Source organism: Protopterus annectens, chromosome 1.part0 (assembly GCF_019279795.1).
Source record: "Protopterus annectens isolate FY-2018-M chromosome 1.part0, PAN1.0, whole genome shotgun sequence".
Classification (NCBI taxonomy): Eukaryota; Metazoa; Chordata; order Ceratodontiformes; family Protopteridae; genus Protopterus; species Protopterus annectens.
The window spans coordinates 1,609,964,625-1,610,252,982 of NC_056725.1; positions in this window are offsets into that span (position 1 = coordinate 1,609,964,625).

A 288,358-nucleotide genomic window follows, 5' to 3' on the forward strand; every position below is an offset into this window, starting at 1 on the left:
CACTCTTCAAGAGAAACCTTGACAAGTGGATGGGAAACAGAAAGTTTACCCTGGGGATCACTTCAGTGGCTCTGCTGGACAGAGGCACAAGGAACTAATCTAAGAGGGAGGCGAAAGCCAACACATTCTGTCTAGGCTTATAAATGCCTTCGGGCAGATAGCCTAGAACCTACCTATGAACCTATTAACTAAACAAATGTAACATTTAGACTAGGTGAAAATTGGTCCAGATGGAGACGAATTGCTGCAGACAACCAAATGATGTCTATAACAAAAAAAAAACATGACTATAGAATTGGGAGGTAGAGGTACCATCATTCATGCAATCTTCTTTAGTCAATGCAAAACTATGTTTAGAATTGTTTATAATGACTGTAATATATTTAGTTATGTTTGTAATAGAAAGGGAGAAAATAAAATAATAACAGCAAACATTCATTTCTATAATCATTAAATATGAATTGTTCAGAATTAAAATAGTGCAAAAAGTTAAGTTACTTTAAAAGCACATCTCTAAAATCTGACACAAAAGTGCAGTCTTAGGAATATAAAAAAAATTCTCATCTATATGTTTAAATTATACGAGTTAAGGGCAATGTTTATATTTATTTGCTATCCCTTTCTAGTTTATTTAAAGTGTATGCAGTTCTTGGCTATAAATATAACATAGAAGACCAACAAGCTCATGTGGCCAGGTGCAGTGTAATGGCAAGCTGATAAGTGGCAAGTAGGACACAGGGAATACTGATAACCCATCTAACAGTAGGTGTACACACCCACCTAACAGTAGGTGTACACACCCATCTAACAGTAGGTGTATGCACCCACCTAACAGTAGGTGTACACGGCCTCCTAGCATTAGAGGTACACCTGCCTTTTTACTTGTCTGAACTGACAGCTTCATCAGTCAGCTCTTACTTTAAACAGCAGTCTAAATATCTCTTATCAGGAGTGAAATGTTAAAATCAGCAGAAGGAATGCAAATGGCTTTTGAGAAGTAAAACTGGCATAGTGAAAAAGTAATAAAGAAGTGAGGTTAACTATATAAGTGCTTTGGGGTGCTTCGGGATTATCTACACCCTGGTGATGCATTTACTTGTAGCTGTCTAGTAATATGTTGAAGAAAAACAGTAGTTGTTGGAATACTTGAAAATATGGGATCATTCAGTAATTCTAATGTGTTGGGCATCATTAGGGTGTCTGTACCAATATTTGGCATTTTTTCTGGAATTTTCTGTCATTCTCCAAAATTTAGAAAATAGAGAAAAGATAGAAAAATAACCCCTTGTGTGCAGGCTGCATGCTGTGAAGCTCTGGTGAATTTTGTTAGATATAGGACACTTCCTGCTCAGTTTCAAAGGCCTTAATAAGGAGTAATAAAGACAAATCCAAGATTAAAGTCTCAGAAGTGAAGATGAAGCATTGGAATGCAGCTTCTTTTAGATAAAGGATTTGTGTTGTAATCTTTGCTCCAGCTAAATTATTGTTATCTGTACTCAATATTTTGGTGACATAAGGTTACTTTTTTAACAAGTTGGACTACTCTGTACAAAATATGCACACATGAATTTGAAATTTGTGAATCTGAATGATTTCATTTTACATAATTAGTTCAATATATTGCTTTAGGATGTGTCCAGGTATTGACTGAATTTGGGTTATTAAGAGTTTTGATTTGACTTACTTATAACAAATTAACTAACATACATTTAGTTCAGTTTTCCAGCATGCCCACTTACACTTTTCTGGGCTAAAGTTATTCCCTACTTTTTATGATGTATATTCCTACCTTGTTTACCATATTTTCCTATTTCCTTCCTGACATCCAGTTACTCATCCAGTTTGCTTTTTTTTCCACGCTGCCTGGAAGCTGTCCCCGAGCTTTTAAAACATGACCACATTAACCAGCCATGTCCTCATCACTAATTTGTACTGTGGCAGTATTACATTCCTAGGTATGGAGTCTACTTCACTTGTTACATAGCCCAACCTTCTGTTAACTTTTTTTTCACCTCTGCCCCTGATCACATATTCCCAGCACTTATCACCATAACTATATCATTCTCTGTCTGTGCTCTGTTCTGTTATAATGTACAAAGTGGTTTATGTTGATTCACATTCTATATTTGGATGTAAATATTTTATAAAATGTTTCAGAGATGACATCTCGGACACACAACTAAACACAACTTATTTCACAAAAATATTTTCCTTTACCTCTGCTGCCCTTGACCTACATTTTATTGTCCGTTTCTTTAATCAGTGACCTCCTCAGAAATCTGCTCCTTTCACTCTGGCCAGTGGTAGCTACTATGACATACCAAGCTGGATGCTTTGAAAAATTGGGATGGATTTTGTCCACACCCCAACTTCCGCCATCATGACACTGATTTTGGTAAGACTCACAGGCTCTTCTAGCAACAAATTTATGTGAGAGGGAAATTGTTGTCTTCCAAAAGCATAATTACAGCCTCTGTTGTAATTGTTTCTGTGCCTCTCCCCAGGAAACGTTTGAACCCTCATGTGAGCAGTAGTACCATGTGACACATATGAGCAGTAGTACCGTGTGACAAATATGAGCAGTAGTACCATGTGACACATATGAGCAGTAGTAACATGTGACACTGTTCATCTTCCCTTTAGCTTGGGATCAGGGAGAAGATCCATAATATCACAGATGTCAGACTATCTGGCATCTGACTTAGATCCTCCAGCAGTCGCAGTCTTTTTTTTTTTCTCTTCCCTCCATTGATCTAGTATTCAAGTTCTCCTCACCTTTCCCGACCACTTCAGGTTTCTACTGCACTGCTAGTATTCGGTAATATCTCCCCTTCATGTTCACAGAAACAAGAGGATCATTTACCCACAATGAACAGTCAGCCTGTGTTTTTGGTGTTCTTGATGACAGTCTTCCAATGTTAGTATTTAATGCTGTTTTCATTAATGAACAGAGGATCAAGGAATTCATTCAGAATATCTGTAGTTTCACCTTTTCCCTACTTCCATGCTTTTACATTCCTCTCTTGTATTGTTGTTCCTGTGCTTTTTCTTTCCACCAGGGAGGTGACGCAGCTCTTCCTTTCTTCTTTGAGTCCATTTGCCAAGTCCTTACCCTGGTAGTACTTTCCAGCCTGGCGATATTTTCCACTGCACTACTCTTATCTGTTACTCTTGCTCCTCCAGATTCATATACAACTTGCTTATAGATTTAACATTAACCTTGATTCTTCTCCTGAACCACAGCGATTTGTATTTATTTGAATTCATTTACCAAGGTAGGGTGCTGATAAACAAATGACTTCAGCCCAGCCATGCTTTAAGATAAGACAAAAGGCATCATTAACATATCCAAACAGTAATATTTGAAAGATAACACGACTGTGAAGTCAGCTTGTTACAGAATAAAGAAGAAGAAAAAAAAACATTAGGCAGGGGGGTCCAAGCAGACTAGGTAAAGCTAAGAGTGTAGCAGTAGGAATTGGAGGAAGACCTGTTTTTCTTCTGTTTAGTACCTCCACCCCTCCATGTTAAATAATTACTGAATTTCCATGGAATATTTTATTTTCTGTCCTCTTTTCCTAGCGTTAGACCTTGCTATTTCAGCTGTTTTATAATAAATGTACCCCCTATAATTCTGCAGTGTTATTTTCTATATCTATTCCAACTTCACCCTTAATGTATGTGACATCAGTGCATGCTTACTGCTAGGGAGGGTTTCAGTAGTGAAAATTATGTTATTTACAGCACAGATGCTACCACATACTATCACCCCTTCTTGCTTCAGCCTAGATGCTAGGATACTCCTTTCTGTTTCAAGCATTAATGTTACTGTTCAACTGCATCTGCTATCTCCTATACTTAATTAGCTCATCTTCCTTTTCACTGCATTTAAGAGTTTGTTGCTAGTGTTTAACCACCAATGCCCTGTCCACTAACTCTGATGGCCAAAAAGCTGCTCTTTGATTGTTACTTAACATTCATTCTCTCACATATACTGCTTTCTGCACTTCAAACCCACTGTTCTCATATCCTTTTCAAAGATTCAGTGCCTACGTCCAACATGATGGTGCAGTGGTGCAGCGTTAATGTTGTCACATCACAGCAAGAGGTTCTCCTGTTCGATTCTTGGCTGTGATACCTTCTGTGTGGAGTCTGCATGTCCTCGCTGCATTCATGTGGCTTTCCTCTGGGTACTCCAGTTTCCTCCAACGTTACAAATCCATGAGTCTGGAGCATTTCTGCCTGGGCCTCCAGTGAAAATTGGCTTTGTTCCAATTCGGACTTTCTCAGTAAACAAATGTAAAATAAATAAAATAAGAATAACAATTAGAGCCATCTTTGTTGCTTGCCCATAAGTCACTCATCCCAATTTTATATACTTTCTTGTCACTAAGATAACATTGTAGCTTGGATTGTGTTAATTTTCCCGAATTAGGTTGACATTGTAGCTTGGATCGTGTTCATTTTCCTGAATTAAGTTGACATTGTAACTTGGATCGTGTTCATTTTCCTGAATTAAGTTGACATTGTAACTTGGATCGTGTTCATTTTCCTGAATTAAGTTGACATTGTAACTTGGATCATGTTCATTTTCCTGAATTAAGTTGACATTGTAACTTGGATCGTGTTCATTTTCCTGAATTAAGTTGACATTGTAACTTGGAACTTGTTCATTTTCTTGCATTGTTAAGTTGCACTTTTCGTCTTTGTTATTCTTGTTGATAACTATTTTCTCTTTCCTTCCCTTGTTGTCTGTTTTCCTTATCCTTTTGATGTATCCTTTGCTAAATCTGTGTGTTTATGAGTACCCAGTACAATAAGGATAACAGTCATGAATTAATGCCAAGCATTGCAGTTATAAATTAATTATTATTCAAAATTGGATGCTAGTAAATAGAAAATTATTTACAAACTGTGTCTGATTTGTGCTTTTATCCACCTTGCAAATGTATTAGTGCATTGAATGAAGCTGTTGCGCATATCAATTGAGAGGTGCTCAGCTTGATGGAAAGCATGGGTGTTTCCAGATATGCTAATCCTGCTGTGAGGATCATCACTGGTAAAACAGCTGTTGTCATGGTCCCTCCCTCACACAAACCACAGATGTTATGCAAAAGGTGGGCGCACTAACAATTGCCACTTTTTTGCACATCCCCATGCCCCTAGTCTGCCAACTTTGTTAGCAGCAAAGCCTGGGTCAGCTAGTGCAAAATTCAGATTGTTATCCCCCTTTGTCAATCAGTAGATGCAATGCATAGTTTCTTAAAGTGAGTGAAAACTTTACTCAAATTCACTTTCTTCTAGCATTCAAAAGTGTATTCAAAAATGCTGGATTATTCAGCATGAAAAGCGTTTGCTATCATAATTATGAAATTCTGTATCTTAATGCATTGTCTTTGTTTGTCTTTTAGTATTATTGCATATTTGCTAAATATATTGTTATCTTTCATCTGAATTAGTATTGTTTCACTGCATGTTCTTTTTTAAGTTGTGTTACAAAAAGACATTCAGAAAGCGTGCATCATATTGCAGCTGTTACTGATATGAAAAGTCACAATATTTTCTGACGGTGGCCAAGCCAGGAGTTTTTCTTTTGCTCTACTCTTCGATAATCTCGCTTACTATAGCGGATGACTGGTAATGATTTCTCCACATAACTCTGATCGTTTTGACTAGGACCCTGTAACTTTTTATTTTCTTTTCTCATTAATTTTAATTGCTTTCTTCATTTAATGTATACAATTATTGCAGATTGGTGGCTTTTGCTGGATTGTTTATTGTATTAAAACAGACTTTTATTTCTTTCTGTGAAATCAGACCCCTTCTCTTTATTTCATTGAATATTAATCTGTTCTTTTTCCTATATTTTTAACTGTGTGGCATATTATGTATTATAGGGTAACTGTGCTCATATTTTATATTCTTGGGTCTTGTGTCTTGTGTTATAGCTGGACATTAATCAAGATGGACAAATACTATTTCTTGGTTACTGATCTGTTTGCTTTCAATACTGTACCAGGGATTGTTTCACACTGATTTGTTTAATATTTTATTGTATGACTGCAAAATTTACACATTTGTGATTACGACGTACTGAAACAGTATAAGGGAACCCTTTAGTAATCATTATAGTTTAAAATGATTGACATTTTACTTGGTTGATGAACTGCCATGTGCTAATAGCACTGTGGGTGAGGATGTGCTTTTTATGATTCAATGTGATATCAATGGACTACAGAAGTAATGAGCAAATTTTTCATTGCACAGTATTTTTGCATGAGTCTTATATACTTATTAATTTGTTACCCAAATGACTGGATGAGTGATTCACTGGATAAATAATCAAATTAAATTATCCAGATTATGGACAACATCATCAACTAAAAGAGAAATTATCAACTTACAAGATAAATATTATAAGCATGAATTATAAATCACCAGCGGTTTAGTTTATTTATATTATCATATGTAATCACCTATATTTTGGGTTTGAGGTTAATTTTAAGTCTTATACCTGAGCATAATGTTAATAAGAACAGTTGCAAACTCACAGAGCATTAGGGAGACTATTTCAAACCTGAGGAGAAAGGACATAAACATATCCATATTGAAAATGGACACAATTTTAGTTCTGCTTTGACTTAATGTATCATCTAAAATTACATAGCTTCATAGGTTCATAAGTGTGTACTAGGCTAATGGCCCTGGGCCTTTACAAGCCTAGCCATAGGATGACGATTAGATGAGTGCTTTTTAAATACCATATGCTCTAAAGAAAAACAGAAACTTATATCTGTTCACCTATTCCATGAGAAGCATTGCTATTATCTCCAGAATCTCAAGTAAGCGAGGAAAAAAATGAACTGGCTATACAACACTCCACACTAGTGATAACAGTAATAACTAATATCACATAATAGTGCTAAAGGAAGTGACAAGTATTTATTTAATAAACATTTAAAAAATGGCCTCATTGCAGTTGAAGAATAATCCATCTCAGAAAGAATCTTTCTACTTGAAATTATGCCCTCTTTGGTCTCTCTTATTTTGTTTACTTGATATATAATGTACCACAAATAACCATGCTATCCTGCATCTGTAATTAATATCAAGTTAAAGTTGCCTACTTCCTTTAAGATGTAGAAGATTTAAAAGTATAAACTTACTTGAATAAATTAAGTAAAAGCACAAGTTATGGAAAGGGACCAACCTTGACTCTTAACTAAGAATGACATTGAAGATAATAAGAAACATTTCACCCAATTAATTATTTTTTCATTTTTTAATCATCTTTATTGAATTTTCACTTATGATATAGGCAATCATACATTTATATAAATGAAAACAAACCATATTGACATAATCTTGGTTGAAACATTATACATCACATATAATCTTCTGTTCAGTCATTGACTAAGAAACACTGCATAACTTATTAAATTCCTGCCTTCCCTTAAAACTCATTCCTCTTCCAAAACATTATTCTGCATGTATTGTTCCAATTCCCTTTACATCTATGTAATTTGCTCCTACCTTTTTTCAAAGATCCCACTTCAAGTTTTTGTATCTCTGTTTACTATATTTACTACTTCAAATATGGTTGCTTTAGACTTTGATTTCCATTTTCTAGTAATTGCTTTTTTTTTTTTGTCAGCCACTGGAATTAAAGGCCTAGGCAACTGAGAGTGAATATTCAGCTCGTAAAATCATTTTCTTAATTTGCTCACCCTGTATTTCTGGCAGAGTAGTCTGTAGGAAGTTTTTAAAGTCTGCCAACTTATTACACTTGAAAAAAAATATGTTCTCAATTTTCTCATTCTCCCCCATTGCACCTCCAACACTTGCAATCTACCTGAGGAAAAATTGTTTGGACTCTGCTTGGAGTATAAACATACCTATGCATGCACTATGAAGGAGAAATCCCTAATGTTCTATACTGTGCTGCATATTTGGGAGCCATAATTACTTATCCAGTCTCTCTTCCCAAGCTTTTTTAAACTCCTCTGATTGATTCCATTATTTATCATGCAATACTTTATGTGCCAGACACATTATTCCATTTTTCTAACAGTAGCTCATGGTCTAGATTCAGCTAAAACTCTATCAGTACTGGTCTTTCACTTAGGATTCCCCATTCCCTGATCATTTCTCTTTGCCTATACTCATACATCAATCCTAGATAGGTAAGGTAGTTTCTACATCCAGTCTAAATGTATTCTTGGTCTCTTCACATTCTGTTACCTCTCCCTCAATAATTATTTGGTTCCTTTGACAGTTTTCTCCAGTAAAATCATACCCCCCCTCTTGCCAATTCTCTGTACCCTTAATTGCAGTCAGTATTATTGGCAGTCTCTTTCTCTGTTCCTGTCGTGGCTTAGTTCTTAGAATTAGTTTCTGCCTCTTTATGAATATAATATTCTATATGGATACTGGTATCCTTATTGAGGACATACATAAAATCCTACTCTCCAATTATTTCTTGAGCTTCCACCCTGTTTCATCTTCATCTCTTTCTACTTTGAATTTTATCTTTCTGCTTGAGCTATGTATAGAAGTCTTAAATGTGTAGCTCTAAAATATCCTTTCAAATAAGGTAATCCGAAACCACCTTTTTATATTGGAAGGATCAGCTTACCCCCTTGAGTCTTGCTCTCTTCCATTCCCAGGTAAAATGATTCAACTCTATGTATCGCCATCCACACCATTTCTTCGGTTCATTAAAATATGCCTGATTTGTGTATAAAACTAAAGGAACTAAAAACAGTTTCACTGCTTATATCTTGCTAGCCCTATTTATAAACAAGAGCTTCCAGTTCCTCAGTTTTTCTATTATCTTTTGTTTAGTCTCTTCCCAAATCAAATTAATTCTTAAAAAAAAATATGAAGAATGCAAAATGTAGCTAAAGCATAAGGTAGCAAAAGGAAACAATTTGTTTCTAGAAGATATTAGACTTTTCTGGAAATCGTAAAAGTCAGTTGTGCATCCACATGTGATAATAATCCTTATGGCTTTTATTTAGCATGGTCACCATTCTAGCGCCCACTATAGGTATCAGCACTACAGTGGAGCACACCTCTACAGTCACCCCATGATGACCTACCTTCTGCTCCTCACTTCCATTCCTCAGAGCCTACTTAATGCACAGAATCAACTAAAGCTATGGTATTCAAACAAGGTGTGTTAAAAACTCACTTAATTTAAGGCAGCACGAGCAGTGGGAATCAACATGATAATTGATAAAGTAGAAAACAATCACAACTACAAGGCTGTTGATTTCCACTGTCCATTTCACTATGTAAAAAAATAGAATGAAGGATATCTTGAAACAAGTCTCAGATTCAATTATTTAATTAGAAGTAATTAGAAAAGCAAGTGTACTACCTGTATCAGCTTAGCCAAAAGCTAAAATGAAACAGCAAAGTGTACACCACCCTGCTTACCAAATATGGATGGCTACAATGTCACTCCCTTTTGGGTCAGCATCATCCTGTAAAGGTATGGTGACTGATCAGGCTGGTTAAGATTTCTAGAATGGATGTAAGTGCTGTAGCTCTGTCTGAAGTACAAGGATCCCAGGAACACTATCCAGATCATTTTAAAAATAAAGTGAATTGTTGACAGAGAAACTCATCAATGTGATCTATATCTCTCATACAACAAAAGAGCTGAAAGAGAACACTGTCCCTACATCCTTTATGGTAGCACACTAGCTTTTCTAATCACATCAAGCCTTTTGGTAAGAGTATATGTTCTTACCATTTCCATTATATCACTTATCAGCCGCATTGCCATATTGCCAAGGAATCATCCAAGAGAGCCCTGATAGCACCATATTCTCCACAATGCAGAACATTATTTTATCTGCAATGAATTGGAACTCAGTAAATATTTTATTAATTTGGAGGTGAGATGGCAGCGAAAATGAGGTGCACACATGCTGTGAAAATGTTTGATGATCTACCAAGTTACACCAGTGCCCTAATATAATCATAGTGAAAGTTTTTGAAATGAAACAGATACAAAAAGTCAACTAACACATATGCCATAACAATTTGGCCAGTGCAATGAAAACTGAGATGGGGAAAATTGAAGGTGCAGGTTCAACTTTGCAGGTACATCAGTGATATCTGGGTAATACATCTACAGACAAAAAGCAAGTTAATCAATTTCAAATTGAGTTGCATTCACTTAAGGAAACAGTTATTAAACAATAGGCATTAACTCCACAGTTTCCCTATGCTAATGCTTTACTGATAGTTCTATACCAGGACTCATGGTTAGGTCCTATCATATTAGACAGTAGCAAAAAAGATTCAGCAGTATGCCCTGTGAATGCATGACACATAATGCAAAATGATAATCACAAAAGATGAATTTGTTATTATGGGCCTGAAGAAACACCAAAGCTTGTTAAAATTATCCACAAGGCACCTTCAACAATATACAGCCTCAGCAAAGTGTTAGACCAGTGCCATAGGCAGGGTGAAGCTGAGGGAATGGATGCTGGGAGTGCCAGAATGCAAAGAGATCCAGTCAGTGTATAGTACCTTCAAACTGCTTAATGACACCTTGTAAAATGTCAAACTGTTTTAATGTAGATTACAAGTAGTCTATAATCAGATGTTGTCAATATGTGATCACATAATGGCAGCTTATAAACTGTCAAACATTTTATCACGTAGATTACAAATTGTCCGTAACCACTATCAATGACTTAATGACAGAATTCAGAGTATCATACTTTATTTATTCAATGTATCAATAAGTTATTAATAATGTGTTGGTACCTTTAAAAGGTTTGACAATTTACAGGCTGTCATTAAGAGAGTGTGACAACATGGGGACCCAAATACATGTGTTTTCTGTGTAGCAAACTCCCGTGTTACAGCTGTGTGTCAGTCTAATGGTCTCAGTGCAGTGTAACTGATGATAGACACTCTAGGTTGTGAATTCTAGCATGCTAGCTCATGCAGTTGTATGCTGTTACTGGAGGTCACTTGAAGATCTTCTGAAAAAACACTGTCATATACTTCTAGGAAAGACTCTCTTCTGGTAAACTAAGAAAATGGGCACCAACAACCATTAAAATGGCATGACAGATGCAACGCATAATATTTGGCTAATGCAACACCAACCACAGGGATGACTAGTATATATTGAGCCTCACAGCAAAGTCTAGAACAGTCACACTGGCAGAGATGTCAGAGGATGCCAAATCTAGGGTTAGTGATCAGAAGGGCAAGAAGTCTGATAAAAAAGACAACTTTCTGCAACCAAATGATCATTACATGACATGATAATATGTGATGTGCACATCTTCATTCATGTTGTACTGTTAAGAATAAGTTCTACATGTGAGTATATTACATACAAGTAAGCATTCCAAATCATGTAGGACCCCTAATACCTGGTGTTGAAGTTACACAACTTAATGTGTCGTCTCCTTACTATTAATTTTATGGACAGATGCTTGAATTTCTCAAATACTGTAGAACCCCTACTCTGGGCAGTCCAGCTGATAAGAGTAAAGCTCATCATTGATTTTATCTGGTTATCAACTAAATGTTTTCAGTAAAATGTTGAAGGTCACTAACCTCTTTTTAGTCTAACTTTTTTATAAATGTTAACTGGTATCCTAAACAGACTGTTGAGGGCCTTCTCAATCAAAAGCTCAACAGCTAGGTCAAAATAGTAAATGTAAATTTAGAATATATATAGACAACGAATATTATATATCTGTCTATCTATCCATCCATATATATATATATATATATATATATATATATATATATATATATATGGATCACCTTTAAATCCTCGAAATCTCATTTCACCGACACACTAATAACCGACACCAAAAGACCGACAACAAAAAACGCCGACAACGCAAAACACCGAAAACCATTACAGCAGCACACTACACGTAAACAACACAGTACACTACATAACATATGCACTATCCCTAACCCAAACCCTAACCCTAAGGTCCGACACTACCGCACACTTACCCTACCTGCACCCTAACCCTAACTCACTTACCCACCCGTAACCCCAAGATCCGACACTACCGCACACTCACCCTACCTGCACCCTAACCCTAACTCACTTAACCCACCCCTAAACCCACAGTCCCTCACTATCGCACACACACCCTACCTGCACCCTAACCCTAACTCACTTAACCCACCCCTAAACCCACAGTCCCTCACTATCGCACACACACCCTACCTGCACCCTAACCCTAACTCACTTAACCCACCCCTAAACCCACAGTCCCTCACTATCGCACACTTACCTGTCCGCTCCCTAACACTAAATCCCTCACTCAATCGCACACTTACCGAGTCCGTCGGGTTCTCACCTTGTTGGTCATCTGCGTTGTCGGTGTTTTTGTCCCGTCGGATTCCGTGTCGGCGGAACGCATTGTCGGGCATCTAAAGGTGACCCATATATATATATATATATATATATATATATATATATATAGATAGCGAGACAGAGAGATGTATGTGTGTGTGTGTGTGTGTGTGTGTGTGTGTGTATGTGTGTGTGTGTATACATATATATATATATATATATATATATATATATATATATATATATATATATATATATATAGATATAGATATAGATATAAGATATGTAGTTAGCCATAAAATTTCAGAGGGGAAAAGTAAACAGAGAAGGCTTTGAAGAAAAAAAAACATGGCTAGAAACATTGCAAATTCTACCCAGATTGTACGTAGAGGTATATACATCCACCTCTGTTTTGTCAGAGAAGTGCACAAAATGTTTTGTAGTGCATGGAGCACCTCTATTACGCGTCATATTCTGGATGCAAACAGATGGTTGACAGATGTGCAAGACTGATGATCCCCAGGTAGTGGAATATCCATTTCCCCATCGATAGTCCGATCTCATTGTTAGTATACATAATTAGCAAAGGGTGTGGTGGTGCTGGGGGGCTTGGCCCCCTGCAAAAAACATAAGTGCTTTTTTTCATTGCTTTACATTTTGATTCTTTTGGTTTAATGTTATTCTTTTTATCATTTTTATTTTCTGCATTTCTACATCAATATTTTGAATACAGTTATACATACATACAAAATACTTTCTTTTCCCTCACACTTCCATCATTTTTACTGTTCCGGTCCTCATGCCTTGTCAGCATCAGGGTACCAGCCACTTCATGCTCCCCACCTGAACTTATTACAGTAATTGCTGGGCTCAGTCACAGATCTATGGCAATGGTGCATATCTGAGATTCCTTCTGGAGGTGGGGTATTACTTGGCCTACCCATCCCCTCTCCCCTTTGAGACAGTGTGGCATGCTCCCCAGGTTTGCATGCAGTGCTTGCTATTGAAGTAACACCCTACCTCATTAATAGCTCATCCAAACCCACTTCCATCTGCTGAACACACATCCTCTAATAATGTCCCTGGCCTCCACCAGGGATCATATTCAAGAGATGCCATGTATCACACCCAACCTTCCCTACTACTCTGCCAGTCACCCAAGCAGCTAATTGAACTCTGGTCACCTGGGTCATAGTTAGGGTTTTCTCCCTATACACCACTGGAGGGGCACATTCATACATACATTATTTTACAGATCTGTGAACATTTTACTATGATATTCATCAAGGCTCAGTAATGACTAACCCAATGTAAGGTTTGAGATGTTGCCTCAATATTAAGTTAATAAATTCACTGCCGTTAATAGCTAACAATGTAAAATAGCTATACAAACACATCAAATAAAAGTGTTTTTCTGGTATCTCATTTATGCCATCACTACCAGTCTTGATAGTCAGTGTATTAATCCTTTCCTGTGTCTTCAGAGTAGGAAAGGCTGAAGAAAAGACTAGGAACAAGTGAGCAGGACTATTTTGTAGGGAAGCAGAGACAATCTAATCTTGCTGTGATTTTTCTTGGATTTTTAAACAGAAAATAGAACAACGTCAAAGGCAGCATATGATTTTAATGTAGATGCTTAACTATTTGGTTGATATGACAAGGCGACTTATTTTATCAAAGTTACAATTTATAGATGTACTTCATATAACAAAATCAACCTAAGTTAGAAGACACAAAAGTACTTAAAGTAAAACCCTAAATAGCATTCTAACACATATCAGGTATTAATTACATTAACTCATACAGAGCTTCATAGATAAGGAGTTAATGTTAACAACTTTGGGATCAATATCATAGCAGTTTATTTTTCGATATATTCTTTTCTGTTTCAGGACATGCCACTCTATTACTGGGGCTCACTTACGTAACCATAGGTTAGCATTGTCCCCTCAGAGCAAGAGGTTCTCCCATTCGATTCTCGGCTGGAGTGCCTTCTCTGTGGAGTCTGTATGTCCTCCCCGCGGTTGAGTGATGTTAAAAGACATTTACGTAGGTGTGTGCATGAATGGGTGTGCCTTCATTGAAGGTTGGGTGTCGGACTGACAACTCTGCACCATAAAAATCCACTGCCAATCATTAGTGGACCGGAGTTCAGCTGTGGCGACCCCTAACCGGGAAAGACTTAAGACTTATGTAACAATACAGAAGTCTAGGACAAGTCTATATTAAAGGTGTTTGTGCTAAGTATTGGCCTTTAAAGAAACTAGGAATCATCCAAAAGGTAAATGTTTTTCATATGTAAAGATTTAGAAACTTTGCAAATGTAAAATGTGGTGCAAAGCTGATTATTGACAGGTGATGATGCCTTGGTATAAATATATTTTGACTTATTTCCCACTTTTTCAAGAATTCTGATGGGAAAAAAGTTACATAGGTCAAACTATATCTGTTCATTATGGTCATTTTTTGTCTTAGGAAGGTGTCTACTACAGGTTCTTGCATTCAAATAGCTCATAACACATATGCTTACTGCCACGTGCTCTAAAAAAGTAGGTTCTTAAACTCCCACCAGCCCAGCCTTCACTTTTTTTAGCCCTTTCCATACTGGACCCTAGAAATCTAAATAACCATACCAGATCTCCAAAACTCACATCCATTTCCCCCAAAAAATGCTCACTCCCTTACCTTAAACCTCCATTCTACCTCCCTAACCCTAAATTCCCCATACACTCCCTAACCTAAAACTCAAACCCCACTCACTAAATTGAAGTTTCCCAATAGTTCCCTAACCCTAAAATTCCCCTCCTGCTCCATAAAACTAAATCTCCCTTCCCGCTCACTAACCTAAATCTCCCTTCCTGTTCACTATCCTGAAAATTCCCTTCCCGGTCCCTAATCCTAAAAACTCTCTCTCACCTCCCCTCCATCTACATCCCTTACAGTTGACTTCTCAAACTCATATTTACATTTGATTGCAAGTGATAGCCCATATCAGTTACAAGGTGCAAGCCCCCCCGCACCCCCCACACTCCCCTACTTAAATATACCAACACAGAGACCACACTTTAGTGCAGAAAAGGGAAATCATCCCATTCTGCGCATACAGAACCATTGCCTTTCACCTTCAAACTTTTCAAAGTTTGATCATATGGTGTCGACCATATGACATTCGAACGTTGAAACATTCAGCAATTTAATAGGGACCCGAGAAAAAGCAATACAATTTATGGTCAACACTGATATCATGTCAAGCTTAGCATGTCGAATGGGTTTATTCCTGTCTATAATTTTTTACCAGATTGCGCTGTTTTTGAAGTAGGTTAACTATTCTTATCTTTCTTACCGTTGCATAACATAGTTGATTATGACTGCCTCACTGCTCGCAACCTGTCTACTATCTGTTTGAAACATGGATGCCAAGAAATCCACCTGGGGAGCAATTCCTCATCGAGAACGTAAATTAATAAGTTACCATTTGAGATCTAATCATAACCCTTTGTAGTGCATGGAGATTTAGCTGCTGGATATTCTACTTGTTAATGAAAAATAAAATAAAAATTGTGAAGTGTTGTGCTAACTTTGAAAGCTGGTAAAGCAGTGAGGAAGTGGTTTACAACCGTATGTATTCACTATCCAAGGGAAGCAGTTTGTTCCAAAAAAGATTTTAAGTGGCTGTAATCCAGTAGATAGCAAGCAGAATTGGAGGTGAAATTAAGCTAGTTCATGTTCTGCTGCTGTTGTTTACTGGCCACCTTTGTCAGGTTTTAGTTCCAGATGTGATCGTAACAGCATGTTGGGGGGGGGGGCTTAACAATTATGAAGCACCCTTCTAAGCATTGTTGAGACTGGATCTCACATTAGAGTGGCACTGAACTAGGCTGTCAATAACTGCCTGAGGCTTTACTTCTAAACTGCTTTTATGGTCCCCCATTGTAACTAATGACCAATGCAAAATTGCAATTGTATAACATACTCCTATAAATTAACATCTTGGCATGATATTTTACATTTTCTTGATTTAGCGAACCAGTTTTCTAAGAGTATTAGATTAAGTATTAACGTTTTTGTTTGCATATACATAATATTTTTCTACTCAGCATGGGAGTTGTGTGCCAGATCATGGAGTAGCACCAGGCACTAGAGAAGCCAGCTAAGGCTCTGCACATGAGTACAGTATTTAATTTATAAGAGCAAAGGCAGAGTGGTCTAAAGAAAACATAAGTGGGAAAGTACTATGCAGAAGGCTCCACGGAGTAAGCAATTACTACCATAAACACAATATTATTATTTTTTTTAATTTTCCCCATATTTTTATTTGATGTTTGTTACCATTAAAATGATAGATTTGTACCTGCTTAAGGAGCAGATTTATCAAGTTATTTTATTACTTTATTCTAGACTTATATATTGTATTGGTTTTGTATATGAAGTAGTTGTTCTTCTTACTATTATTGTTGGTGGTGATTTTATAACAGTCCGTGCATGCTCTGTAAAGGGGAATAATTCCCCTCTCGTCTTTCACTCACAATGATTCACACTGCTGCTTCATGTTATGTGTTTCAGTTAGAATGCATTTACACACTTATGAATGGGCATTTGAATTTATGTATGTGTGTGTGTTTATGACTGATACAAATATGATCAAGAATAGGATTGTGTTGAGAGTGTTGATACAGGGTGTGGAAGTTAGTGTATTTTTCTCCAAAGTTTAACCACTAATTGTCATTGCCTTGTTGCACCAACACAGAATGTTTATTGTTTGCTTCACCATTACTGTAACTGTTGTTACTATTGGTACTGCTGTGACAAGATCCTCGTTCCTTTTTTAGTAGAAAGTCTCACCAAACAAAAATCACTGTGACCCTTTCATAACAGCAACAATGATACAACATATGTTCTTTTTTCTTTATTTATTGAAGCAGAATTTGCATGCACATGGTAATATCAGTCATTTAGCATTCCTCTGATGTAGCAATGCTATCAAATGTTTCAGAGATCACTGTACTTTTTAATTTTAACAGTGAGTGTCAGGCCTGTAGGGCTACAAGAAATTTTATCATGGTCAGACTTTACACCTGATTGTCTACATGATACAATCCATGTTATAATATAAAAGAAATGCCAGTAGTGTGCATGTTATCCCAAATTTAATAAAATGTAGTATGCTCCTTACATACTCAGGAGGTAGAAGAACACATATTACTTGCCATGTTTGCTTGCTGTTCTGTATTCCACTTACTGTACAATACAGGTATAGCATTTTCTGGGAAAAGTGATGTTTTTGGTTCTGGTAATGAATACTGTTGCATTCAGAGGCATGAGCATGGTAGTAATAATTATTATACTCATTTTATTTACTGCAGGATCAAAATAGAAATTAAATTACACAAGGAGAATTTTCTACAAAACTATTTGTGATGGCATGCTTCCTGCTAACTAACTTTATAGTCTGTTGAATATTGCTTGAGATAATAGCTACAACCCACTTTCGGTTACTACATGCATTCTAACTGTATAGTAATACGCTTTTGTCTCATAGCCAGGAATTACCCATGTAGCCATCTTTTAATCAGAACAGCAGATTTATTTATGAGCTGCTCAGCATTACTTCTCATTATCAATGCTGTTAATTACCATAGTGATGCATAGAAAGGCACCCCTCCATATACCCTACTGCATGCGTGACTCAGAACTAAGCAGACACACCCCTCCATATACCCTACTGCATGCGTGACTCAGAACTAAGCAGGCATTTCCCTTGCATTTTGCTGCCTACTGTCAAGCTGTAGAGCATATTATGGCACTAAATCCGGCAGCTTAAATGCTGATGGATGTTAAACTCATTCTCAGATATGTGAAGATGTGACAATAAATTCTCCATTCCAATTCTGATTCCAGAGGCTATTACTAAATGTGTTAAATTCATTGCTAAAGTGAGTTCAAGTTTATATTACAGATAAAGTGTGTTATTTTGCTAGTCATTGCAAACTGTCCTAATTGTTGCAAAAATCTGCATATTTGAAAGAGTACTTTCACCAATTAAAAGGCTGCATTGCCACTGAGGTAATGCAGTAGTTATCCAGATATATACCTTATAGTACACAGTTTCAAGTCTCCCAACAACTTTAACACTTCCACATATTCACTGCTGTTTAATTTTTCCAAATATTTTGGGATTCTAATATGATGATGTGAATGTACTCCATTTGTAAGTCAAAGTATGATTAAAGATCATGAAATTACAATTGTTTCAATTGCTGTTGTTAGCCAAAAGTGCTCATCACAGCACCAATAATCTGCCTAGAATATAGAGTTACATGTATTGGTAGCAGAACTGTAAATACTTTTTTATTAGACCCATTTCTCGTGCTACTATTGGAACTGTTATGGTATCTTCATTCCATGCTGATCTTATTTCTGCCTTCAAACTCTCATATTTTATTACTTTGTATCTCTCTGTACATGAGACACTGTGCTTGCTAAGTGTAGCACTCTCCATGATCACTGCTACTTTTGTCTTTTTTCATACACTACTATATCTGGGTCACCTTGCATTTATTTTTTGAATTACTGGTAATGGGTGATCCCACACGATGTGCACTTCACCGTTCTCTATAATGCTTTGAGGTTCATGCTTTCAGTACTTCACAGCTACGTCTATATTGTAGTGCTTGCACAGTCGCCTCTGCAACAATTTTGCCACATTAGTGTGCCTTTCAGTATACACGCCCTCTGCTATGACTGTTTCACAACCTGCAACAAAGTGTGCGACAATTTGCAATTATTTTTACATTACCTACATTTGTCTGTTTCACCTACATGTTCACTCAGATTCATAAAATAATTTGCGTGTATTCCACTGTCCTGGGCTGGCATTATTAAACTTTCATCCTTTGCTTTCAATTCACCTCTTATTATCTGCTCCAATGTCAAACACAGATAAACATGAGGTTATTCCAGGAGATCTCTATATTTGCCACTATAAGGCTTTTCTATATTTCATGCATTTATAGATTAGTACTAGGTTAACTGCACTTGTGGGTCATTTAAAACCAATTACCCCATTTGAGAATCTAACCCTGCACCTTGTGTTTGTATGGTAAACACCTTAACTATTATGCCAACCTCCCAATTCCTTCCTTCTTATTTGATCTTTATCCTTATAGTCTTTCTTTTGTTTTTGGCACATTCATTTGCTGTCTGATTTTTGTCTATTTCTGGTTTGATTTCCATTTCTGCTTGCCACCTTAATGTTTCTACTAAACTAAGCAGCAAGATCATCTTAGACTTCCTCTTCTCGTATTTTAAAATGTTCTATATGTTTGGATCTGATGAGGTCAGCAGATATGTATGCAGTTCCATGACTGCAGATCTATACATGTAAATAATTTCAAGTAGGCCTATTTCTCCTCCAGAGCTTGGAATACATACTCTTGCCATATACTGAATTTATGTATCATTTGAAAAGTGAGAGGTATTTTTCTTGTTTTTCTGTCCAGTTGATCCAATACCATTTGGGACCAATCAATCTTCCCAAAACTGTAAGTTAAAACATGAAGAGCAAATTGAATTATAGCATGGACTTTATTCCTAGATGCCAGGACTGTTTTCAGTATTAGCTTTAATCTTCTGAAGTATTCCATACTGATTTTTATTCACATCCATTTGTGTTTTTTTTTTTTTGGACAGTCATTCATCAATGCCCAAATATGTATGCACTCGTTCCTGTTAAAGTTCCTTTATATCACATTACTGCCCAAAATTGATATTTTCTTGGTTCTGCAACTTTTCTGCTTTACATGTTGCTTTTGCAAATTTATCAAGACCAAATTTCATTCTGATATCATCTGAGAAAGTTTTAACCACACTTCTCATCAGATGAACTATACTGTTTTAAGTCACCCTAAAATGTAGATGAGAGGTCTTTAAGCAAGTTTGTTCTCTAGCAGCCAAATTATAACCAAGACCTAATCTGTTAAGTAAAGAGGTTAAAGCGTTAAAGGCAAGAAAAAACAACAGTGGTGACAAATAATCCCCTGGAATATCCCCCTCTAAATTGCTATTTCTGAAATAATAATTTGGCCTTTGTCATGGCTTAATTGCAAAGTGGTTTGCCACTGTTTCATGGTGACTTTAATGTAATTGATCAATGTAGGATGTTTCTTGTACATCTGTAAGCACCCCTTTATCCATGAATGGGGGTGCTGTAAAATGCCTTTTGTGATCTATTCACGCCATTCTCCCTTTCTTCCTCTTTTTACAATTCTCCATCATGGCTTTGTTTAGCAACAGATGATTGTTTTCTTCATTATGACTTACTTTGCCCTTTTGTTCTGTTGCCATGAGTTGTTTTTTTTTTTCTAAATGACTGTTTGCATCAGTTTCACAATATTGTTTGTACATTGTCGGAAGGCAAGTTATTGGCCTATAGTTTCTAGGATGGCTTACAGATTCAGTCGTAAGGAGAAGTATCATTTGTCTTCTTGTTAACCAAGTTGGTGTCTATTTCGGATGTGCATACAAATAATTCTTACTGAGAACTAAATCTTTATGTAAAGATGTTAGCACTTTTAGCCATGAGTTAGGTACTGCATCTTGGCTTGGAGTTTTTTATTTAGGAACTTTTCTTAATTTTGTTTCAATTTCTATTTCCATTACCTCATCTCATTTCATATCCACCACATTTCAACTCCTTTTTATTTTTTAATGTTTCTATCCATCTTGCAACTTTGTTATATTGCATTTTCATAAATATTTCTCCAAAATGTGTCTGTCTGTTCTTTTTTTGGTGGCATTTCTATTTGCTTTGCATTGCTCCCAGTTCTGTATAAAGCTTTTTTGGGTCATCAGCAAATTGCTTATTTTGTAGTTTTTTTCTTTAAATGTATCTGCATATCTTCCATATTTTTCTGCCTGTGCTAATATCTTTGCTGTATTATTTGCAACAGTATATGATTGATCCTAGTCTGTTCTGATACTATGCATCACTTTTAACACGCCCATCTTTCTAAGTATTTTTGTTGTTCAGTTTCCTCTTCTATATTCTTCTAACACAGACAGTTATTATCTTTTAATTGCTTTATAATTTTCTCTAAGTGCTTACGTGGTGGCATTTGACTTTACCCCTCACTTTTCCTTATTATTCTGTGTTTTTGCAGTAAGACTTTACCTGTTATTAATTTAGCTGTACAGTAATATATCCTATTTACTTCTATTGTACCACATGCATTTCTTTTAAGAGTATCGATTACTGTGTCCATCTGTTTTATCAGACTTCTAACAATTTAGGTAATATTCCTATTATGCATACTGTTGCAATCAGGTGTCTATGACTGCATAATCAGTGATTTTAATTTATTATGGGACATATTATAAGTGCTCACGTGCTAGCAGCTTGTGACACACCAGCTCACTGCCACTTGCTCGAAGAGACTAGAGCTCTAATCGATACTAGTTTGATATTACTTAACTACTTAGCCCTTTTAATGTCCAACCCTATGGAACTGTATAGCCCTACCAGAGCCCCAACTCTAACCCCAAAACAGCCACCCCTTTCCTAACTTGAGTTCTCACTTACTTTAAAACTCCACTCCCCTCCCAAAACCTAAAATCCATGATTGTGCCATAAACCTACAACTCAAATCAACCACCCTAATCCTAAAGTCACAGATTTCTTCTTAGTTCCAAAATGTTCCACTCCCTAGCCCTAAAACTCCTTTCCCGTTCTTGCAACCTAAATACCTCTCCAGCCCTCTGCCCTAATCTACACTCCCACTCCCTCCCCACAGCCGATCCACTTACCTCACTTGATCACATATAATGCATTCGGGTAAGGTGTGGCAACTGCTGCCCAAACCCGTATGTGAGTTTGAGTTACAAGATGCTTGAGTCTCTGGTTTCAAGACCGTGAGCTTTACACATTTTGGACATGAGGGCCATCTTAAAGCTTTATTATTATGTAAAACCGAATAATTTAAGTACAGGAAATTCTGCAAATTAAATTCCTAATATTTCTTTCTGAAGACCAGTGAGACTGAGATTTAAAGAAAACAACTTGTTATTAATCATTTCCTCTGCATGGTAACGCTGGAAAGTTACAACTCTTGCCTCCTACATACCTAGAAAATTGCATCCTGAATTTTCTGATGGAATTAGCTTAAAAAGCATATCTCATCCAAATAGTAATATATAAAGAACAATAAATGTTATCAAAAAAGAAAAAAACATAAAACTCTTCAACAGAATTTCAGGTTTTTACAAAATATATTCCAGATATTAAACTCAGTTTTAAGTTTCAATATAATACCATAAAATTATTACGTTCTTACTTCTGTAGACTTTCAGAGTTAACTTTAGTATTTCAGTAACTGCTGAACCTACAAATAACATCAGTGCTTTCTTCATACAGCTCTGCAATTTCATGTAAAGGTACATATTTCTTTTCACGGTGTTTGTTTTCCAGACATTGAAAGAACTGCAAAAATGATGCTTTTAGCAGAATTCAGCTTACAATTAAAGCACATTAATACCTCAGTTGGCAGCTGGCAGACTGCATGTATCAAAGGTTGTTTTCTCTAACATCATTTAACAATTAATGGGTACAGTGTAAATGTTTCTAAATCACTTCTTTTTTTTGCATTGTGGATGCAAGAGTTAGGGATGGATTCTGAAACAATTTATGCTCAACACGAGCTGCTGTCCAGAACTATAACTGTAGATAACATTGTCATAATTCTAAATAATTCTAAATGAAGGATTGTGCATAAACCTACATTGTGGACAGATTCACTACTCTGCATTGCATGCAAATCTTTGTAGACATAACTCATAAGAAAAAGACATATAAACTGATAGTGCATGCCTGCTAAGTCAGAAATACCCTTGTAAAAATTCATACTGATGCAACTAGCATTAGTGACACTATGTTTGTGTTAGTTGAAAACCAGACAGTAATGACTGGTAGCACAGATGATCCACTGTATGAAATTAGTACCGCTGAATGTAAAAGTGTCTTCTTTCAGCTGCTAAACACAGACTGTAAGAGATTTCCTCTAGGTCTACTGGTTACTAAAGTATTAATCACAGTTGTTTCTATAATTCTTAGGTTCATAAGTTCATAAGTATATACTAGGCCAATGACCACCACCAGGGCCTTTATAAGCCTAGCCATGCAATCATAATCAATTGTGTCCCTATGTAGTATACTTTCCATTCAGTTCACAGTTGTTCAGGCTTATCAAAATTGAGGCTTTACCCCACACCCAGGCTCCAAACAAATTTGAGATGCACATATAATGTAAGAAGTCTCAGCCACTCTTTTCTCCTCCTCCAAACCCCCTCAAAAAAAAAGACTTCACTGCACATACCATGCCTTGTCTGTTCTTGCACCTAAACAATGGGAAACTCTTCCCTCCTACAGCAAAGACTATTACTCACATTCCTTCATACCTCACAACTAAAAGCCCGTATCAAGTAACAGGGTAAATGCAACTGTTCTCCCTCCCGGTACATGATCTAAACACCTCCAACTTTTTCTGATTCAACTTCCTTAGCTCTCTGTTCTTCTCCACAATGCCATTGCATACTGACTGCAAATGAAATTGCTCATACCAAGTAACTTACTTGAATTTATTCTGTCATATTTTTAAGTTTTCATTCTACTAGGCTGAGACTGAATTTGGTCTCTTGGGTTCAGTGCTCTGTCCTGGTTAGCAAATTCAAAATAAAACAAATAAAATGTCTCTTAAAAATGTGGTGGTCACTCTGTATTTTGTCATTTTTTTATAATACGTGACCAAACAAATGCTAATGTCTAGTACATATACTAAACAATAATAAAATGTAACTGTCATTTTATTTTTCTTCTTCTTTTTGCCTTGTGTGTGCTATGATTATGAAGAAATTTATGAATTGCTTGGTTTTAAATATGTTGTAGAATATAAGCTATTAACTGTATATTTTGTAAAAACACAAGGAGTGATATCTCCACATTCACTCCTGGCACTCAAAAAGTTTCATTACCATGTTTTTCCTAGCCTGCCCCTTCACAGAATGCCAAAAATACCCCACTTGGGTTGGGTAATGACAGAGAAAAGAGAACAGAGATCTGTAAAAAATGAAGAAGCACGGGTGTATTGATGACATTTTCTTTATAAGTGCGATGCTAAACATGCACTGTGTAAGTAATGCTTGTATTCAAATGTGGACATTCAGTTTCCATAAAGAGTATGCCATAGATGAAGGGATTCTAAAACACATCTTAGGCAATAGCTACTGTGTTAAGTGATGTTACTTCTCTTTCCAATGGAGCAAGAAGAGGTACACCAAGAAGAAGATGTAAGGGGTAGTGCTTACCCACCTCCATTTAGTTATTTATTATTAATTGTTTCTTGAAAACAGTACTAAGGACAGACAGCACTAGAAGCATATTTTTTCATCATCCAATGACAAAAGTATCATGATCAATGAATCTTATAAATATCTGCATTGTTTGCTTTTTACAACTTAAACTTTGCAAAACAAAATGTGACAATATCCATTCTGAGCAGACTACCTGACTACTTACAATCACCAGTTTATAACATTCTGAAATAAATAACCGACCTGGTAGCATATTCATTCAAGCAATCAAAATCTGCTTTAAAAGTGGCTATGTACAGGTCCCAGTTAGGTTATGCAAACTATATTATAGTTCTTAGCCCAAGTGCTATCTTTACAAATACTATAAAGGGGAAAATGAAGAGATGTTCTCACTGTTGCACCATATGGTTGTTTATGTGAGGGGTGTTTCTCTGTACATCTATCTGTCTATCTAGCTATATGGTTATACTACCCTAGATCAAACAAGCACAATGTGGACATCTTGTCAACATTATTTGGTTGACAGAAACAGATGTTTGACATGTGCAAAAAGGGAATAATCACTTTCCCCAGAGATTTTGCAGTTTTGGAGTTAGTATATATAATAATCAGTAGAATTTGCTCCCCTCACCCCCACTCCCACAGAAACACTTGCTGTTGTTTTAGTCTGCTCTGGGGTAATCCTTGGAACATGAGAAATGCATGTCAATGTTTCATGTTTTGACATTTCACGTCAGTATTCTGGGCACTGAAGTTATGTTTACTCATTCAAGGGTAATACAGCCTTATATGTATATCTTTTAAACTCCAATAGCTGATACCTCAGAATGCTGAAATGCTGCTAACAATTCTTTCTCCTTACAATGCACGTAGCTAGCATCCTTCAGGTCTTAAATTTGATCTGCCGCTATGGCATTAATTGAAAAATCTTTTTAGCATCGTTTGTAATAGTTTGTATCCTTTCCTTATACTTACCATCCAGGGTCACAGGTGGTCCTGTGGCAGGGTACATGTAAAGCTGAATTGACTCAAGCCTGATTTTCTTTCTTTCTTTCTTTCTTTTTTAATTAGAAAAATGCTTATATTCTAAAAAGTTGCTCAAGACTTTTGTTGTAGACACTTATCCTGCTTGGTAGAACATGGTTGATAAAAATCCCTTTTAAAAGTGAATATTTTCCAGTCAGAAAAAAATCTTCAATATTATGTTTTCTTACAAGAAACTCACTGTGAGAGCTATTTCTGTTTTGGCAGCCATCAAAATTACTTCCACATTGTTATTAGAACATGAAATGAGGAAAGAAAGATCTTGTCACTAATCTCAAGAGTGGTAGACAATTCTCACTGATCTCATTGTGAGACTTCTTTTTCTGCCAAATAACACAACCCTTCTCTAGTTGTAAAAGCCCACATGGGCTCTTACTATGCAGAGTGAATATAACCCAACCATGAAATGTGGTTTTATATAAATCAGCTGGCAGTGTTTTCACCCTGTAGGCTATGGAAGTGGACATTAGACAAAATGTCCTTCTGACACTGTTAAAACAATCAAGGTCTGATGAAGAACATGAAAGAATGGCTACCAGGTAGGCATACATTTTTGTACAGAGATGTTGGGAGTCTGTAAGAGTGTTACAGCTGACAAGCATTATCTTCAGAGGGGAGCTAAATGTGCTGCTATACTCCATAACGTTCAGGTCCAGCACCCTCCCAAAGATGTTGATAAAAGACTTTGTTCAAAATTATTTCTCCTCTGTGCCTGATGGCCATCATGTCCCCCCCGCCCCATTAGTCCTCACCAATTGCTCCACTCCTGACAGCTCACAGAGATCCATGATGTGAAATGAGTAGGAAAGGGATGCCCTCATTCAGGCAGGCACTGCCACGAGAGTGCCTTATGCTTTCATCGGCATCTGGCAGAGACAGAATTTTGAATGGCCAAACCCAATCCCCTAGGTGGGGAAGAATGAAATGTTTCATAATGAAGGTCAGCTGTGCCCTCAATTTATGATTGCATGCTCCTGCACTCTCACCATGAAATGTGCTACTAGTTGGTGGCCTGATGATTCTAAAGTCCATCACAGTTCACCCTCTACATTACTGTCCTTCCTTCAAGGGACAGTGACAGTGTATGCAACTGGCTCCTCCTCTTCCACCCTTCCTCCTTCCAAGGACAGGCACACCTATCATTCCTTCTAGAGCTGTTAAGCCCCTCAGCAATTATGCAAAAATAAACATTTGGTTTGCTGGTTAAAATGGTATTAAGGTCATTTTCATAACATTTGAAGGGAATAAAAATGGGTATCTGAAGCAAACAATGAAGTAGTAGTTGAATATGTGAATGGTGATTTGGATCTTAATGAGCTCCATTTTAGGGTTGTGAGTAATTTCACATGAAGAGATGATGTTTCTGAAAAATACAGATACTCCCCCACAGTTACCCAAGGGCCCCCTGGTATAGAGGGAGTGCAGTCACTGCACTGAAACCATACTTCAGTAACTACAGAAATATGAATGTGTTCTGAGTTGCAGGAAGGCCTTGAGCTCTGTCTTCTTTCTGTTATGACTCCTATAATTAGGTAGTGTCCCATGATGTTGTCCAAATTTGAGTTTGAGTTTGTTATGTAGGAATGCCCAGTAATAAGGCTTTGCCTAAAAAAGGGACTATGCTGTCTGTACTAGCTTTAGCCATTATGCAGAAGCTGTTGTATGAGAGAGGTAAGTCATGCATGGCAAAACAACAAGTCTTATTTAACATTCAAGGCTAACTAATACTAGAGCCTATTAGAACGACACCATATTTTTAGCCAGTTGTTCAACCAATTATCTTATCTTGTTATGTAAGCATCATTCTTGGTGAAGGAAAGACACTACTCCAAACAACTCTCTGCTGGCAATCTACTTTGTCTGACACTTCAAGGAATGGTAGCTATACATTTTCATGAACATGTTTGACTGTGGGCCATGTGGGGCCATTATTGCTAAGTTTGTGCAGTTTTGGACTCCCAGGATGTATGAAAAGCAGATGATATCATTAAAGCACATATGTTGCTAGCTCTCTCCTATGGTGTCTTACAGAATCATATTATGTTCCAAACAAATTGAACTAATATGTTGAAGAAGCAGAAATCTCTGGAATATTTAGGATGCCCACAGTTGGTATCTGAAGGGTCCCTAAAGCTATAATAAGCTGCTTTCTCCATAGTGGTATTCCGTAGGGCCATCTAGTTGCTAAGTGTAGTCACTGTGGCCAGTGTTAATATATATGGCTACATTTTCAGTGTCCAAATCTATTAGCCTCTTCCTCCAAAGGAGCATATGCTGATGGTGGCAATGACTTGATCACTGGTTTATGACAGCCATACTGAAACCAGAAAGTTTGATCTAACCCCAATACAATATTGGACATGGACAAACCCACCATATTGTAGAAAATGTGTTCAGAATGCTCAAAGCCTGTTTCTACAGCCTTGACATGCCTAGGGCAGCATTCCAGTGTCATCACTCTACACATTGCAGGATGTCCTTAGCATGCTGCCCGCAACATAATATGGTGATGAGGACACATTCTGGGCAGGATGAAAATATTGGCATTGTCAGTCCACACAGAAAATTTGTCACTACAGAAGGAACATCATTACTCACATCGACTAAGAGTGAGGTAGAACAGCAGCAAATGACTGCAATGCAACCTTCCCCCAGATACTGATGAGCACAGTACATGGTCATGCAAGTAATGTGGCAAAGTCTAGTATAGGCATATGAGCCCTGACAAGCAAATATTGGCAATGCAGTGTCATAAGGAATGAACACAATACATGCAGGGTTAATATTAAGCTGTGCTAAACTGAACACGGTCAATCCTTGTTGTATAGCAGGCATTCCATATTAAGGAGAGAGGGATGAGTGTGCCACAGTCATCATCATGTGCACAGGTTGATGCGGACATAATTGTACATTTCTAGCAACACAAAATATGTGGCGGGCATATTACAGGAGATGTAGAAAGGTTGTAAAAGGTAAAGGGTGCTGCATGTTAAAGACAATATTGTGCTGCAACCGGGTGGAGATACCACTATAAGAAGATGACCGATGGCCATCATCCTTGCCTGTTACATTAGGACTGGGTGGTCCCCTGTGGCTGGAATGATGTGCAACTGTGAAACCTTGACCTAGCTGTAATACACTCAAATGGTGTCCTACCAACAGAGGCCATGTGCTGTGGCTACAAAGAATGAGAAGTGGCTGAGTGTTCTGTACTTCTTGATGCAGGTAATGCCTATGTGCTCTATGAATCCTCAAACACACACAAACACACACACACACACACACACACACACACACACACACACACACACACACACACACACACACACACACATATGCACATGGACATTGCCAGTACATTTCTTGATCTCAATATGGACAACACCACAAGTTTGGGCTGTGATTGTTGCAAAGGAAAACCTCTCTGTGGAGGTGGAAATGTCATTTCTAAATATCAACTCAGACTGTATCCCTGGACTTAATGAGTTCAGAGATGCCATGCAATAAATCAATCAACCCCTTGATGGACAGAGTAGCAGCAGAATGTGCTTTGGTTAAAGCCTAGCACATTAATCCCATGTGCTGCCCCAATGTCAGGGTCTACATCAGATGAGTAATGGTGTTAAGTACTCATTCAAGCCTGCCCTCTGATGGGTAAGTCCCCTTTAGATTCAGTGTGCTTATCTGCTGCTGAAACTGCAGAAGGAGAATTGATTGTGTTTGGACCCACCTAGAACCCTCCCCCACTGGGAGAGCTGCTCAGATTGTACCACCTTATATTCAGAGATTGAGAGTGTGAGATCAAGCATTTACCATGTATGTGGATAGATGTTTAACCATGATGGATATAGACAGTTACACTGTATCATTAGAGTGGGAGTTAAGTATCTGGGTCTTTTTATCAGTTGCCCCTGCATGATTGCCAACATCAGCCTGTTGTCCTGCCTCAGCCTATACAGATATTAGTGTAATGATGCTCTGACCTGTGAGTATACTACAAATGTTACACAGGTGTGAGAATGAGTTCCTGTGTTAAAACTGTGCCCTTTGGAATGGACATTAAGGTTGTCCATACAATATGCAATAACAATACCAGCCTTCCTCTGCAGTTATTCTGATTTGGCAGAATACCTAATGTTCCTATAACAAAATGCAGACAATATGAGCTCTGGTCAGCCTATAGTCTGACTGTACAGTGCTGGGGTAAAAAAATATGCTTAACATTGTACCAACCTAGTACGACACTTACTGAGGCCCATGATGGTGGTTGTATATTCAGGCCAGTACTCATTCCTCCAGGAATATTCCCAGGACTATTGTCCTACTGAATGAACACCAAATACTCCTCTAGCTCTGTTACCCTGCCACGTTAGTGTCTCTCCTAAGGATGTCCTCTCAGCTGCTATGGAATGTACATTTGCCTTGGACTAGCAGGTCAGTAATACACTTATTACACTGATGTAATGGGCAATCTTTATGGCATGGACCACTATCTGACACAAATCCTCATTTCATCATCAACCCCCTTTTTCACAATTTTTGTCTTGTAATCAGGGTGTTTTATCAATTGTTGCCATCTCTCTCGATTCAGTGCCACTCTCCTACATTCTTTGACACTTATGCCTGATTGTCACAGGTCTTTTCTCACACATTCCCCCCATCTCTTTTCTGTAAAGCCTTGTTTCCTCTTGCCTTCTTCTTGTCTGTCCCAAATCTTCTTCACTAGATTGTCTTCTTTTCTGCAGATGTGCCCAAACCTCCATTATAGGTTCATAAAAGTTACTAGGCTAGTAGCCCTAGAACCTTTACAAGTCTAGCCATGTTAATCCCAAGTATCCTCATTTGTTATTTTAGTAGTTCACAGAATAAATTTATGAAAAGAGAGAGTCTGTGATCAACACTGGCTACCTCTATCCATGAGGGACATGGGTGCCACCCCAGTGGCAAAATTGCAGTCTCCTATCAAGTTGTCTAGGTTGCATTTGAATAGGTTTAGTGAGGAACTTTGTATATGTGAATAAGAAGTATATTCCAAAGAAACAAGTCTCTGGGAAAAATATATGTCTCTCCATCATGTTCTGTTAATGTCACAGGCTAGGTTGAGATCTTTATAGTAAGTGACTCTTGTGCCATTTGACTTGCGGATGTGCAACATTTCATTAGAACAGGGTCAGAGTTTGTCCTATAGGCCAGGCACAAGTCACCTCTCAGCAGTCTATAAGATACAGAGTCAAGTGACAGGGTTTTCTGCCTGTCCATGTAGATCATGGTTTGGAGCACTTATATTTTCTTAGTGAGAAACCTCTGAGGTCACTCCAGCGGCTGCAGGTGTCTTTTGAGGTACATGCAAAAGGGTGCATTATACTCTATTAGTGGTCTGATGAGGGTCTAGTACAGTGGAGGTATAACATCTCTTGACCTGGATGCTATGCTCTTGCTTATAAGGTGTGCTACATAGAAGAATTTCCATACCACTGTGGCAACTTGGTGGTCAAAGTTCAGATTGCTGTCAATCTGCATTCGCAAGTCTCACACCACTGGGTTATAACTCAACGGGCTGCTGTCAGTATTGTAATTTGTTGGGAATTCTGTTTTGGCAAAGGGAATAATAATGCATTTTTTGCATTTAGTTTTAGACCATGGCTTTGACATCAGTCATTCATTTGTGTTAGCCCTTCTTGTAAGATAAACACAATGAGAGCTATACCAAGAAGAGTAAACACCAAGTAGCCCAAGTAAAAAGAATGTCGAACAACAGTGGCCCAAGTAAAAAGAATATCGAACAACAGTGGCCCAAGTAAAAAGAATATCAATGTTGTTTGACCTTCTTGTAATATGTTGACATCATTGGAGGACTCAATGATTTCTCCCAGTTTGCAATCATCAGTGACCTTGGTGAGCCAGAGGCTGTCTACTTCACCCTGGACTTCTGAGAAATAGATGCCAAACAGTAAGGGCCCAGCACAGACCACTTATGTACTCCATTGGTGATGGGTCTACTGGTGGAGATGGAGTCACCAATTTTGACACAATGTGTTTTGTCAGTGAGCCAATTAGCTACCCATCTAGTAACATAATGGTTAATCCCCAGCTGGGAGACTTTCTCAATGATGCCAGATTGTGGAATTGTTTTGAAAGACTTGGCAAGGTCTAGGCTGTGGATGACATTCTCAAAGAATTCTGCCAGGTTTAATATCCATGATCTACCCTCAACAAAGCCAAACTGGGACGGATCCAGTGTTTGGAGATCGCCTATGTCTTTGTTGATAAGGTCCATGAAAATTCTTTCCATGGGTTTGCAGATGAGGCTAGTTAGACTTATGGGTCTTTAGTTACCATGGCACTTTGTGCAGGGGAATTACTGCTGCTGTTCTTCATTCTGCAGGAACATAGCCAGTTCACAATCTATGATTAAACAGAATGCCAAGTGGGTCCACTAGGTCTTATTTATTTTTTTATTTATTTTATATTTATTTATTTATTTATTTGCATTTTGTTTACAGGAAAAGTCTACTGGACCATAGAGATCCTATTTTCATTCAGATTATTTAGTAAACAACCTAGGATATTATCTAGTCCAGTTGAGACTGTGTTTTTGGCCTCTGTGGGCATAAAGTTGACCTGTTCTCTAGAAATACTAGGCAGAGGACTGGTGTCAGGTATACTTTGGGATATGGTAGGTAGGGACAGAGAGTGAAGTTTGCACTGAATTTGTCAGCTAGCAGGTTGGCGATATCTTCCAGTGTAGTATGAGTGATTCCATCTACACCCATGACCTGTTCTGCAATTGGAGCTACTTTGGCTTCTGCTCTGATATCCTCTTTCTTCATCTGTCCCTCACTATATGTCCAGCCATCATTCTCAGGCACTTCATCTCCCTTGTCTATGGCTTCCTCAACAGCTCTGCCTTTACTGCCCATGTTTCGTACCATATAGTGGTATTGGTTACACCAATGTTTTGTATATCCTTCATTACAGATTTATTGGCATTCTTCTATCATACGATAGTCCTGACACTCTGTACCAATTGGCTGTAGCCCTTCTGAATCTAAGAACCAAAAACAAGGTGTAGGCACTCGAAACCAAAGAGTAATGTGAAAAAAGTGCCCAGGTCCGCTTGTAGGTAACCACACAGTTTTATTGCACAGAAAAACCAGTCACTTAATAAAGTGATACAATAGCAGCAGAATCTCAACCAGATAGCAGCGATATTTCGAACAAGATAGCAGCAAACCTCAAACTCAATAAACGTTCTTGAATACACTTAGCAAACTGCGTTTTCGTCAACAAAGACTTCATCAGACAACATAAAAACCTCATAAACACATTTAAATACTCCATTAAAGTGATTAAGAACTACTTGATTGGATGAATTTCATTTCAAACGCACCTATTATTTCAATACTTCGTATAATTCATTAATATTCATGACTGTGTCATAAAGTGCTACATGCTTTATTAAAAACTCCTATGTTAAAAACCAAAATTTGTCTTAAAAACTGTTCCTAAATAAATACTTGTTACAAATTCATATACCACATAAAGTTGGAAAGTTAAAAAAACTATTTATAAAAACTGTATTTTAAAAATAAACCACTTTTAACACTTGTTAAATAAAAAGTATATATCTGTACGTAGAATTAGAAAAAGCAGGAGGTCCACAGTGTTCATATGCCCTCAAGTGTTCACAGTTGGAATTACATTATAATTTATTGGCCCTTATTTTTAGTAGGGGTGTTATTGTTAAGAACTCATTTATTCCTGGAATATTGTTGGAATCCAGGTAAACCTGCCACCATAATTCTCTATTTTCGAGGATTTCTTCCCATAATCCTCCCCTACTGTCAGGTTTAACCTGGTCCAACACAAAAAATACATATTTAGCTCCAGTACATACAATGCTATGTTTGTATAATGCATTGGTACCTTTAGCTTTGGAGATGTCATAATAATGTTCATAAATTCTACGTTTCAGACATCTCTCAGTCTTTCCTACATAAAAAGACTGGCAAATTTGACAAGTAGCTATGTACACTACCCCCCTACTTTCACAATTATAATGGGCCTTACTTATAATTCTTTTTTTCCTACTATCAATGAATATCTCCGACCTATCAACAATATGTGGGCACTGATGACATCTACCACACTTATATGTCCCAAATCTCTTATATATACCTTCCTTTTCTTTTTTCTTATTTCTTTCAAGTATATTCCCTATATTAGGTGGATTTTTGAATACTATCTTGGGTGTCATTTAGTTATCTCATCAATGTCCGTTATAGAACTAAATTTATTCCATTCTTTTCTAAAGATGTCCCATAATTTTGCATTGGAATTGTTGTATTCCAACACTAAACTTCTCTTGTAATTAACTTGGTTATTCTCATTACTATTACCTTCTGCAAGTTGCCCAAAACCCATTTTAGTTTCGTTGCCCCTACCCAATATAGGTTTGAATCTATCCAGTCTTCCATCCTCTACTTCTTTTCTTGATTTACTTATAAATTCTTCTGGATAACCACGTTCCCTGAACATTTTATGTAACAATGTACATTCTTCCTGAAAGTCTATGTCATTGGAAGTCATTCGGGAACCTCGTACAAATTGTCCTTTGACTATGTTCTTTTTACTGTGGTATGGGTGGGCACTATTGAAATGTAAGTAAGAATTAACATAGGTTTCCTTCCTATACACCTTACTCTCAAATTTGCCTAATTTTTTATATAATTCAATGTCCAAATACTTCAAACATTCTCTGCTGATAGTATAGGTGAACCTCAAATATTTGGTGGTACAATTGATGTATTCCATAAATTCCAGGAATTGTGCCTCACTCCCTATCCAAAAAAGGACAATATCGTCTAAGAACCTATGGTACAATGTCCATAGTTCTTTGTACTCTGATTGATGATGAACTGCTCTTCCCATTTTGACAGTACGATGTTGGCAAATGTGGGGGCACACGCGGCCCCCATAGATACCCCCGCCTTCTGTTGATAATATTCCCCGCCAAACATAATAAAGTTATATTTTAACACAGTGTCCATAAGAATCACACTTGCTACTTTGTCATTGTGACTCAAATCAACATCTTCAAACACTGTGTTAAAATATAACTTTATTATGTTTGGCGGGGAATATTATCAACAGAAGGCGGGGGTATCTATGGGGGCCGCGTGTGCCCCCACATTTGCCAACATCGTACTGTCAAAATGGGAAGAGCAGTTCATCATCAACTGTGAGTACAAAGAACTATGGACATTGTACCATAGGTTCTTAGACGATATTGTCCTTTTTTGGATAGGGAGTGAGGCACAATTCCTGGAATTTATGGAATACATCAATTGTACCACCAAATATTTGAGGTTCACCTATACTATCAGCAGAGAATGTTTGAAGTATTTGGACATTGAATTATATAAAAAATTAGGCAAATTTGAGAGTAAGGTGTATAGGAAGGAAACCTATGTTAATTCTTACTTACATTTCAATAGTGCCCACCCATACCACAGTAAAAAGAACATAGTCAAAGGACAATTTGTACGAGGTTCCCGAATGACTTCCAATGACATAGACTTTCAGGAAGAATGTACATTGTTACATAAAAAGTTCAGGGAACGTGGTTATCCAGAAGAATTTATAAGTAAATCAAGAAAAGAAGTAGAGGATGGAAGACTGGATAGATTCAAACCTATATTGGGTAGGGGCAACGAAACTAAAATGGGTTTTGGGCAACTTGCAGAAGGTAATAGTAATGAGAATAACCAAGTTAATTACAAGAGAAGTTTAGTGTTGGAATACAACAATTCCAATGCAAAATTATGGGACATCTTTAGAAAAGAATGGAATAAATTTAGTTCTATAACGGACATTGATGAGATAACTAAAATGACACCCAAGATAGTATTCAAAAATCCACCTAATATAGGGAATATACTTGAAAGAAATAAGAAAAAAGAAAAGGAAGGTATATATAAGAGATTTGGGACATATAAGTGTGGTAGATGTCATCAGTGCCCACATATTGTTGATAGGTCGGAGATATTCATTGATAGTAGGAAAAAAAGAATTATAAGTAAGGCCCATTATAATTGTGAAAGTAGGGGGGTAGTGTACATAGCTACTTGTCAAATTTGCCAGTCTTTTTATGCAGGAAAGACTGAGAGATGTCTGAAACGTAGAATTTATGAACATTATTATGACATCTCCAAAGCTAAAGGTACCAATGCATTATACAAACATAGCATTGTATGTACTGGAGCTAAATATGTATTTTTTGTGTTGGACCAGGTTAAACCTGACAGTAGGGGAGGATTATGGGAAGAAATCCTCGAAAATAGAGAATTATGGTGGCAGGTTTACCTGGATTCCAACAATATTCCAGGAATAAATGAGTTCTTAACAATAACACCCCTACTAAAAATAAGGGCCAATAAATTATAATGTAATTCCAACTGTGAACACTTGAGGGCATATGAACACTGTGGACCTCCTGCTTTTTCTAATTCTACGTACAGATATATACTTTTTATTTAACAAGTGTTAAAAGTGGTTTATTTTTAAAATACAGTTTTTATAAATAGTTTTTTTAACTTTCCAACTTTATGTGGTATATGAATTTGTAACAAGTATTTATTTAGGAACAGTTTTTAAGACAAATTTTGGTTTTTAACATAGGAGTTTTTAATAAAGCATGTAGCACTTTATGACACAGTCATGAATATTAATGAATTATACGAAGTATTGAAATAATAGGTGCGTTTGAAATGAAATTCATCCAATCAAGTAGTTCTTAATCACTTTAATGGAGTATTTAAATGTGTTTATGAGGTTTTTATGTTGTCTGATGAAGTCTTTGTTGACGAAAACGCAGTTTGCTAAGTGTATTCAAGAGCGTTTATTGAGTTTGAGGTTTGCTGCTATCTTGTTCGAAATATCGCTGCTATCTGGTTGAGATCCTTCTGAATCTAACTTTGACCTCCTCATTTAGCCTTCTCTTTTTCTCACTTACTCCTCCCAAATACTTGAAGATGTTAACCTGTTCTAGTATTTTGCTTTTGATTTGATGTGCCTGACACATTTTATCCCACTAAGGCTTGTTAATGCTCATCTTCCCAACAGACATAATTTCTGTGTCACAAATGCCTACAGAACATCACTTTCACTGGGTCTGAAACTGTCAACACTCTGCTACTGACTTCACCCAAAAGACAGGCATACATGCACTGAGACTGTATACATTTGGGACTAGTAAGATGACAGGTACAAAAAACAGATTCCATAATTATACTATAGTCACAAGGACAGCTATGGGGGATTATGCCATGCAACAAATAGGGACAGATAGGCGGTTTCCCTACAGCAGGTGTACTTGCCACATACTGGCACATATGTACTTACCACAGGCCATATCCTCTTGATTTGAATCTGCAAACATACATAAGGTAAGCCAGTCATCCTGTCTTCCACCATTAGATGACAACTTCTTAAACACTGTTGATATTGCCCTAGCTAGTATGGTTGGAGAACTGCATGTGGACAATCATAGGACTGGCTCACTCACCACCACAGGCCACCACATAGATTAGCAAATGCAAAAAGAAACAAGTGAAAACAAAAACCAGAAGACAAAATTACCCTGTACTTGTGAACGCCAAGGGAATTCTTGTATAGTCCACACTTGTAAATTCTCCACACTCAAATGGCTGCTGTAGACAAAGTCCAGGATGAAATCAGTTATGTTGGGATGGTTTAATGGTTCTGAAGTTTTGTTGATTTTGTTTTAAATTCATTCATAGATTCATCTTACTAGTTGTTAGGGCACTATACCTTTAACTAATTGAAGCACAGAATTGTAACCTAGCAACGGCACCTTTTTGGCGCCAAAATCAGTATTTAAACCTTGGTTTTTGTTAGAATCTGTTTGTCTGAAGAAGTCCCACTATTAGTGGGACGAAAAGCGCTTCACAGTATTGGTTCAATAAAGCTTTTGGAGAAATCTTCTTTACTACTTGATTCATATGGATATTTTGTCGCATACGACCTCTTTGTGGATATTTATTTAGCATCTAACATAACTGATTTCATCCTGGACTTTGTCTACAGCAGCCATTTGAGTGTGGAGAATTTACAAGTGTGGACTATAACACATAGATTAGACAGACATCATTACAATGACCTCTGTCACAGGACACGTGGTGATCACTGTGCATGGGAAACAGAAGTTAGACAATATCGCTCTGAATACTAGAGCTGGTGCACAGCACTACACGTAGTTGTTTCTCCTTTTTTGCATTTGGGACAGTTCCTGCATCTTGCAGATACTCATCAAGGTCAGTTTAGGAACTGTTTGCATGATGCATTGCAGATCTTTACTCCCAGATGTTAGTGGTTGTAGCACTTAAAGCAATATGACAAGTATATTTGATGCTGGTTTCTTTGGGGAATCTGTTTTGAGATGGGATTTTGCTGCACTATCTCTCAAAGAATGCATACAGCTTGGGGTGTCTCCATGAGTAACTGCAGTGACTGTGCCATATACTTTGCAGGTATAGCATCATATATGCAGATGAGATACACTTGTCTGCTGGTTCTCACAATGCCTAGGGGGCAGATATATATATGGAAGTTGTATCTTTCATTATACTTGCCACAGTTCTCTAATGTGCTTTTTCTCTTTCAACATAACCAGATGTGATATCAATCATGGTCACTTACAATAGTAATAGAATACAATTAGTTCTGGTCACTGCTGCAAATGTGAGTTATAAATAAATTGAATCCAATTTCAAGATACTTAATTTATGGCAACCTTCCCATTCCGTATCGTCATTGCTGGTCCAGGTGTTTATCTGGCATCTCCATTGCTGATGCTGTTGCTGTATAACATGGAGGCAAGGAAGCTAGGTGTACTGCTGTGGAGTCCTGTCCCTTCACCAGCAGGTAGTATGGCTCTTTGTCTGATGTGTCCCAGCCACAACTGTAGCTGGTGATGAAGGCTGCAGGGAAAAGACAGCAATTGTCAGGTATATGGTCCTCATCAGGAGCTTACTGGATTGAACAGCAAAACCCTATCATCTGACTAACAAGAGAATATGTGCCCCATGCACATAGTTACTCTGATCCATAATGGCCTGATGGATTCCCACAAAGTTCCTCTGATCTGAGTGCAGGTGACACACTCATGGTCATTCTCTACCCCATCTCCATCCATGTGTGCCTTTCATCCTTTCTATTTAGGATGAAAGAAAAACAATCTATCCCCCACCAGAATAAGAAAGCAAACAAACAAACAAACAAACAAATAAATAAAGTAAATAAAAGCAGTGTCATTCTACTTCCATCCTAACAAACACACTCATATAATGTTGTTGTATGTGACAATTATACATAAATTTAATGATACTTGCTGCCTCCCCAATTTTCCTACTTTCCTCTACATCTCTTTCCTTTCCTTTTAAGCACCAGTACCAGTGGCACTGCAGTTGCAAATGTCTATTACTGTACAGCTTTCTACAGAACTTTGTGCCATCCTTGATAAGGGGTGAAATAAAAAGTGCAGCCTACATAATACATCCACAGATTTGTCACTGAGTTCTCTTTCTTTGTTCTCGTGAGATCACGCACTGAAGCCGCTCTATGGATGGTGTCTTGCACGTCTCAGTATGAGTTTCACTGTAGCGATGGGTGTTGAGCCAGGCTTGTTGTGTCTTGCACGTCTCAGTATGAGTTTCACTGTAGCGATGGGTGTTGAGCCAGGCTTGTTGTGTCTTGCACGTCTCAGTATGAGTTTCACTGTAGCGATGGGTGTTGAGCCAGGCTTGTTGTGTCTTGCACGTCTCAGTATGAGTTTCACTGTAGCGATGGGTGTTGAGCCAGGCTTGTTGTGTCTTGCACGTCTCAGTATGAGTTTCACTGTAGCGATGGGTGTTGAGCCAGGCTTGTTTGCTGTCCATTTATTTACACAGAAGCTTCATCAGTTGCACAAGAGCAGTCCATGTGCCTATGAACGTTATTTGCTTTGCCTTGCAGCGAGATTTCGCTATACAGCACTTGTTCAGTAGGGCAGTGTATCTCCCTGTATATATCCATACCTTATTATTTGCATAGTTAATATTCAGGGAAAGAAATTTGTATTAGATCTTGATATTTCTAAAAATGCAATGATGTTTTTCATAAAATGCCCCACTGCAACCTAAAAGGGTAATAGTTTCATTTACAAAATATAACAAAAGAATCTTCTCAAGTACTCTGACAGTGTTATTCCCATGCATATCTGTATTTGATCTGTATTCTTATTTTATACTACTTTCCATATCTGATGGATACATTTCCTAATTGTTCATGCTTCTTAAACAATATGTCTGGAATAGATGATATACCCACAATGATGCTGAAGTGTGAAATATTTTATTTTACAAGATTAGTTTTTGTTTCTGCTGGAATGTTTTTATTCACTCATGACCCCTTTGCAGTAATATTGCTTATTTATTTAATTTGACACAGCCACACTGTTTAAAGGGTGACCTTAATAATACTACAAAAGTAATTACTAATGCCATCAGAGGAAATAATCTTTTTTTGTTTCTAAGCATGTATATTAAACAAATGTCAGTGTTAAGAGGTTTCATACTTGTTAACTAAGCTTTTAGAATCAGTTGTGTTTTAGATATGTAGTTTATGAGTTGCACAAATCATTTTCTAGAAGTCATTTTTATTTTAGATGATTAGTGTTCAACCCAAACTATGGTACCTCTAGGGCTTTTATAGTTTTTAACATAAAGGTAAAATATTGTACAGGCTTTGACATTAGTGTCCTTAGGGAGCAAGTTTCTTGAAGTCTTTAATCCAAAATAATGTTTTATAGAAGGTCTGATGTATATCTCTGTCTTATAAAAACTCAGGTTTTATACTTTTCAAGCATTAATTATGTGGTCATCCCCAGACCTTAAGTGACATGATATAGCCTTTCATCTGTTATATCTATTTCAAATTCTTATTTCAGTGTTCTTCCTCCTCTCACAAAAGCATGTAGTATATTCTTTTCAGTCACTGATAAGTTTGTTCTGATCAGCTCACTTTTGCTGTCAGTCTCATTTTATTAGGCTGCTTCCATGAAGTCAATTATCACAGTCTTTGAAAGGAGTCATCGCTATGGTCTCTGTCTGACAGAAGTTCTGCCATATACCCAGGTATTGTAGCTCTCCAAGATTAAGCATATGGGAGAGGGAAGCTGCTGTAGTATAGCCAAATCATCTATAAGCTCATAATGTCATAGTACTGTCACATACAGTGACTGGCAAACCATAGAATTCTAGAATCTCCCCTCACCACAGTTATGATGACAGCTCTGTTATTAACTCCAGCGTACAACCTTCAGTGTGATTCATTATGATATAAGTGCCAGCAGTGTACATTGCAGCCCTGCACCATCTGTTAAGCTCACACACATAAATGCATATACATAAACATACACACACACACACACACACACACACACACACACACACACACACACACACACACACACTAATCACAAGCTCTATCATATTCTAGAGAATTTACAGCATTTGACTTTATAAACATAACAATTGCAGAAGATTGTCTGATAAAAAGATCATTAAAAAAATAGATCACAGGCTTGTCATCAATGACACTCGTCACAATAAAATATATTGAGCTCTCCAGATAGGATATTATCAGCTTTATTAAAGTGTTACTTGTAAAATGTGGTCTAACTTATTGCAAAACAAATGTATGTCACAGTCCAAATAGCATTCGACTTAGTCACCTTCAGGATTCTTAGAATGGCTTCTGACAAAAGTGGTCAAGTGAAGAATATGGCACCGATTTATAGATCAGCTGTTACTGTTGGATGGTATTCCAAGGTTGCAAGGAGTGGTGCATCTCAATAATATTATTCCAGGAAGTGACACGCCTCCTAAAGATTTCATGTGTAGCACTGCAGAAAACATTCTTGGGAACATGAAGATGTGCAAAAGTTGCATTATATAAACCCTTTTTGCTTAACACTAGAAATAGAATATCATTTAATTATTCATAGACCAGAGTTTATGCAAGTCTTTTGGCAGCAATATCTGGCTTCATCAGGATAATTGAAAAATGCAGTTATTCCATTAAGCTACATGAGATGTGAAACACACACACACACGCGCACACACACACGCACGCACGCACGCACGCACGCACACACACACACACACACACACACACACACACACACACCATTCCTTCACTGAAGAGTTCCACAGACTGCTGTAAGCTTATTATTGCACACTGCTGCCTGCACTGTAATGATTCTCTTAAGTAAGTCATTCACTTTATTTTAATGTGGCAAAAGCACATGAGCTGCATGGTGCACCACAAACTACAGAATGTATCTTAATTTTTCTCAGCTTTTGTTGTGTAAAAAAAAGAGTACTTTATTTGTGATGATGCAGTTAACTGTATGTTTGTAATACACTGCAGTAAAATATCAGTGGCTTAATGAGGTTTTCTTAACTATGTGATGAGACACCTATATTGGTAATTGTTCTGTATTACTAATTAAATTCTGTGATACTTGTAAATTGAACTCCATGTGCCATGTAAATATGACTCATTTTGACTACAATGATCTTGACACGTGTATTTCACATGCAGAGATGGTCTCCTCTATTTAAACACTTCACAACTGAAGAAGTAGCATATATAATTAAGAGTAGTCCTAAAATTAGGCCAGAATACAGGAAATGTACGTAATCTGATTTTATTCATATGGAAACCTTTACACTGCCTTAAAGGTTTGAATTAATAATGTCCTTGACAGAAGATCAGTAATAACATTTTAGGATAATAGGAATCAGAACCAATGCACCAAAAATAAAAACAAAAGGGCAATGCTGTATATAAATAGTCACATTTGGAACAGAAGCAAGAGTGGTGAGAAGCTACATGCATTATGCATTACCACGCCTCATGTTTCCTTTTGTGAGCATGAAATCACTTTTACAATGACAGCAAGCCAAGCTGCATTTCCAGGCAGTAAAGGCCTATGTGTTTAACTTCAGTTTAAAACTAGATTAAATTATATACTTGCAGTATGAAGTGATGCTTCCTTTAGCAAGAACAAAAAATAAAGGGATGCCCTTTCCTATATATGTAAAGCATTGCTAGACTAGATCCCCAGATTTGCCTATTTGCATATTGTTCATTTTATCTCTGTTTCTCTTTTGTCATCCATATGCACTGTTTTCAATATCTAGTAACCACATTGTGCACTGGGAGAGTAGGTCCAGTGTGATTAGGAATAGACCATACCAGAGCTAAACCACCTACATCCAACTGCCTAAGAAGAGTAGATGCTACTGAGGGCACATAGCCATATATGTAAATTCAGTAGTGAAACTAAATTCTGGAACTTGTGGTGCAACAGTGTAGAAATTACTATCTATCCAAATCCAACCAAATGAACAATCATTCAAGGAATATAATGCAGCATCCACAGAACTGAATCTGTTAGGATGGATGCTGGGCAAGGCTTTGTTTATGCATTTTCAGAAAAAAAAAATCATGCTTGCAATATATCTGCATTGTATCTACTGTGAAAGAAAGGCCATGATCTCTTGTGAATAGGTTTTGAGTATTTTTTGTGTCAAAGCAAATATCCTGTGCTGACAGCCTCTCCGGAAAACAAATGCACAATTGTTTGTTTGTTTGTGTCTTTCGGCTTTTCCCGGTTAGGGGTCGCCACAGCAGAACTCTGGTCCGCTAATGATTGGCAGTAGATTTTTACATGCTGGCTTGCCGGGCCTAACGCACAACATTCAACGAAGGAACGTCCATTCATGCAGAAGATGCTCTAACTGAGAATCGAACGGGCACTGAATTAATATGAAGGATTCCAAACTACTGAAATAGACCAAGTTAAGTTCTATGAACATAGACTTTGGTAGCTTGTGTTGCAATCTCAGAAAACTAAGAGTAAGTGAAACTTTCACTTAGATTTAAGTTCAATAAAGTAAAATACAAGCAAAAATCAGAATGTTCACTAGTCAACAGAAGGGAAGGAGATGCTGCTACAATGGAGTCATGTCATAAGAACAGAGTGGTGTATGCAAAAGTGACACTACAAGATCTTATCATTCTTAACAGTTTATATATTCCCGCTCTGGTACAATATGTCTGTTAAAAAGTTGAGGATAGCTATGTAAAAATTGTTTACTACATGCATATGCAACTGTTATCTTATCGGGCATCGTGTAAAAGTCTGCTTGGAAAAGGGAGTATTTGAATGTTAAAACAAGCAGGTTGCAACTTCCTGAAATTGACTTTTCACCAAATTGGGACTCTCAACATTTCTCATTGATTGTATAGTAAAGTGACAGAAAACAGAGAAGACGAGATTGACTTTTCCTGTCTGATTTTGTGCAGATGTAAGGTAGGTATATTTAGACAATGTGATTGGAGGGTGTACGCCTAATTCAAGGAGTGCAAGGGAGCAGCACCCTACTAGACCCCCCCAAAAAAGAACTGGTTTTGTGTATGGCGTGATTTCTGGAATGTCTCTGTTTTGAGTGTACAACCTGTTAAATCATGATCCCAGACGGCCTGATAGGTCATGTTTCATGCTATTTAGAGGGCAGCCTAGGATATTGTTGAGGCCCCTAGATGCAATGTTCTTGGACTTAGGGAGAGCATTGAGGACATTTTCCCTGGTGATGGTGGGGAGAGTTATATTTGAATGTATTTCCTGAATGAAGGCTGGGCGGAGGGGTTATAGAAGGGTAAAGTTACAGCTGAATTTTTCAGCCAGTTGGTTTCCTATATTTTATGGCTCAGTATAGACTGGTCCATTAAAAATAACCTCTGCACATGCTTGTGTATTGCCTTTGAGGTTGCAGATATAGCTAAAGAATGCCTTGTGGTTGCCCTTGGCGTATGAGGCCAAATTTGGCTTTGGTATACTTTATTTGCCCTCTGGGTTGTTTGTTTAGGTTAATGACAGTGCTTTATCCTGCTGGTCCTACACCTCCTGCTGATTGGTGCTGTGATTCTACCAGAGTGCTTGTTGTTTTGAATTAGTTCTATACTTATTCCTGGTGGGTACAGCTGCCTCTATGCAGCTTTTAACAGGCTTGTACAGGATTTCTTTGAAGAGTTCTGTGTAGGCAACAATGTTTTCAGGGTTTAGAGGAACTTGACATTTTGCCAGGTTTTATTTATTTATTTACTTATTGTTTATTGACATTTGTTTACTGGAAAGTCCAACTGGACACGTGCATTTTTTTCAGTGGAGGCCCCGGGAGAAAGGTTCTCAGGTATCATATTTGATGCATTCAGTATTTACAGTAACAAATTTGATAATGCAGTTTCAGTGACTACATAGCATAATAGTCAGTATAATAAATGTGCATTAATGTTCACAAATATTAAATTTATGAACCTTGTACTGAGACTTTACAGATAGAAAAGTGGTGTATACGATAGGTAGGAATAATTTAAGAAATACAATAGACTGAGGTGTTATAGGAATTAAGCAAGTCTGAGTATTAACAGAGAAGTAGGGATGGAATAGTAATTTGGTTGTGCTAATTAGATGTAGTTATAGTAATTTAGGAAGTACAGTAAAGTGAGGTATACGAAGAGAATAAGTAAGTTAAGTGATATTAGTGCTTTAAAAGGAGGAATAAGAAAGGCAATGACAAGTGTTAGAGAGCTATGTCTCAGAGAAGGAGCAGGGACAAAGCCAGGAGGAAGAGCGGAAGTCTTTTATAAATGGTTTGAAAACATGAAGGTGTGATATGGACCTGCTTGGTACAGAACTTTATTCCAAATTCAAGGCACACTGTTGGAATAGAGACTGACCACAGCAGACCTTTGTGGTTTGCAGATGATAAGCAGATTATTATGTCGCCAAAGTGGAAGATTTGTATTGGAGTTAAGGTCTAACTGCTGGAAAGGCAGATGGAGTATGGTTGATTTTATGGATTAAGGTGAACTGAGTATAAGGTTATCCTTAGGGTAGTTCCTGAACCTTCCAGTGTTAGCTGAGGTTCCAGGTTTTCTTTTTACTTCAAAGGAGACTGTTCTGTAGTCTGACCTCACCAGAGAGGACATTACACAAGGGGTATGCTCTGCCATGTTAGTTCATAGGTTCATAGGTTCATAGGTAGGTACTTGGCTATCTGCCCAAGGGCATTTATAAGCCTAGCCAGAGTGTGTCAGCTTTTGCCACCCCATTGATTAATTAACTGATCCTCTGTCAAGCAGAGCCAATGAAGTGATCCCCAGGGGTGTATTTTCTGTTACCAATCCACTCGTCAAGGTTTCTCTTGAAGAGTGTTAGTGAAGGGCTCTGCCTAATGTAGTTAGGAATTTTGTTCCAAAGCATGGGGAGTCTCTGTGACAGGAATCTATCCCTTCAGCATGTTCTATTTATTGTTGTGGTGAGGTTTAGCTCACTAGAGCGCATGGTTCAAAGTGACTTGGATTTCTTTAGGTGGAGCATGTCCATCAATTTTGAGTTGGACATTGCTTTGTAAGTCAGGCAGAGATCACCTCTGAGTAAGCGACATGCCACTTGAGTACAGCCAGAGTTTTTTCAGTCGGGCTGCATAGGACATATGTTTTAGGCCAGTAATCCTCTTGGTGAGGTACTTTTTTGGTCTTTCCAGCTGTTGGAAGTGTCTTGTGAGGTACATCCCAAATGGAGCATTGTACTCTATGATGGGTCTGATGAGTGACGAGTAGACGGGCACTATAACCTCTTTATTTCTAGATGCAAACCTTTAGTAATTAGATGGGCCACATAGAAGGATTTGCTAACTACTTTGGCAATATGATTGTCAAAGGAGAGATTACTATCTACCTGGGTGCCCAGATCTCTTATTACTTCTTCTGTATTAAGGGGGCTGCCACCTATGCGGTAATTCATGGGTATTTTATTTTTCCCAAACGGGATGATTATGCATTTTTTGGCATTTAGCTTGAGGCCATGACTTTGATACCTGGTGTCCATCTCAGTAAGGCCCTTTTGGAGGATGTCCATGTCAGCCGGAGAGTCAATTATGGCTCCCAGTTTGCAGTCATCGGCGAACTTGGTTAGCCATAGTCCTCCTGCATTTGCTTGTACTTCTGAGAAGTATATGCCGAACAGTAGGGGTCCCAGGACTGAGCCTTACAAGACTCCACTTGTGACTGGTTTAGAGTCAGACCTGGAGCCCGCTGTTCTTACTGTGTGAGTTCTATCTGTAAGTCAGGTGGCAACCCATCACGTGACGTAGGGGTTTATGTTCAGGCTGTTGAGTTTTTCTGTAATACCCGAGTGGGGAATGGTGTCAAAAGCCTTGGCAAGGTCAAGGTAGGCTGTGTGACCCACCTTTCCCTTGTCTATGACCTTGGTGACTGTCTCGAAGAAGTCACCCAGGTTTAATGGGCATGATCTGCCTCTAACAAAGCTGAACTGGGTTGGGTCAAGTGTTTGTAGGTTCCCAATGTATTTGTTAATGAGTTCCATGATGATGCGCTCCATAGCCTTGCAGACCAGGCTAGTCAGGCTTATAGGGCGATAGTTACCAGGGTCAGTTGTGGCCCTTCCTTTGGGGAGTGGAATAACTGTAGCTGTGCGCCATTCTATGGGCATATAGCCTGTGGAGAGGCTGAGGTTGAACAGCGTGTTTAGGTGGGGGGGTAAGTTCATTCTGTAGTTCTTGTAAGGTGCAGCCTGGGACACCATCTGGCCCCATTGACACTGTTTTTGTCTTTTGAAAGGGCTGTTTTCACCTGTGTGTCTGTGACTTCCAGGACACTACACTTCTCTGGTATTGTTGTGGGCCCTTTTGTGGGTGAGAGGGGGGTGAAGTTTGCACTGAATCTATCTGCCAAGACATTGGCAATATCACTAGGTTCAGTATATTTTGTGCTAGTTTGCACCAGTTCAGTGCATATCTGCGAGTTGCCACTTAGATTCTTAACATAGCTAAAGAAGGCTTTGTGGTTATCTTTTGACTCCTTGGCTGTTTTCCTTTCGAAGTTAGCCTTGGATGATTTTATGAGGGGCCTTAGTTTCTTACTTATACTGATCAGGGATGTCTTTCCTTCTTGGGATTTGCCTTTTTTCTGAACTAGTTTCCTCCTTCTATTGTATAGCTTGTTTATGGCAGGGGTCCACCAGACTGGTTTCCTTCTCTTAGAGGAGTGAGTCTTGGTTTTGCTAGGGATGGCACGATCCATGCATCCTTGTAGGTGCTCACAGAGTGCATTTGTAAAGGTTTCTGCATCTTGGGCAGTGTTATGCTTTAGCGTGGGGACTGTGAAACTTACCGCCTCTGTCTTAAGTAAGGTGAAGTTTGCTTTAGAAAAGTTTTTTTACTGTGGTTTTCTTAGTTGGGGGTGGTGGTGGGGTGTAGACATCCAGAGTAATTAGTTTATGATCTGATCTAACCAGTGACGAGTTGACCTCCGGTGTGGAACACCTGTTTCCTATGTTGGTGATGACCAGGTCCGATATGTTTTCACCTCTGGTAGGGGAGTTTACCAGCTGATCCAGGGCATTTGAGTTGATGAATTCCAGGAAGCGCTGGGCCTGGGAGTTTGTACTCCAGTAGTTTTCCCAGTTAATGGTAGGGTAATTGAAACCACCCATTATAAGAGTGTTCGGTAGGACCTTCATGTTTTCCAGTGTCTCCAAAAAGGTGGAGTGGTGGTCCTGGGTCATGGAGGTTAATCTGTAACAGGCCATAATTTGCATTGCAGATTTGCCTGATGTTGGTCTCACATGGATGATCTCAGAGGTATCATGCTGCGCCACTAACCTGGAGGTGTAGGTATCCTTGATGAATATGGATACATCCCCTCCTTTTGTGTTTTGGTCCGTGTTCTGTGGCCGAAACGTGTGGTATGAGAAGTAGCCCAGTAGTGCTGGGGGGCTGTCTGGAGCCTTGAACCAGGTTTCAGTTACTGTACAGATGTTGATGTTCTCCATACTGAGGAGTGCTTTGAGCATGTGCATTTTGAGATTTAAACTCCTGGTGTTGAGTAGCATAACCCTCAGTTTTTTGTTAATTGTGCTATTTACAGAGGTGGGTTTGACTTTTGAAACTTGCCTAAAAAACGCACTATGGGGGCAGCAATAGCCTTGGCCAGTATTCGAAAGCCTAAGTGTGACAGGTGCAAGCCGTCTCTTGTGAAGCAATGTGGCTTGTCGAGCATATCGTCCCAGGCTGACAGACACTGGATCCCCTTTGAATGACACCAGAAGCTTAGCCAATTGTTTAAACTGATCATTTTTTCTTTAAACTGAGGTATCATTCTTGGTGAGGGCAGGATGCTACTCAGGGTCAGGGTCATACCAGCCTGGGCTACATGATCAGAGAGCTCTTCCATGTCTATTTTCATGTAGTCCAGGGCGGTACATCTCAAGTAATTCACACCAACATGAACAATGACAGAGTCATATTTGTACTTGTTCTGGAGTGACCTGAGTGCTTGTGTTATGTGGCGGATTCTGGCTCCCGACAGGCAGCTAACAATAACCTTCTGCTTTACTGCTTTAGTGAGGACCAGCTGCAGTATGTTTGTAGCCCTGGTCAGTGTATTAAAAATCTGGACCAGGGAGTTTGTATTTACAAAATCCAGGAATCTATGCTTGCAGGTTTGGAGGCATATAAGATTCTCAGTTAATAGTGGGCTAATTAAAGTCACCCATGATTATGGTATTGGGTTGGATAGTGAGTGTTTCCAGTAAAGCTTAAATATGTGGTATGAGTTCCTTGGGTCATAGGGGGAACTGTAGTTTGCAAGGAAATGGTACAGGATTTTGCTGATGGTGGTTTGAACATATAGAAAACCAAGTCCATCATCTTGTTTGACCAACCTTGATATTTTTATTTATTTATTTTTTTTTTTTTTTTATATAAATGGAGACTACTCTACTTTTAGACCCTGTCTTTGTAGCAGCTAGTCTAAATGTGTTTAAGTCATTATAACCTTGCACTGCCAAGGTAATCATAGCTAGCAGTTTTAAGGCAAGCCTCAGTGACATACAGAATTTAGCATTATCTAGAGTGAAGAGAGCTTGTAGGGAGTGAAGATTCTGGTTTAGACTCCTAGCATTGAGCAATAACACCTTCAGATTTTCTTGGTTTTGATTTGCTATGTCAGATATATTTTAAGTTTGGCAAGGCACTATGGGAAGGACAATGTCTTAGCTAATATTCAAAAGTCTAGACAGGAGAAGTGCAGATCATGTATGTCAGAGTAATGTGGTCTTTTGACCATATTCTTTCATGCTGACAAATACTGCAGTAATTCATTCAGAATATCTTTCGAGTTCCTTCAAAATCTAGTAGTGAAAACTGCAACTGAACATTCAATTATTCACATAAAGATTCTTTTAGGTATTTTGGTACCTCTGTCAATGGCCACCTATCTCATCACAGAGCCATATTACTGTCACCATCTTCTAACAAGTTGACTTGTTTCCTTCATTTTGTTGATATAAGTGAATGGATCACTTTGTCAGCCTACCAGCACATATATTTTCAAATAAGGACATAGGTTATTCTGGTATAAAGTAAATTATGGCAGGAAAGGAGGCACAAGAAGTTTGAGTACCCTCTCCAATAAAATATGCTTGTGAATCAACAGAGCAAGTCATGACTCTCTTACTAATGTCATATATGTTGTTCCATCTTTAAGCCATCAAAATGCACATTGTGCTTCAATTTCACCCATCACCTGTTTTATGCATTACTCCTCTCTACTTATCATATATAGAAATATTGACCGTCAGTATGTATCTTCTTATCTTCTGGATCTGGTCAGGATATTTAGAGCTTTAATTTCATATCTGTCATAAAGTATGGAATGCCTAACCAATCTGTTATCAACTGCCTGAAGGTATCTTCATCAACAGCTTAGTATTTTCTTCTCAATTTGCCTTCTTGATGTATATCAGTACTATTTTATGAAATAAAATGCATTTTAATTACAAAATAAATGAGAATATAAAAGAAATGAAGTATAACCTACTACTTTCTGGTTTTCCTGTGTCACAGAATATAACGCAACAGAGGAGCTTTTTAAAATTAACAGCTATCTGTGATGGATTTGTGATAAGGACAGATGAAACCCTGAGTGCTAACTGGATGAGACACTTTTAACTAACAGCCCAGTCAACGGACTAGCAAAACAGGAAAAAGTGCAATCTTGAGGTAAAAGCCTGGTCCCTCTATCAGTGGGGATGGGTTATCCTTGCTACATTCATTGCTTCATCTCAGTAATGATTAGGAGTCATGGCAAACTTGTGCTAACCAGTAAATGTGTCTGTGGGGATCTGTGATGTATACGTGACTGCAGATGTGGGGCATACCTCTTCAAATGCCCTGCCGGTTGACCATAACTGATCCCATAGTCAGGTATACTGAGAAATTAAGGTGTAACTCTCTCAAGTCTAACAGCTGACCTCTGTAGGGTACTTGGCACATATTTTTCCATCTCTGTTAGCTGTATAATTGCTAAAGCCTTAGCGGCATAAGTTTATTTTCCTATCTGAAGAGACAAGAACCAAATAGTCAAGAGATTTGTTGGAGTATCCCCCATGAAAGTGAATACAAGGAGAAATGTGTACCCAGATATGAGGTGTATCTGAATTCAGTAGTTCCTCGCCATTGTCAAGCCATCTTGCCTAAAAAGTAGTTGTATTAAAATAAATCAATAAATGCATAAATACATTACATGCTTGCATACATGCACGGATGCATACATATATATATATATATATATATATATATATATATATATATATATACACATACATAAAGTAATTGTCTACCCAAAGCTGACTTTGTTCCATCAGCGGATACAAACTCCATTAAATTTTAAACTCCCCAAGTGCAGGAGAGATTAAAGCAGTCCTACTCCACGTTTCCTCTAACACATTGACTGATGGTGATGTTTCTTAAGATAAGAGACCAAAACACAGTTCATTTACTGTCTGAAATCCCCGACACAAGGAAAATTGATCTACAATTCTCATAAAAATGTAAGCCTCCTTCTTAAACAATTCCAATGATTTATTAGATTGTGGAACAGTCTGAGATTATGTATCAGTTTATAGTTATTAGTGTCTAAGAGAATCCATTTCATACAAAAGGCAGTCTATTTACAGATGTTCTTCCTTTTCATACAGTCATGCTGTCTTTACACTACCTGTATATTAATTTGATTACTGTGTTTCCTGCATTTCTGCAATTTGATTTAGTATAAGGATAGAAAATTAACACACTTAAATCAATTTTGTTAAGTATGCTGAGTTCTCACATCAGTACCAGATGTCTAAACCGTTGTCCAATTCTCTTGTACTATACTTATGCAATACTTTGGCAACATAAAAAAAAAAGTCAGCTATGTGATATTCATCAATAAATATATAAAAATGACTAAAAGTCAGTTGACTTATTACTCTGCTATCTCTATGTATCTCAAGAAAATGTGCATGTCATTAAAGTGACCTTTCTTCTATAGACTCTGTATTCTGCTTTCTAACACTTCTATTGTTTACCAAAAGTACCTTGGAGAGAGGGAGGGAAATTACATTGGTACCGCTTTAACTAAAGTTAGGATTCTTAGCCTACTGTAGGTAGTTGCTTGTGAGAGCTGAACTTTCCTTTAATTCTTCTTATGTTTCAGCCTCTCATTTCTTAACACTGGTATATCTAAAGGATTAGATTTAACATGAATATAGAAGTAAGCTGTGCATTATTCTGTCTTGGTGCACAGCACCAGTTTCAGCGTTTTTTTTTTCACAAGTAACCTGTTATTCTGCATTGAGGCTTTACAAGTATGTTCGGGTCTTTAAACTTCTTTTTCCCTATACTAATACAATACAGCTCTGGATATGGAAAACAGACACAAAATGTCTATGTGCAATAGAATTCTTAAGATTTTATATCTGCAGTTTGGAATTCTGCTCTTATACTTTGGAGTCATGAGAACAAATATTTTTGTTTATATGGTTTCATATTTGATTGATACTTATATCTTTTTTGAAAAGATAATTTTTTCTTTCTCTAAATAATACTTTATGCAAAGACAGCAATATGAATTTTGTTTTCTTGATAACATTTCTGTGAATCTTCCCTTCTGAAGATGCTTCTGGAAGATGTCACAGCTGGCAAATGTTCATCATCCCATTACTTTTCAAGACAACAGATAGTGTTTAGAGATCTTTGTAATTATTTTTTCCCCAGGATAAAGAGATACATTTGGTGAGGAACTTAAAAAGAGAAACTGTAAAAGGAGAAAGACACCAACTTTCATGACAAATAATTTAACAGCCATTGTTCCACTAGGAAAGAATAAGAAAGATTTGGCCTGCAACTGTCTCTTCTGTTGGAGATACAGAACACATGTACTATAATGCCAGAATACACAGAATTTCAAGATTTGTGAACCTGTATCCATCAATAAAATTGAAGTACCTCTCTTTTGTCTTTGAGTAGCATTATAATGTCTTTTAGTCTGCTTGGAGGTGGGTGTACAACTAAACTCTCTGAGTAAGAATACCAAGCATTAGAAATTGTCATTTAACTGTATGCATGACAATAAAAGTCTAAATATCCACAGCTTCAGGGACCCTTTTCTAACTTAATGATATCTGAATTTTCCCTATCAAACATCAAATGAACACTGAGCTTATAAATTAACATTGACCAGCCATTGAGTCATTCCATTTGTATTTTAATTGCTAATATGCAGTTATTAATGTTATTAAAAATCTCTTAACTTTAAACTTCTTCGCAAACTCATTCATGTTTTCTCTAGTTCCTTTCTCATTCCTCTTTCCTACAAAATCTGAAGCACAACAACGATTAGGAAAAAATGGTAGTATAATTATCACCACAAAAAATATGTCAGCAAAGTGAAACTATGCAGTATCCTTAGTCAACAGGTAGCAGAAGGCTGTAGGTTCAATTCCCACGCCAGGTATAATGGAATGATGACACTGCAGTGTGCCATAAGGAAGCAGCTTTACTCCTGAGTCTGTCATCCTTTGGATGAGATGCTAAACTGAGGCCCCATTTGCTTGACTTGGTGTTAGCTCATATGGATGTAAATATTGAAAAGAGTAGGGGTCATTAATTTAACACAGCATAATTTTTATTTACATATTTACAAAATGTACATATATATATATATATATATATATATATATATATATACAGGCACATATAAAAATATTGTTTACTATGTAACATTTTTATAACATCTTCATTGTTATTCTTCTATAATGCGTCCCTATTTATACATCCACAACCATAATCTAGTTTCTAGAACTCTGTCAAATTCCATTGCCCATTTCACAAAGTTTCAGTCAAACTTTCATTCCAAATAACCCATATTACATAAAATAAATTATCATCTCACGTATTTTTTTTGTTGTTCTTATAATACCTATACATAATAATATTCATCTCTAAATTGTTTATGTCATTAATATTCTCAAAAATTTTTCAGCACACATTTTTGAGTGTTTCACCACTCTTTTACTTTAAAAAAAATGATCTGCTGTCTCTTCCTCCAAACAAAATAAACACAATCTTCAAACTTTCTTTTTATATGGTGTATTTCCCTTTACTCCTAACTTATTTATTATTGGAAATCCTGACATTCTATTATCTTGGTACAACACTTTTTCCTTACTTTAATGGCTTTAATCACTTCCCATGGATTTACATAATACTATTGTTCCATCGTATTATTATACCACACCCTTCTGTCTTTCTCTATGCCATCAATTTTTATTTTACGTTAGCATTTTTCTTGATAATTTTTTATTTGCTTCATTTACATATTCTTTTTTTCTTTGCCTTATTCTCATCTGTCTGAACTTGTACTTATATTTACACATTATCAAAGTTAATTTCCCATTCTCTACTTAATGCTCTCTACACATTTAAAGAAGCAGAATAAACAACTGGATTGAGTCACTTCAATCACCTTCTTTTTTACTCATATATAACACACTGCATTTTCCGGGGTTTAACCTTGAAACAAATATGAAAGAAAATGCCAGCTGCATAGTTCATCTTCATATTTTTCTGAGATCACATAAACATTTGACATAAGTCCTATTTTCCCATTAATACAGAAGTCAACAGCTAAACCTTTTTCCTGAATGCTTATCTATGCGCAATTTATAGAAGACGTCTTTCATTTTGTCTGTCGAACTCCCCTATTGCATCATAACTACATAATGTTCCTCAAATGTTATCCCTAGCAAAGCTGCTTTAATCATAGAAAAATACACCACTCCAATTTTTGCCACATTGCCACACCAAGCCTTTCATTTCATTTTTATTCCCATTTCCTTTAAATATCCATTCAGGCAAAGTAACACTTCTCTCACCCATATTTTGTTTTAAGAAATTTCACCTATATAATCTGCATATGTCAAAACTACCAGACTCACCAAGTCCTTTTACATCACATATCTATCTTTTTATAATTTATTATATTTATGAATTCCACAATAGTTTGGTATTATCCCTGTATTAAGTACACCATGTACTTTAACTATAGGCCAGGGACAGCAGCTGCCCCCCACCCCCATTCACAAGCTAGCATTTCTTGTAAGCTTTAACTATAAACAACTTTAATATACCATCACATACCCTTTTTAGTAGTTGTTCCTGACTCCCAGCTAAGCCAAGCACACTAATGTGAATATACGTACAAATACACAGCACAAGGTTTCTGCATTGGCTAAACAGCACATTGTAGGCAATAGGGACATTGTTTTTGTTCTGTAAGGTCCTGCATATATTCAAAAGAAAAAAAAACTAACATGCGAGGTATTTTTTCTCCAAACAGACATACCTAAACCAGTCTGTGGATTGAGTGATTGTTTTTTGTTTGACTCACTGCTACCCAAGGCCAGCCCCTGCTCTCATTAGTCATTACACTTTACAACCCCCCCTCTCACCCTCATCCAATATGGTCTCAGCAAAGGTGATGTAAACCTCCCCCACCTTCTCCTCCAATATGGTCTCAGCAAAGGTGATTTAAACCTGTGGTGCCATCTTGGATTAACAAAGCAACTGCCTGTACCCATCTGGCCTTCAGTATACCTGGATGTAAGTGCTTAATCTTTCCGAAAAAACAGTTGCAAAGTTATTATAATATATAAATTCCCTTACCTTCTGCATAAAACAATAAGTGTTACGGTTGAACTTAAGTGCTCAAAGTTTCTGCGGCACTGACAGTTCCCAGTAGGCCTCTCCCAACTACATTTTAAGATGTAAGTTGAATCTGCTATTTTTAGATAATTCAGACAGATTACTTACTATTTTCCCTCAAAGAAAAGGGGAACCTTATTGTTTCTGTAACCTCGCAATCTGGTAGGGCCCCACTTTGTCCACCTCGCTTTTCTCAGCTCACTCCGCTCCCCGACCCTGCTCCCATTTCCCACCCACCCCCTCTATACCTACATTTATTCTAAGCCCTCATCACCTGACCATACCACCTGACCTCCACCTACACCAATCACTCAGTCAACATCAACTTCAATTAATACACAACTCCCACTTCCACACATCACATATTTGAAAGACATACCTCCACACTTCACCCATCCTCCTAAAGAACCACATAAACTCATTCACCTCAATCACCTAGCTACCGTCTCCATAACATCTCTACCATACAATCATGCTAACAACACTATCATTCCTATCATTAGCACTCATATCACTAGCTTTTATCACATCCATACAAACAAACCTCTACACAATAATACATATCATATAACACGCATTTCCACACCCTCACAAACTCAAGCAAACTTCTTCATCAGCCCTACAATTCTAAATCTTAATATCACACCTTACTCGCACAACATTACAATACCAAGATATAACTCTAGAAAAAACTCACATAGATCCAACTCACAAATAACAAATATTATAAAGCACATACTATCATCCATAAAGAAAATACTAACCTCTGGTGATATACACCCTAATCCAGACCCTCTCAAAACCAAACAGACATCTGACCTGCTGATTCTTAATATCAACATAAGAAGTATCACCAACAAGATATCTGAACTGCACGCATTTAAAGCCCACTACACTCCTGACATACTAACAATCACAGAAACATGGCTAAGCCCTAGCATCCAAAATGAAGACTTCCTCCCCCCAGGTTATAATACCGTAACATTAGATAGAATAGGCAGAAAAGGAGGTGGGGTAGCCATACTCTTTAAGAACACACTGAACCTCCAACTCCTCCAGACCACACCACCCAAATTTCTAAATGCTAAAACCCTGTTTACTGTCCTCTCCATAAATAAAACTAAGAAAATCATTTTTCTTTGCTGTTATATACCCCCAGGTAACAACTCTCTTATTATAGAAAAATCCTACACTGGACAAAAGATAACCTACCACAAGAAACTATCCTATTAGGTGACCTAAATACTGACTGGACAGCTTGTGATTCCAACAACCCCACTAACAATATTAATCTACATGGGTTATCTCAACTGACTGAAGAGCCCATTAGAATAGACAAAAAATTCGAAAAAAAAAATCAGTTCTTGATTGGACCCTGATCAACTACCCCAAACAAAACAACCAGGTAGGTTGCCTTTCAGATGGTCTCAGTGACCACCTCCCCACATTCCTACTAAGCAAACACTCCAACCTCCCCAAACCCATTGTTTACAAACTAATACAGGATGACCGCAACCTTACCCCACATTATCTCAATACTGTTCTCAGCTACTGTAACTGGGAACCACTACAAACCCTAGGATTAGACCAGGCAGTTGACTACTTTAATACTACTTTTATTAACGTTATTAACAAACTTCCTCCCAGTAGGAAAATTAGAGTGAAAGCTAACTATGCTCCTTGGCTAAGTAGGGACACTAGAGCCCTACTAAAATCCAGAGAAAAAGCTTGAAAAATCTGGAAAAGAGAAAACACCACCAGTTCCAAGCAAAACTACCAGCAGCTTAGGAATCAGGCCAAGGCTCAAACTAAACAAAATAAACAAAACTCCTTCCTCAGTGCCCAAAACAAATACTCAAAAAATCCACAAACATTCTGGAATTCTATTAACTCCTTACTAAAACCAGGCAAAACCACTACTCCAACTCCAAACTTTATAAATAGTAATTTAGACATAGCCACTCAATTTAACCATCACTTCACAAAATCCATCCTGGCTGTATCCAGCCAGCTAACCAATCATAGTCCATCACATACCCAAACAAATCAACCAGAAAAGACTCCCTGCTTTACTCTATCACCTGTACCCACCTCTACAATTAAGAAACTCCTTCTAAAATTTACACCCACCCTTGCAGCCGATAACTTACCTGCTACCTTCATAAAAATGGCCTCTGACTCTCTATCTTACCTCATCTGCATCCTAATCAACAGCTCCATACAGGAATCCTATATTCCCAAACTCTGGAAAGTATCTTATATTATTCCTCTTCATAAAGGGAGTAACTCCTATAAACTTCTCAAACTACTGACCCATTGCCTTCTTATGCTCCCTATCTAAGATTCTAGAGAAATGCATCCATTTGCAAGTCATGAAATTCCTGAACACACATCAGCTCATCTCTGCCACACAACATGGCTTCTGCCCTCACAGCACAACCACTGCTCTTCTTTCATTCTCTAATCTAGTTAACCTTCACAGGAATGACAACAAATACACATCAACCATTTTCTTGGACCTCTAAAAGGCATTTGACATGGTCTCTCACTCCATTCTGCTAGATTCTCTAGCCTCACTATCTTTCACCTCATCTACCATAGCCTGGTTCAGAAGCTACCTATATGACAGGCAACAATCTGTCCAATGGCAAGGAGCACTACCCCCCCCCCTACATCCAACTACCATAGGAGTCCCATAAGGCTCTATACTGGGCCCACTTCTCTTTTCTGTTTTCACAAACAATCTGAATAGCTCTACCCAGCATGGCACACTTATTCAATATGCAGATGATTCAACCCTGATCTGCACTGCCTCATCTCCCACCATTCTACAGCAACTTACCCAGAAAACCTTTAACTCTGTAGAAAAATGGATCTCAGGTATCCAACTAATCCTAAACCCCAATAAAATAAAACTACTACTATTTTACCCTAACAAACCAAAAGCTCTCCTCTCCTTTTCCATCACCTCTAAAAACGGCACTACTATCTCCCCTTCTAACCACACCAAACTTCTTGGTATTGAAATTGACAACAATCTTCACTTTGATATCCACATCTCACAAACCATCAAATTGGTTCACAAAAATGGGTGCACTATATAGGCACAAATACTTTCTCTCACACCAAGCAAGAGTCACCCTTGCCCAGAGTCACCTTCTGTCCACACTACTATACACAGCATCTATTTTCACCCATATTAGAAGAACTGACCTAAACATGCTAGAATCCTGTTACAATTAGATAGCCAAGTTTGCTACAACTCCAGTTACAGAACACATCACTGTGTTGCACTAAAAGAACTAAAATGGCTAGAGTTACCACAACTACTTAACTACCACCAGCTAGTTACTGCATATAACATCCTTAAGTACCCTGAAAAAAAATCTATATTCAATCTTCTTACCCATTACACTGCAAATCAGCATCTCCAATCTAGTGACAAATCTCTCCTCTGCATCTTCAGGGCAAACAATACTGCAATCAAAGCACTCTTTTCCCACACTGTTACTAAAAATTGGAATCTCCTCCCCCATTCTCTGACCACTGCCTCTACCACCCCATAATTCAAAAACTCCCTCAAATCACATCTACTGAACACCTGGTCATGTCCTTGTAGTACTTAACCTTTACTCTCCCATCTCCCCCGTTTTTTTTTCTAACTTCCAAACTACTCACTTTAACCCTCTACAGTATTAAACCCAACTAATAACTCTGGCTATTAGTTGCTACTTTTCATAACGGGCGGTTGCTCCTCTTTTTGTCACAATCATTATACTCCTGCACATTAAATGGAATTCCTGACTGTTTCTCCTGGAAAATGTCTTTTTCCAATTTATTTTATATATTTTCAGTGTTTGTCTGGCAAAATGTCTAACTCCATGTTGTATTATTTAAATGACCTTTGTATAACACTGTATAAATTTGCTTCTCTTGTCGGAGCTTTTCTCCCCGGGCCTCCGCTGTAAACGGACCTGGTCCAGTTGGAATTTCCCGGTTAACAAATGCAAAATAAATAAAAATGAATAAATAAATAAACACGCTCTCCTAACTCTATTACCTGTTCCATACATCAACATAACATTCCACAAAACATAATGTCATACTGTATTAAACGTCTTGTTAATATCACCTACTATGGGTTTCACATCCTCCTTTTTAATATCATTCACAAATTCTCTCAGAAACAATAACAATTCTTGACATCTGTACAATAACAATTCTTGACATCTCTACCCTTTTATATCATATATAATTTTCCCTAATATCCCTCATGCTTTCTTCCATTTCCCGCTGTATTGGTCTCATAAACTATTGTAAACTATTGTAATGTAGTGTGATGGAGCTCCAATTTTATTTCATTCTTCTCATCTTTCTTCCGTATAAATATTCCAGTACATAACTCTTTATGAACAAACCCTTCTTTCATACATTACAGTACTTTTGCCAAATGCTGTTTTTGCCAATCCATTAATTTCTTCTACATTACAAACCATACACTACCTGGGCCTTATACGGAATCAACATTTACTTTCCTAAGTACATTATCCGATTGACTAATAGTAATTTCTATTTCAAATTCTTCTAAGTCATCCTGTTTTTTTTTAACTTTTCATTTTCTTTTATTTTCCTTCTTTTTATTCTTATACATATTTCACAAACATTGTACTGCAGCACTTATACCCTTTACTCTCTTTATTGTTGTGTTCTTTACTCCTCTCCTTTTATATTTTCCATTTTCCTCATAATACTAATATTGTCCTTTACGTTTCTACCCAAATATGCAGACACCTCCTCCCTTTTCCTTTGTAAATATCTCTGCCTAAACATTAATTCCTTATGTTTTCTAAACTTCTTTTAAATATGTATTTTTCTATATCGTAATACGCTCTTGTATTGTTCTCTAAATATTCTGCTATATCTCTATACATTTTCTTATACTTTGTTTTTGCTTCCTTTATTGCATCATCTTGCCATTGAAAGAAAACACTTTTTATATTTCTTTCTAAATTCAATCTACCACCCAGAACAGTTTTTATAGAATTCTTTCATAATTAGTTGATCCTTCTATAAGTGCAATAATTTCCCATCTGCAATTTAATCCCCCCAATTTATCATTTATTCTTTTTATTTCTTTTCTATTTTAATATACTCCTTTTCTTCTAGCATCACCATCCATATTACTAAATGGTCTGAAAAACCTGTCACAACTGTATCACCATCTGCTACCTCAAATAATACAAAATATTCAATTTTAGATCCAAGTACCCCTTCTAAAAGTTCATTCAGTATTATTCCACACAGCTGATTTACCAAATGTTATCACTTTCTGTAATTTTTACATCCTTCACTTTCTTTTTACATTTTCCATTTAAATCACAATAAAAGTGCCCTGCAATTATGATTTTCATGTTAACTACCACAAAATCTAACATTTGTTAAAATAGATTCTCTTTTTCCTTGCTAGTTATGTATGCCTATTATGCGATAATTGTAAACATGTTTTCTCGCCATACATCTACAACAGTTATCCTTCCCGTCTTTATCAGTCTTACAGCAAATATTCTAAATGCTTTTTACATAACACAACCACTCCAGAATAATGTTCCTTTCCTAAGATCCATAATATATTTCCAACCCACAATTTTTCTATTTTCAGTCATTTCATTTATCAGGAATCTTATATTGTCTAAAAGAATAACATCCACATGGCATTTAGCAAACCATTCCAATATCCCTTTCCTTCTTTCAGTGTTAACAATAGTGTTCATATTTACTCAGTCAAACCCTAAAATTGTTGCTTTTCCTTCTTTTTAGGTTTAGGGCAAATAGATTAAAAGTTTCATTTTCTTTTTATCACTCTTTCCCAAACTAAATATTTGTTCTTGAGTTTATGTACGAATAAACCTTGATCCTCAGAATAAGATTTTTCATGGCTTGAACTTCAAAAATAAACATTAGTGTGAAACCCTTCTCCTGACTGCTCTTCCTGTATGCACTCTCTCTCCTCATTTTTCCTTTCCATGTTTTTTCTTCTTTACCTAGATCACCTTCTCCACCAGCCTTCTTTTGTCCTTTCTCATGTATACTTTCTTTTCCTTTCCCATTTGTTTTCATTATTTACAATTTGTTCTTGATAATCCATGAAAAAGTGTCCCTTTTCTTTACACAACTTTTATTCAGACACACATTCTTGCTGTATGTCCTTTCTTCCCACAGTGGTTACATTGTACCTTGACACAATCATTCATTACATAAGAAAAGTCCCCACAAATGAAACATGTCTATAGTTTTCCCTTCTCCAAGCTGCTGTTTTCCTTAGGCCTCTTCCTTGCTGCTGTAGGAGCTTTCTGACTATCAGCTTAAAAGAGCAAGATAATTTCCCTAATGCCCTTGCCAAATGTCCCCTAGTAGTAGTATAAATACCACCTACAATCTCACCTGAAAAGAGGCTCCTAACATACTGGGACTAACTTGATCAACAAAAGATAAATAAAATACTTATTTGCAGAGGAATATGGAAGGAGTTATATATAGCTGCAAAATAACAAAATAAATCATTGATATATATACTTGTAGCACACAGCAAAATGTTCAGGATCTGAAATGCATTAATGAATCTGTTATCTAATTTAGTTTGTATTGTGCCTAGAAAGCACTGTTGCATTGTGAGCAGCATTGTTTATTGCACTGGTAACACTGGACATAAGTAGTAGCATTTCCCTGGTCTCCCTTAAAGTGATGAAGTATGTTGGAATGTGACCAGAGAATCTGAAAGAGTACTATACATTCAGACATTGTACCTCATTTCCTAACAAAGGATATCAGGTTTAAAGTTGGATATGTGATCTACTGGATGACCCAGTACACACAAGTGTTGAGTGATGACATTATCTTTTCACAGGAATGTATAATCTTTCTGCTAAAGATAGGTTGGAAAAAAAAAACAAGAACAATATGGAGAAATTCATAGCATTAAAATTATATGGTGAGATTTAATTTAGGTACAATGAGCTGACAGGTATTTGTTGGCACCCACTTCCTTAGAGCTTAATAACGTTGTTAATACAGACTGTCTAAAAATGTAGAAGTTAAAAGTCATCCATGATAAAACTGATGATCTGCAGGAATACAGTTTGTTTTTTTTGTGTGTCCTTCATAATAAATGACCCACTGAGTTGCAGTATGAGCTAAGACTACTAAAATGTATGCAGTCCTGCCCCAATGAATATTAATTTTGTGAGCACCAGTGAAAATGCACAAAGGATTGATTGATTGACATTAGAATTTGAGGCTAAGTGATATATGAAATGCTTTCTGTGTCTTGTAAAAAAATGAATTAACTGATTAACTTAAAGGTCACTGAGTGTCTACTGGCTGCAGCTATGAGTTTGTGAGTGAAAATACAAGTTTTAGTCAGCATGTTTCAGGGAGGAGGGAGGTATTCTGTGTTATGCACTTATATAGTGTATGTGTTCCAGGGTAGTGTACTGACCCTGATTCTGAAGCACTTGCTGGCTTTTAATCTGAGAACCCTAGACTGTGTGTATGTCCTTGTGTTAGATGCAAAATCAGTGAATATAATATGCATAAAACACACACACACACACACACACACACACACACACACACACACACACAAAGTCCAAAATATGCTTTAGTTTCACAACTATATACAGCATGCCCCCATCTATTTCCCCCAGGTCACCCACCATAGGTTATATTCACTGATTTTGTTTTGGTCCTTAACTTTGAATCCCTTTTCCTTTAATCTGGTTGTCACTCTCTGTGTGGGCGCGCCATGTAGAGGCATTGCTCAAGTGCCAGCCCTCCTTGCTACAGCTCGCACATTGACAGAACCAAAACAAGCTCTACCTTTTATAACTCTCATGTATATCCAGCTTTCTTCACCTATAATGATGTTCCCTTCCTGATGCTTTGCAACAAGAGAACAGGAAGTCCAGCAATTAGCACAGGAGATTAAGGCAATAAGCCATTAACAAGCCACATCCTGTAGTAATTGGATTGGCTCCTTCAGCCTCCAAAATCTTCAGATGCTTAATAAGAGTGACATGGAAGACAGAAAAGGGTAGTTGTGCTAAAACCTAGACCACATGGAGGTCTGTTGCATGCAATTAGAACAGCCATGCAGGATAGTTCAAATATTGGTCACGTACCATCAATGATTATAATCCATAGTGGTTTAAACTCTGGGGAATGCAGTGAAACCAAAAATAACTTGATCTTTTATGTTTTTTTGTTGCAAACTATGAGGACTGGAAGTCTGGTAGCCATCGAATAACAGTGCAATGCATAGTCTTAAGCATGCCACTCTGCTCCCACTCCTTATAAAGTCACTCAAGAAAATTCTAGTCTCTTACTAGCTGATTAACTAGCACCGTGCAACGAGCAACATTTGCTCTTTAATAACATTTGAGCAAGTTTTGCTTTCAGAAAAGATGAACTTCTTATTAGAACAGCCTACCTATCTATTACATTTATTGTTTTTTTTTTTTAATAAAGCAAACGTGTTATTGAAGTGACTATATTTGTACTGCTTTTCTGACAATTCTTCATTTGTTATCTGAACCATAACCATAGGAGGTTTGGGCTTCCTCAACCTGCAACAATAAGTATATTTAATAAGTATAGTTATGCTAACTACAAACCACCTCCATAAAACCAGTTTTGTTTGGAAGCTTGTTTTCTTATATTGTTTCATCTCCTTGAAAATGTATGTTTTACAAATGCTAGTTAAATTCTAATGTTTTTGTATCATTCTTCAACTAAAACAAGTCCATAAATCTTGTCCCCCTCTTTTATCAACTAATTTTTTGTGGAGGGATTCCAATATACAGTAGCTGTTGATATTGAAACATGTCTTTCTGAATAAGGCAGAGTCTGTTGCATGCATATCCTTAAGATAGGGTTATTTATAGTAAAAATAATAATTGAATAATTAATAATGGTGGCAAAATTCTTGATATCCTTTGCTGCAAAGTCATATGACAATATGCTACAGAACTGTATTCCAAGGCCATAAGCAATTGTTCCTAACGTTTAAATTTCTACTACACTTTATTTATTTATTTCTCCCTGACAATATTAGTGACCATTCCCTAACCTTTATATCTAGACAAAAGACTTCAATTCCCAGCCATATTAACCTTAGAACCACAAGAAACAAGAAAAATCTGAATGAACTTAATTTTCAGGCTGAACTTAAAACGTGCAATTGGTCACCCCTAAAGACCTTACCTCTTGATGAAACAGTCTCATACTTCAATAACAAATTCTTACAAATTCTGAAACACCATGCTCCCTCTTGAACTATTAGAATAAGAAACAAACCTGCTCTTTGGCTTACTAAGGAGACTAGACAAAAAATGAGACTGAGAAATAAATCCTGGCCCAAATGAAGAAATACTAAAAACCCTAATGATCATCTAAATTTTAAACAACTTCGAAATTCTGCAAAAAAATCAATATTCTTGGATAAAATAAACTATTACCTTAAGTTCCAACAGACCCAACATCAAAACCCACAAAAAGTCTGGTCAGGATTAAATACATTGCTCCATCCTGGAAAGTCCAAAACACCTACTCCTTTCAACTTGTCGCAAAACTCTCCCACCCAGATTGCTGATATTTTTAACAATTTTTTTCTCTGAAACAGTTACCTCTTTAGCTAATACCCTACCCCCATACCATCAGTTATCTCAAATGACTCACCCCTCCCAACAAACCTGCCACACACACTACATTTCCAACCAGTGCCAACATCACTCATATGTACCTTACTCTTCAAACTTAAACCTTATACCCCATCAGCTGACCTCCTTCCAGCTGAATATCTGCAAATAGCAGCTGGAGTTCTTGCCTACCCTATTTCTTTATTAATTAACAAAACAGTCACTGAATGCTCCATCCCATATCTTTGGAAAGTCTATACCTCTCCATAAGGGTGGTAACTCAAACGAACTCTCAAACTTCCACCCCATAGCCCTACTTTCCCCACTTGCAAAAATTATGGACAGATGTATTCACAGACAAATACTTGACTACCTCCTCCAAAATCACCTACTAGTAGACTCCAACATGGCTTTAGGCCATTCCATAGTACGATAACAGCACTCTTATCCTTTACTGACTCCATTAATAAAAACCATAACAATAACATACTGTCCTCAGCCCTCTTTATTGACCTCTCAAAGGCATTTGACATGATTAATCATAAACTACTGTTAGAAACACTTAATTCTCTCTCATTTGACACCCAAGCTGTCAAGTGGTTTAAGTCCTATTTAGAGAATAGACAGCAAGCAGTTCTTTGGAATAATAAACTATCCCCTCAGCTCCATATCTCCCTCAGTGTCCCACAGGGCTCCATTCTGGGACCTCTCCTATTTACCATTTTTATTAACAATCTGGAAACCTCCATTCCACAAGCCTCTTGTATACAATATGCTGACGACTCAACATTAATATGTAGTGCTTCCTCACCTGCAGAGCTCCAAATTAAGACTCAAACAGTATTCAACTTAGTTGAAAAATGGTTTCATCAACGCTGTCTCCTCCTTAACCCCCCCAAAAAAAACTATTATTATTTACTCCCACCCTTAAGTCCTCCTCTATTAACTTTACAGTAACATCCAACAATGGTACTACAATAGCTCCCAATATGACAACCAAACTTCTAGGGGTTACGATTGATCATAATCTTACCTTTGAAACACATATTAACCTAAATGTTAAATCAGTTAATAGAAAACTAGGTTCCCTTTACAGACTTAAACCCTTTCTCACAGCCTCAACTAAATCCACTATTGCCCAAACTCACCTACTCTCAACCCTTCTCTATGCTTCCCCAATTTACTCAAACCTCTCCAAAAGCAATATCCATGAATTAGTAACATCCTATAATAACATAGCCACATTTGCTACTGGTTCTTCATTTTGAACGCATCACTGCCAGAATCTTAAACTATTAGGTTGGCTAGAATTACAAAATCAGATTCTGTTACAACAACTTACCATCACTCATATTATTCGACATCATCCCTCAAATACTCCCATACTCTGTAACCTTGTTAGCCCTTATAAAAACCTTACCACCCTACGATCTGCCAATAGGGTATTAGTATCTACCCTAAAATCCAATAATAAGTCTGGGGAGTGCTTGTTCACTAACTCTATTGGTAATTTATGGAACAAGCTTCCTACTGAACTAACATCCATTTCAACTACACCACTGTTTAAAAAGCACCTAAGAATCCTCCTAACTTCTCAATGGCTATGCCCTTGCTTGAACCCAGACTAACAGTATTCACTGTTTCCAGTTCCACCTCTGCTGCCTATGTAGCCTTTGTTTCTTACTTCCTATGAATCTACCGAAGAAACTCACTTCCCATGAACCAATGAGAAAAAAAAAAAAAAAAAAAATGTTGTTTTGGGAATGTAGTTTTACAAAAGTTTTTATAGCTATGTTAAGTATAAATCTTTTCATTAACTTTTTTTCTGGAGTTACTAATGTAAATTTCAAAATTTGTTTTGTTCTGTATGTAATCACTCTGTTATGATTTTAATCTCTTGGAGCTTTTCTCCCCGGGCCTCTGCTGAAAATGGACATATATCCAGATGGACTTTCCTGGTCAACAAATGTAAAATAAAAATAAATAAAATAAATTTCTCACTTCATCATATTTGACTTTTTTTGTTACTGTTATTCATCTACATCATTTCTCTTGTCATTTAAAAAGTTTTCATACAGTTATTTCTTTGCTAACAGATGGTCCCAATTTTATTTTAACTAGTAGCCTCAGAACACCATGTGATAGCTCTCATGTTGCATGTATTTTCATATGCAATGCATGAAAAACAGAAACAGATGGACACTGAAGAATGTTCTGCAGGCAGGTGAACAGATCCATAACTGCTCTGCATTTCTGTGTGTTTGTGTTTTCTGCTCAGACATTGTACATCCTCTGACTATTTAATTGGCAGTAAGTGTTCCAGGCCACTGCTGCTGCTTTCAAATATAACAATTCTGTTGGCCTCCTGCCTCAGATGGAGAGTCCAATTACTATACTGTAGTAGCCATTATAATTAAAACATTCTGACTGAAGTGTCAAGCAGTTAGTGTGAGCCCAATACACAGTAGCATATTGTTTGAAATTTCAGTAAAAGCACCAGAATGATCAACCTTGCCTGCAGCTACAGAAATAACACGAAAGGTCTAAAAATATTCAGCAGTGGCTTTAGCTCAACTGCATGCTAAGTTTTAAGAGTTACATATACATGTAAAAATGCGTGTGTGTGTGTGTGTGTGTGTGTGTGTGTGTGTGTGTGTGTGTGTGTGTGTGTGTGTGTGTGTGCGTGCGCGCTTTTATGTATGTGCCTGTGTGCGTGTGTGTGTGTGTGTGTGTGTGTGTGTGTGTGTGTGTGTGTGTGTGTGTGTGTGTGTGTGTGTGTGCGTGTATTGTTTGCATACTGAGATGGTCTGGCAGCCTGTTCAAGACTGCTTTCACTGTCTTGTGGCCACTGAGATAAGATCTGTCTTCATGTAACCCTGAAAGGGATTAAGCAGGTTATCATCCTATAAATGGATGAATGAATGGCACTACTCTTACTGCTCTTCTAAATGTCAAAAGACAGAAGTTCTAGGTCAGCTTTCTCATCTCCATTCTTTACCCAACATCATCTTAAGAGAAGAGCATAGATGTGAGAATATTGCCATGAACTGGCATCATTCAGAGGGGCTTGGGGGCTTAACCCCCCCCCCCTAAAATGTTATGTGCATGCACTCATTCTTCATCTGCAATGAATGCAAATACTTCAGATGTGTAAACTGTGTGTTGACGAATGGGCTTCAATACTTATTGAAGTAGTTGTCAATGTTTAACAAAGGATGTGATTATCATTTAACTCTCTTCCATGTTTTCTCTTTCATTTTCTCTAACAAACGTATAAATAGTACAAAACTCTCACATAGATTATTACCATTTTTCTATTTAATGTTTGATTATTTTTTGTGTGTGTCTATACCAGAAAAAAATGTTCTATGCAATTTCCTTTTTTCTTGAAGAATGATTAGAAAACATTTGCATGTCTATAGTTAAGCTGGGCTCTTGGTATTATCTCATTAGGAGTTCCGGAATTCCTATAAAAATGTCTGAATGATCTGCATGAAGAATAGAAAACTGCTGGATTTCTGTCACTTTAAATGTCCTCTTTGACAGATTACATCCTGGCAGTGTACATAAAATGATTTAAAAAAACGGATGTGCCTGTGTAAGTCAAACAGTACATTTAATGTACATGCATAAATAATATCCACAAACCATAAAATAACACAAGCAGGGTTCTGCATGTAGGATGTAGTAAAATCAGTGTATTCAAAGTGAAGAGCTTCTGAGAATAAATAGTCTAGTCTTAGATGGGTAAAAAGGTTTTTTAGATAGCCTTTCTCTCTAGTTTCCTGTTTCTTCTTTCTTTTAACTGCAGTTTTATCAAACTCTGCTACAGTTGTCTTTCTGTCTCAGAAATCAGTATTTTACAAATCTCATTAGATTTTCATGTGAATTCTATTCTTTTGTTTTATGTTCTTGTCTGTTCTTCTTACATGCTGTAATTGTTCCTTAGACTCTAATTCCTCATAGGCTGCGGTGACTTATTATAATATATATGCTGATACACTGGGACAGCCTCCCTCCTATAAAAATGATTGATCTAAAGTGTGGGATGCTAGGATGTATTCTGCAGCTGATACATCTGCACCCCTACATGTATCACCAATACAATGAGTTGAGCTTCCTCTTCTCTCTTGGGACAGGTGACCTAGCATCAGCCATTCATTTCTCTAATTTTCCATGATGCCCAGCCCATCTCCTCTGCTGCTAGTCAAATCTGGGTCATCTGGGATACTGTCAAGATTTTATCCCTCAGCATCATGAGACCGGAGTCAGCCATAAATCTTCTGAGTCTCTGAAGTTCCGTACTGCCATTCACAAGTCCGGAAATCTGATAACACTGACTCACAGTAAGGAAAATGATTTCTGCCTCCTGCTAACCATTTCTTAGCCTTCATTAAAGCAATGCAGTGTAAACAGATCTGCACTGGAAAGAAAGGGTTAATTATAGAGCATAGTAAAGATCAACAATGCAATTTTTTGAGAATCACTGGAAAACAGTGAATGATAGTCTGACAAGGCCATACTTTTCAGTTGTCCACATTTTAGCAGAATGTCCAGATTTTTGCCTTATATTTTTGATGTGTTCCTCAAAAAAAAGTGTAGTTTGCTGCCAAATCACTGGGATGATTTAATGACTGAAAACACTAAATAATTGTATACTTTTGAGTTTCAGACTTTAAATCCTTCAGAAAATGCATGTTAACACAAGCCCTGTTATTCTAGCAAATTTCTAAGTTTATAAGAGCAATATTTAAAATCTGCACCTATTTTTGAGCCATTGCTCCGATTATGTCAGACTCTGTCCAGATTTCTTGCACTAAGAGGTTGAGAGCTATGGAAAAGGGACCCTAAAAGTAACCTGTGAAAAATGTCAGTATAGGTCTTGTATTTTGTTAGGCGTCACCACAGCAGAACTCCGGTCTGCTAATGATTGGCAGTGGATTTTTATGGTGCCAAGTTGCCAGCCCGATGCCCAACCTTCAAACAAGGCACACCCATTCACACACCCACCTACCTGCATGTCTTTTAACATCACTTGGCCACAGGGAGGACATGCAGACTCCACACAGAAGGTGCTCCAGCTGAGAATCGAACAGGAGAACCTCTTACTGTGAGGTGACAACGCTAACCGCTGCACCACCTTGGCCTACAAAAAATGTCATTATAGGTAATGACATTGTATTTGCTTGTTTGTCTGTCTGTCTACTTGTTTTGCTTGTTAAGTGGGTAAGCCCACAGGATACAAGTATCCCCTTTTAAGAGCAATATGACAGCAATCTTTGTTCAGGTGTTTGATAAGTCCTATAGTTTCAGAGAAAATTGAGTGAACCAAACCCATGGCTACAAAATAAAGCCTTGCAGACTCAACATTGTGCTAAGTTGCCAGATCATCTGTAGCATACAACAGCATAGTAGATCAGTGGTAAAACGTATGCATCACAAATCTATGGTCTTGTGATATACCTGATCTCTGATCATTTTCTTTGTAGAATTTGCACATTCTCTCTCATGCATGTGCACATTTTATTTATTTCTTACCATTTTTCTTTATATAAAACAAGCTGGTCAGAATGACTATTCAGAAAAGTGCATATGCATGGCATACTTTCCATTGACCCTGTTACCTAGGCTATGACAGAAAAATGGCTTTAATGAGTCAACTTACTTGCAGAGTTATTCAACAAATAAATAAATGGCAATGCATGTTATTGTACACATGTATACTTTTCTGTGCTGTACTAGCTGAGTGATTTGTTTTACTGTTGCATCCCCACAAAATGCTCATAACTGACAGCACACATCCTCCAAGCTGCATATATGCATAAACATTTGAAATTCTCTGTACTATTAATTTGCTGTGCATTTGTCCCTCTAACTAAACTTGTTAATTAACCAACAACTGCCAGGAAGTTGCATTTGCATAACTGAATCATACTGCTCAGCAGGGCACACACATATAAGTATCTTTAAAAATGTATGCAGTGCCTTCAGTGATGTAACATTCATGTCTGACTAAATGCTACTGGGCTATCAATTCAAAATAGTTATCCTATGAGGTTTCACTGTACAATTAAAAATAGTGTGAATTTTTATGAAAGGAGTAGTATCTGTCAGAATGATTGAAATGATAGGTTTTTAGATATGTATGCCTTACTTACCAGTATCTAGGAACTGTGTTGCTCAAGTGCAACAGAAAATAATTATGACAGAGAGTATGTGCATGTGTGTGTGTTTATATATATATCTCTTCTTTTTCTTTCGGCTTTTCCCGGTTAGGGGTCGCAACAGTGGATCACCTGTCCGCTCATGATTGGCAGTGGAGTTTTACAGTGTCGAGTTGCCAGCCCAGTGCCCAGCCTTCCACTGAAGGCACACGCATGCACACATTCACACTTAGGGCCAATTTGGAGTGTCCAATCCACCTACAGCATGTCTTTGGGATGTGGGAGGAAACTGGAGCACCCGGAGGAAACCCACGCGACCACAGGGAGGACATGCAGACTCCGCACAGAAGACACCCCAGCCGAGGATCGAACAAGAGACCCTCTTGCTGTGAGGTGACAAAAGTGTTTCACCTATGTATATATATATATATATATATATATATATATATATAGGTGAAACACTTAACACTTATAATGTATACCGACCTTTAAGCTTCTTTTAATAAACTTATTTTTGCTATATGGTCTTCCTCATTATTTTATTTTGTCAAAGATATGAACATGAAGAAACAACAATTTTCTGTAACATTATTGTTCATAGCTGCTAAATTAGTTGATGTTCCTTCATAAATGATCGCTGCAATATCCTTAGCTATATGAGTTACATCCTGCCTGGGTTCCAATGCCATGGACTCCTTCCACAGATATGCCCAGGCTGCTGGCTGCATATGCTCCACAGGGAGAAAACTAGTAGCATGAGAGCCAAATGTTGCAATAGTTTTTTTGCTGCTCTTAGACAGTGCTCCTCTTATTGACTTCAGAGGATCGGCAGTCAGTTAGCAGTCTATCTATTATTGTGCAGATAAGTTCTCATTATGGAAAACCTTATGTGATATGCAAAACATTCTGTTTTTCTAAGAAAATATTTTTTTTATTGCCAGTTGGTCTGACTGATGTGTGTTTACCTTTTAGTTTTTGCTTTTTTTTGTCTGTGCTTATTGCAAGTTATTTTTGTGAGGAAACTTGTGTTTTTCTAGCTGAATTTACTGTATTTTATTAGAAATGAGTATGTTTTGGGACTCTGTGTGTGTATTGCATATGAACATTGCTGTTGACTACTTACCTGTCAAGAAATCACTCCAGCTGTGCTAGTCAGGAATCAGGCTTCTTTTTGGCAGTACCATGGGGATTACCAGTACTATGGGTCTATCTTCCTCCAGACTCAAGAAAAAAAAAACTTAGAAAGATTCTTGCAACATGGCTTGCTCGGTCACAGGTTGGTGACTTTGTTATGACCATTACTAGTTTCTCAAGCCATTTACTTTTTTCTCTGGATCTGTGTGGTGTAGCCACTTCAGTCACCTTGGTAGGGGTAAGGGGTGGGTCATCCACATTCTCTGTGGATGTTCAGATACCCTTATTGGGCATGAGAGAGCAGGATCAGGACAGACCCTCATGAACACAAATTGAATGAAAAGGGTCTTCGAGGAATTGATTCAGTTGTGGGGAACTCTTTGCATAGATCTGTTTGTTTCCTTTCAAAACAGACAACTAAATAAATACTGCTCCAGTATTCATTGCAAGCAGGCCGGGAAAACAGATGCTTCTTCAGTATCACAAAGTTCATCACACAGTGCATATAATCACACAAGATAGGAGGGGGATGATATATCCCATCTAAAAAACTTCAACTGACAGCCTAAAGGATTCAGTTTTGATACCTTTAAGGTATTTTTTTTTTCTGAGGGTGTGCAACAGAAGTTAAAGGAGATAAAGAAGCCTGTTACTAGGAAATTCTGTATAGAAAAAGGGAAGACACTTTTCATTTGATGTCACATTAGCTACCAGGACCCAGTCAAGGTTGCTGCACTACTTTGTAGTGATAGTTGTGTGATTTATTAGCCACGGGCCTACCTTACTTCGCTGTCAATGTTCCTCTTTTAGTAATTTCATCATGCCTGTACATGGATTGTCCCCTTTCTTCTCTGACTTTGGTCAAGTTCCTCTTGAAAGGGGGGTTTACATTTAAGACCACCTAGAAACAAGCTGCACCTACTTGTGATCATAATATTGTGCTGGGAAAGTTAACTCTGTCTCCTTTTGAAAATGCTCATCAGGCTGATTTATGGATCATTACTTGGAAGACTGTTTCACTAATTGCTTTGGCATCTGCAAGAAGGGTTTCTGAGTTGTAAGTTCTTATGCTGGGTCAGCCTTGTTTGGCATTCCATTATAAGAAAAAAATACTTCATTCATTTCAGAGTTTACTTTGAATCAAGCCATCAGTCTCTTTATCTTCTTTCTAGAGATCATAAACCAGGGAAAAAAGATTCTTCATACTCTGGATGTGCAGAGACAACTTGGGTATTATCTTGACAGAACTAAATCCTTTTGGAAAGGTGAACAGCTGCTGATTTCCTATGAAGGGAAGGAAAAAGGACATCCTGAGATAAAACAGACTGTTTCAAGATGGTTCACCCTTGCTATTTGTTGTGACTATCGCCACCATATTAGGACACTTCCAGGTAGGATTAAGGCTCATGGATTTAAATACTTCACTTGTTTTTTTTAAAAGGGGTGGATTCTAGAACTATTCCAGAGACAGATACTTGGTCCCCTCTGCATACTTTCACAAAGCACTATAAACTAGATTTATTTTCTAGGCCTAGAAACAGCTTTGCTAGCACCTCACTCCAGGGACTCCTGGGCCCTTGTCCTTCCTCTTTCCTGTCTCTAAGCTATAGCAATCTAGCCATTTGTAGCTAAAACTAATGCAGCTGGGATTATGAATAAACATAGCACAGTTGTGTAAGTTAACTTGCCATAAGGCCAGATTTCAATTAAATAACTGCTGCAATACCCACTCCCTCTCTCCAACCCCCCCGCCCATTTTTAGGTTTATATAAGGTAATGATTTGTATACCTATGCCTCACTTTACCTTTTTCATCTAGGCTATATCGTCCTTTATTTTATTTGGGAAGAAAGTATTGAAGCTTTTGGAACCCAGGCTACTGGGTTTCTCCGTGAGATGCTCATGCAGTCAGCAGCCTGGGTGCATGTGTGGAGGGAGCCCAAAGTTTTGGAAGACTGGCCAGTTGTTACATCCTAGGCAAGATATAATCCATAAAGCTAAAGCTACTCATGTAGGTCTGTTCACCTCCTTTCAAAACATGTACTGTTATGGTAAGTTTACTTACACAACTAATCTTTCTTTGGAGTAAGTGTTGTGCTGTCAGGCAGAGCACATCTGAAGACTGAAGAATCTTACGGCATCAGCCTTCTATCTTTGGTACAAAGATAATATAAATGGTAAATGCAACAAATTTATGTATGTTACGTTAAAGTTAATTCACTGTAATATTGATAACCATTCTAGAACACTCATAAACATGTTTATATTCCTTTTATAAAGGTGCAACTAGGCAATCACCATACGTCTTGCTAGCAACAGTGTTCATTCAGAAAAAAATCATCATCTGTCTCCTTGAATTTGAATGCCATCTTTTGCACTTATGCTCTTTTCCTAATTTGAAACAAAGTAACACATGTAACAGCAAAGCAGCTACTATTAAAAAGTTTTAATTCTACCACTAAGCATTTTCATCTATAACAGAGTGCATCAGAATAAATAAAAACATAATTGCTCAGCACAAAAACAACAAACTACTGGCTCTCACTCAGCCAATGCCTCATCCCAAAACATTGATCGATAAACCAATAATAAACCAAATAAAAGATAATAACTTTATTATAACTGAGCACTTTCATCCTACAAAGTATTAAGACTTAATCAGAGTATAAAATCAGTTAAACAGCAATCAACTATTTAAAGCCATCCAATAAAACAATAAAGATTCTAATTGGATGGCTAATAACCCAATTAACCCACTAATTTATGCCCTTATCAGCTCTAAAACTATTATGACATATTTACAACTACCATAAAAACAGAATTGCTGATTAACATTTTAAATAGTGTCAAGTTACCAATCTGATCTCCAAACTAATTCCAATAAAGTAATGGGTCCTTAAAATTAAACGGTGTCATAAAAGTCAACTTAAAAATGCGATTAACACTAAAAATGCAAATGAGTAATATAAAGTGAAAATATAAATATATAACCACATCCCAAAAATTAAATAATCATCTTTAACAATACTACACTTTCTAATAGCAGCGTTTTTTGCCATTACATGTGATACTTTGATTTAGTTTTTTTTGTTCCTGTTTGCATTTGGTATCTATTTTCCTAGTTCATAAACACAGTCCCCAGAAGCAGAAACATTGCACACATTATGTTCTATAACAATATAATAACAGCTATGAATGAAAATGTGTGCTATGATGTAACATATAAATTTAACATCAGCATTTGATAGGGTCATACACAAAACACTGATCAATAAATTAGCATAATTAGGTGTTGATGTACTCTTGATAAGATAGACAGCTGCATGGCTTACAAATAGGAAGTGGCAAGTATCATATAGCAATTAGACAGGTGGAATTCTTGTTTACATTCACGGTGTCCCACAGACTATAACCAAGACCCATACTTGTTTAGATTGTATCTTTCAGTTGTATCTTTTTCATCTGACATGTTTTATAGTCTGTACGCACATGGCTTGAAATTAGGTAAACTGATTACATGTGTTACAGATAAGGCATGTCTGCAAAAGAACTTAACTAAAGTGACCATTTGGGCACAGGAGAATAATATGCTGATAAATGCATCAAAAATCATTGTGAGTTGATTTTATTAATGTATTTACATAGCCAAAGAAATAAATACTGAGAAACCCTGAGATATTTCCCCAAAAATGTGAAATATTTCCAAACTTATTAGTTTCAATACACGTTACTTTATTACTTCCACTCGGAATTAAGTCACATGAATCTTTCCTTTTGATTCTAACATTTTGAACTACAGCCACATATGTCTGTTTTTGTTTTCTGAACTAAGCCGAGTATATTTCATGTATAATATAGGCTTCCAAGATGTATTTTTGTTAATTCACATGCATATTTTGATATATCTAAAAGTGAAAAAAACAAGTGCCAAGTGGCCGTCAGTCAATCAAAATTAAAAATATTTGAAGTCAGTCCATTTTTTTTAACACTGAACTTTATGTCTGTGTTACTTCATGTGTACCCATTAGTATTAAAAAATGGGCAATCTGATTGGTCAGTCCAACCAATGTGCCCATAGTAAATCGTGCATTTACCAAAAAAAGACCACCTGCTGAAGTACCATCGAGCAGCAAGACTGTCTATAGGTATGCGCTGAGAGCAAAATATAAGAAAAAGCAGGTATGTTCTGCAAATCTAAACAAACAGAAACCTAGCTGATTTTCCTTACATTTTTACACTGTTCTTCATAAAAAAAATGTTTTTTAATGTTAAAAAATAAACAGCAATGGAGAGTCTCTTTTCTCTTTTGCATCTCCTGCACTGCAAGTATGGGGACTTTAAGTCTTATATGCATGCACAGTACTTCAGTATAGAGAAAACAATATGGAAGAAGATTGAAGTGCCCTTATACAAATACATTATTTAAGGAAGGTAAGCAATTTGTTTGTTAAATAATGTAATTGTATAATAGCAATAATCCACTCCAACATGTGGATATAGCAGGATTTACCCACATTTGACTTTGTTTAATCACTCAGGCTTTGCCCAAGTGATCAAACCACACCATCTGTGGGGAAATCCTTATATCCCCAAGCATAGCCATGCATTATTGCTGAAATATTAAATTATTGCTTGCATCTGCAGCAATCATGAATCAAACATAGTAAGAATGCTGGCATGATATTAAAACAAAAATTGAAACAGCTGGAAAAACTTAAGTTCTGAGCATTATTAAATATCTTATAAGCGAAGTTAATCACCGTGTGTTGTCTAGGTGAAATCCAGTCTCCTTTGATATTTATAAAATGTGCTCACCCTACACCTATTCTATTCTTTCACTCCTAATTTCTGTTTTTCTTTATCTGATTTTAATTTCAGCTCGTTGTATACCCTTTTCTTTTCTTTAAAAATATGTTATCACTTTAGGTCTACCTTTTCAAGCTGTCAGCTTTTTTTTTGGCTCCACATAATCATATAAAATCTTTAGACGACACTCCCCCACAGAGTGCAAATTGAAGTCTCCACAGGTGCATGTCTACATTTCAGCAAAGAATTTTAATGCTGCTTAAGCAGATTTTCTGACTTGATCTACACTTTTGCCATTAAGATAGCTAAAACATTCTAAGTGATAATGTGTTTATCCTGGGATGTTTAATGAGGCAAAGACTTGTTCATTACCTTTTAGATAATATGAAGACTTGGAGACTCAGAGGTTATATCACATGAGTTAAAGCAATATCTCACGAGCATATTATAGGGAACATGGTCCCAAGATGTATGTATACCACACAGCTGTCTGCTTAATGACTATGTACTAATGTACTATATACTGTTGTATTTTTTCTGCACAAGTTCAGTACTAGTACATTTTCCTTTGCTCAGTAATATGAAAAGCCAAGATATAACAAATGTGGTCAAACACAATTTGCCAATACGGCAAAACATCATAATGTTATAATAATATGATATCATGTAAGACTACAATGAAAGGCATCAAAGAAAAGTATTTCCTGTAGTGCTATCTGATCATCACATTAAAACCTTTCTGATATTGTAACCCAAAATGAAAGCAGGTACATTATGTCATTTTTACACGAGATCAGCTACCCTATGTAACCTCCATGTAGGAGCCTTTTTGTTCCAAGTTCACCATACACAGAGGTTATACAGCCATGGGAAATGGAAATACTTTCTATTCCGACAAATTAACAATTGCCCTTTCCCAATAATTGTGCAAATTCAGTGCACAATTAACAGGTAAAGACAGAATGGTGTGTACAGGCCCTCAAAGTCTATCTGAAAAGAGTTAATCTCATGCAACCAGTCATTTTGTTGTTGTTGTCTTCAGTGTTCTGTGATTTAGTTTGTTCATTCTATTTGATTTTTTAATACTTTATTGTCTCATGTTTTGTATCAGAAGTGTAATTGCTTGAGTAGATGTGAGCTGTTGTGCATGCTTCCCATAATTTTAGCTATCGTGACATACACACACACGTTTTTAATTATTCATACCGACAATTTAGCGACTTTATGTTCCTCAGTCTGTTAATTTTCAAGTTGCCTTTTAACTTTACACTATCTTTCCTGTTGTTGATAAAGTGACTCATCAGAATTTGTATAAAACAGCATTGACTGATTATTTCTGAACCAACAGAAACATTTCATATAAAACAGAATACATGAAACAGGATCAACGCACAGCATCATTGGCGGTTGTTTTTACATTCTTGCAGGTTATACAGTTGCATTACCCATCCTGTGAACTTGATGTCCACAGAAATAGCTAAAATATTGCAAATATCCTTTTTGCAGTCCATACTCACTTGACACAGAGTAAACACACTACAAAAGACATGACATAATCACATGACTGAAGCATACATGTACCTTATGCTAAAGATAACTGAGTATGCAGATTAACCAGATAAATATATTGTTACAGTAACAGGATAATATCACAGTCATGGCTGCCTTTAACATATTACCAATATGCAGGACTACATTAAACTATAATTTATAACATTTTTCAAGGAAGGCAGTGAATAATAACATCTTGGTTTGCTCCTTAATGAAGTTGTTGTGGCTTTTTTCCTGTTTTTCATTATGTAAAATGGAGGCCAGTGATGCTATCAGCCCAACACGTTGTAGTCTGAGACTTTCCTGTCAGTGTCACTGAAATGTACTTGTATTAATTCTTGTAACCACCTCAAGACTTTTATTCCTTTTGCTGAATTTTTGTTATTCTTGATGACATTATCATATCAATATGCTCTTCTAGTGAATGATGCTTCTTTCCTGTTCCCTTGAATTTCTATACAATGCTTTCATTATTGCCTCATTTGGATGACATACATCTGAGGGGTATGCAGCCCTCTAGAGAGGGAATTATTAAAGTGTGCTTGTTTTATGAAATAATCTCTAAAGATTTCAGCAATGTTTGTTTTATATGTGCTAGATCATAACACAGGTATCTATGAGAATTGTTTAAAATTCTGTATAAAGATCTTAAGTCTGCCCTGCTAAAGTTTCCAGCATTTCCAGCCATTCATGTCAGAGGATGTAAACTCTTCGTCAGGTTTTTCTTTCCTTTCGAAAGGCAATAAGGATCCAAGACAGACATGGGTAAAGACTATTCACTTTTTGTAATCCCTTTAGAGCCATTGACTTTGTACCTCATATGATAATTTATCAAACTTTTATTTTCAGTCACAAAAATATCCAGTCTATATCTAACAGTGATACTAAACAGAAGACAGAAAAGCTTGTTACTACTACATTTCCTGAAATTGATGTACTTATTTTGAAGTTTGAATATGGCACATCAAACGCAGCCCTCCGGGACTTTAGCACAATGATTAATAAATGCATCTTGGTATTTTCATTAATCTTTGTTTTTTAATTTTATAAAATTCTATAGCATTCCTGAAATACTTTTCTACTATCTCTTAAACAGATAAACACTGTAATGGCAAAATCTCTTTACAGGGAAATACCAGGCTAACTGCCCAGAAAGGCCATTTTAAGCTTAGTCAAGAATCAGAATCAAACCCTGCATGCTGGGTAAATAAGGTGAAGACTTTAACCATTATGCCGAACCCTCCAATGTGAATACTGTTAGCAGCTACTGATAGGGAAAATGACAAGCTCTTAGCTTTTTAAATGAACTAGATAAATATTTAAAAATCGTTCCTGTTTTTGGTCTTTGTCTCCATCCTGTTTTGGCTTGCTCCCTGATTCTTGAACAACGAAGTTCAGAGGTATGCATGCATAAAACTGTCTTACCCACATGAAAATACTTTTTAGAGATAATATTAAAGCTAGAGTGCACATGCATCTCAATGCTTGTGTGTAGACACTCATATGTTAATTAGGGTTTACTGAGTCATATGAAAGTTACATATTTTTACTTAAATTGGTGTGTGTGTATGTATATGTGTGTGTGTGTGTGTGTGTGTGTGTGTGTGTGTGTGTGTGTGTGTGTGTGTGTGTGTGTGTGTGTGTGTGTGTGTGTGTGTGTGTGTGTGTGTGTGTGTGTGTGTGTACGCGCAAATGGGCACATAATCATGTATACAGTATGTGTGCATGTCTGTGTGAGTGTGTACGTGTGTGTGTGTGTGTGTGTGTGTGTGTGTGTGTGTGTGTGTGTGTGTGTGTGTGTGTGTGTGTGTGTGTGTGTGTGTGTGTACACGTGCGTGTGTGCGTGTGTTTGTGAGTGTGTGCGCACGTGTGTGTGTGTGTGTGTGTGTGTGTGTGTGTGTGTGTGTGTGTGTGTGTGTGTGTGTGTGTGTGTGTAAATGTGCATACATAGACATGAGCTGTTGTGGTGAAATCTGTTGTGTTTTTAAACAAAGCAGCATGGAAAATATGACAGCATATGTTGTTATACATGGTGGCAGTGATTTATGGAAATTAATTAGCTTCTGGTAGTAACCCTCACTAAAATATTAACATGTACTGATGAACAACCAATCATTGTTCTTATTGAAAAAGTAAGTTTTCAAATGATTAAAACTGCCATGTATTCAAGTAAATAGGTATCTCAGTGGCATGGAATATGTTCTCTTTAGGAAACTACCTGTGAGTTTTTCCTGATTTAACATAAGTGCAACATGGTTTACATGATGATATGCGATGGCTGTTATCTATATCCATGAAGTAAATAATGTATAAGCAAGACATCTATGTAAGAGATGTCCTCCATTCTTTGGTGATATATATATATATATATATATATATATATATATATATGCTTTGAACCATGGGAGCCGGAACCATAGAGCAAGGGGAGTGATCACCCCACACACACACACACACACACACACACACACACACACACACACACACACACACTTTTACAGGAAAAATTATACCAGAAAAATGGAGTTTTTCTTTAAAGAGGACTCAAAATGTAGATTCCCATGCATGCATCACACACGTTAATGTGGATTTAAACACAAGTGTGCATGGAAGTAACTAGCTTGGCCATTCCTTTCTGAGTGGTGATCGGTAAGGAGATGATGTTTCTTATCATATGCTAATTGGTAAGGAGGTGATTCCTATTGCTCTGTGTGTATTTGTGTTGGCACACATTACTGATGCGAAGTAACTAGCTTAGCTGTTCTTTCTTATCATATCCAGTGTTCATCATGCTTGTGTGTGTGTGTGTGTGTGTGTGTGTGTGTGTGTGTGTGTGTGTGTGTGTGTGTGTGTGTGTGCGCGCGTGCATGTGTGCGTGTGTGTGTGTGTGTGTGTATATGATTCTCATTAGGGAGATGATTCTTATCATATTGCTCTGTGTGTCTTTGTGTGTCAGTTCATAGGAAGTAACTAACTAGCGCCAAAACCAATGCAGCAGTGTTCAAATCAGCATACATCAGACTGCTCGCATGACAGAATATGCAAGACAAAGTAGCACTACTAGATGTTGGTTAGTGAATGTAAAGGGCGATTTGTCAGCTCCGTGAAACAGGACTAACCAGGATTAAATTACCAACTTATTCAGTTGAATAGTACCTTAAAATAAATTTAGAAGAGCTTGATATCCCCAGACATCCTTTTAGGTTAGCTACAACTTAGCCAGTGAAATACAGCAAACTATATTCCAGAAGCTGTTAAGAGGCTCTCAGACCTGAAGTTACTGAGTGATGCTCATTGGCAACTTGTTGCTTTAATTCTCTGTGCTAAACTGATAGACAGGATTGATTCATAATAGCCACAAGTTCTCTTATATAGTAATTGACAGCCTCAGGAAAGGCAGAGAGACTCAGCAGTAAGAAGCCATATGATGTGGACATGTTTAATACAAATACTCACCTTACCATCTGTTATGGTACTTTTTTTCTGCAGTTTTGATTTGTGGCTTTACTGGTAGCAGTAAAGCAGTGCATGACGTCAGAGGATTGCTGTTCAAGATGCTGACTAGATCTGGTTTGATTGCTTCTGCCTTCATTTGCCTCATCTGTGACCCTGTTCAAATCACTTGCCCAGCCAGTACTCTTCTGTTGCCACTGAAGAGTTACTTTTGCTATTACCATTCCTTAGCTGTTAGCAATATAGTAAGCAATGTACTTAGTCACGTGATTCCTCACCTAAGTCTTCTCAACATCCTGTCTGTTTAGCATGGTGTGTACATTTCATGATTTAGAAGCTCACAGGGACACATTCTGAGCCCCTGACCATGGCAGATGTCAAGTCTGTGACCTTTTTTATCTGTACTCACCTCCATCGGAAGAACATTAGAGTTGATGTGCATTTTTCTACACAGTTTTCCATAAGTAAGGTGGTACTTAACTCCGTTTTGCATGCCTACAAGTCTATTACGTGGCCTTGAATTAGTCTGATCAATTGCTTGTCTTTTCCTGAGGAAGAACCAATAGTGGAGAAGATTGTGCATCTTAGAGTTGAGTAGGGTCTTGGTACACTATGCATACCATTCTGTTTAAGTAGTCTGACCAATTGTTTATGCCATTTTATGAACAGAAAACTAGGTAGGGTTATAGTGAAGCACTCTATTCATGAGATTGTTAATTGTGTTATCTTTTTCTACAACATAGGAAGAAGAATTTGTCCTAAGGTCAGAGGTTAGATCAGCAGCTAATGCAGCTACCTTTTCTCATAGGAGTTTCTGCTTTGGCTGCACTTGAAGCTGTGACTTTGTCCTTAGTCCACACTTCATGAAATTTTGCAACCAGAATGGCTATTCATAAACACACAACTGTTTTTGTTTTAGTCATTTCACAAGCTATCTTTTGATCTTTCATTATGGAATGAGAAGCTCTCTGATACTTTTTTGCATATATGCCAAGCAGAGTAGTTGTGTGGAGGAATTTAGCCCAATCAATATGTAAGTTGAGGCCAAACCTATTAATAATTGTCATATAGTTTTATTAAAATAAAAGTCCTTTACAGTTTCAAACTGAATTCTATGCCAGTGATGTGGTGCAATATTTTACTAGCATTTTTCTAAGACTTTTTTTTTTCTTTCTAGTTCTCACTGTGACTGCCAGCCATCATATGGCACACTCATTCTCCAGTGAGGCTGGAGAAGGTCATGGCAGTACTCAGAAATTTTGCTGGTGTGACCCTAACCCTACTTGTGGCAGCTGGTATGTAGCTGCATACACAAGGACATGGTGTGTGCTTTCTGTATGACCATGCATGTTCCTGCATACTGTATGAAGGCTACCACACAAATGTGGCTTAGCACAGCCAAATACATCCTTGGAGCATATGCTGCTAGCAGTGCACCTCTTCTCCAGTAGGTGTCAGCATTACAGTCAGGCAGACAGCATCCCTCTTTCCCCAAGATGAGGCAGCTAGCACCAAGTGCTACTGTCACACTTCATCCTCTGACTATTTCAGCTGTCAAGCTGCTAATCAATCTGGGGTCACCTGGGTTGTAGAATTCCTACAACATGAAGCTAGGCTTATTTTTACAGCATTTTTGTATGCAAGGTGGCATATCTGTTTGGCACGCATACTTTATTTTTATCTAAGAACAGCTTGAAATAGATGGAAGCTGTTACTTTCTGATTGCTTGGAAGAGTGCAGTGTATAGTCTCAGTATCCTACAGAGTGCTTAGAGGTGACGTGTCTATCATACAAGGCATCCTCCGACCTAATACAGATGGACCTATTGAACATCAGCAAGTCAAATGGCATCAGACATACTCAGTCCAGGTATCTAAATTGAATGTTGGGGAGAGATGGATATATATCACAGAGACTACCACTGCTCCAGAACAAACTATCCATTCAAGTAAAACAAAGCTCATCCTTGTCCATATTCAAATGCAACCTGGATCTAAGGATGAATAATAGAAAACATGCTCCAGGCAATCCTTGTGCCACTAATGGATAGAGGCAGTTAATAAATACTGCTTCCCTTACATGGGTCACCTCAAATTATCTATGGTATGATCACAGTTATTCTCACTAGGGCTAATGTACAATTATCAGCCATGGGATAGGTAAGACCAATCAGGAAATGTTAATTCAAGCACCAAAAGGGAATTGGCTAAGCTTAAAATGTCATCCAAATGAACCTATGTTGTGGTAGTAAATGATTTTAAAAATTTGCCCTTTTTAGATCACTAAGTACCCCTCTCAACCTCAGCCACCCACCCCAGTCTTCAACAACTACCAGCAAGTATGCTTTGAACAGAGAATCACTTTGAAAATGCACATGGTTGTGAATCAAGTCAAACAAATATACTTGAAAACTGCAAAGATCAAAACTTTCCTGTACATAGTTGAAAGTGTGACTCCAATTTGTAAACATATCTAGTAAATAAAGTACTTTGCTGCTATCTGACAACACTTGTAGGGATTCAGTTTGTCACTCATTAGATATATGAAGAACCCCACTCAGTCCTACATCTTAGCATTTTATAAGTATTCTTACCTTGCAGAAGTTCTGCAGCTTTAATTCAAATCAGTACTTAGCACAAGCTGAGTGTTCTTACCTGTTTTTGAGAATAGCTGCTATTTTCAGAAGTATTGAATCCAATTTATAAAAAAATATGGTGATGCCTTTCTTCAGGTTGAGGCTGATCTCTTTCTTGGAAAGTTATGCAGTACATAAATAAGCCTAATAGTACAAAATAATTCTTATTTTTTAAAAAGTCTTTTACTTAACAGTACTATAACTAACTGGATTTAGGATGTGTATAGTGAGTTCACAGTTATGAGTTAGCTGTAAGAACGACCACCTAAAAAACTCATGACAAATTTATTAACATTTATTTTAACCTGTAAATGACTGCTTATGATGTATCACAGTACTAAAAGTGTGTGTAAAGTATTATTTGCCAATATCCAGAAGTACAAAGATCTGAAATGCCTCACAGTACTTCAAGCAATCTCAATGCTATATACTTTTGTCTAAAAATTCTGATTTGCAAAACTGTAAACAGTTATTTGTGTTTTGAATGACATACTTGCTTTGTTATTTAATGCTTTTCAAACTATTCAGTAATGGAACACATTCCTATTTGTTTCAACTAACGATATTTTTCTCCGAGCACATTTCAGATAAATGCTGGTACATATCTTGAAATGAGGTCTGACATTACTTAGGTAACAACACAGAATGCATATTAAGCTAAGCCTTACCTAACTCAAAGGTCACCAATTTTGATTATTTCATTTCCTGTATGGGTAAAAAATAATTCATTATTAATGCATGTCTTTATTCATGTAGTTTACTAGACATGGTGTGCATTTAACTGACGTTTCTCTATTCCGCAGCAATGCTAGATCACATTCTTTGCATGGATATAATTCCATGGCCATTCTTTCCATATAAAACTAATTCCTAATAGCACACACTAAGCAATTTCTATAATTCTTAATTGTCACTCCTAGGTCTTAAATAGCCCATTGCCAGAAAAATGCTGCCCTCTAAAATTTGATGAATGCCTTGAGGCACTATAATCTTTTTATTTTACCTGTCTAATTTCCTGTTGGCAGTACATTTAAAGCTCCTTCAGCTTTTCTGTATATGTTATCCAGTGCACATGCAGTTCCATTTTCATTGTATTTCCTTTCGTGACTTTTCTGTCAAACTGTAGTCAAAAACTATTTTAAACAGACTTTCCATTTTTGATCATGGAAGTATCTTAAAAAATATATACATGCATCCTCATGCTACTGTATTTATTTATTTATTTATTTATTTACTGAAGTCATTATATGATTATATTTAACATTTTCAACGGTCTTTTAAATGGTTCATTTGACATCTGTGGTTCAGTGCCTGGGCCTTACTGGAAACTTCAACTTTTACAGAAAACAACAAACTGCTGTCTGTTTATGAATATAACATCAAACAAGGTTCACAGACTTGACAGTTACTATTCCAAATTGGAAAAACTCCCTCCTCTGCCTCAACAAGTAAATTAGATCACTAGTGAAAACCTCGAAACCCAATTATGAGTTGAAACTGGATGCCAAAACAAAGGGAAACCATAAGTCTTTCTTCAGTTACATTAGGATCCTCCATGGCAAAGCCCAAGTTTGTTGTGAACTAGTACTTAATGGTACCACTTACACTGATCCTGCTGATTTGGCCAACCAGCTGGCTGATAGGTTCAGCACAAATGTCACCCCCTTATTGCCCCCAAAGGCCCAGTCGACATCCCAATACTTGTCCCACACCTCTCATCGCTGTAGATCAAGTATTAAAGGCCATATCCAAGACAAAGAACACAGCATCCATGGGACCTGATAGTATCCCAGGCTGTATTCTGCACCATCTCCAGCAAGAGCTAGCTTCGCCATTGAGCACCCTATTCAACCACAGCCTAACTACAGGCTTCATTCCAGCAGAGTGGAGAACTGCAATTGTCATCTCTTTGCACAAAGGTGGTGCTACTACTGACCCAGGAAACTATTGCCCCATCAGCTTGACAAGTCTGATCTGTAAAGTCATGGAGCATATTATTATGGATCTCATAAACAAGGACATAGGCAATCACCAAGCACTCAGCTCCATCTGACTCGGATTTGTCAGGGGCAGATTTTGCCTATTGAACCCAATTTACTTCTTTGACACTGTCACCAAGGCCCTGGATGAGGAAAAGTCAGTACATAATGCTAACCTTGACCTGGCCTAGGGCTTTGTCACAATCCTCCACTCGGGCATCATCAAAAAGCTAATACAACTTGGTGTTAATCCCTATCTCATCAGATGGGTGGCCAACTGGCTCACAGATAGGACCCACAAGGTCAAAATAGATGCTGCCACCACTGACAGCAGACCTGTCACTAGTGGTGTCCCCCAGGGATCTGTCCTGGGACCTCTACTGTTTAGTATATACTTCTCAGAGGTCCAGGCAAAGACAAAGAGCCTATGGCTGACCAAGTTTATGGATGACTGTAAATTGGGTGCTGTCATTGACTCCCCAGTTGATATTAACATACTGCAAGAGGGTCTCACAGCTACAAATAACTGGTGCCAAAGTCATGGCCTTAAGTTAAATGAAAAAAAATGTATTATCGTACCATTCTGCAAAAACATGGCCCCTACCAATTACCACATCAATGGCAACCTCCTAAGCACACAACCTGTGGTGAGAGACCTGGGTACTCAGGTTGACAACAATCTCATATTCGACCATCATGTGGGGGCTGTGTTCAGAAAAGCCTTTTACTTGGTTCATCTCATAAGTAAAAGGATTGCATCCAGAAAAAAGGAGGTTATTACCTCTCTGTACTCCTCCCTTATTAGATCTATGATTGAGTATAATGCTCAGTTTGGTATGTACCTCTCCAAACACCTGCAACAACTGGAAAGGCCACAGAAATACCTCAAAAAGAGAATCCATGGCCTGCAACATCCTATGCGGACAGGCGTAAATCACTATCACTCTACTTGGTATTATACAGAGTGCTCAGAGGTGATCTGTGTCTCGCCTACAAGGCAGTATAGGACCCTGCTCTACTACAGAAGCTCCAAATCCGTAAGTCTAACTCCTCGTGCATTACCCGCTCAGTACGCCTAAATCTAATATGCAACATCAAAAAAACCTGCTGGAGAGACAGGTTTGTCTCCCAGTGGCTGCCCCATCCCTGGAATACACTTCCCATACATGTCAAACAGAGTACCTCACTGGCCCTCTTCAAGCAACTTTGATGACTGGATGGGAAACCATAAATTGGTCCCAGGGGTTCCACCATTTTCCCTCATTGACAGGACATTTTCTGAAGAGATGAGAGAAAAAAAAGTATTAAAGTATATATGAAAGAAAAGAAAGAATGTTGGCAAAAAGCTAAATTCTTTATATGTAATTATGGATCTATATTGCATTATGATTAAATACCTTATAAGGCTAACAACAGAGATTCATTAGTAGAATGATCACATAAATGTTTAGGATATATAAAATCATTTATTTTATTGTAAATATGCCAATTAATTCTGTTTCAAAGCAAATTTTTGTGTCTGTGCTTTTAAGAAGGCTATGTAACTGTCACATTCTAAAGAAAAGACAGGCACATTTTCATCTTTATCTGGAATCATTACAAATGAATTGATGTTAAGCATTTATTTATTAAAATATATATGCCCTTGAAGACCTTGTGACCAAGTCCAGAATTTTGTTTGATTTACTGAATTACTGAACTCTGGTAACACTGAACTTTGGAATAGTCATATGTGTCTAATCTAACAAGTGACTTCTCCATCCATTTTGAACAACATCTGAAAAAGCACAAGTGTTGGTATACAGATAAAAAGGCTATATGTATTACACAATCTGGACTACAATATATGTGAAGCAGCAGAACTGTCTTGATTGTCATTATTTGGTAAATCCAGTATGAGTTTGAAGACTCAGATTAACAATAACTTAGTGTCGCCTAGAAATGAAAACATTTCAAAATTAGCATATTTCTAATCTTTTTATTCTCTTTGGCTTGAGTATGAAATTGTCAGTGTGATGCATATATGCATCAAACCTTTAATCATCTTCTTAAAATGCAGTTACTGAGGTAAACAGAGACGTTATTTTCATAACTTCAATTACATAAACTTCACAGCTGTTTCTAAATTATTGCTTCATGCATATACATACACATACACACATTTAAGTATATAAACTTCATATTTGCTTCAAAATTATTGGATTGTGTGGGTCTGCATTTCAGCACGTGTGTGTGTGTGTGTGTGTGTGTGTGTGTGTGTGTGTGTGTGTGTGTGTGTGTGTGTGTGTGTGTGTGTGTGTGTGTGTGTGTGTGTGTGTGTGTGTGTGTGTGTGTGTGTGTGTGTGTGTGTGTGTGTGTGTGTATACACCCCCCCACACACACACACACACACACACACATGCATATCTGGTGGTTATAGTTCTATGGTTTTAGTTTCATTTGATATTCTCATTACTTGTTTTGAGGTTAGTTTTGATCATATGGATCATTTTCTTTTTATCTTTTATTTTCCGAATGTATAGTTTAAATATAATTAAGACCCCTGGGGCTGCACTATGATCTTGTCTCACACTGTCATAAAGCTCATTATACAATCTTCTCTTGTTGCTATGATCTAAGGTTTAGTGCTTTCCTTGTCAAAGAATAATACTTCATCAGTAATGTACAAATAGATAACAACAAAAAAAATTGCTGCATGTTTACACACACACACACACACACACACACACACACACACACACACACACACACACACACAAGTAAATACATATGAAGAACAGTTTTCCAAACCAACTGCTTCTTTCCATTTGCACACTTTAGAGTCAAGGTACATTGTGTCAACTGACATTTTTTTCTGACAACTAAGCAATACAATTGAGGTTCGCAGCTGGTGAGAGACCTTTAGAGGTCAGCCAGAATGCCCTTTGTTCTTCTGCTGCAGATATTTTATATTTCCATTCTAGCAGTGTACTTATGACTGTACAATGACACCAGGGTTAGTACTGAAAGAAAAAAAAAAAAACATTACAAGTCATAGAACACAAATGGTGAAAGAACAAACTTAAAGAGAAAATAGGTTTTAGAATATTCTGCCTACCCCCATAGCCCAGTCTGTTTTATTGAGTATATTACTGAGGTTGTACCTACCGACACTGTGATATTCTGTGGTATTTTAAACATCTGCATCTTATAAATCACGTTTACAGTACGGGTATTACTTACAATTTCCTAATATGTCCAGTCAGATGTTTTAAATACTATGCACCTTACCTCAGGAATTATGAAACTTGCATTGCAAAGTTCTATGTGCAAATATAATAGACATTTTATAAACTTCACACAACAGATTTTTAACACAATATCTTCTATCCTTACTTCATGAATTATATAACTGCCTTTATGTGGTTTATCTGAAAGTCTTTCATAAACATTGAATTACTCAATTGTTTAATTTTAAAAAATGTATACTTCATATCTAAACAAACACATGCATTTTTTTCAAAGGTCATAGGCCACGAGTGACGGGACTATTTTACATTAAAATACAATACACATGCATAATTATTTTGTTAATTATATTTAACCTGCAAGTTAATATCTAAAAATATACTGCAGTCCATGTCTTATCCTGACTAGCATATTCAAGTTTTTGATTTAAACAGATGTTGCCATCCCCCTGTCCTGTTTGTAAGATATGGATATAGATGAACAATGTATGTCCCCAATATATTTTATCGCCTATGTATGGTGCTAATACTAGAAAACTCTGGTATCAGTTCACAGTTTAGGTAACAGAGAATTGTGAAAAAACATTTACTGTTTGAAATATCAGTATTGATCAAACTTGTTAAGATCAGTTCAGTTGCTTCCTGAAGTAGGGACTTCAGCTTATGTCCTTTGACTCCTCTTAGAAGTTGAAAGTACAATGACACTGCTTGTTGGCTGGTTTCATCTTGTAAAAAAAGGACCATATCTGAATAGAAGTTATTCGATTAATGGGGTTCATTCAGTGATGTGGTGGTATATTTAATTGATATATACAGATAAAAAAGGAAAACAAGGGCAACTGCATCATGGAGAATAGGGACAGGTCAAGATGAGTGCCAACCTACTCCCTAGGAAGGAAGAATCAGTTTACCGTTCAACAAATACCTTTCACTTATTCCACTGAAAATTCCAAGCTACCCAGAAGATTGAAGAGTCAAGAAAAAATTCAGCGCATTGCTGCCTCTATAGAAAATTACTGTTCACGCTTGTGGGTTACTTTTTCTCTTATGAGATCATGGAAACCATGACAGAAATAAGAGCAACAGCAACAAATAAATATAGAACCTTATAGCATCACCAAGCAGGAAGGAAGAACAAAGCATATATGACCAATTAGCATTTCAACACTCTCTTCAAATGTATAGCTACAAATGAGCCACACATATGCTCTGCAAAGCCTAGGTGACCCGCAAATTGCAGATTATCAACAACAGAAGCAAAGACTTACAACAGAACTTGTCATATTCAATACAGAATATTTAAAAGCAATGTTTTAAAAACACCAGCTATGACATAGCACATTGTTTAGATTTTAATGAAATTCCAAAACCAGGATTGTTAACAAGAACAGAGGTAAATATTTAAGAAATGAAAATATATTTGAAAGTGCAATTCTTCAAGTGTTGGACTTTTGCAAACATTGTTATTTCTTCTGCTGAGTTGCTGGAAATATTTCAATGACAGAAATGGAGAAATCATTGAAAAAATAAAAGACAAATAAAAAGCACTGCTGGTTACTGATATAACTTTGCAGGTTGTGCACATCTGAAACTGCCTATTGAGATACGTTCTTTTCTTTAAATCTTTTGAAAATTAGATAAGGTGAGAGTAATCATTTGCAAAAAAGATGTTTACAGTACCCACTTAAATTAATAGCTTTATATTTAGTGGTTAAAGGCCAGTCCACTCATAAAATATAATATTTTAATCTGCAAAGAAAAGTCAGACTTATTATATAGAAATATCATTTAAGCTGTTGTAATTATACTACAGGTAGAATATTTTGATCATTTTTTCCTGTTTTATTTTAGTAATGTGGACCAGTATTACTGTGTACTTATATCTTTTATTTTTTTGTTTATTCGCCAATATGAAGTAATATGACTTTGAATGCATCCAAGCACATGTCTGGGCAATCCTTAAATATGTCTATCCCTGCTTCCAGGATTTGGTCATGAAAATTGCCTGCAAATATAAGAAATGTGCTTTTCCTTCCTTACCTTGTTTGGCCTTCCAAATTTGTCTGCAAGTCCTTCACCTTATAGGCCAGGGATTCTTCTATTATGGCAAAAGGCCTGATGATAAGGATTCCTTGCCCGTGTTTTATATCCCTTTTTGTTCTTCAGTCACTAGTTAACTCCTGATTAATATATAAAATTTAGTAATTTTATAAAGTCTGTATCCACCTTTGAAGTAATAGTGCAAATATCCTGAACTCCAGTACCTCTGTCATAAATGACCATTTTACAGAATCAAATGACTTTTTGATATCAAAGAACACTAATCCAAGAATCAAATCAAAGAAAGCAATTTTTGTAATACCACATTGCTAAGTAACAGTAACACTACTATTAAATTTAAGTACCAGAGTCTATTAGCTGTTCAGCTGGCCTTTTCTTCAAAAGTACAGACAATAAAAGTACTTTTAAGTTTAAAAAACAGAATCTGATAGCTGTTCGGCTGCCTCTTTTTTTCAAACTAACACACAGTAAGAGAACAGTGTACCCAGTAGAAAAACAGACATTACATAAAAGGACTTTTAACAATAATAAAATCAGTCCTTTAAAAACTGAAACAAATGATGTTAACATTGACTGTGCTGAAAATCATTGTACATACAATGAAGTGTTGAACATGGAAGTAACTGTTGACTGTACTAATGACCTTATATAAGGTACAAGTTCTGATATCACAGCATTTACTGATCCTGTATGCCATTTTCATCAAGTGTCTCAAGGGAAGAGAAAAGGGAAGGGGAGGGAAAGAGGCAAGAAAACTTAGTAAGTAGTTATGCTGTGTTAAAACCTAAGTAACTTTACTTTAAACGAGTACCATATTAGTTGTTATTGTTGTCTTTCGGCTTTTCCCGGTTAGGGGTCACCACAGCGGAACTCCGGTCCGCTAATGATTGGCAGCAGATTTTCACGAACGCCGAGGTACCAGCTCGATGTTCAACCTTCAACGAAGGCATGCCCATTTATGCATGTCTTTCAAACTCCCACCCAACCGCGGGGAGGACATGCAGACTCCACACAGAAGGCACTCCCCGCGCTCCAGCCGAGAATGGAATGGGAGAACCTCTTGCTGTGAGGCAACAACGCTACCGCTGCACCATCGTATTTCAGAGTCTGACCAACTGTCTAGAGGCCAGTGAGCTGGCTTGGTTGCACAGTAAGTGAAGAAGACACTACAGCAGAAGATGGATGCCATACATAGGGTTACCACATTTTGAAATACCCAAAGTGGGAGTACCATATTAGTATAGTTAGAAAAGGTTTTACTTTTATACCTTCTAATAGAGCGAACATTACAGCAATTTTGAAAGATCTAAAATTGTATGTTAGAAGGTTTAATTTGATTTTTTTATATTACATTATGTTAAACAGTTTAGTGAACTTTCTGTTAATTGCATTAGGAAAAGAACGACTCATAATCCTGTACTGCATCACATATTGCAAGTTTTTTTCAGAAACATGTGAACAAGAAATTAAAGAAATTGTTGATGCCCTTTTACAAAAATGTGTTATAACCTGAGTAAAGAAGAAAGACAAGCATTAGTAGAACTTAGAAGAAATGTTAGTTTATGTATTTTGAGGGCAGACAAAGGTTGCGGTACAGTATTAATGGATATAAATGACTATTGTAAAAACATAGAAGAAATATTAAGTGATGAAAATTATTATGAAATTGTATCAGTCATTGTAATTAATGAAAATTTTATAAACATTGATTTACAGCTATTGGATCTTGTGCATCAGAGACAAATAAATATTATGCTATATGAATACATGAAAGTTGACTTCACAAAGATAGCAAAAATGTTTGGGATTCCTAAAGTGCACAAAGGTCTTACAGATTAGGCATCATTAACATTTAGGCCAATTATAGCTGCCGAAGTCAGTAAAACAGAAGCTATTGCAATTTTTTTTTTTGGATTCAGTATTAAACCCTGTTGCACAGAATTCAATTTTTTTAAAGGATTCATGGACACTTTTAGATTTGCTAAAACAATATACTTTTACAGGTGATGAGAATTTCATGATCACATTATATGTTTCACTTTACAGTAGTATTTTACAAAATACAGCTATTGACTATCTCAGAAATCATTTATGCAATTTTACTCGAAGCACAAATGATTTTATTAACTTAATTTGTGCACTAACAGAATTATTTTTGGAGAACAATGTGTTTGAATTTAATAGCAAATATTAACAGCAAAAACAAGGTGTAGCAATGAATGCCAGGATCGCACCATCCTTTGCCAAGCTGGTATTAATCTGGTGGAGGATACAGTAGTATGTACACATGCTTTATATCATAAAATTGCAAGTTGTTACTGACTTAAACAGCAGTACAAATTTTTTAACTTTCATCGAAAGTGAACATGGTAAAGCAGATAACTTCCTGGATGTTGAGTTACAAATGAATGTGGAAGAAAGAAAGTTTAGTAGGAGTATAATACATAGGAAAACAATTTATAAATAACTTTTTACATGCCAAAAGCCAACATTCATATTTTATGAAAAGAAATGTTCTTAAATTACAGTTTGCACATTTGAGAGTAGTCACAAAATGTTTTCCTTCAAAGAAGTCCACCCCCATTCTTTCTGCACTTGTCACATTGGTATACAATTCTAAGTCTTTATTGTCTACAAAGATACCATGCCCAAATTAACTGCCATTGAAGTTGACAAAAATTCCTTCCATATTCTGATATCTTTCTTGACCCAGCTTTGGAGATTTACTCCATGCCATAGCTCTCAACCTTCCAAAATGAGGAACGCCATCTCTCATAATGTGGAACAAATGGACAAAATGCAGAACACTTAGTAAAAGTTTATTAACAATTTGCTCTATAAAGCTTGCAGACTGATCAAAATGTATTAAATTTATAGTTATAAAAAGTTCTTTTGATGAATTAATATGATAAAGTACTATTTACCATAGATATAACAGAAAAAAAATTCTGAACACTGAATGTATGACAGACCCTTTTGATGTGGAACTGTGAAGAATGTGATTTTTTTAAGACCCAAAATGAGGACCATTCCTCATAATGAGGTACATCTGAAAGGTATCCTCCATGACGTTTCTCTTTCTTACCTTTCAGGAGTGATGTTGAATGCCTGATGAAAGTCCTGCCTGGAACTATTACCAAGCAAGCAGAATATAACAGCCCCAGCCATCACCTGTTTCCCCTACCCTACATTATTCTATGGTCAACATACGTTTTTTTTTTTTTCATTTTAGTGTTTATAACTTGCACTCTTTGTAATGGAAGCCTGAGACTGAATGTCTACCTGCAGTTCCAGAAATGCAATTCCATGGGTGGCCCCTCCTGTTTATCTAAAGCTAAGGTATTTACTTGCACCTGGCATGATTGCTGTAGTGATAATTCTCTTTTGCACACTTATTTTGCATTCATACACTCTCAAAAAAATAATCTCTCCTACCTTCATCTGTGCTTTCTTATATCAATGCTAAAGCTATGTTGAATATTTTCAAAAATAACGCACACCACTGCACAATCAATTATCATGGCTTTATCACAATAGTATGTCCCCTCTAACCACATGCCTAACAATGCAAGTCATGTTGTCACACTAGCAGCGGTCAAAAGACTGACTCTACAACTGATTTTGCAAGTCATAGATGAAAGGTTGCATGATGGCTTTAATTTTACCATCAGGGGAAAAATATTGTACCCAGACAGCCCTCCTTTCTGTGCTGTTTCTGAGCAATTTTCCTATTGGATAAGAAAAGTGATGAATCCGCTAAAAATACCTTTGTCTTTTTTTGAGCATAAACCCATTTTAAGTGATAGGAAGGGAGACTCTCAGGATGGTCTTGTTAGACTTCCAACTGCTAACTTCATGTCCAAGAAGTTACCCAAGACGGCTTCCCTTAACCTGACTGATTTTTCACTTTTGTAGAATATTCCCATAATTGACAGTTTGTAATCCCTGCCTAGTGCTCATCAAGGCCTCTGCTGTCTGTCAGGCTTTGTTTCTAGGTACATATTCTACAATTCCCACTTAACTGTTGTTGGCACAGCATGGCCTGTACTAATCAGGTTTTGGAAAATTTCCCCCTTTGAAGTTCTGCTAGCGACCCTGACCCCCCCACCACTATATAACAACCCCAGCATCTTCTTGAATACTTGTTTTTCTGCCCACTGTTGCAGCTGATGATATTATTTCTGCCCACGTTCTGTTTGAAGTCCCTCCTTGCTGGTAAACTTGTATAGGCTGAAAAACCTGTGTATCACTGCAGCAGATTTTTACAACAAATCGTTCCAATAATAATGCAAATGCCAGCTGTACGGCAGTAGTATCATCAGCAACAACACCACATTACAAATGGCAGAGCAACAAATCATGTAAACTGTTATGTAAGGGGTGGAATTTTGTTCCTGCCCAAAGAGAAGACAAACGTGAGACTATTAACAGCCTCAGAGACTATGTACTGAAGTCAAATCTAAAACTGTTATTTAAGTCTGACACTCAGAGTTCCAATGCTCTTCACAAACTGAGCATATTTAATCCACCATTTAGAACTGAGTTGGAAATGTTTTTGACTGTGACAGTGCTACACATTATAGAAATGTTAAAAAAACAAGCCTGTTAACAAATATTACAACTTGTCTAAGAGAGAAAGGGACGTTTAGAGTCTTGTTAATAATAGAAATATTATCATTACAAAAGTTGACAAAAGCAATGCTTAAGTAATGTTAGATAGGTCTATGTATGACACAGAGATGTTAGAGTTGTTATCAGATGTAAACCACTATAAACCAGTGACTTATGGGGAAGTTAAAAATCTTATTCTCATATAGATTTATTTAGTGAAAACTGGTATAGTAGTGGAAGAATCACTGAAGAAATAAGAAAATTTCTTAGAGTAGAAAATCCGAAAATCAGCAAAACCTTTGGATTACCCAAAATACATAAGAATTTAGATAATGTTTCATTTAGGTTGATTGTTGCTAGCAATAGAATCAAAACTGAAGAGCTAGCCAAGTGACAAACACTTACACAAAGTGTTAGAAACAAATAGCTGTTACATAAAAGATACTTTTGATTTTCTATCAAAAATAGAAAGTTTAGAAGTGAATGAAAATGACATGTCAATGAAATGTCAAGAATCTCAATGGCGACACTCAGATCTGCTCAGAGCTACAGCACAATGGCCCTAAATATACCGAACCAACCGATATTACCAACATCTTGGCAGATATGTTCAGTGCAAACTTCATCCTCCCTCACCCCCCAAAGTGCCCATCACTATACAGGAAGAATGCAATGCCCCTGTAATCATGGGTGCAGAAGTAATTACCGCACTCTCCAAAGCCAAGAACACAGCATCCATGGGACCTGACAACATCCCAGGCTGCATTCTGCACAAACTACAGAATGCACCCCACCTAAGTACCATGTTCAATCATGCCCTCACTTCAGGCTTTGTGCCTACTGAATGGCACACAGTGACAGTTATCCCACTCGACAAAGGGGATGCCACCACGGACCCCGTGAACTACCTCCCCATTAGCTTGATGAACTTGGTCTGGAAGGTCATGGAACATATCATATTGGAACTTATAAACAAGGGCATAGATAACCTCCAAACTCTGGACCCCATTCAGTTTGGGTTTGTAAACCTGATTGACTTCTTTGAAGCAGTCACCAGAGCCATGGACGAGGGTAAGGTGGTGCACACAGCCTATCTTGACCTTGCTAAAGCTTTCGATACCATCCCTCACTCTGGAATTATAGATAAACTCACTAGACTGGGCAAAAATCCCTATGTCACAAGATGGGTGGCAACTGTCTCATTGACAGAACCCACACAGTGAAAGTAGCCGACTCCAAATCCAATGTCAGACCAGTGACATTTGGAGTACACACAGGGCTCATTCCTGGGTCCTCTCTTTTTTGGCATCTACTTCTCAGAAGTCCAGGCAAATGCAGCAGGTCTTTGGCTAATGAAGTTCACAGATGACTGCAAACTATGTGCCATAATAGAATCGCCTAATGATGTGGACATTCTACAAAGGAGCCTCACTTAGACTGATGCTTGGTGTCAAAGTCATGGCCTCAAGCTCAATGACAAGAAATGCATTGTCATCCCCTTTGGGAAAAACACTGTACCCATGAACTGCCACATAGGCAATAGCCTACTAAACACCAAAAGTGTGATAAGAGACCTTGGGACACAGGTGGGCAATAGTCTCTCCTGTGATAATCACATCATCACAGTAGTCAGGAAATCCTTCTCTGTAGCACACCTCAACACAAAGGGGTTCACCTGCAGAAAAAATAGGTCATTGTTCCTCTCTACTCATTCCTCATCAGACCCATTATAGATTACAATGGCCTGTTTGGTATGTACCTTGCAAGACATCCACAACAACTAGAAAGACCACAGAAATACCTCACTAAGAGGATTACCAGCCTCAAACAGATGCCATATGCAGACCGTCTCAAAAAACTCCAGCTTTACTCCATTGCATATCGCCTACTCAGAGGCGATCTCTGCCTAACATACAAAGCTATGTCAATCCCAGATCTGTTGGACATGCTACACTTAAAGAAACCCAATCCCTCCAAGCCACATGCTCCAGGGACCTAAACCTTGCCAACACAATAAACGGAACATGTTGGAGGGATAGATTCCTATCCCAGAGACTTCCTATACTCTGGAACAAGGTATCCATCTATGTCAAGCAAAGTTCCTCATTAGCCTCTTCAAGAAAAATCTTGATGAGTGGATAGGAAATACACCCCAGGAATCACTTCTGTGGGTCTGCTCGACAGTGGCACAGGAAAATAACCTTCTTGGGTGGTGAAAGCCAGGGAACTTTTTTGGCTAGGCTTATATAGGCCCCAGGGACAACAGGCTATTATCTACCTATGAACCTATACACCTATGACATCTTGGTAACACTGGACATCAGATCTTTATACACAGTCATTCCCAATGAGGAATGTATGGTTGTAGTGAGAGGAGAACTTATCAGTTCAAAGATTTTCATGACAAATCCTGTATATTTACTTATGGAAGCAATTGATATTATTTTAAGTTACAACTATTTTGAATTTAATAACAAAATGTGCTGTCAGACTAATGGAGTGCCCATGGGTTTAGCCTTGGCCCCAGTTATGCAAACATTTTTTTATGCATGGCTGGGGGAGAGCAAACATCTTTGCATATACATGCAGAACATTCTCATATATAAATGTTTTACTGATGACGTTTTTGGGTTGGAGAGGAAGTGTTGAAGCACTAAATGACTTCCATAGGTACAGTAATAGTGTCGGTTTGTTTTCAGAGTACAGTAAGAATACAGTGACACTAGTATTAATTTCCATGATGTGATGGCAATTAAAGAAAATTGGGGGTCTTATTAGTAAAATCTATAAGAAAGAAATTCAAAATAATGCTTATTTAGACTATTCAAACATGCACCCCAAGAAAATTAAAGCCAACAAAGTAAAAGGGCAGTTAATGAGAGCAAATAAGCTTACTATAAAAGAAGTTTTTTTACAACAAGGTGCTAGTTTATGCAACAGATTTATAAACAGAGGACATCCAGTAGAAATGGTAGAAGGGACATTTTTGGAAGTATACAACTATAGAAAACAAGGTAGTAATGAGAAAGAAAGTGCAAAAAAAGAATTGTAACATGTCAATGCAAGAGGCCAATAGTGTTGATGCATGGGAAATCCAAACCATAATAAAAAGGAAATGTTATATTATAAATAGCAATTCTGAACTCGTTAAAGCTATCGGCAAAACTCCCACATTTATACAGAAAAGAGGGAAAGGTTTTAAAAATGATTTCCAGGGAAATCTGTCTGTACCTGAAATAGGGAACATGAAGATGCTGTGTAGAGGAATATTTAGATGACATTATTGCAACTTTTGCAATTATTTGCATCTTGATGTTTAAGAAATAACTATCAATGATATTATTGTCAGAATTATCGATATGTATACTTGCAAGTCTAAGTTTGTTGTTTATCTAGCTGTGTGTATGCCCTGCTTGTCATTTTATATAGGACGAACAACAAGAGAGTTATATAAGAGAATCTATGAACATAAATACGCTATCCGAGCTAGAAATGACAAAAATGCTTCAAGCAAGCACTGCAATTCAAATAAATGCAAAGTGGACTTCAAATTTATTGTGTTAGGCCATGTTGCTAGATATGATAGTACATTCGATGCTGAAGAAGAATTGGGGTGGAAAGAGTATCAATGGCAGGTGAGGCGGAATGCTTGTTATCCACCTGGGTTAAGTAATATAGAATATTTTATAGCCTATTTGAAAAGAAAAGGCTTAAAGCATTGAGAAAATAGTTAATGGAGTCAAGTGATTATGTGTTATATAAAGAGTTTGTAGTGTTGATCGGATTCAGTCTGAAGATGTTTCAAGAAAGAAACAGTTATTTTTATAGTTGTAAACAGTTTTATTAAAAGTTTCCTTGGTATTCCTACAAGCTGTTTTGTTTTATCGGAATTTTGAAATAATAGCTTTACAGTTTTGTTGGTTATAAATTAATATCATACTATTATTTCCTTTTTTTCTAAGTCTTCTATATTTATTTTCCATAATAGCATATAATCTGGTGTTATTTAACTTCTTCATTCATAACCTTTTCCTTTTTCCTATCTTCAATTTAACTCAAAATATCCTATACTTAACTTCGAAGATTTGTGTAATCAAGTTATTTTTCCTATCTTGTTCCGTTGCAACACCCTGTATAAGAGCAAAGATGTTATGCACACTGTAAGATGCTTTAATTCTTATTCTCCTGTTTTCTTCTTCCATGTATAGAATCCTCATTCTTACTGGGCTCAGTCTTGATCCCGAAATGACTCTAAACTTCTTTTTCATATGGACATAAATATCCTATATGGCCTAACCTACCTAAAATGATGGAATCACTCAAATGCGCTGAAACCTACATTTTCCAGAAAGTACCTATCCCTTTTATTTTTTTCTATCACTGCATCCCAGTGTTTTTTATCCACTTCTTCCACTTTACCAAGCACTGTTCCACCTAACTCATTTTTTGATCAGAAAAGCAAATATCTTCCATTTATTTATTTCACATGTTGCATTGTGTTTCTCTTTATTCAATAGTAATCGTATTTTCTTTTAAGTATCATTCAATAATATCTCTGTTTTTCGTCCAGCTCTAATTTATTTCAATAAATATAACATCTTCAGCATATGATAAAAAAATTGGAATCCTAACACAATTGCATAATCTAAATGCCCCTCAACAAATATACCATTTAAAAACATGCAGCACCTTTCATCATTAAAGAAAATGTCTTACTTATGTCTCTCACCCACCATTAACTTGTCACCATGTAGCATGTGATCTACAATATCTTTTGCCACAATTAATAATTCATGACTTCTTCTACCATTCAGTCCATACATATTGGATAACATTACTTCATACATAACGTTCTCAAAGCTTAGCTGTAATATTTTTATTAATATTTTATATTCTGCTTTATTCAGTTTAACCAACATCCATTCTTTATTTTATTTACTCTTCCTTTTCCATATAAACATGATAATACTTTTTCATATACTACTTTCCTGCACTCCATTCTCAACCAATTCTTTCAATATTTCAGAAAAATCATTCTCTATTGCTCAACAAATGTTTGATATACATCATAACCTATACAATCATTCCTCTATTAAAATAAAGTACATAATCTAATTAATCTGTTGTAATTTTACTTTACAAATTTTCAATTCCTTCTACAAAAAAAATAAATCATCACATTGATTATATTACTACCTTCAGCACTGCCTTCTCTATAAAAATCCTTGACATAAACATTCATAATATCCATAATGTCTTTTTGATTGTACATTTCCCCATCCCATTTTTCAATGACCTTGTCATATAATTGTCATGCAGTACCGTTTTCCATGTATGGAAATACCTCTTCCTTCCTTCCCATAACAAAAGATTTTTGTTTATACAGTATTTCCTCAACTTTAATTTTATTCTTTTCATAAATCTCCCTTTCTTTACAGAAAAAAATCACTTTTAATTTTCTTCCAAACTATTCAACATAATTTCTCTAATCTTTTCATACTATTTCCTGTTCTATCCTTAGTCGCAATTCCACCCATATAAAAATGTTTCTGTTCTTTTCTTTAAATATAAACCAACACTCTATCCAGTACTTACAAAAGCTCTCATAGTATAATGCTCCTTCCCAAACTGTCCATTTTCCTGATTCAGTTGATCTGACTGCAACATTGTCCCTTTATCCATTTTCATTCATTTGAAATGTCATAATTTTCTCTAACTTTAATTCAAATACACAAAATATCCAAAAACCCTTTAAAGATTAACATCACTGTCTTTTTCAGTAAGATGTTCAGATATCAAAAATGATTTATCTTTGTTTTCAGTAATCATCTTGTATATATAGAACATATTGCATTACATAATCTTAAGCCACCCCCTTCACTGCCTCCTACATTTTTAGCACCATGATTGACTTTGTTTTTATTATTGCTAAAATTACAGCTAAGATCTCTCATTATAATAAAGCACATATTAACTATAACATAATATATATATTTTTTTTTCAAATAACTATTCCATTTCATTAATGTACATGGATATAACCCAATTAGGCTGAATACATTGTTTTCCCAATCTGATATCTACCATGGTTATTCTTCCAGCATAAACACTGTCTAATGTTTTTAGTCTCCCTTAAACAAAAGTGTTACTCCTACACATTTTTCACATAATAAACTCCTTACAATTGTGTGTCCCTATAATATTTCAGCTTGTATTCTGTCTCTAAGAGGTACAAACATTGAGTCCTGTAAGCAGATAATATCGGCATATACACCTGTTCACCTTTCTAATATTGATAATCTTCTGATCTTATTCACAAGACTTTTGGCATTAAGCAAGACAACTCTAACATCATTCATTATTTTTTTTTAAGTTTTAGGGGAATATTTCTAATCTTTTATTCCCTTGCTCTTATCCTTTTCCTATAGCTGCAGGCTAAGGCTCTTGCCATACCTGTAGTGCATTTTTTCGGCAGCGTCTCAAGGACAAAATTCCCCGACATAAAAACTCCATCTAAAAACAACCTTAAAGTCATGTTGCTAAATGCTAGGAGCCTTAGCATGAAACTGCACTCACTGGAAGCAGTCCTCACCTTGGAAGACACAGACATTTGTGCACTCACTGAGACCTGGTTCAAGGCTGTGGAGGGCACCACAGCCATGCCAGGTTTCACCTCCTTCCACACATTCAGACCACAAATTGAAAGCATGAAAACTAAAGGATGTGGTGTATCAACATTCATTAAAGATAAATACACCTTCAGACTGGTTAAACAGTATGATTTCTTGGAGATACTTCCGGTGCAATTAACTGTAGGTAGGACGCCTGTTCAAGTCATTGCCAGCTACTGGTCCCCCTCTATGAAACATGACACCCACATTGCCCATCTGGATCTACTTGAGTCTATCAAGATACATACAAACACCATGGTTTTGGGCAACTTTAAATACCCAGCCATTGACTGGGTAAATTTCTTGCGCTCAAACTCACTTGCCCAAAGGTTCCTTGACTTTGTTATCTCCAATATCCTGGAGGGAAACATCCTGAATCTGGTGCTTACCAATATGGGGGAACCACTGTAGCACCCCCACTGTCATTCCTTCCCTGGTGAGATCTGACCACAAATCAATCTCATTCAAAGTAACTATCACAACTGACCCTCGCCCTAGCAGCAACTTAACAAAGATACTTCTCTAAAGCAGATTATAACCACTTGCAGGTTGGTATAAGTAGCTTCACTGCACCTGACCTCTCAGATGTAAGTGGCAACTATGCTGAGTTCCACATCAGTGCTTTATACAAACACATGTATAACTGCATTGACTCAGCCGTACCTGATAGGCGCAAAACAAACTCATTAAGGAAGAGCAATCCTGCCTGGTGGACAACTGGCATTAAGAGGCTTTACAATAAGAGGAAGAGATTGCTGTCTAAGATTAAGAGGGAGTGAGACCTAAACTGCAAATACTCCCTCCTCGGCTTAAACAAGCAAATAAGACTTCTTGTGAAGTCTCCCAAAGCAAACTACAATCCCAAATTAGCTTCTTCAACTAAGGACAGCCATAAGGTGTTCTTTAGTTACATCTGTGATGACCATGCCCTGGCCCAGCAATCAAGGAGCCTCAATCCTCACTATTAACACCAGGGAAGTCATTTCCTAAAAGAGGAAAGGATAACTAATACACACAGTAAAGTACAATTTCCCTTAAGTGCACACAGAGATCATAGTCAGTCTGGGGCTGGTTGCTCCCTTGCTCACCAGGTCCCCAATGAGACTCCCTACTGGCACAGCTATAGGGTCCAGGTCTCAGCCTAGCTGGGCATGCTAAAACCTCCAGTACCCTCTTTGTCCAACCAGTGCTTTGTGTCCCTGCCCAAGTAGCTGACACAGCACACACACACTTTGAGAAAAGATTATACAACCATACAGACCCTCCTAGGAAAAGGCTGGCACAGGTTCTCCAGCTGTGCCCCTATTACCCAGATCATATGGTATAATTCCTGCCACCACCCAGCTAATATTATCAGCTACTAAAAGGCCCTTAAAATGGTGTCCAATTATTACTATGCAATATTATAATCCAATGGTAGTATGACTAACAGTCAATGCTTAATTTGGAGTGACTTAGACAGTAAAATCTGTAAATATGTAATGTACTTTAGAGGTTAAATTATCTCTACATAAACCAGCCACAGGTAAAGGTTTTAAAATATTTAATAATAAATAATTAAAACACAAGACAAAACTACTATAGTACAATACTACTGAAGTTCAGAGCTCACACAGAAATTTAAAACCGTATCGTAGGAAAGATCTAATTTCAAAGAAAAATACTTAGTCTAACTTTCTTCTAAGTTTAACGATTCCTAAGAGAAATCACAGTGCTATTATTTTACTTACATAGATAAAGAGCAAGCAGTGCTGGGTTAGATGTCCAAGATCAAAATGCTTACAGTCTCTCCCTGAACAATAGTTTTTAAACACTAACTAACAGCTCTGCTGAGGCCCTCCCAAATTACATCATTTTAACACTTAGGTTTTCTCAGGTCACAAAATGCATTATTTAGCAAGCTAACACCTGCTCAGGAAACTACAACAATACAAGGCATTTCACATAAACACTCTAGCAGAAACCAGAGCAATAAAACACCTTCCATATGTAAATTCTGGCCCTTAACTTTAACCTTAAAACAATGGGCATGAAACCTTCATCCAGATCCACTGGAGCTGACTTGTAAACATCAAAGAGATTCATAAGAGGTTTTCAGCTTCAAAATACACATTTGAAATGCTTGGCTTGGTTTTCCTTACAGCAGATGGCAATGTTGCAACAATCTTGAAGTTCACATTTTACAGTGTTTTCTTTCATTTAAAACACAAGCCTGTGTTTTACATTTATTTATCCAGTTGATAGAATTATGTATCAAATTATATTTGACTAGGCTGGCAGCCTTCTCCTATCTTCCTCCAATCTTCACAACATCCGTAACCTAAAAGGAAAGGCTCAGATTTATGCCGATCTGGTAGTTAATGATACCACATATACTGAACCTGTGGACATAGCTAACCTGTAAGTTGACAGTTTCTGTGAGAACTTCACTCCCCTGTCCCCACCACATGTACCCCATGGCATCCTTACCACCTGTCCCTACCCTGTATCTCTAAAGAACAGGTCATAAACACCCTCTCTAAGTCCAAAAACACAGCATCTATGGGACTCCCACTAACCCCAGGAGCTATACACCTATTAGACTGACTAACCTTTTATGCAAGGCTATGGAGCGAATCATCATGGACCTTATCAATAAAGATATAGGTAATCTTGAAACACTTGACCCTACTCAGTTTGGATTTGTCAAAGGGAGATTATTCCTGTTAAACTTGGTGGACTTCTTTGAGGCAATCACCAAGGCCCTGGATGAGGAGAACTCTGTACACGCAGTCTACCTAGTCTTAGTCAAGACTTTTGACACTATCTCCTGCTCAGGCATCATTTACAAACTTACCCAGCTAGCTATCAACCCTTATAACATTAGACGGGTTGCTAACTGACACACCGATAGAACCCATATAGTCAAAATTGGGAATCCACCTCCAACAGCAGACCTTTAACCTGTGGTGTTCCACAAGGATCAGTCCCAGGACCTCTACTGTTTGGAATCTATTTCTCTGAAATACAAGCAAAAACTAAAGGTCTATGGATGACAAAGTTTGCTGATGACTGCAAACTGGTAGCGGTCATAAAATCCCCAAATTATGTCAGCATCCTACAAGAGGGTCTTACGCAAACAAATGATTGGTGCCAATGTCCTGATCTTAAACTCAATGCAAAACAATGTGTTATCATCCCTTTCAGTAAGATAGATGTGCCTGCTAACTACCACTTCAATAGCAGTACCCTAAGTACTCACTCAGTGGTGAGAGACCTAGCCACACAGGTTGACAGAAACCTTACCTATGATCACCATATCTCCACAGTGGTAAGAAGGGCATTCTATATTGCTCATCTCATAAGTAAGGGCATTGCCTCCAGAAAAAAAGAAGCTGTAACCTCCCTGTACTCTTCCCTCATCAGGCCAATAATTGAGTACAACATCCCTTTTGGTATGTACCTTTCCAAGCACCTGCAGCAATTGGAGAGACCACAAAGGTTCCTCAGAAGGAAAATTCAAGGTCTTCAGCATCTGTCCTGTGTGGATCATCTGAAATCACTGTCACTTTAATTTGTTTCAACAGACTACTCAGAGGCAATCTCTGCCTTGCATATTAGGCAATCTCTGACCCTGTTTTATTGGAAATGCTACATATCTACAAGACAAATGTTACATGGGTTACTTGCTCTAAGGATGTCAACCTGGTATGTGACATTAATAGAACCTACAGGAGGGACATATTTGCCTCCCAGAGGTTACCACACATTTGCAACAAACTCCCACTTCCTGTCAAACAGAGCACCTCATTGGTCCTCTTCAGATGCAGTCTGGAAAATTGGATGGGTAACCATAAATTCAACTGGGGAGGGTTCCACCTGTGTCCCTCTTGGGCAGGGGCAATAGGTGCTGATCATGGAAATAAGGTTAGAAACTGGCTAGGCTTGTATGGGCCATAGGGCCATTTGCCTAGTAACTTCCTATGATCCTGTTATCCTATGATCCTAAAGTATTTTTCTGCTCTGGTCAAACCATTCCCTCTACTTCTCCTTACTTCTGATCACTTAATAGTTGACCAAGCATATTATATATCTCAGATTCATCTTCATGTATGCCTGCATGTACACCACTTACTTGAAATACATTAAACTCACATTCTTCATACACATCCTCCTTCTTAGCCTTCCTTATTTGTTCTATAAGTATATTATTCTGTTTCTTGATAACGTCTACAATTTAACTTGTACTGTTGCACTTTTTTTGTGCACAGGCAAACCAAAAATAGCCTTCATCTTCACACACACTGCATTCCTTTCCATATTTTTTTCTTTGTATCACCCGTCTCTCCACATTGTATATTTGTACCCTTTTATAGTTTTGAATTAAATGTACTACACACCCACAAAAATTAAAAAAAAAGATGTTTGGCCTTGGTACTTCAAAGTACCACTCAAAACTTCTACAAATATCACACTAGGTAAATGCTGAAAAACATCTGTCTTTTACATTTAACACAAAATCCATTTCCAAACCACTGTTCCATACGTGTCACTCATCTGTCGGTTTCTTGTTTTTTTCAGTTTTGTCACAATATTTAGGTAAACATTTATTTAATTCTTCCTGTTCAGTAACATCAATTCTGAATTGCACAAACATATCCTTTTTTAAATCCAGTTGTTGACCCATAAAAATATTACTGTTGCATGTATAAATGTATATGATTTAGTAAGTTATGCAGCAAAAATTCAGTTAATATAATGTCACAGAAGGCTTCTTTACTTATATGAATAAAAGACCTTACACCTCTTATAGAAAATCCCAATTGCATGACTAAATTGCCCAAAACAATGTACAGTGTCTACAACACCATTTCTAGTTCTTAGTCTCATCATGTTACTTTTTTTAAAGAAAACTGTGTAACCTTTTTCTTGCATCTTGTTACAGTTGACCACTTCTGAAAAAGTTTTACTTGTATCCTGAAATCATTTTTCTCTGTCATTAACTTTATAAAAAAGTGTTCTTTTTCTTCCTCATCCTCAGTAAACACACATCTGCCATCTCCTCCTGTGATACAGCAGACTCGTCTCCTGTTTCCTGCTTTTCAAGCAACTCCAATAAAGCGTCATTCTGTATTCCACCATCCTCCACCTCTGTTATCACAATGCTTCTCTGCACAGAATCGGTCAGAGCTGCAGCTAAATGTGACTTATTTGTATCATCCACTATGACAGAATCAGCTTCTGATATTTCCACAGCATCATCCGCTGCCCTATCCACCATTATTTCCACTGTTCAGCATCCTTCTCCATACTTCTAAATGATGTCTAAAGGCCATGCCTCATAATCTTACTGCTGCTAGCCTCCATTTTAGTGCACAAGAGACCTAACATGTGACAGTTTTCTGGTGCCATTTGGTGTTCCGAACGAGAAGAGGAAGATCTCTGATGCTATGGCCAAACTTCTTCTAGTGCTATAGTTTAAACTGAAAAGAAAGCTGTTATACTTTCGTGACTGTGTTTTTATACATCTCTTCCAGAGAATAATTTCATTATTAGTTATGCTTTATAATGACCTGTTTGCATACATTCTCTTTTAGTAACACTCTGAGCATCCAACTGCTCCGGAGTATGCGGAATGCTCCACATTTAACGACATGCAAAGCCACTGCTCCACTGTTCTGCATTGAACAGCTGTGGCTCTGCTACACACATTCTGATTGGTACTGAAGCAGAAATCCTTCAGAAAGATCCATTTATCACAAGCATACTTGCTGGTAACCTTTTACTTGTGACATGATCAGCCACAGAAACACAACCAAAGTACACATTCTAAAAAGCTGTCAATGTGAAAAACAGCAAAAGGTGTAAAGATTATAAAAATATGCATATATTGAAACTTCTGCATCTTGCATGAAAAATTTGAGCAACTCAAAAGTAATATCTTAAAAAGCTGTTTGACTGAGAACTCCTAATAATGCATGTCATATGCCCATACTGTACTTGAAGTGACAAATTTTGGAGAAGAACTTGTGGACAGTTAAAGGAGAAATACCTTTATGTTCATTACTACATGCACAAAAAAATCTAGACAAAAAAGGGATAGAGTGCCATCTTATAAACATCTGATGACAATACACTTCTCTTGTTTTATTTATGTCCCAGCTTGCACAGATTACCTATGATACTTCCATCCATTCAACCACAAATTTCTCCTGAATGACAGAAGTTTGCTAATCAAAAACATGCGAGACGTCTGCGGTAAATAGACAATTCTCCAAAACTTAAGAAGAGGTAGTCTACTCAAGCCTTCAGGATTTACAGGAAACCATGCATAACATACAAAGTGTACTCCAAAGACATTGTTCCCTTAAGACCTACTCCAAAAACTGCCCCTAGAGGTTTAACAGAGGAGCTCCATGACCTTTTTAAGCATGGCTTGGACAACTGGATGGCAATCATAAATACATATCAAGTCTACCACTCTATTCCTTATGGAAAGGGGCCAAAGCTATGGTGGAGTCTGGTATTAATTCATGTCTTGGTAAATGGGTGGGATTGCTGGCTAGGCTGCAAATGGTCTATTGAATCAACAATCTACTATGAACCTATGGATCTATGAATCAATTGCTGGGGAAGGCAAACATCCATAAAAACAGGATATTCCTTTCCAGCCCCTAGTGAAATCACTGTTGTGGGCCAGAAAAGCCCTAAAGTCTGTAAACTATCTACCAACCCTTTAACAAAGAGGGGTGCGTGGGGTTCCTTACTGACTATATAGAAAATGAGACTCTGATCTAGCTGCTCTTAACCTTATAAAGATCCCTTCTTTAACTTTCCCAGCTACCCTGTTCATCCCACTCCTACTTACCCAATTCATATCCTGTCTCCCCACTTTCCTGACCTTCTTGATTCCTGCTCAGCCCACTACCAACTGCTTCTGGCCTTGTTATCCCGTAGACCTTCAGCTATTGCATTAGAATGGAAATAGACTCAATATGGTGCCCTATAAGTGGAAGAGTTGTATAGACCAGCTCCTTTGGTGTCTACTGTGGTGCACAGTAGGAGAACCCAGATCACAGACAGAGTGCCATGGCAGGGCTAGCCACTTGATCTGTAAAATATGGCTCTAAGTGATTTGATCATGTTGACTGTCACCAAATGGGCATGGGTATGTGCCAATGATAAGTGGGTTGAGGAACCGGACTACTCCGACTTAGACCATGGACTCATCCTAACAGTGGGCAGGCTGTATGTGCCTCAATTGGCCAGTGTATGCTGGCCATAAACCCCAATGGTGTGTGTCCAGTTGTCCAGCAAGGTAGGAACTGGGAATTTGAGCTAGGCTGTTCAGTGGTATATTGGCTGGCTAGAATAGCAGATTATAAAATAAAGGTTTCGGATCTGAGAAGTGTCTTATTGAATTTTACAGATGTTCTACCATGCTCCATGGCAATGGCATGTTTAACGCAGTGCGAAAATAGGGCGTTCCACATTCTGACCATTTGTCACACATTGTTAGGCTCTGTGTTCCACACTGGCCTCTTAAGAGGTTGAGACCTATGGCAGATAGTGCGGACTTGTTAGTTCATTAGAGACCCAGGGACATACTTCTCAAGTGTACCTCATTACGAGGAACGTACCTCATTTGGGGTCTTAAAAAGTTCATGTTCCTCGAAGTTCCACAATGAAAGGGTCTGTAACACATTCACTGTTAGGAATTTTTTAAGTGACATCCGTGGTAAATAGAAATAAATCATATTAATTTACTAAAATATCTTCTTTATAAAGTAAGTTTTATTCTTTGCAAAATCAGCATATTTTAACCATACTATGACCTTCCTAGCTGAAGTTGTTAGTAAGCCATTAGTATGTGTTCCACATTTTGCCCATTTGTTCCACATTATGAGGGCTAGTGTTCCTTATTTTGGAGATGGAAGGTTGAGAGCTATGGTAACACTTTATGATTTTTATTTGTTTTGGTCAAGATATGAAATATCTACAACATTCTGTATAATAGCTAACATACTTTAACTAAACTGTACAGATTCAAAGAAGTTATCTACTTGTATTGATACCAGTATGTTTTGTCATGAAGGACCTAATAGGTTCATAGGTAGCTACTAGGCTATTGGTCCTAGGGCCTATATAAGCCTAGCCAAAAATGTACCCTGGCTTTCGCCACCAAAGAAAATTATTTTCCTGTGCCCCTGTCGAGCAGAGCCACAGAAGTGATCTCTGGGATGAATTTCCTATTTCCCATCCAATCATCAAGATTTTTCTTGAAGAGTGCTAATGAGGAGCTCTGTTTGACATAGATGGGTAGTCTGTTCCAGAGTATGGGAAGTCTCTGGGACAGGAATCTATCCCTCCAGCATGTTCTGGTTATTGTGGTGACAAGGTTTAGGTCCCTAGAGCATGTAGCTCGGAGGGATTGGGATTTCTTTAAGTGGAGCATGTCCAATAGCTCTGGGTTTGACATAGCTTTGTATGTTAGGCAGAGATCACCTCTGAGTAGGCGATATGCGATGGAGTAAAGCTGGAGTTTTTTGAGATGGTCTGTGTAGGGCATCTGTTTGAGGCCAGTAATCCTCTCTGTGAGGTATTTCTGTGGCCTTTCCAGTTGTTGTAGATGTCTTGTGAGGTACATACCAAAAGGGGCTTTGTACTCTATAATGGGTCTAATGAGTGATGAGTAGAGGGGAACAATGACCTCTTTTTTTCTAGATGAGAAACCTTTTGTGATGAGGTGAGCCATGTAGAAGGATTTCCTGACCACTGTGGCGATGTGATTATCAAAGGAGTGACTACTGTCCACCTGTGTCCCAAAATCTCTTATCACATTTTTGGTGTTAAGTAGACTACCAGCTATGTGGTAGTTCATGGGTACAGAGTTTTTACCAAAGGGGATGACAATACACTTTTTGGCATTGAGCTTCAGGCCATGGCTTTGACACCAGGCATCTGTCTCAGTGAGGTCCTTTTGTAGTATGTCCACATCATTAGGAGTTTTGATTATGGCTCCTAGTTTGCAGTCATCTAAAAACTTTGTTAGCCAAAGACCTTTTGTGTTAGCCTGTACTTCAGAGAAGTAGATACCGAAAAGGAGAGGACCCAGGACTGAACCCTGTGGTACTCCGCTTGTCACTGGTCTGAAGTCAGATTTGGCATCTGTTACTTTCACAGTGTGGGTTCTGTCCGTAAGCCAGTTGTCAACCCATCTTGTGACATAGGGATTTATACCTAGTTTAGTGAGCTTATCTATAATTCCAGAGTGGGGGATGGTGTCGAAAGCCTTGGCGAGATCTAGATAAGCTGTGTGAACCACCTTACCCTCATCTATGGCTTTGGTGACTGCTTCAAAAAAGTCAATCAGGTTTAGGAGACATGATCTGCCTTTTACAAATCTGAACTGTATAGGGTCCAGAGTTTGGAGATTACCAATGTCTTTGTTTATGAGTTCCATGATGATACGTTCCATGGCCTTGCAGACCAGACTCGTCAGGCTAATGGGGTGGTAGTTCCCGGTGTCCGTCGTGGCTCCCCCTTTATGGAGTGGGATAACCATCGTGGTGCACCATTCAGTGGGCACAAAGCCTGTGGTGAGGATATTGTTGAACATGGTACTTAGGTAGGGTGCCAGTTCATTCTGTAGTTCATGTAGAACGCAGCCTAGATTTTGTCAGGTCCCATGGATGTTGTGTTCTTGGCTTTGGAGAGTGTGTTTTTTACCTGTGCAGCCATGATTACAGGAACTTTGCATTCTTCCGGTATAGAGATGGGCCCTCTAGGGGGTGAGAGGGGAGTAAAGTTAGCACTGAACCTATCTGTCAGGATGTTGGCAATATCAGTTGGTTCTGTATATTTAGTCCCATTGTGCTGCAACTCAGAGGAGATCTGAGTGTTGCCATTGAGATTCTTGACATAGCTATAGAATGCTTTGTGGTTGTCTTTAGAGTCAGTGGCAATTTTGTTTTCGTAACTTGCTATGGAGTAATTTATGAGGGATGTCAACTTCTTACTGAGGTTGACCAGGGAGTTCCTCCAGTCATGGGATTTTACTCTTTTTTGCAACAGTTTCTTTCTTCTGTTGTAGAGTTTGTTTATGGCAGAGGACCACCAGATTGGCTTCCTTTTTTTGGAGGATAGCATCTTGGTTCTATTAGGGATAGCATGATCCATGCACTCGTGTCAGTGCTTATAAAGTGCATTTGTGTAGGATTCAGCAGTCATACCTGTATTGTCCATCTGCATGGGTGTCATGAAGTTTGCCACTTCTGTCTTAAGAAGTGTGAAGTTGGCTTTGGAGAAGTTTTTTTATGGTGGTTTCCCTAATTGGGGGTGGGAGTGGGATGTGGATGTCTAGGGTGATTAGCTTGTGGTCAGATCTGACCAACGAGGAATTGACCTCTGGTGTGGAACACCGGTTTCCCATGTTGGTAATGACCATGTCTAGGATATTACCGCTCCTGGTGTGGGTGTGAATAATTTGATCCAAGGCGTTGGAATTTATGAATTCCAGAAAAGATTGAGCAAAAGAGTTGGTACATGAGTAGTTTTCCCAGTTAATGGTGGGGTAGTTGAAATCCCATTATTAGGGTGTTGGGTTGTACCCTAATACTTTTCAGTGTATCAAGAAATGAGGAGTTGAAATCCTGGGGCATGGTTGGGGGTCTGTAGTAAGCTACAATTTGGATTGCGGTCTTGCCCAGTGTTAGTTGCACTTGGATAATCTCAGCTGCATTATGCTGTGCAACTAGCCTGGAGGTGTGGATATCCTTAATGAATGTGGACACGCCTCCACCTTTAGTGCTTCGTTCCGGGTTAGTTGGCCGAAAGGTGTGGTATGAATTATAGTTTGGTAATGCAGGGGTGCTCTCTGGAGCTTTGAACCAGGTCTCTGTCACTGCACAGATGTCGATGTTCTCCATTTTAAGGAGTGCCTTGAGTGAGTGTACTTTGAGGTTTAGACTTCTAGCATTGAGTAGCATTAGCCTCAGATTTTGCTTGCTTGTACTTGTTACGGTGGTGAATTTGTCATTTGAACCTTACCTATAGGGGTGGCAAGAACCTTAGCCATTATCTGTAATCCCAAGGGTGACAGGTGCAGGCCATCTCTGACTGTGCATAATGGCTTGTTCTAAGTTGCTTTAGATATTTTAGTTTTTATTCATCTGCACAATTTCCATCTTGTTGTTAATGGTCATCCTTGACATTTTGCTGATTTGACTATTTCAGTATGAGAGCTCCCTGTGCATCAACTATCACTTTTTAGAGAGCTGTTGTTGGATGTATGATTATCACCAAAGAATGCATTTTATTGTAAGAAAGTCTACTTGCAAACAAAAAGTAGGCAACCAACGTAGAGTATATGATTAAAAGCAGTTTGTAGGTATGTATTGTGTCAGCCTCAGGAACCCAGACCATTTCAGTGTATCATTAACCAAGACAGAGAAAAGTTAAGCGCCATGTACCCAGACTTCCTAGAGCAAGTAGTAGCTTACAGCACTACAGGCCACAGGCAGGGAATAAACTTCATCAAGTATGGAAAGACTGTATCTGCATCTTCCCACCATAATAATAACCATAGCAATAAGAACAACAACAACAATAATAATAGTAAATAAGCATAATCAGTTGTCTAAGAAGCACACATGTAGCTCTTGGTATCTAATGATCTGCAAAAAGTAGGAATTTATGCATTTTTCAGACATTACAGACTTTAGAGAACATAAAACTTTAGTGCAGTATTTAGATTGTTAGAAATATGGCCATGGAAGTCAGAATCCACTAAGGAGTGTACAACAACTCACCTGCCATATGAACGAGCCCTGAAAATGGATGGTGCTGGAGTGTCGGGCCCATACCTGGCCATTGCTGGCACTGGAAGCTGGGGGGGGGGCTACACTACAGTAAGTGCGGTGGCATTGAATCCCGATGCAAGGGCCCAGGTGGAGCCACCATGGGTGGAGATCTTGGTGGTAGTAGCAAATATTTATATGAGAGACTGCCTGGGAATACTAGTTTACCTAAAAATGAAAAGGAATTTTATGTATTTACTTATGTATTTTCTTGGGCAATTAACCATTTTCCTTTACAGCTTTTTGCACAGGTTTCATATGAATGTACTGCATTTTTAGTGGTCCAGATAGGGTATTTTTAATAGAGAGTATTTGACTGCATTTATTTTTTATCAAGCTTTTGCTTTTAACAGTATCAGGCTTTTTATGGTTTATCTGGTTGTGTGTATTTGGTGTGGGCTCTTTAAGAAGCTTTAAGGCAGGCCATGTGACTTAGATAGGTTATTTAAGATGGTATACACTGGTTTTTAATTATCTGATGAAGTGCCGAGGCTAACCAGAGTTTTGCACATTTTAAAGAACGAGTTGGTTTATAAATAAAATCTACATTTTAAAACTGTTTGCAGCTGCATTTTACTTTACTGCCCTCCTTCCTGTTTGGTTCCTAATTTATGACAGTGGTATCTGTGTTTTCCTATCTTTTGCAAAATAGCTGTGTTTACAGTTTTAACAATTAATTCTTTAGCATTCAAAAGTGATAAGATCATACTGCTGATTTAGACTGCTGTTATTTCATGAAAAGATGAATCAGAGAATAACATTAGGATGCCTAACATGAAATTTAAGGAACACAGAGCCACTTACTTTGTCAGAGTCAATTCAGGTTATGTTAGGAATGACAACTTTCACACAGATTCATGTACAGAGACTTCAAGATTTAATGCTTCTCCTGGCTGTAGAGTTTACAATGTAATAGTACCAACTGCGAGCCAAAGTTTGTGCAATATAACTTTTTTTTTTCAAAAATTTCTTTATTGCAGTTTTTTAGGTTACAACATATAAGACATTATACAATAAGATACATACACAACATACAACAAAACATAACATTCTATATACAATATATACAAAGAAGTCACTTAAAAAATCCAGTTTTTGTACTAACCACATATTCTGCAGTGATAAGAAGAATAAAACAGTACCATTAGTTGTTTATTAAATATATTTGGGAAAGTCAAACTAAAACCTCTTTATATAGGGTATGTGGTTTTTCAATCAACTTATCTACGCAAATATTTATAAAATGACGATGTTAAAAAGGTTCTAAGTATAACCTTATTGATTGTCTTACATATATTGCATATTTCACTTTTAGATTTAATATTTTTACCTCTTAAGAATGAAATCTAATAAGTATTCCCAATACTCTTGGTAATATTTACGTTTCTTAGTAACATATAGTAGCTTGTGGTAGGCAATGCATTTGATTGCTGCATTTCTAAAACCTTCCCATGTGAGTGGGGTTGCAATAGTTGAATTCTTTGTAATATAGAATTTGACTAGAGAACATAAGGTGGTGAGGACATGCTGTAAGACTCTGGGAAGATTATTCATATTTATGCACAGTATACAGTGGCAGCTGGTGACTTCAAATCAAAGGGGGGCTGCAGGAGACAGCTGAATGGGTGGGGTCAATGGGAAGGGGTGCGGCCATCTAGAAAGGGGAGGAGCTATGCTCAAAACCACAAAAACGAACTAAATACACTGCCCTGGGTGCCAAACCGTCATTATGAGAGACCAATCAAGACAAAATGAAGTGTAGAAGAATAAACATATTTCAATGCATTGCCTGCATGACAGCTTACTTACTATCTAGATGGAAACAAAAAGGTTGTGAGGCATGAAAAAATAAATTACCTTTTAAATACATTAATGGAATGCCAGTCAAAATCAAGTATAAGAAAAACAAGCAGCACTCAACTCAAACCACTTCTTGCACTGCAGTTCTAATTATAATTTATATTCAGCTTTATTAAAGTACCAAGTAACATGCTGAAAGTAGAAATCTCTGATGCCCCCACTTGTAAAAATGTTTCTTATCCAAAAAAAGACCTGCTGCCTGACAACTATCTATTTGTTTCATGGGGAAAACATGATCAAAGTAAAAAATGAAAAGCAAACAAGAAATAAGCTCAAGATACATTGCTTAAAAGGATTACTGTACAGGTTATGGACCACACGATTGGCATTCTGTTTAGTTTACGGGTAACGCCTGCAGAGATGACTGGAAGTCTCCAAGTGTAATGAGCTACTTAAAATAATGCAATCCTGTCCTTTATTATGAATACTGTCATATGCATTTCAATACCCAAGGCTTATACATTATCTAGTTAAGTATTCTATGCATGGCAACAACAGAAAAGCTTTCAATGTTGGCAATTCTTTAACAGTATGCTTATTAATGCTTACTTGCATCTTACTATCTCAGCCAAGCTTACCTGATGGTCATTAAAGTATTACTACTTAAACACAGAGCAACAGGCACTTTGAGTAATAAGCGTAAATCAACAGTACAAAAAATATGACAGAAACCAGACCATTCTGCAAAAATCAAGTACAGATGAAAAGCCACTCTAGTACTTGTGTCTACCTTGGATGGGGGGATACTCTGCACATTTACACTGCATAACTACTCCTTGCCTTGCTTCGACACATCCAGAGTCACTACATGAGGGAGTGGGGTGCAACAAGTATGTCACAATTTGAAATGTCTCTGGCTGACTGTGATGGCCCTGACACATTTGTCATACCTCTCAACCTCAGAGCAAGAAATCTGGACAAATCCATACAAAGAAGTGGGACAAAGGCCCACAAATAAGGACATTTTTTTTAAATATTGTTCTTATAAACTTAGAAAGATAATAGAATACATCTTGCATTTGTATGAATTTTCTGAATGGTATGAAATCTGAAACTCAAATGTCTGTCATTATTTTCTAACTTCAGTCTTTAATGATTTGTCACTAATTTGCCAAAAAAACATAATTTTATGAAAAATGGACCAAAAATGTTATGTAAAAATATAAAATAACCACACAATACAGCTGGGAACCTGTCAAAGAAGGGACACTTTAATATTAGTACTGCTAACTTGAGCAGCTGACAAAATAAAAGAATCTACATGCACTTCTGAAATAAAAGTAATCTATAACTGATTATTACAGTTATTTCTTAATTGTAAATCCTCCATGTTTTCTTCCAAAATTGTTATTTTGCAGAGGGGTTATTAGGGGGAAGAGCAACATTTTGAGCCAAAATCAGGGACAGTTGAGAGGTTTGGCTATGCCTAATTCTATAAAGCAATTTATTTGCATGTACCTCTCAACCTGTCAATGCAATAAATCTGGACAAGGCCAAATATATTGGGTGAACATATAAACAGTTCTAAAAATTGCTCTTGTATAAACTGAGACAGTTGATTGAGCAGGTCTTACTTTAGCATGCATTTTTCTGAAGGTTATGAAGTCTGAAACTCAGTGTGTCATTATTTAGTGACTTAATTCCTAAATGATTTGCCAGAAAACCACAAATTTTATGAGGAACAAACCAAAAATAAGAAGCAGAAATCTATTCATTCTTTGAAAATCTGGACAGTTGAGATATATAGTTCAGCTGGGGCTGTCTTTAAGTTTGCCGCCCTTCCCCCTCACAAAATCATGATCGAATGGAGCCTCCCCCTGCAGCCATTCCAATTATCCATTACTTGGCTATTTCACTCCATTTACCATAAACAATAATGTGCATACTGATTTACTTCTATGATGATTTGGACTTCATTTGAAAGTTTTATTTTGCATTTTACAGCACAAACACTAAGACATCTGCTAAACAAACTTAGCATTAAAACTTCTCTGCCCTTGAAACTCACATTCATTGAAACAGCATTGAAAACCACAGTCAAAGAAAATACCTTTTACCAGTGGCAGATAAAGATTAATTCTGGGCTGTTTTCAAATCATAGGCCCCTTGCATATGAAACATACATGTGCTCTTTGATACACCTTCATATTGTTTTGAACATTTTTCCAGTAAACAATGAAACAAAACGCATGCGCCCATAATGACAAAACTGCCCAGTTCAGAACATTTCCATCATAAAAGTCTACTCAAACTTCTACAGTACACCATTATCAGTAAATATGAACAATTCTACAGTCCACCATTATCAGTAAATATGCACAATTCTACCGTCCACCATTATCAGTAAATATGCACAATCTCTGAAGAAGTAAAAAAGTCATCTAAATAATTCAACATTAAATAAATCTGTAACTAATGAAGAGGTTGCTGCTATCAAACACCTTTATATTTCATGGTTTCATCAAAAAATAAAGTGTCTGATGCCCCTGAGGAATAAATTGCCTATATCACATTAAAAATGATAAGCTAGTAATATTGCAATAGGAAATGGATGGCAAACTGATAACAGGCTCATAGTTAGTATCTTAACTTTTTCAGTACAGCAGCATTCACCCCTTGTGGGAGTAGAACCAACAACCTTCTGCATCAAAAGCAAGTACACAACTTGTCATTCTATTAAAATGCAAGCTGACTTAGCATAAGCAGCACTAAACTTCTCTTCCCCTGCAGCTCTCAGCTCCTTGAAAAATCTACTCAATACTCAACTGCATCTCAACTTCGCAGCACAAGAAATCTGGAAAAAGCCAAATTTATTGGGGGGGGGGTCAAAAGGCCAAAAAACAGGGACACATTAAACATTGCTTGTATAATCTTGGAAAGTTGTTAGAATAAAATGCTGTGTTACCACCATACATTTTACTGCCAAGGTCCCTGTGCAAAAGAGTAAGAGCAACATACCACTATGCCAAATCAGCTGCTTTGTGAAAGAAAAATGCTGTCTTACCACCATACATTTTATTACCAATGTCCCTGTGCAAAACAGTCAGAGCAACATACCACTATGCCAAACACCTGCTTTGTGAAAGAAAAATGCTGTGTTACCACCATACATTTTACTGCCAAGGTCCCTGTGCTAAACAGTCAGAGCAACATACCACTACGCCAAATCAGCTGCTTTGTGAAAGAGAGGAAGACTGAAACTTAAATGGCTATTATTTAATGAATTCAGTTCTCACCATAGCTGTCAACCTCTTAGCACAAAATACCTGGACAAACCCAGTAATGAGAGAATACAGCCCTCAAACATATTCAGTGAATTCAGTTCTTGCCATAGCTGTCAACCTTAACACAAAAAACCTGGACAAAGCTAATAATGGGGTAATACAGTCCCAAAAATAAGGACAAATTTCAAATATTCATCTTATAAACTTAGAAAATTGCTAGAATAAAAGGTTGTGTTACTATGTATTTTCTGAAGAATATGAAGTCTGAAATTCAAATGCCTGTCAATTTTACTTCTGATGGAACAAAAACAATTTTCAGCAGAGGCCCAGGGAGAAATACTGCAGACACATGTCTTTGTAAAATGGCAGGACACCAGAGCAAATCCACACAAACACAGAGATGAGATGCAGACGCCACACAGAAGGCACCCCAACCAAGAATCAAACCAGAAAAACCTATAGCTGTGAGGCAACAATGCTACCACTGCACCATCAAATATGTAAGGAATTAAACATTCAGAAACCTGAAGTCTGAAATTCAAATGCCTGTCAATTTTATTTAACATTTGTTTATCAGGACAATCTGACTTGGAACAAAAAAAAACAATTTTCAGCAGAGGCCCAGGAAGAAATAATGCAAACATGTCTTTGTAACATAGGAGGACACAATAGCAAACCCACACAAACACAGGGAGAAGATGCAAACCCCACACAGAAACACCCCAGCCAAGAATCAAACCTGAGAACCTGCAGCTGTGAGGCAACAATGCTACCACTGCACCATCAAATATCAAGCATTGTAGCATTTAGAAACCACAAATATTATGAGAAACAGATCAGATCAAATATGAGGCAAAAATCTGCATTTTTTTTTTACAAATGGTGGTGAGTAGGGAATTCAGGTCCTTAACACCTGCATACAAGGTACAGGGTTCAAGCCTGAGTGTCTCTACCCACCACTATTTGTTCTCTCTAGCCATCAGTATATAGTAACTGGGGCATTTCACACACACACACACACACACACACACACACACACACACACACACACACTCAATATAAAGCCTTCACCTACCCGGTAATCCGAAGCAAGCCCGCAATCCAAACAAGCCTTTGTCCGCGAAGTCCCCACACTAACAGTCCCGCAAGAGCAGCTCAGTCTTCCTCATTGGTTCTGACTTCGGCTGAAGCAGTCCGGAGCTCCTCTGTTCTGTGCGGTTGTCACCGCACAGATTCCTGGTATCTCACAGCAATGATTGCTGGTTACCTCTTTCTCCATATCTGGACTGCTGATAAAGGCAGTCTGAATTGTCTGCACATGCGTAGAGGATCGGGACGGGACTCATGAATTGTTTTTTTGTTTTACAGATTTATTTTGTTTGTTTTCTAGGTGGGAGGGCTGCAGTCCGGCAGTCTGATAAGACGAGCTGCCCCTGGCAGTATAACTTTTCCAGGATAAAGTACTTTTTTGGTAGCCCATTTTCTCTAGTCTTGCCCTTAGTGAACACCATAAGTTATGAACTTTATTACATTCCTACATAACATGTAGAATGTCTGCTAGTTGTTTCTTGCAGTGAGGACATTCAGGTGAGTATTTGTTATTAAATTTACTAATTTTTTGAGGGGTAAAATATGCATTATTGTTAATCATAAGTTGGGCGTAGAATAACTTTTTGAACTGGCTGAATATGAGCATGTTTTCAATGGCATCTTTTTTATTTAGTTCAGTAATTTATAGGTTTTTCTTCTGCCAGTATGAGGAGAATAAAGTACAATTCTGATGTTTTATATCATTTATAATTTTATAGACTCTAGAGATTGTTTTCCCCTTGGTAGTTAGATTTTTTAGAATTAACTGGGACAAACTAGTATCTTGTTTATCAAAATTTTCATTATGAAATTTAGTGTTTACAAGGTATTTGAGTGAGTTCATAATAATTACGTATTTCTTTGGGAGATTTAATTGCTCTCATAATTGTGTAATATCACATTCCTTCCATTTATAAATTTCCCATACTGTAATATGTCTTATTAAGGGATATTCTTGCAAGTTTATCAATTTATTATTTAATAGCAAATTAGGATTAAGGTGTATAAGTTGCAGTAGAAGGAGGGCATTTAATAATTGTACATTTGAAAAGAGCTTTTGAGTAGTTAAAACCATTTGTTTAATAAGTGGAAGTAAATTATTAACATAAACAGAGTTTTGCTTTAAGTGTAAGAATAGGAGAGCCCTAGAATTGCACCCAAGTGTCTTTAGTTGTTCATACAAATTCTAGACCATAAGGGGGACCATATGTTTGTGTTTTATTCATAATTTAAGATTTGACATAGTCTATATGCCTGGATAATACTGTAGTATAATTTAAAATCAGGTAACCCTAACCCACCTTTATATTTAGGAAGTATAAGCTTTTCATATTTGATTCTAGTAGATTTAGGATACCAAATAAATCTGGATATACTTCTTTCCATGTCTATAAAAACATTTCTGAGGTATAATTGTGAAGCTAGCGTTCATTTGGAAAAGAATTCTTGGTAGCATGTTCATCTTAACGATACTGCTTTTTGATAACAAAGACATATATATATTTTTCCATCTTTTCATATCATTTTCAAAAGTATTCCAGGTATGGGTTAAGTTATTTTTAATAATTTCACTAAAATTGGCAGTATATATTACCCCCAAGTATTTTAGTTTTGTGCAATATAACTTGAATGTGCGAGGAAGACGTAGCATTGAATGAAACTTGCCAGACACAGCTCATAAACTGGTGATTATGTCAGCCCAGAAATTTATTGCATCAAGAGTCTCTCAACACAGTCCTGCACTATGAAAGATAGCTTTCACTTAACTTTCAATGACAATAACATTGATTTTTTATACATTAGAATATGAATATAATTTTAGCTGCACACATATTGACTTTACTACTAGGTAGAACCTAGCTTACTATGATGCCTTCTGTATTATTAGGCCGCAGAGAGAAAACTACAATCCCCATCTGTATACTGTACTTTTTGACATTTCTAGCTATTTTTTCAGCAGCTATATAAGTTACTTTGAAAAATACATTGGAGTGAATCATTGTTAAATTAATTATAAACAATTAAATATTCAGCAGTTCTGTGAATCGGGGCTGGGTTTCTCCAGGGTAACAAATCAGTTCCTCAAGGTAAAGTGCATTCTTTTTCTTTGAACTTGTAATGGCATTCAGAGGAATTACCTTCATTTATTGATTAATTTGATTTCACGACAGTCTGTGTGTATGTGTGTGTGTATGTGTGTGTGTGTGTGTGTGTGTGTGTGTGTGTGTGTGTGTGTGTGTATGTATACATGTGTCTATTTTAGAAGCTCAAATTAACACAATATCAAAATTCACAATGTCAAGAAGAGTATGCTGAAAAGGCATGGCAATAGACTGCTAAAACAATGAAATCCAGATTACAGAACAAAGTCATGCCAAACATATATAATCACTCCAGACACTCTGTATTATCAGACTTTTGCATATGACACAAAAACAAGGGTGCTGGGTGCATAATACATACCATCCCCATTGTTTCTTGTTGATACATACTACAAGCCACCAGAACATGAGACTTAATTTATATGGTCAGCACAGTAGTTAACCTATTGTGCTCCATCAGGTATTCTGGATTTTGATGTTGTAGTTTTCTGGCATACTCATCTCAATCTCGTAAATTTCAGTATTGTGTTAATTTGATCTTCTAAAGTAGACCTGTATATAAATATATATGCTTTGAATTAGAACTTATTCAAACAGTATTTGTGGCACACTGCATCACGTTTACAAACCTCTGACAAAATTTTTATAAGTAATGAATTATATATAACTTTACAACATTACAAGAGTACCAAAACGAAAGAATATTTTCTTCAAATTAATGACAAAGTATCCATGTTATTACCTTACCTGCCTGGTAGACACAATGGAGAGTTTAAGGTACCTGCATTCATAAGGATGGCATTTCATTTCTAACAATTCTTATAGACCTTTTTCATAGCCTGGTTAGACTATGATGGATACATATTTAAACAGGTAATCAAACAATGGAATAGGAGGCATGGTTACAAGCCATGGGGTAAGGGCAGTACACCAAAGCTACCGTCCTGGAGTAGTGGCTAGAACCAGTTCCACTGCAGTTGGTTTAAACAAAGAGTTGTAAGTTTAAAAACCTATAAATGTCATGTCTTTGGTCAGACCAAGAAAATAAATAAAATGGCCTAGATTTTTTCAGAAACCATTTTTTCTATGCAATGACCATGGCAGACATTTTGCTATAGGACAGCTTCATGATTGCATTAAATAACATGTTTTTGGCATTCATTTTATTTCCATTCCTGTAAATTGACTTTCTGTAGAAACTCATTACCCTACTTTACAAAAATATTAGCATTTTGCAGTAATAAATAATATTTTACACCTCATGCTAATTCATTTGATGTTTCTTTGACTGTTCTGGATCAAATTTGCTTTTTGCATGATGTTCAAGCATTTAGTAAATCAAATGTCAGCTCATCATTGATTTACTGGCTTCAAAGGTTACTTTGCGTCCTCAAACTATACAAAAACCCAGATTCAAAAGAGTAAAAGAAACCTTAACATTTGCTTTGAGAATTAAAATTCAGAAAACGAACAATGCAATCTGCTAATAAATGGAAACTTTAATAAGTTTTATGGATGAACTCAGTCTTTCTGCATCTCACAGTCTGGTTTACTTAGATGCATATTCTTTAAAATATAATATGCAGAGTTTGAAAACTATTTTACAAAGCAAGGAAACATTGGCTTGAGCAAATTAGATGAATTTGTAATTTTAACCCTTTCATGTCAACATAAACAGAAGGGATTAACACACATACACACACACACACACACACACACACACACACATATCTATATCTACCTACCTATATATATATATATATATATATATATATATATATATATATATATATACATGTGTGCGTTAGTGTCAGAGCTTGGGCTAGGGGTGGGTTAAGTGAGTTAGGGTTAGGGTGCAGGTAGGTGATGTTTGCGTTAGTGTCGGAGCTTGGGCTAGGGGTGGGTTAAGTGAGTTAGGGTTAGGGTGCAGGTAGGTGAAGTGTGCGATAGTGTCGGACCTTAGGGTTAGGGTTTGGGTCAGGGCTAGTGTGTATGCTATGTAGTGTCGCGTGTTGTTTACGTTCCGTGTGTCGGTGTAATGGTGTTCGGTGTAATGGTGCTCGGTGTTTTGCGTTGTCGGGTTTGTGTGTTGTCGGTCATCTGGCGTCGGTGAGTTTTCTGTCGGGGAATCGTCGTGTCGGTAATTAGTAGTAGACCCATATATATATATATATATATATATATATATATATATATATATATATGTAATATAAACACACACACTAAAGCATTTCAACAGCATGACTGGACTGATAACCACAAGAAAATCCTCTGGGATTCAGATTACCTTAACTTCAAAGGTTTCATCAGTATAGAAAGCCAAATGGATTCATATATCACTTTCCTACTGAAAAGCCTTATCTTTTAAATCTGTGTATGTGTGAATGTGGTAGTGTGCAACCATCTGTGTGAGGTAGTGGTTCTATGAGTTTGTATATGTCTGTTGAAGCTTGCTTGCTGCTACCTGGATGTGTGTGTGTGTGGGCATGTGTGTGTGTATTTATCTCTGTCTGTCTATGGGAAGATGGCTGTGCAACCCACAATATTTTTCAGGTAGGGATAAAACTGGCAAGGTCAGGTCTGACAGCACTGTGTTCAATTCAGAAACATGCCAATTAGCTATTAAGGAGGTGTTTCTCAAAACAGCTTTATTATGTTTCTGAATTAAATATTCTCAATTAGCACTGGCAGAGAAAGTCTATGAATCCCAGAGCAGGTCCTTCTGTAGCAGCCTTATTTTCTATAATTTATATTTTGATTATTTAAGTCTATATTTTATGTAGAACTATTCAAGTGGACATTTTTCAATACCATTTTACTAAGATAATGCAAATCTTTGATTAAAGGACATTATTTCTACTTTAAAACATGCCAAGGCCTTTTGGTTAACAATGAGGTGATTTATCAACTACATGGATTATATTATTATGGGAAAAGGTTTATCTGTGTGCTGCATTTCTACATTACCTTGCATGCATTTCAGTTGTAATGGTGAGAATATATTTTACTTAATTCTGCTACTGAAAAATAGAAAGATGGAAGTTAGAAACATTATATATCTATTTTTTGTAGAAGCAGAATTTCTTAGATATCTTATATAGAAAATCTTATACAGAAATCCTGTTAACAGTTTTGCATCTTTTGTGTGACACTAATGGTGATTGCTGGTCAGACTCAGTGCTGTGCATAACGTTTTTCTGCACCCATTTATCACATTTATCACACATTATCATTTGTCACCACACTCTGCTCTACTGAAGTCTCTGCATTGTTTTCGGAAATGTCAGATGGTAACATGAGTAATACATTACTATATTAGTCGAGTGAAAATCAGTGCATGCCAGAGTGTGTAGTTGAATCAAGAAGAAAGTTCTGTTTTGAATCAAGAAGAAAGTTCTGTTATAAAGATAACTGTATGTCTATCTATCTAAACATATATATACATACACACAAACACACACACACACACACACACACACACACACATATGTGTGTGTGTGTGTGTGTGTGTGTGTGTGTGTGTGGGTGTGTATGTGTATATATATATATATATATATATATATATATATATATATATATATATATATAGTTATAGCTCAAAACATTAAAAGCACATTTGACCAAAATGTTTTCTGAGGAGGTGAAAAACACTGAAAGCACAACCCATCTAAAGCACATGTGAATGAATGCGCAAGCGATTGAAAGATCAGTCTTTATAGTGTTTGTGGGCAGGAGCATACTGGAAAATGAATGTTTGAATGAAAAGGTCACAGTAGTTGGTGTGTATATGTCAGTATATGTAAGTCCGGTTTAGGGTAAAGGTAAGGGAGAAGTAAGGGAATAGATTTATTGTTTTGCATGTCTGGTATTGGTGTGAATTGTATCCATTTGTCTTGTGTAGTGGTACTGTTAGTAGGTAGTTAAAGGTTTTTAGTAATATAAGGTGCAGGGTTATGATTGGGTCACTTGCAGTAAGGTTAGATGAAGCCCTCCTGCCCAGTTTTCTCATGTGTACTAACCCTAAACCTGCCCAAACCCTATCTCTGCACTTTATATTACTAAAAAAACATTTTCTCCTAACAGTACCACTTCCAAGATGACACTTGATCTCAGTTTTGTAGTTGGGTATATGATGTAGAATATTTTAGTTGGATAAATTATTCAATATTATGTGATTCCATATTATGGGTTTTCAGTGTTTGTCCTGTTAATGTCTATCTATCTGTATCTATCTATATATATATATATACATATATATATATATATATATATATATATATATATATATATATATATATATATATATATATATATATATATATATATATATATATATATATATATATATATATATATATATATATATATATATATATATATATATATATATATATATATATATATATATATATATATATAGATATAGATATATATAGATGTATATATATATATATGTATATATGTATATATATATATATATATATATATATATATATATATATATACATATATATATAGAAAGAGAGAGACAGAGAGAGAGACAGATATTCAGGTTCAATGTTTTGAGTTTTAGAAATATCATAAAACAAAATAACAGGGCTGGAGTCAGTCGAGAGCCCTAGGATTCAAAAAGAATTTAAGAACAGAAAGCATAGAAATGAGATAAGCACTTTCATTCTTGCCAATATGGACTTCATCAGAACTGATCACACCATAAAAACTTTTATTTAAATGCAAAATAAATTAATGATGCAACCAATGAACATTGAGCAAGTTAAAACTAGTTAATAAAGCATTTTTCTTTTCTTAGAGGCACATGCCATACTGACTTAATTAAACATACAAGAAATATATAGATTAATCTAAATTCTTTCTAACCTGTTTATTAAAATTAAGGGCAGCTAAACTGCAACCCAGTGTTGAATGGCTACACTGCAGGGTTATTGAGTATTGTTTTTATCACTAACACATTATCTATATAGTTTAGCATTAATTTATGTTGTTTTAGAAATTTGGTTATTTTCCACTCTTTTAGGGCTGTTTTGTGGACATTTGTTTTAGAAATATCTTGATATAAACATATATATAGGGTTACTAGCTACTGACGAATGGTTGTTATGTCGACTATGCTAACATCAACATGCTTACATCGGCAAACAAACATCTTCATGTTACTGTGCATGCACTGAAGCTTATCTTAGGCTATGGAACTAATAAAACAGTGCTTCCACAGGGGGGCAAGTCCTCTGCTACATATATATTTCAACTCCATCTGTCAGCCATCTGTAGTGACCAATGTGTATGTCTGCAATACAAAGGTCAAGTTTGCCTAACATTTTATATACATAAATATATATATATATATATATATATATATATATATATATATATATAGTATGCGTGTGTGTGTGTGTGTTTGTGTCACTGTATTAATTTTTTTACAAAAATGAATAAAGACACACTTTTCTGCATCCCACAAAGCCATTTATCAGGTTATAATTAAAGATGTTGGAAGCAATAGATGGTTTATTCATTATAATACCTGAAAAATAACTGAAATATAAAACACAACCCCTTCCCCATGTCTGTGTAAACAATCCCAACAGTATTGGTCACTGAATGATTATATAATTGTGTTTATCAGACAAAATATTTGACACTCATTTTCATTTCAGACAAGAGTGCAAGATATCATACAAAAACTGAATGTATGTGATGACTTCCTGTATCACAGAATCATTGAATGTATGTGACTTCCTCTATATGTGATGACTTTCTAGCTTATCCACCTGCCACTTCTGCCATCAGTGCACCTGACCAATAATGAACTTGTGACTTGTACTCTCTCCAACAACCTGCCTCACCTGAATCATTCAGCCATCAACTCACTCACTCTAGACAATCCGCCCATGACATGAGGGTTACCGTTTACATTACCTATGTCAGTCACAACCCATACACCACAATCGATAATTTTCCACTCCACTCGCTCCCTTCTAACCTAAGCCCTAATGTTTTGAAGCAGCAGCAGTAGCATTTGTGAGTAGTAAATATAGACCAGTGACTCTCTGATGTATAAAATTGCTACATAGAAATGCATGTCACTCATCTGTATCCTTACAGGATTATTCACTATATCCCTTCTCCTGAACACTTTCTTATTCATCATCTTGTGTTAAATAACTCATCTAGATGTATTACATACTGGCATATCACAGACATGGCTATGTTCTTTGACAATTAATCATATAGATCCTATGGCCCGTGGTTGTGGTCTCTAGTCCCGAACACTTTCAGATCTCTTATCATGCACTGTTCATAGGTTCATAGGTTCCTGCTTAGCATACAGCCAAAGAGTCCATCAAGAAGCTCAGTCTCATCACCAAGTACTGGTGGGAAACTAGCAGTGCCCCCCTGCCCCCCATCAAGACTATAAGGGGCATAGGGGCCAGATCCATAGAGTATTTCCAATTTCCCATCTATTTGTCAAGGTGGTGCTTAAATAGGGTTAGGGATGGACTCTGCTTCACATGGATGAGGAGACTGTTCCAGAGTATGGGGGTCCTTTGAGATCCATATCTGTCTTGAAAAAATGTCTTATTTATGCCACAAGCTAAATTTAAATCCTTGGATTTAGTGTTTCTGATGTTTTTCAGATATGCAAAAGGTCTCTCAGAGCTAGATCCAAGTATTCCTTGTATTGCAAGCATAGATCACCTCTCATTAACCTGTAGCAGACAGATTACAGAGACAGGATGTTAAGGCAATCAATATAGGACAATTGTTTATACCCTGGAATCTCTTGTTAAGCAACCTTTGTGGGTCTTCTAACTCTTGCATATGTCTGGTTAAGTACTTAAAATGCATTAATGTTATTAACTATGATAGATTGAGGGATGGTGTCAAACATTTTGGCCCAGTCAAGGTACACAGTGTCCAGAATATGACTGCTGTCAACAGCCTGTGTTACCTCTTCAAAGAAGTTATCCAGACTCATTACGCAGGATCTACCTTTGGCATAGCCAAACTACTGTGGGTATAATCTGATGAGATTCTTAATATCAGAGTTTATCAGGTCAGTTATAGTATTGAGGAGTGGCATTGCTATTATTGTGTGCCAGACCTCAAGGGCAAAAGCAGTGGTTAAACTCAGATTAAAGATTTTAAGATGTGCCTCTGACATGGCTTGTTTAATACTGTTTATTAAATAGCCAGTTGAGAGAAAGCTGTATTGCAGCTCACTGGAGAATAAGCATAATTATGCCAGTGTACAAGATCAAAGAGGACATTCACAATTGTGGGCAGTGCAGAGGTATCAAACTCATGTCACACTGCATGAAAGTTCTGGAGAGGGCGATTGATAAATGAGGTTTGGTAACAAATCAGTTTGTCCAGGAACATCTTAAGAGTGGATTTAGATAAATATAGTAGTGGGAATTAAGATGGTAAGGGGGGGGGGGGGCTGAAGGGTTAAATGGGAATGTGGGATGATTGGGAGGAAATGAGGTAAGGGTAGGGAGGGCCTTAAGGGGTTTATGCAAGTGTAACTGAGTAAGGAATCACATTTTGGCATGGAGTTTCCCCTCTGGTGTTGGATGTTCATTTCAATGAGTTGGAAAATGGAAGTGAGCAGTTGGATGCTGCTTGATAAATAAAATAAGTGAGCGGCGGTAAGGACACTGCTTATTTGGTTGGATGTTTAATTCAGTAAGTGGTAAATGAAGTGAGTGATGGGACACTGCTTCATAAGTAAAGTAAGCAAGTGGAGGTATGGACGGTGCTTACTGGGTCAGGATGAGTGGGGTCACGCTGTCCTGGTTAACATTACATGGTTGTTTATGGTAGGATTAATATCAACTATACTATGTTTCAATTTTAATTAATAAATATTGGTTAGCAAAGTTATGTTTATGTAAGTTTAATAAACATTGTCAAACGTTATTTGGTATGAAGTGTTTAATGAAGGGGACTAGGACAAATGAATATGCAAAGTAGTAGAAAGTAAGGCAGGATTTAAGCAGTTCAGATTCAGGTCAGGATGCAGCACAACTGATCTGATGTTTGCAGTGAGACAGATAGTTGGTAAAAAGTTAGAGATGAGGAAAAAGTCCAACTGGGCATTCCTAGACTTGGAGAAAGCATACATCAAGGTACAAATAAGCTGATTTGGACAGTCATGGCATACTCCAAAGTCCCAGAAACATCAGTAGCATCATTGCAAGCTATGTACAAGGATACAATGATTCAAGTACGAGCAGTGTACAATCTTAAAGAGAGGTGGGTGTGTGACCAAGGTTCACCTCTGAGCCCACTGCTGTTTATACTGGTGATGGACTACATTAGCAAACAGGTCAGAAGGGACAGATCAGCAAAGTTGCTGTATGCAGATGATGTTGCATTACAGGCAGACTCTGATGAAGAACTTTAGCAAAGGATAGTGGAATGGAATGCAAAAGTGAAGGCACATGAGATGAAACTGAGTACAGATAACACAGTTATAATGGCAGCAAATGGTGGAGTTCAGAATAAGCTGAGAACTGAGATAGAAGGGAAAATAGTGGAACAGCTTAACAGATTCAAGTATGAGGGAGGGGTAGTTGAGAAGAAGGGAAGCCTTGAGTGAGAAGTTCAAAGCTAGAAACAGAGAGGCTGCAACCAATTGGCATATAGTGTCAGGGATAGTGTGTAACAGTAAAATGCCAATTAAGCAGAAAATTAAGGCGTACAAAACAGTGGCGTGACCGGTACTAATGTATATCATGGAAACCTGGGCAGTAAAGACAGAGCAGTTGAGGAAATTAAAGGTGATGGAGGTAAAGTGTCTGAAATGGGTGGTAGGATACACACTGTGGGACAAATGAAGAAATGTGAACATAGGAACAGAACCCAAAGTAACTTCAATTGCAGAAATGGTCAAAGAGAACAGATTACAGTGGTTTGGGCACATGTGAAGATTTGGGACAGACAGGAAGAAAACTTGAAGAAACACTGGTGTCCAGCAAAGAGTTGCATGGATTGTGTGAGAGAACACCTGTGACAGTCAGGCATGAGTGTCAAAGAAGGCAGGAGAGTAGCACTGAACAGAGAGAGAGGTGGTGACAGTTGACATGACACCTCAATCTCTTACATAAAATGGGAAAAAGGGGGTTGATGATGCTGATTAAACAGACAGGTATAATATCAAGTTCCATACTTTTAGCCTTGGAGACACCCTCATTACATATTATTCAGTAATGATGTGGTGGTGGGGGTGGGTCAACCTGACTAAAGCAGAATGATTGCAGCCTTGGTCACAGCTGCATCACAGACAAGCAACAAGAAAGACAACCAGCCTGGCCTTGGGGATGTACAGTTATCAGAAAATGGGCAGTTCAACCTTTCCTCAGAAGACTTAAAAATCCATCTGGAGTTGAAGAGACTTGAACTGGATGCCAAACATTTGCAAGTAGAATCAGCAAAGAGACTGAGACATCTGGAGGCTGAAAAAATGACAAACTGAGACATCTGGAAGCTGAGGACAAGAAGAACCAGTGGCAACATGAAAAGGAGATGCTGACTCTTCACCATGGTCATGGAGGTAATAGGAAGGGAATAACCAAACCCAGAAGCAATAAAGGTCAGTAAATTTCTTCCACAATTTACAGAGGGTGAAAATGTTGATAGATTTATTCATATGTTTGAAAGAGTATGTAAACAGTATAATGTTGACCAAGGGCTCTGGGTATGGTTCCTGATCACCTTACTCCATGGTAAAGCTGTAACTGCTATTTCTAAATTGTTTGATACTCATTGCTTAAATTACAATACTGTTAAAAATGGTTTATTAGAGTGCATTAAGTTAACATGCTGTTTTCCAGTTTCTATTGTTACAACATATACATTTAAACAGTTAAAGTATTATATGTACATTTATTTTCTCTTCTAGCAGGGTACATTGTGGCTATATCGTTAATCTCATTACTTAACAAACCCTTTCAACACACACTTCTGTACAAACAAGTGTGATATACACATAACATACAGTTCTAATACAATTGCAACATAAGCATCTTACACAAATCATTTCGATATTCACCAGTGACATATAATTATTTACAAAATTCCAGATAACTGTGCTGGCAGTAACTCCCTTTTGTTACACTTCTATATAAATCATGTTAATATTCACAAAATACATATCATTATTTACATAATTCCAGCTAGCTGTGCTGGCAGTACCTCCTTTGTCACAAATACATTATACATTTATAAATATTTACAGTTCAGTTCAGTTTGTATATCAGTAGCATATTTTGCACCTGCAGTATGATGGATGTACATAACATGAGAGCTAAGATTTTCTGCTGTTATTTAATCATTTCATTGAGTCCATTTTCTTTTGACTTTAAGGACTTATCATGCCAGGCTTAACTGTTCACCTCTTCTTAACTTCTTATAAATTCATATATATTACTTATTTATATGTCTATCCATCTCATCCTTTCATGAGCTCTTTTTCTGGGTTTCAGTCTTTCCCACCATTAATGAATTTAGTGACTTCTCTATTCACATTATAGAGCCAAAGTTCTGACTTTTAGTTTTAGTTTTTCAGTAAGTTTTTTTTTAAATTAAGATTACTGTGGTAAACAATTACAGGTAACTCAGTCTTTAGCAACTGCTATGAAAGATGCCTGCTTGGACTTATGAAATCAGGGAAGAGAAATATCAGGCAAATTGATTGACAAGTATCATTGATGGCTTGTTATTTGAAAAAAAAAACATGCATCAGTGTGGTTGTGTTAAAGGATGCTTTACCCTAATAATTTTATGAATAGGTTACCCACAGCCTTTAACTTAAAATGTGTCAGAGTTTCCCTGGATTCATACCAGTCTTTTGATTCTTTGCCACGAAGTTATATCATTGCATTGTCAATCACCAATGAATATGATACATATCTAACAAGGTAGACAAAAATAATGTCTTTATCCAAGGTCATAAATCAAAGCCTTTTAATATTTTATGTGATGCCCTGCATAGATCTGTATTGCATCCTATGTTATTTAATTTGGTGTTTGGAAACATACCAAGCCACAGTATTTTTTGATGATTGCAAGGTTGGGTTTTTATTAGGCCATAGAAAATATTTTGAGGAGATTGATTTGTATCTATCAGCCATACTTGCAAGGGCATCTAACATAAGTTTAACATTTAGCTGAAATAACTGAAAATATTTTTGGGAAAGCTTTTTATTAGTGAGCCAATTAAATTGAAGGATATCACCTTAGCAGAACTCGTACAGTTACAGTTATTAATGAAATGCCCTTTACTAAATGTGTTGATATTATTATAAATCATTGAATGTAGCAAATAAACCTACTACTCAGCAACATCATCACAAGAGATGAAGACTGTATGACAGACTTGTATAAGGGTATTTAAGGCCTCTCCTAGGATATAATCATTTATTTTGCTGCCTAAACTCTAGTTACCTTAAACTTATTGAATCTCTTTAGAGAAAGTGTGCAAACAGAATTCCATACATAAAGAATTTAACATAAGAAGCAGATGCAAACAAGTTAATCTGCTTTCAGTTCATTACCTTTGTTTTAGAGCATTCTCATTCCAGTTTAGAAAGCAGAGTTAAGGGGGGGTTTAAATTTAAAATTAACAAATGTGAGAATTCTCATTAGCATTAAAATGTGAATTTTTATGTTAGTATCAACAAGACATGACTATGAAAACAATTTATGACCAAACATATACGTCATTTTTGAAGAAGACTACCGCTCTTTGCTCAGGAATCACATACTATATTTTAAAAAGAATTTTGATGTAAGGCTGAGTGATAAGGTTTATTGCTCAGATTTTGTGGAGTCTATGCTCCTTGATGGCCCATGGGTGAGAACTCAGGCATTAACCTTATAAGCATTATGGTTCTTATGAATGCAACATTTCTCATATTATAATTGGAATATAAATGAAATAAAAAGGGTGACAATATGCAGAATTATTGCACTCTTTTTTCCAGTCTTGAACTAATCAATTATATATATTTTATTGCATTGCTTTGTGGTCTACATACAGATTCTTTAGGTGGCAAATGAAATAATATAATATCCCTATTTCTCAGAACATGTTATAGTTTCTTTACTTCCCCAGGTGTGAATAAGCGATTCCCGATCCAATGATCCAAACTGCATTTGAAGAGTGCCAGGGAAGGGCTCTACTTAACATGAATAGGAAGCCTGTTTCAAAGAATGGACAATCTCTGAGGCATATATATGTCTGACTAGTGCGTTTGAGTCACTAAGTTTAGATCCCTAGAGCTGGTGACCCACTTGATGTTTGACTTGCGGATGTGTAGCAGATCCATCTGAGGTGGATTTGTGTGTGACTTGTAGGTCAGGCATAAGTCACCTCTTAAAAGTAGGATGGAGGAACCCCTGATGTCAATCCATCTGCTATAAATGCCTAGTCAAGTATATGTCAAGTGCCACTTTGTACTACATTATTGGTCTAATGATGTATTTGCACAGTGGGACTATAATTTCCTTGCATCTGGATGTTATACCATTACTTATAAGTTGTGCCACATTAAAGGACTTCTTCACCCCTGTGGACCTGTGGACACATGGTGGTCAAAGTTTAGGCTACTGTCTATCTCTGTACTTAGATCTCTTACCTCTGAATGTACTTTTAGGGGTGTGCTATTGATGTTTTAATTTGCAGGGGTATTTGACTTCCAAAAACATATGATAATGCATTTTTCACATTTAATTTTAGGCCATGGTTCTGGCACCAATCATTTGTCTGATCTTGACCCTCCTAAAGGATATCTACATTGTTGAGGGATTCAGTGATTGCCTCCAGCTTACAATCATCTGCAGTTTTTGTCATCCAGATGCCTTCCAATTATCCTTGAGTTCAAAGAAGTATATTGCAAACAGGTGTGGTCCCTGAGTCCTGTGGTACACCACTAGTAACTGGCCTCTTTTTGGATATGGATTCACCCACTTTAACCATGTGTCCTGGTGATATAGGGATTTATGGCCAGTTGTGTGACCTTATTTATAATACCTGAATGGAGAAATGTGTCAAATGCCTTGGCCAGGTAGAGGTCGGAGGTATATACTGTTTTACCTTCATCCATGTCCTTAGTCACTTTCTCAAAAAAATCCACCAGATTCATTAGGCATGACCTCCACTTAACAAATCTGAATTGGGTCAGATTCAGTGATTGGAAGTTTCGTATGTTATTATTTATCAGGTCCATGATTACTCTTTGCCTGACCTTACATATAAGATTAGTCAAGCTTATGGATCTGTAATAGCCGTGGTCAGTAGATGCTCCTCCTTTATGCAGAGGGTTGACTGTTGCTGTCCTCCACTCTTTCAGGGCAAAGCCAGAATGAGGGCTGTGGTTAAATAGAGATCCTAATGAGTATAAGTCCTGATTTAAGCTGTTTAAGAGTATATTATCAGGCCCCATTGAAGCCATGTTTTTAGCTTCATAGAATACAGTGGCAAATTGTTCTTTGATGATAATTCGCAGTGGAGTGGTGGATGGTATTTCTTGGGAGAGAACTAGGGGTGATGGAAAGGTGAAATTTGTGCTGAATCTGTCAGCCAGTAAATGTGCTATATCTTCTGGCTGAGTATTCTGCACATTGTTGGGTGTTGCCGTTAAGTTTATGGATTCAACTGAAAAATGGTTTATGGTTGTCATTAGCTTTGGAAGCTATTATTACCTCAAGGTCTGCTTTCACAGACTTCACTACATTGCTGATTCACTTGTTTAGACTGATGAGGGACTTTTTGCTTTGTTATGCACATATCATCTTACTCCTTAATGGGATGTTCTTTCTTTTGTTATAAAACCTATTAATATCAGGGGTCCACGATGGTGTCTTATTTTTGTGGTTTGGCCTGAATTTATTTCAGTCTGGTACTGACATTCCTATGCAGTTGTTTATATGATTGTACAGGGCTTTTGTGTACACCCCTGAATAGTTTTCTGTATTTTCTGGATTTGGAGGAGCTTGGAAACTAGCTATGCTGTCCCTAAATTGGTAGTAATTTACCTTAGAAAAGTTCTTAAAGTTTTTGGGGTTAGGTGGGGGTAACATTTTTACCATTATTTCAGGAAAGATAATTTTGTGGTCTGGTCTTACCAGTGAGGATATCACAACTGGTGAGGTGCAGTGCTCTCCCATATTTGTGAGTACCAGATGTAGGATATTTGTTCCCCTAGTGAGATCAGACAGGTTGCTACAGGGCATTTGAATGTACAAAGTTGAGAAATCTTTGAGCCTGCATCAAGTGGTTGTGTTTAGCTCCAAATTAATGGAGGGGTAGTTAAAATCACCCATGACTATGGTATTGGGCTGAATGGTGAATGATTCTAATAACTTCAGTTATAATGTATGGGTTTCCTGGTTCATGGTGGGGGGACCTGAACCATGCAAGAACATGGAAATTGATTGTTTTTATGGTTAGTTGGACAAAGAGTAGTTAAAGCATGCCATATTTTTTGATCAGCCTTGAGGTATGGTTATCCTTTATCTAAATAGATGCACATCTGCCTTAGTTCTTTAGTGTTCAGTGAGTGGTTGGAATGCATGAAAGCATTATAGCCATGCACTGTCAGAGTGCTTTCCATGACTTTGAGCCATGTTTAGTAACTGCGCAGACATCAGCATTCTTCACAGTAAGGAGAGCTTGTAGGGAGTGCAGTTATGTTTAGAATCCTAGCACTTAACACTAGCACTTTAGCTTTTCCTGAGTAGCTTTTGTTATGCTGGAAGGTTTGTCTGTCTGGCAATGCCTAAAGAAGGCACTATAGAGGTCGATAATGTTTTGGCCAATATCCAAAAGCCTAGAGGTGACAGGTGAAGACCACCCCCTGGCAAAGCAGTGTTGCCTGTCAACGATGTCCTCCTAGTCTGGTAGGCATTTGACCCCTTTGGAATGACAACAGTAGCTAACCCAATTGCTAAAGTCAGTCATTTTCTGCTGGTATTGTAGGATCATCCTTGGGGATAGTAGAAATCTGCTCAATGCTAGGTTCATACCTGCCAATGACACATATTTTGAGAGCTCAGTCATGTCTGTCTTCATACTTCTCTGTCTCAAGTCATTCTTGCCCACATGGACTGTGACTGAGTCATCCTGGTCCTTAGGGGTAAGAGACCTGAGTGGTGGATCGATCCTGACATCTGACAGGCAACTGACTTTAACCTTTTCCTTATCCAGCCTGGTAAAAAGGACATCAGTGTGTCTCACAATGGAGTCTCCTATGACCAGGTCATTAGGTTGTGGAGTGTTTGGCCTTTTTGGTTTGGTAGGTCCCACAGAATTTAACACAAAATGATTAATTTTTATTAGAAAGTTATCACACTGATGAAGGCTTATGCAGCCAAAACCGGTAGGTGAATTGTGAACATCAATAAATTATTTCCAGGAAGAAGAAGTGCTGTCTTGTATTGTTGGTTGTTGCAAAATAACTGTAGGCCAGCTGTTCTGGATAGAGAGCTCTCCAAATATCTACCAAGTGGAACTCTTGCATCCATGACACAATTTCATCTCTGCACCCTGACAGCCGAGACTGAGTTCTAGGTGACCTATCCTTATTGGGAATCAAGACTATGTTGACATCAACCCCCACTTTTACCTGTAAACTGAACTCCAAATTCACCTAGAACATTGCAAAAAGATCCAAAAGGATCAAAATCTACACTATTGGGTCCATGAAGGTTTACCACTAACAATACCCTGACTGGTCTTTACCTCAGTTACCGACCATCTCCTCTACCTGTCTGTCAGTGATGAGATTTATTTCCAACCCAGTTGATTGTGAAATAGGATATCATCTCCTTTTGCCACTCTACCCCCTCAGGAGGTTTTGTACCAGCCATTCCAATCTTTTAGTACCCATTTGAGAGCTGATACTGTCAGCTTTGTTTATTGTGGGCAGATGATCACTGCCCACATCTCCCGTAACTCCTTAAATATGCAACTGGGCTTGATCTTACTAGCAAGCCCATTCACATTACAAGTTATCCACTTCACATAATTTCTCCCTACCAAAGCACTATGTATCACCTCCCCAGGTGAATAAGAAAGACTCATTATTTAGTGAGGCTGGAAAAGTGCAGATAACAAACTGAACCTAAAACCCCTAGGATATTACAGTAAATCCAAGTTCAAACTACAGAAAAAAAAAGGGGGGGGGGTTCTACCCTAAAAATGGAGATGGCCCTCTTCAGTAGACTGACCTGAGCAAGAGTAGCATCTTGGGCATAGTGTTAAGGACTGCAATATAGTTTAGAACAGTACATCTCACAGCAAAATCATATGTTGTTTGGCTCATGACCTTATGCACGCCCTCTGTACACTAAATCTCCCCACTTCATTGCAGCTTACAAAAACTCACTAAAGAAACAGTAGAGACTAGCCATATAAATTAGGTCACAACTCCCCCATTGGATGTTCAATGCATACATCTAGTACCTAAGATCCCCATCTGTAAAGAATCATTAGCAATTTAGGCTCATCCCCTTGCCCATTAGTAGTTATGAAAATATTTAACTCATTCATTCCTATACAGCAAAAGTAACCATAAACAACAACAACAGCAAACTCCTCAGTTAGCCATAATCAAAAGAGAATTAGCAGAAATAGATCCCCTCACAAAAGGAAAACCACAGTATCAGGGTCCCCTCATGAGAATAATACAATGCCATCACTTAGACAGTACCATGTTTCACGTTTGCAGATTCAGTGGTCCTGAAGTGGCTTCCTCCACTGCCTTTTCTGTTTCCAGTGGTGCCAGATCAGAGCCTATAAATTCCATGGCATCCTCTCCTTCCTCTTCTATCGGGGCATATGAAGCAAATATCTTTTGTGTTGTTTGAAGGGAGAGTCCTGATACAACAGCCTGCTGTGAGGATGGGTCACCTGTGATGAAGCTAAAGAATTCAGCCATGCTGGGCTGCTTTTCATTTTCTTTTACATGGGAGACTTTTGTCCTTGCTATGGGGACTGCAACAGCTTAAGCTTAGGATCTACCAAAAGCTCTGATGAAGAAGCAGGCTGCCCAATGTGTATTTGTACTTATCAAAGGAACGATCTGCCTTTATCTAGTATACATGCCATTAATATTAGAAATAGCATGTGCACTTTTGGACATGAACTGTAATTTCTTTCAAAGAGTGGCAGTACTTCTTTTTTGGCCCAGTCTAAATGGCATGCTTTCTTTAGCATGCATTTTAAAGTTGAAATCTCAGATGAGATGAAAACTAACTTAGTAATTATTTGGAGAGTGAATTATTCAGATTCATAATCTCACTTCATATTTATGAAAGACGTGATGTGAACTGGATTTTTATTGGATTATTTGGAGGGCATGATGGTCATATGATTATGAAATGTGTTTAAATACACTTACGGCATATTTGTGATCATCTGGTGAAGTTTTTAATAAATAAAATGAAAGTGCTTACCTTTTTAATTTTAACATGATAAAGGGTTTTATTGTGTTCGCTTCAGTCGACTTTCAAGTTTATCTATGTGTTTATCTAGTGGCTGTGAAGTTTGGTTGTTTGTGTTGTTGCAGCCAGTATGGCCGAAGGAACCGGTGCAGACTCTGGTTTTTCTCAGGATATGTTTCACAACATAGATACTGCTGTTCTTTAACAGCAAGTCGGTAATTTAACTTTACTAATTCAATAATTATCACAATGAGTCAACCTGCTAACAACATGTAAGCAACCTAGAAATGACGTTCACTCTCCATCAATTTCTACAGTAGCTACGACTTTAATTAATAGGACACCAATGGTTAGATTACAACCTTCTAACATGGTGAGTGCCAGTGCTCATAATACTGTTACCAGAATACAAACCGCTGAATTACCATTATTAAAATGAATGGATTGGAGGTAATATTTCTTTGCAAGTAATGTAGCCCACAATAGATCATACACTTAATGATAAATTGAGAGAGTTTAATTACAAACATTTGAAATGAAAGAAGAACAAGGTGGTTCCTAAGGGCCTTAGGATGTGACATTTTCTGACAGGCCTAGCTCAAAACTTAGTATTACACAATGAATTACTTACTTTATTTGATAAGCATGGTTTTGAGTATATGGAGCTACTTATATTTCATAATAAGAAAATGATTGAGACATTGATCACTGAAATTAATTATTTGGATAATGAGATTACTAAGGATATGAATTATCAAACAGTTTATTATGACCATGTGTGTATTTTTAAAAGTACAAAGAGATGGAAAATTAAAAAAAAATAGAAAGGGATAGATCTGAGTACAGCAATGGAAAAGCATATCCCCCTCCACCTATTTCTCAACCATGGGGTCATAAGATATTCAATCAGGATGTGAGGAGTTCTGTTTCAAATGTGGGTAATGCGGAGGTTGATAAAGATGAACATTTTTTAGAACCATCCAAAACAGTAGCTCCTAGGAGATCAAAGAGAATAGAGGAGAAAAATGATTTTCAATCCAATCAACAGAACAACTCCAATGCAATGAAAACACAATATTGGAACCAATGTTGATGGGGGAGGGGGCATCAGAATAATGACATCTGGCAACTCTGATCTTCTAGGTCCAGTTATTGTAACAAATTCAACAGGAGATTTTAAAATTTATAATTTTTCCTTTTATTGTTTGGACACCATACATGTGGATTTGTTTTCAAAGGGTTCAACTTTTGTTCCAGCAAAACATATGAATGTAGGAAACACATTATTGGATTTAAAGGAGTACATTCGGAAGCTTAATTTTTGTTTGATGTTTCAGGATATGAACATGCCATTAGTTCAACTACGAGTTTCTAGCACATACAACCCTCTAATAAATCCTACATTGAACATATTTGAGAGACTGTGTGAATTAGATATCAGGAACATGTAAGATGTAGTGATGAGTAGAAGACTACAGAAATACAATTTGTCTAAGGATAAAAGAGACATCCTTTCCACAATTACTAACTGTAGTCTCTGGTTTATGACACCAGACAAGGTGGGAGGTCTGGTAGCAATGGATGTCTGATTACAAAGAGAAGATGCATGGTTTGCTTACTGATGTGACATATGAAAGAGTTTCTATAAATGAGATGAATCAAGCCTACAGATATATAAAAACTAATCTGGAAGATTTATTGATAAATGGTGAAACTGATTTGGCAGAATATAATTATGTGAATGTGTCATTTCTTAGAATGGCAACAATGTTTGGGCTACCTAACATACATACAAATGTTGTCAATCCACCCCTTTGATCGATAGTAGACAGTTGTAGATCTATTACACATCCAATTGCAAAGTTTCTAGATATCAAGCTTAAGCATTTGGTAGCTATGGAAGATCATATATCCTGAGACACATGGGAATTTCTGGCTAAGGTTGACAAAATATATTTTCAGGAGAATTTCATCTTCCTGACGATTGATGTAAGAGATCTTTACACTCGTATTCTGCATGAGGTTGGAATGTAATGGTTTTTGAAATTTTTGGGTGCGTGTTCCATTCCCAAGGACCAGATAAATATTTATGAAATTTTACTAGCTATGGTCCTAAAAAACAATTTTATTTGGTTTGAAGATCAATTGTTCCTACAGAATGTGGTGTGGTGATGGGGACTGTGTGTGGTGGCCTTCATGCCAATATAGTTATGCTACAATGGGAAAGGAAGGTTTTGTTTAGATCTGAATGGTTCAGAGGATGCAAATTCTATACTCAGTTCTTGGTTGTCATCTTTATTTTGTGGCAAGAAAATGAAGAAAAAAATCCAAAACCGATGGAATTTTTTGAATCAAAGCCCTGTTTTTTTTAGATTTACCAGTGAAGTGAGCTGGGAGCAAATTGCATATCTGGATATTTTATTGACCAAGGACATAAAAGAAAGAAGGTTTAGCTCTAGAATACATAGAGAAGCTACTTATTCAAAAAAAAAATACATTTCACAAGTTAACACCCTGTGAGTCAGAAAAAAGTAAAGGGTCAGTTTGTACGTGCAGCCCAGATGATCTCAGAAAATGAATTATTTTATTGAAGAATGTCATAATTTAAAAGACATGTTCGAAAAGAGGGGTTATCCAAATGAATTAATTGAAAACATCATGAGCAAAGTAATTGGCAAAAGGGAAAGATGACATTTTATACCCATCTTAGAAGGTAATCAGGAATGTTTACATGTGGATGGTCAGTTTATAGAAGATGGAACCCAAATTGTTGACAATGTTATTAATAGGGAAAATCAGGCTGGTCAAAAGCCAAATGTGGATTGTACTTTTCACCATGCATTTATTACCTCATATAATATGGATGCCACAAATTTAAGATGAGTGTTAGAAACGAATTGGAGTATAACAGGAGATGAAAAAGACCTGTTGGATTGACTGGGACATTCCCCAAAAATTGTTTGTAGGAGAAATTTGAATTTAAAGAATATCCTTGAAAGGGGAAACAATAATATTTCTATGAGATGTCTAGGGATGAGAATATGTGGAGCTTGTAAATTGTGTCATAAATCAATATTTGTTACTAAGGAAATTACTATTAATGGTATTAATATATACATTAAAGGAAATTATAATTGTAACACTGATGGGGTGATTTATGCAGCTTTGTGTAATGCCACTCGGTGATTTTATATTGGTAAAACTGAGCAAAAAATAAAGGAGAGGATGTATGAACATTTGTATGAGATAAGTAAAAGGAAGGATAAAAATGCATTATTTAAACATCTACTTGATTGACCCTCTGATTCTTTTAAGTTTTTAATTTTGGAGAAAATCGAGCATGACCCACGTGGGGGACCGTGGCCTTTGTTTTTAGAGAGAAGAGAGCTATAGTGGCAGCTTCATTTAGGAGCAAACTATAGGCCTGGTCTAAATAACATGTTTTCTTTAGCATGCATTTTAAAGTTAAAAACTCAGATGAGATGAAAAATAACTTTGTAATTTCTTGGAGAGTGAATTATTCTGATCCGTAATCTCACTTCATATTTATGAAGGACATGACGTGAGCTGGATTTTTATTGGACTATTTGGAAGGAGTGCTGGTCGTATGATTATAAAATGTGTTTAAATACACTTACACCATATTTGTGATCATCTGATGAAGCTTTTAATAAAAAACGATAGCACTTATCTTTTTAATTTTAAAATGATAAAGGAAGTGTTTTATTGTGTTTGCTTCAGTCGACTTTCAGTTTACCTAGTACTTCTTTTTTCCAAAATATGAGGATGCAATAATTTCATATCCAAATTTGCCTAACAAATCTACATTCTCTTCAATTAAATGGGTCTTTTGTAGAAAAATACTATCTCCTTTATTCATGTGTAAGTATTTCATTAATGCATTACTTTTGCTACTGCTATTTATCCATTAACATTAATGGATATGAATTTCATTGTATTCATGCTGTTTTATTACACTGTAATGAATGAGGATTCTCATTAAATAACCATTATTCCTACTGTATTTATCTCGATCCAAAATTATTAAAATACAAACATAGTATACAAAAAATAATGTACAGTAGATTTATAATGTTTACAATTTGGGTAACCGTGAATTCTAATGCCCCCAATCTGCCTGCAATGTACACACACACACACACACACACACACACACACACACACACACACACACACACACACACACACACACACACACACCAACATATAGGAGCCTAAAGATTCACTGAAGTTTATTGTGTCAAATTTCAGAAAAGCAAGTAGAATTTATTTTAAGTGGACAAATTTGACATTGCTGACTTTTCTGTAGGTGAGATCGCAGACCAGTGTGGATTGGAGAATTTTCCCTTTCCCCACTGTAGTGTGACCTGGAAGTTATTCTGCATACTTTGTAACTTTTTTATTGTAGACATGTCCACATGAGGTTTCTTTATCCCTTAATGACATTGTTACAGGGATAGTGTTGTAGTGCAGCAACAACCTTTATTGGATGAGCGCTTGGCATGTGCAGAGGTTCTTTTTTACAGTTTATGGTCTTGTTCCCAATTATATTCTAAGTAAACATCACCAAGTTAAAGTTTACTGAACAATTCAGTTATATCAGTGATAGATAAAGGCATATTTTATGAAAAAATATGGCAATAGTGTAGTGGTTAGTGTGTTTGCTTTGTGAGCAGTCATTCTGGGTTTGATCCTCACTATAGCAAATTCACATTTCCCTCTGAGCTACACGCTCTAGGGACCTAAACCTTGTCACCACAATAAACAGAACATGCTGGAGGGATAGATTCCTGTCCCAGAGACTTCCCATACTTTGGAATAAACTACCTATCTATATCAAACAAAGCTCCTCATTAGCACTCTTCAAGAAAAATCTTGATGATTGGATGGGAAATAGGAAATTCACCCTGGGGATCACCTCTGTTGCTCTGCTTGACAGTGGCAAAGGAAAATAATTTTCTTGGGTGGCAAAAGCCAGGGTACCTTTTTGGCTGGGCTTGTTCCTACCTATGAACCTATGCACCTAAGAACAGGCTTGTAATTTCTGAATATTTGGTGGGAAAATAAATCCTAGACCAGTTGATAGTACATGCCATGATGCAAAAGGTAAGGGAAGTAACAACAAAATGCATTCAAATACAGACAAATGTATGTAAACAAAGAAAGGTTTCAGGCTGATTCTGCTTCTTAATTCTGGCTAAGAACAATCACTGACACAGGTATTAAAGGAACTATACTCGAGAGTACATTTTTGCTGCTCTAAAATGAAAGCAATAAAAACAAAAGTAGAAAATATCAAACTCCTAGCAGCGAGTGCAAAGGCAGATATTAAAGAGTATTCTATAAATGCACGTATGACAAATGTTACTGCAAAATCCTGTTATGCAGCCTGGAAAATGCGATTCCTGTAAGATTTACCATGAAAGGTAGGCAACAGGGATCATCTTTTCAATTTCTTATTGAGACAATAATAGGAATGTACAAAAAAAATCACAACTGCATAACTATTTATATGACTTTGCTAAACAGCTCTGCTTGTGATACTGCTGTAGACGTATCCAGATGAAGAAATGAATTCCACTGATATGTTACAAATTATCAGTCCCATATTTTCTCTGCATTCCAGCATTTTCTCCAGTGGCTTGCTGTTCATAACAAATTTGATTTAGTTAATCGTGTTTATCTTTCACTGTGCCTGTCTCCCATCCTCATATTCTGACATAAGATAGCATTAACCAGCACCCTGACGGTTCGTACTGATTTGCCAAATGTATGACAGCAGCAGGTTCACTAGGCAGGTGTCTGATTCAAATGAATTGCTGGATTTATTCCATTTGAATGCAGCTTGAAATATTAAAGAAGGTATTCACAGGCAGAACAGCAAAACTGCAATGAATGCTTCCTGGCTTATTATTAAAAGCAGAATCAGAGACAGAAGACCATCTTCTCATTTGTTTGTTCTGTATACCTTAAATCAAAGCAGATTCTAAGGTTAGCTATATGGACCTCTAATATTTTTGATGTCCCATTCTGAAAACAAAGGGGAAAAACTACAACTCTTTGTCCTCAGAAATTAAACGGAAATAAGATTTTTTTACATTTGTTCCTCCAGTTTCATGGACATGTTTTGTATCTTATTCTTCTTTGCATGTTATTTGGCAGATTGCTGATCAGGTTAGACAGCTCATTATGTTAGCTCAAGCATGTTTCCAGGACTTGTTATGACTTCCTTATTCTGAAAATATAAGCTGGAAACTGTCAATCTGCACAAAGTTAATATTTCCCATTGAGTCTGTGATGAGATGGGATGTGACCAGATGTTGGCTGTAACAAGGCAGACAGCCAAAGCATTACATTGTGCCGATGCTGTATGTCTGTGTCTAGTTGTATTGAAAGGCAGAGAATAACCTAGATCTGTGTAGCAGCAGTGTTCTGACAGCATCTGCAACCACCATTTCAAACACAAAAGAAACTACAATATCTTGGAATCACAAAAATTAAAAAGGATGAATTAAGTGCTGGCATGAACATAGACCCTTCTTGATTTGAAAAAGAGATTTCATAAAACTTGTTGATTTGAAAAAGATTCACAAAATGCATTTGTAAATGATGCATGAGGACCATTTTATTTACCTGGAAATGTGATTTTGTGTGTGTGTGTGTGTGTGTGTGTGTGTGTGTGTGTGTGTGTGTGTGTGTGTGTGTGTATGATGTCATTTATACCATTGTTACAAATGTCATTGGGGATATTTTCATCATCAATACACTAAAACTAGAGTATAAACAGCAGGAGGGTTGGTCTGATACACACCTCTTTTTTCATTAAGTGAATTGTAGATAATGTGAACTCACGGGAGTCAGGCAGCCAGTGTATTCTTTCTCAGCACCCAATTAAAACTGCTTCTCACAAAATCCAAGACCTTTTTTCAAAGGATTGTAAGAACTCTTAGACAATACCAGCACTTCTAAAATAAATTCAAACCACCTTCACATTAAAGCTGGCATAATACATTTTTTCTGTAGCTAATGCATCCCTCTAAATATCAGAATTGATACATAGACAACTACAAAACTACCAAGTCCATGAGACCCAGGCACCCACAATGGATGTGAGTTCTGATGACAAACTTTTACTGTTAGTTCTCCATTTAAATTAGGCAGTGCCACCATGGAAAATTCTCACAACACAAGGTAAAGGTTACTTTCACCCACGACTCATAAAGCAGACAACCTCTGTTATCATTCTTTTCCTTATTTTTATATTTAATACTTCCCTCAAAACAGGTCAAATCCCATCTAAATGGAAATTTGTTACAATCATCCCTATCCTGCCAAATAAATTACAACCAGACGGCTTCTGACAATTCTTCTAATGCAACCCTGTTGATGACTAAGAAGTTAATGTATAGAGATACTTGACCAACTACCCTTATTAATTCACAGCATGTCTTCTTTCACTCATTTACTACTAATATTGATCTTTACTTATGCACTGAATTTTCCTAAAAGGCCCTCCTGTCTATTGCCATTTTTTTTATTTTTGCTCCCACTTCCTGAGAACCATCAGGCCAACTCTAATTCAATCTTCCCATTTGTTACCATAACCAGGAGTGAGATGAGTAAGAAGGCCCATCATCTCTTCAAGCGTCAGCCTGGATCAAACATTATGTACCCAGCACGGTACCGGTGAGAGATGTGCAATGGGCTGAATATGAGTGGCATCCTCTGACTTCCACAGGGGGCATTTCTTCTAAGTAGGCATGGCCCTCCAATACATATGAGTGGTAGTCTCACTAGTCTCCACTATGGCAATCTCACAACCCTTATCTGGTCTGAGTGTGTGTGAATCCTCCTCCACTCACCCACCCTGAAGAGATATGAGTAGGACACACTACTTCAGGAGGTGGATGGGTGGAGGAGGATTCAGACATACTCAGAGAAAATAAGGGTTGTGAGTATGTCTGAATCCTCCTCCACCCACCCATCCACTGAAGAGATATGAGCAGGACGCACAGTGGATTTTCTGCCTTAGATTATATCTAACTTGTAGCGAGATTATATTAAAGCTGCACTCATGGGACCATACCCATTTCTCCCACATTAATGACCTCTGTTCACCTCTTTCAAAAATTTAAATAATATTTTATCCTCACAATCTACTCCTTCCAAAGGAAGGCAAAGTTAAGAATATTAATTTCCTACAAAACCATCTTAATAATGCTTTCTTCAGTCTACATGACAGAAGTCTATTTCTGTACCTAAGAAAACTCAGACCAATAATTATTGACAGACATCACTGATTACCCTCTAATTCATCTATCTATCTGTGCATAACTCTGTTTTTGATACTACCTGCTTTGTATTCCTTAGGATTGCCTTTAGCCTTCCTTTACATGACATCAGCATGATGAATTAATAGTGTCTATGGCCCTCTCCAGACTTAAGCAGTTGCTAACAATGTGCCTGTTTTTCTACCGCAAAAGTTCCAGCCTTTCTGTTGTTAAATCAATCCTTTTCACTAAAACTGAATGTACTCTGTCCCTCATCACCCTTGTGAACTTGACGAACGCCTCCATTTTACAAAATCTCAGAAAAAGACAGCTAGGTTTATTTACAGTACTACAGTACCAAACATGAAGGTTTCTTCCCAGTACCCATAAATACTCTCTGAGTTACCCAAAAAGTAACCACTAGTATTACAACAGCCTTCTACAAGCTTTTATAGCTATATTTCTGTACCCTGCTTGTTGGCAAAGCTGATAATAAACAATGTTCCTGCAGTAGAGTGTCTAAACACTGAGGAGGATACCTCACCTGACCTCTTATTGTCCTTCTCATTCTGTTTGCCTGCTACCATTATTTGGTCTTTGAAAATTATGTCTGGTAAGAAAGCTACATCAAGATGCTTGGATTAAAGACTTATTGAACTTTATTTATGTCCTGAGGTTCACTCATTAATAAGAAGTACTTGAAAATAGCAGCTACAAGTGTAGTTACAGTTTTCTATCATTAGAGTACCATACACAAAATAAAGTTGTTTACTTTTACCTCTGTGTAACTGGAGTACATTGAGAAAAAGCCTTCTGTATGGCTGACATTTCAATCTTCCTTACAATCTTAAACAATCCTGTTTTATGTGTACGTAACTCAGGTGGTTCTATTCCTTCTAGCAACTTTGCCCATAACAGTATTTTATGGATCTCGTATCTTAGGGTACACAGCAATTATATCCAGAGTGTTTTAAAGCTTTATACTTTGTACCATATCCTTTTCCCTTTACATTAATTGCCGCCTTCTGCTCTTCTAGTGATAAAAGCAACAATTTATGATTATTATTGTAATCTCCTAAAGGAAGGCAAAGACACAAATACCATCGAATCCTCCGTTCCAAACCAACTTAAATTTTACAACTTGAATGTTGCAATACTTTAATTCTTAACGCAATCAAAATTCAAACCATGATTTATGATGCATTCCAGTGACTCTGTTATAACTGATCTATCTTTCTTAAAGATCTGTGGGTAACTTCATATCTGGCACTCTTTGATACAAATTCATCAAGCTTGGCCTTGACACTTTCCTTTCCTTTCATGAACATGTTGAAGTAACAGTCTCTAAGATTGTGTCCGGTTTTAAGTATTACTACGGATGTACCAGTCACCATATTACAAAGGACATGTCATTGCACAACCACTTCTTCCCACAACTAGAAACACACTACTCCACAAATCCTGTGAGAGCCTACAGAAACACCCCATCTTACAAAAAGAACAGAATAAAATATGTATATTCAATCACTGATATGATATAGAACAGAGCTATAATCAGAACTCTCCAGGATTTTACCCACCTCACTTTGTGCCTATTGCCTTATAATGCCTTCTTATCAACAGTAGCTGACACTTCACAAGGTCACATTTACAAGTTTTTTCTGGAGGAGCTGCTAAATTCTCTCTTTCCTGTTGTTTCTCCTCTATTGCTTTTCAATGATTACTTTAAAGAGTAAAAAGCACCCTTATTCTTCAGGTTAAACATTTTCAAAGCAACAGCTCTCTTCAGAAGGGAAACAACCACTTCTAATATTTACCAGGAATAAACATTTTTAACATACAGCATACTAAATACACTGTAACTCAAAATTCATTAGTGTAGTCTCCAAATAAAATAAAAAAAAGCAACATAATAAAAATAATAATAACATTGCACTCATATGAGGTATGACCTTTTAAGTGTGTCCATGGCTTGGCATCTTATGGTCCTTATGATTGCTTGTCTAATATTCTTCCTTTGTTTCTATGCTCCTACTAAACCTGTTCCGTTATTAACTTGGAAAGATACATGTTCTAAATCTTTGAAACAGTTAAATATTCTGTTGCAAATGCTTCCACCAACTAATTCTTACATTTTGAACCTGGGATTTCTGTACAGACCTACTTAATAATTCTTCATTTACTATTCCTTTTTTCCTCCATCTCTGAACCCTGTACATACTATTCAAAAATGTATGCTATAAAAATATTCTCATAAATGTTCTCAACACTGTATATTTTTTCAGTAATGCATGTTATGAGAATATTGTCATAAATATGCTCAACAACTGATATTTTTTTCTTCCTTCTTTTTTCATAATTATGCATTGCAAGTAATGCATGCTGATTATGCACCAATATTCCACAAATCACCAGGATGAATTCCAAAATGTATTCACTTTCATTCTCTTCTTCTCAAAGTCGATCACACAGCACACCACTTAAATAACTAGGCGTCCCGTGTCACATGATTATCAAGTGCCAGTTGGTGATACTGCACTGTAATATAACTTGTTAAGAGCACTTTTTACCTTCAAAACACTTTTAATAGTAATAGTGTCATTCAGCCCTAGTGGATGGCCAGCATTTAATCTGATCTGCCATTTGTTATTTACTCATTTCACCTTGATTTTTGACAACAGGCCTAGGTTGCTGATTGAAAAGGATTTTCCACTACACCACATACAGATACCAAATCTGAGATAAATAAATAAAATAAATAAGTAAATTCTGTACATGTTAACTGACATGTTTTGTACTGCATATGAATGAGGATTTTTCTGCAAAGTATATATGCATGATCTTTAAGCATCACATTGCCTATAGAGTTAGAGTAATAAATTCTATGAATATAGTGCGGTACTATAATGCAACAGTTCCCTTATCTTCTTCTTCAGGCTTTTCCCAGTTATAGGTCACCACAGCGGATCACCTGTCTGCTCATGATTGGCAGTGGAGTTTTACAGTGTTGAATTGCCAGCCTGGTACCCAACCTTCCACAGAAGGCACACACACACACACACACACACACACACACACACACACACACACACACACACACACACACACACACACACACGCACACACACTCATACCTAGGGCCAATTTAGAGTATCCAATCCACGTACAGGATGTCTTTGGGAAGTGAGAGGAAACCAGAGCACCTGGAGGAAACCCATGCGACCACAGGGAGGACATGCAGACTCTGCACAGAAGTCACCCCAGCCAAGGAGAGCCTCTTGCTGTGAGGTGACAATGCTAACCGATGCACCACTGTGGCCACCCCCCACAGCAGTCCCCCTATAACATATATATATATATATATATATATATATATATATATATATATATATATTTTATTCTTTTGTCTGATAATTGATAACTACCTTAATAGTGTCCTGTGATGCATAAGGCCCCAGTCACTTTGGCTTGATCATGTCATGCCTGCTTTCCAGAGACACTTTAAGAGCATTCTTTGCCAAGAGATGAAACTATTTAATGACATCTTCCAGAGGCTAGCAAGCAGCAACAAAGTGCTGACTCCAGCCCCCATTTGACATCAGCCACGTTTGCTGCTACTTTCAGTCTGCTTTTCTTTCATTCTTGTTTTATATCATTTTAAAAGTGGTGAGTTTTGAACCATAAACAACTGCAGGGCTAAGCAACTCATTTTGCTAACAACTATATTATTAGCTTAGGCTGCTGACAAAGAATAGGCTGGCAGAGAATTTGCATTCATGGAGGAATAGAGAAAGTAAATTTTTTTTTTTAGCATACAAGAACATTTTATTTTAACTTTCTATTATTGCCGCATGCCCTACCCTAATATCCAGGAAGACACAGATAGTCTAGAAAAGCCTATTTCTTGGTGCAGAAACAACTGAATTGCTGAGATAGGATAAAGGTAAGTAAAATAATGCTCACATATACTTAAAAACTGTTTATACAATTGTAGTAGATGGAATGTCTTGATTAAAAAGCAGAAAAATACAGTGATGTAAAGTACCATTCTGATATAAGAAAGCCACTTAATAAAGTTTTGTTAACCTATGAGCAAAGCTATGCTGTACCCCATGTTAGGGCAAAATAGCTGGCAGCATAGGCCAGTGTCAGAAAGTTGAAAGAGCTTTAAAACCTGCCAAAAAATTGTGCTGTAACATGTTTTATGTGCATGACAAAGCAAATTATATTACAGCTTTTAAAGCTGTCACAAAGCTTGAGATACATTTTGCTTCTGGTCTCTGAGTATCAGGCGGAGCTAAATATTAAACACATTGCACTCCTACAGTTTTACTTTTTTCTTCATCTCATAGTACAGTGAGTCAGCTACACCTGCATGTACTGCAAAATAATTGTGCTATAGCATCAAGTGTTACCACTTTCAAAACAGTAAAACATATTGTGCTCTTAAACATTTTTCTGTCTGTGTAAATAATAGTACATGGAGCATATGTCCTAAAGTGTTTTATGATCATGTCTCTTTAATCACAATGTGTTCTTGAAATGGATTCACGATTCCCCTCTTAAGCTTTGATTTCCTCTGCTAACATGAATTCCTTAACATCCATTTCTCAACTGTAACAATGTGATTATGACTGGATACTTGATTATAATCCTTTGTATTATTAAAACTAACAAAAAATGCAACTGTGATGTCCCCACTCTGAGCCAGTAATCAAGGAGCCTCAATCCTCACCACTGACACTTTAGAGGGGTATTCACTTGGAATAAAAAAATGGATACAGCCATTATTTCCAGATGCAGCTCTCTGCACAATTTCCCTTAAGAGCACACAGGAAACACACTCAGCCCAGGGTCTTGGTTTGTCTCTCTGTCTATCCCCATTTCCCCAATATGGCTACCTACTGACACAGCTGTAGAGTTAAGTCCTCAGCCGAGTGTCCAATATAAGTTCTCCAGCCCCTTCTCTGTGAAACCAGTGCTATGTGTCCCTTCTCCAAGTAGCTGACACCTTCACACTTTAAGATTTGATTTTCATACACACACACACACACACACACACACACACACACACACACACACACACACACACACACACACACACACACACACACACACACACACACATACACACAAGGCTGGCACAGATTTACTAGCTACACCCCTCTCCTCAAACTATAAGGTAGTTATCGCTGCCATCAGGGACTACAAAGCCAGCTACCTAAGGGTCTTGCAAAAGTAGCCAATTATACTGAGTGAAATTAATATTTATATAAATGCTAATGTTGACCAAATAGCCAGGCTTTCAGGAATGGCCACAGTGTCACCAATAGATATAAGTCCTCTCAAAGGTTAAAATTTTCTGTAAAGCACCAGCCACAATGAAAAGTTAAATATATTTAATAATAAATGAAAGAATATGAAACTACCAGATATTTATTTGCAGTAAACACCAGAGTTCAATCACAGGAAATATTAAAAATAACAAAGCTGGAAAGATTCACACACTTACAGAAAAACAGTACTTAACTATTCTCACTATATTTTCCTGACTGATCTACAGAATTACTGTTCCTACTTACCTAATAGAGTAAGGCATGATGAAGTAGGTGAGTGATGCTTCTATGTCTGGTTCCAGGAAACAGACTGCCCTGAGATTTCTGTCTCACCTAATATTAAAACATTATTTTGTATATCACATACATCTGGTCATCTGTCTTCTAGTTCCCATGCAACCCCTCACTGATAGAAACTGCCAGGATTTAGTGCCTACATGCCAATAATACACACACAAGATCATTGCTCAGATCTGGTGGAGCTTCTGGAAGACATAAAACAATTACATGCTTCTATTCCTCCTACAGAGACTAATAAACCATGCCTCATACAGACATCGTGTCTCTGGCTTCATTCAAAATGTGAGATAACATCTTTATGGCCTTGGCCCAGTAGTTTAAAGTCATACTATTTTCCAAAATAAGCTGGAGCTGAGCTTAACCTCTTCTCTTCCAGTATTCTCTGTTAACATATTCTGTTGGCAAATTTTTAACACAAGCAACTTTACAAATCCATTTTCAACACAAGCATCTGTACAAATCAGTTTGATATTCAAATAACATATAATTAGTTTCTAAATTCCAGCTAGATGTGCTGGCATATGTTCCACATCCACTGCCCTACTTCTCCTGGCATAGCTGGCAATACCTCAAATTGTCACAGCAGCATTTCATATTTTGACTGTTTCTTGTTCAACCATCACAAGCTAGTTTTTAAATATTTTTAACTTTTTGTAATAGACATTTTTTCCAGTAAGTTCTCATGCGTGCTATGATACTACTTTCTTATTTCATTTTTATGTTATCCGCTTATCTGATCACCTATCCCTGGTATATTCTGCACAAACTATACACACAGAAAGTGCATGAGCATACAAGTAGATATACTCACAGTAGATATTCATTGAGGGATGCCTGTTGAGAGCTTTGAGCATGTTCCAGAAGCTGGCAGGCAAAAGTACTGACTCAATTCACTATTAACATGGGACAGCTGGCTGCAAGTTGCTCAGATCTCAACTTCTAATCATACCTACAGCATCCAGGTTGATTATGAAACCAGGTAGTCATCCATCCATTCAAGATATATAATGTAATGTTGCAAATTTTTGCTACTTCAATGTGTTTTAGTTTCAGAAATAAATTAAAAGAAAAAAAAAAACAGTCATTAATTCAAGAAAAAATGAGAACATAATAAATGTGAAGATTTGACTTAGATATGTTGTTCAGTCCAGTCATTTGTTAACAATAAATAGGCTCTGCTTTGCATGTGGATTCCATTCATATATACAGTGCTCACCATGTGGAGTTTTGTATAATTGCATGTTATACTTTATTAATTCTCAGTACATATTTAATTTCTGGAATGCTGATCCTTCCTCCTTGATAGAACTAGTTTGTCCCATTACTGAGAATTTAACCTGGGATCAACAATTTATAAAACACAAATTTTAGTTCTTGTTTAGTTCTACTATATTAGCAGTTAAGCTACCCTATCATCAGGCAGGGTAGTCTCAGATATTATTAATGAACAGCACATTTTGCAGTTATAGTGATTTGTGATATACATATCTGCCCTTCTAAACATTAATACAACTCGCATAATACCATGGTACCTTGAGAGATACAACTAAGCCCATATTAAAATATATGCCATCATTTGAGCACCCTAAAGAATAGGATAACAATCATTATTCATTTCCTTGTATGGAAAAGTGCTATCAACCACACAGCATGGCTTCTGCCACTCCCATAGTACTAATACTGCACCTCAATCCTTTGCAGATACACCAGTAAAGCTAGAGCTACTGGCAAACTATTCTCCCCCTTATTTCCAGACTGGTATAAATCCTTTGAAACAAATGTCACATCAAACTTCTTCTTAAAATGTCCTCACTAAGTGTATCATAACCCACCCTTCTATGTTTCAAATGATACTCAACCAATAGGTATCAGTCAGTAAAATGGCAATTCACCCTCTCTCAATACCTCCCAGTCACCACTGGTGTATCACAAGGGTCTATCCTTGGTCCCATCCTCTTTAACATTCTCAAATAATGCTCTCCACACATCCACAAAACAAGCCTCCATAAGACAATATGGGGATGACTCCACACTCATATGCATATCAGACAACCTGGAAAATCTCCAAAAAAAAATACTCAGGAAACTAACAGCCAGTCAAACACAGCTTTATAACTCACAACTCATGCTCAACCCAAAAAATCCAAACTATAGTACTTCTTTTTCACCCCAAGTCCCTCTCTCATAAAAAGCAAAATGTAAAATCCTGTCTCTTAATAATACAACCACTGAAGTGATCTCTCATAGTAACTTATTAAGGGTGATAGTGGATAATAATCTAAAATTCAAACATCACATGGAAAAATTGCATAAAAAACTCACAAGAAACTAGTGATGCTCTCTAGAGCCAAAAACTTTCTCACCGATGCAATTAACACTACACTTGCCACTATTTACCTCCTACCTATTTTACTAACATCCAGGTATCACAAAAATCAAAACTTTAAAAATGCAATAATAAATTGACTACATTTGAAGCAAATAATGCCTAAATTGGTTATAAGTACCCTATCAGCTACCATATACTCGTATTCTTAACACCTATAATATTTTCCAGCATTAATCTACTTGTCCAGCAGGGCGGCCACGGTGGTGCAGTGGTTAGCATTGCTGCCTCACAGCAAGAGGTTCTCCAGTTCGATCCTCGGCTGGGGTGCCTTCTGTGTGGAGTCTGCATGTCCTCCCTGTGGTCGCGTGGGTTTCCTCCGGGTGCTCCGGTTTCCTCCCACATCCCAAAGACATGCTGCAGGTGGATTGGACACTCTAAATTGGCCCTAGGTGTGCGTGTGAGTGTGCCTTCTGTGGAAGGTTGGGCGCCGGGCTGGCAACTCGACACCGTAAAACTCCACTGCCATTCACTGTGCGGACAAGGTGATCCGCTGTGGCGACCCCTAACCGGGAAAAAGCCGAAAGAAGAAGAAGAAGAAGAAGAATCTACTTGTCCAGCACACAACTATTTTCCCAGTCGGCCATTATGATCCAATGACCAAAAATTCCTTTCTGTCTACAAACCTATGAAATCTTCTGGGCATGGTCTGCACTCATACTGTGTTGGTAAGACATGGAACTTCTTACTTTTATCCATTAGGTCAATACCCTCTCTTCAGTTCTTTAAAACCATTCTGACTTTCTCACCAAAATGTGTTTCTGTCCTTGCTCAACACCAGGATAAACTATAGCTCTAAATATGAGCAAGTTATTCATGCCTTATACTTCTTTGATCATTTCCCTATTATATGATCGAAGAGGCATTCTTTTGAATGCGTCTTTATCAAACTTGAAAGCACAAAACAGGGAAAGAAATAATTTGGCCGCCTTCGTAATTTTGCCGTTTTCGTCACTGTAGTGTGATCTCGGAGTTGGTATATTTAAGTAGGGGTAAGGGTGTGGGGGGGTGAAGCCCCTCACTTTATGTAATTTTTAAAATTTTTTTTTTCTTTTTTGGAACAGCAATTTTTTTCACTGAGGAAAAAAATCGCTGTTCTAAGTGTTCGGGATTGTAATCTTTCGCTTACATGAGGTCACTAAATCAGCTTTTGCTTTTTTAAGCATTCACTGATTTGATATAGACCCCTTTGATCTCCCTTCTTCACTTCATTCCTTACTTCTATTAATTTCTCTCACTGACTTTCTTTCTAATTATTCCATAACCGTTTTTCTTTCACTTCATATTGCATCTCCTGTATGTATTATACTAGCTCACCTTAATTTCTCTATAAAATGACTAACATTTCTCTAAATATTAGATCATTAAAGTTGTATAGATTCTAAATGAGTGTTTTCATATTATGTCTAAATTAGTATAATTGCTTAAAGTGTTGATTTTTTTTAAAGATTGTAAAGTTATAATTTTTAAAACATTTTTGTTATACTTTGGATCCTTTACTGTGGCTCTCTAGTGAAAATGGGCACTTACAAAGTTGGACTTTCTCAGTAATGAAATGGCAATAAATAATAAATAAATAAACACATAGTTTTAGCCAAAACAGTACGTCCTATATGTATTGTTTGTGATGCAAAACCTCATGTTTCTATAAAAAAATGTCCTACACTGAGCATTTGAAAACATGGCAATCATATTGCATAGCAATGAGGTTGTGAGACCTGCCAACTAAAACAGCAGTTTGAGTATTCTGAGTGAGTACATGTTTTATATAAGTAATTGTACTTTGGATTTTTTGCCTTATCTTTTGCAAACTTAAATAGCTTATTTTCTTTTGGTACTGGCTTATTGCAATTTGTGTTGTGTTACATTTGTTGTTTTACTTTTAAATTGTTCATTTTTCTTGATATTGTAAAATAAAATTCAATGTTTTTTATTGACCAAGTTAATTCTACTGGGCTAGAATCTTTTTTCAGGGTAGACTTGAAGTGGTATTTATATTATTAGGGGACTATTGACCAGGGCATTGGGTAACTTCCTCTACTTGTGTTTGTTCATGAGTAGGACACTGCTGAGGTACCAACTTACTGCTTTCATTCTTGGTGCTGTGGTGGCCCAGAGAAGAAAAGAGTAGCATGGAGTACACTCAGAAAGAAGATGTAGGCAATGATTAATTATCCTTGCATAAATCAAAGATAGAGGATTCATGTGAGTTTTTGTCTGAAGCTAGCAAAGGTCATCGGCAAATAGTTGAACACCAAATCAGTTTGTGTGGTTTTCAAGGAAAGGAGATGGTCAAGGCAGTCAAGGCAGTCAAGCCTTCAGATGAGTTGCAGATTAAAGCAGGAGATGAAAGGGTGACATGAAAGACTCAGAAATGTTATTTCAACCTAACCTGAAGAAGGTCAATCCCAAAATGGATACACTTTTACAGCCCTCCATGGTTGTGGGATGTTACTTTACAAGACTTGATTTTGCAGAATAAATGAGAAAGTGGTGTGTCATGAGCTGACATTATGAACAGGGTGCAAGAAGAAGAAAGCCAAGAAATAGTCAAGAAAAAGTCTTATATGGAACAAGTAAAAGAAGGAGGAAGATGAGAAGAGAAGAAGTTTGAGCAGAGAAGCAAGAAATACCTAGCAAGAATTAGCAGTAAAGAAGAGAAAGGTTTGGACAGGTATGACATATGTTGAGAACAATATAGTTCCTTTAGGTATATTACCACAAGGGGTAAGAGCTTTTATACACATGAGTAAAGACTAATTTTGTGACATTATATTTGAATCCTGTTAAGGTATGGAGATGTTTTTGGTTAACATATGGTTCAATAATAGACTGTAGTCCATGAAATTCATACTTGATGTTTATAATAAATAAGTGAAAAAAAAGTATTTACACAGTTTTTGGACTGAAATTCAAAAATAGTCACTCATGGACTGTTTAAAGATGTTATGTAAATATGCAATAGTCATTACAAAAATATATGCTAACAGAGGTCTATGGACTGGAGGTTAGGAATGTACTGTTAAAGTAAAAATAGAAAAAAAGACAAAATTGTGCATATCCCAGTATGATAAATGTGGAAGGGAAAAACGTGTTGTGAAAAATTGGAAGCAATTAGCAATAGTGACAAAAGAAAAGGTTATATATGTGGCAAAGTGGGGCATTGTGCAAAACAATGAGATTTGAAATGGTTCAAATGTGAAAACACAGGTAATTTATAGTTAGATTGTAAAGAACAGTTAGTGGAACAGAAGGGGGATAGTGAACAAGGAGTTATTAAAGTTATTAAACAAGTAGTTGTGCAAGAGGGAGAACAAAAATAAAATATAGAGCAAGAAGATAAAATAGAAAAGGAAGAACCAAATCATTTAATACTGGAAAAATGGCATAAACATTAATGCAACAGAAAAAAATAAGAGATTATCAATAAATAATAGTATAAAGAATATAAAACAGAAATAGGGATTTGAGAATGGAGCGGAAAAACGGAAATGGATGTGATTGTTTTTGAAGATATTAAAATGAAATCAAAAGAAGAAAGATTACAAACAGAGAAATTAAGTCAGATTGTATAGAATATAGGGATAGAAATATATTCGTAGCACTATTGTGCAGGCCATAACAAAATCTTGGATTGACTTTAGTTGTGCTAGGTGAATAACAGTTATAGATATTGTGAAGATTGGGGAGAGATGGGCGAAGGCTGCTAGCCTAGTCAAATAGAATTTGATATATAATTCTGGCATTTGTAAATAAATGTAAAATATAGGCATATTTTCTTGAGTGTAAAAATATACTGTGAAATGTGGAACTGCAAAATATGTGACAACATTGCACTCTACTGGCTCAGTAAAGCATGTTGTGACCCTTTCATATTAGAATTGGGCTCCAGTGCGTCTGGATGAAGGTTTCATGCCCATTTTTTTAAGGATAAAGTTTATGACCAGAATTTAGATGTGGAATGTGCTTTATTGCTCTAGTTTCTGTTAGAATATATATGTGAAATGTCTTCTATTGTTGTAAGACTCAGACCAGGTGTTAAGATAATGCAATATGAATACTGGGAAAACCTAAGTGTCAAAAATGATGTAATATGGGAGGGCCTTAGAGACATGTTTGTTAGCAATGTTTAAATACTATTTCTCACAAGAGACTGGAAGCATTTTGATCTTGGATATCTAACTTATCAGCACTCTGCCTTATGCTCACATGTAAGTTTCTAGCACTGTGATTTCTTGTAGGAATAGTTAAAGCTAATAAAGATTAATTAGGTATTTTTCTTTGAAATCAGACCTGTCCTACTATATTATTTTAAGTTTCTGTGTGACCTCTGAACTATTTGATATCTCTGTGGTATAGTAGTTTTGTCTTGTATTTTAATTATTTATTATTAAATATTTTTAAAACCTTCAACCTGTGGCTGGATTGTGTAGAGATAAGCTCTAGAGTACATTGCATATTTATAGAGGTTATTGTAATAGGCCACTCTAAAGTAATCCTTGACTGTTAATCATACTACCATTGGATTATAATATTGCACAGTAATAACTGTACATACTTTTAAGGCCCTGTTAGTAGCTGATATTATTAGCTGGGTGGTGGCAGGGATTACTACCCTATAGTCTGGATAAAGGGGCATAGCTGGAGAATCTGTGTCATCCTTTCCCAGGAGTATCTGTGAAGTTGTATAAATACTTATCTCAAAGTGTGTGTGTGTGTTGTGTCAGCTACTTGGCAGGGACACAAAGCACTGGTTGGACAGAGAGGGTACTGGAGGTTCTAGTTTGCCCAGCTAGGCTGAGACCTGGACCCTATAGCTGTGCCAGTGGGGAGTCTTATTGGGGACCTGGTGAGCAAAGGCGCAACCAGCCCCAGACTGACTGTGATCTCTGTGTGCACTTAAGGGAATTTGTACTCTACTGTGTGTATTAGTTATCATTTTCTCTTCTATGAGACAACCTCCCTGGTGTTAGTGGTGAGGATTGAGGCTCCTTGATTGTTTGGCCAGGGTACGGTCATTACAAGTGTTTGGTAGTGGTGGGATCTACTTCACATACTAATTGGCTTGTAGTGGTGTGGGGTACAGTGAATACCTGTAGCTTATGTACCGTGATCTCTAAAAGTGTTTTGTACTCTAAAACAGCCACGCAGTGTATACTCAGAGTTCAGATTACAATTGTTTTATTTCTTTTGTTAGCTTAGTGTTAGTCAGGGTGAGCAGGCAGCATGTCAGCAGAAGTGTATGGAAAGCAGACAAGGAGCCAGCTGGCAGAGATGTGCCAGGCTAGGGGACTGGTGCATGGAAACCTGACTAAAGCAGACCTGATTGCAGCCTTGGTTACAACTGCATCACAAAACAGCAGCCTGGAGGACAATCAGACTGACAGTGGAGATACAATATCCTCGGAGAATGGGCAGCTCAACCTTTCTGCAGTGGACTTAAAAATCCAGCTGGAGCTAAAGAGACTTGAGCTGGAGGCCAGGTGTAAGGAACTAGAAGCAGCTGAGAAAATGAGGAGTCTACAAGCTAAGGAAAATGAATGGTAGAGAAGGCATGAGAGGGAAATGCTGACTCTTCACCAGAGTCATGGAGGTAATGGAGAATGGAGTAACTGGACCCCAGAAGCACAAAAGGCCAGTAAATTTCTTCCACAGTTTAAAGAGGGGGATAATTTTGATAGCTTCATTCATATGTCTGAGCAGGTATGTAAACAGCATGAAGTTGACCAAGGGCTCTGGGTATAGTTCCTGACCCCCTTACTCCATGGTAAAGCTGAAACATCTTTAGCAAAAATGCATGACACTTACTGTTTTGATTATACTGCTGTAAAAAGACAATTATTGAAATGTTTTAAGATAACACCTGAAATGTATAGGAAAAAGTTTTGTGAGCATAGACGCAAGGCAGATGAAAATGTATGTGAATATGTTGCTGAACTGAGGACTTATTTTCATAGCTGGGTGAGTGGATGTCAGGTCACCACTTTTGAAGGGCTGGCAGACCTTTTGGTAAGGGAACAAGCCCTTAGCACTTTGCCTGAGGACATGAGGATCTGGTTAGCTGATAGACAGTGCGCTACTTCAGAAGAGTTGGGGAAGAAAAGAGACCAATACATAGCAAGCAGGGCAGCCCTGCACAGGAAAGGGACCCCCGGTACTGCTCATGGGACTAAAGAAACCCATGGTGGGCAGCACAGACTGCCCCAAGAGAATCCACCAGTAGCAGGGGAAGCCACTAATCCAGGTACATGTCCAGGAACTAGGACTAAATGTTTTCAATGCAACCAGTGAGGCCATGTGGCATAAAGATGTCCATGGAGGCAAGATGGAGAACCAAAGGTGAGGGAGCCAGTAAGTGGGAAAGACAAAATGCCAACAGTGGGTTGTCTAGAGACAACAGGGGTATGGAACTACCATCCTGCAGATGTCCGGAGAGGGAAGGATTTGCATGAGATAGTGTTATGTATGCATGCAGTTGCATACAGTGAGGCTAGGAGACAAGCATGTGGGTCTGGAAGCCTGGTGGAGTCGCAGACAGACTGCATACTTGCAGCCAGGACTGCTGAGGTGGTTACTTCAGGGAGTGAGCTACACTGTAGCAGTGAGACTAAATGTGAGCCACAGCTGCTTGTCAGTACTGATGTTCCCTTGGACAAGGTAACTGCAAAGGTAGAGGTGAGTAGTAGTATCCAGGCTGACGCTAAGGCACCGCTGTCAGAAGATGCCAGACTTCCTATGGAAGGGGAGCTGGGAAGGGTTACAAGGAGAGACTTGAGATGAGACAGGCTCAGCTCTCAGATGATACATTGCAAGGCCTGAGGCAGGTAGCTAGGGAGGCACCTGATTCTAAAGAGAAGGGGGAATCTGTATACCGGGACAAAGGGTTACTATACAGAAAGTGGATCCCTGAGGGAGGGCTAGAAGGTGAGAGAGTACAGCATTTGGTAGTGCCTAGAGCTTACCATCTGGCACTTCTAGTCATAGCCCATGATATTCCCTTTGCAGGTCATATGGGCATAAAACGTACAAAGAGGCATATTATGCAAAACGTCTATTGGCCTGGATTTTCCAAAGATATAACAGGGTACTGCAGGACCTATGAGCAGTGCAAAAACCTAGGCAAGGCAGGGAACAAGGTGAGAGCTCCTTTGATTCCTTTGCCTGTGATTGAGGAGCCATTTCAAAGGATAGCTATGGATATTGTGGGTCCTCTGATTACCCCAAGTTCCACAAACAAAAAGTATATGCTAGTGATTGTAGATTATGCTACACAATACCCTGAGGCAGTGGCTTTGTCCTCCATTGAGGTTGAGAAGGTGGCAAATGCTTTGCTAGCGATTTTCAGCAGGGTAGGTTTCCCAAAGGAAATACTGTCTGACAGAGGTGCCAATTTTATGTCAGACCTGCTGGCTTGTCTGTGGAAGTCCTGCAGGGTGAAGCACATGAAGACAACCCTTCACCATCCCCAGACTAATGGTCTTGCTGAGAGGTTAAACTTTACAATCAAGTCCATGCTACGGGCATTTGCAGATCAGTTTAAGAGGGAGTGGGACACATATTTGCCCCATCTGTTGTCTTTTTACAGAGAGGTTCCCCAGGAATCTACAGGTTTTTCACCCTTTGAGTTGCTGTGTGGGCATAGGGTGAGCGGACCTCTTGATTTAATTTGAGATGAGTGGGAAGGTGAGTGTGATTCTCATATGGTGTCTGTTGTGGCATATGTCTTGAACCTCAGGAGAAGGCTCAGGAAACTCATGGACCTGGCCCAAAAGAATCTGGCAGAAACCCAACAACAGAAAAAGGTGTGGTATGGAATGTTTGAGCTAGAGAATATGCTGTGGGGCAGCAGGTAATGGTTCTCATTCCTGTCAGACACAACAAGCTGCAAGCAGCTTGGGAGCGACCCTACAAAGTGGTAAGAAGGGTAAGTGATGTTAACTACATGGTAGAACTGCTAGGCAGAAGGCAGGGGCACAAATTGTACCATGTTAACATGATGACACCTTACCATGATAGGAATTTGCAGTGGATTGCAGGAGGAGTCTGAGAGAGATCTTGTGACTGATATCCTCAGTGAGGCTCAGACTGACACCTCGATGGAAGGGGTAGCAATGTCCCAGCAGCTATCTCCTACCCAGGTTCGAGTAATCTGAGCAGTGTTGCAGTAATTTGGGGGCATGTGCACCGGGAAACCAGGGAGCACCCACCTGGTGCAGCACCAGGTGGATACAGGACCCCAAAGGCCTATTACGCCGGCCCCTTATATGGTGCCTGAGAGAGTCAAACAGACTCTGAGGGAGGAGGTACAGGAGATGTTAGAACTAGGGGTGATTCAAGAGTCCAACAGTCCCTGGGCCTCACCAGTGGTGTTGGTGCCAAAGAAGAATGGCAGTACCAAGTTCTGTGTGGACTACAGGAAATTAAATAGTCACACAGAGTCAGATGCTTACCCCATGCCTAGGACAGATGAGACCCTAGAGCAGCTGGGTGGGGCTAAGTATCTTACAACCATTGATCTTACCAAGGGTTACTGGCAGGTGCCCTTGACTCCCTGTGCTAGAGAGAAGTCACCCTTTGTGACTCCTTTTGGCTTGTATGAGTTCACAAAGATGTCATTTGGGGTGAAGAATGCCCCACTGACTTTCCAGAGGCTGGTGGATAATATCCTAACAGGATCATTAGGGTTTTCCCTTGCTTCCATAGTTGATATTGCCATCTACAGCAATTCTTGGCGAGAGCACCTTCAGCATGTCAGAGAGGTGCTGGGCAGGGTTGACCATTAAGCCGAGCAAATGTCAGGTGGGATTGACAGAAGTGTCCTACCTAGGACATAGAGTAGGAAGTGGTAAGATAAGGCCAGAACCTGCCAAAGTGGAAGCTATTCAGGCATGGCCTGCACCTGTTACCAAAAAGCAGGTGAGGGCATTGTTAGGGACAGCAGGGTACTACAGAAAGTTCGTTCCCAATTAGAGTACCATAGCTGCTCCCCTCACAGACCTGACAAGGAAGAACAGGCCAGAAAAGGTAGTGTGGACCCCAGCATGTGAGCAGGCATTTCATAAGCTTAAGGAAGCTCTGGCAGTCACCTCTGTGTTAGCCAGTCCAGACTACAGCAAAGACTTTGTTGTGCAGGTGGATGCTTCAAACTATGGGGTGAGGGATCCAACCCAGGGAGGAATGCTATGCAGCGGTAGAAAAGAAATATCTAGCCATAGTGTGGGCACTACAAAAACTTCAGCCTTATCTGTATGGAAGAAAATTCACTGTGATGACAGATCACAACCCTTTAACATGGTTAAACAGAGTCAGTCAGCAAAATGCCAAGTTGCTAAGATGAAGTCTGGGGTTGCAAGCATATTATATGTCAGTGCAGCACGGCAGTGGGAGTAGCAAAGCCAATTCAGATGGGGTCTCAAAACAGGGAATGGGGTGAGGTACACCCAGATAAACCTGACACTCTCAAGCGATGTTTCTCAAGGAGCACTTGAAAAACTTGCTTGAGTTCCCCGGGGGGAAGAGATATGACGATTGGGGAGAGATGGGCAAAGGCTGCCAGCCTAGTCAAATAGAATTTGATATATAATTCTGGCATTTGTAAATACATGTAAAATACAGGCATATTTTCTTGAGTGTAAAAGAAGATTGTGAAATGTGGAACTGCAAAATATCTGACAACATTACACTCTACTGGCCCAGTGAAGCATGTTGCGATCCTTTCAAATTAGAATTCAGCTCCAGTGCTTCTGGGTGAAGGTTTCATGCCTATTGTTTTAAGGCTAAAGATTATGACCAGAATTTAGATGTGGAATGTGCTTTATTACTCTAGTTTCTGTTAGAATATACATGTGAAATGTCATCTATTGTTGTACGTCTCAGACCAGGTGTTAAGATGATGCAATATGAATACTGGGAAAACCTAAGTGTCAGAAATGATGTAATTTGGGAGGGCCTTAGAGACATGTTTGTTAGTAATGTTTAAATACTATTTCTCACAAGATACTGGAAGCATTTTGATCTTGGATATCTAACTTAGCATTCTGCCTTATGCTCACATGTACGTTTCTAGCACTGTGATTTCTTGTAGGAATAGATAAAGTTAGTAAAGATTAATCAGGTATTTTTCTTTGAAATCAGACCTGTCCTACTGTATTATTTTAAGTTTCTGTGTGCTCTATGAACTCTTAGATATCTCTGTGGTGTAGTAGTTTTGTCTTGTATTTTAATTATTTATTATTAAATATTTTAAAACCTTCTACCTGTGGCTGGTTTGTGTAGAGAAAAGCTCTAGAGTACATTGCATATTTATAGAGGTTATTGTAATAGGCTACTCTAAAGTAAGCCTTGACTGTTTCATACTACCATTGGATTATAATATTGCACAGTAATAACTGGATACCCTTTTAAGGGCCTATTAGTAGCTGATATTATTAGTTGGGTGGTGGCAGGGATTACTACCCTATAGTCTGAGTAAAGGGACACAGCTGGATAATCTGTGTCAACCTTTCCCAGGAGTGTCTGTGAAGTTGTATAACTACTTATCTCAAAGTGCGTGTGTGTGTGTGTGTGTGTGTGTGTGTGTGTGTGTGTGTGTGTGTGTGTGTGTGTGTGTGTGTGTGTGTGTGTCTGTGTGTGTGTGTGTGTGTGTGTGTGTGTGTGTGTGTGTGTGTGTGTGTGTGTGTGTGTGTGTGTGTGTGTGTGTGTGTATTGTGTCAGCTACTTGGCAGGGAAACAAAGCACTGGTTGGACAGAAAAGGCACTGGAGGTTTCATGCCTATTGTTTTAAGGCTGGGACCTGGACCCTATAGCTGTGCCAGTGGGGAGTCTTATTGGGGACCTGGTGAGCAATGCAGCAACCAGCGCCAGACTGACTGTGATCTCTGTGTGCACTTAAGGAAAATTGTACTTTACTGTGTGTATTAGTTATCCTTTTCTCTTCTATGAGACGACCTCCCTGATGTTAGTGGTGAGGATTCAGGCTCCTTGATTGCTGAGCAAAGGCACAGCCATCACAGGTATGAGATGTAAGTGTCAAGTATTTAGGTTTATTGTGATTTATGCATTTGAAGCAAAAAAAAAATCAAGAAGAGAAGATATGTTCAAGAATTTGTTAGAATATGTACATGCAAACATGGAGTTTATATTGCTAAGTATTTTGAACTGTGATATAAGGAAGAATCAGGGGAGTGGTGATGTAAAAATAATGGAAGTGATAAAAAGTGTAAATTATATATATATATATATATATATATATATATATATATATATATATATATATATATATATCTGGGTTTACTGTATAAGTTCAAAAATACACTTCTTTGAACTCACACAGTAGACCCTGGGTTACGCGAAAGTGCACTTAATCGAAAGTGCACTTTCATGAAACCCACTTCAGTGAATGTGCTACTACTGACTTCAGTGCAGTAGTTACAGACCTTAGGGTTAGGGCATGGGTCATGGTAAGGGGATAGCTAGTAGGGCTATCCCCTTACCATGACCCACGCCCTATCCCTAAGGTCCATGACTACCGCACCACAGTGGAGGAAAGGCTGTCTTCCACTGTGGTGCAGTAGTCACGGACGTTAAGGTTAGGGTAGCTAGTAGGGCTATCCCCTTACCATGACCTGCGCCCTAACCCTAAGGTCCGTAACTACCACACTACAGTGGAGGACATACCATGTTTTCCTGCTGTCCTCCACTGTGGTGCGCTCCATTCATAAAAGCTGAGTTCACGAAAGTGCACTTTTGATTAAGTGCACTTTCGCATAACTGAGCGGTCTACTGCTCTTTTTCGAATACGTAGTATTCGATGAAAAGCAGCAATCCCATATATATATATATATATATATATATATATATATATATATATATATATATATATATATATATATATATATATATATATATATATATATATATATATATATATATATATATATATATGGAATAGTAAAAAGTGGGCAGATGAGGAAATACTTTTAGGACAGCAATTGATATTTAAAGAGTTTAAACATAGTGCAAGAAGGAATGAAATGTACAGGGGTTTGTGATCATTTAGCAACTGGAGTAGAAATTTAAGGGGAAAAAAGATACATCAAATAGGTAAAGGTATAAAATGGATACATAAAAAGCACTTGGATGAAAAAGTAGTTCAGAGGTTTTGTCAATTAAGGGAAGATCACATAGGAATGAGGATTGTTTTATAAGAAATGGTGCAATATGTGGCTGGGTTTTAAAGACAAATATAAAAAACATTATTTGGAATGGCAAAATTTACAAAGAAAAATGAAAAAGAATAAATAAAAAGAGGTATATAAATGTGCTTTAATGGCACTAGTAAGAAATAAAAACAGCTTTTTAAAGAAGGAAATTGGAAATATATAAAACAAAACAAGAAACATTTAAAAATTATTTATTTAAACAAATATATTATTTACTAGGGAAAAAGAAGTAGCACCATATTTGAATAGTAAAGTTAAACAGAATAAAATGATAATGAGAGAGTTAAAAATAGACAAAGTCAAATGGTGAGAAATCAACAAGATATAATGAATACAGTGACTAGCGTCCTCTCCTGTTCAGCTGGTGAATCTGGGCATCTTGAGGAAATGTTACAATTGCCTCATGTACACAGACAACCCACTCATTCTCCCACAAAACTCAAATACATGTGAGAGATGCAACTATATAGCCAAACTGGAGGCTGAGCTCTCTCAACTCAGGACTGGCAAGACCAGACAGGAGGAGAAGGAAACCACGCACACCACAAACCCAGTTTCACATAGAACTATCACAACTGCAAAACAAACACATAAACACACAAAGACATACTCGGAGGCACTGATCAAAAATCTACCAAAACTACAGAGGCCTCCAAAGCAGACACCCAAGCAACTGCCACCTCAAGACATAAGACATGCAACACATAGTTCTCAAAGTCAGTGTGCTAAACAGTCACAGCCCTTAAGGCCAAACACAATGCCAGACACACTTGTTATAGGTGATTCCATAGTCAGACACACTGACGTCCCACTCACCAGACTGAACAAGGAAAAGATCACAGTTGGCTGCCTGTCAGGCACTAGAATCCACCACATAACACAAGCACTCAGGTCACTCCACAGCAAGTACAAGTATGACTCAGTCATTGTCCATGCCGGTGTGAACGACCTGAGACATACCTCCCTGGACTACATGAAAAGAGACATAGAGGAGCTCTCAGATTATGTAGCCCAGGCCGGTATGACCCTGACCCTGAGCAGTATCCTACCCTCACCAAGAATGATGCCACAATACAGAGACAAAATGATCAGCTTTAATAATTGGCTTAATTACTGGTGTCATTCTAAGTGGATCCAATGTCTGTCTGCCTGGCATGACATGCTTGACAAGCCACGCTGCTTCAAGGGACGGCTTGCACCTGTCACCCTGGGCTTCCGGATATTGGCAAAGGCTCTTGCCACCCCATAGTGCCTTTTTAGGCAAGGCTCAAATGATAAACCTACCGCCCTAGAAAACAAAAATGGAGAAAAACTAAGGGTAATACTGCTCAATGCCAGAAGTCTAAACCTCAAGATGCACGCTCAAGCCCTCCTCAGTATGGAGAACATCGATGTTTGTGCTGTGACTGAAACCTGGTTCAAGGCTCCTGAGAGCATCCCAGCACTATCAGGTTATACCTCATATCATGCGTTCCGGCCCCAAAATCCGGAACGAACTACAAAAGGAGGGGGAGTATCCATATTCATAAAGGATACCCACACCTCCAGGTTAGTGGCAACGCACGAAGCATCGGAGACCATCCAGGTGCAATTAACCATAGGTAAAACTGCCCTACAATTTGTAACATGCTACAGACCACCTTCTCAAACTCAGGAAACCTACACAGCCTTCCTGAAGACACTGGTGAGTATAAATGTCTCTCCAAACACCATCATATTGGGTGACTTCAACTACACAAACATAGACTGGGAACATTACTCAAGCCCCAACACCCTAGCCCAAAGGTTCCTTGAGTTCATAAACTCAAATGCTATGGAACAACTAGTCACCATTCCCACAAGAGGAGAAAATATACTAGACCTGATCATCACAAACATGGGGACAAAATGCTCCACACCGGAAGTATATCCCTCATTGGTGAGATCAGACCATAAATTAATCTCACTGGAGATCCACATCCCGCCCCCACCCCAGCAAAAGACCACATTGAAGAACTTCTCAAAAGCAAACTTCACACTTCTTAAGACTGGAGTGGTATCCTTCAAGGCCCCCGAGCCAGTGGAAACCACAACCCATGCTGCTGAAACCCTTACAAATGCCTTCTACGAGCACCTCCAGGAATGTATGGATCAAGCAATCCCTAATAAAATCAAGACCTTTTCCACCAAAGGCAGGCGCTCGGTCTGGTGGACTCCAGCCATAAACAAACTCTACAACAAGAGGAGAAAGCTACAACATGTCAGAGCAAAATCCCTAAATGGGAAGGCATCTCTGATCAATACTAGCAAAAAACTACGATCACTCATAAAATCATCCAAGGCCAACTTTGAGAGAAAAATCGCTAATGACACAAAAGACAATCATAAAGCCTTCTTTAGCTATGTTAGAAACCTGGGTGGAAACTCCCAGATATGCTCAGAATTAGTCCAAAATGATAAAAAAAATCACTGAACCCACAGACATTGCAAACATACTGGCAGACAGGTTCAGTGCAAATTTCTCCCCTCCCTCCCCCAAAAGGAGAAATATCTATCCCACCAGAGTCTAGCCTCCCAAACATCTCAGATGCCCAGGTGAGAGCTGCTCTCTAAAGCGAAAAACACAGCATCAATGGGACCGGACGGTGTCCCCGGCTGTGTGCTACACGAACTCAATGAGGAACTAAACCCATACATAAGGCTGCTGTTTAATCTTAGCCTTACTACAGGATACGTACCCAAAGAATGGCATACGGCAACTGTGGTCCCACTCCACAAAGGCGGTGCTTCTACGGACCCTGGAAATTACCGCCCCATAAGCTTGACGAGCCATGTCTGCAAAGCTATGGAGAGGATCATAATGGAACTCATAAATAAAGACATTGGGGACCTATAGACATTGGATCCTACCCAATTTGGCTTTGTCAAGGGCAGATTCTGCCTCTTGAACTTGGTAGACTTTTTCGAAACAGTCACTAAGGCCATTGATGAGGGTAAGGCAGTTCACACAGCCTACCTTGACCTAGCAAAAGCATTCGACACAATACCCCACTCAGGCATCATAGAAAAGCTCACCAGCTTAGATGTAAACCCATATGTCACAAGATGGGTTGCAAACTGGCTCAAGGACAGAACACACAGGGTTAGAGTTGCTGGTGCCATGTCAGACTCTAAGCCGGTCACGAGCGGTGTCCCACAGGGCTCAGTCCTGGGCCCCCTCTTGTTCGGCATTTATTTTTCTGAAGTGCAGGCAAACATAGGGGATTGTGGCTGACAAAATTTGCAGATGACTGCAAACTGGGCACCATAATTGACACTCCATCAGACACAGACATCCTCCAGAAAGGTCTCATAGAAATGGATAACTGGTGCCAGAGCCATGGCCTTAAGCTAAATGCCAAAAATGTATAGTCATACCCTTTGGGAAAAACAAGGTAACCCCTAATTACCACATAGGTGGTAATCCATTAAACATGGAAGAAGTTATCAGGGACCTGGGGACCCAAGTTGACAGTAACCTCTCTTTGACACTCACATTGCCAAAGTGGTTAGGAAGACCTTCTACATTGCCCACCTGATCATGAAGGGATTCACATCCAGATCAGGAGAGGTCATTGTACCCATGTACTCTTCACTTATCAGACCAATGATTGAGTACAACGCCCCATTCCGAATGTACCTTACCCGACACCTGCAGCAGTTGGAAAGACCCCAAAAGTTCCTCACCAAAAGGATAAAGGCTCAAACATATGACATATGATGCCTGACTGAAGAAAGTCCAGCTCTATTCAGTCGCATACCATCTGCTCAGAGGTGATCTGTGCCTGACATACAAGGCCATGTCCAACCCAGAATTAATGGACATGCTCCACCTCAAAAATCCAAATCCACCAGAGCCATGAGAGCAAGAGACTTAAACCTCAACACGGATATAAATAGGACATGCTGGAGGGACAGATTCATCACCCAGAGACTCCCTACACTATGGAACAGAATCCCAGTCCATGTGAGGCAGAGCCCCTCACTGACTCTGTTCAAGAGAAATCTTGATGAGTGGATGGGAGATCGTAGGTTTAGCCCGGGAATCATCTCTGTATCACTGCTGGACAGAGGCACAACAAACTAATGGGTATAGTATTCTCATCCTAAGGGGTGGTGAAAGCCACACACACTCTGGCTAGGCTTATAAATGCCCTAGGGCAGATAGCCTAGTATGAACCTATGAACCTATGAACCTAAGAAATATTTACTAGAACTAATACAGAAAAAAAGTATGAGGTGGATTGTAAAAAGTTTGACAGCCCAAGATAATGGGAATTACATAATATATAACAATGGAAAAATTGAATAATGTTTTAAGGTTGGGGAATTTAGAATCAGCTACAGGTTTCGATGGTATAGAATATCATATGTATAAAGATTTGGTAGATTGACAGAAGAAAGCTTTTGTACATGTGGTAATGAATGGTTGAAAGGTTTAGCCAAGAATAAATATCTATGGGAACTATGAAATTTATATGGAAAAAAGGGAGAAAGATGATATTAGAAATGGGAGACTGATAGTACATAATAACACAAATTATAAAATATTTGTGAAAATAATAGAATTAATTGTGGAAAAGAAATTGCATAAAATATTGCAGGAGACAATTTTTAGAAGAAAAGGAAAGGGAACAAAAGAAATACTTTTAATAGTAAGGGAAACTGAGCATAATATGGTACACAGGAATGTCGACACAACAATTATGGTAGGTGACTTAAATAAAGCATTTGATAAGATTAAACATTAAGTATTATGGGATACAATGAAAGAATATCAGATAATATCAGAATAAAGAATATCAGGTAAGTGAAAAATAAGAAATATGTTTGAGACAGTGTACAAGAATATTCAATTAAAAGTATTAGTAAATGGTTACTTAAGTCAAAATACTCATATATATATAGTGATTTAAGGCAAGGATGTACTGTGAGTAATACTTTCTTTGCATTACTTTGAATGCAGTAGTTAAGAAAATAGATATCTTATTAAAAGTGTCAGATTATAGACATTTGGAAGGTATTAGGATACCCATTATTTTTACATATGCAGATGATACAGTATTAGTTGCAATGAATAATGTCTTGATGAAGTTAATGAGGTACATAGACATTTAAATGCAATAAGAATGAGAATAAATAGAGATAAAAGTATAGGTTTAGGTTAAGCAGATAAGATCAGATAATAAGTTTAATAAGAATGAAATAAAAGTGCTGGATGTAACTATTGGATATAATATAGTTAAAATAAAACAATGGGAAACATAATACAACAGATGAATAATATATATTTGTTTTGGCAAACATAAAAGTTGTCATTCAAGAAAATGATTTATCTAATAAATTCAATTTTACTAGGAAAAAAGACATATTTGGCAAATGTGTATATGATTTCAATGTAATTTGAGAATGAAATTTTGTCATCTGTGTTCTCTTTTATATGGGGTACTAGATTAAACCCAGTGAAACAAGATATATTATATGCTAAAGAAGAAGGAGGAGGATTACATTTAATAAATCCAGTGGTATATGCAGCCTCATTGCATTTATATAAAGAATTAAAATAGATAAAAGATGGGAATAAGTCAGTAATGACAATGATTATGGAAAAAGTATAATGCAATATGGGATATGATGGAAACATCCAAAAGAGAAAGAAAATCAATGAATGTGGAAATTAAACAATATTGCAAGAAAATAATATTGTAGAAAATAAGACTAAATGAGAGAGAGGACAATAGTAAATTATGGTCTATGGTATAAGAACATAAATTGGATAAGTATTATTATATTTATCAGAGGGGAAAATATAGCAGAAAGTAAGATAAAAGGATTAAAAGTTAGAATGAAATGGTGTAAAAATATATAGTATGTAAGGATTTTTTACTGAGATTATCATTAAAAAATTGCCATTGAAAGCCGCATGGGATATAAAATGATAGAGGGCCGAAGTTGTAATCGTTATGGTAAAGTAAAAACAGAACAACATGCTTTTTTAGGAATTGTAAAACGGTAAAGAAATTATGGGATACATTATCTGAAGCATTAAGAGAATACGAAATATAAATACTGATGTGGTAGAATATGATTATTATGGAAACAGAAAACGGAATATGTTAAAAAAATTGACAGTAAACTGTACAGTTTAAACCATATGGAAGAAAATAATTAATGAGATAAAATATAATGGGAAATAGATATCAGAGATTTTGAAGAAAATAAGATTTTGGTTATGGGGAAAAGAGTGGGGTCTTAAAGTGAAAATGTTTTGTGAAAATGATGGAAAAGATAATGTTTGCTTTGGAAATTGTAAGCTGTTTGTAAGAAATGTATAATATGTGAATACTGTAAATAATGTATATAATGTAAATAGTGTAAATATATTAAGTATTGTTTTAAATAAAGGCCCCTACTCTTTTTGATAGGTGCTGTGGGATGTTTGTATTTTTGTATTTTTCCCTACCCTACTTAGCTTCTCCTAGTTATGTTTTAAACAGTGACTGTTGAATTGTACTTCTCCTTTGTGTAAATTTCACTTTAGAAACTCTACTCCATCTTATCTGCTTATTCTAGTCAGTACTTCAGTATAATATTGTAAAGTATCCTTTCACATATTCACAACATCTAGTTACAGACTGCAATACTTACAGGATTATACATGCTTTATTTATTTTATTTTATTTATTGAGATATGATTACCAGAAAAGTCCAACTGGATAAGAGGCCATTTCCTGAAGAAGTTGAGTGAGTGTGTGTGTGTGTGTGTGTGTGTGTGTGTGTGTGTTTGTGTGTGTGTGTACAAGAGGAGTGTGAACCTATGTGTGGTCACAGGCTGGTAGGGAGCTTAAGCAAGCAGTGCAAAATTGTTCCAGCAGAGAAGCTAAAGGTCACACATGCTCTTACCTAAAGCAGTATTCTTTCTCTGAGAATATGCATGTCTATGAGTCAGTAATGGAAAAGCAGTACAACTCTCCTCAGCTGTGTAACTTGTGTTGCACTGTTTTTTTTTTTTTGTTTTTTTTTAATGAATTCCAGTGATAGTTTCCCCTAACAGATTATTAAACAAAATAAAATCACTTAAATGAGTTTTTAGGGTCTGGTGAGAACTGATAAACAGCTGGGAGGCACAGGTTAAGAGACAGTGTCTAAATGTGAGAGAATATCATTTAAATAACTACTTAAACAAAAAGAGTGATGTAATTTTTACCTCTACAGTAAACCATATTTGCCAATGGAGAATGTAAATTTCAGTTTAACATTTCAGAGATGGTTAAACAGTCTCGTATACTGCCCTTTAATTCCTGCTTATACATTTCCTTAAAGACTAGCATCAGGGCAAAGCTCTGACCAAGGTCCACAAGTCAAGACATTGGTCATGATGCAAAGGTAGACTATGTCCTTATGCTAAATATGTAAATGCAGAAGTCTGCATGTCTTCATTAGCAAATCTGTCCCATACTGTAGATTGTAGGAGAACTGATATATTTTATACCCTGAACAGCAAAGCTAGAATAAACTATTAAGACTATTAAGACTTGTCTGAAAAAAGGGGCATAGAGTCTTTGCTAATCATTGTGTTGTGAATCCAACAATGTGGCTATCAACACTGAGAGCATATTGCTACCTGTTGCACCCTTTTCATCCTTTTATAGTGCACCAGCTCCAGTAATATATTGACAATATCAATGGAGAAGTAGTACTGGCTGCTAACACTGTAGGGTTTTCTGTGCACTTCTTCACAACAAAGAAATGAAGCCTGAACATCCCCCATGCCATGTTACTCTTCATAAAAGAAGACACTATGTTCTGTGGTGATGCCATCTGTGGTAAAGCAATCTATTTCTATTTCTCTTGATTAGCTTCAAGCCTCACCATTTGACTGCAATATATAACTAATGTCTTACATTTTGCAGTAAGTTACCCTAGCAAAGTTATCAGCTAGCTGCACTATGGTCCAGTAGTTTTTCACATTATGTCAACTTTCTTGTCTTTCACAACCCCTTCTCTGTCTTTGTCTAAGTAATATGTAATTGTACATCATTGACCAAGCTCACTGCTATATAGTTATAGATACAGGTGATCTGATATCACTTCTGCTCCATGCTACCTGTCCCACTATAAACACTATGTATAGTACATCATGCAATTCTATTCCTCAGTAGCATTAGTCATACCTATTTCAATATAGTTATTACATAAAGTATCATGTCTGTGACAAAAGGAGGTACTACCAGTAGAGCTAGCCGCACTTTTGTAAATAATTATATGTCATTTGTGAATATCAAACTAATTTATATAAGATACTTGTGTTACAAACATATTACAACTGCATGTCATGTTTATCAAACTGCTCTGTACAGATGTATATTTGTAAAAGTGCTGTGTTTAAAATCTATCCACAGTGTGCCCTACTGGAAGAGAACATAAATGTGCATGCACTATTGTAGCTGTTTAAATGTATATATTTTAACATTAGAAACTGAGAAACAGGAGGTTAACCTCAGTCTAGTAAATTTAGAAAAATATTTGAAATTAAATCACTTTATAGGCTACACCAGAAAGAGGATTTCCCTCAAGTTTTCAATACAGTTAGAGTCACAAAGTCTGTACTACGAAGCTTTCTGTATTGTCTTTGGAGTGAACTAGTTGCTACTTTAGAAGCACGAAGGAAAGTAATTGTTTTATGACTTCCAGCATCTGCCAAAAATCTGAGCAAATGCACTTGTATAAGTATTTTTACAGGTAGATGCTAAATATTGCCAGCTTCAGCTATGGGGGTTTTGGCCTGGGAACTAGAAGTCATATGACCAGAAATTATGTCATTTTGCAAGCTATCCCAACAGAAATATTTTAGATATTATTTTGAGAAGCCTCTTAGTGAGACAGAGCATTCTCCAGTCAGTCTTGGACCTGACCACAACAAAAAGAACCATTCACCACATCATCTTCCTTGCTCTAATGGAGTAAATTTCTAGGGAAGAATAACTGTCTTAGATACAGTCTGAAATATAGCAAAGTTTAGCTAAGATTTTGTTTTGTTTTATTTATGTGAGCCTGTACTGCAATGTTATTTTAAATATTTCCTGTAGTTTTGAACTCTGATGTTACTCTGAATGTATATTTAGTATTCTCTTGTTCTTTTACTATTTATTATTAAATATATTTAAACATTTCATTGTGGTTGATCTGTGTAGATATATTTAAGTTTTGAGAGTACTTGCATGTTTATTTGGTGACACTGTGTGGGTCACTCCTAACAGCCTTGTTCTTGGTCAAACTACCATTTGTATTAATATTAATATCAAACAGTAAATTGGGTCTCCCTTTGTTAAGGGACTTAAAGTAGCTGTTGAGGAGTGACTGTTAGCAGTGGAAGCTACCTTATAGTCTGGACAGAAGGAGGCATAGCTAGTAAACCTGCGCCAGCCTTTCCTAGGTATGTATGTGTATATATCAAACCTCAAAGAGTGTATGTGTCAGCTACTTGGGTAGTGACACAAAGCACTGGTTGGACAGAGAAGATGCTGGAGGTTTTGGCTTGGTCATCCAGCTGAGATCTCAAATCTATAGTTGTGCCAGTGGAGAGTCTTACTGGGGATCTGGAGAAAGAGGGAGAAACCATTCCCGGACTGACTGTGGTCTCTGTGTGCTCTTAAAGGAAATTACACTTAATGCAGATTGCTGCATCTGGAAATACTGTGTGTGCATACCTGTCATCCGCCCATTGTATGTCCCCCAGTGGTGCCAGTGGTGAGTACTGAGGATCCTTGATTACTGGTCCAGTGGAGGGTCATCACAATGCCATACACCAAAAAACCCTACCAGCTACTAGACTATATTCAGCTGTATTGCACATTATACATATAGGCAACTGTCACCGATTTAGCATTCCAAATATTTTTTTTCTGTACCAGTGTTATAAGTTGTTGTATAGAAACCAGTTTTAGGGGTAATCACTATGGACTGTGTACTATCCCATGCGTATTTTACTACCTCCTACAGTCATATTACCCTGAAGTGCATGCATGGATTGCTGAAATACATTTTCGTCTACTTTTTCAAGGACACAGCAGACTGTCATAGCTTTTTCTGCAATGCCATTCCTAGCACTGATGTGTACATATGCCAGATTAGCACATCATACTAATTCCTGAGGCATTGTTGCATGTCTTGACTCTCTCAACACTTTACACATGAAAACATCATGTGATTCCTGCATGCTGACTGTTTTGGAATCCCATCATGATGCCTGAGTATAGTGTAAAAGATTGAGCCAGTGACTATTGTTCTGGAAGAGACAGTATTTCTGTTCCACATGAATTCAATGGAACACTTATGACAAATCAGGTAGAGAAATATCCGTACAAAAAACTCAGTGTGCTGTTCCTCTCTTCAGCATGTTAATTTATAGTATGCAATGCTTTTCTCTAGTAAATGGTATAATACCATAAACATAGCAACTGTGAAATCAGATGAGAACACCCGGATATTCCTGCTATAGAAAACTGATCTGTTTCATAACACAGTCATGTGTTAATTGTCAATGATTAAATATAAACCTGCAGCATCTTAATACTTGCATTTTTTTCAGCAAATAACCTGAAGCATGCAGCAGCATTCTTCATCCTAGCCTATGGCCTCATACAAATGGTATTTTCATTTTCTTTACTTATTGGCATACATACCTGACAGCCTTGAATATGCAGCAGGAGGTAGGTATTGAATTAGAAGGAAATATAACTACATATTTCTAGGTACTTTTATAGAGAGAGAATAATCAAAGGAAATGATGCATTTAAAATGTAGATCGCTCCCCCCCCCCAAGTTTATTGCCCCACATAAAATGATGTACTTAGATATTCCGTAGACAAAATGTATTGGTGCCACTTATGGCAGGCATGCAATGAGAATGAAATGCAACAATATAATTTTAGATAATTTTATGAAAACAATAAAACAGGGAAATGTTATTGGTTTTATCAAGTTACTTGCTTGCTTCAAAAACTGAAAATCGATTTATAGTTTATGAAAATGTGGCAGTAACTTAAAATATCTTACACCATCTATACTTTACTTTAGTACTGAAGCTTTCCTACTCAAGAGGATGACTGGAGTCTTTCTCCTTCGTTCAGCTTTTCCTGGTTAGGGGTCAGATCAGTGAAACAATGATCCACAGAATGATTGGCAGTAGAGTTTTATGGTGTCGAGTTGCCAGCCTTGTGCCCAACCTTCCCCAGAAGGCAAACACATGCACACCCTCACACCTAGGACCAATTTAGTGTCCAATCCACCTACAGCATGTCTTTGGGATGTGTGAGGAAATTGGAGCACCTGGAGGAAACCCACACGACTGCAGGGAGGAAATGCAGACTCCACACAGAAGGCACCCCAGCTGAGAATCGAACCAGAGAACCTCTTGCTGTGAGACTGCAGTCTCGTTGCTTACTTTCATAAGAATTGTATTGATCAAACATATTAATTCATAAATAAACATACTCATGTATAGACTCATTGTAGAGATGGTAGCATATCGGGTAGTATAAATGTTAACTGGCTCAGGTAAACTTGAATGGGAAATATGATTCAGCTAGATGAACTAGTGCTTTGAAATTAGAAAGCAAGAAATTGTGGTAGAGTATGCAATAGTTTGCTGTTTAGAGGGTTGGGCAGAAGGTCCTTTTGTCAATTTAAAATACATAATATGCTATCTTGTAAGACAGCATTAGAAAGGTGAATACATGTGAAACAAAATTCTATAATGACTGACAAAAGAAGTTAATCTGCACAGAGGAATACATACTTTTGTCAGCTTTTCTGTGCATCATTGACACATAGATTAGCTTTTTATGTAATTGTTTTTCTCTTCCCACAATAGTTATGCAGTTCAAAACTGGGTCATTTGGTCTATCAGCATCATTGCTTACAAGGCATTAAGCTGTAGTGTTTACCATGTGATTTTAGTTCTATAAAGCAGAACACTTTGGATGGCTATTGAGTAATTTCAGGGCCCTGACTACATATAGTTGCACATAAACATAGCTGATTTTAACCTACTGTTGCTTGGCAACAGAAATACTCATTAGAAGAGTGGTATATGATCCATATCAAGTACTCCTGTGTGAAACCACACTTAACCAGCATTCTGAGCAAATTCTGACTTGGGGCTATTTACATGTTTATGCCATATATCCATGTCATGTGTGTATCTATGTACACTGTAGTAAGACAAAAAGAACCCTGTAAAATCCAAGTCTAACTTGTTATGCAGGTAAGGATGTGACGAGGAATGTGCTTCTCCTTCATAAAAATGAAATATCTGTAAATCTGCCATGAACATTAGAATATGTGTATTATAGCAGGCCATCTTATAAGAAATAGTAAAAATATTTTCTAAATATTTTCAGTTGCACAAAGCAATTAATAAATAACATAACTTCCATTCTCACTTTAATCTTTCTGATCGAAAAAGAAAACATATTTTATACACAATAGCAAGTGTTACCGCACCTTGTCTTATCATGGATAATTAATTTAATTTCTGTGTATTCCTGCGCTAACTGTTTTTAATATTACAGAACATAGCAGATGATTGTATTTCCAGTCTTTGTTAACTTACTTACAGATTTCTTGCCATTTTAAATATCATCATATCTCATGTGGAGCCCATAACTGCTGTTGCGTAATGTCCTTTGACCTCTTTTGTTTATTGTTTTTTTTATCTCTCCTATCAACTCCTCTTGGGAGCCAGATGTGCTACTTATTTGTCACGCCACATTCAGAGCCATGGATATCTATTTCAAATGGCCTTCTGGCTCCCTCATGTTGTAAAGGAACAGCACTAGAAATTACCTCCATTTGTGACTTCATGGCTTCACAGAAGTGATGGACTTGTTTTGCGAAACGTATCTCTTCACAGATGCTTTCTATCATCATTAGCTTCATGTTGCCACATTTTTCTCTTACTTTTAAAGAATCAGCTCCACTTATTAAAGTAATAGCAGTCAAATAATCAGAAAACATTATTTTAGTAGATATGTTTATGTTCTCTTGCTAGTTTTGCCACAATACTCCACATGCAGGCTTGACATTATGGAAATAAATATCAAATGCAACAGTAATACATTTGCTGTCTCAATGGAGAGGTTAAAGTTCAATTTGTTGTGTACTGCTTAGTGTTTAGAAACCAGGTCTGCTGCAGTATCCTGTCATGCTGGAACTATCTATACAACGTTGCTAGATGTACAAATAAATGTTTATACTTTAAATATCTAAACAGCGCATTTATTGGAGAATTCTTCATTTTCCCCACTCTAATGTGATCTTGGATTTGGCATAAATAATTAACAGGGGCAAAGAGGGGAGCAGTGTCCTTGCCACCCCCTCCCACAAAAATATTGTTTATGTTGTTGACAGGTGTTGTGTAGATTTATGTCAGTTTTTTGATTAAATGCATTGTTAGCCATATGGTCTCAACCATATGAATTTTGACAATGTGTGTTTTTGATAAAATGACATAGATTCCATTTTAACATGCACGACTGTTATGTTGTGTGTAATCTGTTAACAAAACAGCCCAAATACAATATTAAGAAGTGTGTTATTCTTCCTTATTTTGAAATCAATCTTTGGATTATTAGCTCTAGTTCTCTCATAAAGATTCATAGCATGGGTTCACTTAGGGGCAACATTGTTACCCCACAATAAATGAATTAAGGTTGCTACCTATTTCTTTGAGTAACTATCCTCATTTGTGCTTTTCTGCTTAAATTAGTACATTTTGCCTGTTTGAACACATTGGAGTAGTTAGTTTTACCTAAAAGTGCATATCATACTGAGATAAGCTGAACCTTCGGCTGTCTTTCCTATGTACCTCTCAAATGTCCTAATTTTTGACTCATATTTTTAGTTTGAACCTCACAAAATATGTGGTGTTTTTGAAAGTCATTGAAGATTGTTGTCAAAAAGTATTGATAGGCATTTGAGATTGGGACTTCATATCATTCAGATAATGCATGCTAATGCAAATCTATTATTCTATCAATTTTCTAAATGTAAAATTTGAAATTTGTCCCTGATTTTGAGCCTTTGTCCCCCATTTATGTGTGTCTTTGTCCAGATGTCTTGTGCAAAGAGTTGAGAGATACTGTCTCTTATAGTATCATGCTATTCTGTAGTATTCTCTGCTAGATCTTGTTCCATCAATTGACCAGTTCTCGGGAATGGCTTCCGTAAAAGCATCAGGCTAAGTAGCACTATGTCTGTGGTCTCAACTCAGTCTGTGTCTTCAAAAAGACACAGTGTTGTGTCATAGGTGCTGCTCATACCTTTCAACTTCTTAGAGCAGCAAATCTGTACAAAGCCATCAATAATGGGGGCAAAAAGAGCCAAAAATAGGGACACTTTTTAAATACTGCTGTTACAAACTTAAATTGATAGAGCAACAATTTATTTTATGAACATGAATTTTCTGAAAGGTATGAAGTCTGAAACTCAAATGCCTGTCATTATTTTCTGACTTCAACTGTCTATGATTTGCCAGATAACCACAATTTTATGAGAAGTGGACCCAAAATATGAGGCAAAAATCTCAACATTCTGTGAAAATCTGTACAGTTGAGAGGTACAGAGCCTGCTGCTATAAAGGGTGTGCCATTCTGCTCAGTCTAATTTTTATAGATGTATGCATGGCTGCATCCTCATTGGTCTCCACAGCGACTATGTGTATACTAATAGCACCATGCACCTCTGCTGTAATTATTAAGCTGCCTAATTCTGTTTATATAGGTGCTGTGCTTTTTCTTTAACTGCATCTTAGTGATGATATAAGAACAACCCCAATTCTGCAGCTCACCTACCTATTAGTAAATAAATAAACAAGCAAATATACATATATTTTATTGATGTGATATGACATTATCTTGCAAACTAGTATCAGTTTATCCTTCTTAGCCATATGTCCTCTGATACTTGCTCTTTATATTGCATGTTCTATGCAATACTTTGATTTTTACACCATTTGTCATCCTGGGCAGAGTCTAAAAATCATCCATCTGGATCAGAATTCCACCACACTTAACATAGAATACACAAGTAAGTAAGTAAATTTGTAAACAAACAAGTAAATAAGTAAATAGCATTCATTCATGTCACCCTATAATGTATTTTAACCAGCTTTGCCTCTGGCTCCCAGATAATCTTCCATCCTTCAGCACCTCATATACTGCTACCCTGCTATTTCAGCATATTTCAAAAACTCATCTCTAGTACATTGTTAAACATTTGTACTCCTGAAAAATCTAAAATAAGTCAAGTTTAAATATGCAAATACTTTGGACTAATACTAGATACACCATAATCTTCAAAAGTATCATTGAACACATTACCACAAAAGTCAAGTCTCAACTCATATCAGCCTACACAATTTCCAACAACCTCATGCCTTAAGCCTGAAGTGCTTTTGTAAAATGTACTAGTACCAAAGAAATACTTTATTTCCCATAACCCCTCTCACTTTCTACAAGAAATGGCCACAGCATCCAACCATAAGCATCATATTTCAAGAACAGATCATCACTGTACTATGGTTAGATGTTAAGGGGCAGGGAATTGTGGTGACATGGTTTAGTACCTACCAGGGCAGTGATTCTTCAGCACATCCTCACCCAAGTCCTGAAGCCCCTGTTCAGTGAGGCTTACCAGCTGCCATGTTCCAGGGTACCTTTAGGACCTATGCTTCCACCCCAACCCTGTCAGGAGGAGAGAAGTAAGAACACTACCTATCCTGGGAGGTGTGCGGCTGGGCTGCTTCTAATGAGTTTGGATCTGTAAAAAATGAACAGAAATAGGAAAAATAGAAAATGAAAACAGACAAAGGCATGCATAATTAAAATAAGTTATAGAAAGAATGGAGGAAACAAAAGAAAATATACAATAAGCTCACACATAATGTTACACAGCATCCAATTTCTTACTGTAAAACATTTTATTTTTATAAAAATTTATTGAAGTAAAACAGAATGTACAGGAAGTGCTTATGCATATATGGGAAGTGCTTATGTATACTTGTGATCAATGATATGAGAAGTGAGGCTGCATATTTGGAAAGAGTGAATGTATTGTTGTCACATTTTGGTGGGGTTTGCATTTTGCAGTCTACTATACTAATAAGAGAAACCACCTTTTATAAATACTTGTACTGAGATCAGACAGAGACAGACTACTAGATTTACATGTTGACATATATTTTACATTTGCTTGCAGTAATGTAATGAAAGCACTGTAGGTCTTCAGTTGCCATCCTTATAGGTACTTGCTTACATACATTAATTAAGTCAGATAAAGACAGAATATTGCATGTATATATTGACATGTCTTTTACATTTGGTTGCAGTAATGTACAGAAATAACTGTAAACCTTCAGTTACCATCTTTTATAACTAATTGATTATATACATTAATGATATCAGTTAGAGACAGAATACTGCATTTATATATTGGCATGTCTTTTATAGAAGGTTGCAGTAATGAACTGAAAGTGCTGTAGGCGTTCAGTTACCATCCTTTATAGATACTTGCATATATGATTTACAGAAATCAATTAAAGACAAAATACAGCTTTGCAACTTTATTCATGCTTACCATTGGCTTTAACCAGTCTCTTAATTCTTCTACTCTGCTGGCTGCTGTTGTAGTATATTTTATTTTGGATAGAAAGAGAAGAAATAAGACAATTGTTTACCTGCATTTCCGATTTTTTTTCTTAAAGTTTGCATTACTTTAAATATTTATTAATATATGCATTCTCATACTGTGTCAATCTTTCCTGACATGCAAGTCATAAATAACTTTTATATGTGTGCACAGTTTATCTGTTTGGGTGAATAAATAACTTTTATATGTGTGCACAGTTTATCTGTTTGGGTGAATGGTGTTTTCTGGAATTTTGCATAATCTTTTAGTCTAGGTTCTAATTTAAAATGGTTTGGTTTGTACATAAAAGTTATAAATTGTGTTCAGATAAAAGCTGTACAGAAATATGCATCAGTTCAAGGAAGTTTTCTATTCTTTTCAATTCAAGCATAAATAGTAAAATATATTTGTGTTACAGATGGATGCTGCATATATCTTTCAGTAAAATAATGAGTGTTTTGATAGTTTTCTGCATAATAATTGTAAGCATATTATGGGACAGATTAAAATGTATATAGAAGTAATACATCTAGACATTTCTCATTATTTCCTGGTCATTCACTTGAAGCAGCAACCTCCACCCCTTTCCCCAACCTCTACTCTGACTAGGGTGCAATGCCTGACTGAGTGTTCAGACATCTTGTATGTTTATATTGTGGAAGAAATAAATATCTTATACAATTACTATACTAGTATATATTTTCTGGCCTACACAAAAAAATCCTTTCTTTACAAACCTGGTCTGCATGTACTTTAACTACTAACTAAGGTAATGCAATGCCATAAGTGAAATTACATGGCAATGCAAATATTTTTGTCTGTTTGTGTATAAATATATACATATACACTTGACAATAGAGTTATAAATGTACTCATGTAGATGTATATCTGTAATTTACAGATATGCATATGTAGAAAGCATATGTTTCTACTCATACATGCATTATGTTTGCAATTATGCACTTATGCTGTGACATAAACATTGCATATATTTGTATACAGATGCAGTTGTGTGTACAGATATGTTTATGATTTTTTGCATTGTTATGTACACATACATGCAGTGACACATATTTCTTCTAGTAAATACCTGCAACAATGCCACATTCTTATAGTTTAATTTACCTTTAATAGGATCAAAAAAAGAAAAAATATAGTATTCAGGACTTCTCAACATTGCCTGGCCAACCCACTCAGCCAGCTGGTCAGGCCTATGCTTCTGTAGGCCACTGTACCTGTGATGGCACTTTTTGCCTGTTTGGGTGATCCCTGACAGAGAAGATAAGTGCTCACCCTACTCCTACAAGAAGTCTATCTTTTTTATCTCACTCCTCCTTGCATACACCAGGTTCTTATCCAGGTATGAGTCACTAAGACGACAGATCACAATCTTGGTATCCTTATCTGACCAGCCCTTATGCTTTCACAGGTGCTGCCATCATTAGAAGTACCAGTACCACAATAAAGCAAGTATGATCAGGGCTTTGGTTCACAGGTTTTGGACCACTCCCTCTGGGGAGTGATATCACTTTAACCAACACAGTTAACCAGTAGGGGCATTAGACCTGGTACTTTTAATTACTGCCAAATTGCATTTTGATAAAAATGCTTTGCTGCCTACATGTTTTTTTTTTTTTTTTTTTTTTAAGAAATACATTTATACTTCATTTGTATGGTGGACAAAAGTCAGTATGCAGTCATTATATTTTATACTACTTACAATTGCTCTGTTGGTGTGCATTGCATTTGCTACCTTTTTGGAGTATTCCACCTTAATGCCATTCATACATATGTCATACAGTATAGCAGCAGTATATTTAGGGGGTGGGGGGTTAGGGATGGGTGTGTGTGCTATTTGCAGAAATAATATTCTTGTGTGCATGAGCTCCAGCTCTTAGAAAATCATGAGTGCTTAGAGGTGATAATGTGTACCAGATGATGTAGATAAGGGATTATACTTCATACACATGATTTTGTAGGTTCATAGGTCCATAGGTAGTTACTAGGCTATCGGCCCTGGGGCCTATACAAGCCCAGCAAAAAAGGTACCCTGGCTTTTAAGTTCATAGGTTCATAGGTTCATACTAGGCTATCTGCCCTAGGGCATTTATAAGCCTAGCCAGAGTATGTTTGGCTTTCGCCACCCATTTTAAATTAATTTTGCTATGCCCTTTTTCGAGGTTAGTATACTGTGCCTCTGTCTAACAGTGACACAGAAGTGATACCCGGGGTAAACCTATGATCTCCCATCCACTCATCAAGATTCCTCTTGAAGAGAGTCAATGAGGGACTCTGCCTAACCTGGACTGGGATTTTATTCCAGAGTGAAGGGAGCCTCTGGGTTATGAATCTGTCCCTCCAGTATGTCCTATTTATTTCAGTGCTGAGGTTCAAGTCTCTCGAAGCGTGGCTCGATGGGATTTGGATTTTCTGAGGTGCAGCATGTCCATTAATTTCGGGTTGGACATTGCTTTATACGTCAGGCACAGATCGCCTCTGAGCAGGCGGTATGCCACTGAGTAGAGCTGGAGTTTCTTTAACCGGGCAGCATATGGCATCTGTTTGAGCCCTTTGATCCTCTTGGTGAGGTACTTTTGGAGTCTTTCTAGTTGCTGCAGGTGTCTGGTAAGGTACATCCCAAAAGGGGCATTGTACTCAATTATGGGCCTGATGAGGGATGAGTAAAGAGGCACAATGACCTGCCCTGATCTAGATGTGAATCCCTTCATGATTAGATGGGCTATATAAAATGTTTTTCTAACTACTTTGGCCACATGGTTGTCAAATGAGAGATTGCTATCAACTTGAGTCCCCAGGTCCCTAATTACTTCTTCTGTACTTAATGGATTACCACCTATGTGGTAATTTGTGGGCACTTTGTTTTTGCCAAAGGGGATGACTATACACTTTTTGGCGTTTAGCTTGAGGCCATGGCTCTGGCACCAGTTGTCTGTTTCTATGAGGCCCTTTTGGAGGATGTTTGTGTCAGCTGGAGAGTCTATTATGGTGCCCAGTTTGCAGTCATCTGCGAACTTGGTCAGCCACAGTCCTTCCATGTTGGCCTGTACCTCCGAGAAATATATACCGAACAAGAGAGTTCCCAGGACTGAGCCTTGTGGGATGCCACTTGTAACTGGTTTGGAGTCTGACATGACTCCAGCAATTCTAACCATGTGGGTTCTGTCCTTGAGCCTGTTTGCAACCCATCTAGTGACAAAGGGGTTTATATTTAAGCTGGTGAGCTTATCTATAATGCCCGAGTGGGCTATTGTATCGAAGGCTTTTGAGAGGTCAAGGTAGGCTGTGTGGACCACCTTCCCCTCGTCAATGGCCTTGGTGACTGTTTCAAAGAAATCGACCAGGTTTAAGAGGCAGGATCTGCCCTTAACAAAGCTGAACTGGGTAGGATCCAGTGTCTGTAGGTCCCCAATATCTTTATTTATGAGGTCCATGATGATCCTTACCATAGCTTTCCAGACCAAGCTAGTCAGGCTTATGGGGCGATAGTTCCCAGGATCCATTGAGGCACCACCTTTGTGGAGAGGGACCACTGTTTCTGTACGCCACTCTTTGGGTACATATCCTGTAGTAAGGCTGAGATTGAACAGTAGTTTTATGTTTGGGTTTAGCTCTTCTTGGAGTTCATGTAGGATGCAGCCCAGGACATCATCTGGTCCCATTGATGCTGTGTGTTTTGCTTTGGAGAGGGCAGCTCTTACCTGAGCATCTGAGATGTCAGGAGGGCAGCACTCTGCTGGGATAGATATTTGCCCCTTTGGTGGTGGGGGGGAGTTTGCACTGAACCTGTCAGCTAGGATGTTGGCAATGTCTGTGGGTTTGGTGTATTTTTTGTCATTTTGGACTAATTCTGAGCATATCTGGGAATTCCCACCCAGGTTCCTAACATAACTAAAGAAAGCCTTGTGATTATCCTTAGTATCCTGTGCAATTTTTCTCTCGAAGCTGGCCTTAGATGATTTTATGAGTGCCCGTAGTTTTTTGCTAATACTGATCAGAGATGCCTTCCCTTTTTGGGATTTTGCTCTATCATGTAGTAGCTTCCTCCTTCTATTGTATAGTTTGTTTATGGCTGGGGTCCACCAGACAGGACATCTGCCTTTGGAGGATTGGGTCTTGGTTTTATTTGGGATTGCATGATCCATGCATTCCTGAAGGTGTTCATAGAATGCATTTATAAAGGATTCTGTGGTCTGGGCCGTATTTTCCACAGGCCCGGGGGCTTTGAAGGATTCCACCACAGTTTTGAGGAGTGTGAAATTTGCTTTAGAGAAGTTTTTCACTGTGGTTTTCTGGGCAGGGGGTGGGGTCGGGATGTGAATATCCAGTGATATTCGTTTATGGTCTGATCTTACCAGTGAGGGATACACTTCTGGTCTGGAGCATAGAGTCCCCATGTTGGTGATGATCAGGTCCAGTATGTTTTCCCCTCTTGTGGGAGTGGTAACAAGTTGTTCCATAGCATTTGAGCTTATAAACTCTAGGAACCTTTGGGCTAGGGTGTTGGAGCTAGAGTAATTCTCATAGTCTATGTTTGGGTAGTTGAAGTCGCCCAATATAATGGTGTTTGGAGAGACCTTCATATTTTCCAGTGTTCTCAGGAAGGCCGAGTGGGTTCCTGAGTTTAGCAGGCTATAAACTGGAAGGCAGTTTTACCCACTGTTAGTTGCACATGGATAGTCTCTGATGCTTCATGCTGTGCCACCAACCTGGAGGTGTGGGTATCTTTGACGAATATTGATACTCCCCCTCCTTTTGTGGTTTGGTCCAAGTTTTGGGGCCAAAATGCATGGTATGAGGTATAATCTGGTAGTGCTGGGGTGCTCTCGGGAGCCTTGAGCCAGATTTCTGTTACTGCACAGATATCAATGTTCTCCATGCTAAGGAGAGTTTTGAGTGTGTGCATATTGAGGTTTAGACTTCTGGCGTTGAGTAGCATTACTCTTAGTTTCTTATCCCTTGTGATACCTATGGAGGTGGGTTTGTCTTTTGAGCCTTGCCTAAAAAAGGCACTATGGGGGTAGCAAGAGCCTTTGCCCATATCTGAAAGCCCAGGGGTGACAGCTGCAAGCCATCCCTAGCGAAGCATCATGGCTTGTCAAGCATGTCATCCCAGGCTGACTGGCATTGGATCCCCTTTGAATGACACCAATACTTAAGCCATTTGTTGAAATTGATCATCTTGTCTTCATATTGTGGCATCATTCTTGGTGAGGGTAAGATGCTACTCAAGGTCAGGGTCATACCAGCCTGGGCTACATGCTCAGAGAGCTCCTCTATGTCTCTTTTCATGTAGTCCAGGGAGGTACGTCTCAGGTTATTCACACCAGCATGGATAATGACTGAGTCATATTTGTACTTGGACATGCTTTGCCACCCAAGAAAATTATTTTCCTGTACCACTGTCGAGCAGAGCCACATAGGTGATCCCCAGGGTGAATTTCCTATTTCCTATCCAATCATCGAGATTTTTCTTGAAGAGTGGTAATGAGGAGCTCTGTTTGATATAGATAGGTAGTTTATTCCAGAGTATGGGAAGTCTATGGAAGAGAAATCTATCCCTCCGGCATGTTCTGTTCATTGTGGTGACAAGGTTTAGGTCTCTAGAGCATGTAGCTTGGAGGGATTGGGATTTCTTGAAGTGGAGCATGTCCAACAGCTCTGGGTTTGACATAGCTTTGTATGTTAGGCAGAGATCACCTCTGAGTAGGCGATATGTGGAATGGAGTAAAACTGGAGTTTATTGAGATGGTCTGCGTAGGGCATCTGTTTGATGCTGGTAATCCTCTTTGTGAGGTATTTCTGCATTCTTTCCAGTTGTTGTAGATGTCTTGTGAGGTACATACAAAAAGGGGCATTGTACTCTATAATGGGTCTAATGAGTGATGAGTAGAGGGGAACAATGACCTCTTTTTTTCTGGATGAGAAACGTTTTGTGATGAGTTGTGCCACGTAGAAGAATTTCCTGACTACTGTGGCAATATGATTATCAAAGGAGAGACTACTGTCCACCTGTGTCCCAAGGTCTCTTATCACACTTTCGGTGTTAAGTATACTACCTCCTATGTTGTAGTTCATGGGTACAGAGTGTTTACCAAAGGGGATGACAATGCACTTTTTGGTACTGAGCTTGAAGCCATTGCTTTGACACCAGGCATCTGTCTCAGTGAGGCCCTTTTGTAGGATGTCCGCATCATTAGGAGTTTCGATTATGGCTCCTAGTTTGCAGTCATCTGCGAACTTCATTAGCCAAAGACCTTCTGTGTTAGCCTGTACTTCATAGAAGTAGATACCAAACAGGAGGGGACCCAGGACTGAACCCTGTAGTACTCCACTTGTCACTGGTCTGAAGTCGGATTTGGAGTCTGCTACTTCACAGTGTGGGTTCTGTCAGTGAGCCAGTTGGCAACCCATCTTGTGACATAGGGATTTATACCTAGTTTAGTGAGTTTATCTATAATTCCAGAGTAGGCGATGGTGACGAAAGCCTTGGCAAGATTTACATAAGCTGTGTGAACCACCTTACCCTTGTCTACGGCTTTGGTGACTGCTTCAAAGAAGTCTATCAGGTTTAGGAGACATGATCTGCCTTTTACAAACCTGAACTGGGTGGGATCCAGAGTTTGGAGATTACCAGTGTCTTTGTTTATAAGTTCCATGATGATGCATTCCATGGCTTTGCAGACCAGGCTCATCAGGCTAATGGGGCGGTAGTTCGCGGGGTCCATGGTAGCTCCCCCCTTGTGGAGTGGGATAACCGTCGCTGTGCACCATTCAGCAGGCACAAAGACTGAGGTGAGGCTATGACTGAACATGGTACTTAGGTGGGGTGCCAGTTCGTTCTGTAGTTCATGTAGAATGCAGCCTGGGATGTTGTTTGGTCCCATGGATGCTGTGTTCTTGGCTTTGGAGAGTGTGGTTTTTAACTGTGCAGCCGTGATCACAGGAACTTTGCATTCTTCCGGTATAGAGAGGGGCTCTTTAGGGGGTGAGAGGGGGGTAATGTTAGCACTGAACCTATCTGCCAGGCTGTTGGCAATATCAGTTGGGTCTGTATATTTATTGCCATTGTGCTGTAACTCAGAGCAGATCTGAGTTTTGCCATTGAGATTCTGGACATAGCTATAGCATGCTTTGTGGCTGTCTTTAGAATCAGTGGCAATTTTGTTTTTGTAACTTGCTTTGGAGGATTGTATCAGAGATCACAGCTTCTTACTGAGGCTGACCAGGAAGCTCCTCCACTCATGGGATTTTACTCTCTTTTGCAACAGTTTCTTCCTGCTGTTGTACAGTTTGCTTATGGCAGGGGACCACCAGATTGGCTTCCTTTTTCTTGGAGGATAGCGGCTTGGTTCTGTTTGGAATAGCACGATCCATGCACTAATGTAAGTGTTTATAAAGTGCAATTGTGTAGGATTCAGTAGTTGTAACTGTATTGTCAATCTGCATGGGGGTCATGAAATTCACCACTTCTGTCTGCATGAAGTTGGCTTTGGAGAAATTTTTTACCATGGTTTCCTTAATGGGGGGTGGGGGCAGGATGTGGATATCTAGGTTAATTAGCTTATGGTCGGATCGGACCAATGAGGCATTGATTTCAGGTGTGGAACTCATGTTGATAATGACTAGATCTAGGATATTGTATTCCCTTTTGGGTGTATGGATACGTTGATCCAGGGGATTGGAGTTTATGAATTCTAGAAAGCTTGAGCAAAGGAGTTGGTACATGAGTAGTTTTCCCAGTTAATGGTGGGGTAGTTGAAATCGCCCATTATTAGGGTGTTTGGTTGAACCCTAATATTTTCCAGTACATCAAGAAAAGAGGAGTGGAAATCCTGGGGCATGGTGGATGGTCTGTAGCAAGCTACAATTTGGATTGCAGTTTTTCCCAGAGTTAGTTGCACTTGGATAACCTCAGCTGCGTTATGCTGAACTAGCCTGGAGGTGTGGATATCCTTAATGAATATGGATACACCTCTGCCTTTGGTGTTCTGGTCCAGGTTACATGGCCGAAAATTGTGGTATGAGTTATAGCCTGGTAGGGCAGGGGTGCTCTGTGGAGCCTTGAACCAGATCTCAGTCACTGCAGAGATATTGATGTTCTCCATTTTAAGGAGTGTCTCGAGTGAGTGCATTTTGAGATTTAGACTTCTAGCATTGAGTAGCATCACCCTCAGTTTTTTGCTAATTTCATTTTGCCTTTTCCAAACATAGTAAACTTTGAGCATAGCAGAAGCATATTCTTGTGGCATGCTGGGGACTGTCAGCATCTATGTGCCTTTGCTACTTTTGCAAGCATATTCACACTAATCTGAGGCCATGTCCATGAGTGCTACACGTTCATGTATTACTGTGATTCAAAGAGATAAACATAAATGGGCCTAATTTATTTAGAAAATGCATAAATGAATTTGAACTTATGTAAAAAAGTATAAATTTGCAATATTAATTTGCAATTACTTGAGTTAGGTGGCAAATGACTTAGGAAGCAAGTAAGAAAAAACAAAAATAGTGTAACTTAATATGATGTAAAATTAGTGAGTTCACTTCAAGAAATGTTTGTTATAGTGATCTGAAGTGCGCATTACAATGGTTTTAGTGAATACTGTAAAGCTGCCATTTGTAAATGGTGACTTATTACAGCAGCAGTGGAAATGATTAGTAATCACAGAAAATAATTTTAGTGTCATTCAATGATTATACATACAATAGTAGAATTACAGAGATTTAATTGTGAAGCACTGCAATTGTAAGGTTGTTTTGTTCACTCATATACAAGTGTCTTTACTTGGAGATTTTTGAGTGTCACTGATGAATGAAAACTGACAGTTTTAGGATTACAATAAAGTGGTAGGGGCTAGGTGAAGGATGAATCTTTTGAAAAACTGTTTGCTTTACTGTCATGAGTGTATTTTTGATAGTGTAAACATAACTTTTATACAACTTTACCTGGCTAGACTGAGATTCTGCATGTGTAAATTGTAAAGTTTATTTCAACTTCCTTTTTTATAATGATGGCAGGCATGCTTTCATTGTTGTGTTGTTTGAATGATGATCATATCAAAGTTTTTCTTTTCTTTTTTGTTTGTGTATGTCTGTCACATATTTTTTAAGTATGGTAATGATGCAGAGGAAGAGATCAAGGCAGGGAAAGGACTTCAGCCATGAGGAAAACCACATCCTCATGGTAAACATTAAGATATATGGCAAATATTTACTTGGTAAAGGAAGGTCTAAATAGCTTAGCTGGGAAAAGTTGTAAAGGACAAAGCCTGAAATCAAGTTGTAAAGGACATTACAATAGTTGGTAGAAGAAACTGCACATTAACACAGTGCAAGAAGAGAATCAGTGATATGATAGGACATGCTAGAGACAGAGCGAGACAGAATGAAATTGCTCTTACAAGTAAGGTGGGGGGGGGGTCCTCCAACAATTTTCCCTTTAATGCCAAATGAAGAATACCCCCTCTTCATTGATGGAGATGTCTATGACACAAAAGTTGATGTCACTGGAATAATCAGAGGTGGTGTGGACACTTTCTGTTATCAATGTCTGCATTAATGACACTCTGCTCAGAAGTGTTGGCTTAAAAACAATGCCATATATTTATATATAGAATTAAATCCTGGCATGAAATGATAACATTAAATACATGAAAACTACTATTACTAGGTAAACCTTCCATATCTACACAGAATGACAATGAAGGCAGTCTGCATGGTAACTCCCCTCACAGCTAATTAATAAGCATACAGTAGTGTATGCTATTTCATTATTAGTAATGTTTTCAAATATTAGCAGCAGAAACAAACTATCCCACTATAACAATAAATTTGGAGGATAACAGCAGCAGATTGGCTGTTGAAGATGATGATGATGATGATGATGATGATGACATAGTTATTTTTATGACACTACCTATGGAATGCAGCATGCAGTTCCCAAGTTAGCAACTCTGCAGGAAGTGATAGTGCATTACAAAGTCAATCACATGCTCACATTACATTCATGCCTGTGCAGGGATAAAACTCATGCACCTCTACAGCAGTCTGTCCAAACCCAGATGAAAATGTTCAGGATGATAGCATGTATTCAAAGGTAACAGTGGCCACACTGATTCTTTTACAAAGGGGAGCCAGACACCAGAATTTGTCACAGCTACCCCAAGAAATACAAAGTAAAGATTGGTTGACTGTGACATTGTTAGGGCTCAGAGTACTGCCACAGAGAGTCAGCTGGAAATGGACAGAGTCTTATAAGGTATGTGCTAGGATTCCCAGCACCGCTTGGAAATGGCACACTGTATGGATAATGTCATCATCACATTGACACCCAGTATGTTGGCACACCAAGCATTTGTGGCTGCCTCCATTTATACACCACACTTATACCATAGTTAGGATTAACCAGACATAAGTAGGAATTCAGTTTTAGAAGATAAAGATGATGGGGTACTGCCCAGACATACGAGGTAGATTACATGTGACTACAAGTGCTTCTCAAGAAAGTATTGTATTTGGTTGGGAGGAATGAGTTAGATAGAGTTCACACATGCCTAGCAGAAAATTTCATTCGAGGTTATGCTCCAGGTCCCGCAGCACTCTCAGACCAGTGTTTGCTGGATCACTTGCACAAAGTAAGTCATGACATTGGACAAACTTACCATTTAGTTGTCATAACAGCTCCTCTTCAAAATCACTTGCACCATCATCTATTCTACCAGTGTAATAGTGTAGTTTATTTTACATTTGACATTGACTTACTGTGATTCAAGTGTACTATATGGCCTTCATATGCAGATGGCAATGTTTAACTCCAAGGAGAATAATTAACTTAACAAAATGAAACAAATTAAGGGAGGGGCTTTGGACCCTTTGTATAGTGTGCATTTCCTTCCTGTAATGGCACTGCTTAAATATTCCCCTGACTGGCTCTGCTCTGTCCCTCCATAGGCTGCTCCTCCTTGCTCGCTGTCTGCACCATGGCAACACTGGGTGCTTCTATCCCTCTCTAACACTCTGCAAAGACAATGCCCTGAAAAAAAATCTCCTCCAGGACTCCCGAAGTGCTCCTTCAAGTTTCATTTCTATACAGTGTATGTACCTGTGTTTAACTGTTACTTGGTGCTCCCAATTCAGTAGAGCATGTGCTCCCTCCATGCTTGAAAATCTGCCAATGGTGAACCTTTATCTTTATTTGTTTTTCCCCTCATAACTTCCCTGTATTTTACTCCCATTTTATGGCCAAACTGGGTCATAGGCTGCACTATCCACCAACCTATAATCTCTACTTAAACTTTTCAGTACACCCGTGCTCCTCCTGAAGTCGACCCATTCCCTTATCATAAATCCCATTCTCCTGGCTTGCCTACTTTAAGTGTATCCTACATTTATTCTTGCTGCTTGCTTCCTTTCTAGTATATCTTACTTTTCCTTCTATCCCCTGACCCCACTGTTTGGACTTACCTCTGCTATCTGCCCTTGCTATCCCTCCAGGTTTCCTTCTCCAGACTCCATGCAACTGATTGACTCCAGCCATCCTCTCTCTCTGGGATATACCCACTCCATTTGCCCTGTAGGCTCACTCTGCTCCCCTACCCTGCCCCCACTACTCCTACTTTTATTTTAGCCATTAGTCCCCTCCCCTTCCTCTCTTGACCAATCCATTTAAATCGCATTATCCCCTCCCCTACCCATCCTACAACACTTATTTGCCCCTCCCCGTTCCCATACCACAGGTCCTGTACTCACATCTATACTCCTCCCTCTTACACTCTCACAATCCCTCTAACATCCAGCTACTTACATTATAGCTAACTCACATCATGCTTTCTCCACTTTCTCAAACCCTTCTCATCCCCTCCCTTACCTTACTTCTTCTAATCCTTATATGCCATGCTACCTCTTATTCCTCTTACAAGCTCCACCCTTCTTTCCTATCCCCAACCACCACCCCCAACACCCATCCTTACCCTACCAGGTCTCACTTTCACACTATAGCCTCCTCCCTAGTTCAGCCAAACCCACTTCACTACTTCAAACCAAAACTCGTACCCTCCTCAATAAAACAACACATACCTAAAACAATACTGCACTTCCCAATCAACCCAAGGAGCAAACCCAAGCCCCTGCTCACATTCCCCTTTAACTGCCTAAGATTAGCAGGAGACATACACCCCAACCCCGGTCCTATTACCAGCAGCAATCCTACTCCACCGACCGCAACTAATATTACTAACCCTAAATTTCTCAAACTACTAACCATTAATGCCCAAAGTCTAAAAAGCAAAACAGCCCACTTCCATGCCTGGCTATACCATACCCTACCTGACATAGCAGCTGTCTCTGAGACATGGCCAAATCCCACATTTCTGACTCCAAAATACTTCTCCCTGGATTTCAAGCTTTCAGATATGACCACCAAAATAGCAAAGGACGAGGTGTAGCTTTAATCTACTCTAGCCTACTCTCCATCACTCTCTACCAAAATCCTATTCCCCAATTCAATAACGCTGAACTAGTCATAGGAATACTCAAAATGAATACCCATAAAAGCATTTGTGTTATGGTCCTCTATATCCCTTCTGGAAACAATACAACTACACTAGAATAAATTATTCTATAGGCCTCAACTAATATTAAGCTTGAAACTTACATACTAGAATATGTAAACATTGACTGGAACAAAATTAATACGAAAAATCCCTCCATATCGATAAATCTATTCAATTTCACTCAGCTTACACAAGCCATTACCAGAGCTAATAAAAATAACCCCCCAGGCTCCACACTTAACTGGATCCTAGTCTCTCACCCAAATAAAATCACACACACAGGCATCTTACCAGACTCCATTAGTGACTACTTGCCAGCCTTCATCCATAGAGCAATCCCCTCCACTCCTCACCGACACCAATATATTCATACAAGAAACCTTACTAACTTTAACCCCACAACTTTCTCCAATTCATTCAAACTTACAAACTGGGACAATCTAAAAACTCTCCCCATAGATGATGCCATGGAACTCTTCAACTCAACCTTCTTAGATACCCTAAACTCCCAAGCCCCACCAAGAACAAAATTTATAAAACCCAATTCCACCCCATGGCTAACTAAAGATACCAAAACACTTATGCATCAATGAGACAAGACCTGGAAACGTTGCCATCACAATAAGCATCCTGACACCCTTCTTAAACATAAACAACTTTGCAACCTAGCCAAAAAGAAATTATACCAGATAAAAACTCTTACTATACCAAACTCCAATCTAATCATTCCAAGAACCCCAAACAGTTCAGATACTCCATCAACTCTCTTCTCAACCCAGGTACCAAAAATAATCCCTGCCCTGACACTAGTAAATCTGACCTAGAAATAGCTACTCTATTCAACTCCTTCTTTACTAACTGTATAGCAGAACTCACCAAGACCTTCCCAAACCATGACTCCTCCTCCCAACCCAAAACCTCTCCCCAACCCCCCATCCCTAACACTCCTCCCATATTTCATCTCAAACCCATCTCTACCTCATACATAAAAAAACTTCTCTCTAAGCTTGAGCCATGCTCCAATGCCCCAGACAATATCCCCTTACTCTTTCCAAAACTAGCAGCAGACAGTATCGCCATCCCCATTAATTCTCATTAATAGATCCATACAGGAATCATATGTCTCCAAACTGTGGCATGCAGCCTTCATCCTACCCTACATAAAGGAGGCAAGAATAATAACATTTCTAACTTCGACCACAATTTCAAAAATTTCAAATTTCAAAAATCCTTGAGAAATATATCCACCTCCAGCTCATGCCTTTCTTTACCAATAACCAACTCCTCACCCCTACACAAAATGGTTTCCGTCCTGGCCATAGCACAACAACTGCTCTTCTCTCTTTCCCTGACATAGTAAATTATGCTCGTGACTCAGGACAACTTGTATCCACAGTCCTTCTTGACCTCTCCAAGGCTTTTGACACGGTCTCCCATACCCACCTCCTAAACCACCTCTCTAACCTTAATCTCTCTCTAAGCACCCTTACCTGGTTCAACAGCTACCTGTCTGACAGATCTCAGGCCGTGAAATGGAAAACTGGCATCTCAGCCTTCCTTCCTAACCCAACCGGGGTACCCCAGGATCCATACTCGGCCCAATGTTCTTTAATATATTTATTAATGATTTCCATGCAGACATTCCTAACACTAAGATTGTACAATACGCAGATTACTCAAATTTAGTCTGCTCTGCTTCCAACCTTCTTGACCTCTAAACAAAAACTCAAACTGCCTTATCAACTACTGAGAATGGGATGCTTCAAAATCACCTCTCTCTGAATGCCAACAAATCTAAAATTCGACTATTCACTCCCTCAGAATCACCCCATCTTGACAAAACCTCTTTCAATATTATCAGCCATACTAACTCCACTACAGAAGTTGTTCGTTTTGTTAAACTTTTTGGGGTTACTATAGATGAACACCTAAAATTCGATGCTCACATTCAGCTAAACATTAAGAAAACACTTCAGAAACTTGGCATGTTGTACAGAAACTCCAACTTTCTCTCCCCTACTGCAAGACAGACACTTACCACTACCTACTTACTATCATCACTATATTACGGTGCTCCCCTGCTATCCAACCTATCTTCCTCTATTTCTTCCAAACTGGAAATCTGTTACAACTTCCAAACTGGAAGTCTGTTACAACAACATCTCAAAATTCACCACCAAATCCAAATACCTCACCCACCGCTGTATTCCCCACTACCTGCTGAACTGGCTAGAGCTTCCCAACTTCTTGACTTCCTAAAACTCACTATAGCCCACAAGCTAATTTTAAACCTACTAAATGCCCAGCTCTAACAAACATCTTACCATCATACATCCCACACAGAACTCTAAGATCTGTCCACCAAAATCTAAATACTGTATACAAACCAAGTCATCCCACTGGTCTGCTTCTCCTATCCTTTTCCTTAGCCATAAAATGGAATTCTGTCCCTCCTTCTCTAAGAACCTCTGAAAACTTTGAACACTTAAAACCCAGCTCCATTCCTACCTCTCCCATAATTGGAAATGCAGTTGCACTCTACCTACCTAACCTGCTTATTACATGAATGCACTAATTGTACTTAATGTAACTCCCACCTTATTATCCCCTCTCCGGGGATTAATCTTATTTACTGCCATCTTACAAATGTTAGTCTGTGTACCATTCACTGATGATTTACAACCTCTGTACAACTTAAACTCTGTACTAATTTTTCTCTAATCTGTAAGCATGTAAGTATGTAATATAGCAATAACCCACACCTGGGTGTGGGTAATGCGGGATTTACCCACGGTTTGCAAACAAAGAGAACCGTGGGTAAATCCCGCTTTACCCACACCCAGAAGTGGGTTATTGCTATTATACTATGACATTATTTAAGAAAAGAAACAATTACTTTTCTTAAATAATGGCATTGTATAATGCCTCTATGCTGCCCTTCCGCAGCTGTCTGGCATCCGCGGCAGTTCTGATGTACTGCGCATGCCTATGCAGTACATCAGAGTTGTGGCCAAAAGCAGCGGAGAAAGCAAGATCTCTGTTGCTTTTTGCTGTTCACTATGTTAAATGGGTTTAACATAGCGAGACAGCTTTAAAATAAGCAACGGAGATGTCCGTTGCTTATTTTAAAGCTGTCTCGCTATGTTAAACCCATTTAACATAGCGAGTAAAGCAACGGAGATCTTGCTTTCTCCGTTTTTTAAACCTGTCTCGCTATGTTAAATGGGTTTAACATAGCGAGACAGCTTTAAAAAAAGCAACTGAGATCTCTGTTGCTTTTTTTAAACCTGTGTTGCTATGTTAAACTCTTTTAACATAGCGAGACAGTGTTTTAAAAAAAGACTTATACTAATGGAAAAAGTCTGGGCGACCGGACCTTTTTCCATTAGTATAAGTCGATTTACAACGTGCACGCTGGCCAATCAGCGTGCACGTTTTGGAATATTAATGGGGGGTCATGGTATAATGTATATTCATCTATTTTGCTGTTGTACTTTGCTTAGTTTTACTATATAATATTAAAATATGCTTACTTGTACTATTTTTTACTATGTAATATGGAGCTTTTCTCCCAGGGCCTCCACTGAAAATGGGCTCCTTGACCCAGTGGACCTCCCCAGTCATCAAACTGGAAATAAATAAATAAATAAATAAATAAAAGCTCAGGGAACTCTGGAAAGATAGCTGTATGTTATAACAAGATTACAATGATTAACACTATTAATGCTGTATGCATTGATATTGTTACAACTGGCAGTTACCTACATCTTAAAAGTAGTAGTGCAGAAATTTTCAGGGGAGACACTAATAAGAAAATTACAGATTAAGATGATTAGCCTGCCAAGTAACCAAACACTGCTGCCAGTTCACTCTCAACACTGTACAAATGATATCTTATTTTGTTTCAGTAGCTACCAATTATTCTGTATGATAAAATAAAATAATTTGATGTGCAGCACCCCAGCAAGCAACTTAAGACAAACTGGGAAAACACTACATGATATACAAAAAATAATTCCTACATTTTCATTCACTTGCAAGATATGAACTCATTCAGTGGGCGCATAGTTAAGTATAGTACCTGACTAGAATTTATTGTGCAAAATATTTAGAAATGTGATTAGTAGTTATATGATGCCTGACAATATCACTGAACAGGAGTCAGTGAGCAGGTGGGCATGACTGTTGCAGATAATAACATGATTAACTGTTCTGAAATAACAAAGATACATATTTAAAGATGAGAAGGTATGTCAGATGAATATTGACAGTAGATCATGTACTGCACAGCATAGCTCACATGCATGCATCAGTTGTGCTCTATGTTTTTTTTACAAGAAAAGAAACACTAAGCTGAATGTCATGTTCCATAGTTTGGTACTAGATGCCTCCTGTTACCTGTACAGCCATATGCCTTGCATGAGCCTGCTGCATGGAGTACCTTACTACTTCTGCCAGCACCAATAGACTGGCACATGATCATGTTGTGCAGAATGCAATATGTAGTCAACATACTGCATGCAGTAGCTGTGTCATACTGAAGGGCACTCTCAGACTGATCCAGGCACCTGAACTGTCTCTCCAGGAGGTTAAAGACACTCTCATTGACAGTATGGGTCGAGGACTGGGCTGTAATAAAGTGGGTGTTACAGCTCCACTTGGATTTCTCACGGATGTCATGAGCCATGGATCTAGTGGATATTCAGCATCACCTAAAAGACAAAAACAAACAAAAAATGAGAAATGGGGGAGACAAACAACAAGATGACCACTGGTCAACCTACCATATAAGGAAAGGTGGTAGAATAAGATAATGTGCCAGATACAGGAATCATGTGTACTGCGAGGATGTTGAGTAGACATTGGTGATGCACCTTCATGCATTACATACTACCTAGTATTTGATGAAGTACATCAGGGTAATGTGCCATCTGCATATAAGGCATGTTTAATCTGGGTTGGGTACTGAGGTGACACTAGGAAATAGATATACTGATCCACACATACCAAAACTATATCCAAGAACTCTTGCAGTATCTTCGAGGTAGGAGCTTGAGACATATGCAATGTGTTCCCAGTCTATTTCTGGAAGGTTCCTATGGCAAGTATAATGAGGGCTATACATACTTTAGCATTCACAGGTTTAGGAATTCCACACATTCCTCCAGTACCCCTGTGTGGGTCATACATACTCACTAAGGCCCTTATAATATTCTTGTCAAGTCTAAAATGATCAAATATCTTGTGATTATAAAAATTATATTGGGTCATTTTCTGCTTACGGCTCCAACTTCTTAGCTGGAAAGTGCTGCTGGCTGCAGGAGATTTTAGCTCAGCCAAGAGAAGTAGCTCACAATGGGTATTAGCAAGGCTAGCAGCAAGAGAAAGCATATTTGCCGATTGCAAAGTAGATACAATAAGAGTAACTCCTCTTCATATAACAAATCTGTGGAACGTGTGGAAAAGTGGGAAAATTTAACAATGAATTGCAAGTCGGTAATATAATACTTCATTGACATGCATTGTTTTACATTATTTCTCATTTATATCTCATTATGACTACATTTGCTTAGGATCATTCACAGCCATTATGCCTTAGCTTAAGTGGCCTGTCTGAATCATGGCTTTCCTGTGTTCATTCACAGACAGCAGAGATAACTTTATTGTATTTGAATTTGCATTAGGACTATGATTATCATGCCTAGATTTGGTGAGTGGAGTAAATATAAATCCCATGATAAAAAAATTCTTATTTAAGAAAACATATGTGATTTTTTACTTCAGCAATACCAATTTAGTATACCTGTAGTCTGGTGAGATGCCATATTCTACAACAAAAAAAGTTCACTTAAGACTGCCTTTCTACATTTAATGATTTCAATGGAGATCACTTTTGAATCTGATGATGCCATATTGTACCTTGTAGTAGATGGAGTTTTGATTGTGCCCTGTTTCCAGTGTCAAACAATTTTCTCTTTTCTATTGAAATATATTTTTTACTTTATATATAATGAAAATTCAGTATGGATATACACTGAGCTTGATATGCATGCACAAGTCTCAAGAGAAGTCATATACCTGCCCTTAATATTAGCCAGGTATAATGAAACATGCCAGAGTCTCTCATTGTCATATGGATATAACACTCTGTGCTCAATACATGCATATATAAGAGGCCATATATGAATTACTTTTAATAGTTCTTAATAAAATATTCTATGAATTATACCACAGCATTAGGTACAAAAAACACACTAGATTACTACTCTACCCTTAGGAAATTAAATGTAACTCAATTATTAATCTGACTTTGGTCAATGAATGGTCACAATAAATTGAAAAGATTACATTTTTTTGAGAAATATGTAAATGGTTCTTGGTACAAAAATGACACCATACCACAGATACCACAGATACGTAATAGTAGAAAAGTACAACATTTCTTACCCTGTATTTTGTGACTCTGTAGCTCGGTGATTAGAGCACTGGTCTTGCAAATCTGTGGTCATGAGTTTTGATCTGTGGTTTAACTGCTGTAGCAGGTAAAAAATGATGCGTTTTGAGGCAGGGTTGGCTAATGGTTAGGTTTTTACCTCACAGATAGAAGGTAGTGACTTCATTCTGAATTCTGGTTTTTGGTCCGGATTATAATATTCTGCAGATTGACAGTGTAGTATTCACAAATTAACCTATAAACCTAAAATCATAGAGTCATACTAATGGAAAAAAGGATAGAATGCAATTTTCCAGACAGTATAGTGAAATGACGGTATATGCTATTAAATGCCACAATCCTGTACCATCAGCATGGATGAGAAGGATTATCTGATTCAGGGACTGGTAAAGTAGATCTCAATAGCTCAGATCAGAGAAGGGAAGGGAAGTGAAAGAGATTGAGCAGATTTCATAGGGAAATTGGGGAAATGGTTTTGGAAGTCTAGGCAGGAAAAGAAAGATTCATATTGTGAAATACTTCCTGAAATATTTAGAAAAGTCTCAAGTACAGCAATGTGGTGGAGAGCGAGGGTGACTATATGCTAATAGAGATCAGGATTTTAAATTGCTTGCAAAATGAAGAAATAACCTGCATGTGGGGCTCTAGATGTGTCAGAAGAATAGGAAAGTTCAAAGTATGGACAATCAGGAGGAATGTAGGTGTCATTATAGTAGCCTGCATCTAGAGTTACAGCTAAGTGGAATGACATTTTATGTTTGAGTGAATAGGAAGGGTAGTGCTAACTACAAAACATATGTGAGAAGGAAAGGCCAACTAGCCCAGTGCTTTCTCCATTGATTTTTAGAAAGTTGTAAGGAATTTATTTATTTTAGTAGTCTGCATTTGTAGTCACAAGCAAGTGGAATGACATTTTGTGTTTCAGTGAGTTGGAAATGTAATGTCACCTACTAAAATACGAGAGAAGGAAAGCTGCATGGTTTCTCTTTTGATTTTTTAAAAAGTTGTAAGGATGGGTATTGTGACAGCCATGCCCTGGCCCAGCAATCAAGGAGCCTCAATCCTCAACACTAAATCCAGGGAGGTCATCTCCTAGAAGAGGAACAGTAAAGTACAATTTCCCTTAAGCGCACACAGATATCACAGTCAGTCTGGGGCTGGTTGCTCCTTTGCACACCAGGTCCCCAATAAGACTCCCCACTGGCAGAGCTATAGGGTCCAGGTCTCAGCCTAACTGGGGAAGCTAAAGCCTCCAGTACCCTCTCTGTCCAACCAGTGCTTCATCTCTCTGCCCAGGTAGCTGATACACGCACACACACACACACACACACACACACACACACACACACACACACACACACACACACACACACACACACACACACACACACACACACACACACACACACACACACACACACACACACACACACACACACACACACACACACTTTGAGAAGAGGTTATACAACCCCACATACTTTCCTGAGAAAAGGCTGGCACAGGTTCTCCAGCTGTGCCTCTATTACCCAGACTATACAGTAGTAATTCCTGTCACCACCCAGTTAACTAATAAGTCTCAAGGCTTATTGGAAGGCTTATTACAATAAATTCTATAAATATATCTTCTTCTTCTTCTTTTGGCTTTTCCCAGTTAGGGGTCACCACAGCGGATCACCTGTCCGCTCATGATTGGCAGTGGAGTTTTACAGTGTCGAGTTGCCAGCTCAGCACCCAACCTTCCACAGAAGGCACACACACATGCACTCAAACCTAGGGCCAATTTAGAGTGTCCAATCCACCTGCAGCATGTCTTTGGGATGTGGGAGGAAACTGGAGCACCCGGAGGAAACCCACACGACCACAGGGAGGACATGCAGACTTAGAACAGATGGCACCCCAGCCGAGGATCAAACCGGAGAACCTCTTGCTGTGAGGTGGCAATGCTAACCACTGCACCACCATGGCCACCCAAATTCTATAAATATATAATGTACTATAAAGCATACTTTATCTCTACATAAACCAGCCACAGGTAGAAAGTTTTAAAAATATTTAATAATAAATAATTAAAACACAAGACAAAATTACTACACCACAAAGATTGTAAGAGTTCAGAGATCACACAGAAACTTAAAATAATACAGTAGTGCAGGTCTGATTTCAAAGAAAAATACCTAATTAATCTTTACTAGCTTTAACTAGTCCTACAAGAAATCACAGTGCTAAAACTTACATGTGAGCATAAGGCAAAGTGCTGAGTTAGATGTCCAAAGTCAAAATGCTCTCAGTCTCTTACTGAACAATAGTTTTTAAACACTAACCAACAGCTCAGCTGAGGCCCTCCCAAATTACATCATTTTGACACTTTGGTTTTCCCAGTATTCATATTTCATCATCTTGATACCTGGTCTGAGTTTTCAGGCCACACACTGCATTATTTACCAATCAAACACCTGCTCAGAAACTTACAACAATACAAGGCATTTCACATATACACTAGCAGAAACCAGAGCAGTAAAGCACCATCCACATGTAAATTCTGTTCATAAACGTTAGCATTTAAACAATGGGCATGAAACCTTCATCCAGACTCACTGGAGCCGATTTGTAAAACATGAAAGGGTCACAACATACTTCACTGGGCCAGTAGAGTGCAATGCTGTCACATATTTTGCAGTTCCACATTTCACAGTATTCTTTTACACTCAAGAATACATGCCTGTATTTTACATTTATTTATGCAGTTGATAGAATTATGTATCAAATTCTATTTGACTAGGCTGGCAGCCTTCGCCCATCACTCCTCAATCATCACATCTCTTCCCCCCTGGGGAACTCAAGCTAGTCTTTCAAGTGCCCCTTAAGAAACGTTGCTTGAGAGTGTCAGGTCTATCTGGGTGTACTTCACCCCATTCCCTGTCTTGAGAGCCCATCTGCATTGGCATTGCTACTCTCACTGTGGTGCTGCACTGACATATCATATGCTTGTAACCCCAGGCTCCATCTTAGCAACTTGGCATTTTGATGACTGTCTCTGTTTAACCATGTTAGCAGGTTGTAATCAGTCATCACAGTGAATTTTCTTCCATACAGATAAGGCTGAAGTTTTTGTAGTGCCAACACTATGGCGAGACATTCCTTTTCTACCACTGCATAGCATTCCTCCCTGGGTTGGAGCCTACTACTGAGATAAACCACTGAGTGCTCTTCTCCCTCTGAAGAAATTTTGCTATGTACAGCCACCACCCCATAGTTCGAAGCATCCACCTCCACAAGAAAGTCTTTGCTACAGTCTGGACTGGCTAACACAGGGGGTCATTGCAAAGCTTCCTTAAGCTTCTGAAATGCCTGCTCACATGCTGGGGTTCACACTAACTTATCTGGCCTGCTCTTCCTTGTCAGGTCTGTGAGGGGAGCAGCTATGGTACTATAATTGGGAACGGACTCTATGTTGTACCCTGCTGTCCATAAGAATGCCCTCACCTGCTTTTTGGTAACAGGTGCAGGCCATGACTGAATAACTTCCACTTTGGCAGGTTCTGGTTTTATCCCACCACTCCCCACTCTATGTACTAGGTAGGAGACCTCAGCCATACCCACCTGACATTTGCTTGGCTTAATGGCCAACCTTGCCCTCTGTAGTCTGCCCAGATCCTCCCTGACATGCTGAAGGTGCTCTTGCCAGGAATGGCTGTAGATAGCAATATCATCCATGTCAGCAAGGGCAAACCTTCCTGCTCCTACTAAGATATGATCTACCAGCCTCTGGAAAGTTGCTGGGGCATTCTTCATCCCAAAGGGCATCTTTGTAAACTCATACAAGTCAAAAGGAGTCACAAAGGCTGAATTCTCTCTAGCACTGGAAGTCAAAGGCACCTGCCAGTAACCCTTGGTAAGACCAATGGTTGTAAGATACTTAGCCACACCCAGCTGCACTAGGGCCTCATCTGTCCTAGACATGGGGTAAGCATCTGCCTCTGTGTGACTTTTAATTTCCTGTAATCCACACAGAACCTGCTTCTGCCATCCTTCTTTGGCACCAGTACCACTGGTGAGGCCCAGGGACTGTTGGACTCTTAAATCACCCCTAGTTCCAACATCTCTTGTACCTCCTCCCTCAGAGTCTGTTTGACTCTCTCAGGCACCCTATAAGGGGCATGCCTAATAGGCCTTTGGGGTCCTGTATCCACCTGGTGCTGCACCAGGTGGGTGCACCCTGGTTTACCAGTGAACACGTCCCCAAATTCCTGCAACACTGCTTGGATTTCTAGAACCTGGCTAGGAAATAGCTGCTGGGATATTGCTACCCCTTCCACCGAGGTATTACCCCAAGACTCACTGAGGAGATCAATCCCCAGATCTCCCTCAGACTCCTCCTGCAATCCACTGCAAATGCTCAGCACAAGGGTCTCCCTATCATGTTAAGGTTTTATCATGTTAACATGGTACAATTTGTGCCCCTGCCTTCTAATTAGCAGTTCCACCATGTACTTAACATGATTTACCTTTCTTACCACCTTGTAGGGTCCCACCCAAGCCACTTGCAGCTTATTGCATCTGACAGGAATGAAAACCATTACCTGCTGCCCTACAGCATACTCTCTAGCTCAAGCATTCCTGTCATACCACACCTTTTTCTGCTTTTGGGCTTCTGTCAGATTCTTTTGGGCCAGGCCCATGAGTTCCCTGAGCCTTGTCCTGAGGTTTAAGGCATATGCCTCAACAGACTCCTTGTGAGACTCACACTCACCTTCCCACTCATCTCAAGCTAAATCTAGAGGTCTGCTCATCCTATGCCCATACAGCAACTCAAAGGTTGAAAAACCTGTGGATTCCTGGGGAACCTCTCTGTAAGCAAACAACAGATGAAGCAAATATTTGTCCCACTCCCTCTTAAACTGATCTGCAAATGCCCGTAGCATGGACTTGATTGTAGAGCTTAACCTCTCAACAAGACCATTAGTCTGGGGATGGTAGGGGGTGATCTTCATATGCTTCACCCCACAATACTTCCAAAGACAAGCCAGTAGGTCTGACATAAAATTGGCACCTCTGTCAGACAGTATTTCCTTTGGGAAACCTACCCTACTGGAAATCTCTAGCAAAGCATTTGCCACCTTCTCGGCCTCAATGGAGGACAAAGGCACAGCCTAAGGGTATCATGTAGCATAATCTACAATCACTAGGATATACTTTTTCCCTGTGGAACTTGGGGTATTCAGAGGACCCACAATATCCATAGGAAACCTTTGAAATGGCTCTGCAATCACAGGCAAAGGCATCAAAGGAGCTCTCACCTTGTCTCCTGCTTTGCCTACCTTTTGGCACTGCTCACAGGTCCTGCAGTACCCTGTTATATCTCTGGAAATTCCAGGCCAATAGAAAGTTTGCATAATATGCCTCTTTGTACATTTTATGCCCATGTGACTTGCAAAGGGAATATCATGGCTATGACTAGAAGTGCCAGATGGTAAGTTCTAGGCACTACCAACTGCTGTACTCTCTCACCTTCTAGCCCTCCCTCAGGGCTCCACTCTCTGTACAGTAACCCTTTGTTCCAGTATACAGACCCCCCCTTTCCTTGCAAATCAGGTGCCTCCCTAGCTACCTGCCTTAGGCCTTGCAATGCAGGGTCTGAGAGTTGAGCCTGTCTAAAGTCTCCCCTTGTAACCCTTCCCAGCTCCCCTTCCACAGGAAGTCTGGCATCCTCTGACAGTGGTGCCTAACTGTCAGCCTGGGTACTACTACTCACCTGTACCTTTGCAGTCACTCTGTCCTAGGGACCATCAGTACCCACAAGCAGCTGTGGCTCACATTCAGTCTCACTGTTACCGAGTAGCTCCCTTACTTAAGTAACCACCTCACCAGTCCTGGCTGCAAGTATGCAGTCTGTCTCAGTCTCCCCAAGGTTACCAGACTCACACGCTTGTCTACTAGCCTGACTGATTTTAACTGCATTAGTACATGGTACTGCCTCATCCAAATCCTTCCCTCTCAGGACATCTGCAGGATGGTACTTCCATACTCCTGTTGTCTAAAGACAACCTACTATTGGCATTTTGTCTTTACTACTTACTGGCTCCCTCACTTTTGGTTCCCCACCTTGCCTCTGTGGACACCTGTATGCCACATGGCCAAACTGGTTGCATTCAAAACATTTCACCATAGGTCCTGGATGTATACCTTGACTAGTGGCTTCCCCTGCTACTGGCGGATTCTGTTGGGGCAGTCTGTGCTTCCCACAATGGGTTCCTTTATACCCATGAGCAGTACTGGGGGTCACTTCCCTGTGCAGGGCAGCCTTGCTTGCTAAGTATAGGTCTCCCTTCTTCCCCAACTCCTCTGAAGTTGCACACTGTTTATCAGCTAACCAGATCTTCATGTCCTCAGGCAAAGTGCTAAGAGCTTGTTCCCTTAGCAAAAGGTCTGCCAGCCCTTCAAAAGTGGTGACCTGACATCCACTCACCCAGCTATGAAAATAAGTGCTCGGTTCAACAAAATATTCACATGCATTTTCATCTGCCTTGCGTCTATGCTCACAAAACTTTTCCTATACATTTCAGGTGTTAGCTTAAAACATTCTAATAAAAGTCTTTTTACAGGAGTATAATCAAAACAGTCAGTGTCATGCATTTTTGCTAAAGAAGTTACAGCTTTACCATGGAGTAAGGGGGTCAGGAAGCATACCCAAAGCCTTTGGTCAACTTCATACTGTTTACATACCCACTCAAACATATGAATGAAGCTATTGAAATTATCCCCCTCTTTAAACTGTGGAAGAAATTTACTGACCGTTTGTGCTTCTGGGGTCCGGTTACTCCCTGCCCAATTACCTCCATGACTCTGGCGAAGAGTCAGCATTTCCCTCTCATGCTTTCTCTGCCATTCCTGCTCTTCAGCTTCTAGGCACTGCATTTTTCAGCTGCTTCTAGTTCCATACGCCTGGCATCCAACTCAAGTCTCTTTAGCTCCAGCTGGATTTTTAAGTCCACTGCAGAAAGGTTGAGCTGTCCATTCTCCAAGGATATTGTATTTCCACTGTCAGTCTGATTGTCCTCCAGGCTGCTGTTTTCTGATGCAGTTGTAACCAAGGCAGCAATCAGGTCTGCCTTAGTCAGGTTTCCATGCACCTGCCCCCTAGCCTGGCACATCTCTGCCAGTTGGCTCCTTGTCAGCTTTCCATACTCCTCTGCTGACATGCTGCCTGCTCACCCTGACTAACACTAAGCTAACAAAAGAAATAAAACAATTGTGATCTGAACTCTGAGTATACACTGTGTGGCTGTTTTAGAGTACACAACACTTTTAGAGATCACTGTACATAAGCTACAGGAATTCACTCTACCCACACCACTACAAGCCAATTAGTGTGTGAAGTAGATCCCAACACAGCAAACCACATGTGATGGCCGTGCCCTGGCCCAGCAATCAAGGAGCCTCAATCCTCACCACTAACACCAGGGAGGTTGTCCCCTAGAAGAGGAAAGGATAACTAATACACACAATAAAGTACAATTTCCCTTAAGTGCACATAGAGATCACAGTTAGTCTGGGGCTGATTGTTCATTTGCTCACCAGGTCCCTAATAAGACTCCCCACTAGCACAGTTATAGGGTCCAGGTCTCAGCCTAACTGGGCAAGCTAAAACCTCCAGTACCCTCTCTGTCCAACCAGTGCTTCATGTCTCTGCCCAGGTAGCTGATACATACACACACACACACACACACACACACACACACACACACACACACACACACACACACACACACACACACACACTTTGAGAAGAGGTTATACACCACACAGACTTTCCTAGGAAAAGGCTGGCACAGGTTCTCCAGCTGTGCCCCTATTACCCAGACCATACGGTAGTAATTCCTGCCACCACCCAGTTAATTATCAGCTACTAAAAGGCCCTTAAAAGGGTGTGTCCAATTATTACTGTGCAATATTATAATCCATTGGTAGTATGACTAATCAGTCTCAAGGCTTATTGGAGGGGCTTATTACAATAAACTCTATAAATATATAATGTACTCTAAAGCATACTTTATCTCTACATAAACGAGCCACAGGTAGAAGGTTTTAAAAATATTTAATAATAAATAATTAATACACAAGACAAAACTACTACACCACAGAGATATCTAAGAGTTCAGAGATCACAAAGAAACTTAAAATAATACAGTAGTACAGGTCTGATTTCAAAGAAAAATGCCTACTTAAGCTTTACTAGCTTTAACTAGCCCTACAAGAAATCACAGTGCTAAAACTTATATGTGAGCATAAGGCAAAGTGCTGAGTTAGACGTCCAAAGTCAAAATGCTCTCAGTATCTCACTGAACAATAGTTTTTAAACACTAACCAACAGCTCTGCTGAGGCCATCCCAAATTACATCATTTTGACACTTAGGTTTTCCCAGTATTCATATTGCATCATCTTGACACCTGGTCTGATTTCTCAGGCCACAAACTGCATTATGTAGCAATCTAATACCTGCTCAGAAACATACAACAATACAAGGCATTTCACATATTCACTCTAGCAGAAACCAGAGCAGTAAAGCACCATCCACATGTAAATTCTGGTCATAAACTTTAGCCTTAAAACAACGGGAATGACACCTTCATCCCGACTCATTGGAGCCGACTTGTAAAACATGAAAGGGTCACAACATGCTTCACTGGGCCAGTAGAGTGCAATGTTGTCACATATTTTGCAGTTCCACATTTCACAGTATTCTTTTACACTCAAGAAAACACACCTGTATTTTACATTTATTTATAGAGTTGATAGAATTATGTATTAAATTCTATTTGACTAGGCTGGCAGCCTTCGCCCATCTCTCCCCAATAGTCACAGGTATGTGTGTATGTTATGGAATGTAATAAAGGAAACAATGTAAAAGGGGAGTATTCCAGAATCAGTATTGGAGATTATTTTACCCAAAAGAAAATGTAATCTTGAATATCCATCAAATTTCCATTCTGTCTCTATTTCTAATGCAGATGTGAAGTTATATGCAAGTATTTTCTTACACAGGATTGAAGGGATACTCCTAATCATGCAAAGGGCAACCAGTAGGGCTTTGCAAGATTTTACAAAATGAAATTCTTCAGTATATGACTGTAACTTGTTATTAAACTTTGTTAAGTAGTCGAAGATGGAAGGACAAGAGAAGGTAGGTATACTTTGATGGATAGCTGGTTAACGTGATAAGTTTGGTTGGAATTTTGTACTTTATACAATGAGTTAGTGCGGCTGGAAAATTTCTTGATCTGGGTCAATGGAAAATGGGGGGTGTCTGTGGAAGTACAGTTCAAAAGTGATATGAGATGGGGCTGTCTGCTTTTCCCAAGCTATCTGTATTTTGATTACGAAAAATTAGCCCACATGTTAGATGAATTTTAGACAATGTTGGAGGATGAGAAGTATAAACATATTACGTTTGCAGATGACTGCATGGTGTAATATGTTTAGCGTGTTTCTTATAAACAGCCAGCTTTTGTCATGATGAGAGAAGAGTATTCTGTTGTTTGTTCCTGAACTTTGTCCATCAAAAAATGCAGGGATTTTGGCTATGCAGACCTTATGTTAGGGAGGACATTGGCTTCCCTGCCTGAAAATCTCAAGGTGATGCATATAGCAGACAGTGCAATGAGTTGGTTATCCAGTTATGAGGAAATAACATAAGAAGAATGCATGAATATATATATATATATATATATATATATATATATATATATATATATATTATTATTATATTGTATTAGAACATATTATATTATACATAGATATAGATGTAGAGATAGGTATAGATATGGGTTCAGAGGACTTGAGTAGGGTAAAGGCTCAAGAGCACTTAAAAGCCTTGCCAGTTTTCCCAGATTTTACCCAGTTTTCTATCTGTTGGGTAAAGACAACAAGGGTCAGAAGTAGGTTTTTGACAATTTTTGCAGACTGCCACCTCAGGAGTGAATTTGCGATTTTCCATCCTCTGGTCTAGTTTGTACTTGAAGATGGCCAGGGAGGATCTCTATTTCACATGAATAGAAATCCTATTCCACCTATTAGATATAGATACATATATGTATATATATATATATATATATATATATATATATATATATATATATATATATATATATATATATATATATTTAGATATATAGAAAAATGCAGTACACAGACACACAGTAATTGTCTTCTCTGAATGTTATAATTCATCTTAAACAAGGGATGAGAAAACCACAGATACATTTTTTTATGTATCAAAGACTAATGCATGTAAAGGTCAAGAGTAACAGTCTGAATAGTGGAGGGTACCAAAGTAATGTATGTACACTGCAGATACCTATTACCACCAAGGTACTTTCTCAAATTCATCGATGATGTACATCAATTGTTCTCCACACACAGCTTTAAATTAGCACCTGTGAATATTTGCAAAAGAACATTTGTTGATGCAGACCATAAATGTATCTCTAACTGGTATGCAGAAAAATCAAGGAGCACAACAGAAATTGCATACTTTCATCTCTTAGCCTGGAGTAAGATTTTGACTATGCTGCAGAATTACTGCATTACATGCATACTGATATTTCAACCAGGGACTGCTATCGGTTTACAACTCTTATGGTGTTTCTTCCAAATAGTGTCAAAAGGATGGTTACTACGCTGTCTGCAATGTTTCAGAAACTGTAAAGAGTCATAATATTACTATGGTAAAACAGTACTCACCTAACTTGAAAGCCAAGAAATAACAGATTAAAAGCCCAAACAGGGTCACCAGGAGGAGAAGAGAAACAGGAGCTACATTATTTTGAACACAACCCAGTAATTCATTCTGAAAGGTCACATTGACCTAACTGCTGCTCCTACTGAATGTTAAGAGGGGACTTATGCAACTGATCATGCATGGGGCAAATTGAACATGATCTTCAATTGCTGTGCAGGAAAAAATCTGACATTTTGCCTCAGACTGAGGAAACATTCCTGGTGCTTTGTATCTCTGTTTTACCTTGCATTTCATGCATGCCTGTCATTTCAAAAGACAGAAACTGAACTGAATATTCAAAGGAAGCAGTAAGGAAAATATTTTATCTCTGCCCTCTAAGCATAAAGCTCAAGAACTCGACTGATATGAAATATTCCGAAGGACAGATCTGCAAATACCTTTGATCAGATAAGTTTATTGCTCTGTGTACTGTGAGATGACTAACAATGCCACATGGGCAGTGAAGGATAAAATAGTACTGCATCAGTGAAAAGTTATGTAAGGCCAGGCTAAAAGTGATACAAATAATAAGTAGATGTAGGCAATGGCTGTGCCATGCTTTCTTTCAAATTATTTTGTTTGCATTATTACTATCAAAATGCTTACACTCAGCATATAATTTTATCACCTTAACTGACAGTTCTTAAAACACATACACACACACACACACACAGGCACATTGCACACACACACACACACACACACACACACACACACACACACACACACACACACGCTCACAGGCACATTGCACACACACACACACACACACACACACACACACACACACACACACACACACACACACACACACACACACACGCACTTTTTCAGGCATGGTTGTCACTGTCACATAAACAGAATTTTCGTTTTAATTTCTAGTACATTGACCTTTTTCATTTATTTCAGTATTGCCATTCAAATAAGTGAAGGTCTGTAATCCAAACATTATAGAAGAAATAAAGCACTGACTGTTTTTTTTAAACTATTATGTTTTACAGTTTAGAAATCAACCAATATCACAGATGCCCAAGTATTTCTTCATGTGGTCACTGAATTAATGTCATTAAGACAATCTATCAAAATAAAACTCACCTGGCTTACATTATATTTTTGTTTGCTCAGTGAAATAGCTTCTGAATACTGCAGTGAAACTAATTGATTTATTTTCCAACAAAACTATGGCACAGCCATTTTAATACACTGTTCATCACTGATATTGGAGGACTGGAAAATACACAGCATAGCTCCCTGTTGCATCTAAACTGCAGTATTGAAACACGTTTCTCTAAAAGTTTCACCTCTCCTACGTTATAAATAGTTTCTTGCTTGCTTCTAAAGAAACAGTATGCACATCCGGAGAAATTATTTTTCCAACCTTTTAAAATATATATTGTGGTGTATACATTTATTCTTCATCACAGGTTTGACTGTATTTCTTAGCCAATCTTACTGTTAATCTCTGCTCTCAGTCTTTGTATTGCTATTTGAAAACAATTGTCATACTATGTCTTTTGAGATATGCAACAGATAAATGATTCAAGAGATGAATAAACAATTGTTCTAGTCATACTGTATTTATGTCACCCTCACTCATAACAATATGTTTCTATATTATGCATTCACATCAGTGCTATACTAATAAGCTAAATTTCAAATGTATACTCAATAGTGTGGCATTACATAATGAAAAGTGTATTATGAAAATACATAGTGTTGCCAGCCTGCCACTTGATAACACTTTGAGTGATTTTGCTTAAACGTGTGAAGCAGATTTATATGATTTGTTTAATATAAAGAAAAGGAAGAATGATTTTAAAATTAAATATTTTAATCTAAATCAGAGTGAACAGTCGGCTCTTCATAGGCTTTATAATTATGATGGTCTACTTTTTATGAAGGCAGACAAAGGCAATGGATTAGTTATAATGAAAGTGTCTGAGTACGAGAGTACTATGTCCAGTCTGCTTTCAGATAAAAGGAAATTATGTATTACCAGAATGTTCCATGTGTGTTGTCAGTCTTCACTTATCCTTGACTGTGGGTTTGGTTCCAGTATCAGAACCGACTCGGACATTATTCCAGCTTGCTCCCTCCAAAAACTCTCAAGCTAAGCTTTACCCATAATGCTCCTCGCAGGATTACCTCAGATTGACAATGCTTAAAATACTGACAGACAGGAAGTAGCAGATCAGAGGCCATATCTGTATTAAGAAAAAGAAAAGCCAATCTTTTGGGAAAGATCCGTTCCACCAAAAAAATGAAGGGCAGGGGGGAGGAGGGGGAGGATGTCAAAGATAATTTGAGATCAACAACACAGATGGAACATTATGGTAATACATAACTTCTTTATCTGATGTTGTCAGTCTTCACTTAATCCTTGACTGTGGGACAGAGTCCCCAGCTACATAACCCTGGGAGGTCTCATAGAAGAATATACCTGAGCACCATTAACCAAATGATACTCATCCCCTAGAGGTCAGATACAGCTTGTTATGAGTAAAAAAGGTATGAGGAGATGCCAAAGTAGCCTCTGCACTTATATCATCAATTGAAGCTCTGGAATGAAAGACTGCAGAAGCAGCTACTGCCCTTGTTGAATGTGCTTTGACAGGTCTTGGTAGTTGCATTTTCTTTTTGTTGTAAATAAAAGTTATACAGTCTTTAAGTCATTTAGACAGAGTAACTTTGGAAACAGGTTTTCCCATTGTGGCAGAAGAGAAAGAAATAAACAACTGGTCTGAGTTTCTGATTTTCTTTATTCTGTGAAGGTAAAAACACAATTATCTATGCACATCAAGTAAATATATACAATATTCACCCATGTTTGTTAAGTTGGGGTAGAAAACTGGAAGTTGAATAGTCTGGTTGATATTGGTTTCGGACACTACCTTTGGTAGAAAGGAAGAATTTGTTCAAAAGGAACTCTGTCTTTTTGGAAAATAGGGTATGGAGGTTTGCAAGATAAGGCTTGTAGCTCAGATATCCTCCTTGTAGAAGTAATAGCTATCAGTAATAATGGTTTCCAAGATAAAAACTTCAGATTGCAATTTGCAGAAGGTTCAAATGGGGAACTAATTAGAGATAGGAGTACCAGATTCAAGTCCCAAGATGCAGAAGGGTCTTTGTAGAGAGGTCTGAGCATCAAAGTTCCTTTTAGAAAGGCTTTGCAAAGTTTGTGGGACATTAACATTGTGTCATTCAAACCATTATAAAAATATGGAATTGCAGCTAGATACACTCATATGAATGAGGCAGATAATCATGCTTCAAAAAGCAACGTTAAAAACTCCAGGACCTTATCAACTGGTGCTGAAAATGGATTGAGATTAGTCTTTGAAGCCAATTTTGAAAATTGTTGCCACTTGCTGAAGTACAATCCTAGTCGAAGGTTTGTAGGAGGCTCGAACAATTCTCTGAAATGGGGAAGTGAGAGTCAAATGCCTGGCAGTCATTGGACCTGGAGAAGCCACACAGTGAGCTTGAGATTTTGAAGAATTGGATGAACTAGTCCATCCAGATGGGACAAAAGGTCTGGATCTGGGACAAGTGTCCAAGGTTTCCAAATTAGATAAGGCCAAAGAAAGGAAGCCCACACCTGACGAGGCCAGAATGGACCAATGACAACTATTTTGTTTTTTAACCTGCTGGCTTTCTTCAGAAACTGGAATATGAGAGGGATCAGGGGAAAGGCATACAATAGACTGGGGGGCACAATCATGAAGGACAGTGTCTCTCTGTTACTTCCCTGGAGGAGGAATTAGGGCAAAATAGCTGCTGCATGTTTGTTCAGGGGGATTCAAAGAGATAACAGCAGTGCTGGCCCCAGTGACAGAATTTCTTTTCCTCCACCAAAGGATTGAGAGATCACTCATGCGGCATTGGGATGGTCCCACTCAATTTCTCCACAGTCACGTTAAAGCTCCCTGGAATATGCATTGCAAATTTGCAGTTAGAAAGTGATAAGATGAAATTGTCCATTGCCATACTTTGAGTGCTTCTCAACAATGAGTGTGAAATGGGGTTCACCCTTGTTTTGTGGTTCACCCCTGCTTGTTGATGTACCAGACCACTGACATGCTGTCTGTTGAATCACATTCAGTCCCAAGGGGGGAGGTTCTTGGAATGCCTGCAATGCTAAGAGCACTGCCCTCATCTCTAGAACATTGATGTGCAAATTGGCCTCTAGCTGGAACCAAGTTCCCTGGACTGTCTTTCCTAGATAATGTCCCCTCCATCCTATTTGGGACACGTCCATGGTCACTATGGCTTGGGGCTGAAGAGGGACAAAGAGTCTGCCTGACAAAAGTTCATTAGAGTGAAGCCAACAATTCAGGTCTCTCTTGCATAAGTTGGTGATTAATACCAGATGGGACTCTGGCTGATTCACTAACAACTATCGGGGTGCCAAGAGCTATCGAAGAATCCACATGTGATACCTCACAAGGGGAACTACAATGATGGATGCTGACATTAATCCCAGAGTTTGTAGCAACAGCCTTGCAGTCACCTTTTTGCTGCAAATAATTTGACTGACTTGTGATCTTATTCTTTGAAGCCTTTCTGGGGGAAGAGATGCAATGCCGGTGTTTCTGTTTAGCATCGCTCCTATGAATTCCAATTACTGTGTTGGCTCTAGATGGGATTTTTCATAGTTTATAGTGATTCCCAAAGAGGAATCTCTTGCTTGTAAGAGTAGATGCCTTTTGGGAGTGGTGAAAAGCCAGTTGTCTAGGTACGGAAACACACAGAATCCTTGCAGTCTGAAGTGGACTGCTACCACTGCCATGAATTTGGTGAACATCCTGGGGGCTGTGGTGAGACCAAAAGGCCCTGAACTGATAATGACTATCTCCCAGCTGGAAGTGCAGGAATCTATTGGATCGCTTGTCCATTTTTATGTGGTAATACGCATCCTAAAGATCTATCCAGCACATTCAATCATCTTTTTCTAAGAAAAGAAGTTGTGACCATCCAGAATTTGGTTTGTTAAACTGATTTGTTTAACTGACTGAGATGCAAAATTGGTTCCCAGTCCCCTGTTTTCTTTGGCACTAAAAAGAATCTTGAGTAAACTCTGTATTCAATCTGGTCTGGTGAGACCGTTTGGATGACTCTTTTGTTGAGCAATTCTTGAATTTCTAAGACTGCTGCATCCCTGTGACTGGGTGGAATGTCTGGAACTTTCTTCAATTTTCTGGGTTTTTCTGAGAAAGGGATATTGTAGCCTCTGGCTATGATCCTCTGCACCCAATTGTCCATTGTTATCTTAAATTAGGCAGGTAGGTACAGAGATAATAATCCCCTGAATGGCTCCAGAGGATAGCAATTGGGCCTCCTTTCAGGAGTGCTGATAAGAGTTACCAGGGAAAGAATCCCTGGAACCCAGATTTCATGGCTACTTCTGCTTCGTTCATGGTATCTTTCATTGTTACTTCCCCTTCTGCCCCAGGGAAAGTCATTGCCATGTGAGTCATGGATAGGCCCTTTGGACTTCTTGAACCATAGCTTTCCACTTCTCTGGTTCCTGGAGTAAGGCCATTGAGGAGTGGAAAAGCATACGTCCATGGCATAAAGGTTATTTCCATCTAGTAAGGGTATCTTTAACTTTGGGGACAAAAAGAGATGTTCTGTCAAACATGTTGTTGATGAAAGAAAACTTAAATGGCTCCACAATTTCACATAACTGTATCTGGGTGTTTTTCCTAATGGCTACACCCAAACCTGCTGGCATCATCATCCCTTTGGCTGCATGCACAATAAGCCTCATGCACGAGTTGCAAACATAATCTAGGGTTGCCAGGTGAGAAATTACATTTTATTTAACCTCTTCAGCTACTGCTCCTGTCTGAGTATCTTATAGTTCTTTCATCAGACCTTGTTGAAGTGAAATGTGCCATATAGTTCAAGTTTAGTGTGAAGGTCGATGAAGCAGGTCTACTTTAATTAAACTAAAGCGGAATCCATTGAATATGAATCAGTCGACACATAAACAGCAAAACACGATAACATCAAGCATGCAAAACCGCAAAATTTAAACATCAAAGCCACAATAGTCGGCCAACACCACCACCCGTAACATACTACCTACACAAACACAAAAACAAAAAACACATACATACACTAACCAAAACCCTACTACTAACCCTAAATTAAAGCACCAATCCCTACACTAAACCCCACATACACAACTATCTATGCACTACCCTTAACCCCTCCATAACCCTAAGGTCTGTAACTACTGCACACGTACCCTATAGAACTATACCCACACAAAGTAAATATTCCACACACATGCACTTAACAAAACCCTACACTAAACCTTACATACATTACCTATCTATGCACTTACCTTAACCCGCACCCATACCCTAAGGTCTGTAACTATCGTACACTTACCTTACGGAGCTATACCGCAAATGGGCCAGCTATGACAATTCAACATTTCCGATTCTGCTAGTTAGTGCATTCAACGTTTCCACGTTTTGCTGTTTATGTGTCGACAGATTCGTGTTCGACAGATTCTGCTTTTGTTTAATTAAAGTAGACCTGATGAAGCATATACATGCTTCACGATTTTATCCATCATCCTAAACTCTTTATTAGGAGGATGGATAGTAGGAGTTTCATCAGCAAGTTCCTTTTTGGTGGCTGCAGCTACCACCATGGCATGTAATGGTATTCCATTTGCCCAGTGATGCTGATCATGAGGAGCTGACAAAATACGGTCTGCTCTCTTTGGGATTGGCATGATAGAATCAGGTATCTTAAAAGCCTACTGTGCAATCAATTTAATCAGATTGTCAGTAGGTGGAGAAATCCAGGAGGTAGATGGTCCAGAATGGAAAGCCTCTAGGTATACCGATTCCTCTGAGGAAGGCTGAAGGAAAGTCCAGCCACCCCTCTGTATCAGGATCTCAAAAAATGTCTCCAAAGAAGATGTCTTCCTGGGTGACATTGGAGAACCTTCCCCTTCATTGAAATTATTATCTTCAGTGAAAGGCTCTTCAGGGAGTCTAAGTGCTTTCTCTTGCAATTTCTCTTCAGGGGTACTTCATCCATGGGATGGGCCAGAGGGGTATCTAAAGATTACATGTCCACTATGGTTGGATCCTGAAGCTTTTGTGCCCGCTGTCCCAGGGTAGAGGATGGAGGCATCTCTGGGTAAGGGGAATGGCAGGGCTGTATGTCCGATGATGGTGGTGTCAACTGAATGCCCACAGCAGACAAGACCCTCTCCATGGCCTGGAAGGCAGGCTCCCCAATAGAGGAATGGGAGCCCAGAACCGAAATAGACTCCTACAGAACCATGGCTACATCCTGCACTGAGGAAGCTGCCTCAGAAGATGAAGCTAGTGTCAAGCTAATGTGTGCCAATGCTCCAAGGGACATAGATGGTTCTGACAATACCAGAGTAGAACCATGCCCCCTGAACTGGCAATGAAATTGTGACCTCAGGCTGTCTCCATTTCTGACAGAACTGAAGATATCAAGGCAACTTTTGGGGCCGAACAAATAGCTCTGATCGACACTGAGACAGTTGTAACAGGGACTGTCAGCAATAGGAACTCAGAAGTCTCAGCTGGAGTCAGAGGAGGAACAATCACTAGAGTCAAGATGGGTAAAGTTCCAGAGCCAGCTAGGCTAGGATGGGTAGAAGCAGACAATCCCCTTGCCACCAAGAGCAGGTCCACCAACCTCAAAATATCAGATTCAGTGAGACTCTTGGTGGAACAGACTGAAGAGACCAACTGGAATCTTGGTTTCTCCAAGAAGGCACTTGGAGTTCAGTCTATGAAAGGGTCTCATGAGGGGGAATACCTAGTATGTGGTCTATCTTTAATGAAGTATTGTTTTGTACTGGAAGATGTCTGCTCTGAAATAGTAGTAGTAGTAGTAGTAGGTGCTGAAGATGTCTGTGCAGAGATAAGTACCAATGACACCAAAGGTAAAGTCTTTTCCACCATTAGTTCCATGAAACTTTAGAAACCGGGGAAGTCTTAGGCATTTTTGATAATGGGGCCAAAGATACTGCCTGCACCAAAGTGCTCTTCTTCTTTGAACGTCCATGTTTAGATGAGGAAGAGGATGAAGAATGGGAGCTAACATTCATTTTTTTTTTTGAAGAACCTGATATGGCCTCATTGAAAGAAGCTTTAATAAGGTCTTTTAGAATGAGCTTGATTTTTCACTCAGTAAGGGTCAATTGATTGAAGCCATGACAGTTGGCAGAGTCTTCCTGAAGGTGCACCTGGCCCAAACAATGCACACATAAGGAGTGTCTATCCGAATTAGGCAATTTATGGTCACACTTCTGGCATTTCTTGAAACCAGAAGTTCCCTTATTTTTTTCAGCCATCACAAATAAAAACACAAGCAGAAAAAATGGCAGAAAAAGAAATTATGGTATTGCAGTTTAAAGTTTTTGGGGTTTTTTTGCGAAGAAAACTTGTACCAACAATGGTACGAATGATTTACCTTACAGTAAAAACTGAAAGGGAAATAATTGTAAAGGAACCAACAAAGCAAGGAAATGGAAATAGTAGTAAAATTACCAACGATGGTACAAAGAGTTACCTTAATGGTAAGGGACAAGAGAAAATTCCAATGATGGTAAATGCAAGAAAATAAACACTACTCGTGTTAAGAAACAGAAGTGGAAATAGAGGAGCTGTGTATAAGAAAACAGGTAAAGAAGCCACTAAAAAGAGAAATATTACTTGCAAAAAGAAAAACGAGCTTGCTCAAGAGCTGTTCTGATAGAAGCATCTGGACCTGAAAGCGGCAAATGAGATCTGAGGTAATCTTGTGAGAAGTGTTTGGGGTAAAGTTTAGTTCAAGAGTTTTTAGAGGGTGCGAGCTGAAGTAACGGCCGAGTCAATTCTGATATTTGAACCGAACTCACAGCCAAGGATTAAGTGAAAATTGACAACATCAGATTAAATATTATAAGAAGGTTTAGTTTTAAAATGGGTGATTTGTTTTTGTTAGACAAGTTACATTAAGAATATATTGACTTGGATTTGTTAAGAGTTTTTTTTTGGTTGAACAACTTCACTTGGGCAAAATATTCAGCATACACAAAATACATTATGATTTGGAGAAGCCTCCCTTTAGGCCAATAATTTCTGCCCCAGTGAGAAAAACTGTTGAAATAGCTGCTTACTTGGATTTTATTTTGAATCCCACTTTGCAGAAGAGTGCTTATTATCTAAAAGAGTCTTGGTTATTTTTAGATAGACTTAAAATTTATCAGTTTAAAGGTAACAAAAATGTTTTTTGCAGTATTGATGTAAATTCGTTATACACTATAATCAATCATGATGAAAGCATATAATTTAATTAGATTATATTTGGATAAATATACTGATTTGAGCAACACTGATATTAATTCCATTTATCTCTTGCTTGAAATTGATTTAACTAACAATTTCTTTTACTTTGGTGTTGGCCTTTATCAACAAATTGCTGGAGTAGCAATGAGGACCAAGGTGGCACCTGTATTTGTGAGCATCATAATGAGTTGGTGGGTAATGGTAGTTTACACACAAATGTCATTGTTTCAGAATGTTTCCTTTTACAAAAGATACATACATGATCTAGTTTTTGTATGGACAGTGAGTATTGAGTTATTTGAGCCTTTTTTTCCAATAATTTAATCACAGCATCTTGTTTAAAGTTTGAAGTAAGTGGAAAAGGGAAGACTATTAATTTTTTGGACACCCAGGAAAGTAGAGCTGTTGGAAATAAGACATTTGAGAGTCAAATATATAGGAAAGATACCTTTGCGATTAATTATATACACTTCAGTAGCTATCATCCCCCTTATATGAAGTTTAACATATTTAGAGGTTATCCACAAAGAAATATCCACAGGTACCAGACAAATGTTGTACTCAGTAAAGTATTAAATCCAGCAAGCAATAAAAGAGTAGAACAACATGATGGCTCCAGGGTCAAACTGACAAACGTTGACAGACATAGGAGCCTATACTATGTGTGTCAACATCTGAAGAAGCATTTCGATTAACTGTGAAAGCGCTTACATTTGTTTTTCAATAAAAGTTTCTTTGTCAGTTTGAGCCTGGAGCTATCATGTTGTTCTACTCTTTTATTGCTTGCTGGTTTATTACTTTACTGAGTAGCGCATTTGACTGGTACCTGTGGATATTTCTTTGTGGATAACCTCTAAATATGTTAAACTTCATATACATATATGATTATATATATATATATATATATATATATATATATATATATATATATATATATATATATTAGAGGTTAGGCTATAAGACTTAATTAATTAGTGGAGATTCGGATTTTTTACAAGCAGTAACAAGAATTATTAACACAATTGTTCCACTTCTGGGGAAACCCATTGACCGAACTGAAGTATATTTTTGAAGAAGTTATTTGGTCAAGCAATGCTAAATGTCACCCATCTTTTTGGCTGGCTTTGTTCTTACTGATGATAACAAAAGGTTTTCCTTCCCTATTCCAATCAGTACAGATGATTTTAGTATTAGAAATGTTATTCAAGAGAATTGGAAAGTAATTCAAGGTAATCAGGATCTAGCAAATATAGTGGGGTCACATCCACAATTTGCATATAAAAAAATGTAAAATTTGAAGCAATTTTTAGAATGGATGCATGCTAGTAAGAATGCTTCAGCTAGGTTTTCCTGTGGTATGGTTGCCTGTTGTAATTGCGAGTTTTGTAGGTACATTAATACCACTAGTAATTTGTATTTTAAACACTGTGAATTTAATTTAATATGCAAAGACAGTTATGATTGTAAAAGTGATGGGATTATTTATTTAGCTTCCTGCACAACCTGTGATTGTTTCTATATAGTGAAAACAATCAGGAAACATTATAAAAGGATACATAAACTTGTGTTGGTGATCAAAATACAATATGTGACCACACACACATATATCGATAGATACAGACAAAGAATAAAAAAATGCACCACACGGACTGTAGGATAATTTAATTTAATAAAATAGTAAACAAAATCCACAAACCATCAATGTTAAGTGCTTTCATCAAAATAATTTGACTTCATCAGAACAACCAGCACAACTAAACCTGAAGGTTTAAATACTCACTACACAATTACTCAAACACCACAAGATTAATTAACTAATTAGCCAATGTACCATTTTTAAACTGCCATAGTCACTAAAAATATATAAAATATTTAGTGAATGAAATTCAATAAAATGCATGAACGTTCTTTTATGCTAAACAACCCTACTGTTGACACTTTGCCTATATCAAATCAATTTATCATATTAAATAATTTTTTTAAAGAAATATGGTAAAATAAATTAATAAATGTAATGACAACACTTGTCTTTATAACTATGTTATTTGGTTTGCTCTTTCTTTTAACACTGAGAAAATGGATAGATGGTCATTTAAACCTGTGGGAAAGTTGGCAGCCAACCTAAGCTGCCACATTAGTTCCTTTTTACATAAATAAGTTTTCCAATCCCCTCCCCTAACATCCATCTATCCATTCTCAGTATTAAAAGAAAAAGCAAACCAAATAACATAGCTATAAAGACAAGTGTTGTAATTAAATGTATTATTGTATCATATTTCTTTTAAAAAGAACATTCATGTACTTTATTCACTAAATGTTTTATATATTTTACAAAGTTTTTAGTGACTATGGCACTTTAAAAATGGTACATTGGGCAATTAGTTAATTAATCTTGTGGTGTTTGAGTAATTGTGTAGTGAGTATTTAAACCTTCAGGTTTAGTTGGGCTGGTTGTTCTGATGAAGTCAAATTGTTTTGATGAAAGTGCTTAACATTGATGTTTTATGGATTTTATTTACTATTTTATTCAACTAAGTTATACAATGACTGGCCGGTAACATCATAAAATGAGCACACTGATTGGCCAGCCCAACCAGCATGCCCATTGTGAATATACAACGGAAAAAAGGTCCAGTCGCCCGGACTTTTTTCCATTGATATATTCTTTCATTTTAAGGGTTTAAAAAAAAAAAAAGGCGTAGCAATGGTGATCTTCTTTTCTCCATTGCTTACTTTCCCGAGCACTGATGTACTGGGTATGCATGGGAACGCAAGCTCCAAACGCATGCGTAGTACATCAGCAATGGCAAAGTGGAGCTGTCCAGTGGCAGAAGGACAGCACGTCGTTGTTATACAAGGACATTATTTAAGAAAAGTAAATATTTTTTTTCTTAAATAATGTCACTGTATAATAGCAATAACCCACTTTTGGGTGTGAGTAATACTGGATTTACCCACGGTTGTCTTTGTTTGGTCACTCAGGCTTAGCTCTCATGACCAAACCACACAAACTGCGGGTAAATCCAGCATTACCCACACCCAGGCATGGGTTTTTGCTTAATTATCCTACAGTCCTTGTGGTGCGTTTTTTTGTTCTTGGTTTCACTTTTTGCACCAACACGCCACTCTTTTTGTTCCTATAGATACAGACAAAGATATAGGAATATCTATATATATATATATATATATATATATATATATATATATATATATATATATATATATATCTCTATATGGGTCTACCTGACAAGGTCGACAAGCCACAACATCGACAACGAAATCACTGACACCGCATAACCGACAGTTCACAAACACGAAACCTCACATGCCCAACAATGAAATCACTGACACCACATAACCGACAGTTCACAAACACGAAGCCTTACATGCCCAACACACCATAATAATGACAATCAACAAACAAAACAAATCCCCTGTCCAAAAAGCACACACACACAACACAAGCACACCAAAATCCTTACAAACCCACACTAAACCTCACATACACAACTATCTACAACCTTAACCCAAACCCTAACCCTAAGGTCCGTCACTATCGCACACTTACCTAACCCGCGCCCTAGCCCTAACTCACTTAACCCACCCCTAACCCAAAGACTATCACTACCGCACACTTACCTAACCAGCCTAACCCTAACTCACTTAACCCGCCCCTAACCCAAAGACTATCACTACCGCACACTTACCTAACCGCCTAACCCTAACTCACTTAACCCACCCCTATCCCTACAGACCGTCAATATCGCACACTTACCTTACTCGCACCCTAATGTCTGTCACTACCGCATTCTTACACAGCCTTTTCCCATGTCAGTGTTCTCAGCATCAGTGTTTTCATCCATCGGTCTTCTCAATTGTCGATCTTCTGGCGTCGGTGTTCTCAGTGTCAGCGTTCTGAGCTGTCGAGGTTGTCAGGCGGACCCATATATATATATATATATATATATATATATATATATATATATATATATATACATATATATATATATAGATAGATATATATATAAGATATATATATATATATATATATATATATATATATATATATATATTAGATAGATGAATATAGATAGCTGATAGATATAACAAACCGCATGTGGAGGCATGTTCCTTAAAAATAAAACAGGTCCAACTTTAGCAAACACTAAATGATATGATCTGTTTTGCCTTACTATAGGAGATTTTCTAACCTGATAAGCAATACTCAATGCAGTACCTCATCAGCTGAAAAATCATTATCTGCAAACATGGATTAGTGTTTATGTAATTGCTAAGATATCCTTAACTACTTTCTGATATATGATGTTGTAGGAGCACAGTTTGTTTGCCACCATAAATTAAACAAAAAAGACCATACCAAATGTTTAGTGCTCACATGGTCCATTTAAAAAAAATATATTTGTAACTGCTGTCTTTCTAGTCATTTAACAGGGTTTACTTTAGATCGACGAAAAGTCAAAATGTCGAACGCTCACATGAGCGTAAATGCAGCAACTCGATGTTTAATTTTTTGGATTGCAGTACAGTGAGGATCGGAATATTTGCCCTTTCCTCACTGTAGTGTGATCTCAGAGTTGGAATATATATTCAGTGGGGGGGGGGTCACAGACCCCCATAATAGTGATTTCGAATTTCTGCATTTATGCTCGTGAGTGTTCGACATTTTGATTTTTCGTCCATTTAATATTGTATCATACTTCCAAAATCCAACTTTACATTTTGATAGTTTCCATTTTCAAATTAAGGATGTATTCATGTGCTAAACCAGTACTCTCTTGGTCCTTATGAACTCAACAAACTCACTCTCCAAGTCATCAAAAATAAATGAAATACCATAAATGTATCCATACAATTGCACTTTCTGAAATAAATGATACATAAAAAAAACTTGTCATTGCAGTGCATGCCACAGATTTCTATAACCTCAATATGTCCTTGAAATATAAATATTTTTTTAATTAAATTCAGAAAATAGTGGGTTAATGCAAACTTAAATAAATAAAAAAAGCTTAATATTTATCTTATATGGCAAAAAAATGCCAACACTGTTTCAGATACATCCTTTGTTGTAGTTTATTTTTCCTTCACATTCTTTCAGTTAAACTGTTAAATTGAAACAGCCCCTTAAAAAGATAACAAACCCTTCTGCTAGGTTTGTAAAAATGTTGCTGCTTCTTCCTAGAAAGAAAGCATTTGGGATACTCTTGGTCTCTCTCGAGCAGAAATATAGGAGAGTATTCTGGATTATTGGAACACAACTTTGGGAAAAAATGCAGATTTCTGCTCTGTGTTTTTTACAAGCACATCTCCCAGAGCTTTGTGTGTTGACAAATTATATTCATAAGTCTTCATTTATTTTATTTATTTATTTATTTATATTTGTTGACAGGGAGTGTCCGACTGGACGTAGGTCCATTTTTAGTGGAGGCCCAGGGTGAAAAGCTCCACAGTTAAAATAAACAGACAGTAGTTACATTGGATTACATAGCGATTAACAATTTACATAGCAATTACTTACAACATATTTACAGATGAAGAACATAGTACATCAGTAGACAACTAGAATCTTTATCTGTGAAGTATATAACAGACATTAACAAATGTTACAATAAGAAGTTCCTGCTGTATAATAAGTACTAGGCTTATGAGCATCTGGGCTTGCTATAATCAAGGTAGTTAGTGGAGTGGAAAGAAAGGTAGTGGTTGGATGGGGTGGGTGATATTAGAGTGGGAGTTGCAAGGGCATAGCCAGCATGTTTTTAGGTGCGCATTTAGTAAAGTTTTGAAGTGGGTGCATGATGGTATGGAGGTAACTGTGGGTGGGAGGGAGTTCCATAATCTGGCTATGGTGCAAGAGAATAGTGCTTCACCAGCAGAGTTATTGGCTTTAGTGATCTGCAAGTGATTTTTGTTGCTGGATCTTAGTGGTCTGGTGGTGTGATAGGGTTGGAGTAGATTCTGGAGGGATGGGACATTTAGTGGATGGTTTACTAGTTTGTGGGCGAGTGAGAGTTGATACCATTGAAGGAGGTGAGGGAGTTCAAGCCAGCCCAGTTCAGCAAGTGAGAGACAGTGGTGACTACGGTAGGATGCTCCTGTGGTGAATTTGGTGATTTTGTTGTAGCAGGTCTCTAGCTTGTTTAGATCGCATTGCCTTAGGTTAGTATATATTGAAGAAGCATAAAGTAGGGTGGAGATAAGGTGGGAATTTGCTATTGAAATCTTTGCTGCTTTGGTGAGAAGTTGCTTATTTCTGTATAATGCTCCTAGTTTTTTGTGGACTTTTTTTATGGTCATGGATATGTGAATGTCAAACTTTAGTTTATTGTCTATTTCCACTCCTAGCAATTTAGTGTGTTCAGTTGGGTATATAGTGGTGTTGTCTTTTGCTGTGATGTTAAAGTGAGAGTTGTTTTGAGTATGTTTGGTGGGTTGGAAGATGAGTAGTTTAGTTTTGTTTGGGTTGAGTATTAATTGGGCATCAGATAACCAAGTTTCAACAGAGGAAAAGGCTTCCTGTGTGACTTTTTGTAGTTTAGGTAGGGACTGGGCTGAGCAGATGATGGTTGAGTCATCTGCGTATTGTATGAGTGTGCCATGTTTGGTGGCAGAGGCTAGATTATTGGTGAAAATAGAGAAGAGTAGGGGTCCAAGGATGGATCCTTGGGGAACCCCTATGGAGACAGGTAGTTGGGGAGATATGTCATTCTGCCATACAATGGATTGTTGGCGGTCAGACAGGTAACTCTGAAACCAGTTGGTGACTGATTGTGGGAAGGATAGGTTATTGAGGACAGAGATAAGTTGCTTGTGTGGGACCATGTCAAATGCTTTAGATAGGTCTAGGAAAGTAGCAGAGGAGAGATAGCCATTGTTTTTATGCTGAATGATAGTGATAGTAAAGGAGAGTAAGGCAGTGGTGGTGCTATAGTTTGGTCGGAACCCATGCTGAGTATTGGAAAGGAGGTTGTTAGTAAGGAGGTAGTCTCAGACCTGAGAGTGTATGCATTTCTCTAGTATTTTGGAGAGTGGAGAGAGAATAGCTATAGGGCGGTAGTTGGTTAGTTCTGTGGAGGATCCGCCTTTGTGGAGGGGAATTATATGTGATACTTTCCAAAGTGTGGGAATGTAACTTTCTTTCAGAGATCGGTTAATCAAGATGGATACTGGGTAGGCCAGAGTATCAGCTGCGATTTGTAGGTATTCACTTGGGAGGTTGTCTGCTGCTAATTTGGTGGGTTAAGTTTAGTTAAGAGTTTTTTTTATGTTGGAGGTAGGTACAGGAGAAAAAGAGGAGGCAGTGGGGAGATTACTAGTTGAAGGTGTGGGCTGGAGGGGAGGGGGGTTGTATTGTTTAGCTAGTGATAGTATGGTTTGTGTGAAGTGTGTGTTGAATGAGGTAGCAATATTTTCTGAGGAGTGAGGGATGTTAGGTGGAGGGATACTGACTTTACCTGGGTGGAGGATGGAGTTTATGGAGGACCAGAATTGTTTGGGACTGTATTGGGAGGAGTTTAGGGCAGACTGGTAGTATTGGAATTTGCTCTTTTTTATTAGCTTTTTGACTCTATTGCGTAGTTCCAGGAATTTCTGTCTAGCTGAGGGGGGTTTTGGTTTTGCGCCAGTGCTCTCAGGCTTTATCCCTGTTTTTCATTTCTGACTTAGTGGTTTTCTGTAGCCATGGGGAGGGTTGTGCTTTGATTCTGGAAAGTCTTATGGGGGCATGGTTATTAAGGATGCTCTGGAAGGTAGTATTAAAAAATTCAACTGCGTCATCAATACTGAGGTACTTTAGAGGATGCCAGTTACATTCTTTGAAGGATCACATGAATGTGATTGGGTTAAAGTTTAGTTTTTAACGTATTTGATGGTAGATGACAGGTTCAGTTTGGTATAGGTATTTTTTGAGTAGGAATGTTGGGGAGTGATCACTGAGGCTATCTGACAAGCAGCCTGTTATATATGACTGGGGGCACTTACTGACTAGTATCCAATCCAGGGTAGTGTGCTTGCTGGAGTTTTTATTTATCCTGGTTGGTGACTGGACTAGTTGGGTGAAGCCATGAAGGTTTGCATGATGGGTTGGATGGTTGCCAGAACAGGATTGCCAGTCAATATTGAAATCACCTAAAATGATAGTTTCTTGGGGGAGATGGTGGGTAGACCAGCTGAGGAGGTTTTCTAGTGGAGGGATGTTTTGGCCAGGTGGGAAGTAGCATCCAATTATGTTGATGGTTTTGTTTTGGTTTATTTTGAGGTTGGTATATATTATTTCTTCATTGCCTATTTGTGTAGCTGATGATTTTAAGATCTGGATGTTTAGATGCTGTTTAAATATTATAGCTACACCACCTCCTTTCTTGTTTAGCCAGACTACTCTTAGTATGCCATAACCTGTAGGGAGTATTTGCTCACTAGTAATGTGAGGTTTTAGCCAGGTTTCTGTCAGGATGGCTATATCTGGGGAGTACAAGTCTATGGTGGCATGGAGTTCATGGACTTTGTTGGATATACTTCTAATATTTAGGCTTAGTAGAAGGAAGTTACTTGGCTTTCTATTGGCTGTAATATGGGAGAAGTTGTGGTTTCTAGTCTGATTATGAGGATTGCGGTTGGAGATGGTAGGGCCAGGGTTGGGGTGGATGTCTCCACTTAGGGCTAGTTTTGGTATGCATGAGGTTATTAGTTTTCTCAGTTTTTGAATGTGTTTATTTATAAGGGAAACTTTATGATTGTGCTCTGTGGGTAATAGGTATGGTGGAAGGGTTACTATGTTAAGTTGTAGGGATGCTTTATGTTTGAGTAATATAGTTGGTAGAATATGCAGGGGGTGCATAGGGATGGTTCTTGAGCTGGTGGGAGGGGAGCTGAGTGAGGGTGAGACATGAGTGGTGGTGTGAGTAGTAGTACAGTGGTAGTGGTTGAGTGGGGGAATGATGGAGCTTTGGTAGGATGTAAGATATGCAAGGAGAGTGCATGCAGTGAGCATAGGTAAGGTATGCTTGTACATGTTAGTTGAGGAGGTGTGATAGTAGTGGGAAGATGGAGGAGGTAGTGTTGGGTTAGCGCTGTGGTTGGCTATTGGAAAGATGGGAGGGGTTTGTCAGTGTAATAAAGGTGGGACTACTGGGGGTGGGAGGAAACAGGTGTAAGGGTGGGGAGCGAAGCGGGTCGAGACCCTGTTAGTTGCTCTTATGAGGGGGCTGGAAACAATCAGGTAACAGAGTTAACTGATAAATGCAATTTATACTTTTTAGGCAATATTTTTGTCATGTCTTTCATTCATTTTTTTTTTTTATTTGAAAGAAGCTTAATAAATGGAGATTACAAATTAAGGACTTACTTTAGGAAGGTATTGCAAATTAACATAAGCAAGTCCTTTCTGACTAAAGCTGAATTTAGTTTTTTTTTTTTTTGACTTTAAAGTATAAAACCTGAAAAAAAAATGACACACTACTTCTTTCCGGTTCCAATGTTCCTGATGTCTTGCTGAATGCACAATTTTACTATCAATATTTCTTGAGGGGGCATGTTTTCCATTTTTCACATTTTACCAGTTGGGCTACTAAACATAACCATCTATTTGCTTTCCAAAATAACTGCTATAACTGGCATAAAAACAGCATATTGGAATAACATCCCCTATAATGAGTTTTACCTGTAGACCCTATAATCTTCTCAACATTTGGTCAAATACAAAACTTATTTCATAATCCATCTGTTCTAAGCACATATATAATCATACACATTTCTTGAAAATTCTGTTGACAATGAACACAACAGAACAGTTTTCATGTGATGTGTATGAGGCATAGCGCTGTCACACCACCATTGTTCATGGTCTATGATTACTGGCAGCAGTTTCAACATGACTGTCTGTTAACTGCTTCCCCAGATTTATCTTTGTAGGGCCAGTTAGCAAATATCTGCTTTCTTTCCCTTAATGCACAGAATTAAACCTAGCTGATTTGTGAAAAGAGTTGAGAAGTATTAGTTATAAGTAACACTGACAAAACTGGAAAGTGTTTGTAGGGAAGTTCCATGATTGATCTGGTTACCATTCTGGTAGAATCCTCTTTGGTTATGATTCTGGACCATAGTGCTACTGGCTTCTCTCTTGTGTTGAACTAATATATGTGCATCAAGGACATGCACCAAAAGCTTACAACAAGCCTACAGATCAACATCTGGGATGAGTTTGCTGAGCACCAAAGAGCCTGGAACCTGCTTGTCAGGAGCCATCTTAGGTATACTGTTACTGTTTTGTTTCTGATAAGGGAAGGAGCAATGAGTCATTAATTCTTAGGTATGTTTAACTGTGGTGAGACCAGGAACAGTAGCAGCCAAAAAGTTAAATTGCAACTATTCCTCATTCTTGAAAAATGTTAATTTTGTATTTTCACTGACTACTAAATATTGTTAGATTAGCTAGCATCTAAGATAGGTTTGGATTATCACCATAAAAAACTTCATCCATAAATCTTCAGGGTATACTGTGGTAGTCTTCCTCCAAATTCTGAGTACTACAACAGTCCATATTTTCCAGCCTCTGGTAACATCGTTCAAAAGTATGCTCTCAGCCAACTTTGGCTGGTCTGATGCCATTAGGTATTCTATCCCCGCGTAATGAATGCCTTATGTTTACTGACTGTCCAGTGCTTCTACTACTTGATAGTACAAATTATGTAATCGTTATACATCCAAAAAGCCATGTCAGTCACAACACACACTAGGTCCATAGCTTATGCTGAAGCTGTAGACATTTGCCAAAGCTTCCTAGAACACATACACTCCCAGCCTCCAGCACATAGGGCAGCACCTACTCCTTCTTTATTCAGATATACTGCAAACCCATACTATTCAGCCAAGAGTCGAAAAGGCCTTAACCCATTAGGGCTATCAATTCCACTTCCACTCAGCAAAATGTTTTTGTCATTGGTGATTGCACAGTTAAGCATGCAGACTCAACACTTACAAGGCTGGACAACATAATGAATATAACCTCTTTGTCTGATTTCAGGACCTAGGTTGTCACAAGGGCACTGGCCATTCCTTAAACCAAACAAATATGCCTATGATGTAGTGGTTGCCAAAGTGGGAGTGAATGACCTCAGACATTCCAGCCAAAGGGGAAATGCACAGAGACATGATGAGACTACTGTGCATGGTGCTAGAGGCAGAAAATCTTGAGTGGTATCTTCCTTCATAAAGAAAGATGCCCACATACGTAGACAAGATAACTGGTTTTAACAATTGGCTAAGTAGTTTTTGTCATTCAAAAGGGAAACAGTATGCATCAGACTGGGACGAGATAATAGACAAGACTTTCTTTTTCTCCAGGGATGGGTTACACATCTCATACCAGGTCTTTTGCATATTAGCTAAAGACTTTGCTGCACTCATAGTGACTTTTCTTTCAGGCAGATTCCCATACTGAACATTCTTACATAACAAACCCAAACCCAGATTTGGATAAGGTCATGGCAACACTTCTCAGTATAGAAGTCTAAACAGAAAGATACCAGAACTTGAAGCCCTGCAACTGAAACAAATTTATTCCTGTGTAGTTGCTATGAAATGGTTTCTGATCAGTGGCAGCACTTCATGATTACCATGTTTTTTGCACATATTGCGCATCTGTCCCTTATGTAACCCTGAATAGCAATTTGTATCTGTCAGAAACATCTTTGTCTCAAATTAAATTACCCACAGTCCTACCTTCACCTATAAAATACCCAGCTATTGCTTCATTGCTAGCTACAGATCCCCATCAGTGCCTCATAAGAAAAGGGAAATTACCTTAACAATATCATCGAATTAAATATCAGCTGAAATATCTTATCGCTAGGGGGATTTTAATTTCTCAAACATTAACTGCATCACCTGTATCCCTAAAAAAGAAAATGTTCAATACCAAGCTAAGAAAGGAGTTGCAATAGCAAATGACAGGGCATCGGAGTCACTCTAAGGAAAGTGACTCAGTAGGTGGCACAAAGAAACTATATCAAGTTACAAGGCAAAGACACAAAGATAAAGAAGATAGTCAGACACCCTTCATAAGGGATGCCAGCAACAAACTGCTCACCAGTCCACAGGACATCAAAGGCAGATGGAAGGAGTATTTTCAGCAGCTTCTGAATGTAGAAAACCCCACAGAAGCTGTACTGCTCCAGAAGCAGTCTATGAGGATATAGGAAGAGGAGCCCACCCTAGAAGAAGTAAGAGCAGCACTAAGGAAATTAAGTCAGGGGAAGCAGCAGAGTTAGATGAGGTCACAGCAGATATGATAAAGATGCTGTGTGGGCTAGGGAAGAAGTGACTCATGAGGGTACTCATAGCAGTGTGGAGAGAAAGGTGCATCCCAGATGACTGGAGAACAAGCATACTTGTGTCAGTGTACAAGAAGAAAGGAAACATCCGCAACTGTGAGCAGTAGAAAGGCAACAACTCTTGTCAGATTGCATGAAAGTTCGGGAGAGGGTTATTGATAAAAAGGTTATGCAGAGTAGTAGAATGTAAATTGGGAGATGAGCAACTTGGATTGAGATCAATATGCAGCGCAACTGACCCGATGTTTGCAGTGAGACAGATAGCCGAGAAGAAGCTAAAGATGAGGAAATATTCCAACTTGGCATTCCTAGACTTGCAGAAAGCACATGACAAGGTTCCAAGAAAGTTTATTTGGACAGTACTGAATGGTTCAAAGTTCCGGAAACATTGGTAGAATTAGAGTAGGCTCTGTACAAGGACCAATGACTTAAGTACAAACAGTCTTCAGTCTTAAAGTGGGGCTCCCAGTGTGAGTGGGTGTGCACCAGGGCTCAGCTCAGAGCCCATGGCTGTTCATATGGTGATGGACTAGCATATGGATCGGAGGAGAGAGATCAACAGAGTTTCTGTATGCAGATGATGTGGCATTACTGGCAGACTCGGAGCAAGAACTTCATCAAAGGATAGGGGAAAGTAATACAAAACTGAAGGCACATGGGATGAAACTAAGTACAGATAAGACAGTGGTAATGGCAGCAAATTTAGGAAATCAGATGAAGCTGAGAAGTGAGATAGAAGGGAAGATAGTGGAACAGGTTAACAGCTTCAAGTATCTGGGTGGGGTGGTTGAGGAGAAGGGAAGTCTGAATGAAGTGATCAGATCTAGAATCAGAAGGACCACAGCCAGCTGGCACAGAGTGTCAGGGGTAATGCATGACAGAAGGATGCCAAAGAAGCTGAAAAGTAATGTGTACAAAACAGTAGTGTGACCAGTGCTGTTGTATGGTACAGAAACTTGAGCAGTAAAGGCAGAGCAGATGAGGAAGCTAGAGGTGATGGAAATGAAGTGCCTGAGAAAGGTGGCATGATGCATACTGTAGGACAGACTAAGAAATGAGCAGAAAACAGCAAAACCCAAAGAATCTCCAATTGCAGCAAAAGTGAGAGAGAACAGACTACGGTGGTTTGGACACGTGCAGAAAAGCAGAAGACAATCTGGTGAAGAAAATTTGGGACAGACAGGAAGAAGGTAAGAGGAAACAAGGACATCCAGCAAAGAGGTGGATGGATTTTGTCAGAGAAGGTCTGTGACATTCAGGCATGAGTGCTGAAAATGACAGGAGTGTAGCATTAAATCAAGCGAGATGACGACAGTTAATATGAAACCCTGACCCCGTGTAGAAAAGGGGAAAAAGGGGCTGATGATGATGATGTCCAATACCAATGCATCGGAGGAAATTGTAAAACTACTCCTTAGAGCCTTTAATATCCTTTGCCTGGTCCTTATCAACCTAGACCCTACCTACGTCCTATCCTGCATCTCCTCATCTCTGGTTAAATATGATTATAAATTAGTCATTTTTCTCTTTCAAGTCTAATTGTAGCACCCCATTACCAAGAACGAGAGCATCTTGAGGGACCTCTCCAGAGAAACCTACTTCAACTTGAAAGAGATCTGTGAAAAATTCCAATTAATCCCCTGGAAACAGGCCTAATTGAATGAGCTACCACTTTTACCTCTGACTTTTTCCAGTCCCTTTGAAGCTGCATAAAAAAGTCTGTATCCATTCATCGTAAATATAATGGCAAATTCAGTAATAAACATCTCTGAAGGAACTCCTGCATTAATCAACTGTACAACAAATGAAGGAAAAATAATGACAATTTGTAGAAGCCTCAGTTGCCCTGATGCAAGATGTCAGTGAAACTTGCCAGCAAGAAGCATATGAGCAGTATTAAAAATGTAAAGTGGAGTATGGTCTTAAAGTTGATAAAGAGTCCAAATGAAATTACAAATATTTCTTCAGTTATGTCAGGAAGTAATGAATAGTGCCCAGCAATGCACTGAGCATCCCAGTCCCAAGAATACAGCCAGTATATTAGCAAAAAATGTACTCCTAAGTGTACTCACCTACCCATGCTGTCACCTCCACAGCCCCTGAAAATGCTGCTTTTCCTGAAATCACCTTGAAACACATTTTTGCATCAGTGTTGAGCATGCACTATTCAAGCCTCTATGTAAAGTGTTAAACATTAGGAGTTTTGTGCCTAATGATTTGAGAACAGCCAATGTGACTGTCTTGCACAAGGGTGGCCCTTCTACTAACCCAGGTAATTATAGACCCATCAGCCACATCTGCCTTATGTATAAAGCCATGACTATATCCTAGCAAAACTCATTTCTGCAGACACTGGCAGCTTGACTGATGCAGACCCCGACCAGTTTAGTTGTATGAAGAGATGCTCACTCCATGAATGCTGCATATCTTGATGTGGCTAAGTCTTTTAGTAATATCCCCCATGCTGGTATTATTGAAAAATTAGACAGACCCCATGTTTTTGACTGCAGATTGACGTTCCTAAAGATCACACTCTCTCTCAATGCAAAAGTGTAACTTGTGGAGTGCAGTACAAGTCAGTGCTGGGCCTCTACTGTTTGGTATTTACTTTGCACACACTCAAGCCAGTATCTTAGTACTATGGTTGACCAAGATTGCTAATAACTGCAGAGATTTCTTACATAATTAAATGAATGGCCTTACCTCCTTTAACTATTCCACCCATTGTACACTCAGCAGTGTGCTACCTTTTCCAATGTGGTCTCACTTTCTAAGACATGAAAGATACAATCCCATTTGGCCTTCTATTTTGTCATAAAACAACTGGCTCCACAGACCCCTGCACTGGGGACTTGTTCTACACCCACAAACAATCAAGACTCCCTATAGGGTCTAAACTGAACACGATCCCAACATATGGAATAAGTTACCTTTATTGCTGCAAAAAGGCAGAAGTGTAGATGTCAGCAACTATCTTGAGCTGGTCCTGTGTACTAACTACCCCTCACACAGCTCTTCAAGTGAAAAGCAAAAAAAAAAAAAAGGACTTCTCCAAAACTTGTTGGATCCTTCCTGAAGACATTGGGAAAGTAGCAACTCTACACCCTGGCTACCATAGCTCTTCAAGAAGAAAAAGGCAAAATAAAAAATCTGTTCCTTCTAGCTGTATACCCATCCTTCCAGTCACATTCAGGTCCTGTTTCTGTGCCTCTTCCCTCCTTGTCCCTGATCCTCCTTCCTTACAGCTGAGAAAAAGAAAAATGGATAGCTTGCCTGCATGGAGTGCTACAGCACTCAGGTTTTAGTTACAAAACTGTGTGTGTGTGTGTGTGTGTGTGTGTGTGTGTGTGTGTGTGTGTGTGTGTGTGTGCGTGTGTGTGTGTGTGTGTGTGTGTGTGTGTGTGTGTGTGTGTGTGTGTGTGTGTATGTGTGTGTGTGTGTGTGTGTGTGTGTGTGTGTGTGTGTGTGTGCATGCATGTTGTGTGTGTGTGTGTGTGTGTGTGTGTGTGTGTGTGTGTGTGTGTGTGTGTGTGTGTGTATAAATAAATGGGTCTACTTCAGTAACCAATGTTCACTTACCCAACTTTCATATTGCCAAGACGAAAAGGCCGAAAACTGCATAACACCGATGTCCCGCTACACCAACTTTCCACTGCAGGTAAGTAACCGGTTAGCCATCCTGAAAAAAAAGTAAAACTGAAGGAAAGAAAACACATCCATGTGGGGGCTTCACACCCCACATCCACCCTATTTGGGGGGGCTGCACCACCCACACCCCCTAACTAAATATACCATATCCGAAATCGCACTACAGTGGGGCTAAGGGGCAAAGTTTAACAAGGTGGCCAACTGGTTACTTACCTGGAAGGGAAAGAGGGTGTTCTGGAACATCGTTGTTATGCTGTTGGTGGCCTTTTCGTCTCAGCAATATGAAAGTTGGGTAAGTGAACGTTCAGTCTACTGAAGTAGGCACACACGCACACACACACACACACACACACACACACATATATATATATATATATATATATATATATATATATATATATTATATATTTTATATATATATATATATATATATATATATTTATTTATTTATATGTATATTTTCTATTGTTCTTTTAACATTCTTGACATTGTGCTCACCAGTATGATCAATTGCTGCACCACCACATGTGTGGGGACCTCCTTGGAAAAGTCTGATCATAAGTCAGTCTCGTTTAAAATTATAATCACCTGACCCACCCTCAGGAGCAAAAATGTTAAAAAATTTCTCCAAAGCAAACTATAGCCTACTGAGCAATGGCATAAATAGTTTCATACCCCCTGAAACACTGACAGCAATGACCTCTGTACTGAGGTGTACACAAATGTCCTGTTAAACACCTGTATAAATGTATAGACTCAGCCATATCAGAATGGATCAAATCAATATTCTCACAAAAAATAAGCCACCCTGGTAGACATCCAGCATAAATAGGTTATATAATAAGAGAAAGAAACTGTTGTCAAAAACAAAATGGAACGGTCCCATCAAAGGAAAAATTCTCTCCAAAGCATAAGCAAGCAGATTAGACATCTTGTAAAGTCCTCTGAAGCTAATTATGAAAATAAATTAGCATCCCTAGCTAAGGTAAATCACAAAGCATTCTTTAGCTATGTCTGAAATCCAAAAGGGAAGGCCCAGCTTTGTGCTGAACTAGCTGTGTATAATAACACTTAAAATGAACTTGAGGACATTGCCAACCTGCTAGCAGAGAGGTTTGGTGAAAACTTCCCCCCCTGTTCCCACCAATCATACCCCATAACATACCTGCCATTAGTCCTCTGCCTAATATCCCCAGAGGGCAGGTCATAGCAGCACTTTCCAAGGCCAGAAACACAGCCTTTATGAGACCAGACAACATCCCAGGCTGCCTGTTAAATGGTATAAGATATGAGTTAGCGGAACCACTGAATATGCTCTTCAGTCTCAGTCTAAGCACTGGCTTTGTCCCAGCTCATTGGGAAGCAGCAACCATAATCCCCTTACACAAAGGGGGTCCCTTAACTGACCCCGGGAACTATAAACCCATAAGCCTAACCAGCCTTAACTGCAAAGCCATGGAGAAGAGCATCATGGATCTTATCAACAAGGATATAGGTGACCTACAAACTCTTGACCCAACCCAGTTTGGCTTCATTAAGGACAGATCTTGCCTGCTAAACCTGGTGGACTTCTTTGAGAATGTCACCCAGGCCCTAGATGAAGACAAAACATTTCAGACCACCTATCTTGACCTAGCCAAGACCCTTGACAATTCCTCACTGAGGCATCATTGAGAAACTTACACAGCTGGAGATTAACCCTTACATCACTAGATGGATTGCCAACTGGCTCAGAAACAGAACACGTACATTCAAAATTGGGATGACAACTCTACTTGCAGACCTGTTACCAGTGGTGTTCCACATGGATCTGTGGTAGGTCACCTAATGTTTGGTATCTATTTTTTTAGAAGTTCAGGCAAAAATAGATGGCCAATGGCTTACCAAGTTTACCAATGACTGCAAACTGGGTGCAATCATCAAATCCCCCAAAGATGTCAACATGCTACAAAATGGGCTTACACAGACAAATGGTTGTTGTTGAAGCCCCGGACTTAAACTAAATGCAAGAAAATGCATTATCATCCCCTTTGGCAAAGGGGAAACCCTTGCTAATTACAACATTAATAATATCCCCTATGTTTAAACCCAGTGGTGACAGATTTAGGAACACAAGTTGATAGCATCCTTAATTTTAATCATCTGGTGTCCACAGTAAGGCCTTCTACATTGCAAAACTAATAAACAAGGGTATAGCGTCCAAAGCTAAGGAGGTTATAACTCTCCTGTACCCGGCTCTCATCAGACCAGTAATAGAGTAGAATGCTCCCTTCTGTATGTATCCCACAAGACATCTGCAGCAACTGGAGAGAGAACAGAGGTTTATCACCAAGAAAATTCAGGGCCTACAACACATGACCTACATTGACAGACTGAAGGCCCTATCACTTTGCTCATTATCGTACAGACTGCTTAGAGGAGACTTTTGCCTGGCCTACAGAGCAGTCTCAGACCATGCCTTGATGAAGCTGCTGCATATCCATAAATCCAGTGGGACAAGATTCACTCACTCTAGGGATATTAACCTAACCTGCGATATTAACAGGACATGTTGGAGAGACAGATATATCTGCCAGAGGCTGCAACTCCTCTGGAAAAACCTCGAAGTTCATTTAAAACACAGTTCCTCAATGACCATATTTAAGTGCAACCTGGACAATTGGATGGGAAACCATAAATGTACAATGGGTGATTCACCTATGTCCCCCTTTGGGAAAGGCAGCAAGTGCTGATCTTAGATTTGTGTGCAAACATAGACTATATATTTTGGTCCATAATGGAACAAGGGTATAACATGGCTAGGCCCTTAGAGGCCATATGGCCAATAGCCTAGTAACTTCCTATGATCCAATGCTTCTATGACTAAACTATAGCAAATTGCTTGTACAATGTAGCAAGCAGTTGCTAAAATTTACACCCTGCACAGAACACTGTAGCACTCAGGTTTAGTAAAAAAAAAATCTTTGTTCTATTAAACTGTAGCAAACTGCTTGCTATAAATGTTGCAAACAGTTACTACAGTTTCTACCCTGGATGCATGGAGTGCTACAGTACTCAGATTTTTGTTAAAATAAAAAGATTTTCTTTCACAGTTAAATTGTACCAATCTGCTTGCTGCAATACAAAGTAAGTATATGTAATGTTTCCTGTTAATATTGATTCAAAGCTTCTGTCTTTAATATTAATGGTTCCCCTCTCTTCAGGTATTCGGCAGCAGATCATAATGATCATACCACTGCAAGTGCTCACCACACTTCAGCCAGAGATTCTTGCCACTGCCTCAGTAAAGCGCTTCTTATTAGAATCAGTTCTGACTCAGTGTCCCTAGTCTCTCCTTGTATAAGCTATTTTACAACTGGAAATTGATTTCCTCTCACAAAGAGGCCTCTACTGGGTATTCTTACTGCGCTGTCAGTGTGACATCTCTGGAAATGATGGGATTTGATTCTCATGACTGCCTTGCAAGTGTGGAGAGTGAGGTCTGGCATTGATGGGCATTCTCTACCACTCTCACCGCTGCCAACCAATATCATATAAGTGTGCATGCAGAGATGCTATAATTCTTAGAATCAACTCCACTGCCCACAAATAGGTCCATCTGTTGGCCATTAGAGAGATGACCTTTTGAGTCACACCACTAGCAATCAACAGTTTAAAGTGCCAATCAGTTTCACTGGCCATTTAATTAAATACGACCTTGTCATAAGACCACACTTGGAATTTGTGCTACTACCATAGGCATGAGTTTCCAACATCCAAATCCACAATAAGACTCCACATTGACCACATACTAAGCTGAGTGTTAGGCCAAGTATCCACAGCAACTTTATCACCACTGTTTATGTCAAGTCCATTTTCTTCCCGCGCCCTTATGCATGGTAACATGTACACACACACACACACACACACACACACACACACACACACACACACACACACACACACACACACACACACACACACACACACACACACACACACACACACTCAAGGCGGGAAGAAATCTCCAATTCACCACAGCTTTAGCCCTTGAAAGGACCTACTGCCAGTATCATTAATATGTCCGTGGAGCTCCAAACCAATTACTGTGTCATTAATCTACTGCAAAAAGTAGTAAACACAAATGATAATATATTCGGATAGATCTGGCCATTTAGCGAGAGATACTAGCAGCTTGATGGCCTATAGTGCTAAATAGCCTCTCCTCAGATAAAAAATTTTGAATAAAAATAACTAACTGCCACAAGATCTTTGAATGCAATAAAGAAGTTCACTTACAAAATAAGTGACTTACTAAGCTGGGCATTAACCCCTACATCACTCGATGGGTTGCCAACTGGCTTACTGACAGAACCCACAATGTAAAAGTTGCCACCTCCAAATTTAGCTCCAGACAAGTGACAAGTGGAGCATCTCAGGGTTCAGTCTTGGGACCGCTCTTGTTTGGCATCTACTTCGCTGAAGTACAGGCCAACACTAAGGGACTCTGGCTAACAAAGTTCACAGATGACTGCAAACTGGGAGCCATTATTGAATCCCCAAATGATGTGGATATTCTACAAAAGGGCCTTACAGAAACACATGCTTGGTGCCAGAGCCATGGGCTCAAGCTCAGTGCCAAGAAATGTATAGTTATCCCCTTTGGGAAAAAAACATGTACCCGTGAAATACCACATAGGTGGCAGTACACTAAACACCGAAAATGTGATGAGACTTATGGACACAGGTGGACAGTGGTCTCACCTTCGATAACCACATCACCACAACAGTCAGGAAATCCTTCTATGTGGCACACCTCATCACTAAGGGCTTTTCATCCAGAAAAAAGGAGGTCATTGTCCCACTGTACTCATCCCCTCATTAGACCCATTATAGAATGTAATGCCCCATTTGGTATGTACCTCTCAAGACATCTACAACAACTGGAAAGGCTGCAGAAATACGTCACTAAAAGAATCACAGGCCTAAAGCAGATGCCCTATGCTGACCATCTAAAAAATCTCCACCTATACTCTGTCACATATCATCTATTCAGAGGTGATCTCTGCTTAACATACAAGGCCATGTCAAACCCAGAGCTGTTGGACATGCTACACTTAAAGAAATCCCAATCCCTCAGAGACACACTCTCCAGGGATCTAAACCTTGTCATCACAATGAACAAAACATGCTGAAGGGATAGGTTCCTGACCCAGAGACTCCCCAGACTCTGGAATAGACTGTCCATACATGTCAAGCAGAGTGCCTCTTTGGCCCTTTTTAGAAGAAACCTTGATGATTGAATGGGAGATAGGAAATTCACCCCAGGGATCATGTCAGTCGCCCTGCTAGACACAGGTCCAGGGAAGTAAATACTGTGGGAAGAAATAGCCAGGGAATTGTTATGGCTAGGCTTGTATAGGCCCTAGGGCTGATAGCCTAGTACCAACCTATGAACCTATAAGTTAGACAATACTGATACAAATGGAATATGCAGAGGTAAAGTGCATAAAGAATAGAAAAATAACTGACTGCACACAAACAATATGCAAAATAAGATGTCTAACTGAACTACATAAATGCCTCAGCTAATTTTCTGAAAAAGTACCCAAGCCTTAACTGGTAAGTTAGTAGAATACTATACAGGCAAATTACAGAACTGCACTTATGTAGATATTGTCATAACAAGGCCTTCTGGCAGGATTGGTGTTGCACAGATGTCATCTCAATATACACACATACACACATACATATCTATATCTATCCATACATAGATATAGATATAGATAGCTACAGATAAACATATTAGCTTTTTTTACCTTCAGGAGCCAGGGTAATAAATTCAATTTCTGCTCATACATTAAAAACAGCAGAATTAAATATAGAATACACATATTGCTGTTACTGCGTTGTCTTTTCAGAACTTTAAGCTCTTGACTTTTCTGTATGGTTATTCTCTTTATGACTTCCCCTTTAATTACAGATAAACAAATAATGAATTTGTGTGTCAGAACTATGTCTTACATTTCAACACACAATAAATATTTTTCCCAGCAGAACAGATTTACATATGTTTTCTCTATATTGCATTAAGGAACAAGTACAATTCTTTTGATAAGACATGTTAAAATTGCATGATGTAGATACATTTGCATATTTCATAAAGCTTAAGTACAGTTACAAACATGCTAGAGTCTGATCTAGGATAAGAAAGAAATAAAATGATACCTAATTTTAAATATAATTTCTCTGCCCTGGTACCACAGCTTCCACTACTCAATTGTGTCTTCAGGAATTCTGCTGCCCTGTTCATCTTACCCAAATCATTATCATGTGCTGATTGTTTGAGATCTATCACTTATTTGTTTAAAACATACCATTTCTAGCCTCATGGCCTGTCTACAGAGTCAGTTTTCAGACTTTGACCCAAGGTGCTATTATAGCAAGTACATTTATGAGTAGTGTCTAGTATGTCTACACGGTGTTTATTATGGGTATTGCATGACCAGCACAGACTCCCAGTAACAATTTAACATTTAGGGAGTAGATATGAAACAAGCCATTCCTCACTTTTATGGCCTCAAAGATATCACCATCACTTGCAACATAAACATGAATTCTTGCAGTGAATCTATAGCTGTAGGTAAACCCTAACAAGTGCCACTCTCACAGTCTCCTATAAAGTTAAATACTCTGAACTGCATTTAGTTTCATGTGCACAAAAAGCGAGTTGTTTACAAATAATTCAGATAATTTTGTAGCATGGAATACAACATTTAATGTATATATGTTACCCGGAGATGATGGACTACATATGAGTCAGGCATTTTTTTCAAGAAGCTAACTTTTCGGACTGACACTTGAATTTCCAAGGATGTTTGTACACATGAGAACGTATGTCGTAAAAGCTTAAGATTTGCCAATTCATGTGTACAGTTGTATCCAGACTCTCACTCTTCCATAGCCAGGCCATTTTTCTTCTAATTCCATGTAATTACCTGTAGAGCTCAGCGAGATAAGAATAAATGCAGAAAGGAAGTGAAGCATTTCAGAAAGTCAGACCTTGCTTTACTATAGCTGAAAGCAATTAAGAGGCAGAATTAATGTTCACCAGAACTTAGCTTTTGGATTTACACAGTGCTTATCTTTACCTGAAGATGCAGATAAACAGTTGTTAAGCTAGCTGAGGTAGAGCAGTCATCTCCCTTTGGGTTTGTTCCTTAGCATTATATAAATGAGACTTGAAATACTTATGCTTCATCATGTCTCATTGAGTCACTGCATTGTGATAAAGTATGTATAATTTCCTTGGAATGATTTATTTAGGCTTTTTGTGAAATTGTCCTCATTATTTCTTTTTCCTGGACTACAGCATGCAATGACCACCCTGCTATCTGTGGCTTATGCTGCTATAACACTGTGCTGCAAAATTCAGATTGAGCTTACATTGAGCACTTCTGGGCAAAACCCTGCACAGCTAAATACCTAACCTTTTAGCTCTGGAAGGCATAAATTGCATAACCTTTCAACCTCACTTGATTTGCTGTAAAATTGCTATAATGGTCTATCTACAAAAGCATGGCGCGTGTGAGAAAGCTAAGTTGTTAGCCATCTGGTACTTTTGATTTCAGCTAAAAGCAAAACATGTTTACCAATATATGCTATCAAATATTCTCAGTTAGAAAATACACATTTAAGGCATTTTTGCAATTTCTTCATCCTGTAAATGAATGCTATGTGTCATAGGTCACCATTTATCAGACATTGTTTAACTTTGAGGCACACAATTTAAGAAGTCTTTTTACAGATATAGATGATGTTAGGATATGTTTTTTTTCCGCTCTTTTCCCTGTATGCTTGAATATGAAATAATGCATTTCAGAAAGACCAAAACCCACAATAGGATTGTAACATAATATACTAAATAGAAATAGATTTACATATTCTTCTTGTACATTCCAGCTCAGTAGCAAAAACAATTATAAAAAAATGCTCATGAGCTGGAAAGATGTTAAAGGAACAAACAGAATGAGGTGACAAATGATTTGCAGCGTAAAATCTATAGTGTTTGCCAGGTACATTAGTGCGGCATTTCAAGGATAACTGTACTTTACTCTTTATTAGGGACACATACTGCTGGCTGTCTCTACAACACATTATTTATACCACTAAAGTGCTCGCCTGAATTAGTAGGAGGTTGGAGTAATTTATACCCGATCTTCACTTTCACAGTGCATGTCCAGATGTAAGATTAATCAAAATGTAATGCCAGTAGATTCCATGACAAAACGGTTCTGGTATATTCATAATTTGTATCATATCAGTCCTGTCTTACATGAACTAATTGTATGCATACAAACACTCGGTTGTGTGCACATGTGCATTTATAAACACAGAATTATACAAATTACATGGGAATGGCATTTGCTCAAGTACATTTGTGCTTAATATTGCGGTAAAAAGGCATGACAATAATAATAACTGCACAATCAACTAGTTTTCATTAATCAATTGAGTAGGACGAAAAGCGTGGTTCATTTTACGTTTAAATAAATCGGCAGTTTTAACCTTGGCTCATTGGTGATTTCAGCAGTTTGTTTCTTGTGTATTTGTGGAGTTATTAGTTTTCATTAATGAGCTGTAAAAAAGAAACAGTTCTGTTTTTTATATGTATTGCTTATTTGATCTGTTGCTTCTCTGATATTGTACAATGCCCATTACATGGCTTACAGTTATAGCAGTACACCCCTACAATGGGTCGCTCTAGCCTCAGCATGACGTGAATGCTATATCATTAATAACATAAGGTAACTGATCTGTTGAAGGAATAGTTCTCATTGACCTGTTATATTTTGAGGAAGTGAAATTATTTTCTTTATGATCTGATACTGTCATGTATGCTACACACACCTACCTGAACAGCCTTAAGGCTATCAGATTCACAGTAATTCAACTACTTTTATAGGTCATTTCTCTCCATTTGCGATGCGTTTAGAGACTTACCAACACTACCCCTCCATCAAAATAATTAGAGCTGTCCTTGCCAGATGTGGGTGTCCTTTAATGCAGGTAACACACTAAGTCAAATGGAAACACTGGCCATCATTTTGGGCTTCAACCCAAGACTTGCAGCATGTTGTTGCACTTTGACCTTAGTCACCATGCTTGGGTTTGCCTAGCTGAAAGAATAAGTCTCTTAAGGGAAAATGCAATACTAATAAGCCTAGAGACTCTTTTTGGTACAATAGTAGTGACATAAGCACAGTATACTGGAGGTCTTGGATATAAGTTCCCACCAGTGCTAATACTATCTTTTTACTTCTATTTGCCTAAGCAATAACGTCTCTCTCTGTATTTATGCATGAATATTAGTAACTAGGACACTACCGAAAGTAGAAACGTTGCCAGTCCCTTTAACTTTTAATGATAAAATGTTGTTGTACAGCTTAAATATATACGAGAAATTCATATATACAAGACTAATATGGTACCAGATGTTCAAAATATTCTGAGATTAGAAAAAATAGCTAGGAAGAGTCAATTGGGGCAGCTGCTCCAGGCACAAGGTGTAAAGGGAGATGCCAATCAATTGATAGTGCAGTACAGGTATTCATTTCAGTCCTTTCATCTCTTAGAAAGTTGGCACTCAATTGTGCAGGTTGAGACTATAGTGTATGTGCTCCAATTTATAGCAAGCTGTCTGCTTCAGTTTTCAATATAGAATGACCTTTTTTTCTCAAGTTACAGTTGAGTTGGCAGAATTGGAACTGGCTTTGCACATGAGATGAGAAACACAAGCCATATCAAGAAACAGAACTTCTATTTTTTTTGTTTCTCACCTTATAGTTCATTCATGGCAGGCTGTTCACAAATGAGGTGGCACGGGGCCAGGGGTACAGAGATTATTCTTGCTGCCTCACATTTCTTTTTCCCTAATTTCCATTCTCAGAACGGGTCCATTCTGAGTGGAGTTCTTATGTCCTCCTTTAGTCTGTATTGGTTTTCATTGATTATTACTTTGCTTCCACATTGCAACGATATGCTGCAGCTGAATTGCTGACTCTCCAGGTTATCCACTGGTGTGCATGTCATTTGTGAGTAACCAAGTGTCAAAGTGGACTTAATCCCTGTTTAGAAATCCACTTTTCAGCTTTTATTCACTGAAATCAAAGATTGTCTCTGGCTCACTCAAGATCCTGTACTGTAATAGACAAATGCTGGGGAATGAATCAATGAAGGAACATATAATATTATTTTTTTCCAGATTTACAGGAAAAATTGGTATGAGTCTTTCACAAATGTACTGCAATTAAATTGTTTCAATTAATATATCCCACTGCTCTTTACATCTCACTTGGCACAATCAACTAAGGTTTCATGTACTCAGAATGTGTGAACATGTTCTTCAAGAGATGACTTCGGCAGCTTAGTTTACCTAAAATCAGCTGAAAGAAGCATGCTCTCAAATTTCCAAGACATTTTAGGAGGAATCTGAGAGACTATAGTCTGGGCTTAGTGGCACTGTCTCTGAGAGATGTTGTATCAAAATCCTTCATATAATAATATTCATAATAATAACTTAAACAACAACAGCAATTTCATATCGATAGGCCAGTGAGTTCCCATATCACAGAGCAATGGATGGCATGGGATGAAACTGAAGAGGAGGTGCCACAGGAAGATGCTACAGAATGCCTGCAGAAAATGGAAAACAATGGATGTGCCCTCAGTTTGGAAGAAAATGAGCAAAGGGAAGAGTTTGATTTAATAGAAACGAACAGATGTATTAAAATCAATGAGAGAAATAGACTGCAGAAGGTCAATAAAACCCCAAAAGTCAGAAGTCTGATATCAATGCAGTAGTTAGGTTAGTCCATAGAGATCCATGCGACACAACAGAAGTAAACAGGTTATATTACTGTGCTGCTAAATTAATAACTGACAAAGTTCTACCACAAGAACACAGAGTAGTGAGAGAAAGGAAGGGGGAGAAATCAAATGCCATAATGGAAATAGCAAATAGAGAAAATTATAAAGTAATTAAGACAAGAAGTATCACTGCTAGAAGACTATAGAAGAGGTAATAGATCAACAAAAATATGAAGAAAGATAGATATGGTAAAAGCAATGCACAGTATTAGAACAGACTAGGATCTATCATGCACTATCAGAAATAACAAACTAAAAATTTCAGCACAGGTGGAAAAACTTAGAAAATACACAGATAAGTATAAAGGAAAAGTATAAAATAAGCAATTTATTGATAACCCAATACAGTTTTATAGAGAATTTGGAAACAAGGTAAAAGGAATTGAAAGACTGCCAAAAAAAGAGGAAACAGATACGTTTTGGAGAAATATCTATGAAGAACTTGTGGAACATATTAAAGATGCTAAATGGATAGAAGAAGTAAAAGAAAGAATAAGAAGTTCAAATGTACATGATATGAAATGGGATGAAGTAACAGCCAGAGAGATAGAGATTGAAACAAAGTTAAGAAAAGCCTGTAATTATAAAACCCCAGGCCCAGACTTAACTTTTGGTTAAAAGTATTAACATTTTTGCACGAAGATTTAGTCATGAGTAAGAACTATTTATATCTGTACCCTGAACAGACACCAACATGGCTAACAACAGACAAAGCAATGCTCCTACTTAAGAATGAACCTGCAAGCTACCCAAAAAAATTATAGGCCAATAACTTGCCTCCCGACGATATATAAACTATACACAGGAAATGATGCTGATATACTTTATCTTCATTTAGAAGAAACCTCAATTATGACAATAGAACAAAAGGGAAATAAAAGAAAGTCACACAGGACAAAGGATCATTTGTTGTTAAATAAAGTCATACTGGAGAACTGTAAAAAGGAGAATAATCTAAGTATGGCATGGACTGACTATAAAAAAAGCATTTGATAGTATCCCACATTCATGGATAAAAGAGTGCTTAAAAATGTATAAGATGTACCCTACACCAATTGGCTACATTACAGTGACCATGAAACAGTGGCAGACCACTTTACAATTAAGTCATGATAAAGGACAGATTATTATCCCAGGGATAAAATTCAAAGGGGGATATTTCAGGGTGACTCTCTGTCACCATTTCTATTCTGCCTTGCCTTAACCCATTAAGCTGCTTACTTAACAGCTTAGGCCATGGCTACATTTTGGCTCCTACAAAACAACAACGTGTAAAGACTTCTCATCTTCTCTTTGTTGATGATTTAAAGCTGTGTAGCTCATCAAATGAGGATCTGAAAGCACAGCTTCAGGTTGTCAAAACTTTTTCAGATGATATAAGAATGTCATTTGGTCTTGATAAGTGTGCAAAAGCAACCTTTAAATCAGGAAAACTGCAGCACCAAGAAAACATCAGTTTGGGACAAGAATGGGATATAAAAGAACATGAGCAAGAAGGAGTGTATAAATATTTGGGAATTGATGAAGGATCAACAATAAAGCATGAACAAATGCTAATAAAACTTAATAAGGTATACTTTACAAGACTTAAATTAATTCTGAAAACAACGTTGACATCTAGGAACAAAATCCAAACTAGAAACCAATTTGCTCTTCCTGTCCTAACTTACAGTTTTAGAGTGACTGGCTGGCCCCAAAACATGTTGGATGGATTGACAGGAAAACAAGAAGGATGCTTCATGCTCATCAAGTGATTTATAAAAATCACAGTATACCCAGATTATATCTTCCCCGTTCCAAAGGCGGGATGGGCCTCCTTAAAATTGATTATAGGTATATATCTGCAATTGTGGAACTCCACACATATCTGCTGACCTCACAAAACCCAAATGTAGTGAAATTTTTAAAATATGAGGAGAATAAGTGTAAGATGACTTCTCTGCTTAATTTAGCAGAAGCATATTGGTGTCTAGCAGGAATGGAAATCAAACCAGAAGTAGATAAAAATAAGACAGCAACTAAATTTGCCAAAAAACAAAAGAAAGAATATAAGGTAAAGAACCAGATAAGAAGGTAAGAAATGTGGAAAAAGCATAAATATAATTGCAAATTTAGAAAACTTCTGGAAGACTCTCATGTTGATCAGGAATGAATGCAGGAATGGTTAAGGAGAGGCAAATTTAAACCAAGAGATGAAAGGTTAATATTGGCAGTCCAAGATAGTGGGCTACATACATGGTGGTTTACAAAGTCAATTGAACATGCAGGAGAAACACACAAATGTAGGTTTTGTAAAAGCAAATTGGAAACAATTGCACACCTTGTTGTTGGTTGTGACATACTAATGGTAGAAGGACTGTATACTGAAAGGCATAATAATGTGGCAAGACTGTTGCACTGGGGATTGTGCAAACATTATGTTATTGAAGTGGCTGAAAAACACTGTAAGCATGAGCCACAGAGCATCAGAAAATTATGAATTTTAAATTACATGGGATCACCCATTACCAACAGTCCAAAAGATAAGATGCTAGAAAACTGGACACAGTGTTCCAAGAAAAGAAGACAAAAGTAGCATTGATTATTGAAATTGCTACACCCAGTGACTACAGTGTCTTGCATACAAAGAGACACAAAGTCATAAAATATCAAGATTTGCAGGCAGAAATGAGAGCCATGCGGAAGAAAGATACCCAGACAATCCAATAGTGGTAGAAGCAACAGGTCTTATAAAAAAGAATCTACAATCGTATTTAGATATGTTACCAATACATGTAACCCCATATGAATTGCAGAAGAAGTCATTACTGGGCACATTCTGGGAGCTGGGAAGAGCTCATTTGGCTGACATCAAAGACTGAAATAATGCTAATTTCATGAACTTTAATTGTACTTTGACTTAGGAATGGGGTCCATTCCCATCATGGTATTAGAAACCCAAAAGACTGGGAGAAACTAAAAAAGAGATATTACATATAAGCATGTAGCTGCACCTCTTTTTGCAGTTTATTCCACAAAAGTATGGCTAGGAAGTAATAACACAATTCATCTTCTACTCCTTCATATGAAGTAAGACTAGGAATTTATAGCAAGATTCATCTAGTAGTCATGAGTTTGGCTCACTGCAATCTCCACTTGCCTATATTTGTCTTTTAAGAAGTTATTTGACCAGACAGTACTCCTGTGCTTCTGCTATGATCCACCCAGTCTGACAACACAGTTAAGAAAATAAATACATATTCATTTAGTTTCTTCACGACAGCCAACTCTGAGGCTATTGAATTTTATCATGTACTGTGTCACATGGTGCTTATCCTTAAATTAGTGTTGCAAAACACTGAATACTTAAAGACCCATTGACCTCAGGGTCAAAATTGTTCTGTTAATAATGTGTATACAGCACATAAGATATTACCATTCTGTCAGACTTAGTTATACAATGCCATTTAGCACAGACCCATGACTTTCAAATGTAGCAATGACATCATACGGAGTCTCGTAAGAAAGTGTAACTGCCTGCTCCATGGAAAAGTTTCCCTTCCTCTAAATATGGTTGTTGTTATTACAATGCTGAAAACTAAACTGTACAGTTATAAACAGAGATGCTAGAACTAATTCTGACTTGGATGCATGTGTCTGAGGAAAAAAATAAAAAAACTTTGAATCAACAAATTGCTTTGTCACCGAGTCCTGAACTTGAGACAGCATTAATGAATGTTATGGTTAACAAGGTCAAAGGTCTTTGCGAAGTCTATGAAGGCCTGTCAGATTTCCCTTTTACCTATTTTGCAGGAGCTGATACATTCATTCATTACTGTTTATATGGTTATCATGGTACTTCTTCCTGTGCAGAAACCATATTGTTGTCTGGACAGGCCAGTATATTTCTACATGAGAGAGGTGATATAGAAGTAGGCATTTTTTATTATGTTTCTTAAAGTGGAGAAAATGAAGGTAGGCCAGTTGTCTGATAATGGGTTTGATACTACCATGGCAGGTCACTACACCAATTGTCTCCCCTGCCATCCTTTGCATATCTTATTGTGTAACGATCCTGTTCTAAAACTTTGCATCTGCAAAATAAGGTAAATATTTTCTCACACAATTTCTAGACTATAATGTATAAAATACTAAAACTAACTGAATACATGCAATGACCCCGGTTTAATTCCACGTAGCATCATAGTCTCATTCCCATGGATTCCATTTTCTTTTCTCCAGTGCATAGACAGTGCTTTTATTTTCTCTGCCACAGTGTGACCAACTCCAGATGTCTGTAATTTATTTGTTAATCTGTCGTGTGCTAAAATCCCATATATCTCGTTAAGGTTTAAGCAGATCACATTGTTGTAAATTCATGTTCATGTGGGACTGCAATACCAAGAATTGATTTTAGCTATTTTTAAAGTTTCTTTTCCCCTTTTGCTGTGATTCTGTGATTTTTCTGTAGAACCGATTTCCACTAAGAGGTCAATAGTTTGCAGACTCTGTCTCATTATTAAACTTTCAAATGTATGTGACGTCTGCATCATTTTAGTCAGCAGGGCCATCACACTGTCTTTTCTGTTAAATTGATAATTAGAGGTATTATCTCTCACTTCTCAAATCTGTTAACAAAGAATTTCAGGATGCATCATTGTTTAAGGTGCCATTGATTTTTTGTATTGTAAAAACAGAAGAATCATGCCCATTCATCTCAGCTATTCTGCAATCTGGATCTGGTAAATCTGCTATTATGAACATGAATCTAATGTACCTGCTTATTTTTCCTTTTGGTTGAAAACCACTAGCATGGTGATATTTCTTTCTTTTTTAAACAATACATATACAAATGACATAGAATTCCTCTTTACAACATTGTTTTTAGCAACTAAAAAAAAATGAAAGGAAAAATAATACTGACTACTGTTTGGAAACTGAATCTAAGACCTCCTCTTGTTCATCCTGTTGTTATCACATCTAGCCTAACAAGGAGTCCCTGGGTTGTTATTTAATGAGCCTCACTGACCAGCAGTTATTTTTACTTTTTTCTACTTTCAGCTGAAAACCACTAGCATAGGGATATTTTTTTTCTTTCATTGACAATTCCAAATTCAGTACATTGTTTTCACATGCCATTTGTTAAAAACAGTGCCAAGTAAAGGATTAGTATGTTGGGAAAATCATAATGCTGTTGTTTAACAAGCAGAAAGGAAAATAATTACAGTTAAGAGAAGGTCAATAGAGAGATTCCCACATATTCCTTATAAGCTTTAAGGCAGTAATAATAGCACAGAATGCAAGGGGATATGAGTCCTATTCCATAAGATAGATCCCTCTGCACCATCTTAGCAATGGGTGCCAAATCTAATTGTTACACTGCCTCTTCCAACAATCCTAATCCTATACCTTACCATCACTAAAGCCTTTATGCAACACTCCCATTATACAACACAGACTCAAACACACAAGCATACACAAACACACAGAAACAGCACTAAATCTATCCCTAACCTAATCTTTACCCTTACCCTAAAATACACAAACTATCTCACAAAAACACAAACACCCATTATTCACTCATTCCAACTCCACTTTAACTCTCACACACATACACACACACACACACACACACACACACACATACACACACACACACACGCTGTCACCCCTTCAACCCCACATACCTGTATCAATATTCCATACCATAGACATATTTACCATTCGGACATCAATACTGCTGACATTAAATCACGACCTTCTGTTTATCAAAGAAATGTACGTTCAGCATTCAGCTAAATGAAGGGGACCTACATATGTATGTATGTGTGTATATATATATATATATATATATATATATATATATATATATATATATATATATATATATATATATATATATATATATATATATATATATATATATATATATATATATATATATATATATATATATATATATATATATATATATTCATTTATCATTTAAGCATTGAAATAGGTCATATATATATATATATATATATATATATATATATATATATATATATATATATATATATATATAATGAACAATGTCAACTGATTTTCCCATGGCAGTATGCTCACTTGCAATCCTCGCAGTCTAGGTTTAAGTAGATGACACAGTGTCAGAGGTCAAAACCTAAATGGAGGAAGAATTTTGAGCTGATAGGAAGGATGTTTTTCTAACTTTGGGTGCTGCTTTGTATCTCAGGTTGAAAACATAACAATAGGAGAAGGAATAAGAATATTTTATGATCGATACATTCAAAAGCAATAAGTCTGAGTCAACAATTCAACATATGATTACAGCACTCCTTCCTTGCATGGAATATAGGTAAAGGCTAGAGAGATGGCTACATACATGCCCTGTGACTATATGTCATTTCTTGTTGTCCTGTGTTCAACCATCATTATGTGGAAAACATTTGTGAACAGCAGAAAAGTGAGACTGTAGTACTAGCTTGGATAGCAAGACAGTAGTAATGAAGAAAAAATGCATTCGAACATTTCAAAATTCATACAGTTCCTTCCCTTCACAGTTAGCCCAGAATTAGAGGTGACCATCTGTCATTTCACACATCCTCTTCAACGCTTAACACAGAGTAAAGAAACTCTTCACCATAGCTTTCCAGTATTTACCTCCAGAATTTGGAAAAAAAGGAAAACATAATTAAAGAAGAAGGCCCCAAATTATGAACACTTGTAAATATGGTGATATTTAATTACAGTTTCTCAAAAAATGTAAGTTTAGGAGAAATGAAGGAAAAATTTTGAGCCAAAATTATGGAGCATACATTCAAATTCTGAATAGTTTGGAGGCTTGCTCCTCAGAGATGATGTCCCTTTCTCAGGACTCCGTAATCCCAATTCAAAAATGACTTGTACTGGAACTGGCTGCATGGATTCATGTCTGTAAACTAATGTTAATATGCATAAACCTGCACTTTCACAAATTACAGTATCAAATATCAGCTCACTGAAGCACTCTGTTCCTGAAATATAATATACCTGAGACTATTCAAGTAGTTAGTATATTACTTTAACATTGATTAACAGTTTAGGATAAAATGTACAGCTAATGCTTGAATATTCTGTGTGTGTGTGTGTGTGTGTGTGTGTGTGTGTGTGTGTGTGTGTGTGTGTGTGTGTGTGTGTGTGTGTGTGCGCCTGTGTCTTTGTGTGTCTTCAGAATTTTACTAGGTCAGTGTTGCAGTTTTAAGAAATGAAGGTTCAGGCCACTCATCAATGTTCTAGATTAATCAAACCAACTTCTTTATGTATGGTCACCTTCCCTGAATTATAAGCAGTAGAATATAAGGATAATGTTTAGTTATCCCATGACTGCAAATCTTAAATTTTAAGCAATAATAGTATCAGACACACACACACACACACACACACACACACACACACACACACACACACACACACACACACACACACACACACACATATATATGCATATAATTTTTCCCACATTCAGTGAGGAAGAAAGTTAGTCTGCTGGTAAGTTTTCAACTTTCAACTAATTTTCAGCTGCAGTACAACAAGTCCTCACGTGTCCATATGGACTGTCAAATCGTCTCTATAATGAACCTGTTGCTCTGTGTAAGCAGTAGATGCATGCACCACATGAAATGGCCAATCCTACAGCTACAATCAGCTCTAGAACTGTAAGGGGAATTGGCACATGCAAATAAAGCACCATGAGCATTCTAGGAATGATGCAAATGGTAGTCACTAACAGCAGGGGCTTTTATGTTGATTTCATCAGTACTGAGTATACAACCCAACTGACTACATTAGACTACAGAGATGGCTGCTGCCTTTAATGAGTATCTTGTAATGAGGGAAGAATGCTAATCAGCAGTTAAAACAGTGTTGGAAACTTCAGTGTTGCTTGCTCACTTAGGAGGACTGCAGTGACTGCAGATGGATTGGATTCATCCTGACCTTAAATTTCTTTCTTTTTTTATTTTTTATTTTAACATTTGTTTACCAGAAAAGTCCATCTTGGAATGACCCAGTTTTCAGTGGAGGCCCAGAAGAAACACTCCAGATGCATGTCTTTGTGACGTGGAAGGAAACCAGAGTACCCAGAGGAAACCCACACAAATGCAGGCAGGACAGGCAGACTCTGCACAGAAGACACCCCAGCTGAGAATTAAACTGAACTTCTTACTATGAGGCAACATTGACAACTGCTTCACCACTGCCCAGTCCAGTAAATATTTTAAAATATCATGCATGGATTGAGACGTCCCTGAAGTCGAAAGTGATAGCATGTTAATTACTAGTAAATTCCTTGCTCTACGAAATGACTTCACATACAAAACAGGATGACTTAAGGTGAAGACAGTCTTGCAGAGGCATTCTGTTAACAAAAAAAATCCTATTCTTCAGTGGGTATCTTTGTAGTATTAATGATTCTTAAATACTTGTGTCTGTCCATTGTTTTATTGGCAGCTGCATACACGTCAGTATTTGGCCTGATCCTGCATAGGGTTTACCTTTACAAGGTTATAAACACAATATGCGAGCAGGCAAATATCCAACTCACATAGTCGGAAACTGCACTTTCGAATGTTTAAAACAGCGAAAGTGCTGAAAAATGAATTCAACATTCCGGGAATGTTGAATATTTTCGAAACACCCAACATTTCCGGCTGTCTCCAAACACCATCATGCAGAGTGGCAAGCCCCCCCTGCGCCCCCTACACCCCCTGCAAATTTATTATACTAACTGCGAGATTGCACTACAATGAGGGAGAGGGTACATGTTCCGATCCCCACTGTAGTGCAATCTGCACTCCGAATTGCCAAATTCACATGAGCAAATGTACACTGGCATTCGCTCAATTGTGAAATCGGCAATTCAGTGTCAACATTCCCAACTTTTAAAATCATACTTTCGCACATCTGCACTCGCACATGTGCGCTTTAACAATATGAAGATAAAACCCCGTATAGACTCGTTCAGATAATGTGCAGTAAATGCTGGCTTACCCATGTACAAGTGAGGATAGTTTTGCTGCATGCCAGTAGTGGCAGGGGCTTCTAACTCAGACAAGTGAAAGCACAGAAGGAATTGAAAATGGAGTGTCTACAACAGTGAATGTGCAAATAGTAGGTCATTCAAATGAACTAAGCTGATGTCTCTGCATGCCATAAACAGTGGCTAAGGATAAGTGTAGGCCAAGGAGAATCATGCAAGTCACTTTTATCTCTCCTTTGCCTAAGTGTGTAAATGTCAAACAATTCTCGGTAATTTGAAATATATGGCCCCTTTTATTTATTTATTTATTTATTTATTTATTTATTTATTTATTATTAAATTTATTGTACCTGTTGTTTGTTGCTCGTAATTGTTTTTGAAAGATACCCTTTGTAAGCTTTTTCCATACCCTATGATAAAAAACAGCAAGTTATGATTAACACTGCCTTAACCATAGCTATGAATATGCATGCTAATTTTGCAGACAGCGTAACTTGTAACAGAGCATAGTTGTCCCACACAGTTCTAACACATCTTTAACATTAGAGTGTTTCCTTTTCCCCTCATATTGCATGTTGTAATGTGCAGAGCTAGGTGGCAGGTCTACCTGTATAGCACACCAAGATATAGAACTAGATGAACCACAAAATACTGTGTGCTGCAAATGTCTTTCCATTTTAGTATGTTTAATTACCTTCAATAGACTAGTTTTATGCTCATGTCACAAATGCCTCTTGCTAGGTAGCACAATCTGATGTCAGATATGGCCTTCGATTACATAAAAGACAACAATGTACAGCACATATGATTAGCAAATCTTACTCATACAGAGGCAGTTAGATTATGGCAGGAATAACCAAAGAAGCATGTATATTTTTAAACGGCAACCAGAAAGAGTGTCATAGTGTGACAAAGTTTATTTAAAACTGATATTAATAGCAGAGTATAAAGTTAATGTTATGTTAAAAGAAGTTAGGTATACACCTCTTTAGAAGACAGTCTGAGTACAATAGAGAAAATATCCCAGAAATTGTTAAAGTCCCCAGGTAAAGTACAAATCTCCTTCTGGAGAACTTTGAAGAACATAAAGAGCAAATGTTTCATCATCATGTCAAAAAAGCAGATTCTATTGCTGACATCTCTTAAGTGCCACTAAAGGATCAAGCTACAGGAAATAGAGCCTGCTGTCTGTGGCATCATGGTTTTATCAGGGCCCTTTAAATCGCATCACTTACACTGGCAGTCCATACCGTTTTTACTGCTAATTGAGACAAGACACACAGAGAGCATTTGCTCCTGAGCAGTGGGACATGAAGTCATGATTAGTTGCTGCATGCGTAACGTATGTATGAAGCTGTGCTTTGCTCTTTGGAGAAATCAGACTGTTATTGTGCAACTTGGAGACCTTGCTGTGATAAATGGTTGCAGCCCAATCAGACCTGAGTACTAAGCATTTTTATTAAAGCAGAGAGCTCTAGAGGTTCTAAACTTTCCTCCCCCACCTTTTTTAGCAGTCAGATAACAGCTGTTTGGCAGACTCACAGAAGCATACAAGAGCACACAGGAGCAACATAAAAACATCAGCATTCATGGCCTGTCTTTAGCAATGCTGTTTGTTCTTAGACAGCCAAGCGCCTTCTGTTAAACTAACATATTAAATGCACATTATAACCCTACATATCATTATTTAGCCACAATCTGGGTTTCTATGACAATCTTTTGCTGTAAGTATGTTAATAACCAAAGAATGTTAAATTCCTGTCAGCACACTGAAAGCTATGATGTGAGCCCATTGATTATAATTTACATAAAGTGAGGATCGCAGTCTTGCAACCTATAAACAGAACGCCCGGTACCATATATTCTGCCATATATTTAAATTTCACTTGATATTGTAGCCAGATTTATGAGGCATCTCATATTTTGGCTCACATAAAGGCATTATTTTCTTTTGTGTTTGCATATACAGCAGTGTTTGATATTTAAGCAATAATCCCTGACTGTGTGTAGGTATATCAGGATTTACTCACTGTCAGTGTGGTTTGATCATGAGAGCAAAACCTGAATGATCAAACAAAGCCAAACATAGGTAAATCCTGATGCAACCACAAGCAGGAGTGCATTATTGCTATTATAAAATGTTTAAAAAGAAATTGCTTGCTTTTCTTAAATAACATCTTTCTATAAGGGCACTGCAGTGCTCAACCCTGTTCTTCCTGTACTGCAGTGACTTACATTCCCACACTTGCACACTATATCAGTACAGTACAGGTGAAGCAATGGAGAAAATAGAAGCTTTGTTGCTCTTTTTCTATTTTGTTGTTGTGTGTGCGTGTGTGTCTGTGTGTTTTTTTTACTGCAGTGCTTTTATGAGGGGTAGTGGGGAGATGCAATAGAAATCAGGTACATTTCTAATTCATTAGTTTTGCTTAATGTACCTGATTATTGTCATATTTTGCTCTGTCCTCTGCCAATAGAAAGTCAATCCACTCAATGGAGCTTCAGGTACTAGACTTTTTTTAATACTGATATATGTTTGATTTACAGTGGGGTCACTAAATGGGCTGTCCATTCACCAGGCTTATTTTTGAATAGCAATGAAATGTTATTGTACAATAGTCAATTTTCCCAATCTAGGCTACAGATACATTTTTTTCTTTCACATATATTAATTTGTCATGCTGCTAATATCAAACAATGCAAGCTTATCAAGGCAGTTGGAAAATGTGTGTTCTGGTTTTGTAGTGAAGCAGAGCAGCTTAGAATTTGTGATCAGAGACCCACCCCAAATCCAATCACAAACACAAGAATATCTAAAGGTCTCCGCTCTTGAGCAATCTTATAACCGGGAATATAATTAAGGTTTTGAGGGCCTCCTAGTATTCTATGTTTAGAGGGGCACCTCTAAAGATTTTTAAGAGATTTAGGTCTTATTCCTTGGTAAAAATTATATTAGATGCCTGAATAATATTAATCTATATACATATGATATCAGTTTATCAGTAACAACATCTGCTACTACTGTTAAATTTTACTGAAAATGAATTAATGGTTAAACATAGTTACAGAGTTGTTCATAGCATTAATCTATTGCTGTCTTTGTATAATATATCAAGGATCACTTCTGGTATATGTTGCTTAACTTAATTTTTTTCAATGGAATATTATTTGGTTAAACTTAGTAAGGGCATTTGAGTACCACAGCAATCATTCTACATGTTATCTCTACTATCATTTTGTAATACAATCAAATCCAAATAAAGGCAGACTATCACTTTGAGAATGCATGCACAAGGTGCCTTAGTTATACATCAGAAAATGTGTAACTGTACATTTCACAGACATTTATGCCATCAAGAATTATTTTTCAAAAACAAACCACAGATTTCAATGCATTGGGAGTTACAATTCAGATTCTACTGAGCATGTGTTTTGATTCAGTAAATGAGGTTTGGTAACAAACCAATTTGTCCAGGGACATCTTCGGGGGGAGGGAGGTTAGATAAATATATTAGTAGGAATTTAGAGTGTAGGGGGGATGAAGGGTTTAAAGGGAATTGGGGATGTTTGGGAGGAAATGAGGTAAGGGTAGGGAAGAGCTTAAGGGGTTTATGCAAGTGTAACTGGGTAGGGAATCCACATTTTGGCATGAACATGCTAAGTATTACACCCATGATGACCCTGGGTAATTCTAGAAGGTATGGTTAGTTCATATTAGTGCTTTAAGCCATGGTTCTCAACTCAACAGATTTTGCAATGGTTAAAAGGTTTTTTTTTTTTCCTTGTTACTTAAGACATGCAAGGTTCTTTGGAGTTTGTGGCAAGTCAGGGAGGACTCGGTTCCCTCTATGTTGATGGGCATTTGAGATTTAGACTTCTTGTCCTTTAGAAATGCATGGTAATGCAAGACTTTCCATTCTGGCTTAATGTTTGGTAGAGTGCTTTAATTCCTCCTTATTACGAGGCTCTACCCCACCCCCCTTATTTTGGTTTCTTCAGAGTTTCAGCCATGAGGTTTAGAGCTACTTTACAGTTTGTGATCCTTGGTGTTTTTCATAGGTTCATAGGTAGGTACTAGGCTATTGGCCCTAGCACCTATACAAGCCTAGCCAAAAGGTACCCTGGCTTTCGCCACCCAAGAAAATTATTTTCCTGTGCCCCTGTTGAGCAGAGCCACATAAGTGATCCCTGGGGTGAATTTCCTATATCCCATCCAATCATCAATATTTTTCTTGAAGAGTGCTAATGAGGAGCTTTGTTTGATATGGATAAGTAGTTTGTTCCAGAGTATGGGAAGTCTCTGGGCCAGGAATCTATCCCTCCAGCATGTTCTGTTTGTTGTGGTGACAAGCTTTAGGTCCCTAGAGCATGTAGCTTGGAGAGATTGGGATTTCTTTAAGTGGAGCATGTCCAACAGCTCTGGGTTTGACATAGCTTTGTATGTTAGGCAGAGATTGCCTCTGAGTAGGTGATATGCGACGGAGTAAAGCTGAAGTTTTTTGAGATGGTCTACATAGGGCATCTGTTTGAGGCCGGTAATCCTCTTTGTGAGGTATTTCTGCAGCCTTTCCAGTTGTTGTAGATGTCTTGTGAGGTGCATACCAAAAGGGGATTTGTACTCTATAATAGGTCTAATGAGTGACGAGTAGAGGGGAACAATGACCTATTTTTTCCTGGATAAGAAACCTTTTGTGATGAGGTGTTCCACATAGAAGGATTTCCTGACTACTGTGGCAATGTGATTATCAAATGAGAGACTACTGTCCACCTGTGTCCCTAGGTCTCTTATCACACTTTTGGTGTTAAGTAGACTACCGCCTATGTGATAGTTCATGGGTACAGAGCTTTTGACAAAAGGTATGACAATGCACTTTGTGGCACTGAGTTTGAGGTCATGGCTTTGACACCAGGCATCTGTCACAGTGAGGCCCTTTTGTAGGATGTCCACATTGTTAGGAGTTTTGACTAAGGCTCCTAGTTTGCTGTCATCTGCAAACTTCATTAGCCGAAGACCTTCTGTGTTAGCCTGTACTTCAGAGAAGTAGATACCAAACAGGAGAGGACCCAGGACTGAACCCTGTGGTATTGCACTTGTCACTAGTCTGAAGTTGGATTTGGAGTCTGCTGCTTTCACAGTGTGGGTTCTGTCAGTGAGCCTATTGGCAACCCATCTTGTGACATAGGGATTTATACCTAGCTTAGTGAGTTTATCTATAATTCCAGAGTGGGGGATGGTGTCAAAAGCCTTGGCAAGATCTAGATAGGCTGTGTGAACCACCTTACCCTTATCTACGGCTTTGGCGACTACTTCAAAGAAGTCTAACAGGTTTATGAGACATGATCTGCCTTTTACAAACCTGAACTGGGTGGGGTCCAGAGTTTGGAGATTACCAATGTCATTGTTTATAAGTTCCATGATAATACATTCCATAGCCTTGCAGACCAGGCTCATCAGGCTAATGGGGCAGTAGTTCCTGGGGTCCTTGGTGGCTCCCCATTTGTGGAGTGGGATAACCGTCGCTGTGCGCCATTCAGTGGGGACAAAGCCTGAGGTGAGGCTATGACTGAACATGGTACTTAGGTGGGGTGCCAGTTCCTTCTGTCGTTCATGTAGAATGCAGCCTGGGAGGTTGTCTGGTCCCATGGATGCTGTGTTCTTGGCTTTGGAGAGTGTGTTTTTTACCTGTGCAGTCGTGATTACAGGAACTTTGCATTCTTCCGGTATAGAGATGGGCCCTTTAGGGGATGAGAGGGGGGTAAAGTTAGCACTGAACTTATCTGCTAGGATGTTGGCAATATCAGTTGGTTTTGTATATTTAGTGCCATTGTGCTGTAACTCAGATCAGATCTGAGTGTTGCCATTGAGATTTTTGACATAGCTATAGAATGCTTTGTGGTTGTCTTTAGAATCAGAGGCGATTTTGTTTTTGTAACTAGCTTTGGAGGGTTTTATGAGGGATCTCAGCTTCTTACTGAGGCTGACCAGGGAGTTCCTCCAATCATGAGATTTTACTCTTTTTTGCAACATTTTCTTTCTTCTGTTGTAGAGTTTGTTTATGGCAAGGGACCACCAGATTGGCTTCCTTTTTTTGGAGGATAGCATCTTGGTTCTGTTAGGGATTGCACGATCCATGCACTTGTGTAAGTGCTTATAAAGTGCATTTGTGTAGGATTCAGCAGTTGTACCCCTATTGTCTGTCAGCATGGGTGTCGTGAAATTTGCCACTTCTGTCTTAAGAAGCGTGAAGTTGGCTCTGGAGAAATTTTTTACAGTGATTTCCCTAATGGGGGTGGGATGTGGATGTCTAGGGTGATTAGCTTGTGGTCGGATCTGACCAACGAGGAATTGACCTCTGGTGTTGAACACCAGTTTCCCATGTTGGTAATGACCAGGTCTAGGATATTGCTGCCCCTGGTGGGGGTGCAGATAAGTTGATCCAAGGCATTGGAATATATGAATTCCAGAAAACGTTGAGCACAAGAGTTGGTACATGAGTAGTTTTCCCAGTTAATGGTGGAGTAGTTGAAATTGCCCATTATTAGGATGTTAGGTTGTACCCTAATATTTTCCAGTGTATCAAGAAATGAGGAGTGGGAATCCAGGGGCATGGTGGGGGATCTGTAGCAAGCCACAATTTGGATTGCGGTCTTCCCAAAGTTAGTTGCACTTGGAAAATTTTGGATGCATTATGCTGAGCAACTAACCTGGAGGTGTGGATATCCTTAATGAATATGGACACGCCTCCGCCTTTAGTGTTTCGGTCCAGGTTAGGTGGCCGAAAGGTGTGGTATGAATTATAGCCTGGTAATACAGGGGTGCTGCCTGGAGCCTTTAATCAGGTCTTTGTCACTGCACAGATGTCGATGTTCTCCATTTTAAGGAGTGCCTCCATTGAGTGCATTTTGAGGTTTAGACTTCTAGCATTGAGTAGCATTACCCTCAGATTTTGCTCGCTTGTACCTGTTACAGTGGTGAATTTGTCATTTGAACCTTGCCTAAAAAAGGCACTATAGAGGTGATAAGAGCCTTAGCCAGTATCTGGAATCCTAAGGGTGACAGGTGCAGGCCATCTCTGGCAAAGCATTGTGGTTTGTCGATCATGTCATCCCAGGCAGACAGATACTGGATCCCCTTAGAATGACACCAGAAGCTTAGCCAATTGTTGAAGTCAATCATTTTGTCCTTCTTCTGTGGTGTCATTATGGGTGATGGCAGATGCTACTCAGGGCTAGGGTCATACCTGCCTGGGCTACAAGATTAGACAACTCTTCCATGTCTCTTTTCATGTAGTCCAGGGAGGTACGTCTCAGGTCATTCACACCAACATGGACAATGACAGAGTCATAGTTGTACTTGTTGTGGAGTGACCTGAGTGCATGCATTATGTGGTGGATCCTGGCACCCGACAGGCAGCTGACAGTAACTTTCTCCTTGTTTAGCCTGGTGAGTGGAACATCAGTGTGCCTGACTATAGAGTCACCTATGACTAGAGTATTGGGTACGTTGTTATGCCTTATGGGCTTTGGTTGACTGGCACACTGAGTATGTGGGCTGTCATTTGGGTTGTGTTGGGGGGGGGGTGGAGGTTGCTTGCATTTCTGCTTTGAAGGTCCCTGTTGCTTGAGCAGATATTTATTGAGAGCCTCCACGTATGTAGTTGTGTGTTTTGTGTTTCTGTGTGTGTGTTTTGGTGGTGTTGGTTTTGAGGGGCTATGTGATGAGTGTAGTGTGGTGCAAGTATTTACCTTTTCCTCATGACTTTCTTGCCCAGTCTTGGGTGAAGAGAACTTTGTCTCCAGTTTGGCTATATAAGTACATCTCTCACAAGTTGTAGTGTTGGGTGGTAGTAGGAGAGGGTTGTCTGTGTTCATGAGGCAATTGCTGCATTGCCCCAAGATGCCCAGATTCCTCAGGTAGACAGGAGAAAACACCAGGAGCTGACCCTTACATGCCTGGATAGTTGCTTATTTATTAAGTACTAAAACCTGTTTTCCTCTAGACAAGTTATGAAAGTTGAGTGCTGTAGTAATTTGTAGCTTATTTTGTGCTAACAATGAGTTCTGAACAAGTGCTGAATTCAAAAAAACAGATTTGAGTGCTGAAACTAAAAAACTGGCTAGATCTAAAAAAATTAAGCTAGAAGGATTCCTTCCAACACAGAAAGGCTTGGGGGCTCAGAAGCTTACAAACAGTCCTGGATACAGCAAATCTGTATCTGGACTAGACTACTTATAGGAAAGCCAAAAAATAAGCTTAGAATTTTTTTTTTTTTTTTTTTGTAAAGTGGAAAGGAGAACGGAGGAGCAGAACCTAAGTGGGTTGTCCTTCTCAATAACTTAGTAATAGCATCAGCACCTCCGCCTCCCTTACCAGAATATGAAGCAAGTGAACAGGTTAGTCCACCCCCACGATATCCTGTAGTCACTGAAGATAGAGATATTATGAAACTAAAACTGACTAAAGTTAGAGATCCCATCAGGACCAGGTCCCGAACAAAGGCAGGTGACTCAGATGAAGACATCGAGTTATGGCAAATGGTTAAGAATTCACAATCTATAAGTGAAGAAGAAATATGCCAACTTATAGAAGTACCCAATCCTCAGGTAGGTCAAGACAATCAGGATCCAACTATTTTAGTGTATAGACCTTGGACTCCGGAAGACATCCGGAAAGCTAGTGAGGGAATTCCCCATCCAAAGGTTAATTTTAGAAAATTCTCAGAAGATTTACAAGAAATGAGGCTGAGTTATAATCTAAATGGAGAAGAGATAGAAAAGGTAGTTAGACAGATTGTAGGGCCAGATTGGTACATGATTAGTGGGAACTGGAATCCCCGTGATGCTGCACAAAGACCCCTCCCGCACAGCAGCGCAGAATTAGACACCAGAGTAAAAGGTCTGACAGACCACATCTCTGAAAAATGGAAACCTAGGGCAGACTGGACTTGCATTAATCAATGCATCCAACAAGAAGGTGAAACAATTGACCGGTATTATGCCAGATTGTTAGAATGTTTTAATAACCACTGTGGAATGCAGGTTCCTGAAGATCAAACACAAGATTCCCCATATGAACAGCAATTAAAAAATGCATTCTTAAAGGGCAGTAGTGCACCTATAAGCAGTTTTATTACGAAACACATGGTAGACCATCATACAAGCAGGTTACAATCATTACTTGAATATGCTAGGCATGCCGAAAGGCATTTTAATAGCAAAAAGAAAAAGAAAGCTCAAGTATTTTCTGTAGAAGATGGAGCAGAAGTTTATGTAGTACAGTCTGGGAAAAAAGGCAAGAAAAACACGCAGGGAAACAAACAATCTGATCAATGATCAGAGGACTTTGAAGGGCGGAAGAAAAGGGGAGAGTGTTTTAAATGCGGTAAAAAGGGACATTTGGCAAGGGATTGCAAGAAAAACAGGAAGGCAGCAACGGAAGACCAGGAGGGTGAGGACTGACTGTATGGTAGTCAGGAATCACTAGAAGGGGCTAGCGAAGAAAGGACAAATGAGAATGTGATAGAGGGAGTAGAAGAAGTGCAGGAAGTTAGTGGCAATGAAGAAAATGAAATATTAGACCTAGCTTTATTGAGCTTGGAGCTCTATTTAGCAGACGCGAAACCAGAAGTTACACTCTTGGTAGAAGGGAGGGAAATCAAATTCTTGTGTGACTCAGGGGCATCACGAACCCTGATACATCCCTCCAAACTGCCAGAAAACACAGAGTCACCTGATTACATACTGGTCAAAGCAGTTAATGGACAGCTGTATCGGGAGTCTCGCTCCTGTAACATTGCCATAACTGATCCAGTTTCAGGGTTGACACAGAAAAGCAAAATTGTTGTTTCTGCAAAATGCCCAGTAAACCTCTTGGGCAGAGACCTCATGCAGCTATTTGGTATAGCAGTATTCCCAACCATGCAGGATATGAAAGCACAGCGACAAATTGATACCTTTGTAGTGCAATCAGAGGGTGAAATGTTTTATTGGTACAGCCAGGACTTGGTTATGACTGGTCCAGGGACTGTGACCAAAGAGTTAATGAATGTAGCCATCAGCAAGTTCCCCTCCCTTGACATTGATAAGCAACACCTGTTGCACTGTACCCTGTATTATTGTAACACACCAGGACCTGATAAGGAATATGAGCAAGAATTGTTTAAGAATCATGCAAATAGATTGATATTGCATAACCTGTACTGGGACACAGAGGGGAACAGTGTAGCCAGCTGTTCATTGCCCCAGGAGTTCTTTGCACTTTATAAATCTAATCGATTACCACAAGTTAGCTTAACCAAAAACAGAAACCTAGAATGGGCAGACCTAGGAGAAAAAGTCACGAAATGGGAGAAACAGACAGAATTAGAACTGTCAGAACAGGGAATACAAATACAGAAGCTGAATTGGATAACTCAGACCCACCCAGCTGTGCACTTGCAGTCTAGCGAGAACAGCTGATTGACACTCCTATTAAAGGAGGAAGAGAATGCCTTACGAGACATACCAGAGACCCTCTGGTCAACAGGAAAATCAGATGTAGGACTCATTCGTACAGCAGGACCAGTTACTATCACGCCAAAGTCAGCATTCAGACCACAAAAAAGACAGTATCCCTTAAGAAAAGATGCAGAGGCAGGGATAAAGCCTATTATAGCAGCCTTACTTAAAGGAAGGATACTAGTAGAATCTCCCGATTCACCATGTAACACACCCTTATTTCCAGTTAAAAAGGCCAATGGAGAATAGCGTATGGTCCAGGACTTACAAGCTGTAAATGATGCAGTAATATGAAGGGCACCCACAGTGCCAGATCCACACACCCTGTTGAATGATTTGAAACCTCAACAAAAGTATTTTTCTGTGGTAGACATCAGCAACGCGTTCTTTTCAATACCGATACACCCTGACAGCCGGTATTGGTTTGCATTCACATTTCAGGGGAAAAGTTATACATATATATGCGACTACCACACTGATATTTTGAAAGTCCAACAATATTCTCACAAGAAATGGCAAGTCACTTGGCGGGATTCACCGCACCAAGAGGGAGTCAGATTTTACTTTATGTTGATGACATCTTGCTGGCAGCCCCCACCCAGAAGGATTGTAGAGAAGATACCCTAGCACTTCTACGATTTTTAGCCACTGAAGGACATAAGGTAAATAAAAGTAAACTGCAGTTTTGGAAAAAACAAGTCAAATACCTGGGATATGTAATATCCAAGGAAGGTAGAACATTAGATGAGGACAGAAAAATAGTAATTTTGCAAGCACCAAAACCCACTACCAAGAAGGAAATGATGTCCTTCCTGGGTACAACTAATTTTTGCCGGAGCTGGATTCCAAACTATGCCTTGGAATCTGCACCTCTGACTGACCTTATATATAAAAAGCCTATGGCAGCGCAGGATTTGTTACAATGGACACCAGAGGCAGAATCTGCATTCTGCAAACTAAAGCAGTTAATAGCATCCTCTTTAGTTCTGGGATTGCCAAACTACCATAAACGTTTTTTCCAAACTGCAGATTGTAAGCAGGGTTACATGACATCAGTATTAACACAACAGCATAGGTTTAAGCAGTGCCCCATTACTTACTATTCATCACAACTAGACCCAGTGGCACGGTCCTTACCTCACTGTGTACAAGCAGTAGTTGCAGCTGCAATGGCAGTACAGGCTCCAGCCTCAGTAGTCTTGTTCCACCCTCTCACTTTGAGAGTACCTCATGCAGTCACGATTATTTTACTACAAGAAAAGGTTGCATATTTTTCCCCTGCTAGGCATCTTTCCTGTATGACTATATTGTTGAGCCAACCTCATATGACAATTGAACGATGCACGACTTTAAACCCTTCTACTCTGCTCCCGACTCCTGAAGATGGCACACTGCACAGCTGCTTGCAGGTAATTGAGCAAAAGACACTACCTAGAACAGATATCATGGATGTCCCCTTGGATGATGCCGAGGTGATATGCTACGTGGATGGCTCGTGCAAAAGGGGTCCTGCAGGACAGAACCTAGTAGGATATGCAGCAGTCTCTGATACTGAGATTATAAAAGCAAAACCTTTACCACACAACTTATCTGCACAGGCAGAAGAATTGATTGCCCTGACATGGGCATGTACCTTAGCAAAGGGTAAATGTGTAAACATTTTTATTGATAGCCAGTATGCTTTTTCTACTGTACATGTTTTTGCGCAACAGTGGAAAAACCGGGGAATGATAACATCTACTGGCAAACCTATAAATTATGCACAGTTTATTTTAGATCTTTTAGAATCTATTCAGTTACCTCAGAAAATAGCCATTTGTAAATGCACAGTTCACACCAAGCAACAAGATAGAATTATAAAAGGTAATGCGAGAGCTGATACATAGGTTCATAGGTTCATAGGTTCATACTAGGCTATCTGCCCGAGGGCATTTACAAGCCCCTAGCATATCGCTTGTACGCTACGCCACCCCTTTTAGTATGGGGAACTATACCCATTATTTTGCTGTGCCTCTGTGTGCAGCAGTGTTGAGGAGGTAATCCCTATCCTATATCTTCCATCCATCCATTGGTCTTTCATTTTTTTGAACAAGGCCAGCGAGGTGCTCTGCCTCACATGTATTGGATTTTGTTCCACAGCATAGGAGTCTTTTGGGTGAATCTATATCTCCCCTCCAGCACGCTATATTAATAGCCGGAGGTTTCTTAAGTCCGCCCCCTTGTGGCTCTGATGGATCTAGATTTTTTGAGGTGAAGCAAGCAGCCACAGAAGTATTTCTTTTAAATGAGGAATTACAACCCTCTGAGATTTTAGATTTAGAAATGTTAAAAACAATGCAGACACTCATTACGCAAGCTAAAAAACAACGATGGATAAAACGAGGAGCAATCCTCAAAAAGGGGCTGTACATCTCTAGAGAGGGAAAACCAATACTACCCTCTAATTTGTTCCGATATGCAGCTTTGTTGAGCCATGGGCAGTGCCATGTTTCAACAGGGGGGATGGTACAGCTGGTGAAGCAGGTGTTCACAACGTACGGATTTACAAACTACTTTAAAAAATTTTGTTTGATGTGTCAGATTTGTAACAAACATCATGCACAAGGGGCGATAAAGCCCAAGCAAGGGAGTTTCCCTACACCACCATATCCATTTCACATTATCTGTATGGATTTCATAGAATTGAACAAATGTGAAAATAAGAAGTATTGTCTTGTCATTGTAGATATGTTTTCCAGATGGGTGGAAGCCTTTCCAACCAAAAATCCAGATGCAGCTACGGCGGCAAAAGTGCTTGTCAAGGAAATCATTCCTAGGTTTGGTATTCCAGAAAAAATCTAGTGACAATGGTACACACTTTGTAAATCAAACCATACAGCAGTTGAGTAAGCACTTTGGTATTTCTTTCAAAAATCATTGTGCATACCATCCACAATCTGCAGGGCTAGTTGAAAGGCATAATGGTATACTGAAAAACAAATTGAGAAAATTAATAGCTGAGACAGGGAAAAAGTGGTTATACTGTTTGCCCCTGGCACTGTTGAGCATGAGAACTGTCCCTACAGAAAAAGGATTGACTCCTTTTGAAAAATTATTTGGAAGGGCTTATTACACACCCCAGTGGAAACTTCTCATGTCATCAGACCAGGAAGCTGATTTCACACTAGCTGAATATATGCAAAAGTTGTTGAGTTCTAAACATCTGTTGCAGTCAAATTCTGTTTCAGATAGAAAACAAACCAAGACATCAGAAGTGGCAGTGTCGCCCGGAGATTGGGTGTGGATTAAAAACATCAAGAGGAAGAATTGGTCATCACCAAGGTGGGAAGATCCCTACCAGGTGCTTCTTTCGACACCCACTGCAGTCAAGATAGCAGAACGAGCTTCGTGGATGCACCTGACACACTGCAAGCTGGTTAAGAACTTTGAGTTGGACAAAAATCTTACCTCTCCATCAGGGCCCTCAGCACAAAGTCTGGCTAGAAAGGGGGGTCAGATCAATAGGACTGATCTGTCTCAACCCCAGTGAAGAAACCATCAGTGCTTGAGGTCCTATTAGGACAGAGAGTAAGAGCACGTGTCCAAAGAAAAAATGACGGAATCCAGTAAGATCCAAATACACCTACATGGAAGAGTCGGAGAAAACAGAAATGCAGAACAACTGTTTCCACAAAAGTATTGCATAACCATCCTGTTGACTGTACTAGTGACAATAATCTTTTTGTTGTGGCCATTCCTTTTCTCAGCCACACAAATTGATCTGAACAAGCGTGCAGAGTGGCACCCGAACTTTAACACTTACCAGGCAATCAAATATGTGTATGCTGAAACTTTCAATGTTTCGAATTGCTAGATTTGCACAGCTTTACCAACAGCATATGGGGGGTTACTGTTAACTTCAGTTCCCCTAGGAGCCAACAAGACCTGGGAAAACCTAATTCATGATACATTGGATGTTACATCACAAGATAAAGTAGCATTGCACTTGTCTGTTCGACAGAAGGAAACTATGTTTTTGAACTGCATGCTGCATAAGTAAAGTAAGCGTAAAATCTGCAGGAACATACCCAGTGCTTAGACTGTGGTTAAGGAGGGTACTCTGAGGTGCAGCTAACTTTTGCTTTAAGCTATTTAGGATGCAGACATGGATGTTGTCTGATCCCATACAGGCTGTGTTTTTAGCCTTGGAAAGGGCATTAAGGACTGTCCCTTAGAGATTAATGGGAAGGACATGTAGGAGGGATGTCTTGTGGTATATGAGGCAGTGACAGGGGGGAGAAGCTCTCACTGAACCTGTCTGCCTGCAGTTTAGCAATATCACCAGGTTCAGTATATTTTATGCCATTTACAACATGTTCTGCACAAATCTGGGATTTTCCTCTGAGATTGCAGATGTAGCCGAAGAATGCCTTATGGTTACCTTTGGCTGGGGTGACATACTTAGACTCATAGTCAGCTTTGGATTTTTCACTGGTTTACTTATTTGCTTATTTAAGCTGTGAAGGCAGTACTTTGAGTTTGGGGACCATCTCTTACTGATTTTAGACAGCAGTTTATTTCTCCTGTTATGTAGTCTGTCTATGGTAGAAGTCCAGCAAGCATGTTTGTTCTTTCATGAGGAGCTTGCTTTTTTCCTCTTTGGTACAGCTGAGGCGATGAAGCTGTGAAGGTGTTTATAGAAGGCTTTGGTGTAAACCTTGGCATAGGTATCCTTGGCATCAGTAGAGACAGAAGCTATGAAACTAGTAATATTGTCTCACAAAAGACTGTAGTAAGCATTGGAGAAATTTTTTATCTGGTTTTGGCTGGGGGAGGGTCAGACCTGATTATTACTTCTAGTGTGACTGACTGCTGTCAGATCTCACTAGAGATGACTGCACACTTAGGGTGTTGCCATGATCACCCATGTTCATACACGGCCTAGAATGTTTGAGGCCCTATTAGGGGTAACAGCTAACTGGACCAGGGCATCTGAGTTTACAAAGTTCAAAAATCTCTTGGTGAGTGCATTGGTACAGGTGTAGTTAGACTGATTTATTGATGGGTAGTTGAAGTCTCCTGATGCTAGGGTGTTTGGTGGTAAATTGAGTGACTCCAGGAGGTCTAGGTGGGCATTGTGGGTGTCTGGGTTTAGGGAAGGGGTCCTATAACCGGTGATTATTTGGAGTGTTTTTTTCTACAATAAGTTGTACTTGGAATAGTTCAAGGGACTCATTCAGCCTTACAAATCTGGAGGTGTATTTGTCTTTAATAAAAACTGATACTCCTCCTCCTTTAGAGTTCCTGCTCCTGTTTGATAGTCTGAGTGAGTGGAAGGCATTGTAACCCAGTATGGCTGGGGTGCTTTTCACAGCCTTGAACCAGGTCTCTGTGACTGCACAGATTTCAGCATTCTCCAAGGTGAGGGCAGCTTCCAGTGAGTGCAGTTTAGCAGCTTGACCCTGATGTTGGTTTTTGAGGAGCAATTTTTGTTGCAAATTTTGTAGTTGACATTGCCTAAAAGAGGCAATAGGGATGAGGCAAGAGCCTTTGCCAGAATCTTAAAACCTAAGGATTTCAGGTGAATACCATCTCTGACAAAGCATCGAGGTCTATCATCCATATCATCCCAGGCTGACAGGAACTGGATCCCCTTGGAGTGACACCAGAAACTCAACCAATTGTTGAAGTCAACTATCTTTTGCTTGTATTGTGGCATCATTCTATGTGAGATTAGTATGCTGCTTAAGGCTAGGGAAATACCTGCCTAGGGCACATAATCAGAGAGCTCAGTCATGTCTCTCTTCATATAGTTCACAGAGGTGCATCTCAAGTCATTCACAACATGGACTATGACAGAGTCATAACAGTACTTAATGCTAAGAGACTTGAGTGTGTTTTGTGATTTCAGATACTAGCACCAGACAGACAGCTAATCATAACCTTCTCCTCATCCAGCCTTGTGAGTGGCACATCTGTGTGTCTCATGATAGAGTCACCTATGACTAGGTCGTATGGATTTGTGTTACACCTTGATGAATTATTGTTAGTTATAGAACGCCCCCCATAAACCAGGATACCCACAATGCCCACCTGGATCTCCTGGAATCACTGAATAAAACACCAAAGACTCTAGTATTAGGAGACGTCAACTACCCATCAATAAATTAGTCTAACTGCACTTGGTGAGACACTGGTGTGTTTGTTTTTATGTGCACTGTGCTTATCTGCAATTGTACTATGTGTTTTGTGTTTGTGTTTGGAAGGTCTCTGTGCTTTGATTAGGGTTTTAGAGAAGACCTCTGCATATGTAGGGTTATGTATTGGTGTCATGGTAGGTGAAAGTGGTGAGATGTGAGTACTGACAACCTGCTTAGGGTCAGATATACTGACTGGTAGGTGAGGGAGCTTAATTCTATGTTTTTTTATGTAGATGCACCTCTTGCATGTTGAGATGGTGTATCTTAAAAGAAGTGGGTTGTCAGTGTACGTGAGGTAATTGTTACATTGCCTCAGGATGCATAATTTGACCAGATTGGCAGGAGAAATTGTGGGGTAATGTCATTCCATAGTGCTAGGTAAAATGTGGGGTCAGTAACAAGGACTGAACAGAAATGACCAGTTTGGGATCCTGTGAGAGGGTAGTCACCAAGTACTGATGAGAAGAACTAGTGAGGGTAGCTCGGAGGATGTACTGGTCAGTAGACCTATAAGGGAACACAACCTTAAAAAAATCTCCTGCTAGAGTACAGTCCACAGCTAAGGGAAAATGTAATGAGCAGAAGTTTGCTCATATAGCTGCCTGTGGTAATCACAAGTGCATGTTAGTGCGCGTTAGTACACGACTGTGCACGTTGAGCAAACCTGCGCAAATGTGGGGCTTTTACAATAATGAAAAAAACCTTACTGGTGGGCAAAATAGTCAATCAAAATCTCAGAACAGAGCCATAGACCAACAAGTTTCAACAAATGGGTCTCGAGCCACACACTTTTTGCCACAAAGGTGCAGAGGGCCCTCTCCAGAAAAAGCCTGCTGGAGATTAGTGCTCAATTCAATACAAGTAGAACAAGACACAGTAAACTCTGTGGTAGTCTATACAAACACAGTAAATGCCCAGAACACAAGCTAAACACAAATAGTTGAAAACAGGCAACAAATACAGGTAATATGCAGGAATAATTAGCAAAACAGTGATAAACAGATTGCAAGTGCAGAAATTCGAGCAATAATAATCTTATCTTTGGTTGTAAGCCTCAGATGGCTCAGATGCATAAATCAGAGTAGTAGCTGGTCGACTAACTCAGTGGAGCTTAGTGTAAACAAGGCTGCATGTGCTCACTGTGACAAGCCTGCATGTCCTAACTGTGCCAAGTTTGCATGCGCTCACTGTGCCAAAATTACATGCACTCACTGTGCCAAGGCTGCATGCATTCACTGTATGAAGTCTACATGCACTCACTTTGCCAAGGCTGCATGCAGTTACTGTGCCAAGTCAGCATGTGTTCACTGTGCCAAGTCTGCACGCACTTACTGTGCCAAGGTTGCATGCGGTTACTGTGCCAAGTCAGGATGTGCTCACTGTGTCAAGTTCGCATGTGCTCACTGTGCCAGGCCTGTATGCACCCACTGTATTGAGTCTATAGGTCTATTTTACGAAATCAAAAACCCGTACCACAACACTGACACACATAGCCAGAACCGCAAATATGCCGAACCATCTAAACCGCGAAATTTCAAACCTTGAATCATCATAGTCGGCCAACACCACCACGCGCTACATACTGCATACCCAAACATAATAAATAAAACACATACATACACTAACCAAATCCTACTTCTAACCTTACACTAAACCTTACATACATTACTATCTATGCACTTACCTTAACCTGCCCCCTAACCCGAAGGTCCATAACTATCGCACACTTACCCTACAGACATATACCCAAACAAAACAAATAATCCAGACACATACACTTAAAACCCTACTTCTAATCCTACACTAAACCTTACATACATTACCTATCTATGCACTTACCTTAACCTGCACCCTAACCCTAAGGTCAGTAACTATCACACACTTACCTTACGGAGCTATACTGCAGACGGCTAAACCATGACAATCCGATATTTCGTGTTTCGTGGTTTTGAACGTTCGCCATTACCGTAGTTCGTGCTATATGCGTCACTGAATTCTGATTCACTCAAACAGGTTTTCAGTTTCGTAATATAGACCCGGGTCTATATGCTCTCTCTCTCTCTGATAAGTCTGCATCTGCTCACTTAAGAAATTTTCTTAGGTGAGCTGTAAATACTATTATAAGAAAGTAAAAAACTTTGGAAGGCAGGCAAAAGTACAGTTTTACTGCACAGTCTGGTTAGAGTCGAGGTCAGATGATTGCATTTTGACTTCCATCACAATTGTCCAATCATAACAGCATGATTTTTAATTTGCTCATGTCAGTGTGGTTTGGGATACATATGAGTATGTGTGATCTAATCTCTCTGTGAAGAGTGATACAGGTTTTAAATTGCCTGGCACTGATAGCCGTTTCTCTGAGGTGAGGTAATGCTGACGTGAAAATAATAAAGTAATTGGATGTGGAGGGAATGTCCCCCCTGTGGGTAATGCAGATGGTCTTGCCATTTCTGCAAAAAATATTTTTTTGTTGCAAGTCTTGTTATTCCAAGCTTGACTGCATGTGATGTGCCTTGAGTATGCATGCACACTCTTAGTGTACACACTGTCATGGCTGAACTTTTCTGATGTGAGCTCAGGTGTGTCAAGCAGAGTTGTGTCATGCAGGTGCAGTGAAGCTGCCAGTGTAACTAACATGTAACTAACATATATATATATATATATATATATATATATATATATATATATATGTGTAAGCTAAAGCTGTCACTATACTGCACTGCTTCCACTGATGCACATGGCCAGAATACCGTCTGCGTTCTCAACATAGTACCAGAAATAAGTATATTAGAACAGATATTGTGTGCAGTTTTCCCAGGTTTTCAGACAAAATGTAATAGTTCATAATGTGTACTCTGAAGCTTTAATCATTCAGCAAGCTGAAGATATTTAAGTAACCTATGTTGTAAGGTGATATATCTGTCTTTTCTGAGGATTTAGATTTAATGCATGGTATCAGTTAGTGGTTTATCCATCTTTACACTGAAAGCCTTAAGCATGACGCTGTGTTTCTTTAGATGTAGGAGTTTCATCATAAATTATAAATTCTAGATGTTACCACTCTTGTGGCATTATGAAACATCCATAAGCTACACATCTTCCTGATTCTTTTGTCTTTTTTGTGAAGTTTGTTTACTTTCTCTGTCTCTCACATATTCGTTCAGATCAGTTAGTTTTGTTGACCTTCCCTATAGGGTACACAGCTAGTTTTGGACAATGTATAAAGGGCCACATTGACTGCAGTAGCTAGATATCTGTGATACTTTTGATCTACACAAGACTCTGTAAATGAAGACACGGATCAGAAAGCTGTAGACCAGAAAAGGGCTGCACTATCAGTGAATCTCCCTCTACATGGAGGTTTCATCTATCAGCACACACAATATCTTCAAATGAGGCTAGAAGCATGTCATAACATGTTTTATTATAATTACATATAGGAGTTGGTGCATCCATATATCAACATGGAGGATTATAAGTGCACATTGAGGTAGGTAGATGTACCGAATAATTTTTTGTCCTGCTTTGGATCAAAGGGGCAAATATCCCCCACCTAATCTGCAGAAGTGCTATATTCAAAATAGATAGATACATACTTTGTCACATTTACCATGGATGGTTATCATATATATTTATTTATTTAGTTAGTTCATTATCTAAAATAAATAAATAAAAACAATATTTGTGTAATATTTATTTATTAATTAGTTATCTAAAATAAATAAATAATAAAATAAATAAAAACAATATTTGTGTAATATCTATTTATTAATTAGTTATCTAAAATGAATAAATAAAATAAATAAGATAGATACATACTTTGTCACCTTTACTATGGATGCTTATCATACACGATGTGGTTAAAATAACCGTGACCTAAATAGTGATATGATTAGGAAATAATGGTGGAGCTTGGAGACTTTAACCTTCATTGCAGAGACCACGGCATCTCCTTACTAGAAAACAGAGTGAGAGTTGCTTCCATCCACATTCTTGCCTCAACTCTCTGTATAGTCTATGAAATGTGACTCCTTAAAGAAGTACAATCTATATGCTGTATTATATAATGGCATCACCTAATTTATAATCCTCCCAGAACAGTTCCTAAACTCAGATTCTTTTCAACCATGCCACTAATAAGATAGCTTCTGTGTGCAAAGAGAGTTCACCTAAATAATACAACAAATATAAACTCCAAACCTCTCTGCCCCTTTTTTCTCTCTCAGTACTTTATGCAAGAAATGCTCTTTCATTTGAGTTGCAATTCACGTTTATCCTGATTTAATAATTATATGTCCCAGTTGTAGTTTGCTTTACTGTATTTAGCAGAGACTAAATCTGTAATTGTACTGTAAAATGTACCATGATATACTGATTTATTTATAATATGCTTCCAGGCTGGGCATGGAATTGTTACAGTTTTGTAAGCGCTCTACCTTTTTAAAAGAATTAAACATGAATAAAAGATTTTTGAGATGGCGACCAGGGTGTGATGGGACTCAATACCTTGTTTAACTAAATCATAGAATGGACATATCTATATGGTTAGTGGTATTCCACAACATACTGCACTGTTTTCTTTCCTGCAGTTTTAATCGTTGATAAAAATGTTATGCACCAACACTCAAATTACAGACAGAATTTCATCACCCTTTATAGTTGTGACAAATAGCTAATATCCCAATTTATATTTATCCTCAACTGTAAAATAAATCATATGATACTCCTATCTATCGTGGTACACATGTACTGACCTTTCACGTCTAACTCGAGTTTGGCTTTGACTTCTGAGTCTATGCCACACCTCTAAAAACTGACAGCAAATCGTGGGTTTTTAGATTCTGAAGCTTCATTTTATACACAGGGCTGCTAAGGTGGTAACATATACCAATTAAAACTATGCAGGGAATCATTTCTGAAACACATTTCCAGTGACTAAACCTTGGAAGTTTATATGCATATCTTATGCATCTCTTGTCTCCTTGTACATACTAAGTTATACCAGTTATACTCCTTGTACATACCAAGTTATACTACTTATACTGTTTGTAAATACCACATTATACTAGTTATACTGCTAGTACATAACATGTTATACTAGTTATACTCCTTGTACATACCAAGTTATAGTTATACTCCCTGTATATACCAAGTTATACTACTTATACTGCTTGTACATATCACTTTGTGGAATAAATTACACTTTGTGCCACTACCTCATTCTTGCCTGTCCACTCCCTACACTTCAATCCTATCTGCTGTAACTCAATCAACTGTGTTCTGTCCTTACTTCCACTCACTGATGCTTTTTCCACTCACTTCTGCTGCAGGTGCTCTACCCACTCTGTTCGCCCTCCTCGTTCACTCTGCTCCCATATTCTGCCCCCAATTTCCACCCGCTGTACATTTATCTATCCTTAACTCCTCCCACAACCCCTACTATTCAATCATCACATGCCCCTCCCACAGTCATACCACACCAACTTACACACACAAGCAACTGCAATATGACCCACTCCATTCCACACCTACACTGCTCAGTGCTACTAGCATTACTAACCACCCTCTCTTACCTTACGCAACTCCCACACCTCTCACACACCCTACTTTCACACTACACATCCATCATCCAACAGTCTATTCTACCCGCTTTTTCCTCTATACCTCCAGAACTTTATCCCTCCTACATCACCCTACTCTATAGGCCCAAAATTCTTCTAGTCTTACCCTCACCCAACGTTCCCCACCACTCACACCCTAACAAACCCACACTCTACCCCTATCTAAAACCCCATTCTACTGTAGATCCCATAAAATGCCTACTATTCTAAATCTCCCTCTCTCTGTCTGGTAACTAGAAAAAAAAAAAAAAAAAAAATGTGCAAAAAAAAAAATCTCTTATAGTTTTGCTGCACTGTTTGCTTCAGTTGAGTTCTCTCTGTCTGGTGATATCCATCCCAATCTTGGCACCAACAACTCCTCATTCAACAAAGCCTCTCCACATATTAGCACAACAAATTTCACTTGCTTCATCACAATTAATGCACAAAGCCTACATATCAAAATCCCCACCCTCCATGCCTGGCTCTCACATAATCACCCTGATATTGTTGACATCTCAGAAACTTGGCTTAAACCTAATATAAAAGATAATGAAATATTGCCTCCTGGCTACCAAATGATCCATAATGATAGGCCCAGTAAGAAAGGAGATGGTGTAGCCATCATCTACTCCTCCTCCTACACAGTGATACCTTTTACCAACCCCATTCCAAAATTGTCCATGTCAGAATTAACCATAGCCCACCTAAAAATCAACAATCATAAATCTGTATGCATAGCAGTCATATATATTCCACTAAGCAACAACAACATTCCAATACTAGAAGACATCTTCTCCTGGTTCTTATCTAATATCAGAAATGAAGTCTTTATCCTTGGCGACGTAAATATTAACTGGGCCAGTATCAACTCTCAACCCCCTTCTCAACCAATCAACCTCTTCAATTTCAGCCAGATCATTCACTCTCCTGCTAGGCCTAATAAAAGTGGAGACTCAGGAACCATCCTTGACTGGATGTTAGTATCCAACCCTAACCATATCTCAACTTCAGGTATCCTTCCCAACCCTATCAGTGACCAACTACCACCCTTCGCTGACCGTCATCCTTCTCCACTCCATAAGCAGCATCACTATATTCAAACTTGTAACCTCTCTAAATTCAACCCACAAATATTCACTGACGGTCTAAACCAAATTGACTGGTCCCCCCTAACAACCCTACCCCTCAACAATGCTATCAGCTACTTTAATGAAACCTTTCTAAATCTACTAAACAACCATGCCCCTCTCAGAACCAAAAGAGTCAAATCCAACATCTGTCCCTGGTTATCAAATGAAACCAAACAAAGCATGCTCCTAAGAGGCAAAAAAATGGAAACAATACTGTAATAATAAGCTGCCCAATACCCTGTTAGAATTCAAACAACAATGCAATACCATAAAAAAACTAATAACCAGAGATCACAAATCATACTACACCAAACTCCAATCTGAGAACTCCACCAACCCAAAAAAGTTCTGGAATACCATCTCCTCTCTCTTCCACCCTGAAAACATAGATAACCCTGACCTAGAAACAGTCACTTCTTTTAACACCTTCTTCGTGGACTGCATAGCCAAATCAACCACCTCTTTCCCACATCCCCCTGCTAACTCCCCCCACCTCTCCCTTCTGCCAACACACAAGAATCACCCATCTTCAACCACAATCCCATCCCCACAAGCACAATAAAAAATACTCTTCCAGCTAAAACCATGCTGTACTGCTCCAGGCAATTTACCCCCACTCTCCCTCAAACCATCTGCCAAAATCATAGCCCTGCCAGTCTCCATTCTATTAAACAGGTGTATCCATGAGTCCCATGTCCCTTCTATTTGGAAACATGCATTCATCATTCCACTCCACAAAGGAGGTAAAAACTATGACATCAACAATTTCAGGCCCATCACTATCCTCTTCCCACTATCAAAAATCCTGGAGAAATGTATACATACTCAATTGATGTCATATCTAACACACAATAACCTCCTTACCCCACACAACATGGTTTCCATCCTGGCCACAGCACAATCACTGCCCTTCTGTCCTTCCTTGAATGCATTAACCATGCTTGCTACTCTAGCAAATTAGTATCTACCCTATTCCTTGACCTATCCAAAGCTTTTGATACCGTCTTCCACCCCATACTCCTATCTCAACTCTCCTCTCTCAACCTACCTCCCTTTACCTTAGCGTGGTTCTCCTGCTACCTCTCCAAAAGACAGCAAGCTTTAAAATGGAAATCTTTTATCTCTACCTTTCTACCCACCCCCACCAGCATCCCCCGGGGATCTGTTCTAGGTCCCCTATTCTTTAACATATTCATCAACAGCTACTACTACTCCATCCCAAACACCTATCTAATTCACCAATCATCTGCACCGCTGACTCCCCCTCTGACCTACTGTTAAAAACCCAGTCAGCATTTACTAAAACAGAAACCTGGCTGCACAACCACCACCTTGCCCTAAATGCAACCAAAACTAAACTAATGATCTTCACCCCCTTCAGAGCCATCACCATTGACAATGCCTCCTTCACTATACTAAGTCAGGATAACACCCCCATTGAAATTGTATCACATACAAAGCTGCTTGATGTCATCATTGATGAGCACACAAAATTTGACATCCATATTCAAATGGCCATCAAAAAATCTCATGAAAAACTAGGTCTTCTGTACTGACACAATCGCTTCCTCAACCCCTCCACCAGAAAGGCCCTATTCCCCTCCTACCTTCTCCCCTCTCTCTTATATGGTGCTCCCCTGCTTACCAACCTTTAGCTTAGATTATGGTCCAAACTAGAATCCTGCTACAATAAAATAAGCAAATAAGCCACATACTCCAAAAATTCTTCCCATCACTGCCTCTCCCTCCAATCCTTACAATGGTTAGAGCTACATAACTACCTAAACTTCCTAAAACTCACCATTGCCCACAAACTTATCTTCAGGCCATCTAGCTGTCCTGCTCTCTCCACCACCTTAACCCCCTAAATTCCAAACTGCTCACTAGAATTAGAAAACCAAAACCTCCTACAAGTCCACAAACCTTCCCAGTCCATAGGCTACCTTCTGCTTTCATACTGCCTAGCCAAACTATGGAACTCACCCCACCCCCCTTCGAACTACTCCAAACCTCTCCAACTTCAAATCCCTCCTACATTCCTACTTGCCCTCTAAATGAACTTGCCCCTGCTCATTCCCACTTGAACCCATTAGACCCTCCCCTATTGACACCCTCTTTCCACTCCTGAAATCTGCTTATTATCACCATCCTGCCTTTCTCCTAACTTACATAACACTACAATCACTGCTAAACTGTGTTTCTACCCTCATGTTATTACCTGCTGGACTGCATTTCTACCCTCATCTTATTATCTGCTATTTTACATCTATGTAAATGCTCTTACTCTTGTTTAGAAATGATTCACCTATAGAATTGTGTGTGTGCTTGTAGTATTTCCTTACAAAGTTATTTGCTTACCGTCTCTAACACTAATCTGTACCAGAAGCATTCTCTTCTTATGTAATTAACTTACCCTCAGCATGAGAAGCATTCTCTTCTTATGTTATTACCCTCAGCATGGACGACATCCTATGCCTGAAAAGTATCTCCAATATTTCATTCTGAACTCCCATCATTTCACTGATGCACAAATCCTGTGTCTCTAAATTCTTATCAAGTTTTGCTCTGATTACAGAATGTATATCTGCATACTGAATATATATCTGCTATTGCTACAGATACTCTATATACGTATGCTTCTGTATCTCTTCATATTTTGTTAATTGTACTTTCATCATGTCTTACATGTTCTGCTTGATGTGCATGTTTATTATTATTTGTTACTGTTACTGTTATTGTCATTTTGTCCCCGGGCTTCCACTGAAAATGGGTTCTTCTTGGCCCAGTGAACTTCCCCAGTCATCAAACTGAAATACATAAATAAACAAACAAACAAACAAACAAATAAATAAATAAAAACGTATTCTAGTTATACTCCTTGTACATACCAAGTTATACTATTTATATTGCTTGTACATACCAAGTTATACAAGTTATACTCCTTGTATCTATCAAGTTATACTAGTTATACTCCTTGTATGTACCAAGTTATACTACTTATACTGCTTGTACATACCAAGTTATACTAGTTATACTCCATGTACATACCAAGTTATACTAGTTATACTCCTTGTACATACCAATTTATACTAGT